Source organism: Pholcus phalangioides, unplaced genomic scaffold, assembly GCF_987345545.1.
Source record: "Pholcus phalangioides strain wild (caught in Gottingen) unplaced genomic scaffold, Ppha-v1.0 ptg000015l_1, whole genome shotgun sequence".
In the NCBI taxonomy this organism is placed as follows: Eukaryota; Metazoa; Arthropoda; class Arachnida; order Araneae; family Pholcidae; genus Pholcus; species Pholcus phalangioides.
Genome location: NW_028301608.1, coordinates 77817104 through 78105461, shown reverse-complemented (window position 1 = coordinate 78105461; position 288358 = coordinate 77817104). Strand labels below are relative to the sequence as shown.

The following is a 288358-nucleotide window of genomic DNA, read 5'->3' as shown; positions in this document are numbered from 1 at the left end:
AGTACAAACTTTGTTCTCGTTTTAGACTCGTGTAAATCTGTAAAAATAAATGAAATATATTGTGTTCTGTCTCTCTTCTGCACTTGAAATAAATATCCTCCAAAAATTATGTGTGCACGAAAGGAAGGAAAAAAACAAACCCCCAAATGAAATAAGGACACACCTGATGTTGGCCAGGAAGTGAAGATTAATTGCTACTGAAAGGAAACGAAATCGGGGGGGGGGGCAGCAGTTGATCTAATGGATTTGATCTTCGACGCAGAGCCATTTGTCGAACAAGACGACGAGTGTTTAAGGTATGATGTTGACTGAAGACAGGACACGAAAGGTCAACGAAATGTCGAGCCAAAAAAGAAACCAAGAAGATAAGAAAAAGAAAAAAAAAAGTTTTTTTTTAACCTCAAAACGCAATCGATGGAGATTCGGTTATTCCTCTTCTAGATGCGTTTGAACACAGCTCAGCTCCGGTACTGTACATATTCGTTTGCAGGTAGAGCATAGAGGTATTGTCCGTCTCCTTGCGTGACGAATTTCATTTTATAAATTGAAGATATCATGACATGTATAAGGACATAGACTTGGTTGAGAGGGGTGATGAGCCACGCGCTCTTGTTGGTACATAGGGCTCAAGTTGTGAAGAGATAGGTGATTTTCTGAATATGTTTACAATGGAACAACGCTGGTGTCGGAGAATATGGTTGAAGTTTTTAATGGAATGGATGTGATGGATCATGAGTTGTCATGATATCAGTTATCGTATGTTTCATGAGCACTATCACTAATTTACTAGAAATCATTGGTGTATGAATTTCAATAATGAATGTGTTTCGATAAAGGGAGGGGGGGGCACCAGCATCTATTACTAAGGGTTGCATTAACTCCAGGTTGTGGTGTCGCATGGAATGTTTCTTTAACAGGGTTGTGAATAAATGGAATAGCTTATACCCGGGAGTCACGAATTCTATCAGAATTGACAGGTTCAAAAATAAATGCGATGCTCATAGCAAGGCTGGAGAATTCGGGGGTAGGGGAAGGGAGAGGGCAACAGCCCCAGGCTTCAAAATTTACGGGGTGGCAGTTTTAGGTGAAAACAAAGAACACCGTTACAAAATCATCGAATTTTAAAGTTGTGGGGGCGGTGAAATCATGTTGGCCAAGGGGGTCAAAAATCCTAGTTATAGCCCTGTATAATAGGATGAATCGAGAAGCTATCCGTAAGTAGAGAAGACAACCATAATTTTTTATGGACAGTGTCATTTTATTTTATCATAATCTTATACAAAAAATAGTAACTTTGGTTAGAGAAAAAAATTTTAACATGTTTCTGAGACAAATGTTTTTTTTCTTTTTACTGGTTTAAGCGTTTCGGCTCTACAATCGAGAGATTCTGATTCACGGCTCTTCATTGTAGAGCCGAAACGCGTAAACCAGTAAAACGAAAAAAAAATTCATTTGTCTTAAAAACGTGTTAAAATTGTTCTATGAATTTATCGTAATCATTAACTTTTATTAGTTTAATGTTAGTCATAATTGCTCTTATTTTAGGTCATATTTTAGTTATATTTGACATAAATATTTTTTGAGCCATCTCGTTGGGATTTTGCTTGCTGCGGTATTTGTATTTGTATTAGCCGACTCACGAGACGAAGTGGATGTGAAGTAACTGAAATTCTTAAGTACGAAATGTACTATATAAGATTTAAAAAGCACTTGAACGAATTTGCTAGAAATAAAAAGGGAATTAAGTTATTAAATATCTAATTTACGCTGAGAATTCATATACAGTAGACTCCGCTTATTGGAATCACGGATAATGTTCATTCGTATACTGTTATCACTTTTGTAAAGTACGGTAATACCAATATCATAATACTGGACATAAACCTCGTTTATAGTTATGAAGACTTTGGTCTATGTTATCAATTTTTTTTCCATCGAAAGTTTTTTCTTTTTGCACATTTTGAAGCTGAGGTTCAACCAGACTCATTTTTTCTCACAAGTTACCGTTATCAACCTGCAAGATTATGGAGGAGATCGGAAGGTGTTCCCTCCATTTTTGACAAAAATTTCCTGACTGGAAATTCCGTTCTCAATGTGACCCACGTACGTGTAGCGCTTCTTTTGCGATTTCTTTCCTATAATGAAGGCATGTGTAAGGTAAAAAAGATCTAGTTTCTGCAGTTCTTAATTCCTTTGAGTTGAGCACATTAACCGTTCCTCGGTCGGAAGACATTCACAAGCAATCTATAGACTTTTCCATTCTAACTCCTCGCAATTTCTGAATTATAAAAATGCATTTTAGCTCAAAGGAAAAAAATCCCGTTATATACAACAATATTGGAAATAAAATAACGGTTGATTTAATATTTTGAAACCTACTACGTGGGAAAGAAAAGAAGTCCTGTTTACATACATCTATATTTACCAACACTTGGTTATCGTTTTTAGAACCGAGATTTATAACCATGTCTTTAAGATAATATCGGTTCTAAAAACGATAACCATGTGTTGGTGAGATATGGTTATAAATCGGTTATTGTTATCAGAAACCTCGAATCCCGATGTGATCACATTATATAAGAGGCGTGCACTGCCATATCACCCCCACCCCCCATTTCACCATTCTTTTTCTCGCAGCAAATATATTTTGTCACACTCTGAATGCGAAGGTTTGGAGCTGGCTGATGCGAAAATAAATCTAGCAAAGGAAATTTAACTGTTTTTGCGGGGATTCACTTACCGAATGAGCGCGATAGACCACTACGCTACAAAAGGAACGAACCTCTTTCCTTAGAGCTCGTGAGCGCTTAATGAGACTGTACATGGACAGCCAGACCTAATTCAGGCCAAAGCTCACATTGCTGGTATAGCCACCAGATGGGAGACTTATCCGAAGATGATGTGACCTTAATCTGAGGATTGGCCTGAGTTTAGTATTGTTGTCCGTGTATGGTCCCGTTCAGCGCACGCGAGCTCTGAGGAAAGTTTTTGGTTCGTTGCCCTTGTAGTAGCGTAGCGGTCTTACGTGTTCATCCGGTAAGTGAGCGGACGTGGGTTCGATTCCTCGCAAAGGAAGTTGAATTTTCTTTCCTGGATCCATTTTTGTATCAGCCAGCTGTTATAACCTTCACCAGCTGTTGAAACCTTCATAATAATAGCGGAGAGTGACGTAATCTTCGGACACAATAAATATTTACTAGTAACAGTGAAAATGGGTTAATAAAATTTATATAAATACCAACTCATCCAATAGATATTTTATATGGGGCCATTCAAGTATTACGTAAGCAGATTTTCAGCTGTTTTTGATCCCCCCCCCTTGACAGAAAAAGCCAGCAAAACACTGACCACCCCCCTTCCCCACCCCGTCAACAAAATTTCGTCAGCAGCTTGGAATATTTCATATCTTCAAAAAAGGGTGGTTGATGACGTAAAAAACCTTCAAACCCCCTCCCCCTTGTCATCAAAAGTCAGCAAATCCGAACCTCCCACCTCGATGCTGACGTAATACTTGAATGACTCCTATCAGATATTCAAAAATTTTCAACAATGTCTACATATTTTTATTTGAAATTGATATTTAATTTTTTCTGAACAATTGTGATTGAAAGAAAGTGTTGCTAATCTTTGTATTGGAGGGCTAAAGGCCCATATGCAAATAAATATTAGTATTATTATTTATGTAATTAATTTTTAAATACGATTTGTAAAATACCTATCTAGCTGAAAAAGCGTATCTGAACCATATGCATCTCGAATTTTAAATGTAATATAACCTAAAAAGCACCACTCAAAAGAAAAATAATAATAATAATAAATAAACAGAAACATCCCTAAACTCAAAAATGTACATCTTGTAATTTTATTGTTTTCTTAATAGTTATCTCAGTTAAAAAAGAATGATTTGAATGAAGTAAATTTTTCATTGATTTTATATTTGACAATAGAAAAGTTGTCGATTGCTCTCCTGCAATCACAATGAATTCAGGTCGATACGCTAATGAGAACGTGGTGCTGTCATTAGCAGGTACAACGAATTAAGAAAATGGTACTTGAAGCACTTGATACATATTATATCATTAGAAAAATTGCATTTGTCACAGCCATAAATGCGTGTTGTTCGGAAGCCAAATTATTGGTGAAACTTGTTTCGAATCACGTATCGCGGCGCTTTGTTTAAACTGGGGAGATGAAAGCGAATTTTACATAAATGCGAGACATACAAATTATGATAAAAGTATTGATTTCTCATGAGCTTTCAAGTGAAAGGTAAGGTAGACAAGTCTTTGTAGAAGGTAGCGTGTTTAACTCTGGAAATTTTTTCAAGTCGAACTGGTTACTTTATTTTATTTACTCGTTTCCCCTTGAGATGAAGATTTAAGGGGGGTTGGTGCACGATCTTGGTTTCCGATGCTTTCCTATGGGAAAATCGCCTTGCCTTATATAAGGAGCATTTAAAAACTGTCTATTCACTTTAGGCACTCAGTTTTTTTCTCTGAAGTACTAAGGGTATTTTTACACAATTTAACCCGAGAATTTAGGATTTTAATTGTTGGTATTTTTTCCTCGAATTTTAACTTCGACAACATGGATCTTTTTTAAAAATCCTCAAAATTTACCCGTATTTCGTGGCATAAAATTTTTGAAATAATTTTAATAAAAAATTCTCTTGTGCTAACGTTCGTAACACCACAATTGTTGACAGCCACACAAAGTTTCAAAACATTTGAATGAGTGGTGTTCGAAAAAAATGTTCCTGATCTAACAGAAATGAGTTTTGAGAAAAGAGCATTTGATAGTAAACATCGGCATGTATAATGCCTGCCACCAGTTTATAATGAAATATTGTTAAAATAAAATATTTGAAAATCGAAAAAGAACGAAAATGCCTTTTCGGAAAATTTGCGTGCGCCAACCCCCTTAAATTAAGAAATAATATCGATTTCGAGTGTGGTTGCTTGAGAGTATCATACAATTTTTTTAAAATTGTGTTTGCCACCAATTTTTTCCTACCTACAAAAAAAAAAACGATTATAAAAATTTCTAAAATTCCATATGGCATCATAATGAATTCTTTGTTTTTTCCAAATACAAAAAAATCTAGATATTGTTTGCACATTCAGCTCTGTCTTATTTCGTCATTTGCTGCTGATGCGATGATAATGTTTAATGTTTTAATATCTGACAAGGCCGTTGCGGTGGTTGGACTTGAACTTGAGGGCCTGGCCCCCGAAATGTGAGAAATGACCAGAAAAAGGGGAAAAGATAGCCAAATCTATTGGTCTATCAGTTTGGTCCTTCCCCCCAGTACGAAATTTCTGGCTACGGGCCTGATATCTGACATTTATGTGGTACGAAGTTGACATTATGTGGCAAAAATTTCAGTTTTCTTTTATCCAAAAATCTGTCGCATGCAGAAAACTATAGAACAGGGGATGCACAAACTTTTCATTCCGCTAGTCAGACATGCGGCATTTCTGCCGCTCGCGAGCCACAAACTTAAAGTAGTAACATCACCTGTATTTTACAGGACATTTCCGTGATTTTGGACGTCCAACTTTGTTTATAAAATGCTCCTGTTTTCCCCTTATTTTCAACGAGGGTTATTTGAATTTTTGAAATCAAGAATTGAGATTATTTTCATCAGTTATAAATTATATTACGACAGTTATGACTATCATGATTAGCTATAGTCATATACAGCGTGGACAATAAATTCGGTGAAAATTTCAAAATTCATAAATATCGGAAAAATAACTGAAATGAAAATGGTTTGCAGGGTTAGCATTGCTAGGTCACGGGAATTTTTTAAGACCGGAAAAAAACCTGAAAAACAGCTGATAGGTGGCGCTGACGTACACAAGAAAAAGAGAAGATACGTAAATAACGAACAGAATGCCTCCAAATCGTTTATTACAGCAGTATGTGTTCCACACGACCACCGCCACAGGGGATAACACATTGCAGGCGAATCAAAAATCTAGCAACGGCAGAGTGCAGCAGTTCCACACACACGGTTTACAACGGTGAACTGATTGTGGATTAGGAGCGCAAGTTCTTATAACCGCCTCATTTGCATATTTCCACCGCAGTTACTCGTAGCAGTGCCACCTATCGGCTGTTTGCTGAGTTTTTTTTCCGACTTGAAAAAATTCCCGTGTCCTAGCGATGCTAACCCTGCAAACCGTTTTTTATTTCGGCTATTTTTTTGATTTTTATTCATTTTTAGTCGGATTTTTATCAAGTTTCTACGGAATTTTCGCCCACCCTGCCTTCTCACATCTCTCTCTGTCTATTTCACGTCATTGGTGATTTTTCAGCATTTTTAGCGATAGTTGGCTACTTTACTTGCCTTTGGCAATTTTTTGACTGTGATTCGCAAATTTGCTTGCATTCGACAAGTTTTTTGGGTATAATTGGCAACGATACTTGCTTTTGACAGTATTTTTGGGTATAATTGGCAACTTTACTTGCATTTAACAGCTCTGTGGCTGTACTTGGGAACTGCACTTACGTTCGACAATGTTTTTTAACGATAATTTGTGATATCCCGTATGAATCCCAATTTCCTGTTTCCCGTATCTTCATGAAGAAGATATGGTCAGAGGAGATATTTATTGTGTTGTGCGTATTGAGCAGACTCTTTATTATCGGTACACCTTCAGCGGGCTGGATGGGAGCCCTTGTCAATTATATTTTCACCAAAACTCGCTCGCACAAAATACAGTTCACGCCACTTAATGTGATCACATCGGGACTAGGGGCTTCTGATAACAATAACCACAGGGTAATTATGTCCAAACAATCCCGTTTGCAAGTGCGTTGACCATGCATCCCGTTTGATCAAATGGGACGTATGATAAACGATTTTGGTGAAATGTTACAACTCTTTTTCTTTCCTACATAATTGGTTGCAAAATGTATAATTGTTCAATTTTTTTAAATTCTGACACGTGACTTCCCCCATCCTTTAAGTTAAGACCCTGCATTTTTATTTTATTCAGCCATTGTGTGTGAGGCGTTAGAATTAAACTCTCTAAGGTATATAGTGAATTACACCTTCTTAATGACAATACGTTTCACAGATTCCTTGAGAACGTCTCTCGGAAAAAAAGAAAATGGAATCTGATCAACACTGAATGAAACTGATCATGAATTGAGGGAAAGGGCTTTATTTTTTGTTATGCATTCACCTTCACTATAGGAAGGAAATTGAAAAAGCGTCTCTACACGCATATGGATCACAGCGAATACTGACTATGGACCGATTACGGAGTACGAAAATGTTTGCCGTACAGGGACAGGGAAGAGAAAACATCTAACCTCCTAAATAGTCTTGCAGCCTGATAACGATTACTTGCAGGTGGGGTGGGGGAATACGGTTTAGATAAACCGTAGAAGTTTGCACTTCAGAATGCGCAAAAAAGTTTCGACGGAAAAAAATTGATAACATTACAAAAGTCCCGATAACTATTTGCGAATTTTTTCCTATGCTATGATATTGGTCCATTCCGTTGTTTGGGAAAGTGGTAACAATACGCAAATGATGATATTATCCATGATTTTAATTAGCGGTGTCGACTGTACTTTATAAACATGCATGTAAACACCAGTGGCAGAGTGGAAAATCTTGCTCGACTTAGTGATTGGAAATATAGAAGGAGCGAGGTAATCTCTCTCTTTCTCTCTCTCTCCCCCCCCCCCCCTTCATCATTTACACATCTCACTTTTAATGTACTGGAAATTTACATCGGTGCATCTCGTATCAGGATTTCAGAACGATACTTTAAGCAAGTTCTATCGATACTCCGCGGATGTGTATCCAGACTCTAATAAATAGAAGGTTATAGAATGGAGGTGCTTTCTCGGAGAAGGAGGAGATAGTGGAGGAACGCGATTGCCATGAAATAATAGATGTTCTTGTCGGAACAGCGACGAACAATGATATCTTCTCATCGATAGTAATCGAAGAGGGCGAGTCCATTTCTCATCTCTCTCTTTTTCTCTGGAGCTTTGTTTCACAAACCCCGAGTCGATTCCCACGACACAAGTGGCACTTCCCTAATAAGAAGAAAAGAAGCCCATCCCAAATAAGAGGAAAAGAAACACGAAATTAAGAAAATTCGAACAGAAAAGAGAAGAAAAAAAAAGGAGTTTTAATCTTTATACACAAAAGCACTTGCGCTCCGGTTTTCTTCGAGATAATTTATATCCTCTGTTTTGAAGATTTCGATATCCTTCTTAAAAGGTTTATCTTTCCGATGTAACGCGAGAAGAAAAGAGTCTTTGGACGTCGACGCTTCTCAAAAACCCTTATTGCATCACACTTTCATTAAAACTTAATTAAAAGGTGCGAGGATGTCCTATAATTGTAACGAAATTGGGAGGAGAAATCGATAGCGTATTAGGTAAGAAGTTGCGAGCAAAGAAATAAAGTAAAAAAAAAAAAAAAATAGCGATAATGAAGATCTTGCTTAATCAGGTATATCATCGCCTTTCTATTCATTAACTTTTCCATAAACTGATGTAAATCTCTCTTCTGGTTCATTTATCAAAGTACGTGGCACGCAAAGTGGAAATTTTTCATTGAAAGGTTTCTCGAATCGGTTATTCGGAATATCATTTTTCTCCTTCAATAAGATTAAAAAAAAGAAAGAAAATGTAGCAGAGAAGAAAGAAGAACTTTGTGACGTTATCAACAAACTCGATATAACAGAATTACACTTTCATCTCCTGTCTCGGGTATCTTTTTTTTCCTTCTTCTTTTTACCTTCCTTATAACGCTATTACAGATAAGTTGCAGTGAAGTTCCAAAAAAGGAAAGATAAGATGAATGTCTCCATTGGGTTTAAATTGTTTTCGCGGCAATCCTCGAAAATATTTTATATATTTCCTAAACATTAAAAAAGAATCGAGATTTATTGCCGGATATGTAGGTAACATGCTGCATACGTATTTACAGTCTTTGGTATAAATACAAATACAAATACAAATACAAATACAACGCCACAACAGGCAAAATGCCCAACGAGGTGGCTGATAAAAAGATGCCCATAAAAATATGGTTGTCATATGTTTCAAAAATACAGCAACCCAATTAAAAATGCAATTAACACAAATTACAAACAATATATACACATGATAAAATATTATACGATGCCCATAAAGATTACTTATGGTTGTCATTCTAAGAATGGATAGCTTCTCGATTTACCCCAACATGTTTATCGTATTTCTTTTTAAACGTGTCAATTGTGTTACAATTTACTACCTCCGGGGGTAAGCTATTCCATTTATTAACAACCCTATTGGAGAAAAATTCCCTGCGACACCATAACCTTGCATTGTCCCTCACCAATCGATACTGGTGTCCCCTTGTAAAAGCAGTCGATTGGCGGTGTACTAAAAGTTCATGGTCCATCCTATCCATCCCATTGAAAATTTTGAACACTTCGATCATATCTCCTCGACACCTGCGTTCATCCAATGTAAACATATTCAAAAAATGAAGTCTTTCTTCATAACTCAAGCCCTGTGTGCCAATAAGGACACGCGTAGCTCTTCTCTGCACCCCTTCAACCAAGTCTATGTCCCTCTGTAGGTATGGTCTCCAAAACCTTACAGCATACTCCAGTCCAGGACGAACTAAGCCTCGAAAAAGAGGAAGAATGACTTTAGGAGAACGCGAAGAGACCTTTTTGAAAATGAGACCAAGCATTCTATTCGATTTTTTGACAACCGCTGAACAATGTTCAGAAAACTTAAGTCGCTCGTCAATGAGAATTCCCAAATCGGTGACTCTAGTTGCATCCGGGATAGTGACACCATTCAACTCGTAAGAGAACCGTTGGTTGTTCGAACCAAAATGAGCGACCATGCACTTATCTACGCTAAACGTCATGCTCCATTCATTTGCCCATGCTGCAATCTTGTTTAAGTTGGTCTGGAGCAACTCCCTATCGCTATCATTCCCGATTACCCCCATTAGCTTCACATCATCTGCGAATTTGCTAGTAATTCCATCGATACCCTGATCGAGTTTATCGATAAAAAGTGAAAAAAGTATGGGGCCAAGGACACTTCCCTGAGGAACTCCACTTGTGACGTCTGTCCAACCAGAGAATTCCCCGTTCACCATAACTCGTTGCGACCTATCTCTTAACCACGATTCTATCCAATTCAGCAAGTTGCCCCCTATTCCAATCTCGTGTAAACGCTTCAAGAGTTTGCCATGTTGGACCCGATCGAATGCCTTCTGGAAATCAAGGTAAACAACGTCGACATTTTTGCTCTTACCCAAAGCCTTAGTCACGTAATCATAGAAGCAAAGGAGGTTAGTTACACATGACTTCCCCTTCCTGAACCCATGCTGATTATCCGACAATACATTATTCTCGTCTATCCACTTCACAAACTGCCTTTTGATGATAATTTCCAAAATTTTCGAGAGGGAGCTCGTCAAACTCACTGGACGATAATTAGACACCACTTCTCTACTACCCTTCTTAAATATCGGAACAACGTTAGCCAGTTTCCAATCTCTCGGGACGATACCCTCAGCAACACTACTCCTGTATATCTGTGCGACTGGCCCCAACAATTCATTAGCACCTTCCCTGAGAACCCTGGGATAGATATCATCTGGTCCTGGTGCTTTGCTTGCACATACATTTCTTAGAAGATTTAGGACCTCCACGTCTTCCACTTGAATATCGTTGAGCGTTTTATTACCCCATGCAACACCCGTATATCGAATATCATTATCTCCATTAAAAACCGACGCGAAAAAGTCATTGAAAGCACTACACATGCCTACATTGCTCTCTACTTTTGAGCCTCCTATCGAGAGGGGGCCAACTGTCCCCTTACATCCATTATTGACGTATCGAAAAAATGATTTTGGGTCAGAGCCAATGTTATCTGCCAACCTAGATTCAACTTGCTTTTTACTATCCCTTATCGCTTTCTTCAACAGTCTTCTTTTATCAGTAAACAATGATAGGTCACCTCGTCCACTTTTATACTCTCTGAATGCTCTTTTCTTTTCAAGATAAAGGTTCCGCACGCTATCCGTGAACCATAGAGGGTGTGATGTACAAACACGCTTTTTCCGAACAAAGGGTATGACGTCGTGCAAAACAGAGGACAGCTTCGTACTAAATTCTTCCCATTGACTTACCACCCCTACTGATTCCAACCGGTCTTTGAAAACTTCCGCTAACCTTCTTCGCAAAACATCAAAGTTAGTTCTCCGAAAACAAGGAACCAGTCTTTTGTTATCAACCTTACCCGAGGAAAAGTTACAGTGAAATCTGACGATACGATGATCACTGGAAGAAAACTCTTCCCCCACCGAAACATGTTCAACTAGAATACTGGATTATGCATTCAAGAGAGAGAGTTTACGGATAATTTATTTCAGTATAAACATAAATAAACAATGATATTACATTTATGATTATAAATTTGTGAAATCGTATTTTTACAAGTTTTAGTTTTCATACATTTAATACCTCATTTAGTTCTATCGGGGGTTCAAAAGTCAATTCATATAAGAGTACATAATAAATGCTTGAAATATTAATGAATAATAAAACCAAGGTTTTATTGTTCATTAATAATAATGCTTTTCAAAATTCTACAAATTTTCTTGCGCACATTAAATAAATGTTAACATGCATGGACTCGAATATGTAAATACATTTTGCGAGGTAAACAAGGTATTTAAAAAAAAAGCCATGGTTCGTGGCTTGTTTTTTCGTCCTCTTTTGCTGATCGGGGGGAAAGATTAATTCATTTTGGATAAGGCATTTTATCGCCGTATGAATATTTAATTTCCAGATGGCATCGGATCCCTGAAGAAAAATATATATCAATAAAAAAAGAGATTTTCTTCATTGTCCGCCTTCAAAGAAGGGGATTCGGGGAGCGCGTAGGGGCGACATTGTGTAAAAAAAATTTCGTTCCGTATCAGATACAAAAATAATGAGTCCCACGACTATCTACAAGACTCAAATTTTTTTTCAATTTCTCAATAATTCGTAAATTTTGCTTTATGAATACAGGAGAAGGTTCAAATATGAACTATTATCTTTCCCCCTAAATATAGGCTAGCTGTTGAATGAACTAGTAGAAGATTGGGCCACTTGGTGACGATGACATGAAAATCGTAACGAAGATGGTCTTAAACAAATGAATCATCGCTGTTGTGTCTACGTGTGAAACAGACGTTATATTTTTCCATCGAATCAGGTAGTTACATACCTCAAAACTTCATCAGACATATTAGTTTAAACGTCTGCATATTTTTAATAACTAATTATTGCGTGTTTGGTTGTCACAATGTCTGATAAGTTATTGAGCTATGTTCCGATAACCTAGACCAGGGGTGGCCAATGCGATCCACGACAAAATGAAAAACCTATTGTGAGCTTTATGTAAGTAGCTGTAGCAGATTTCCTAGCGCAATCATCGGAGGTCCGTGATGGTAATCTCGATGAGAAAAAATTTTTCTTTCATCATAAAAGTTCAATATTAATGTGCTGCCACCTTTCCGTAAAAATATTCAGTCAAACATTTATTTAGCAGAAAAAAAAGTAAACTAATAGATAAAAGATAGAGAAACATTTTTTAATTTTTTTTTTTTTTACACAAAATATTCAAAATGACAAATTCCATAATATCAAATTAAATTATTTTTTTGTTTGATAAACTTTAAATATTTTATGAAGTAACATTCTCTACTCTATTGATAGGAGCATTATATTCATTAATAATTTATTATAATTCGTATAATCAAATGAAAAGTTTAGTTAATTATTTAAATTCCGTCGAAATGTTTGAGCTCGTGATCAAGCAGTCATACTGGGTGCGGCTTATAATATGCCGGAGTTTTTTGGTTTTTTTTAAATAACGTGATCATCACGTATTCCCAAGAGATCTTTACGATCTGTCCAGGGAATTTGTTAGTGTGATAGTAAACATCCATGCCCGAACCGGGATTCGAACCCAGACCTGCACAGTCAGAAGGTAGCTCCCTAACCACTGGACTACCAGGCGGCAGTCTCTCTTGCGCATGCGGCTTACATACCGCAGTTTTGTTCCTGGTGGTGCGGCCCGAGACGCCATGTTGGCCCTTGAACAGAAAGAAGTTGGCCACCCCTGACCTACACCAGGGAGTATCGTTACCTGATAATGGCTGCCTCTTAGTAAAAATTGAGCATATTGTTGGTCTAAATATGGACTTGTAGCCACTTTTCAACTTGTCACATATCTTTGCATATATATATATATATATATATATATTGTACCTAAAAAGTCTCTCTCATCTTACACTGTATTTTATTAAATAGAAAAAATAATATTTGGTAGTTATAATTTTTTTATTTATGTAGACTCGTATGGAGTTCATGCAAGGCCATCATATAACAGCACCATTGGCGTTCCGGCAGAGGCATGTCCTGGAACCCCAAACTAGCTGGATGTGCTATTTAGGAGAAGTGTGGTTGTGTTTCCTATTCACTTTGTTACTATTTCTACAAATACAGGGTGTCCTGTAAGTCCTAATGCTGCCTTTATCTCATCACCCTTTCGTCGTAGAAGAATTGTTCCAATTTATGATATGCTCAAAACGCATTCAAAAATCACGCTGTACCAGTTTTGAGAGTGAAAATAGTCTGTAACAAAATAAAAAGTCTAAATTTTTAAATGGAAATTTATATTCGCTGAGATAGTCGAGTTTGAAAATCGGAAAAAAGTTTAAAAAGAACAGCATAAAGTAACGGACAACGCTTCTTTCTCTCATTCAGGCTGTTCTTTCCCAACTTTTCCCTAATTTTTGGACTCTAAATATCTCAACGAATTTTGCATTTAGAAACTTGAATTTTTTTTTCTAATTGGATTTTTCTAGACAGGTGTCCATATAAAAATTTAGATTTTTTTAATTTTGTGATACACTGTATTTTCTCTCTCCTCTCAAAATTGGTAAAGGTGATTTCTGAACAAATTTTAAGCATTTTCTAAATTTGAACTATGCCTCTACGACGTTGAAGAAAGATAAAGGCGGTGAGAAGATAAAGGCCGTATTAGGACTTTTACTGGACATCCTGTACATTACAGCTGCCCCAAATTTAGACAACCATGTGAAAGAACACGTTTTCATAACTTTTGTATTTATTCATACAGGCCCAGAGCCACAAAATTTGTAAAGTAAGTAGTTTCTTGGCAACATCGAGAGAAATAAAAGGGGAGAAATAAATTATACAAACATTGGTGAATACATAAAAGAATGATTAATTAAACAAACATTATATATAGAGCCCGGTGAGAGCGGAAAAAGTATTTTCTGCAAAAATGGGCACCTGTAAGCAAATATATAAAAATAAATAAAATAGAATGACAAATAAGTATAAAAAAAGCACATGTATATAAACAAACAATGTATACAACGGCAATTTGCAGTTAGATACTAATCTACTAGTTCGAAGCATTTCAATAAACCGATAGAAAAACCAAAAAAAAAAAATTAATTAAAAAAATTATAGATTTTCTGCCCCTCAAATATTTTCCGCTTACGAGAGGAAAATCAAGGTTCGTATATATGTATATAACTTCTTCCGGCGAGGTAAGTAGTTCGAAAAATCTAATGATCCTATTGTGGTTGATTTTCTATCATATTAACCGCCTATGAAATCGAAATGTATTGGGAATTGAGAAATAAAATAATTTTTACCCCCCCCCCCCCCCCCGTAAGATTTCGCAAGAACAAAAACTGAAAAAAATCAGATATTACATGTTTAGAGGAAAAAATGCAGGAATCTCTAAAACGATCAACGTTGCTTACCGAGTTGAATCTTGTGAACAGTCAATTTTTCAGATGTAGTGGAAACTGTAATCCGAATTAAAGTGAAACTTTAGAAAAAAAATTGGTATCCAGATATATATAAAATAGGTGAAATTTATATACTGTTTTTTATTTTAAGGTCGAAAATACTCTTACAAGAGAATTTCCAAATAAACAAACTTCTGTTGCGTGATCGGGGCCAGAACCATTCAAGATCCGATCTTGCAGTGGGTATTCATTGCCATATTCATCATAAAGCAAATGAATTCTCTCACCCTACCTAATATTTTTGCACTAGACTGTATTTGATACAAGTCCTCGAATCATTACGTTTTGAGAAGCTGAATGCTTTACTTATTCAAGACAACAACCTTTCGCACAATTTTTGAAACCAAATTTATAAAATACACGGAATATTTCAAGCATGTTCACCTTACCAACTTCATTTTTACATGTTTGAGGCTGTATTAACGCATAGAAATCTTCAAAAGGAGGTACATATAGCTGGCCAGACCTCAAAATAAAATATGCCTTCTTATACATATTTGGATCTTCTCTTCTAAATATGTCATATTCGATTTAAATTTAAAAAACGTGTGAAACTCCGTGAAATTAACTTCCACCTACTTCACTGTATCGTTCTTTACCCTACTCCGCCTACGCCCCTACCCCGACAATAGTTTTTCTGACTGGAGACATCATTACAATCGTTATAATCTTTGATTTTGGAGATGCTTTGGTGGGGGCATGGAAAAAAAAAGGTTAGGAACCACTGCTTTAAGCTCTTTTCCCACTATTTGCTGATAAATTTTCGCGTTCGCCACGTATCCCGCGTACCACAGGTTGGAAACTACTGATATAGGTATAACTGCACTGACTGTGTAAGACGTCAAAAACTTAATTTGACTTATAATTTTCCTGTACAGATCGTATAGATCTCTTGGCAGTCGAGTGGTTAGGGAACTAGCTTCTCGCTGTGCAGGTCTGGGTTCGAATCCCGGTTCGGGCATGGATGAACACTAACAAATTCCCTGGACGGATCATGCTGATCCCTTGGGAATACGTGAGGGTCACGTTATTATTAAAAAAAAATACATGATGCTCACTTTATTAAAAAAAAAAAAAGAATTGAGTAAGCATTTTAAGTTAATTTTCTTTCAATGTACCTTTATCTCGAATAAGGGGACAAATATTTCGAAAATATATGCCTCTAATTTACATGACAAGAAGATATGAATTATGTTTGAAAGTGGGAATTTTAAATGCATTTCTGTCTGGCACGTATGTTGGAATGACACATGATAGGATATTCCATTTATATGTTCCTCTACGCTACTGTGACGGAGCTAAAAGATATAAGAGATGCATTTCAAGGTGACTATGTGTCAATCAAATGGCAGAATACGAAATTTACGCGACGTAATTTATTCCTTCTTTGATATTTTATAAATCTTAAAAGTTCGGAATTCATTTTAATATGAGTCTGTAAGTACATACTTTCTTTCATTTTGCATTCCATCGAGTTTTTCCAAATGACATTCCGGGAGCAGCAGTTAGTGCGAGTCCAAATCGTTTCTTTGATTTCTGAAAAAAATAAAGAAAAACAAAACAACAACAACAAAAAAACACGAGCATTACGCTCTCGCGTATTAAGTATATTTGCCACTTAGAGTATAATGCCGCTCGATACCTCGGGAAAAGCGAAAAAGATCTGAATTCAACACATTAAGATATTTTTTTCTATTCACTAAAAGAGAAGGCGAAGAAGAAGAAAAAAAAGAGTGAAAAATGATGATAAGAAAAATATTGCCTCTGGGCGAAAAAAATAAATACAAACTGGAAGAAAAAGGGGGTTTTTTCCTCTCCCTTAAAAGAAATGGGAGAGGGAGAGAGAGAGAGAAACATGGTCTGTTTCATTTTGTTTTTATTGCCACTAAGCATAGTTTGTATGAACGCAGCCAGCGAAATAACCACATCTGAAGGAGTCAAATAGCCAATTTAAGTCTTGCCCTATTTGAGCGAGAAATGATGTTTGAAATGGATTTTCGCTGCTTCATCGCATTTTTGCTCCAATGGCTCTCTGTTTTAACACTCGTACTCTCCCTCCCTCCAGGCCCTGTTGTTTGAGTGCTTGAATTTCTAGAAACATTCTAAAAAAAAACCAATTTTTTTTTTCTCTCACAATTTTCCGCTCTTTCTCCCCCCATTTTATAAGACACTAAAATTTTCTGGCCACAAATAATCTATCTAGACAATCGAAAAAATAACTATCTCATTTTTTGATTTTTTTTTTTCAGAAAGTAAGGCTGTGAGGGAAATGGGATATTCAATCCAACGCGTGATTGAAAAATCAAAACTCCGAATAAACTATGCATTACTAATAGAAAAACTACCTGAAAGTCGGTGAACCATTTATTATGGCCACTTCACAATTTTTATATTAATGAGTTATGACGTCATAATGTTATCGCCAGAGGTCGAGATTGGTATAAAAACTAGATTGCTGGATAGTTCCGAAATCTTTCAAGTTGCATTTCATGAAAAGATAGACACAAAAATAAAGATTTTACAGATAATTTTGACGTGGAATGATTATGAGTTCTTGAATCAGTGGCGTAAGCATCATTGAAACGGTTAAGTTTTCGAGAGCAGTTGTGGTTAATATTTACTGGAAGTGTTTATTGTGTCTCTTTAAATAAAAGGAATACGATCACATCGGCTAGTCGATGATCGAGGCGAATTGAAAATTGTTTGATGGGTTGAGACCAGGATGAAAGAGCAACGGTACGTCAAATCGTAGGATATTCGAACAAGGGAAGAACAGCGATGTGCTCTCATTGTACATTGCATCAATTGGGATATAAAAGCCTAGGGTCAGTGTGGAAACCTCCGTTCTAACAGCTAACAAGATCACTTTCAGTTGATCGATTTAATTCTTCGATTTACATAATTTTAATTACGATGCACTATATGTAATCTTTGTAAAGAAGTTTACCGCATCGCACTTTTGTGTCTTACGCAGAAAGTAGTGATACCAATGACTTGCTTTAGCTTTCGGTGATTATTAAGTGAAAAATATCGATGTTATTAGACATCTTCAGAAGAACGAAAACTAGCGACGATATTAAAATTCAACTATCCAAAACGGTTTTTAGCAAAATATATTTAAAAAATATTGGTTTTTTTTTTTACTGTAATTCCAAAAATCTCCTAAAGTTATCGTTATGGAGCAAGGGTTCTTAACCTTTTTCAGCCGCGACCCAAAATCAAGAACACTATCAAGTTCGCGACCCATGGATCAATTTTAAAATTTCAAAATGCTCTTTAATTTTTCCTATTTTATTGGACTGGCCATATTTCATTTAGAAAAAAACAAGACATCAATTCTCACCAAAAAAAAAACAACTGCCAGACATAGAAAAATTGCATGATGCAAAAAAAGAGCTATCAAACCACGGTGGAATAAAATGCAATTTTTTTCCTCAATTTGAACTCCCTGTAAAAAATATTGAACATAACACATATCTGAGATGAATATATGTGTTATGTTCAATATTTTTTACAGGGAGGTCAGAAGAATATTCAGATGGTGGTAATCATCATAGCATAATTTATAAGTTATGAAAATAGTCTTCATCCTTGATTTCAGTAAAGAATATAAAAAAATCAAATAAGCTTTGTTGCTAAATGAGCCACATTTATTTCAGACAATTGAGAAGGCCATAAAGAGATTAAAATACGGGTCATATCACCATACAATATAAATACAAATACAACGCCACAACAGGCAAATTGCCCAACGAGGTGGCTGACTTAAGAACATCATGGATCCCCGAGCCATTTTTTTGAGGCCCTACCTACTACTACTACACCATACATGCACCCCGCCCACCTCCCCCCACCCCCCGCGGAACCCCCCAACGAATCGGTACATGCGGGAATGTGCGTGTACGTGTAGTGAAACCTTACGTGAAGTTTTTTTTGTTTCTCTGTAATGCTTGGTATGTGCAGTGCTGCCATCTGCCACTAGTTTTTCTAACTATGAGTGAAGTGTTATGATTGAATGATTTATCGTTGTAGGACTGTTGCTCTCTGTGGCGAGACTTTTTAACGGGGAGATCGGCTCGCATTTGCGCCTTGAAGTTGGGAACCACAGAAAACCAACTTCAGCCGACTACCACTGTGGGGTTCGAACCCGGATCGAACCATCCTACTTATTAACGAAATGTTTAATTTTGTAAATTAGTATTGCCGGTGCGAACTTCGAGGCGCGACTCGTACTAGTAGTGAGTGGGCGACAAAACAAAAATTCGTCTTCAATTTCGAAACCTCTAGCATATCGTACGTAATTGAGCGTCTTCACTCACGCCAGTGATTTCATCTAAGTGCGGACTAAACCTTCCCATTTTTTAAAGGGATGGAATAATTTTTTTTCTATTTGTCGACGTATGAGAAATACGCGTGCGCATTGTGTCATTGCACAGTGGTATTTGTTGACTTTTCTTTTGCATATTCTTTTCGCACACATCACATGTAATGCGGACCATATCTATAGCTGCTGGTTTAACCAAAAGTGAGGAGGACTCCAATAGTGTGCTTTTTTTTCCTTCGCAATTCACCAAGCTACATAATAGTGTTGTCGCTTCGCTTCAGTTGCTGGTCTTTTCTTTCGAAGAAACTTCGTTCTTTAGTGACTAATGCACTGTGTTTACTTTCAAGGTGCCGCTTTAACTTATTTTGTTTCAGTGATTCGTTGCTCAGTACTTCATTACATATGCTACATTGAGGCTTAATAATGCCTTGATCAAGTATGGGCGTGAATCCGAAGTCTAGGAAATCATCTTTATACTGATGGGCATAATTGGAAACTTATGCGAGACACATAATTATTAAAAAATAGAAAAGATGAAAAATTATGAAATTTACCATAGAAGACAGGTACACGCACACCAAAAGCACAAGCAGGAAGATAAACAAGTGCTCCGCAGAACAGGCAGACAAACACTAAAAAAAAAAGCGATACGATTTTTTTTTTCAATCCTAATCACTGGAATTAGCAACACCGGTGGTCACTGCGACATCATTCCCAGAAATACTGAAGTCTATTGTTCCTGACCCAGACCTTAGAGCGGACCGATTCATTCAAAAGTGCTTCACTTATTGGTTTCAGCTACAACAACCATAAATTAATGTTTCTTTGCCACTTGACTGAACTTTTTGACGTTTTTCTTGAGTCATGTATGCTTACGACAGTATCAAATGTAAGTACAATATGCTAATAACACGAGGTACCATTGTAAACAAACCGCGAAACAGTTTAAGTAAATAATGGTATTTTTTTGACGTGAAAACGTATTTAAAATCGGTGCCGGGTGTGGGGAGCCAAACGTGTCTAAATGAGCGGCTGTTTTCGTCGAAGTAACTTCAAACATCACACAATAACTCAACCAAAAATATACATAGCGCCGCCATCTTGTGATCTCGTTTCAAAGAATAAAGATGGAAGTTTCTGCTAGTATCATGCTTATATTTGTGGCAGCCTGACCTAAGCAACTGCGAACGCGCAAAATGAGAGTTTTAGAATTCGACACGTGTCTACAAATGGGATTGTGGCGCTACTTGTCTTGTACAATTTTTATATTTTTCTTATGTTTTTTATGCCACTCACTAGCTAGGCATTATCTAGTGTGTTCTTGTATTGGAGTACAGTCTGGCTCCAACTGTGGACCGAACATGTCGTAAAAATCTCTCTCTCTCTCTCTCTCTCTCTCTTCTATTAAATAACTAAAAAAAGAAAGGAGTCATGACTGTATGTTTCCGAAATAACAACCAGACACATCCACCAGCACTAGCATCACCACAGGATCATATCTCTGAAACTACTTATCCAATCCCTGTAAACCGGAATTGTTTTAAACAGGAATATATGTGCTGTAAGGCATCTTTAGGATTCAGTTTGTATATCTTAAATACTTAAAAAGATACAAGACTGTAAATTTAAAAAAGTTTGAACATTCACGGATTTTTTCAAAATACCGTGATACATATGAGTAAAAAGTACAACCAAAATAAGAAAAATCGGGCACGAAATGTATAAAAAACAAAATGGTGAAGAGAATGACTTAAAAAACACCAGGATCGAACCTAAACCCAACGCACAGTACTTCCGCGAATATAGACAACGCAAGCATGCTCAGGCAACTCTGGTGGCATCTGACGGGACTGGATCAAGTATGCTGTAAATTTCGTTGCTGATGAATTACACAGTTCAACGGAGGTCTACCCAGACCATTGGGCTCACTTGGCATTCCCAATACATCTGTCGTTCAGGGATGACGTCCAGTGCCTTCATTATCGTTTGCGGGCGTGGATGACCCCTTCTGCGGGCCAGAGAGAAAATCCGCAATGGTTCCGATTCTTAGAAACGATGTGCTTACACAACTTCAGTTTGCACTTTGTTAGCGCGAGTCTAACAACGGCTATTGGCTTACTGTCGAATTACCGACAATTTCAGATCGCTTACGCCATCTCATGCACTTTTTTTTTTTTTTTTTGCACTCCTTTTTAAGCACATTCTACCACATTATTAGTTTCAAAGTTCGTATCTGCATCCATTCCTATTGTCTGTCACTCCACCACCATTCCCCTCTTCTTAGTAGCCGAAGGCCAACTTCAGATCGACCGTCATTTTGATATGGATTCCGGACCTTCATTTATGTGAAATTTTGTTCCCCATGATCCCCATCACAGCATTTAGTAGGAAAAGTTTAATTTCAATTTATTATATACGATTGAGGTTTTCACGAAAATAACAGCGGCAGTGTCTGACACTGTCTGTTCTTTTCTCAATCGAAACGGAAAACAAGTCCGGTCAGTAATCGGAAAAGAAAATTTAAAAACCAAAAATTCGTATGACACATTTCTATGAGCGGAAGTCAGAAAATTTTTAGTTCAGTTTTTCGTAGCTCCAACAACTTGTCTGCGTCTGAACTACCAAGTTATGATTTTGCGAATAGTTGTTCTTTTGGTTCCATTACTGAACAGGATGTTTTATCTGTTATAAAAAAACTCAAAAGTCGTAAAGGCCAAGGCGATGATGGTATTCCCCCATACATAGTTAAGGGTTGTGGCTCATATTTAGCTGGCCCTCTGTCTATAATTTTTAATATCTCCATTAGTTCTGGTGTCTTTCCTTCAATTTGGAAGACTTGCTCAGTGTTGCCTGTCTTCAAAAGTGGTGATAAATCTGATGTTTCAAATTACCGACCTATAGTTAAAATGAATTCTATTTGTAAAGTATTTGAACTTATCATTCATGAAAGAATTTATGGCCGCGTTTGTTCCTGGTTTTCTAGTTGTCAACATGGTTTTATTGCTAAGAGATCTTCATTAACTAATTTAGTCGAATTTTCTCAAGATGTAGCTCAAACTATAGATAATAAGCAGCAAATTGATGTTGTTTATACTGATTTCTCAAAGGCTTTCGATTCAATCAATTATATTCTTCTCCTTCAGAAGGTCAGGGGTTGGGGCTTTTCTGGACATCTGCTCAAGTGGACTGAGTCATACCTTACTGGGAGATCTCAGAGAGTAATTTTTAATGGTTGTAAATCCTCTTCTTATGCATGTTTTTCTGGTGTTCCCCAGGGGTCGATTTTGGGTCCCTTACTTTTTATTTTATTTATAAATGATTTACCTGATTGTATCGATACTAAATGCTTAATGTTTGCTAATGATGTAAAATTTTTTCATGTTATTAATAATGCTGATGACGCTGCTAAATTACAAGAATCTATTAACAAACTGAATTTATGGTGTGTAAATAATAAGTTGTATTTAAACATTGATAAGTGTAAATGTATTACCTATAGTAGGAGGCATTCTCCACTTATATATGATTACAGTGTTGATGGTCAATTACTTCTAAGGGTTGATTGTGTGAAGGATTTAGGTGTTATATTTCACAGTTCTTTTTCGTTTAACCAACATATTAATTATATAGTGTCTAAAGCATCCAGAAGTTTATAATTCGTAATAGTAAGCTTTTCCACAATGTTGAAACTATTTTGTTACTTTTCAATTCCTATGTTCGATCTGTTTTAGAATACTGTAGCATAATTTGGAATCCACATTGCTTATTTAATATAGTTAAAATTGAACGTGTTCAAAACAGGTTTTTGCGCTATGTATATTTTAAGAAACATCAGTCATATAATCACTACTTACCAAACGAAATACTTCGCTCATCGTTCTGTTATGATTCCCTTGAAACTCGCCGTCTCGGGGCCCTTACTAGGTTTTTTTGTAAAAATTATTCACACTGATATTGATGCACCTGATATTCTAAACCTTATTACTTTTTATTGCCCACGAATCAATCTTAGATGTCGTAATCTTTTTTATGTTCCTCCATATCGTTCTGATATTTTGAAAAATTCTCCATTGTACCGATTTCTAAGATGCAGTAATACTGATGATGTATATTTTTAAACTTTGAATTTTGTATATATATATGTTTTTCTTGTATTCATATATGCAAACTGTAACTGGGCTTTTGCCTGTAGTTTGTATTTAAATAAATAAATAAATAAATAAAATGAGTCGTCAAAATATTGGTATGATTCATATTTCCACCGTTAGAGAGGGATTTATTGTTGTAAAGGATATCATTGTATCGAGAGGAGTTTAACATTAGACTATAGGCAATTCCAAACAAAATTTTAAAAAGTAACGTTGTAGAATGATTTATCGTTATATATCGAGTATCGTTGTTGAGGGATTTATCGTTATATCGAGTATCGTTGTAGTGAGGTTTAACTGTATATAACTGTATATATATTTCCCAGATCTCTAGATATATTTCAAGAAACAAAAAGATTTATTGATGATTCTTCTGAAAAAATGAGGAGGAAAGACAGAGAGAGAGAGAGAGAGAGAGAGAGAGAAATATATTGAGAGAATATGAGGCACCATCATCGAAGCTGTCGTCAGTCAGATCTATGTTGGATATGTAAGTATGTCATCATGCGGCGTAAGTTGGAAATTATCGATTCGTTTTGAAATCGTTTACTGACATTTTCCGCGATGAGTTTCTATAATTAACAGCGTCGAATTCATCGTAGTTTCATTCATTCGGCGAAAGATCTCCGGGAATCACGTCATTATGCGTAATTATGTTGTTGACCATTAAATGCTTACAACTCTTGCTTGAAAAGAACATAAAAATTTTCCCTCCCGCCATTTACGCATATTAGAAAATTGTTTCGAACAAATTGAATGCGAATCTCTATTTTTCCAAGGCGAAAGTGTTTGCTTTCCGATGCCAAGAGACTGTGTAATAAGAAAAATAAATGAAGCTGTTTTTAGCAAGCTCCATTAAAAATGACAGAGTAATAAGCGGGCATTAAGTCATTAAACATTCTCAGAAAAAGCAAAAAAAAATTTTCGGAGATTTTGAAATTAATTAACCTTTGAAGTTTGTTTTGTTCATTCAGTTCAGTCTTAAGCGAATTTCATTTGTAGAGGAATCGCTCTAGAATTGATCAGTCACCGAATCAAAATATTGTTGTTGTTTTTATGGTTATACACATCATTTTTTTCCTCAAGGAAGTATTCTCAAGGGGCTCGCCTTACAGATAAATTTTGGCTGGCTATTGCGTCTATCCTGAGTACAATGCAAGTTACAGCATACATGCTCAATCCGTGGCCCGAAGCCCAAATGTGGACCGCTACCTGAAACCTAATTTTATAAAAATGAATCAAGTGGCGCAGTTCCAGATCGATTAGTGACCAGCGACATATAAACAGATCGACGCGTCACAGTTCCATATCACTTGAGTAACCCACGGCTTATTTATAGATCACCGCGGCACAGTTCCAGATCATTTAAGTGCCCGTGGCGCATTCTCACATGACTTATATCCACTATGCATTCCCACGTCACTTGAGTTTTTTTGACCCGCAGTGTATTACTTGAGTAACCTGCGGCACTGTTCCGGATCACTGACCCGCGGCACATTCACAGATCACTGAAGTAATCTGCGGCGTTGTTCTAGTTCACTCGATTGAGTAGCCCGCGACACGTTTTCAAATAAATAAAGTGGCTCGACTCTCCTTAAAGGTTAACCACTCTTGGGGTTGAAGGTTGAAGGACCAGACTAAGAAATATTGAAGAAGTCCCGAAAAATGTTGGATATCCTGCAGTTTATTTTTTTTTCTAATATAAATCACAAATTTCAAGTCACAATATAAATCTTGAATAGATAAATAAATAAATCGTCAGAAAACTTGATAAAATCTGGATTCATGAATTCGTTTTTTAAGCGTCCGTTGGTGTAGTCAGTAGAGAACATGGTCGGTAGAGATTTCAATAACATTTTCATTCGCGAGGTTGCAAGAATGTTCTACGGGCCCCAAAAATGAATATTTATGCGATATAGGTCAGTGATTCCCAAAGTATGTACCGTGAGATCAATCGTGTGTGTCGCCAAATATTTTGGACATAAAACTTGAATCAACATGATAATGTTCTACTGAACTATACTTGCACCTCGTAAACATACCCCTGGAGAATTTTTAATAAATCGGTACATCTTTTAACGTGTGTTGTGAATGTATTTGTGACCCTAACGTATTTATGGTGGCAGAGTGGTGCCGGTGTGGTGGCCATAGTGACGGACTCTCATCGCAAGGACCTAGGATCAAACCGTCGTCACAGTGGTGGTCGAATGAAGTTGGTTTTCTGTGGTTTTAAACTTCGAGGCGCGAATGTGAGCTGATCTACCCGTTAAAAAGTATCGCCACACAGAGCAACAGGCCTACAACCGAGAGGTTGTTCAGTTGTACAGGTTTTCCATATTTTAAATTAAAAATGGGCGAATACCGGAATTTACATGTTCTGAAATTATCGTATTGAAGATCTGCCTGCTCTCAGCGGAGACACTTTTTCCAATTAGAGACCGAGTCACATTCGTGTCCCGAATCCAGATTTCAGCCAACTACCGCTGTTCCGCCGAGAGGTTTGGCGTATTAACGCGATGCGTGTCCAGTGCGATTCACACACGACCGCACAGCGGCATAATAATAGGGCTGTTAATCACACATAACGCGTTGTGAAAACTCAGAGACCGCGAAGTGCATCGAGATCGGACATGAATACCACGATATGTAAGCTCCTCGTGTATGTTGCGAAACACTTGGGAATCCCTGGTACGCAGTAGATATTTTTATTCCATTTTCAACTAAAAATTTCGCAACCTCTGATATTTTACTGCTCTGCTACACTTAATCGCACATGCACCTCAATAAGAGATGGGGAGATATTCTTCTGGAGACTTTCTAACGAGAAACTGGTGCATGCCGTAACGCGCTGTGTTTGCATGTGTGTGCAACCCTAACGTATTTACGATGTCAAAAGTGTGAATTTTCATTCAAGTGAGGTGCTGCCATCTGTCTTTTATATTTGAAGTAAAAATTGCGGATGCCTGAATTATGTAAGCATCGTGCTAAAAAATTAAAAAGGTTCGCCTTTTCTTTTGCTTAGGTAGTGAGGCTTTTTCAAATAAGGAGATCGGCCTGTGAATTCATACTTAGAAGTATAGAAAACCAACTTCAGTTGACCATCACTCGTGCTCGCGGCAGCATAGAACCTGAGCCTCGCGATGTGAATCCATCACGATGCTCACACGACCGTGCAACGTCTTTGATATTGTACTACGGAATACCAGTTGATAAATCTATGACATAGGGCATTTGTATATATTGAGGTACCATGGCCCAGACACGATGAAGCATCAACAATGGTGCTTCAAAGGAAACTTTTCTTTAGTAGTTGTACTAGATGGGTTTATGCCATACATGCGCAACCCGTGGCCCGTGGGCCAAATGTACCCTTCGAAGGTCATCTGCTGCGGTCAGCGAAGTCATTTTGTAAATACGAACTAAGCGGCATATTTCCAGACCACTTAAGTGACTGGCATCGCAGATTCACATCACTTAAGTTTCCCGCGGCAAATTCTCAGATCCCTTGAGTGAACTTCGTCATATGTATAAATTACTTAAGTGACTAGTGGTGCTGTTTCAGATCACGTATTTGTAAGGCAGCACGTCCCCACACACACACATTTCCAGATCTTTTAAGGGATGCGCGTCATATTTACACATTACTTTGGTGGAGGCTTGCGGTTCATTTACAGATCACTTAAGTGACCCACGGTACAGTTCCCGATCACCCAAGTGGCCCGGGGCAGATTCCCAGAGATCACTTAAGTAAAATTCAGCGCTGTTCCAGATCACTTAATTGAGAGGCCCGTGACTCATTTTCAAATCAGCGAAGTGGTTCCTACTCCCCCTGAGGGTTGAACACCCTTGCTTTATACTAATTCCAAGCTTCATTTCCTAAAACCTGTTGTATTTCTTTTCTTCTTAGATTGCTGACATCAACGTACATTATTGTTCTCCCATAGACCGATATACACGTTTCTCAGCTGAATCGAGTTCTCGAATGAATTTGTGAGGTGGAGCTCTTTGGAGCCAGTACCTAACAAGCATTTATTCGTGGAAGTGAATAGAGAGATATGTTATTGAGATGAATTTCACTTAATCATCTAGTAAGTTCGTGTGTGTGTGTTGTGTCCGTAGCTGCTTCGAATGCTTGCGATGGCAATGTACCAAAGTGATATGGAGCTGGTGAGATCGGGGGGGGGGGGGCTAGGAATGTCGCAATCGGGTGGTTCCTTTCTTCTCGAGAATGGATGTTCGGTAGCGGCGCTGTTCATTCTCTAGGACAGCAAGAAGGAGGAAAATCTTTCTTTTCGGGCCATAAAACATCAATCACGTGCCTGAGATAGAGAGAGAGCGCAAAGATTTTTCAGGTTCGATTCCTCGTTACTCGGCGCCAGACTGGATGAGACGTTTCTTTTCTTTTTTTTTAAATATCTTTTTCCTTTTTTGTTATCTGGAAAGAAGGACTCGACCGACCACTGACTGCCGGTAATTTCGCATTCCATGTTTGCATCGATCGGCAAGATAGTCAAGAAGAAGAACAGTTGAGATGGCAAGAGCAACAATTTCAGCTACGGTTCAGGTAGAGGGAGCTAAAAGAGACAGAAGATGGCGCGCGTCAAGGACAAAGTGACAAACACGAGAACGACGCTTTCTGTTTTACTCGTATCATCCTGCAAAATTTAAAATATACAATGTAATACCATAGCTGTGTAGCAGTTTCCGGGATTTTTCTTTTTTTCCAACCGATGGTTAGTGTCAAGTCATCCGAAGAATGAAAGACGTCGTTCCTCGAATCAGTCATGCACGTTGCCCCAATTGTTAAATTTAGTATTTCATTACTACATGAAATCTGTCAGTATTAAAAAAAGTGAAGAAAATTTTTTAGGTTTACCAGATTTTCAACTTTCAAAGTAATGACACACATGGCTGACCATATTTAGTTCAGACCAAGGCGGGACATAAAGTATAAATCATTGACAAAAGAAATAAATTACTCTAACTAAACAAATTTTTTTCAATCAAAAGTCTCTGATTCGAACCTAAAACCACTTTCTCTTATGTTTGCTTTTGTGTAAATAAAGTTTTATTCTCGTTTGAAATCGACTAGTGTATATATACCCTGTATATAAACGTATATCTAACAAGTAAAGGGTCCCAAGTCGTCGTCCTCAAATAATTATGAAAAGATTGAGTACATTCAGATCTCCCAGGAAACACACAAAAACAAAAAAATTAGCGGCGGAATGCAATTAGTAAAGCCGCAAAAAATTATTCAAAATGATAATATTCGACTACTTATCGCCTCTCGTACATCTTGGCGATTATCTATAAAAAACTTATTTTCACTTTCTTTCTTCCAGCTTCTTTCTCTGTTCTAGAAAAAAGAAGAAAAAAAACTATATATAGAGTGTTACTTTTCCCTTTTTTTTTCTCTTTTTCTTTCAGTGCTGTACTTGATCATGTATTGTTTCAATCCCGTCACCCCAGGGTTACTGGGATTTTTAAATTCATTCTTGTGGCAAAAATTTTTTTTTTGTGAGTGACCCATAATGAATGCGTCGGATTTTTAAAAAAATATTTTTGTGCATATTTATATGAATAGAATTAGTGGTAATTTTTTGAAGCCCTGTCCTTGGGACTCTTTCTTTGTAAGATGAAGTCGTAAAATATTTTTATACAATAATACAGAATGGCCTAAGGATTTTCGCTTTGAATTAAAAAATAAATAAAAGCGCCATTAGATGTGGCCTCTCCCCAGACGATGCAAAATATTTCTGCGTAAGTCAAACACCGATACCCGTTTCTCCGTTTAATCCTAGCATCAGTCGAAAGGCTAATATACTTCGGCAGGGTCTGGATGGAGACCGGGTCGGACTGGCAGGCAGGCATGCAGTTGTCGAGCTGAGCTGCTCACACTTTAATCACCGGTGGCCTTTAGCGTATAAAGGCTCTGAAATCCGAGACTGGTTTAATTACGTCGGCGTCAAAGATCGGAGCGCTGCTTCTAACGTCAGTCATTCGAATACAACTTGCAAATTAAGGCAAATTAACAAGTCCCGTTTCTCCCGACCCGATGTAAAGGTTACTTGGATCGCCTAACTTTAACATCGAGTCGACTGACACGTTGCATAGACTTGGCACTAGACGTCAGCTCTGGTTTTGAACGGAAATTCTCGCTCTCTCTCTCTCTCTTCCAATGAGTAGAATTTGGCCCGGCGCAGTTAATGTTTATGTAGATAGATGGAAAGCGGAGCCTCTCTCTCTCTCTCTCTCACACGCTGCGTGGAATTTGAGTTTACCTTACCGAATTTGAAACGCTAATTCGATTTTGAAGCTAAACTGCACTTCGAAACGCCGGCACAATACACTAATCTTTTGTTCGTTCGAAATTCTTAATTATCCCGTTCTTACAATAGGGATGTAGATCGTGGAACACTCCCATATTTATTTTATTCGAGAGCTCCACGAACTAGAAAGAAGATCTCAAATATTTTCACGATTGTTTCGGTGAATGCGAGTGGTAAAAAATAATTTATTTAAAACATATATTTACTTTTATCTTCCTTATTATAGCAGACGCCGTTTATTAGAATCCGGGATAGTGTTATTTATCATTCGCGCATTGTTATCACTTTAGCGAAGTACGAAACGGACCGATATCGTTACATGGAAAAACAAACGTATACAGTTATCAGGACTTTGGTTTATATGTTATCAATATCTTTTTCGGGGATGGTTTTTCTTTTTACATATTTTGAAACATTGGTTGAACCAGAAACATTTTTTCTTCTATAAGTTATCTTTATCAATCTACAAGACTATGTAGGAAGTCAGGAGGCTTCCTTATTGACAAAAATTTCCGTTCACAGTTCACAATGCCCTAATCGGGCAGTAATAGCCACCATGACTCCATATACGTGTAGCGTATACATTTTTTGCTTTTGCAATATTTCCATTCTAGAATGAAGGCATGTGTAATGTAAAAACTCCAATTCTTCATTTCGTTGTCAGTTTCTTTCAACTGACCACATTCGCAGTTGAGACTTTTCACAAGGGAATCTATGAAACGCACGGTATAGTATAAAAAAATATCGTAATTCATAATACATATTTAAAGAGTCATTCTAATCCCTCAAAATTTCTGAACAAAAAAAAATTAGCTTGAACTGGAAAAAAAATTCTCTTTCAAAACGATTGAAAACAAACATTGCGTGGAAAAGAAAAATACCGCGTTTTCCCTTTTGACTAAATGGGACATATGGTCACCGCACTTACATTTAATATTTTTCGGATATAGTTATCAAACGGTTATTGTTATCAGGAATCCAGAGTCCCGATGTGATCAATCACATCAAGCGGCGTGCACTGTATTTCGCAGGATTTTCCTCCACCTTCATTTTTCCTTGTTGAGCGATATGATGTGCCAAGAATAAAAAATATTCCTTAGTGACAACCAACGGCGAACAAAGAAGAAAAGTCTGACAGTAATTAATCAAACTTTAAAAGGATTCCTCCGGGAGTCATTTCATAAGTTACTTTTACTCAAAAAAAAAAAAAACCATAAAAAAATAGCGTCATTAATAATTCAAAGCAACCGACATCAATTCCTTCGTGGATCTTGATAGAGCATCAAATTTCCGATCGCTGAAGACCTAGACAAAAAAAAAGTAATTTTTTAAATAGTTTTTCATTTTTTTTTTCTCGCGATAATTTGTTTCACGAGGCTGTTTAAGAATATTTTTAACCTGAATAAAATACCAACAAAAACTACATTCATAATAATGAAAAATTATAGTTTAAAAAACTCATTTACGTGGCATGAAATTATTATAAGACTCTCTCTCTCTCTCTCTCTCTAATTTATGTCAATTCTTGTATATCGTTTTATTTATTTATTTTTTTTTTTCAAGATTGTGTCAAAATAGTGAATGAATAGTACGTGGTGTTTCGGGAAATGAAGTAACGGAATTTCGAAACACAACCTATAGTTAATGCTACTACGTTCAAAAGTTATGACACTTATTTTATTACGGAAGAATGCAGACAGAACCTGTTTATTTGTTGTTTCCTTCGAAGTGCAATTACATATTTTTGATACTATCGTTCATGCAAAATGTAAATGCGGATTGAAACCTTTTTTTCTTTGCCGCACTCTCCCGTGCTCTCGTCGCTGGTTGCTTCTGCGCTTGAAAATCGTTGCAGTTCAAGCAAATTCTTTATCTGAGGAAAAAGAAAAAAGTCGCACATGGGGTAAGATCAGCGGATTGAGCTGGTCGTGTGTAGAAGTATTGAAATGTGGTATTTTGAGAGGTAATCTAACCCCAGGAGGGATCTGTGAGCCGGCGCATTGTCGTGATGGAGCACCCACGGCTTGGCCTTAAAACGATCTGGTCTCTTGCGCGTCTCACTGAATCATGTAGACGTTCAAGGGAATACACATGACGTTCAAATGCAAATTTCTTATTACTGTATATTTCTCGCTAAAAGTGCTTTAATGACATTTCAGAATCAATTTACAGTCGAATCCCGTTTTAACAAATACCGTTATAACGAAATTCTCGTTTTAACGAACACTTTTCTAATCCTTCAGATAAGTTTACATAAGAATAATGCAAAAACACGGAATTCCTTTGTAACGAAATTTTTCATTTTAACGAAGTGATTTCTCCGGTTTCTTAGAGTTCACTATAACGGGATTCGACTGTAATAATAATTTCAGTCTCTCAGTTTAAAAAATATGTGCTTCAACAAGCGTGGCCGCTTTTTCTAGACATCAAGAGGCGCCAACGTGGAGCAGTCTTTTTCTGGTAATTTTTTGTTCCCTGCGACTCAAATTTCATTGAAAAATATCTTTATTTTTATTTTGCTCTGTAGGCACATATCAATGATTTGTAGCATGAGTTTTGTAATATGAGGAACCATTAATGAATAAAAATATATAAACCTGTTTTTATATGGCTTAAGTTTTCAAATTTTTCCATTATTTTCAACCTGTTTTCCCCAAAATTATCATAAAAATAAAATCACAATAAATTGACTGATAAAAATCATTGATATATGCTGCAGAGCAAAATAATAAAAAATAATGTTTTTCAATGAAATTTGAGACTCAGGGAACAAAAAATTACCAGGAAAAGACCCGTACAGTTTGGTGGCCTGGGCCCAAGTTGGTTTTCTCTGTGGTTTCCAACTTCAAGGAACGAATGCGAGCCGATTTGCAAAAAAAAACAACCTCGTTCGCAGAAAAAGAGCAGGCAGACTTTTCCAATACGATGCTCACAAAACATAAAAATATTATTGAAAGAAAGCATTCGTTTCATTTCAGAAATTGCGTCTCAACAAAACACTGAGGCGACAGGGAGCTCCATACATGAATACGAGATTAACATAGGGTACAAAATTATAACAATTAGAATAAATAGTGTACAAAGAATCTTCAGCCGCTCAAATTTTACAGAATAATTTCTTAGACACGCGAATAACAAGATGCTCGCGTTGTTTGGCGAATTTCTTTCATTGAAATCGTGCCGCGCGGACAGTGTGTGTGGAAACAGCGATGCTGCATTAAAGCCACCGCCGTCAATAGCACCTGTCACGCGCTCATCATATGCGTGCAGTTGAGATGAAAGGGGCGTAAGCGCAATGACGTATATCATTCCTCAATGGTTATGTGCATTACGTTTGTGTTCGTGCACAAATGTGTACGTATGTGTGATCGCTACGCGTACTTAGGAGAAGAGAGGACAATGCGAGAAATTGATCATGACGATTCACACAGCACTCTTCCATGTTTGGGCGTTTCCTGTCGCTTCTGATAGCCACCATCGTATCTGATATTCGGACACTCGAAGGAAAAGCTTTTAGTATAATTTCCCGCTAAACGTCTATAGATTTGAAGACGAACCAAATACATGCACCATATCCCGGTGCTTTACTTGGAAACTACACAAGACGTATATATATGATTTCTACCTTTTACTTTCCATAACTTTACTCCTCGACATTTGTGCATTCTAATAACAAATGAAAGTTGTAAACCGGTAGTAACTTCTCACAGTCTCACTATTATATCAATGTTATTGGAGATAATTAACCTCTTTACGATCACGGACGTAACATTGCGTCCAGACGCCAGTGGAATAAATTCAAACAAGTTCTCTGTGTTTTCTTTCCTCTCTTCACCATCGCGAGGTTTTATAGTAACCCTATCAACCGAGATTGATTTTTCCTTCCCTTTTTTCTTTGTGCACTCCTATTAATAATTTTTTCCCGCACACAGAACGTGTATCTTTCTGCTATATACACGTAAGAGAGAAAAAGAACACGTAGGGTGAGGGTGAAAAGAGACTTTCAAAAAAAAACTCTCTTACTACATCATTTATCATACTTCTTACTTTTTTATATTTATTATTTCCCGTCTCCTTTCTTTTGCTAACGTTGGATTAGGTTAGGACGAGGCCACCAGATTTATCGCCGATTCATCAAACAGAGTCAATCCAAATTCCTTGCCAAAAACTTCAGTGGTTAAGATACAAATCGTGATGGAGGTAAACACTATTTCGAATTTTCCACTATGGCGTATTCTCTGAATATTCCAGTAATAATTAAGTTATTAATTCCGTAAATAAACCTCGTCAAAACAGTTTTTTGAGTCTAAGTTATCAAATTTAATCATAATTTAGTCAAACCGATTGATATCGACCTCTGATGTAGGGACACCTCGGTCATAGCGAGTTCAAAGCATACTATCAGAAAAATGAAGGGTGAATATTCTGAATTATTGCGAAGTATCGGTAGAGTTTTTTTGTTCAAGGAATGAAATATAATTCATTAAAAATATTGCGTATGCAGAGTGGCCAACTTACATATTTAATGTGTATTATTTTACCCCATTGCGTTATTTTTGCATATTTAATATTTCCTTTCGTAGCGTGGAATTTCGATTTTTTCCCCCTTTCCATCCCATGAATTAAATCTTTATTCTTCTTGTCTCTTGCATATTTATTAAAGTTTTGAAAACTGCTCGAAACCTCTCGACGAAACACTTTCCCAGAGTCTTGCAATAGTTGTTATGTTTCAATGAGAAAATGTTTTTTCTTAACCTCCTTTTTCTTCGTTTCGGAATATTTGGTTTTTTTTTTTCTGCTTCTCCCGCTCGCGTTTTAAAATGTCATGAATAATTTATGAGTAAGTGTTAAAAGATGAGTTACGGTCGCAAACACTGAATGAAATTTTTTCTAGATTATTATTATTACGGAATTATTAATTTTTTCTTTGCCGGAAACTGATTAAATGAAATTTTTATATATATATTTATACATGTTTAATAATTGAAATCCTGAGGCAAGAGTTTTAATGAAGGCCTCCGTCCAACGAATTGATTTGTTTTTCGATTCTCGGTTGTTTGGACTCGAGAATTTTACACGCTGCGCTGGTTGAAATTTCTGCGCAAATATCAAATATTTACATGTTTGGAAAATCAATTTATAGTTTTTCTTTCTTTTCTTTGTGTGTGCACGCGTGTGTGTGAAATGTTTCTGCAACTTGCAAAAATAAAAAGGGCAGGTATCAAAAAATACTACCCACGTAATTTAGACGCCAATAAAACTGCGATCGAGACAAACTGATAACATTTTCGCGGATGTCGGTCATACGAGAGCTTCTCAGGGCGAAGTACTGTCGTCTCGGTACAACTTTATTTTCTTCTAAACGTTTCCCCCATCCCTTGGCGTTTGAATCATCACGAGTTAATGCCAGCCACTCTCTTCAAACTATTGATGTGAATAAATCTTTTAAATCATCAGACGAAACTGGGTGCATTCGCAAAATTTGTGAACGAAATAATTTAAACGCTCATATCTCAAGAAGTATCCGATGTATATCAGTGCTTTTGATGCCTGCGGGTGGATCTCATTTAGGAAAATCCAAATATATATATGATGCTACGTCGGTTTAATATTTTTTCCGGTCTGGGCACAAGACTTGCGGCCGGCTTTCGTAGCGAAATCGTTGTACGCTATATCTCGAGGTGTTCGCGACGCATATAAACGACATTGGTTATTGCCTGTTATCTATTTCGAAGAAAAATCTGATGATACCAATTTAATTACGTTATTACCTATAACGCGATTCAAGGCACAAAGAACGTATTCACGTCAAAACTTGGGGCTGTGTCTACGACACAACCTACCAAAATTTGTTTTAATACTTTTATAATTTCCCCCCACACTCATATGGAGGTCTCACAGTGTAAGTCAATAAACATTGCAAATGAGAAAAAAAGGACCGTTTACAGGATCTTTTTATTCCGGTGATCGGTATAATTGGCACTACCTGTTGTTGCAATGTATGACATCCATTTTTGTTATGGTTGTCTTTTTATCAGCCACCTCGTTGGGCATTTCGCCTGTTGTGGGGTTGTTTTTGTATTTGTATAAAGTTAGTGACTTCAGAATGCTTTGGCAACTGAAAGTTTTAACAACGAAGAGACTTGTGTAATAAAAAAAGTCGTCATCTTAGAGAATTGACTTGCACCGAATGGCTCCTGAGCCTCCCATATCATGCAGAGAATAAACACGCCTATTGTTTTAAACTCACTCTGGAGTTCCATCTTTATTTTTTGACAACTTATGTAATTTGGAAACAAGTCAGGGATGATTTTTTTTTGTCTGGTATTGAGAGAAATCATTACTTTTTTTTATTCTCAAGGAGCCTGACCCAGAGTTCAATAATAAGGTTTGTGTTACCGTTAAGTCATGGTTGAACTACCGCAGGTCAAACCAGAATTCCTACAGTGAGAAAGAACCCCCCCCCCCCTCCTCAACGTTCGTTCGTTTGTGAGTACTAGGTCTGAAAAGGTTAAATGACTAATACACTGTGTGGAACTACACACCACACATGCACCTCGTCCTTATTCCTGGGTAGAATTCTTAACGAATGATTATATGTTACAATGTGCGTGTATGTGTTGTGAACCTAATATGAAGTTTGTCTCTTAGAAATGCTTATTATGGGTTCTACTAGTGCTGTTACCTGTTTTACGGATTTTGGAAACAGACAGCTAGGGAAATCAAGTTTTTGCTTGTTGTGTCGCGAGTGATTTTTTTTCTTTTTTCAAGTTGTACCCCTGATTGCTGTGTGTCGAAAGACTTTTATAAATGGAAGAGCGGTATGTATTCGTGCCTGAAGTTGGTTTTCTGTGGCTCCCAACTTCGAGGCACGGATGCGAGCTGATCCCCCGTTGAACAGTCTCGCCGCAGATAACAACGGGACTACCAACGTTAAAATTATTCATTCATTACGAAGGTTTTAGCAACTGGATGTTGCGAAGATATATTTTGGAAAGAGAGAAAATTCAACTGCCCCTGCGGGGAATCAAACCCACGACCTTTCACTTTCCGGGTGAACGCCCTAGACCACTAGACTACAGAGGCACCGGATCTCCCAATCTTTCCTTATAGCTCGTGGGTTCGATTCCCCGCAGGGGCAGTTGAATTTTCTTTCTTTCCAAAATATATCTTCGCAACATCCAGTTGTTAAAACCTTCGTATATGATAGCGGAGAGTGGCGTCATGTCATTACACGTCATGTTATTCATTCATTACACTTCAATCACTATGAGTTGAGAAAAACCTCATAGTTTAAAAAATTGATTGCAGATGGCAGCACTGCATATTACAAGCATTACACAGAAACAAACTTCACGGAAACTTCACTATACGTACACACACACATTTTAACATGTACCAATTCATTAGAAGTTTCGCAGAGGAATATGGACGAGGTGCATGTCTGGTTTAGTAGCAGAGGTATGCATTCGTGCCTCGAAGTTCGAAAACCACAGAAAACCAACTTCAGCAGACCACCACTATGTCGTCAGTTGTGTCCGAACCTGTGTTCTCACGATGCCTACACGACCGCATGAAGGCAGAGTTTATTGATTCCCTTAGGAGCCCACGCAGTTATCGGATAGTCACCGAAATTACAACAACTATCCGGTTCGCTTTATTGATTGGAATCTTGGTTTTTCAGTTGAGAAAAGTAATAATTACCACACACAAGTTTTAAGATTCTTACTTAAAAAAGGCTTCGACTTCATTAAAGTGTTTTCCTATTCATTCTCATTCGTTTCATGACTTCTGGACCGGTGTCAAAATATGAAGCGAAATAGCTGGAACCCTTACGTCTTTCGTGAGGTTTGGAAGATGTACGAAGTACCATTGCGCTTTCGTAACTCCTCAGAGAGAAACATTAATCGACGCTGATAGTTCCACTTACTCCAAGATGTTATCAAAAGTTATAATTCAAAACTCTCTTGTCTTTGTCCTTCAATTTGAAGTCGTCGGCAATCGATGCCAAAAGTCGCGGGCAAATGCACTGAATGGACAGAAATTAAGCCTGTCAATGTACGTGGGGCGTTGAAAAGGACAAGGCTCCGAATGCATACGGTACGGATATGGCACACCACATTATATTTCATTTATAATGTCGGATTTGCCGATGCCCAGTACGTGGAATCGATAGAGTAGAACATTGAAGATACATTTCTCCGTCCGGTTGCTTTCGAGTGCGTGTGCGTGTATTCACCTGTGTAACTGTTTTATGCAAATGTGACGTTACTAAGGGGATTTGCAATGATAAATTCACTTCGCCTTTCTCTTGACACGGGAACAAGGGAACCGGTTCAATGACGCGAAAGCAGCAGCATTACGACGCTATCGTTTATCAAACGCTTCGTAGTTTCGGAATTGGGAAGTACAATATGCTCCAGTCTCACGAACAATTTAAGTACCACGAAACGCTGCGACCACCCAAATTGAACATTTCAGCTGTCCCCCCCCCCCACGTGATCAGAGAAACTCATTCCTCACTCATTATTTAAAAAATCATTAATTTAATGTAATGGTGATTGATATCGAAGCAAAACGATCAATAAGGTCACGATATTAACAATAAAATTTTCATCGAGAAAATAGCCAATGCATTCCATGAATTTGTGAAACACGTGAGTCTTTGTAACTGATCGACCGAAAAAAACCGTAATATGAACTTTAGAGGAAACTAAACCCAAGGTGAAACACGTCCGAACACGCTGGAGTTTCGAGAAATCGTGAATCGTTCTATTTTTAGTTCTTACACTTCGTGGAATGGGAACTCATCACACGGTGATGTTATAAAACCGTTTCACTTTTCGATTCACGGTATAAGGTCAAGTGATATGAAATACTTGCTGCCTGTGACGCAAATGGTGAACGTTCTGACGTGATTTAGTTTGATTATTGTACAATGATACCTCGGGTAACAAACTCCTTGGCTCAAGAATTTTTCGAATAACGATTTTCTGCCTTGGTTAACGATTACGTATTCGGCTAATGAACATTTTCGTTGATATGTGTGTGTGTATATGTATATATGCACGTGCTAATGTATAACAGTAGCAGTGTCAGTTGAATTTTAGTGCCAATCATCAGAATTACTGTTACTTCGAGCCAAATTAACTCATTATCCCACCTAAGTTTTTTTATTAGATGTACCTTCAATTCTCTTTCTGACAGTTTTTGCACTGTTTCATGTGAAATGAAAGATTCAGCTAAAAGAAAATACTTTGAAAAAAAAGGAGCCTATATTTTTCAGAGCACGCGTTCTTTCAGTTCTAGACTCTTACCATCAAACTGGAAAGTGTGGACACATTGTAAGAACTTTATTTTTCTATCTGCACTTATCACAGAAATCGGCTGATCAAATCACGAATACAAATATAACGCCACAACAGGCTAAATGCCCACCGAGGTGGCTGAGAAAGAGATTCCCATAACAAATATGGATGTCATATATTTATAAAATACAGCAACCCCCAATTAAAAATGTAATTAGAGAAACTAAAAACCATATCAAATCAACCATGATCAAATTGTATACGATGCCCATAAAAATATTTATGGTTGTCTTATTCTAAGTATGTATATAGCTTCTCGATTTACCCCAATATGTTTATCGTATTTATTTTTAAACATGTCAATTTTGTTAGAATTTACTCTCCCCCCCCCCCCGGGGAAGGATGGATGAGTACACCTACGAACTCGACTGGGTTGTACTAATACCAGTTTTAATCTGCTAAAACTGGCACTGGTTGTGTAGATAATTGTAAAATAAAAATATTTTCAGTACCTAATCTTCCTGCGAATTCTAATTTATCCAATTTTGAAACTGTTCATTTTAGCCTTAGTCAGTTTTGGTCTTTTTATAGCTCTCATAACGTTATCTTCAAATTTTGGCCGTTTCTGGAACGAATTAAACGATTTTCCAGAGAAACCTATAAGGGAATCACGTTTCGGCTAACGCACGTGATATCTGTACGAATCATCTTCGTTAGCCGAGGTATCACTGTATACTTCATATTCAATGAGGTTTGTTTTTTTCCGAGATGCAATTTGGATCACCGTATTGATTGTACTCAAATAATAAATCACGTAATAAGTATTATGCATTCCGCTGGGGGGGGGGGAATGGAATTACCGTCCCTTGACCCAAACAATATATACTTTTTCATGTTTTTCTGTAGCCTATGCTAGTGAGAATTTCGCTTGCAGTACCAAAGCAAGTAACCGCAGTAATCTCGTGAGCATCGTGATAGTTTCGCCTTGCAAGAACGCGGATTCAATCCCCACGAACAGCACAGTGGTGGTCGGCTGAAGTTGACTTATCGACATAGAGACACGAATTGCGACCGGTCTTCCCCATTTGGAAATATGCAACACAAAGTCTCTGCAAATAAAGCCAAAATTAGAAATCGCTATATGCATTGGAACCTGACCTCACTTACACTCCCCGTTAGTAGACACCTCCCTTAATGGACAACATTTTCTGTCTCGCGGGTATCCGTTGTCGAGAAGTTCTATTGTAATACGTATGCCACAAACACCAAACATGGCCCCCGTTCTGTCCCTCGCGTACAGGTGTTAAGTAACCTGCCGATTTGTTGCTTCTAAATTTGAACGATGGATGACAGCACTTCTGAACCATGGACAGCGCCATCACACGGTTAGTTACTTAGCACTTCTTTAACAAGTGGTATGTTTTACCCAACCAATCGTCTTTACGTTAGGTAAACGGCACTTTCCGTTGTGCACCAATTCATTTAAATTTCCCAAGAGGAATCTTTATGAAAATATTGCGGTCGAGTAATGGCGAAAGGTATCGGGTGTTCGATAGCCAATCTTTGTCGGAATCTTTCCTGACACAGAGGTACAACAGAAACGGCAACAACTTGACCACAAAAATACATTTCTTGCACAGGGTATCCCCCCACCCATCTATTAATTAGAATAGTTTAATGGTACAACACGCGAAAGGAGAGTGCGAGGTTGGTGGTCCAATTCCTCGCAGAGGAGAGAATGTGACTTTTCTTTCCAATTATCTTCGCTTGGTATCTAGTCATTTGTACTTATATGTTATGAACCCAAAGTGAAGTTTGTTTCTGGATAATGCTTGTTATGTGTGTGGTATATTTTTGTCTTATGTCATAAATTTTTAATTAATTATGAGGGAAGTGTAAGGATTGAATAATTGTACGTTGTAGGCCTGTTGCTCTCAGTGGCGAGTTTTTATAACGAGGAGACTGGCTCGCTCTTTTACGTCAAAGTTTTGAACCACAGAAAATCAACATCAGCCGACCACTACTGTATGGCGACGATAGGATACAGTCATATACTGCAGAATAAGGGTTTTGATCTTATTTCTGACGCAAATACCGTCTCCTTGTTTTATTGATTAATGTGCATGATTGAAGTAATATCAATTTTTAATTGGCCATGTCTACAGCCTAGTTAACCTTGTTTGAAAAATTAAATGTTTTGGATGTGAAAAATTAGATTTATTGGAAAAGGAAAGAAAGGATAGTTCTTGAGAACATTATACGTATTTGTTTTAGCAGTTTTGTTTTTGTCACGAACTATACTAATATTTCTGTTACATTCCTACTCTATTTAATGGAAATTTATTTAGAAAATAACTATTTTAATAAGGATCACGTTTCACATGATCTGCAGGAAAAAGATAAATTCATAGTAAGGGGAAAAACACAATCCAATTTTTAAAACATGCAGTTAAGAAGAAATTCTTACCATCTAATAGCATGACGTATGTGTATTGTATAAACATGGACGAGAAGAAACTTTTCATGCTATCGGCTAAGCTTAAATAAATGTTTTCTTAAAGAAATGATGATCCGAATGAATGAGAAGAAAGAAAACTTCACAAAAAAAGAGAAACACATTCTAGAAGTTTCGAAAAATATGAAAGAAATCGTGGCTTTTTCAGTAGGTAAATGAGTTCGCGGATCATCCATCATTTTGAGAATGAGAAGACGTACCTTTCAAGATGGATGCCTGCCTACACACTACTCCTTGCCTACGCCGCCTTGTATTGTAGTCCGTGTAGCAGTTGGCGGTCTTTAAAATACTTCTCATCTCAAATTTACTCTAGTCTTCGTTTTCTCAACATGGTTTGTAATGTAAGGGAATTTGCATGGCTGAAAAATTGAAATATGTTACGAAAATGTTATGAAAAGTGTTCTATAATAATTCATTCGAGAGAAAAATGGTGGAATCAATAAATTTACAATTTTGTAGGATAGAGAATCAAAAAGATCGTATCAGGAGGAAACACGGCTATGGTTGCATTAAAGAAAATATGTGAACAACCAATCAAGCGATTTTGGTAATAAATTAGGGGCCGGTGCGTAAAATTACTTTGTTAAAAAAAAAAAAACCTTATGTTCTCTCTCAATATAAACTAAAAAAGGTAAACCATACGCATGGGGTGGGATTATGGACGTAGAAGAGTGCTAATTTCATTAGGACTGATGGAAAATATTGATTCAAAAGTGACGAACGAGTTACGTTTGAAGTTAAATTGAAATATTGAAGTTATAGTAACGGATGTGTCATCGATTCTATCTTATTTAAAGTCGAAGCCGCTTATTAGAATCATGGATAATGTTGTCAAGCGGGCACTGTTACCAGTTTGGCAAACAACGAAACGGACCAATATCGTAACAAAAGAAAAAATTCATTTATACTTCGTGATAGTTCGACAGGTTTATATTATCACTTTTTTTTCTTCAAAAGGTTTTCTCCTTTTAGATATTTTGAAGCTAAGGTCACCCAATGTTTCTGCCCGATTCCCAACTCATGGCATCGAATTATAAATGTTTCAATATTTCTGTTATACTGTATAATTGAAAATCTATATATTTAGTTTTGTTGAGATTCAAAGTAAACTTATTACGCCTCAACCAAGTGTTAATTTTTGTGAAATCTTCTTCTTTATCAGATTTCAACATGGTATATGTTAGTTCTGACAAAACAATAACTGTGTCATCGGCATTTTTAATCAAGTCACCATGTAGATCTAGATTATTGATGTCATTAGCATCCCATAAAATTCATCCAAGAACAAAGTCCTGTGAAACGCCATTTTTAATAATCCTTTATGTACTTATATTGTATCATATATTTTAACTGCTTGCATTCTATTTGACTGATAACTTTTAAATTAGTTTACACAAAAATTGCCACGTTTTTAAGACAAATAAATCACACTGGTCGAATGGTCGACGCGTTTCGGCTCAACGCGACGTTGCCGAACGCGTCGACCATTCGACCAGTGTGATTTATTTGTCTTAAAAACGTGGCAATTTTTGTGTAAATTAAAACCAGGCAAAGTTACTCATTTTTTTGTGATAATATTTTAAATTAGTAATAAGTGTTGCCTCTCTCTTAGACCTAAACAATATAACTTACGCATAAGAATTGTATGATCGACACTATCAAAGGCGTTTTGTAAGTCTAAAAATATAGCAAGAGTTCTATTGCTGTCATTAATACTTTCATATAATTTTTCTGAACATTTCAAAATTGCCGTCTCGGTATTCTTATTTTCAAAAAAACCAAACTGATTTTCCGAAAAAAAAATTGATTTAAAAAATTTATAATTTTGTGCTCAATTTTTTTCCCAAAAATTACCGAAAAACAGGTAAAGTAGATATCGGACGACGACTTTTGAAATCGTTGACATTACCGAATTTGTGAATGGATACGACAAGAGCATATTTTGATTTATCAATAAAAACTCCACTGAGAATTTATCACTGACAGTTTTTAACATTTTTGGCGTTATTCCATCTTATAACCGACCACTTTATTATTTTCAAGTTTATTTATTAAATTCTTTATATTCCTTTCCTCTATCTCAATAACGACCATAGAATTATAATGGTTTGATACTAAAAGCTCTATTTCATCTATTAACTCAGAATCTTCAGTTATTGCAGAATTAATAAAATATTCATTCATTTCATCCACTAATGTTTTAGAGTCAGTATGATATCATTTTTAGAATCAAGAATCGAGATTATTTTCAGAACTCGTAAATTATATTATGATAATTATGATTATCTATCTATATTATGCTCATAGTTGTCACATATACATTTTCTTTGGTGACTCACATTTTTATCATTGCAGTAACAATCCAATTCCCGCCATTAGCAACTTTTTTAGCAATTTAGCGATAGATAGCAACTTTACTTGCCTTTGACAATTTTTTTATCTGTAATTGGCAACCTTACTTGACTTTGATAATTTTTCAGCGATAAGTAGCTATATCCTATATGAATCCCGATTTCCCGTATTTTTGTGAACGAAATTTGGTGAGCCTAGGCATTTATCATTTTTTGTGTATTGATACTTTTCTACCGGAACACCTTTCGTGGACCGGATAAAACCCTTCGGCAGGCCGTAGGTTGTGCACCCCTGCTGTATATTATAAAAGGTATCGTAATTCGTGATACTTATTAGACAGTCCCATTTTAAATCCTCACAATTTCCAGATAAAAAAGTGATTTTAACTTGAAGAAAAAATATATCTTCTTTTTAGCAATATGGAAAAAAAAGCAACCCGGTACGATTCATTATTTTGAAATAGTTGTATGGGGGGAAAATAAACGGAGTTATCCCGTTTTGACACGTCTTATTCGATCAAACGGGAAATATAGTCATCGTACGTACTACCAGGATTTTTCTCAAGTTGTTATCAATCTCATTGATATCAAAAACCCCGAGTTCCAATGTGATCACATTAAGCGGCGTTCACTCTATTTATTTTTAGTCACATGTACGTCGTATAGCATTTTGATTCACAAACCAGATTTAGCTCATTTGCTGGAATTTCTTTAATTATAATTGCATAGAATTCGAAAAATTGAACATTAGGGGTTTACAATGAAACCAATTAGAAGAAAAGTTCAAGAGAAGAGAGAAAGTCCCTCAATTCAGAACGAAACTATTCCATTCCGATTTTTTGCGAATTAAGACATTTTCGGATTGAACAGCCGGTTTTATTTATTCTAGTCAATTTGGTCGATTCATATGCTTAGTCTTATTAATTTCCTTTTCCCCTTTTTTCTTAATTATTATTAACTCGAATGGAAAGAAAGCATACGTAGAGATAGAAAATTAGTTACGTATTTTCCAAGATATCTTTTTATTCTTTCTTTAACTGAAAATCGCCTTAATACTGTACAAATAGAATAAATGTAAATTCATTTTTCTTTTTCTCGATTGAATAATTTGTTATTCATTCTGCGTGATTCTTTTTTGTTCGCCTCTTTTTTTTATCTTCCTTTGCTTCTTCCAAAAACTGCAACCTCCCAATTATTTTTATGCAGTAGCTAATTAGCGACATTTGTGAAGTTCCTGATTCATTATCTCTTAATTAAACACCATTTCCATCAACTTTCTGTGTTCGTTTCTATCGAAACTCTCAAGATTTATCCTCCTCCAGAAGAAATTTTCTAACGGAAATACTGTCCCGAGCGTGTTTCTTTTGATTTTCCTTTATTCGCTCTCTTTTCATTTAGTTTCGTTTCGCCGTCTTGGGATTTATTTTCCTTCACTTTAAATTGGCTCACGAATTGTTATAAATGCGAAAAAAATAAATAAATAATAAATAGAAACGTGGTAAATTAATTGAGACTTCAAGAAATCTGACTATCCTAGATTAAACTTGAGAAGCTAAACACTGAACTCCTCGTTAAATCACTGTTTAAAAGATAATGGGTTATAAAGTGTGCTGCGCCTTGTGCTTCAAAGTTTCAATCGTTTGAATATCATCGCAATGAATTATACAAAAAAAAAACCAGTCGTTGTAAAAATACATTAAGCAATATTTATACTGACTCAGAATGATAGTGGATTACTCGTATAGCTCCATATTCAAACGAGACTTCAGTTGAGTTTTTTTTTTAAATTTAACATTAACATACACACCATTCGTAGCACATTGAATTTTTCTGAAATTACACAATGTGCAAACTTCATTAAAACTGCACTTCTTTTTGTTTGCAGATGTATTAATTAATCATAAAAATTCCCAATAGGTCAAATTCTGACTCTCATTTTGATATTTAATGTTCCACCCTTAATTTTTTTTATTTTATTTAGGTGTTAAATTGTTTTTTCCCTTTTCCTCCTCTTTCAGTTTTCTTCTTCTTTTCTTTCTTTTTCTGCACCATTAACTTCAAAATGTGTGTCTAAATTTATAATTCTATTCATCAGTATCAGTGACCCGTAATTGATTGTTTCAGCTTTCCTAACCCTTGGTTTTCGGTCTTCGTGCAAAAAATGTCAAAATTCTCTTCTTTTTTCCTGTGTCACTATAAGATTCTTCACATGTGTTTTCATGCTCTGCAAAAATGCATGTTTCTGACGAATAGAACGTTAGCTATGACATTATTACAAACTGTCCTATGTATTCAAACACGTCAGCTATTACTAGCACCCATGTGGCATAGTGGTAAGATGCTCGGTGGTACATGATGCTAGTCTACCACCATGAAGATTGCCATCACGACCGCGGATTCGATCTTGAGGAGGATCATACATAAGTTCTTTTCCCTATCGAACGCGATCACCGATAGATGAAAACTCCATTTCTGGCCCAACTCGATCAGTAGTAAATTTCTGTAAGGCAATATAACCGGAGTTGGTGTGTGATAAATTAGTCAGCTATTACCGATGGTTTTTTTTGTCTTTTTTTTTTTTTTGGTCTCCTTTAAAGCGCAGTTTTTTACGCACGACACTTTTCACGAACACCGTAAACTTCTTTTATACGTTTTCTGTGAAATTAATAAATAAAAACATGAATATGAAACTACAATAATGTCAGCAATAAATGTTGTAGTGCATAGGAATTGCCCATAGAGAAATTCGTCTGATCTCTCTAATAAAGTCCATTTTTGCCTCCAATTCAATACATCTACTACGGTATTCATAAAAATAAATTGCCAGTTTATTTCAAGTATTTAAAAGAAGAGATATTATTTTTATATCTGTCAGATCCTCTCTGATACATTTTTCGTTAAATATTTATTCATAATTATTCACAAGAAGAGTTTTCGAGGAAATAAATTTCATTGTGATTAACGTAAAAACAATTAATTCAGTAAATCATAATGTACCATACATATTTTGTCAAAATACAGTGACCATGGTACAAATATACTATATCGCCTAAACACAGCTCGAAAAAGTGTTCAGAAATATAAATTAATACAATAATAATAACAATAATGGAAAAAATCTAGTTAAATGAAAATTTATTTCTTTGCTTAACCAAAGTTTCACCCCAGTCGAGCCGCAGAACCAGGCAAGATATCTCTGGTGATCGTACTGGACTCTCAGCGCAAGTATCCTGCATTAAATCCTGTTGACGGCACAGAGGTGGTCTGCTCAAGTGTTGGTCTCCTGCGGTTTTCAAACTTTGAGCAAATGTGAGCCAGCCTCTCATTTCGAAAATTCTCCCCGCGAAAAGCAGGCAGACGTTCAACACGACACTTGCATAAGATGAAAATTCAAATATTTGCACTTATATATTTACTTCAAAATATGGAAGCCATATGACGACTGTAAATTGCCCCGGGCTATTGTCGGACTGATTTGCCGGGGCTATTGCCGGTGAATTGAATTAAATTGACAACACCAGTAGAACACCAAACAAGAGAATAACTCGAACAACATAAATATGTTAGAGCCATGCGTATACGCACTCACGAAGACGTTCCTGCATCTACCAATTCGTGAGAAATTCAGCAGAGAAATGTTTACGAGGTGTATACACGGTTAAGTCAACCTGAAAACAGCACCAGCCCGACCTTATGCTGAGTTGGGGGAAGATGAATAATAGCACATCTCTCTCTCCAAAGACCTCAACTCAATTCATTCAACGATATACGTACATCTGGGGCAGTGGTTCCCAAACGTTTTAAGTCACGGAGAACTGTGTAGGCGAAAAGTTCATCGCGAAGCACTAACGTTAACGCCGGAAGTCACACTCGATCTGTGTGCAACTAAGATTAAGTTTCAACGTATGGCATAGCCATACGTCCTGGTCTTAACAAAAATGCCCAGTTTTTGGAAAACAAAAGTAATTTTTTAAAAAATATTTTCATTACTTAAATTGGCTGTCGCTGAAATTGATAACTTTTTTCGCGGCTATTCGTATTTGATCGTAGCTATTCTACCAACTGGTAGAGTGATAGATAATTCTTCCTGTTCCTCTTCCAAGAGTTGCTTCGTATCTATAGGTTTCTTCGCAACTTTTTATGGAAGGACGTGGACACATTGGCGTACTTGAAGTCGAGATTACAGTGTTATTTTTCAGAGAAAAAACGTAAATACCTTTTTTTTCAGAAGGAAGAAAACTGAACCCCCCCCCCCACTCCCGCCCACTAGATAAAATCCTGCGTACCCTATGCGTGGACCAGTTGTCAGAAGTTCTATTATAATCCGGAAACCAAGGGTAGGGCCATTCACTTAGTACTGCTCAGGGTTAATGTGAAACCAGTGGAATAGGCCAGAGAAAAAAAATTCTGCTTTTCTTACACCATTGCCCATTCCCGACATATCTGGAGTGATTTAAAAAGGCTAGCCATGGCAAATGCCTAAGCGCGGTGGACAGCCCACTTCATTACGCAATTGTCTACCCGGACACAAGCCAATTCCACGTGGTGAAACTGAGGGTAAAATTTAGCGAGGAGTACCGCAGAATGGCGGGGGACCTACGATCATCTAAGACTCCGCGGAATCTCTCGAGATTTCTCGGGGACTACCTGCTGGATTAAGTTCAGGATAAACGACCTTCAGCTGACAGGATAACAAATCCAACCCCCTCCCCCGTCAGATCGAATGAGGGAGTAACCGATAACACCACCCCTCAAGAAACGTTGCCAGAGCATCGACATGCAGACAATTTCACCGACAACGATGACGACTTTCTTTCACAGTCACTGGTGGCCTAAAGGTGCCGCAGAAGGACACGGGATATAGTAGTGATGGGTAAACTACGGCCTGTTTAGAGGTTCCATCCGACCCGCCAGTGATTTAAAAATAATAGCATAGAAACTTTAAAATTTCAGGGTTTAAAAAAATCATTTTGGGGGGAATGTCCCTTTTTCGCATATGGAAAATATAGGGGTAAATATTAATATATAAACTTATTTTTTGACACAAAATCTTTTGCATATGCAAAAGAATGGAACACATATGCAATAAATAACCCTATTTTGTATTCCTAAAGTTATTGAAATATACTTATTGTATTTTCACAATTGTAAAGGATTAACCATTTTTCTCATTTGCAATCAAAACCCGTGGCAGTCTGCAGAGTATACAACACACCCCCACTTCATTTCTAAGCATAAAAGTTCCAGTAATGAATCAATGTACGAATATGTGTCTGACCAGCCAAAATTTTTCGCGGGTCAATTTTTTTTATTTTTGGACCGCTCCTAAGAGAAGCTTCTATCTAAAAGCTGTACATATAACTTGCCTTGTGCTCATGCAATGCGTAGCATTTGTGAAGAAATTCGATCCCGCTATTCGAAAGTTGGCGATTTTGTTTCCAATGTTGAAAAGGCATTTGTGGAATCTCGTTATATCGCATAGATGCTTTTAAAGGCCAAAGCTCCTACATTAGCTCTGACTCCAAAGCCCATGATTATGCGATGGAAACATGGCTAAATGCTTACATATTTTACAGTGAAAATTTTCAAAAAGTCAAATCCATACTAAATGAATACGATAAGGAAATGCTGCATGCATCAAAATTTCACAAACTTTGTTTTGTCAAGGGAATATTGAAGGACAGTTGTACATAAGATCAAACTCTCTCTCTTCAGTATTTTGGTTTCCACTATCCAGTTCTTACAGAAACAAGACATGGAACTTATTGATGCTCTAAGCTGCATAGATAAAGTCAGTGAGAAGTAGTTCTTAGGCGTGCCAAAGGTGGGGTAGGTCAATGGTGTTGTAGCAAAATTCGACAAAGTGATCGAAAAAACAGTGAACTTACTACCCTCAGAAAAATGTGTGCTGTCTTGACGGGAAAATACGAAAATTTCGAGATTGAAGAGGAACCAACTGTGAGTGAATGTTTTTTCCTTTTTTTAAATATGTCATTATAACATCTGTTGATGTTGAGAGAAGTTTTTCTCACCGAGCGGTTCTTTTTGAGTGCGACAGTGGCAAGTTTATGTTGAGAGTAGATGAGGAAACGAGTGGGAAAGCCACAGAACAGAAAAATTAGTCTTGGATGATCGCTATCGCAGACCGCACAGTTGGATCGTACGTTGTTATCGAGGTTAATTATTCAAATCGGATTACCACCCAGCTGAATGAGGAATACAGTGGGATAGTTCGCATATGGATTCTGCAACGCACGCTTCACCGTATGGGCTTCAGGACGCACGAACTCATAAGGGCATATTTGGTGAAAGCAAATCATCGCACGGAACATTTTTCTGAGCCAGAGTAATACGCTTATAATGGGAATTTCTGGGATCTATAGACTAGAAAACACAGCGAACGTGGACCATTGAAAATTACTAGCAAATAGCATGGAATGAAAGACACATTTCTAACTATATTAGACTGTTGATATGGTGGAGCCCGTACGAAACGACGATCCGGCATACCAGATTGAAATCGTACAAGTTTGTGATTCGATGACGGCATGGTGCAGAGCCGTCTTAACGCATGGGCTCAATCCGGAAGTGGGGGGGGGGGGGACTCTAGAAATATTTCTCCCAGTGGTAGAATAAATGCAGAGTTTAGTTCAAAAATAAAACCTCCGATATATTTTTCATTATATTCCATAAAAATATTTGCTTTCGTTGATTCAATAAGAGAGCTTTCACAGGTTTAACCTAGTATCAATGTAAATTTTTTAAACACTTAGGAAAAAATATTTACTTCTTTTCCAATCTCTTCGTGGAGCATTCAGAAATCCTTGGCGGAACACAGTTTGGGAAGCCTTGGATTTAGACAGTGTGAGCAAAGGGTATCTTAATTCCAATGCAGGAGGTGGCAGATCTATAGGATTGTGCTCGATGACAAACTGCATTATATATTGTTTTTATTTTTTTATTTTTGTGAGGACATTTGCAGCTTCATTTCCCGGAAATGCCACTGTGTAAATAATAATATAGTGGGATGGTTTTCCGTGCAGCTTATCTTCTCTTTCACACTCATCGATTTGAACCAGAAGGAAGTGGCATTCTTGGATTCTCAATTAAGACTGTGGCTCGTCTCGATTAGACACTTCATACGAGCCGTTGAAGGGTCAGATAAAATTACGGTACGGGAGAAACGGTCAGTTCCTCAATGAAAATCCGCAATGCTTTGATTTCGTTATTGGTTGCACAAAGTATATTATTTAAAGAAGTGCAGTGACAGAATAAGAAATTCGGTACATGCATGCACTGGTTCTGCCTTCGGCATGAATCTTGAAGACATCTGTGTACACATAGATTCATTTGTCAATAGAAGAACAAGCATTAGTGTCCGCCGCAATGGCAAGGAGCACGTTAGGACTATCAGATAGAATTTTAAACAAGCAGCTTAAGCAGAAATAGAGATGCAATGCTATTTTATTCATCTCAGCAGTGCTACTAAAGAAGCGAAAAAAGAACGGGTAATAGCTTATTAAATTATATTCTTCAAATTAATAATATATGTCTTGTTTTCTACTTCATGTAAGAAACATTACTGGGTTTTTAAGCTTCGAGACTTATTGGTTCCCAAAATTCCTGAAAGCTGGAATCTTCCAATCTTCCCTATACTTACGCAGCAGAGATCAAGTTGTCGTGTTCAATCTCAGTATCACTGGTGTCGATTAGTGGGGATTTAATCGCTCTAGTGACGAGCCCTGGAGCCTGATTTTGAATATGTTCTCAACGGATCAACAAAGTTTTGCATAGGGAGCCTTTCAAAGCAGGTATCATAGAGCTTTCATAGGTTTTGAAAAATGTCCTCGCATGGCGTTGGTGTATAATATTTACATCCGATTTTTGTTTCTTTGCCTTGGTCTTTAACCAATGATATATATAATATTAATTTAACAACAACATATTCATTCTACAATAATTCCCATGTTATACATTATTTGTTCCGATCATAGAATAGTTTAAAGTCATTCAGTATTTGTAGCAATTTATGTAGTTGTACTTTTTATTTTCGAAAACATTTGTTCCACTCTTTCCCACTCATTTTACAATTCCCACTTACGATTTTTTTTTTATCATAATTCATACTTTTCTGCGTACCAATAATAGGTTGCAGAAGTTTCCGAGGGACCCTTGATTTGCAATAGTCAACAAAAATTACAAAAAATTAAAAATAATAATTATTTCACTTACTCTATTGTTTTTTTTTTTAATATCAAATTTTCATTACTTTTCTAATTTTCAAAATATATTTCTAATTTTAACGACTTATTCCAAAACATTGTATAATATTTCAGGCACATGCCTTTTTTCGTATTCTGGATAAAATATTTTTTTTTCTAGTCTAATTAATGGATCATCATAATGCGTTTGAAAGAGACCTCGTTTGTGCAAATTACAATTTCGTTTACTTCTTCGACTTTGTCAGTGATATTCGGACTCACGCATGAAAGTGACAGAAATGTCCTATTCGGCCTGCTAAATCCGCTATTAAGAAAAGAAAGAAATAATGGAGATAGCTGGTAAATGAAACAGTTTCCTACGCATTTGTTTGAAACTAAAAAAGAAAAAAAAGATAAAAATATAGAAAAAGAAAAGCAAGAGGAAATGCCACATGGAACAGAAAGAGAGAATTACTTCAACTTTAATTACTCGGAGAAGTTGCCACATTTTTCCTGAACATTTCTCCCTCGTTTTATGGAAATTTGACTTTGAATAATTAATTTTCGGGGAATCTAATTAGAATAGCGATATTTCGGAAGCGCTGCGCAAGAAAGTTTGATATTTAATTTTAGATTCGTCCAGTTATTGTTGTGCCGAGTCTAATCATTGTTCAATTTTTATTCAAAGATTTAATTTCCTAGAATCCGGTTCTTGAAAAGAGCGTCTCTCATTCTCCACGTCAAAAAAAAACAGCATTGGGCCAACACACAATGTGTAGGCTATGTGTGGTGTGCTTGTGCGGTTTTGCATTACTCTTTCTCGTCACCGGATTTGAATTCCATTTTAATAAGTTTTAAAAGTTCTTACAAAAAAAAAGTTTTGTTGGCGTGGAATATGGAAGTTTCTTTTTTATAAAAATTCTCTGCATTAATATTGTATTGCATCGAATCAATATTCAAATGAGCTGAAATAAAATCGATTTTCGCCCCCAGGTTCTTATTTAAAAAGCCGCCGACTGGAATAATTTCGAGCTTTTGATTATACGTGGACATTAAAACAAATTTCCGTCGGGAAGATTTCATTTATTGAATCGGCTTCGGTGGTCACGAATCGAACGTCACATCCGATATCGGAGATGGGAGGGTATAAATTGCAGCTTTTTCATCGATCATCGATTTTTTGCAATAGGTCGTTCATCCGTCAAACATTAGTGGATTATTTTATTTGTTTTTTTTCTAAACAAAATTGGAGGTTCATTCTATAATTTTGTAAACTGGATAGGTCTATAATAATGAGAGATTTTTTATCGTGATCTCATCGATATCGCGTCACATCTTTTGAATAGTTGAATGTGTATGATTGCCGATTCGTTTTTTTTTTTTTAAATTAATATGTCGAGAACGTTTCTGTCAATTTAGGAGTTCAAAAACTTCGTGACTCATAAACGTTTTTGTGTTTTCTTTGACTTTGGAGCCCTTTCTTAATGATGGGAATTAATTGTTTTTGATTGCGAATAATATGTCACGGTGTTTTTTTCGGCTGTCCAAATTTTGTATTCTAGAAGAGAAGAAATATATAGATTAGTTTTCCCGACCGATTAACACTTGTAAACAAATGTTTTTACTCCAAAACGATCATCCAGGCTAATTATCTGAATCTTGCTCTAGTCGATCATAAATACTTCTCAGCAAAATACCAACGTGTTTGCTTTCTAGAAGTAGTCAGTCGTATAAAGCTATTATATTAAAAACCAATTTTAACTGTATACATTTTCCAAAAGAAATTTTAATGGGCAAACGGCGGAAAGAACATCATTCAAAAATTGTTGGAAATTAAATTAGAGGGGAAACTGAACCAAATGATATACGTACTGCGCACTACGACCACATCATTAAATCAAATAATTCATGATCATGGTTTACGGAACGATATTCAACGAATTAGAATGAAGGGGAAATAAAAACCTAATCGCGTTCAGAAATGTAAAAACAAGAGAAAATTACACAATTTAATTAAGACATTTTTTTTTTCAAATTTGATTAAGGAAAGAGTATCTTTTCTCCTATGCACCACATGAAAAATATTGGCCTCAAATTGGTTCCATGGACATGACAGTACTATGAAAAATGAATAAAATCTGAATAAAAATAATAATGAAATAAAAATAAATATATATGCAGATGGATTAAGCTTCATTTTTCTGTGGTTTACAAATTTACTGTCATACGAATCTAAGCCCTCTTTTTTTAAAAGATTTTTTTATTAAAAGAGTCTTTTCTTAAAACACGTGTATCCAGGGCGAAGCAATAGTTTCCTCATATCGTATACAAAAGTAGTTTTCTGGTTTTTCGTGTTCGCACACTCAAAAAATGGATGTTCGAGATTTTCTTTACTATGGAAACTAGTGCGGATGAGGTTTTCTGAGATGTGGAACATCCTGCGCCTTAACCTCTTTATGATCACGGGCAAAATATTAAGTCTAAATACTACTGGAATAAATTCAAACAAGTTCTCTGTTTTCTTTCCTCTCTCTTCACAATCGTGAAGCCTAAATAACAACCCTATTATCACGATTGTCTATCATCTACCGGCCGAAATTGTGTTTTCCTTCCCTCCTTTCTTTACAATGTATCTTTCTACTATATACATAAGAGCAAAATAGAATACGTAGGGTGAGGATGAAAAGAGGAACCAAAAACAAAATTTCTTATCTGTATTATCTTTTATACCTTTTCCTTTTTTCTATATTTTTCTTTCCTCCTTCTTCCTTCTTCTAATGTGCGGTTAGGTTAGGACAATGTTACCAGATTTATCACCGATTCGTTAAATATAGATAATTCAAATTTTTTGCCAAAACCTTGTACGTGAAGTGGTTAATCTTTCAATACATAATTGTACTTTACAAAGAATTAATTACATTTTCTTTCTCATGTTAAAAGTGGAATAAATGTTTGTAGCTCATCATCTACACCAGTGATGAGCAAAAGTTTTTTAAGAAGTAAAAAGCAAAAAGAAAAAATACTCGCGAGTCGGATATATTCGGACCGTATTCCCCGCATTAACCGACATGCTTCAAAACTCTAGGGCTATCAGATTTTTTTCAATGGTGGGGGTCTACTAATTCATCAAACAGCACCTCTGTCCATTATACTTCAATTTACTGCCATTAATGAGATGGGTTGGAAATGAAAGCGCCGTCTATCAGTGTTCGCTTAAAGTTCGTTAGGGAAAATATCTTATCAATATATTCCCCTCGGGTTTGAACCTGCGACCGTGACGGCAACTTTCACGGCGGTAGATGAGCATCTTACCAACACGCCACTCGGGCGTCGATGCCGGGGCCAGGTCCTTTCCTGGAATGCGGGGAAAAAGGAGGATCAATAAGAATCACAATATGCATTTAGTCTAGTGATTTCCAAACTGTAAAATATCGCCCCCTGGGGCAATGGAATTGCCCGGGGGGGCGATAGAAGACGGGGATAACATCCTATGGGGATCCTATAGGTTCGCCGGAGTTACGGGGGGCGATGAGAGAGAAATTCTGGAGAGGGCGATTTCGCAAAACGTTTGGGAAACTATGATTTAGTCAATTCAATGGATTTTTCAAATATAGATAGGGTATTTAAGAATTTTCCAGAATTCTATTACTCGAATTTTCCGGCATGCTGAACGGTCTTACCAGCATGCTAGTCCGTTGTTTCCCGGCATACCGGATAAAGTGGAGGGGGAAATAAGATGATTGGAATTTTTGTGCTTAGAAATGAAGTGGCGGAATGTGTTGTATACTTAGGACACTGCCACGGTTTTATTGCAAATGAGAAAAAATGGTTTTTATCCTTCACAACTGAGAAGAAAAAATTAGTATAGTTTAGTAACTTTATTGCATATATGTTTCCTTTTTTTTGCTGACACAAAACATTTTATATGAATTTACATATATATATATATATGCGCACACAAAAAATAATTATTTAAGAAAAAGAAAAAAAAATTGAATTTTATGAGAGTGAAATAGCACCTATGCAGTGGGTTTTCCTCAGGGGGAACCCCATGCATGGTTCGAAAAGTGTAGGCGTTTCTGAAGGGTGGCTATGCCTGATTGCATTAAAAATGTCAACGCTTGTTCCCCGACGCCTGCCTTCTCAAAAACATGTTGGACGAAAAAAAGACAATGAAAAAATGTTAAAAAAATTCAATATTTGAAAAATATATTCAGAGCTTATATATATATATATATATATATATATGAATTTCCACAACTATATTTTGCATTTGCAAAAAAGGATCATCTTTGATGAATTTTTTTTTAAATCACTAAAATTGAAAATTTATATACTATTATTTTGAAATCTGCGTCAGGCTGGAACCTCCTAGCTGGCCGTACTTTGTTCATCACTAATGTACACGATGCGTTGAAATTTCAGAGCAGCATTTTAAGCCCTCGTCCCAGTCCGATAATATGTGAAAACGGGATCCAAACGAAAACAGATGTGAAAAACAAAAATAAAAACATTCAGTCCATTTAACTGTATTCGGTGCTACATATTCAACGTCTCCAATATTTGTTTATTTCATCGTGGATGATGCATGGAATGAATGCATTTGTGATGTTTTGCAAATTTTTATACATAGAAAATATGAAACTATATTGACATATGTCTTCTACATCTTTGATGTTGAAGATTAATTATTTAATTAAATATAAAATATGAGAAAAGCTTCTACGCAACTCATCGCAAGTTACTCGTGTTTTGCTGAAAACATGTTTCTCAATAAATAAGTTTCAAAATTATTTCCCCATGGTTAAAAATATCCGGTTTTTTTTTCTTTTTTTTTCATTCTAAACTTTCATTATTTAATATGCAGGGTGCCCTGTAAGTCTTAATTCGGAATTTATCTCATCAACCGTTCTTCGTAGAGGTATGATTCCAGTTTAAAAAATGCTCAAAATGTGTTCAAAAATCCATCTATATCAGTTTCAAGAGTGTAAATACAGTGTGTCATGAAATATAAAAATCCAACTTTTCATACGGTCCCTCTGTGCTCTAACTTCCAATAAGTAAACTCTTTCCCTGTCTCTAGAGGCCAAAGTAAAGAAAAACTCTATAATTCTAATTGCAATATCCGCGGAGCTATTTGAATTCAAACATCGGGGAAAAGTTGAAAAATAACAGCATAAATTAGATGAAAGAAGCGTTGTCCGTTAGTTTATGCTGTTCTTATCTTCAAACTTTTCTTTGATTGTTGAATTCAAATATCTCAGTGGATATTGCACTTGGAAACACGGATTTTTTCTTTTTTGGTTGGCATTAGGAAAGACGGGGCAAAAATGTTTAATTGGAAGTTGGGGGGGGGGGAAGGAATAGCAATTTAGATTTTTTTATTGCATGTCATATGCTATTTTAACTCTCGGAACTGGTGCAGAGTGATGCCTTACATAACTTTGAGCATTTTTTAAATTAGAACTATACATCCACGACGAGCGATTGATGAGATAAAGGCTGAATTAGGACTTGTAGAACACCCTGTATAATTCATTCAATCGAATATATTTTTTATTATGAACTGAAATATTATTCGTTCATAATCCATTACTCAAAAAAAACTGACCGCTAATTTCTTTTAAAATATGCTTTCTACATCGTACAGATTAATGCTGTAAAAAAGAAATCAAATTTTCATCAATGCTGAAAGTAAAGAATATCATAAGTGCTGAAATAAATCTCGCCTATGACGTGAACAGTGTTTTTTTTCCCTTCTTCTTCTCATCGAAGAAGGAGGGTTCGGTAAAAAGGAACGATAAATGAACGAGAATGAATATTCGATTCGAAAGAAAATTAAGGTTGTCATCATATTCCTTAAATGAGATTTCGATCGATAAAATTCATCCAACCTTGTGAAGTATCGAGAGCAAGTCAACAGGCGAATTGTACCCGAGGACAAATTTACCGGCTTTTAATCTAAAATGAAAGTGCCCGGAGGAGGGAGTTGAAGAGGAATAGATATTCGCAATTTGTTTCAGGAGATTTATGTGCTGCAGGGATAAAAACCTCATCAATTAAATTTGGTGGCGCTCTTTATCTTAATAGAAGCTCTACCAATCCTTACTCCGGGTAGTTTTATCTCCTTCCCCCATTAGATAGCTTGGCACTATTCACTATGGGTACTTCATACCAAAACGGTTTATTACGAGATTTTATCCGAGTTCGAGGTCAATTTTTCTCCCGAACATCAACAGTTTAGTTAATCCATGATCAAACGAACCTCTTGGTTCCAAGTTTCTTTCAACGTAAAGAATGAGGGTTCCCTTTTCCGTATGTTTTTCGGCGCCAATTCGGCTCATTTGTGGGACTGTACATCACTTATTTTCATCATCATCATCATCACCGCTTCATAAAAGAAAAGCGATCAAACTCTTCATTCGTCGTTTCCTCTACGCATCGGAAACAAAAAGTTTTTATTTATTTATTATTATTATTATTATCTTTTTTTAAATACTGAATACTGTAGTAGTGTATATCACCTGATATTAACTATATATTAGTGCAATCTCTCTCTCTAGGATCTCAAATTCGTATATCTGCTAACTTAATCATTTCCAAGTATATCCTCTTTACAACAGAATGAAAATTGACCATATCAAAAATTTTCGATTGATTTGTGTTTATTGTATGTCAAAATGTCCTTCAAAAAGAAAAATTAATTTATTTATTAATCTATTTATGTCGATATCGTTACGAGGATCATTTGAATTTGAATTAAGTACAAATATGTGTATCTTACGTCTTAACTTGAAAAAAAGAGTCATTAAGAACCATTTAAAACAGTTAAAAATGAGGTGCACTCCGGAGCGAAGAGGATAATGCTATTGTGGACCCCACCGTATTCCCCTGTGCTTGCCAGCATGCCAGGAAAATCGGGAAACGTGGTTTCGAATGTTGGTGTTTGGTTCATTCCTGGCATGCCGGGAAAAGTGAGGTTTAGGAAGGATGACATAATACATCGAAAATATCGATATCAATTTATATCGTGTCAAGAAACTAACAACAAATTAAATAATTTTTTTTTCACTATAGCGAACATGTTTGACCAAGGAATTAGATAATGATAGTGGAAATTAAGCATTTATTTATTTCTCCAATGCAATTATCACCAACCTAATACCAAAAACGGATGCTGCATTTTGTACTTTTTTCTGCCTATTGAAATATTTTAAGAAATATGTTGCCGCTTCATGTCTCGTCCGCTTCAATTTTAAAAACATGACTACAAGAAATACTTTGCACACACACACACACAGTCTGTTTAGTCATATTTCTATTTGACTCATCTTCTGTAATATACGTGAACAAACATACTTATCATCCAACATTTTTAATAAATCAAAATTTGTGGTATCAAAACGAAACACAAAGTTTAAATCATCTGAACGCAATAACTGGTTATCGTAAAACCTAAACGATCCTAGGATGCAGAGAACGGACAGGTTTCAAAATAATTAATTAATTAATTAATTCCTCCAATTAATTAATTCTAAGAGTTCCTTATTTAATAGTTACCTGGAATCTGTGACTCGTTTCCTGGCATACTGTAATGTGAAATATGAGTATCCCTGCATAGTAGTCTCGCTCGCTGTTTTCCAGTATGCCGGCTAGTGCGGTTGATTACGGTGTTAATTGACCTACGAGATGCCGGCTAAGAAATAAGGTTCTGTACCTGATTATTAAACAGAATCAATTTTCAGAGAGCAGATGAATATGAGATATTCATTGCGTACACATTCCGAATGATTTTCATGCACACTTAGAGATTTATCTGATCATATGATCAGCTTTCAATTCCAGGTTTAAAAAGAAAAAATAACCATGTCCACATGCTTTTCCATCTCCATAGCATAATACAGTTGCGACTGCACATGAGTGTCGGAAAAAGTCGGGTGACAGATTAATGTTTTTTGAGCTAAAGGGAGACGTAATAAACGGTACGAACCAAATCTTTGTTGCGGATGGCAATGATTCCACAGTCTCTGATTGAATTTTTTGGATAAATTTCTGCATGCAAAGAGCACTGACATTTTAATGCACAAATTTTAGCATCGATTTGTTGGTTTCTCCCTTCATGGTCACTTGAAATTATTCGGTTTATGTCGAATTTTTTAGTCACGACAATTTTTTGAGTAGACAAAATGTCCTTTTCTAATGTGAGTTTTTTCTACCTCATCCCTCTGCCCCGTGTTAATTTTTGCGGATAATTATCTCTAAATTTATGAGTTGCTTTTCTGTACATTATCCTTGTATGTGGATATAAACATTTTGTATCGGAAGTACATTACACGCATTTGGAAATAACTTAGACACGCTACATATTATGTATTTTATCTTGTATCGGATATAAAACAAACGTATGTGAATGCATTTTGTGTATGCATATTATCATATGTTTTTATCAATTTTGAGTAGCCAAACTATTAAACATAAATACGTCGAGGACATAGATATTTTCTGAATATTATGTCGAGATGAATTCGGAAGAAAAGTCATCGGGTCTTTGCAGGAACTTAGACCCAGGCCCTATTGCATACTGAGTAAGCACGCTACCAGCTACACCACTGGAGACACGATCCTTCCTTCCTAATTTCACGTACTGTGGCGTGAGACGCTGAATTAGAGACATTAGTCACCTCAACTTGAGCAAATAGCCTCGAGATGGGACAGTAGAGAAAGAGAGAGAGAGATGAAAGAGGGCCTGGGCTCGAGTACCGGTGGAGACCTGATGACTTTTCTTTCCGAGTTCACCTCGGCATTATATCCAGAAAATATGTGTTTCCTTGATATTTTGGGCTGAGAAAAAAGCCGTCTATAAAATAATATGTCATTATCAATTTTCTTACGTACATCGTAACCGGCAAAAAAAAAATTATCGGGTTGATCTGGGGTAGGTTGAAAGCTTGAAAAAAAAAGAGATACCTCATGCAACATTTTCTATTTTGAACTTCAGTCCATTTCCAATAACAAAACCTAACGCAAAAATTCCAGGGATTCTATTTTTTTCTTTTCCAGTATCGTCATTTCACTCTCTGTCAGAGACGTTACTATCGGCCCAAACAACGGCGATTTTAAAATAAATTAATGAGGAATACACACATCCACACGAAAAACAAAGAGTATAAATAAGTTTTTTCAATCGAATGCCATACTAAATATTCATTTGCGTAATACCGTGTATATACATGCATAAATTAATCTAGAAGTGCCACGGAAATCGCACATAATCTCACTAGCAGCAAATGCATTAGAAAAGCATTTAGCCAAATTCTAATTAAGAAGGGATTAAACTTCAATTTTGATGGAGAGATTAGAGGAAAACTCGCATCTTTTATCTGTAAGAAACAGAAGTTCGGTTTAAGAAAAATGACGAAAACAAGGCAAAAAACTTCACTTTTATTTAAATTGATGAAATGGCATTCAAAAGAATAGACTTATTCTTTTGAATAAGTCTATTGATGCTTCGTTGATGCTTCTTTTTTTTTCATTTCTGGAAAAAACAATGTGATTCTCAGAATAACGGATAGATCGCAAACATACGTGTCTAAATTCGTCTAGTTTATCGTCCATAAGGGAAAAAAATCGATATCAGAAGAAAATGAACAATTTTCAGAAACGATAGCAATACTTATTATTTTTCCCACGCGAAAGAAGATGAAGTGATGCATGTTTCATTTTGTAATAACGAAAAGAAAAAGGTGGGGGGGGGGGCGGATGTCTGATAGAAGTTATTTGGTTACCATTAACGAAAGACAGAAGAAATAAGTTGGCTTCATGACGAATTTACTCTTCGAGGAATAAGAAAATGAAAGAGAAAAGCCATCGAGAAAATAAAAGATATACAAAAAGAAGGAACTATTTAATGTATATGCGGCAGTTTTAAAGGCACCGAGCAATATCGACTTATTCCGGAGTCGCGGTAATTGAACGTTCGATGATGAGTTTCATTTTCCATTTAAATTACGAAGAAGGAATTGAAAGAAAAACTTCCGTCAAATAATATAAAGCATTAGAGTGAGTCTTAAAATAATTGACCAGGTTTTGACGTGAATGAAAAAAAAAAGAGAAAAAAAAAGTAATAAAGGAAGAAAAATTAAGAATTTTATGATCTGGAAAACCGATAAAGTGCGGTTCCCTCCGTCTCTCTTGTACGTACGTACGTATGTGTGTGAAGTCGGTATATCGTCGATACAAACGAGTGACTGATGTTCAATTTGGGAAACCGTACTGCCGTCATAAACCTCTAAAAGTTCTCGTTACCAAGCTTCCATCGATGAATTTTATCGATATGGAGCAGGGGAAAAGATCGATAGAGCGGTAGTAGGAGATCTCTCTCTCTCTCTCTCTCTCTGGTTATCTCCCAACGGTACGTGAAAATATCGTCTTACAGAATTCTAAAACAAGTCAATATAAGTAAGGAGTTTCGATAAGGAAAGTATCGCTCTTCTTCTTCTTCTTCTTTTCAGGAAACACTTTCCACTGCGAAGGAATGGCGTAATGTTCGCTCGTTCGTTTGTCGCTTCGCTTGAAAAGTTTTTACTGCTTCAAAAGAACTTCTGACATTTTGAGATATCTTCACTTTCAAATGATGCTTGGCTAATCATCATAGAAAACATACGTTTTCACGTCTTGGAGACTCGCATATGGCTTCTAATCACGATGACCGTGCGACGTTATCTTCTCGATGACGAATGAGTTTCATTTCTGGAAATTCCTATCTTTTTTTCACAATGTTCTTTTTTTTTTTGCTTGATCCATGGTGCAGTTGCGTACGTTTTTACAACAGCTGCTGTAGTTGGGTACTATATGTGGATGTTTTTCTTTCTCCCATACGAAAGACTGGGACATCGACTCTAGTGCTAATAAAATTCTGAAATAGGTTTCCGTGATAGGAATGAGGTACAGTAGACGAGACTTATTAGAATCGCGGATAATGCCATCATATGGATAATGTTACCACTTTCGCTAAGTACGGAATAGATCAATCCCATAACATGTGAAAAAATTCGTCAATAGTTATCAGGACTTTGATTTATGTAATATTTTTTTTTGCATCAAATTTTTGTTTCGTTTTGCGTATTTCCAAAGTGAGGTTGAACCATTTATTTTTCCATATCAGTTATTGTTATTGCAAGACTATGCGGAAGGTCAGAAGGCCCTATTTTTGACAAAATATTCCTTACTTCGCTCACAATGTCTAAATTAGGCCGTAATGGATGCTATTGTCCATGTACGATTTGCAAGGGCTCTCCTATGTTGAAGAAATATGTGAGGTAAAATAAAGCTCCTTTCTTTAGTTCCTGGTCAGTTTCTTTCAACAAATCACATTCACATATCCTCGGCCGGAAAATTTTCACAAGGGAATCTATGATACATACCGTACATTATAAGAAGTATCGTAATTCGTTATACACATATATTAGATAGTTTCATTCCAACTTAAAATTTTTTTTTGAATAAAAAAAAAATGGGGGGATTTGAGCTTGAAGGGAAAAATACGTCCCGCTCCTTCAAATACGACATATGGTCATCGTACTCACAGCCGGGATATTTTAAGATACAGTTATCAATCGATTTTTGTGAAACCCTCGAGTTCCGATGTGATCTCATTAAGTGGCGGGCACTGTATATTAAATGCTTTGAAATCGTCCTTAGCAGAGAATAAAGTTGATCACACACGAGCTATCATTTATATTCATCAAGATACAGTATATTCGTGAGCCACGAAGCTTCTTCGGTTTATTTCGCGAGTACCCCACCATACTTTTCTTAATCAGATCCCGAAATTAAGAGGAGGAAAGCAGCCCAATACCTACACGCACGGTTATCTGGCTAGCATTTAGAGAGCTTTTTATCTCGTGCCAGACGCTCTTCCTCCTAGAAAGCGAAGAACAAGTTCCGCCCCTTCGAGCAACAGCATACACTGGCTCAAATAACGTTCGTAGAAAATATTTGTACAAGACGAAGTATAGAAGCGTTTTATGTGAGTGCGGATATATATACATCATGGCCTCCGTCCACTTCTTTATTTTTTTTTATTTATTTTTTTCCTTGAGTGTTTGCCAAGTGCTTCATGTTGAGCAAAGCTTTCAGCTTCGTGTCCGGTCACCGGAAAAGCCGTGGAAGAAAACTTACACACACACATTCATAACGCGACGAAGAAGTGATAGTGAACCTCTTCCTCTCGTTAGATAAAAAACGGAAACAGCTACAAGAAATCTTGAATCCTAGCAACTTTCATCTGAACCTCCGAGATATCGCGCAATCCCCTCGAAGTGCAGGAACAAAAAAATATATATTTTTCTATAAATAAATATATATATATATACATTGCAAGGATATAAGTATTAAACTATACCATCCACTGCACGGAGAAGAGAAGGAGAAATATAAAGAAAAAAATTATAAATAAAAACGAAATATTTCCTCAGCCTGTATCTGTTGTGAATTTTTTCACCGTTCCGATTGTGAAAATTTTCAAAAAAGTGACTGCAATACATGAACCTCGAATGTAATTCATCTGGCGTTCTAGTCAGTGTAAGCGGATGAATTATTCAGAGATCAAAAACTTGAAGGGCAAAAAAAAAAACCACATAAAGCTGAAGGAAATGTATTTTCACTACGAAACGTTTATTTTAAACCTTTTCCCCTTCATTCATTCAAAAAATAAAAGCATTTACTGTGTTCTCTGTTTCGAATCCGATTTGAAATGTCCAATCAGAAGAGTTTATTAATTTCCGCGGCTAAAACATTTTTCGGTATATCGCAGTACTCAGTGTTCGCCAATTGAATTTTACTACTCCAAATTTCGTTGAGGAGTGAAAATATTCCAAATTTTAGGTAATTTTCTTTTAGTATAGTTACAGTCAAACTCGGTTATAAGGACGTCGAACATTCTTTGAAATATTGTAGTCTTAACCGAGTTACAACCGAGGTGGAGGTTTTCAAAGACGTTCTAAACGTTAAAAATGTGCATACACAGATGCTATCAAATTCAATCAAAATTAAGTTTTTCACTAGGATTAAAGAGTGACGATAATTCATTCAGACAAATACAGAAAATTGGAGGAGGAAAATACACGAGGACATCGTCTTTTCTTGCCAAAAATGTTATTAATCATCGGTGAAAATGTCAGTTACTGCCTGTAAATTACCATTGGCTAGAAATAACTACTGCTACATGCAGTCTGCGAAAAATTTAGAAAAATATTTCACGGGGGAAGAGGGGTGGGGGAGAACTCTTGCAATAGATTCATAATTTCTAAATTATACGAATTATCTTCATCCGTGATTTTTGTTTTTTTTACTAAAGCCAGATTCGTTGAAAAAACGAGACATTTTTATAGGAATTTCTTGAGAAACGGAAGCAAAGTGACGAAAAATTTGTCATTGCATAATCAAGGACGTTGCGTTATCATCGACGTTATAAGCAAGGTTCATTGATATTATTCTCCTCCATAATAGTCAGTCGATACTGCAAATCATTGACGTTATAACCGAGGTGCAGTTACAACCAAGTTTGATTCCAAACACATTTTTCTGTTTTTCATAAAAAAATACTCCTCCGTTTTACAAAATAAACTCTTAAAATGTTAGATAAAAGTGGAATTACTATTCATAATTATTTGTTTGGATAACAATTGTAGTTCTATATGGAATTATTAATGAAAAGAAAGTAATGGGAAAATGTTAATAGTCATATTTTTAATGTAACATAATATATGAGAAAGAAATACAAAGAAAGATTTGAACATCAGGTTTGTGTATTAAGAGATGGCGCGAATTACACTGAGAAATTGAATTCTCTAGATGTTATGCCAAAGTTGCTATTTGGAAAGAAAAGCAATTTGTTTCGTCTGGGAATCGAACCCGGATCCCCTTGCATATCGGGCAAGTGTGCTAACCAATACACCAGCGACGCAATTTTGAATTCCTTATAACACGCATTAGTAGCGTGTACTTCGTTCGAAAGTCGGCGAAAATTACTGTAGTTAAGGGAGGTTGCTACGACTCCACTCAGCGCTTCACGCTACTAATGCGTGTTATAAGGAATTTAAAAGTGTGCTCACTTGCCCGATATGCAAGGGGACCGGGTTCGATTCCAAGAGAGAGAGGCGACAAATTACTTTTCTTTCTAAATATTAGTTTCGGCATAACAACCGGAAAATTCAATTTCTCATTATCAGGTTTGTGTGACCGCTACAATCAGGGAAACGCCTTTCTCAGGTTGGCCCGCCTTAAGTGTAAGTTATATTGCATTCGTGTTATGGAACACATTCCAGCTTATTTTGTACGTACGTGTGATATTTTACGCTCTTGTATCATTGACTATTCTTTCCTTTCTCTCCACACTTATATTACACCAACATAATAATTATTCTTGGATGTTTCACAGTATTTGGTGTTTGGCGTATATTTGAAGTTTCGCTTTAAAATATGTTAGCCATATGGCAACATCAGCAAGAACACGAAACAACACAACTCTGACAACATAAATGCGTTGACGAGCACACATACAGTCGAAACACACATCCGGCATGTACCGATTCGTTAGAAATTCCGCAGAAGAATGCGCATGGTTAAGTAGTAGTACAGTGCATATATAACCACAGTGGTGGTCAGCTGAAGGTGGTTATCTGCGGTCCCCAACTCAACTTCGAGGCACGAATATGAGCCGGTCTCCCCGATAAAAAAGTAGTCTTACTACAGAGAGCAACAGACCTACAATGGTACAAATTTTCAATTACTATACTTTACTCACAGTTCGAAAAATAGATGACAGAACTATAACAAGAATTGCACAAAAACAAACTTAGTGCCGCACATTAGTGCCGCAACACGTACATGCTCATTCCAACATTTACCAATTCGTTAGAAGTTCCGCAAAGGAATATGTGTGGTTTTGTAGTAGTGGCAGTATTTTTTTTATTTTTTAAATACTTAGCATCCACAGTAAAAATTGCAATTTACGTATCCTATGTTTAAGTAACATTGTTCGGAATGACAAATCGTATTTTCAAAAATTTCACTTTCTGTATTCTGTACGGAAGTTAGGACATGCCCTGAATTGAACTGGTTCGAGCAGGCAACTGCTTTTGGCTCAATCAACGAGACTTTTTCAAATATTTAAAAACACGTTACATAACCCCACTTATGAACTAGATTTTAGCCAGGTAAGTGTACTTTCCAAACGCATAATAACATTTTTTTTACAATTAAAATAGCTATATCAAGGGGAAAATAATGAGAGACGTATACTAGCTGATACTCTCCATTGATTTCAAAAAATTGTTAAATATGATGTGTGAACCTCTCAATAAGGGGCCATGGGAACAAATTTTTTGTCCTGAAATAGAGGCGGGGATTTGAGTGCAAAAGTAACACGAAGTAGAAATTATTTTCATCAATAACAGCAATAGATTTAGCAAAAATATTTGATTGATGATATCTAAAATTACAACTCCTCAATGCAGCCGCAAACCACAAGTTTCTCTCTCTCTCTCTCATAAACATTATTGCATCAACTAAGTTTATGTCCATGGAACCCTCTTTCTCTATTTTGCACGCATTCAATCCAAATTATACTTGTACACTGCTTGGAATTATATGCGACTCTCTCCTATACTCGGTTTTGGTAATGCTATCTAAAATATTGGTTATTATTAATATATATATATATATATATACGTGACTAATAAGACTAAAAAGTCTCGCCACATAGAGCAATAGGCCTCTACAACAGTATAACTATTCAATCATTATACTTTACAAAGAGTTAGAAAAATTGATGGCAGATGGAAGCACTATACACAACAAATGTTACAAAGAAACAAACTTCACGTCAGGTTCACTACACATACACACACTTTCAAACATATACCAATTCGTTAGAAGTTCCGCAGAAGAATATCTACGAGGTTCATGTATGGTTCAGTAGTAGTAGTGGGTACAAACAGATACGACGACCACAGAAAAAGATTGCTACCGCAGGGAGTCCTACACCGAGGGTTAGTGCACCACCAACCTCTCGTGAGTATAGAAAGAAGCAAAATGCCGAATGCTGCCATTCGGGAGTAATCGGCAATCAACGATTGCAGTTAATTATCGTTGAAACGACGATGAAAATTTTCTCATTGCTTCCGTTTCAGCATTTTTTTTTTTTTTTTTTTTTTGAGATGTTCACCACAAAATTATACTTTTGAGGAAAAAGGACAAATACCGTTTTAATTCATTATAATGTAATTCTTAGCTCATTTCGAAGCTCGTGTAACGGGATAAGTAACACGAGCACGGATAGGTTTCCTGCCGAACAATTGGCAGCAACTTCGTCCTTCAATCGACGATCTTTAAGTATTAGAGAAGGTAATTCTCCCTCTGCAAAGAGCAACTCTGTTGCTGGAATTTCCTTTGCCCCCCGTTGTATTCGAACGCTGTTTGGGTTCCAAAAACGTATTATATTGATTGCTGCTACTGCTTTTAACACTATCACTTGCGGATTCATGAACTAAAGGAAAAAAAAAAAGAAGAGGAGACCACTCCTCATCCGTTGCTTGCAGGAAAGGCTATATTTTTATCATTTTGTTCTTTCTTCTAGATACTCCCTCTCGGCGCACTTTTACGAGGAGAGTGTTATTTTTATTGATTAGAAGACATCGATACTCTCCATCGATTTCCGATAATGAAGGGGAAGGTTGTTTTGGAGAAAAGAGAAGCACGTTCATGGCGATACTCTACTCATGTGGCCGAATTCGTTCAGAATTTCGCGCAGGATTCCTTCTCATCCTGTGAAAAACAACAACCTCTCTATGATGAACACATATTCTGTACCTCATTGAACACGTAGTACTCCCGAGATTTTAATGCTTATAGTGATATTATTACCATTAAGAAATAAGCCTAACAACAAGTATCGCTGGTCTTCATGCATTCTGGACAAATTAATATAAACCTAATCATCACAGAGATTATTACGATTATTTCTTTCATTGTTATTATATGCACAGAGAGACATAGTAACCTCTCTTAACTCAGAGATAGCCTACAGGTGGTGACGGTAGCGAGAAAGATGGCATTTTCTCTGCCCACAACACATCAAACTTTGTATATTTTGAATAATTTCACGTCATGAGCGATAAATGAAATCGACTTGCGCTCTTAAACACATCCTGGAATGCAAATCTTAGTAGCATTGACTTTATTTGAAGTTGGTATATTCAAACCTACTTTTCTTTCACATGTATGTATACGAACACAACAAAAACGTGAGCTTTTGTTGTGTTCGTATACTTATTTGTTATGCAATGTTTTGTTGTAATGCGACATATAAACAAAGTAAAACTCGAAAGCATCCAAATTATATTTTGTTTTTTCGCTCCGCTAATTCAATCTACTTTCAGAGCCATGTCTTTAGTTGTCGAGATTCTCGAAAACCATTATCTTCAGTCGTATTCTAGAACTTGTTCGTAAAACTTTGCCTAATTGCAAAGATTCGCATGAAAATCTCATTAGAATGAAATACCGGATCTCGGTTCGCATCCTCTCTCTCTATCTTGCTTACTTGCTTCGACCCTCGTTTCTTTACTGTTCCGCTTTCCGTTCCGAAACAGATTTACTCATTTTCTGTTTTATCCAACTTAAACTGATTTTCTCGAAAATTTAATTATGCGGAAATCTCCAACAAAGACATCGCGTTCGCTTTTACACGATGGGAAATATGCTGCAAACGGGATTTGTTGCGTTTGGGAAAGTTTCAGGCATCGCAGAGAGCTTTTATCACACTGCACTCTATAAGCAAGGGGGATGCTCCGGATTACGTGTTTTCCCGTTTCTCAATTAATCCATTAACTGTTACGAATATTCTTCCAAACCTCGATGGCCAAAGAGAATTGGTCCAATGGGAACCAATGAACGCATTCTCGAATGAAGATTCATTGATGACTCCAACGAAAGAGGCACGAGATGAAGGGCCCACAACTGACGACATTTGAATATGTTATTCCGACATTTTGTTATCGAGATATTCGTGAAGTCTTCAATGCCAGATTACGAAAGCGACAAATCGGTTGTGTTGGAAATGATTGTCAACAACTGCTAAGGCCTCGAGCCGTTGTGGTGATAGAGTGGTCATAGTAACGGACTCGCATCACGAAGGCATGGATTCGAACTTATTGACGTCAAAGTGATGGTCGGCTGAAGTTGGTTTTCTGTGGTTCCCCAACTTCGAGGCAGGATGCTAGTCAATCTCCCCCGTTAAAAAGTCTCGTTGCAGAGAGCAACACGTCTTCAAACGGTATAAACATTCAATCGTTATACTTCACTCACCATTTGAAATATAGATGACAGCACTAAAGATTCACACACACAACTAGATACGCACTCAGACTGTAGGTACCCACAACACAATTTCGGCGCAACTCAATCGTTTTTAGTAAATTGCCCTTGGCGATAGACCGGAGTTATGTCCGCTTAGAAAGAAAGAAAGTGTGCTGGGAAAAAAAGTGCAAGTGCGATAAAAACAAGAACGAGATAAAACGGAACGAACAAAATTTTATGAATGAGGATGGTTAGAAATTTCATTCCATACTACGATTCGATATTATTATTCTATTAAGTTCTATTCACACTCCAACTTGTTCAAATTCCGGTTTATATCTCCTTTCAATAAACGTTTTATCATCATTAGAGTTAATTCGACTCGTAAGAACGGCAAAAGCTGATACAGCCAATGCTCGTTATAACAACCATCTATTATTGCGACTATTCGATTATAACGACAGTGTTCCAAATGTTCCCCATTGTATTATTCCATGTTATTTTTAATCGGAACTGCGAAGGTCGCTCAATCCAATACAACCTCTGAACTCTGCTCTGCTTTGTCCTTTTTTTGCAAAAAAATTAACAAAATCCGTTCTAAAGTGTATCTGAAATTTGAAATTACAGATTTCAGTACAATCTTCTTGCAATGGTGAGCGATGCAATTAACTGTCTAACGGCATGTGTCTGGCTGATTCCCTCTATTTCCATGGTCAAGGTTTCTCGGAATCAGGATTGAGGAGAAAGGCTATGAAACATCCTTAACAGGACAAATAAGGACATGCCGTCCAGTGGCATTCAAAATGAATCAATTTTTTTGAGATATGATAAGAATATACAGGCGAACGGGCGTTTTTATGCTGAAAACCAGCACCTTCTTTTTAATGTTCATTCAACATAGTCCAAAGAACAATGTCTTAATTAAAGGAAAAAATAAATTATAGGAAAAATTAAATTTTTATCCTATCCAAATATGGAATTATCCTACTGCAGGGACGTAACTAAGACGTCTGAGCAGGGGAGTGGCATGGTTCTTCCACCCTTACCACTAGTAGTACTTTATCGTACATGCACCTTGTATAAATTCTTCTGTGGAATTTCTAACAAATCAGTTCATGCCAGAATGTCTGTTCTTAACGTATTTATGTTGCCAGAGTTGCGCTTGTTTCATGTTCTTGCCGGTGCTGCCATCTTCCTAAGATGGTAAACGCTCTAATTTTCATGTCATGAAATATCATGTTGAAGGTCTGCCTGCTCTCTGCGAGACTTTTCAACTGGGAAACTGGCTCGCAGTAGCACCCTCCCCCCTCCCAATCCGACTGTGAAATTTGATGTACGGTGATACGGAAACGTAAAATTCAATTACAATGTTTTTGATACCACCTAAAATATGTCAGCCCCTAAATTTTGCTGCCTGGGGCAGTAGCCCCCCCCCCCCTGTTCCATCCTCTAATTCTCTAATTCCAGTCCGGCTTACGAAGCTAATATTTTTTCGAACTTTCGATATAGTGACCTCCTGATTTAATGCCTGCCCACGCCCCGAAAGTTGCAGGTCGTTAAGACGAGCGTCGACTGTATAATGATACCTCGGATTTTATTTCTTTCACTAACATTTTAATTCACTTGTTTTGTCCTATCTCTATCTAGTTTAGGTTCTCTCTACTTACGAAAGAATCACCCTATACGCGCGATACGCGAACAAACAATGGAGTTCGCATATCCGTCCCCTTCATGTAAAAAGAAGAACAACAGCAGGGACATGCTGCCGCGAGTCGCTGATGAAGATGCCGAAAATTGTTTCCTTCCCCAGTGTAGTCATCAATCATCTTAAAAATGACTTACACTTTTCCAGTTTATATTTTCCCTTGAAAAATTCCGACTCGCGGCAGATTCGGCGAATCATTAATCTTCCAGCGGTTCCGAATCTATCGCCGATAAATGGATAAACACTCGTGTTGGGGGGGGGGAGGGGGAATATCACTCCGACATTTTCTTAACACGACGCAACTACCATATTAGATTTATGCTACGGGCGACCCTCGTGAGACCGAAACGTATGATTGTATATTCGAGTCGCGAAATGGGATTGTTCTAAATATTAAAAGCAATTTTCGGTGACAGGAAAAATGGTGTCGGTGTCATGAGGCTAATAAGGATATTTATGAGTTTAAAAAAAGTAATGAAAATTGACGTCCTATTCTTTATGCGGCAAACCATTTCCACCCCATAAACGCTTTACCAGTTCCCTCCACCCCCCCCCCCCCGAACAATCAGATACACTTTCGGAGTTGTTCTTATATGTATTTATTCTGCATGATGAAACAGATTTAAACGAAGAAAAAACATTCTTTTCTTTATAAGGTGACTGCCCTCCTTCATTGTATTTCCTTTGAAGGTCATTTGTGATAAAATGCTCATTCATAGTTTTCGTTTGGATATGGTATAAAATTAAGAAAATAAATGTCATTTCACATGAATATTTTGGAAATAAAAATTTTTATACTGCTCATTTTATATGTAAAATTATCATATTTTCAGCACTTCTGTTAGGCATTGCACACTAAAAACTACTGCTTGTACAGGCATGTTCTTCATACAGATTATTGATAGTATTGTGTCATGATATTCATTTTTCCGAGCAATGAACTAGAAGATTTGTAGTAGTATGGAAACTGCGAAGAGAGATATATATAGACGGTGTTTTTGTCAGACCAATGTAGCGAGGAAACAAATATTTTCCGGATATTGTGCTGAGGTGACTCGGAAAGAAAAGTCATCAGGTCTCCGCCGGGACTCGAACCTATGCCCTCTTGAAAACTGGGCAAGTATGGTATAGCACCACTGGAGGCACGACCCAGCCCTCCTTATTTCCAGCTCTGAGGCGTTAAATTAGAGGCATTGATAGACAACTTCAGCAAATTGCCTCTCTACCGTCCCACCTGAGGGAAGGGATTTGCTGAAGTTAAGAGAGGCGCTAATGCTTCTAATTCAGTTCCCCACGCCACAGTACGTGAAATAATAAGGATGGCAGTGTGGTATCTCCAGAGTAGTGTAGATGGTAGGATGATTTGCAGAAAGGCCTAGGTTCGAGTCCCGGTGAAAACCAGATGACTTTTCTTTCCGAGTTCACCTCAGCACAATATCCAGAAAATATTTGTTTCCTTCAGTATGAAAATTTTTCAGATATGATTGTGCACGCGAAAAAATACGCATTTTTCGTAAAAATTACTTGATATTCTCAGTTCAAAATCCTGTAAATCAAAAAGTTTTAAACATCTTGCTTAGTTTTTAGTTCATTGCACAGTCAGAATTGTTTAAAATACAGTGGAAAGTTTCGTAGAGATATCAGAAAAAGCAAAAAAAAAGAAGAAAAAAAAAGCAATCTTCGGAAAACGCATTCAAAGATTTTATTTTCAACCAAAAATCATTAAAGTCGTTTCACTTAATTGCCAATGATTTCGCGTCTAGTTATCATAGGAATAAAAATGAAACAATTTTGGATTCTATAATAACTGCCCTTCTGAATGAACAAATGAAATCAATTTCAAAAGTTTTGACGAAACTCATCATTTGAAGGAGGGCAGTCGCCTTAAAGAGGTTTCGGCATGTTTAAAAATATGAGATTAAATCGCTCTCTCCCGAATCAGTTATTTACCATATTTTAACGTGTATTAGGAACACTCAAGTATAAGAAACCCCCCGATTTTTTTAGCTTAAAAGTTGGAAAACAGTTTCAATCAAAGATATTTTTAGTTTTAGATGTAAAAAAAAATTATTCGTACATCATAAAAGCCATTAAACTCCTTATCACTCTCATTCAACACATCACAAATAGCTACATTAACTAGTTCATTGCCCTCATCGGAGTCACTCTCTTCATAAATTGTATCATCCTTAGTAACATTCATGCTGTTGCTTATACTATCCATGCATTAGAAACCCTTCCTATTTTTGGGTCCAGTTTTCGGCTAAAAATGGTTCCTTATAAACGTTAAAATACAGTAATACATACGTAAAAATAACACTTTTGGACAGAGATTTTCAAACTTTCAGAGATTGAGGATCAGAAAAAAAATATTTATGAATGCCGAAAGCCAAACGTCATACTGCTGTATCTAGATTCACACGTGGTTGGAGTCCTAACGCGTAAGCCAAACGGTGCCGTGTTCTGAGTCAAATAGGATATGGGGGGAGGGGGGCGCTTAATAATTATGAAATTAAGTTCATTTTAATGGACGATAACGCGAGGCCACATAGAGCTCTTCTGCTCGACGATTTTCTAGAGAGTGAGGATATTCGCCGGATGGATTGGCCAGCCAGATCTCCAGACCTTAACCCTATAGAGCATGTCTGGGACGCTCTGGAGAGGGCAATTGCAACACGCAATCCCCCTCCGGGAACCATCCAGGGAATGAAAACAGCGTTGCTGAACGAGTGGGACCAATTGCTACAGGAAATGATAAACTGCCTGATTTCAAGTATGAAATCACGCTGCGAGACCTGTATATCTGTAAGAGGGGACCATACCCCCTATTAACCCATCTATTAACTCGTTTTTTTGTTTATTCTGCAACCGCTGTTTCATACCTTCCGACTCCAACGAGTGTTACGCACGATCATACGTGTGTATTACAATTATTGAATGGTTATTTGTTTTGTATTGTATCAATGTATGTACATATCAAATTTCATTAAAATCGGTACAGTAGTTATAGAGGTAATCGACCAAGTCTGCAAATTCTCCTAAGTTCTTACACCAGTGTACATCGTCCGATGCAGGATTGGAAGAGTGAGATACAGATTGTGATATCAGATATCGTGAGTTACTAATCTACATACTAATACACCTTACATGTTCCTCTTGAACAATCTTCTGAAGAATTTTAAACAAATTAGTGCATGTCGGAAATTGTTTTGTGTATCATGTGTGATCCGAAAGAAATAATGATATCAGATCTTCTACAATTGGCGATGCCCAACAGCACTAAGGCTAACAATTTCATCCACACACTAACAATTATGTCGGTAAAATACTTGCAGCGAAACAATAGTTGAGACAAATTCAGTGCTATACATATCGACTTTGACGAAATTCGTGGCTCTCACACAATGCGATAAATACATACATAAACCCTACACCATCCCGATCTATAACTTCAGTGATTTACAACCGATTGCCATTTATTCAGGATTTCAGGATGGTGTTGGAAAGCGAAGGACAAATCCCTCGATGTGCACGATCAGTGAGACGCACTCGTAAAAACCATACGATACGATGACACAAATATAAAATGACAGAATAAAATAAAAAGTTAAAACATTGCTTTGCACATTCCTACATAGAATCATCATACGGCTGAAAATTGAAACACTTTCATATTTTGATATTTTTTAATGAAAAAGAAAATGAGGTAGCTACTTATACAATACACTCAACAGTACCCCCACTTCACACAACAAATTTTACTTTCGTTATTTACAATATATACATAAAAAACAAACAAACAGAATATACATTTCCCTCGTCGCATTTGAGTGGTGAATCGTTGATCCTAGAGGCGTACTAGGATCAACGATCAATACTGAGATCAATCTGCGCGTAATTTGAATACCTTTTCTGATTGGAAGTATGCTTCCAATTAGAAAACGTATCCAAATAAAGCGCAGATATGTCATCCGTGTTGCAAGGGGCTGTATAGTTATTAAAAAAAGTTTTTCAAATTAGCCCCCCTAAGGACAAGAACAACAAAATTTCCACGTTTCTATGAGCAGTATTCGCTGAGATATTTGAATGCAAAAAATTAGAGAAAAGTTAGGAAAGAACAGCGTAAAATAACGGCCGATATTTTTCTTCTTTCCCTCGTTTATGATGTTCTTTCCAAACTTTCCTACGACATTTGAATTCAAATATCTCGGCGAATATTGCACTTGGAGACGGGGTTTTTTTTTTTTGATGGTCTCAGAAGAGACAGGTCAATAACTTCCTAATTGGGTTTTGAGCACAGGGTGCCCGTATGAAAAGTTTATTCTTTTATTGTAATAACTATACAACCCCTTGCAACATGAATAACATACATGTGTTCTTCACTATTTGAATTCTTATTCTAATTGGAAATACCCCTCTAGGATCAACGGTTCACTAGTAAAATGGGGCAAGGCGAATTATGAAATCACCCAGTGAAAAATTTTCCAATACGATAGATTCACCGAAGTTCTCTAGGTAACAACTATCACTGAATTATGGGAACTAGTATTTTAGGCCCGGCTTTGATAGTTTTTAGGCATATCCGAAATGCACCTCTGCACAAAGAGGTGAGTTTTTTACTTTTAAAAAATGTTTAAGACAAAATTTGGTAAAAATCGAATTCGTTTCATGTGGGGAGGGGGGGGGGTGTATTTGTGCGTGTGTAGGAAGCCCTGAAGTCTGAATACGACAAATCTGAATATCGACCTTCACAACTTATGCAAACATAAAATCACTGGGTTTTCAAAGAAGTCAAAAGTCACCGAGCAATGGTGCAAGATTGGTCTTTCCATCGTGACGTATGTATTTTTATCTATTCGATCCGTAAATATATTTTACCCTAACGGAGTGAGAAGGACAAGAAGAAGAGAGTCTCATACTTTTCATCTGCTATGCGATGGATAAAAGAAGGAATAAAAAAAAAAAGAAGCATATAAAAGTGCTCGAATGGAAGTGTTTCATTTATTTCCGACAAGAGATCATCTTATGGATTGCTTCAAGTGAGTCGGATCATACAAAAAACAAATTAAAGCAACGAACGGAAGGAGAAAAAGAGAAATGAATTATTCTTTCCACACACAACAAGACCTGAGGGGAAGTAAAAGGAAAGAGATGGCCCCCATCGATTGGTGGTAATGGTGGATTGGACCGCCCTTTTCGGTGTGCATGTCAGGTGCAAGCGACGTGGCTAACAAAATAAAGATCACCGGCGCTGCAAAAGAGGGGATAATGCATTACTTACCAAAAGCAGGAATTGCATTTCAGGTTCCGGTCATCGCGAGCAGTTCCATGCTCTGCAAAACTTGCATTCTCTGACTTACGTGACGGCAAACGCGTGCGGATCCTAATCAATCTCGCATGAAAGGTAATAATACAACCCACACCTATGTATCCTATTTCATCTGCTCTGGTTTCGAATTTGAATGATAATATGTCGAGAATGTGTGCAGCAATTAATAACAACCGCGTCGTAATCTTGTAAATGTTTAATGCTTCCACCGATACATTTCCCCAGCAATTACGTATTGATGATAATATATCAAGACCCTATTGATACTACTACTATACCAAATCATACATGCACCTCGTTCACATTCCTCTGCGGAATTTCTAACGAATTGGGGGTGTATGTACACGGAATGTGCGCATACGTGTTGTGAACTTGAAATTTGTTACTGTGTAATGTTTGTTATGTGTAGTGCTGCCATCTGCCATCAGTTTTTCTAACTATGCGTGAAGTGCAATGATTGAGTAAATGTACCGTTGTAGGCCTGTTGCTCTCTGCGGCGAGACTTTTTAAAGGAGAGATCAGCTCGCATTCGCGCCTCGAAGTCGGGAACTACAGAACCATATTGATACTACGCGAGTCTCATTCAAATCGAATCTCACCCCCCCCCCCTTATTTCTTAGGAAATCCCTCTGAACATTTTTGTTAACTTGCGGAAAAGTGCGCTGGAATCTATCATCAGAGCATCCGAGACTGACGTCAGGCTGAAGAGTTTTCTTTCACGCTTTTGAAATAGGCATCTTACTTGAAAACGGTTTACTTTGAGAAATATTGTATACAGTTTTGGATGCTTGAAATATCATACTGGAATAAGGGAATTGATGTGAACTTCATGTGTTATACACGGGGCGAGCGACTCCTAAGAGTCACGTTTACGTCATACATACACGCAACAACAAACAAACCGAAAAATGGAGGTTGGAGGTTGTAGCACAGGTTTGGTTCGAATGCATTTGCGTTCAAACAAAATGACAAGCGTGTCGTACATGAAAACATGAAAGGCCATTGATGCAGTTATTTATCGAATAAAAATAATGCAAACTCGCCTGAAATCTCACGCTGGGTCCAAACATAAAGGTAACCGTAGAATCAGTGCTATTCCAAATCACTCAAATATACAGGATGAAAACTCAAGTCCGTTTCACCTCAAACCACTCGTAAACCGTTAGGTATAGAAATATACTCTTAGTTACAAACAAAGAGTACATTTTAGATGTATACTGAGATAGAAAATGTAATCCTTTACGCAGTCTCTTTGTCTTCTAATTGCCGATTAGAAAATTGTGGCCATGTGTCTCCTGAGTCCAACACCAAAAAAGTACCATTGTTTCAAGCACACTATTCTCTGAGATATTTGAATTCAAAATCGCTGAAAATGGGGAAAAGAACCACCTAAACTAAAGGACAAGATTATTATACGCTTCACATTCTGTTCGTTCCTTCATTTTAACGTCAAAAGACGTCGTGCTCTGGAGTTTGAGTCATTCTTCTGAGAATATGATTCGGAAGTACATTTCAAAGGAAACCAAACTGCAACGGACAGCACTTTGTAAACATTCGCATGTCAAGAATTATCTATATCTCTTTCAGACCCAGACAGCACAACGTGAGCGTTGTTTTCTCTTGCTGTAGAAATTATTTTTCAACCGTAGTAGGTTCAGTCCTGACTTCAGGGCTGGTTGGAAAAAAAGTAATTACAACGAGGAAAAAGCTACTTGCACATTTGTGTGTTTTTATAATTTCTGTTGACATTCAGGGCACTGTTAAAAAAAATAGGCGTTTCCTAAATTATTTATCAATGTCGTAGGTGTGGGCGTTGTGTTTGAAATCCCACCGTCAATCTTCTAAATTGCAAGCGAAATTGCTGGTCGATTAATGCTTCAGGTTGAAGTAATTTCTTCTTTTGTCGGCGTGCGAAAAAAAATCAAATGGAAGAAAATCGTGCGAAGCCGGGACGCCAGATTCTGGGAACAATTGTTCTCTAATGCTTTTATTGAAACAGCAAGGTGAGCATCCGTACATATTTTGATTTCATCTTCCGTGTTGTCTTCAGATATAATATGACGCGTCATAGATCTTCCATACATTAAGGATTTGGCAAATAAGACCGGGACAATATGTTGAAGTGAATCCAAGAACTGTTTGTTTGTTTTTTTCTGAATTTCTATCCACTTTGTCTCTGCAGCTTCCGGCGTCCCTGTTGCGGAAGATTAAAACTAGCCAAGTCGGGAAGCTCTTTCTATAGTATCGTTATTGCACTCCCTACCTCCTACTCCGATCTCTTATTAGTAGATTCCATATCAGCAATTGAATGTATTAGATTTTTTTCAAACGTGATTGATTGAAATTCCTTGTACACAAAGTAGAAAATAAATGAAAGATAACATTGAATTATTTTTTGATTCAACTTCAAAAGGAAACCTAGTTCTAAATAAAAGAAAAAGAGATTGTATTGTATTCTCATTGTACAATATTTCGAGTTTTCAATGTCCAACTGACTGAGGTAGATGTATTTTGCCAGGACAAACAAGCAGGGGTAATATATATGTGTATATATAATTTGACAACGCCGATAATGTTCTCGGTGGACGAGAAGTTCTGGACACATTTTAAAAACTAATAAAAAAGCAAGCAGTTGATAAGAAAACGGTGCAGTTTGCACCAAAATTTTCATCATGGCCAAAAATCTTTTTTTTTTTTTTTTGCTGATAAATTAATTTTTTTTCTTAAAATTTCACTCACAGACTGCGTTGTATCACAAAAACATAATTAACGTTTATTACGATTTGCGCTACATTGAATTACCACATTTCCATTTGAGCACCCTATTTAGCTCGGGGTTTACACCTAAACCTGTAAAAAGGTGCTCATGTTTAAATGTGGTTGTTTAATATAACGCAAATCGTTTCACATTTATTATGTTGTGTCGAGTCTCCTTGTGATACAACGCCATGTGTGAGTGAAAAAGTGTTTTGGTGCAAGCTATATTATTTTATGTGAATTCGTCGATTATTTATCAGTTTGTAAGTCTGTCTCAAAGTTTTTTGGCAACCATGTATATCGCACTTAATGGTAATTAATCGTACAAACTTATGATATAAAAAACTATCTGGAAATATTTTTATGTTTTACGATAGCGCAAAATTTCTATTGCTCAGAATTTTTTTTTTATTGGTCTGAAGTTTTATGATTTTTTTTAATGAAAACTTATATTTAAAATATTAAGTTGAATTTTCGGGGAAGAAAGAAAAAGGTTAATTTATTTTTAAATTTTTATCGCAAATATTCTTTATATAAAAAGTATTGTATGAAAAAGACGTGAAAAGGCTTGAATCACTTTTCTTTACATAAAAGTATTTTTTATGTTAAGTTATATTAATATGTCTTAGATAACTAGAAAGATTTTCTTATGTTTATTTATTCTCTCTCAGAAGTATATTTCTATTGGGGTTGCTTAATAAAAGCCCGGCTATTGTGAGAGTGCCGCAGAAATCACTTCCGGATGCATTTGCTCCCATAAAATACTCAAAAATTTCCCTTCACATCAGTTAGGTTCTCTTCTTTAGCTTCGGCTTCTAAACCAAATGTATATTTCCCAGTCACACTCATACGTGCATCTCTTTTTCTCAGGCAATCTTTGTGCGTATTTTTATCTCTCTTTGTGTATTTATTATTATTACTACGTATTCTTCCTGTCTCTTTCTTTTTTTCAGGAATACCAACGAAGAACAGAGGTAGCAGATAGATAGATAGAAGTTGTAGCACATCTCTCTTTTCAAGAGCAGTAAATTAAATTTACCGGCGACGCTGTTCGTCTTCAGATATCCACCAATTTTTTATTTATTTTTTGTTTCCTCTCCCTTTACTTTTCATTTCACTTGCTTCGTTTTTTTTTTTTTCATATCGAAAAAAAAATAGAAAAGAAAAAGACACTTTGGACGGAGACATGTTCAAATGTTGGCAGCACATTACTCCACTGTACGGAATTCTTTGATAAGGTTTTCTTTAATCGCATCTCGAGAAGAGCGCTAACAAAAAAGATAAACCTCAATTTCATTTCTATCTCTTCAGATTTCCGTTGTTAGTTGAATCGTTGCAAACAGACTGTACTTTCTTTTCAGACTTTTTCCGTTTTATAAATAACAATCATGTTATATACAGTCTTGGTTTTGATTATGAATTCTCGACCAGCGTGATTATTTTGTCAAGTTGCCCATCAAATGAGCGAGACAGCTAATAAAAAGCATATTAATAAATTTCATACCTTTATCCAAAGAAGATTAATTTCATTCTGGTAAATTCATTTTAAGAGAATTTTTACCAAATTTACATTTCGGTACCAGTATCAAAATTTCTGATCGAACAAAAATGACTGCACAAGTCTTAAGTGCTTCAAGAAAAGAATAACTGATAGCCGTAATTTAAATAAAGTATAATTAAATCATATAGATTAGATAATGATAATTTCATAATTTACTCATCGATTTTCAAATAAAAGCCATGAAGGTACATTGAAGGAACACCGTTAAGAAGATTCCGGGGAAGATTCTCGTAATTTCTTGAAAAGAGTTACCTCTAGAGTGGTTTTGTCGTCCATCTTCGAGCATAAAACAGGTTTGCCACTCCAAGGGATATCCGGAAATCAGTGAAAAAAAAAGCAGGATAAGGAACAGCGATTGGCTGTCGTGATAATACAAACGCCATTTTTTTCTGAACGGTGACGGACGAGTACGTCTGGTATTTCAAGAAGCTCTACGTATAAATATGTGTGGATTTATTTTCGAAACAACTATCTATTCTCACTCTCTCAAATATTGAGCTATTACCTATAATGACTACTCTTTTGGCTCCAGAGAATTCCATTCTCCCCTTAACTCTAAATTTGAGCAAATGAATCCTAAATATTGGATCTATAAATACTGTTAGCGAATGTACCATGAAGATGGAGCATTTGAACAAGGAGAAAACGTCAGATTTGTATTCATTCGCATACTTAGATCTAATATTGTTTTAATTATTTTTTAATCATTGATCGGTGTGGCAGCAAGATATGAATTACGTATGGAAATTTCGTAAAAGTTTAAGACAAACTGACTAATCTCATCGAACAAACCTGAAAGTCGGATTCCGAGCTTTAAACGTGTTATGTATTTTCATAGCTCGAAGCCATTTCAATGATGTGTTTTCCTTTCTCAAATAACTTTGGATATTCCAGCAATGAAAAAAATAAATAAAAATATCGAGTTTAATATTAATGCGTGATTCCTTCTGGTCATTTGTACGTATTAGAGACAAGTGAATTTTAAATTCTATTCGCTGGAGCAAAAGAGAGAAAATATTCTCACTCCACTCGGTGTGGAATGATCCACAGTTTCGTGATAAATGATTCTTTTCCAGCACATTACACTAGAGCTTTAACGTAAATATGGAATGCGGATTACTAGGCTCAGGAATGTAACAGGGATTTTGCCCTGCCCGACCGCTTTCTTCCCACGGGGATATAAGAAGAACGGGGCAGACCCGCTTTGCCAAAACACGGGCAATTATTTCGCTTTTCGCGGGGAAATGCCGCTTGATGATGCGCTCTGTGGTAAAGGATTGAAAATTAATTAGCGACTTTAATTACTTCTGTTGAAAATGAAAACATTCGCAATTAATAACGCAAATATGAAGGGATTACTTCGGTGGAATTCAAAAGGGAAGCGCTGGTATTAGTCGACAAAGGACGCTTGGGAAAAGCGCATAAATTTCGTTCAATTCGTTATAATTGAGATGAGGTCTAGATTAGTTTCCCTGCCCCCCTCCCCCACCCCAAAACGTCTTATCACTGCTCAACTATTGAATAAATGGTTGCTAGTTAAAAAAAAAGATGATGATGAAAAAGCCGAATAAGAAAAATTGGAATTTTTATATACCCGTGTGCGCGTGTATGTGTGTTGTTTTTCTGGTGCATTAAAGTACTAGTAGCATTTCAGTTTGAGAAATGAGCTGCATTTTCGTTATACAGACTCAAATAAATGTACTGTTTTGATGTCTTCAATTCAACTTCTGACTCGAGGCTCATAAAACACATTCAGACCGGACATTTGAGACTCAAAACCGATTCGCTTCCTGAGCTGAATTATTCTTTTATTTTATTTTCCCTCATGATGTATGCGCCGAATATATTAGTTGACAAAAATGTCTTACGTTCCCAATTCATTCTTTATGCTGGCATATCCCTTCGAATATATTTTTCTTTGTCCTTATATCGAAGCATGAGACGTTCTCCAGGCACTCAACTTAATATAACGAAACCCCATTTTTAAAGAATGACTGATCAAGGAAATCGCTTCGAAATATACTGTATTATTTATACGAGTAGTTTATAAACAAACACTGAGAATGTCATTTTCGACTTTCCTCTAGTTGGGATTGGTTAATTTCCATTTTGACACAACAGTTGATGCATTTATTTCAATGAGCTAGTTAAATCGGGAAATGCTGTTCAAAGAATGTGTTATAAATGCAAAAATAGTGCATACCACTTAATGTGATCACATTGGGACTCGGGGTTTCTAATAAAAATAACCATCAATAGCTAGATCCGGAAGAAACTGAGATGCAAATACGTTAGCTATTCGACCTGTTTGATGTAAAAAACGTGAAAACTTCATTTTTTTATACAAAATTTATTGAAAAATTTTGAAGCGTGCATCTGCATCCATTGATTTATTTACGATCCTTTCTCTCTTTCACTGTTATACTGTTTTAAAAAACGTAAAATTTATACTTAGATTTTTTTTCTTGATTCAGTCATAGCGAGTAGTTAAAATAGAACTTTGGAATGTAGATCACGTTCTGTTTTAACACTAGAAGGATCGGTACCGGTCAAAATGACAGAAGATTGATTTTCACTGGATTGAGTTTTCACTTTAGGTTTTCTTTAATGTAGATATCAATACATTATATGGATATATGGATTCACTTTTCACTTTAGTTTTTTTTATCAATATAGGTAAGCAATCGAATATAAATACTCGGAATTTTCCAAACAAAAATTTATAATTAAATATATTTGAAACCCTTTCGCTCAAAAGACACACATACGTGTACCTACGGTTTACAATGGTTTTAATGTTTTTTTGGCAAGTTAAAAGACTAGAGGTTTGCGCAAGGGTACCTAACTAATTAAATAAATAATTAATTTTTTCCAAGTTTTTTTTTCTTGTTAAAGGCCATTTTGGCATATAATAGGCACAAATGAATCGAAAAAATAAATTTGGTGGTCAATTTTCGCTCAAGTTTGAAGAGGATAATACCTACCCAAAAGTTCCTCGTTGCATTTTTAGCTGATAAAGGAAAATATTTACATTCTAAACATTATATAATTGCGATTGTATTCTCACATCACACTTTCTACACTTCTTAACACCTTCGTTACATTAGACACACAATTTACGCATTGAAAATTTATTGCTTGTTTTATTATTACATCGCTGTCTTTTTTACCTGGTAGAGTAGCGTTTGTTGTCGTTAGAAAAATTGTAATTCCTGAACAGATAGTGGTCTCTAAGCTTTTTAGCTAATTTCACAAGAAGGAAATTAACTTTCCCAGTTTTTCTTTTGTTCTTCAAATCGACCAAGCATTTCTTAAGACTACGTCGAATGCTGAGGAAAATGCACGATGGCAAATGAATGATAAGCACACGAAATGCGATCAGAAATAGTCAATACGGTCAACTGAAAGAAACTAATCGAAAGCTGAAGGATGAAGCTTTTTTTATAAATTTTACTTATTTTCTTTTGTACGAAGATCATTGCAAAAACATTTTTACGGATGGAGAGACCATATCGGCTACGACAGCCTCATCATGGCATTGTAAACCGATCATGAGTATTGTAATAATTGTCAACGAAGGGAGAGATGGTACATCTTCTGACCTACCTCCTAAATAGTCTTACAGGTTGATAACGATAACTTACGGCTGGTCCAACCTTAGCTTCAAAATGTCCGAAAATAAATCTGAACGAAAAGAAATTGATAATATAAATCGAAAAAAAATCCGGATAACTATAAACGAAGTTTCTCCCATGTTACGATATGGGTTCGTTCCGTACTATGCGGAATAAATAACAATACCGGAATGACAACACATTATCCGCAATTCCAATAATCGCCGTTTACTGTACATTAGTGCCCAAACAAGGAGTTGAAATCCATACCTATTTATTACGTCAAAGTTTTGTACTTAGAGCTAAAAAAGACTCGATGGTTTGTTTTGCCGCATCATGAAAATACTTGCCAAAGAAACAACTTAATGCAATCGAAACGAGAATAATAGAATGACATTTTGCATTCTTGTTTGTCCCCCCCCCCCCCCCTTATGGTTTGTGAAGTTTTAATGAATTGATCACAGATTATTTTGATATTATTTTATTTTCTGTTTAGTTATTGACTTTATTGCCATTGATAATGCATAAGATTAAGAAAAAGGGAAAGTAGTTTTATAGATGCGTTGTCATTCAATAATTAGCGGTTGACGTGAGAATCGATGCATCATGAAAGAAATAAAGAAAATATCTCAATTTTTCCGTATAAAAGACTGTATTTTGAGCATCTTTGTATCATCGAAATACTGCTATTTTTGACTCATTCCAACAACCGCTCAGTCTGTTTTCGAAACTTGTCCGGGAGGTTATCAATGTAACTTTGTGAATGTTACCAATGTAACACTCCGATCTGATCGTGTCTAATCTGGAAAACTTGTATTTTTAAAAGCGAATCATGTTAATATTGTATATTTTAAGAATGAAATTATAATAAAACACACAAGTTTTTACGCAACGATGAATGGTAATATTCATCTTGCCGCCGGACTCGTGATGCGAGGATCCGGGTTCGAACCCCACAGTGGTGGTCGGCTGAAGTTGGTTTTCTGTGGTTCCCAACTTCAAGGCGCAAATGCGAGCCGATCTCCCCGTTAAAAAGTCTCGCCACAGAGAGCAACAGTCCTACAACGGTAAATCATTCACCCATAACACTTCACTCATAGTTAGTAAAAAACTGGGGGCAGATGACGGCACTACACATAACAAGCATTACACAGAAACAAACTTTACGTCAGGTTGCACTACATGTACACGCACATTCCCGCATGTACCGATTCGTTGGGGGGTTCCGTGGGGGGGGGGTGCAGGTGGGGGTGTAGCAGTAGTAGGTAGGGGCTCGGGGATCCATGATGTTCTTAAGTCAGCCACCTCGGTGGGCAATTTGCCTGTTGTGGCGTTGTATTTGTATTTGTATTTGTAATATACTGAGAAAACCATCCCCTATTCTTTGAAAAATTTCATTATTTTGCATTAAAATGTTCGTATTCTGATTTCTCCAATTTTTCTTTCAATTAATATTCGAGGGGTTCTCATAAAGTCGGAGTGCTCGCCAAATGCCACCAGCTCCTACCTGTTACTTTGTTGCGTTACTTCATATCACACGTCACAACCGGCCACTTTATCGCACCGAATAGCCCTGCCGCGACTGATCGATAATTGCGAAACATCGGATTCTTTTATCTTAATTTGCTTTCTTTTCTCCGCTCCGACCGATATTTATTTGGAGTGTTCGTAAACACACGTACCATTGGTTCTGCATTAAATATTATAGATTTTCTACATATTCACCACACCCAAAATTACCAAAACCACAGGCCTCCCTTGGGTACATATAGATATTTCCTTCTCCCTCTATTTCCAAGACACCACAACGAATCTGTGAAATGATACAATCTATCTAAATATCGGTTTCAAGCCGATATTATGAGTTTTGCAAAATATGAATAAATGAGTGTGACACTTTGTATAGTAATACGCTCATTCTCATGAATTTTTTTTCAAATTTATGAAAATTATTGATGATTTTTTTTCTTTCAAGTATTTTTAATTCGAAACAATTTCTTTGACATTCTTTTTGTATTTTGTACAATACATTTTTTTTTGTATTGAACGATAAAAAAATTAGTGACACTGTGTTTTTTTTCTATTCACGACTATGCTTGGTCTATTCTAGTTTGAAATTAACAGAAGGTTAGAGTTATATATATATCATTCTTGTTTTCTTCCTTGAGGAAGCCGATCCGACTGTTCGAACAAAGGGCAAATCGAATAAAGTCACCACCAGATGGCAGCAGCAGCAAACATTTCCTCTTTTTTCTTCCCCCATCTGGCTTGATATAGTTTTGTCTTCTCCTCTCATCCATCCATTGGGTTAGACCCGGGGTTGGTCTGGGAAAGAGAGAGAGAGAGAGAAAGAGCGAGATATAGAGCTATAGCGAGGTTGTGCGCAGCCCCGGTGAGGATCCGCGTCAATCAAGTTCTTCTCCGTGAGATGATCCGTCGTCGCCAAGTTGCTCCCCGAACTGGCGCCGACTGGATGCTCACGATCGTCCATCACACACCCACTGCGCATCGAGACCCGAGCATAACATGTTGACTGCTGCTGGGCAAAACGGTCGTCGTCGTAGTCCACCACAGTAAGAAGAAGAAGAAGCCTCCCTTATTTTCACCCCTTCGCAGTTTTTCATCCTTTCTGTGTCTGTGCTGGTAGCAGTGACCACGGCGCACAACCTGCCAACCACTCGCTCACCCACACCAACGGGGAGAAAATAATCAAGTTTGCTCTCGCTTCGTACGCGTCAACTTCTGGAGATAAACGCGTTTCAACTAGTGGTTTTTCTTCCTTATATATATATATATACACACACACTCAGGACGCGAATAAGAGAAAATATATATATGTAACGGTGCTTGTGTGTTTGTGTGCGTGCGCTGCTGTGTGTACCCTCTTTTTCTTGGTATCATGATGAAGGATGAGAGAACGGCGCCTGTAGAGAGAAAACAGGTAAAGACATCCGCCCCGGCACAGCTGGTGGCCGTCAAGGAGGTAAGTTGACACCAGCATTCTACTGAAAACCTCCAGTTCGATTATACAAACCAATCATTCTATTCATGTATAGTTTACGTATATTGTCATACATGATTATTACTATTACTATACCATGCACAGAATGTGGTTGTTTTTATGTTCTCAGCCGAGAGATACATATTTATCATTCGAAACAATTCTGTATAAGTCATTATTATAACATTACTATGATACTGATGTACACAGTCGAGTCACAACATTATGACTATCTATTTTTGACATTAAATGCGTCTAGCTAATAGAATATTATTGCAAAGAGGTTGGTAATAAATGAAGTGAGATGTTGGATTTCTGGAAATGTGTCGTATGAAATGCTAGTGACACTTTTTGGAAATGCTTATCAGATTTAAGAAAAAATTGCGATTATCGAATTTTGAGTCAAGAATCACAGTATGTCGGAAACGAGGCAATTTGTGAAACGTTTGTATGCTGTTGTCATTTAAGTGTACCATAACGAGGCAATTCACACCACTGAAGTTAAAATACAGTGAAACATGAAGTGCCGTGTCTGCGAGAGGTGAACATCAGCTAAGAAGTTGCATGAGGGCCGATCGTCACTTCACAGTGGAGCAATTCACTGTCCAAATAAGCCACGGATCTACAAAACTTTTGTTTGAAATGTCAATAAACACTAATCCTTGTTGCGTACAAATCTTCATAGTCACTGTAGCCATGGTAAAAATTACTTAGGTGAGTTAAGAGTTTCGTGGGAAATAAGCAATTTAAATTTGCAAATGGATACCCAAATTGTAACTTTGTGAAATGCCTGAACATTGTAGAAAGAGCCTAAAGAAAATATTTCCAGTCAATTCTCTTGTCCCTCAATATTTCAGAACTGAACACAGTCGAGCTCATTTGCACACATCACCATCGTTTTAAGTAAACCTTTCGTCATACACTTTCACCAGTTACTGAATAGATTGCAGTTTTCATTTGCAGAGATAGAAGTAACAACCTTCCGGCATGTCATCATGTCATTTCCAGACCATCTTGCTGCGGCTAGGACTACACAAAACTGGATATAAGCTGGTGATCACATTAATGCGACTCAACTATGCATGTATACGTGAAATTTGTCACGTAGAGGTTATACTTTCATTATTCACACCCAATCCATTAAAAATGTGGAAAATTTATTTATTTTAAACCAATTTTAGTTTTCAATCATAGAATATGATCGAGAAATTCTAGAAAAAAAATAAATGATGAATGAACTAATCTTAGAGTGATAAAAAGAGCTGTATTACCATTTCTTATTCTCAACAACATTTTCTCTTTAAATCGTGAAATCTCTCACCAGATAGCGTCGTAAAAATAAAGGTTAATAATTTAAGCATGGGAGGGGGTACAAACGTTTTCTCTATAGCTGGTCATATTCTTCTTAGAATTCTTTTATAGGCCGTATAATATCAAAATTGATTTTCGGAAGCAAGATGCATTAAAAACATTGATAACTGAACAAATATCGGTGAAAAATACATAATTAAAAATGAATATCAATGCGAAAAAAAATGAAATGAATTTGGACATGGAATTGGCAGTGAGATACTTCCTGAATAGTTACCAATCCTCTAAAATTAATAATTCATTATGTAATTCTCCTTCGTATAGAATAGATATTGCATTTTTAACCGCGCGTCCTAAAGTGTATTTTAAAATAATTATAGTTATTTTTAAACTTTCGGCAGAATAAAGTTCTTGAAAAGGAAAGATTGGTCCGCAGGTCACAGTTTGTGCATCTACGAAGTAAAGAGAGCACTAAATTTAGAATTATAAATTACGTATTCGTAAGAGGTATTGATTATCATTTAGATTATTTCACCCTCCATTTTGATTCCAGTTTCTTGATCCACCATATCTACAAGTACAGTTGTATTCATTTTCTTTTTTATGAGGTTCGCAGACATGAGAAAACATGAGAATTACCCATATTTTCAATCATTCTTAATATACAGTGTTCAAGGAAAAAGTGACAAATATCAATGTTTTAAAATAAATAAGTTATAATAAACTAGGGGTGAACATTTTTTCTGTTGGAATATTCATAAATATATCAAAATAATATTTTTCACATTTTTAATTTACGTAATGCTCATTTGACCGATTTATTAAAGCTTTTAGATAAAAGCGATTTATTAAATAATTTTCTTAGACATGTAAATACACCTCTATTGTCCTTATTTTTCTGCTTTCGGTGATAAATGTTTAACTCAAGAAGTTGATAACTCATCGTAAACATTTATGCTGAAACATTGATAAATGAAAACAATTTTTTACATTTTAACTAAACAAGATTTATCCACATTTCCCTTTCTTTCGATAATTAGCTTGGTTTTCTAAAGTACTCATGTGCAAAGAATCACGCTTCTCTACTAAAAAGAGTAGTTAATCTATCGGAGTAGGATTCAGCTTTGAGCATTAAATTACTCTCACTCACGAGGCGTGCATGAATAATTCAATTCTTGAGCACTGAGCAAAATGGATCTCTACACAGCACGCGCAAAAGAAGACCATGAAATCCATAAAAATTCTCTTCGAAGCACATTTCTCTGGGAAAAGGTGTCGGTCTATATATTAATGAGAATATGCAAATTTTTTTTGGGTTTCGAATATATCAAAGATGAAAAGCGCACCATATTTCACTCGAGATGTACGCGATGGAAAATAAAACAGGTGGTGGAAATCAGCGCCGTGCTTTGAGAGAAAAAAAGTTATAACTCAAATGTAGGAACAAGGGCATTTTTTTCTCCATCCGCTCAGGGTAGGAAAAAAATATACGATAATACAGCAACAATTTATTATCAAGGCTAGCCTTCAATCGATGTGTTCAAAAAGACAAAACTTCAGTAACTTGCACAACGCTGAAATATTGGCCCAGAGAAAACCAAATATGCTGGTTCGGAAGTTTCCATCCGCACCGTGAATCTACCCCAAAAAAGAAAAAAATGGTCATCGATGAATAAAAAAAATTCATTCAAATGAAAATTGATATCGATCATAATGTTTAAGGAAAAGTAATTGATCAAATTAAATAGAGTATGCAATAGAAGGAAAGAACCTTTCCAATATTGATGCCTGATGGAGATGAGGGAGGATCATCAATTCAGCATAAAATCAAATACACACCTAAAGTGAAAGTTTTTCACTTAAGGAAATAAAAGACTAAATTTTTTATTTCTGCCTATCAGTTTTTTTACTGACTTTTGTTTCTATATTTTTACCCTTGAATGCATACTTTTTTTTTCGAGCTCATAATTTTTTCTGTAAGTGATAGCACGTATCGAAAACAGGAAAATATTTAAAATCTTAAAATCTTTTAAGATATGAAGTTTAACTTCTCTTTAAAATGTTAAATTATACATAAAAAAATAAGTTTCGAATTGTACTTACACGTGGCTTTATTGAAGAGATACAAAGTCTACAAAATCACCCACAAAGTAAATGTATTGAAATAATATTATACTTTCCAGATTACTTACCATTTTTGTGATTGAATCGCTATAGTAAGAAAAACAATTCGAGTTGCAAACGACAAGATTAAAAACATAAATGCAAACAAATCTTTTTAACAAATTAGCGAAATCACAGCCACTCATGCTCTGCAATAAACAGTGTTGTTGTCGTTAAGTGGGACATCAACCAGTAAATTCAAGATACAAAATGGAAAGACTATGATCTCACCTTATGTACAAAGACGACTCCGAATTTTTTCTTCAAACTGACTGCAGTAATGAACGTGTAAAGGACCTTTTGTACACATGTAAAACTAATCATTTAAGGGTTAAACGAACGCTGATAACGACAAAAATATTACTAGACAATTATTGAAAGAATTGAGAATAAATAAAAGTAACGACTGCCAGCCTTTACTTTAAATATCTCATTCACTGTATGCCAGTGTAAAAATCAAAGAGAAAATGAAATTTGTTTGTTTTCAATAAGTATTTTGGTGAGCTGATGACGATTAACGCGTTTTGAATTATAACAACAGATGATTCAATTACCAATTGAAGGGTAAAATTATTCCAGATTGGAAAAGGCTTACCAATTAGGAGGTATGGGTTTTCTGGGAATATAGGAAAAATTTTCTATATGTCTTGTTATATGGAAATTAAAATACATACAAAATATGGACATACCGGAAAATATCAGCAATAAATTAGGAGAGATGCAGAGTGACAGCTTATCGTGTGGCTCTCAAACCTTTGTCACCCACTGCTCCTTTGTCCAATTCATGGTTCATCTGTGGCTCCTCAGAATAGTTTCGATAATATTTTCACTCAAAAGCATCACTTCAAAGCATAAATAAGCACACAAATCAATATCTCCAGCTCGGCATGATGTCCACAACTAAGGTTGGTGACGCCCTTAGGAGTCGCGAAGAACACTTTGAGAAACAATGGGCTATGGCCTACTCCATTTATCTACCAGAGCTCATTGATAGATTGAATAATTCGGATATCCAAAATATTACAGTTACTGCGTTCAAATTTGCACTGCTTGCTCTATGCAGACGACACAATAATTTCAGTGCCTCAGTAATAATCATGCAAAAAAATAAAGATTCTGTCATTTTTTTGCGAGGACTTCAAACTTAAAATAAATGTTGAAAAAAGTAAAGTTATGTTTTTCAGTAGATGATATGAAAAATGGTTCTTCTCAGTACAAAATTTGGACGTTGTAAATGAATACGTTAAATTAGGTGTTCTATTTTTTTCCAATGGTTTATTTAATAGAACTATTTTTTTTAATTTTCCATGGGGGAAAACTATGAAATCGTTTTAATCAGTATTAACGATATGTAAAATTAACAATATACTAGTTACGTTTGAGTCTCTCGTATTATCAAAAAATGTATATAGCTCGGAGATATAGGTAACCATATCAACTAAAAACACTTTTCCGTATTCGTTTTTCACAAGGAATCGCGTGCGTAAATATTGGGCGGTCGATCATTTCCGCCCGTATAGCTCGAGATTCTTTTAAGAATTCCATTCCCTGCTCAGATTTTATGTCGAGATGATCATTTGCGTGGTGAGAAATGCTCTAGGATGCATAAAGGTTAATAAATACATAATGGATAATATTACAATTCTTTTTATTAAGAAGACAATAAACTAACTTTAATAATATATTTTTTTGTCGGAGTTATTGATTGATTTTATAAATGTGTAATTGACTTTAATTGTTCTCACATATAAGTTCTGTATTTCCCCATTTCTTATGTTGGTGTATTCGTGTTTTTAATTACGTGTTCTTTCGATCTCTATGTTCTTGTTTCCCTTTTTCTTATACGGAATTTTCGCAAACACAAAAACAAATTTTTTTCACTATGCAAAGGCCGAATGACTACTGAAATAAATATTATTATTAGAGGATGCTAGGAGATTTATATTTAAGTTTTCTGAACTTCGTTTCGTGGTGGTAAAAAAGGGCAAATACAATGTTCGGTTTCGTATTTAAATAGTTAAGTTTGGTTAGTTACGTTCTCTATAAATACGTAGTTTCTTTACGTTCTCTATAAATTCGTTTTTCCGCTTTCCAGCGGTTTAAGTCGTCCTGGCGTGAGTGGAGTAAGCTATTCGGTTTCAGGAGGGGCGGGGGCTTACCTGAAGAAAGATTTAGAATTGGTTTTGACCAGTTGTCAGTTAGTTAGGATTTGTTCTAGATTGTGCTCACCAGAGGCGATGGAGGATTTTCTCAGAAATGTTTGGCCTTTCCTTTTCTTCTTGGGTGGGGGGGGGGGGAATGGTATATTTCTTTTTTTCTCGGGTCTAAATATAAAAACACCCCAATCTCAACTCAGGGATGCGAGTAGTCCTTTCAAACATGGTTTGAAATACACGGAATAACTTACCTTCTGTTGTGAATTTCACCATAATAGACACATTTTTATATTATGTGGATGGTGAGAGAAATCAAGAATCTATTCAATCTTGGACGATGGTGATGGTAGAGAGTTAAATGTTAATTTTTTTTTACTTGTGTCAAATTTGAGTTTCCTGTATATAGGTACAAATTGCATTCGCATTTGTTAAGGACATTTTATTTTATTTTATAATTATTATAATTACTATTTTAGTCAGTTTAACGGGATATTTGTCTGTTGTGGCCTTTCAGTTTGTATTTGTATCAATGCATTCCTTCTATTTGTTTGAAAATTTAAAAAAAAGTATCTGAGCATTAATCATCGCAAATTTTTTGAGATGAATAACTATGAGAATCACAAGAAACAAATGATATTTTCTGTACTTTCACAACATAATCTATTGGGTACAGCAAAGTGCATAGACTAGAATGAATGGATTCATTCTTTCCGAGATCGCAGTCCCTTTGCTGAGAAATAATAATTGATTATAATCAAGAGACCCGTTGGGATCGACAGCCTGACTCGCTAAAAAAAACACATTTTTCATATTCATTTTGTGAAATAAACTAATATTATTTATATCATCAAACTTCTTTCTAATAAATGCAAAAATAACCGCATGAAAAACGAGCAATCGAAAGACAATGGAAACGTTGAAATAAAAAGAATCGTTCCCTCAACGCGATTAAAGATTGTGCCACTTTGATTTCAGCATTCCAAAGGATTTACAAGCTAATAAAAATAATAGGAAAGGAAAAGAAATTGAGGAGCGTCATGAAAATTTGTTTTGCATTTAAGACGCTTAAAATGGAAGAATGTCGAGCAGATGGCTGTGGCATATTTTGTTGACAGTAAGTAATGCACTGGTAACAGGGTTTTCTTAGAGCTTCGAGCTTCTTCTTCTTCCCTTCGAGAAAGATAAAAAAGAAAACACAAAAAAATTAATAAAACTAGACGAAAATAAATGAATAAATATTCGAGTTCGAGTAGTTTTTGGATCTTTTCATGTTTCCGTTTAATGAGAATCTGATGCAATGAAATGAATGATCTCAAAATGATTAAATTAGAAATGAGGTCCTTTTTTTTTCCTTATTGCTTTCGTTTTGTGGTCCAATTTGTGGTTCCGAATCAGGAAGGGTTACGGGGTTTTGCTCATTACTACAACCGAATATAACTGACACAAAAAAATCTATTTTTTTACTACGCTTCTTTTTTTTTTGTTCTATCTGGTTTTTATTTTCCTTCCGTTGTTAAAAATGCCAAAATTCTCTTGTTTCTTTCCCAAATTGCTCTCTTCCTCTTCTTTTCAAAAATTAATCGCAATTCTCCTAATGGCCCAACCTCTTCTTAACTACCCGGTTTTCTTTTTTAAGAGACATTTTGTTCCCTTCGTTTTTCCGTTTTCCCCGGAAGTTTTTAATTACGCAGATACTGTTTCATTGCAGCGATTATCTGAAAGAGAAAAGTTGTTACCTTCGAGACATTCAACGTTTTTTCATTGTGCAGAGCAATTAATTTATTTATGAAGACTCTCCCCCCCCCCCCCAAAAAAAAAAAAAGACAAGAGAGAAAACATTTATTCCGAATTTTCATTTCGTGAGCGGAATGTTTCAAGTAAAAGCGACGAGTAGGAATTTTCAAATCTTTAGTTTGTTTTCCGAATTTCGATCGAGTATCAAAGATACGCAAGCAATGTCCTTTATTCGAAGATTTACTTATGTAGTAGTAATACATGCCAATATAATTTTCCATAAATCTCATAAGATTAATAAAAAAAAGGTTTTTTTTATTAATAAGCATGACTGAAACCATTCATAACACAGTTCAATAATGAATTTGAGTTGCAAACAATCATGAGTACTGATCACTTTTTTCTCTCAAATACACGCCCGTAAAAACGAATAAATCGTCAAATTGGATGTTTTAAGCTCTTGAATTTGTTCATATAATAATGAAGCGAACAGCTTTTAGAATGCATTTATATGATTTGAAATCGCAACACCAACAATTAATCAGCGGGGAACATAAAAATTACAGGGGATGAAAAAGCAGTCCTTATAGCACTTCATACAGATGATTAGAATTTGAGCATGAGAGAATGCATGTCTAAAGAGCGCTTATTTAATTGCAGCATGAGGGATCTAAATAGAGTGCTGCCGGGAGCCAGAAAATTGTTTTCAACCGGCTATAAATTTTCCTCCGAAAGTAACTGTGTCTCGAAACGTAAAAGAGCACTTTATAATCAAATTACAGTAATAAAAATTTTGAGAATGAGCTACCTGCGTGAGGGCGCAGGTAGACTAACGTGGAGACGTATCTCGAAATTACTGCCTATACGGGACAAAGTCTAAGTTAGAGACGTGCAGCATGCTATGTTTCAGACGAGTTCCACTCAAATGCTGTAACACTCATCAGTTGTAATGGAAGCATATAACACCATACGAAAATTATCATAATCTTCCAGAATGTTCATAACTAGAATAACTTAACGTCCAGAATATAAGTTAATTTCGTCCGAACGGAAGGTAAAATGAAATGAGGAAGCTTTGAGCAATACAGGTCATATCAGTTGATGCTGATATGGATTTCTGATACTTTCAACTGCGACCATTACACCACGAAAACGTCTGAGGTAGAGATTGTGCAAACAAACAATAACATTAATTTGGCCAATTTCTCCGTTTCAATTTCAATAATAGCATGGACGGTAGCACCTCTTCAATGCTTAACATTCATAACACTAAACACACACATACTATTGATTTATGTGTACAAGGGATTTAATTTTAAAATTTTAAATCCCTTGTCATGAACTCAGTTGGAACGAATCTACTACAGCGTCAATGCTTACCTTAAGGCTTATGCAGGGCTTATGCAACAGCATATGCAATGTTGATATTCCTCAACATTTTAATACAAATACAAGGCCACAACAGGTAAAATGCCTAACGAGGTGGCTGAGAAAAAGATGCCCATATATATGAATGTCTTATGCTTCTAAAATACAGCAATCCAATTAAAAATGCAGTCACAAAAAACTAAAGATTATACATACATAATAATGAATTATAATACAATGCCCATAAATAATATTTATGGTTGTCGATCTAAGTATAGTTTCGATCGTAGACGATCGATGATCGTATGGATAGCTTCTCGATTTTATCCCAACATGATTATCATATTTCTTTTTGAACGTGTCAATTGTGTTACAATTTACTACTCCAGGGGGTTAGCTGATCCATTCATTAACTATTAGAGAAAAATGGCGTGGCGACAACACCATAAATCAGAAGGACAACGCCATGTCAGGTTATTGAATTATTTATTGAAACTTTAACGAAAAAATACAATAACTATTTCATATTGAACGTTAAGTGAATTGTGTGCGAGTGAATACAAAAGCACAGTTCTTTCATCGGTGACTCTCTCCCGATTACTTGTTGCACTTGTAGTGCCATCTACGTGATGTCATATTATTAGCATGTGTATACGCCACACCACAACCTAGTCTATTAAATATTACTATTGTCTCTTACCAATCGACAATGGTGTCCCCTTGTCTAAGCAGTCGATTGATGGCGTATTCATGGTCCATCCTATCCATTCCGTTGAAGATTTTGAACACTTCGATCATGCCCACCCGAGTTCATAACTCAAGCTCCGTGTGCCAACAAGGACACGCGTTGCTCTTGTCTGCACCCCTTCAACCAAGTCTATGTCCTTCTGTAGGTATGGCTCCAAAACCTTACAGCATACTCCAATCCAGGACGAACTAAGCCTCGGAAAAGCGGAAGAATGACTTTAGGAGCACGCGAAGACACCTTTTTGAAAATGAACCCAACCATTCTATTCAATTTTTTGACCACCACTGAACAATGTTCAGGAAACCTAAGCCGCTCGTCAATGACAATTTAAATTTATGTCCACGCTACTCTTGGGATTGATATTGGAATTTCAAATATCTCGAGACAACCTGATCGACTTTATGACCGTACGTCGTGGAACCAGGTGCGGATGTGGTTCTCAAAGCGTGCATTGTGGTTTCTACGAGCATCGCAAACCTTTGTGCCAGGAGCATTCCAGCAAGCTGAAAATATTGACGTATGCATGTACTTTGAAGTGTTTTTTTTCTTTTTTATTAGACTATTCTGGAGACCCGTCTGGGACAAAAGTTTGAGAACCACTGAAAAACAGAAATAAAAAAGTACACTTTCATAAAGCCTTACGAGTGGACTTGCATACCTTATCTTTTTTCCGATACACACTTCTAGCATTTCTTTTAATGCACCGAATAACGTTATAGTCGATCAATATATGAAGTTTGCCATAATTCACAAATTCTGATTAAACCATAGTTTTGAACGCAAACCCACAAGAATCTCTGACTAGAAACTTTTATTTCTATTGTTATTTTGTTCGTAAAATAAGATAAATAATATCAACAAGCACTAAACATACTAGGACATTTAAGGGCCTTTATGCGATTTATCATTATATGGCTTAGAGGGTGGGCCGCAATGAATTTATTAAAGATAAATTTTGAGTCCATAGCCTTCAAATAACATGGAAATTACAGAAATAGATTGCAATAACACAAATGTATTTTCTTTCGAAATTTCAATTAAAAAAATAATTTTCTTTGCTAATAATAATAATAATAATAATAAATTTCTTTAAAAAAAATTTTTTGATCGTTGGGGGGGGGCGCACTATGCCCCCCCCCCTCCCGTGTACACCTCTGATCCCACCAATATGCGTTAGGATTCAGAGGGGAAAACCTGATGACGAAATTTTGCTGACACGGGGGGAGGGGGGGTCAGAGTTTTGCTGACTTTTGCTGACAAGGGAGGGAAGGGGGTTAAAAATGGTTAAAAATTTGCTTACGTAATACTTGAACGGGCCCTAACTAAAAATATGGGAGTGACAATTTGGTATAAGAAAATATTTTTAATCCTTTGAAATTCGGTGAAATCATCAAACGAATTGTTGTCGTAGTTTAAATGATGATGTGCATAAAATTTTCATGAATTAATATCAGGGCAACTATATATTAATCCATCATCTATCCCCCAGTGGTTCACCCCCCCCCCTCCCAAAATGGTTCTTATTTTAATGTGCATTTCAAACGTCCGATTACTAATCATTGAGACGGACGGTACGGAACTAAACGATAATGAATCGTAATTTACAAGCATAGCTTTTGTTTCTTCAGAAATTGAAAACTGGTAAAACTTTCGATTTCCCGACGAGCTTCTGTTCGACATCAACGATTTGCGTTATTTCCGTTTCTTTCTCATTTTCAGGATGCCAAACGACATGAGAAATATGTATTCAATCGTATTACTACTATTCAGAGAAGGGTAAATGAAACATTCAATTTCGTTGTACGGAGAAGCCCCTAAATTGTAGCAAATAACTATTATATATTTATCAAAACCAAGGTTTCAAGGAAATTGGGATTGATGGTGGCGAAGCGGGTTCTGGTATGTATGATGAAAGCCTCAAAAGAAAATCGATATTCTGTTTCGATTATTATTTTCGCCCTCCGTTTTTTGCTTACATTTTTTTTATAGCAATTTTGGGTTCTTCCCGAAATTGAAATACTTTACGAATCTCGAAGTGACGAGGTTATGTGTTGTGCACGAAAGGAAGGTTCGCTCTTTTTTTTGTTTTTTTTGCTATTTCTTGTCACCATCCCACTACCGCTGTGTCACCAGCGACGTCACAAGCGGAGGACGATGGCAACAAGAAGATTTCAAAGAACGAAAAGTATTGGACCATCGACAAAATGTTAACTTTCCTGCAACACAACTGCTTCTATTCTTTCTTTCTTTTCTCCATTCGATGTGCTGTTCCGATATATATATTTATTTCCGTTTTTTTTCGTTCCTTACCGTAGCATGAAATCTGACTTTTCGAGTATAAATCATTTGAGCTTGTAACTGACAGGTCACATTTCCAGTAAGAGACCCGTCCGTTGTCTTTGTTTTATGGTGACAGATTTTCTTCTTTTTTTTTCTCTCCTCTTCTTCTCAACAATTTATTTTTTCTTCTTCTCAGGAAGTTATTTACAGCGGTGATTCTACCTGAAAGAACTTTTTTGTTTTTGAGAGTCGTTCTCATTGTCATCCATGTCACTATAATAACCAGGTTATAGTATAAGCGCTTCACAGACATAGCAATCTGAAGTTTCTTTTTCCCTCCGTCCTATTACAAATCGATAATAGCTGAGTTGTTACGAAAAAATAAAATAATATATATATTTATATATATTGAAAATTTCTCGGAAAAAGGAGCCAAAATCAACAGTTTATTACAGTATTCCTATATTTTCAATCTTTCCTACATATTTAATTATTTATATCTTAATTTGATTATTATATATTAATTATTATATCTTCAATCATTTTTCCGTCTTTCTATACGTGTCAGTAATTATGAAAAAATTATCAGTTCTGGGGCAAAAAATCATGCACTGTGGGGTTAGTAATTCACAGTGGCATCTTAACGGGTAAGCTAATGGGGACAGCATAAAAGCATGGGTTTTTCTGATATATAGGGCGCATTTCATATTCTACAATATTTAATGGGATTAAATTACTTGATAAATGCCTGGGCCTCAGGAATGTGAAATATGATAAAAAAAACATTTTTTTTGTATATCTGAGAAGGAAGGTTAATGGTGGTTTAGCGGCCTAAAATCGCCGCCCTTCGAAGGGTTAAAATTTTTATTTATTCCGAAATCGTTTCCTTCATTGAATATTGATTTTGACAAACTTAAAATTATTTTAAATTATTCTCACATCATTTCTTTTATATATATATATATATATATATATATGCTGTATTTTTGATATACAACGTTGTAGTTTAGATATATATTCGACCTCCATACTTTTTTTATGGAAATCTTTTTTCAGCCGCCTCGTTGGGTATTTTGTCTGTTGTGGCCTTTGTGTTGGTATTTGAATCTATAAAGCATCTCATATACACTCATGTCCATAAATTATGGATAATGCCAGCTCCGGCAAATAAAGGTTCAGAAACAAAACAAACGTTACGTATTCATAGAGCCCATTTATTAAACAAAAGATAAAGAACAAAAACGATGGTGTATGTATGATACCATTCATAAAAACTACGATTTTTACTCCCTGGAGCAATTGTAAAAAATATCTCCTTTACAAAAACATACTATTACATGGTTGGTATGATGGTTGATACATTGTATGTCTCCCATGCGATGAAATACAGTCCGTACAACGCCTAGGCCTGCTGAGTATCAAATTCTCGATCTGATCTTGGGAAAAATCACTCCACTCAGCAAGCAATGCTCTCCTAAGTTCCGGTACACATGTAGGAGGTGGTTGACAGGCTGCAACTCGTCGGCCAAGCATGTCCCACACATGCTCTATCGGATTCAAGTCGAGTGAAAATGCTAGCCATTCAATACGGGTTATATCCTCAGATTCAAGGCATTCGTTTACGATGTTTGCTCGGTGAGGACGGGCGTTGTCACCCTAAACAAACGTACATGTTGTTCCAGAATGATGTCCCGATAAATTTGGGTTTTCATGGTTCCGGTTTGAACATGCAGATCTGTTCTGGAACCCAGTATAATTCCACCCCAAACGAGCAATGCTGCACCACCGTAACGGTGTCGTTCAATGATGTTGTCTTGGTGGTAACGGGTACCTGGCGTTCTCCATATGAAAGTCCGACGTGAATCAGACTACAAGCTAAACCTGGACTCGTCGGAAAACATCACACAAGCCCACTGTAACGATGTCCACATTGCATGTTCTCTACTCCAGGCTAATCGCTTCCGACAGTGAGTTGCCGTGAGCGGAACGCATCTGACAGGCTTGCGAGCATATAGACCAATATCTCCCAAACGGCTGTACGTGGTTTGCCTTGAAACTGTGGTACCCGTGGCTGCAGATAGCTGAGGAGACAGGTCGGATGCTGTGCTCCGTCTGCTTCTTTTAGCAGTTACTGCCAAATACCAGTCTTCATTCGGCGTTGTAACTCGGGGGCGACCTGTACTGTAACGTCTACTGACATTTCCGTTATCTTGGAATCGTTGCCAAAGCCTAGAGATGACACTTTGGGCAATTCCAAGTTCCTCGGATACTTCCATCTGAGTACGCCCACATTCCAGGCGGCCGATAATTCTACCACGTAAAAAATCATCCACATGTGTCCTCTGTGTCATAACTATTCGCTTATGGCACTGAGCGCCTTACAGAACTCTTGTGAACAATTTTACTTCTTTGCCACCATTCCTTATATACCCCCCTCTTACACTCTCGTCATTGTGACGTACTATCGGCATCATCTGGTGGCTTCCTGAAATTTGCATATCATTCTTGCAGATGTGTGTGATAATTCTACAGGTGAAATTTTTACTTTAGATTTCGATTTCCGTGTGATTCTGAATTATCCTTAATTTATGGACATGAGTGTAGTTGAATGACCTGCTTTCTTCATAGATGTTTTTTAATTAATCGTCTTTCAATTCTTTCTAGCTACTCGTATTTTTAAAAATCGTGGGCGGCAACGACAAAAGTGTTTTTAGAGTTATTAAGAGTTTTAGATTTTTTTAATGAAATAAACCGTTGTTCTATGTATATTGATTCATTGGGTTATTCGAACTTTTTTTGCTGTCTTCTTGAACTTCGAATTAACCAATTTAGATTGAATAATGGATTAATGAAAATGCCTTCTATGATACGTATTTTTCGTTACATTGATAGGCCAATAACTATAATACGGCTAAAATAAGTCTAACAAAATAAGGAGGTATCTGGTGAGTTTTGAAAATTCTCCATTAGAAAAAAAAGATGAGATGCACTTTATTTTGAAATAACAATATAAAAAGAAAAAAATTCAGAATTTTTTTTCTAATTAAGTGACAAGAAAAACTGTTATTGCAAATTTAATTCAATGGAAGAGAAGAGATCACTTTCATTAACGGATCATATATATATAATACATATTATTCTTTTGGTGAAAGCATGAGATCTTCGAGAAATTCGATAACCCCAAAAGCAATAATAGTAGGAATTTCTCTTTCGATTTATTTCTTCTCGTTAAAGTATCATATATACCTAGATTTCTTGGAATGACTCGTTTAACTGATTTACTTTTGCTAACGATTTCTATGTTGACGATACAAAAATTAGTTTCTCCTACGTTAAAATGTATCTATCGATCGGGTTTTGTTTCTTCCTCCATCATGGATGTAATTTAAAGCTACTCTCGTCATCTATTGTGTGTGTGTGTATATATATATATATATATATATATGTATATACACACACACATCGTTTCTTTCTTTTCGGGTTTTTTTCTCTCTCCAAAATTTTGTGCTGGAGTAACTGAGAAAAAATAAATAATAAATAAGAAAGACTCACACATAAGTTTGGTAAACGAGAGGTAGGTGATTATATGCTATATTATACAGTATCTGGAAAGATTTATTTATTATTTCATTTGCATTTTAGTTTCGAAATGCAAGTTGCAATTGATCATTCGATCTCTTTTTTCGCACCGCTGTCATTTTCTGCGCACGAGGGGTAATTAGACCGTGATCACAGTTCATTACGAACTACAACGTTCAACAATTTTTGTTTCCCTCATGTGTCTCAGCGGGGATTTCCTACGGTAGCAGGCAAGGGAGGTATAGATAAAAGCATATATGAAAGATATCACAGAGGCAAACATACCGAATTCTCATGCATTAGAAGGCATGCCGAAAAGCGGCGAGGGAAACCGATATGCTTGTAATGCCGGTATTTTCCGGCGTACTGGGAAATTTGAGTTGCAAATGCCGGATATATCTTGAATATATGAATTATAAGAATCGGTTGAGAGAGAGAATTGGCTGATTTGAACCTTATTTGTTCCCTGCATTTTAGAATTCTTTCTGTTTTACGAGCTATGTTCATATATAGTTATTATGCTTTATGCTTGCTTCTGCTTCCACAAATATTGATCTTTAAAAAATTTGGGATACTGAGCTTATTCTTAAGCATAGATTAGATGAGTTAAATAAGGAGAGAAATAAACTGCAAAGAATATTTTCATTCCTTGATCATGTATGTAAATCAGTGTAATCAGTGTAAAATGTAATCAGTGTAAAATTGTAATTGTAAATTGTAATCAGTGTAAAATTGTAATTGTAAATTGTAATCAGTGAAGTGAAAAACTAATAAATATTTCAGGACAAGCATGATAATGTAAGGAAAAAGTATCGGCATATTTCTTCAATCTCTGAACATTCACTAAAAAAATGGGGGACAAAAAACCTCGTGAAATATCCGTATTTTGCATTAAATTGACGATAATCAAATCATCAAATCATAGCAATATATAAGCCTTAAATTTCCATTACTGTTATTACCAAGTTTCTGGGCTACAGTGAGAAACTACCATTTTATTCTGATTTGCTTATTTATTTAGTACTTAGTCTAAATTGACATGTATTTTGAATTTATTTGGTAATGCTCATTAACCATCGGGGTTTTTTTTTTGGCATGCCAGGAATGGACCAGGCTCTAACATTCAAAAAACTGGTGTCCCATGATTCTTCCGGCATGCCGTCTAATGCGGAAGAATACGACAATAAAAACTTTCATTATTCTGAGTCAACATCATAATATTCTATCGATTACTTACGAGCATATTATTTACGAAAAAAATAAAATGCCATGATGTGCAAATCCAATAACTACAACTACTATAACAATTTTTCTACAGTCCAAAAAATGTCTGGATCTAAGTCGAAATAAATTACAAGGAATCCCGTTTACAACGTTTTCCTGCTTAGTACGATTTTTTTTCGTGGTCCCACCTTTTAATAATACTCATCAGAAGTTCACGTTTAAAGGTTTTTCCGATTACGGCTTTTTCCGAGGTTTTTCATAACGGCTTTTTGTAAACACGTATATAAGCACCATCTACTGTATTTGATTCAAAGTTTCTTCTTTTCGTTAATACAAGATATTGTGAAATATGAAGAATACGTATCTCTAACAACTTTTTATTTCACTTAGAGATGAAACAAATACAGAAACAAAAAAATATATCAGTTTTTTAACGACAGAATAAGTATATTGGTTCGTCGAGTTTTTTTACATATTTTCGAATTTCTGAAATCCAAAATATTTTTTATTCTCGTATTTTCTCGCAGACTGAATGAATATTCCCTGATTATTCTCTGTATTATTTCTTTCACATAATAATGGCATATCTTCCATTATTAGGAGCCGACACACAAAAAAAATCTATCCTTATTATAGTGTCACCATTGCGATCTCTTCACGTACAAAGTCGCATTCTTCCTTTCCTTCTTATTCCAAAGAATTCTTTCTTCCATTGATTTCGTTTCCTGAACCTCTTCCATTCATTATGACTACAGAAGGTAATCAGGCTCATACGTAAGATATATATTATGCGCTGCTTCTCAGTTCTCTTTCTTCTCTTACACCCACCAACCGCATGCTAATGCTTGTAAGCATACGCAACACGTACATAGAACTGACGGAGTGTTCAAAGACATAAGGACTATAAATAATATACATAAGACACGTTGGGAACAAATGAAAATGAAAAAATGGAACAAATGCATTATTTTTTCGTCGAATATTGTTTCCTTAACAACGTGTATCAATATCCTGTCAATTTTTCGACTAGATATGTATTAATGAAATTGCTGCATACGTACGGAAGATGCAGTCGGCGTTCGTTATAACGATCACCCTGATTTCCCGGAAAACGGACATTATATTGAGAGTCCGTTAAATCGAAAATTTGAAGAAAAAAAATAGTTTCCCAAGAGAGTTCGTATCTAGATGGAATAACAAAAAGTTAAATTATTCATTTTGTCATATTTTGAGCAGTTGCAGTAAAAAATGCACGAGGTCGTCTAATATAAAATAATAATGAAATTGTAATGATTTATCAGATTCGTATATATACACCCGTGTCGTATTTTTCAATATCAAGGGTAAAGATTTAAAAAAATTGCAAACAACAAACACGGATTTTTTACATTTCTTTGCGAAAAAAGAATCGTAGAAGAGCTGAGATCGAACGCTCTATTGGATTTGATGGCCATTGTAGATTTTTCTATTGGATGAAAAAACAACATGAAACGAATATGAAAACATTCAGGCCTTACTGTCCCGGTTTTTATAGTGAAACGGTCAATATAACGAGCGTCAACTATACATGCTACAAACCAGAGGATCTATCAAACTCTGACTAGATAGGCATATGTGATGTGTTAAAGGCACCCGGCGCAAATAACGAACAGTTCATTATGTTGTCCTTGCAAAGTAGCTCTTTTTGTCAGTCAATTTGCTCATTTGTTCCTTAATCTTCGTGAAAAATTATGCGTCAAACCCTTTGTTCCATAAAGCTTTGGACCACCGGTGTGGACCAAACTTGGCTTACCCTGAGAAGGGTGCGTGCAGCTGTTGTGAAATAATTAAATAGCAATAATAACAATTTGAGACGTATAACAAATCTTTAGATAACGGGGCAAAAATTATTCTTATCTTACATGCAATAAAAAAATTGTAGTACACTAAAAAAAAATTCAAGTAAACTCGAGAAAAATCTATTTTGCTGATGGTGAAGTACGTGCGTGTGAACATTTTACATTATCAAGAACTTGTAGCAACCGAACAAGGTTTCCGAGATTGGAAATTTTATGTGAAATGATGGAATTTCGATTCCATCACGATTCGTGAATCGTAAGATTTCAGACTTATTCCATTCCGACGAAAGAGTTAGTGTTACATCGTGCCCCATGAAATCATGTCCCGTGTCAATTTCACGCATGTGTAATCCAGGGAATCATGCTAATCGACTTATAGCATTTAACCGGCAAGTACTGTAATGCGTCAAAATTTTCTTCCTCTACAAAATCTAACTCAGTGCGTACGGTCAGGGCCACCTCACCGATGCCAAAATAATGGTGAGGCCAAGTTCATCTCACCAATTTCTGTGCACCAAAAATATTTAGTAACCTCCCTCCTTTGCTTCGATTTTATATATTTTGTGAGAGAAGTTAATGGGCATCTATTATTTCAGAATATATAGGAATGTTGAAAAATATCCATAGAAATAAAAATTTTAACACACAGTTAAATGTAAATTAACATAAAAATTGATGAAAATTCAACACTGAAGGTAATTTTTAACCAATGAGAGAAACAATTCCCATAAAAAATGAAAATTTTAGAATTGATGAGTTGAAAACGATTGAAAGAAACAATTCCCCAGCACCTATGGAAATCCAGAGCCAATGGAAGAAATAATTTCAGAATTAATGAAATTAATTATTCTGCTGAAATTAATAAACGGCATAAAAAATTTCAAATTTATTGAAATTCAGAATTAATGCAAGAAATGATTCAATAAGTGGTCAAAGCCTCCAATAATTTAACGAGAGTGAGGGCCCGATGCGACCGCACGTGTCGCACACTTCTGTTGCCGGCTCTGCCTACGGTTTCTATTGACATCGGCTAGAAATAACCAGTTTGAACGTAAATTAAAATATCGAAGATTACAGATTAAAATTTAAGAAGCCTCTCCGCAGAGAACAGGCAGATCTTTAACACGATACTTGACCTAGAAGTTCAGACATTCGCCGCATTTCCTGTTCAAAATATTTAACCCCGATGGCAGCACCGGTAGAACACAAAAACGTATAACTATGACAACATAAAAGCATTTGGGGCCACATATATAGACCTACATACCTAGAATACGCATTCCAGCATTTACCAATTCGTTAGAAATTCCCCAGATGAATGTTTACGAGATACATGTACGATTAAGTGTAGCTAGTCTATAATGAGATTAGTAATGAGCCCGCTGCAACCATTATTTTGACATAGACCTTCCGTAGATATTTTCGATTTTTTATATCAGTGGTTCTGAAACTTTCCTCACCCGCGGCTCCCTTAGAACAGTCCCGCTTTCACTTCCCGCACGGCTTCTCAGAACAGTCTAACAAAAAACCCTTGAAAGCATCAAACAGGTACACATGAATATCGTCAGCTCATCGTGACGCTCCTAAGGCTGGAATTACACTATAAAAGTTTGATTAAAAAAATCCTTTTATAAAATTTGAAAAATGCTACCAATAAGATCACCGGTTGCATTTTCAAGAATGTAACCAATAATCTTATTGGTGGCATTTTTCAAGTTTCATAAAAGTACTTTCATCAGACTTTTATAGTGTAATCCCAACCTAAGGTCAGCGGCGTGCACTTTGTGAGAATTATTTGCTATACACCATATGTTTTCTCAATCACGATGTTAATGTTAAACTTCTTACTTCAAAAAAATCATTCCACTTGATCTTGAACCTATGATAGGAGCTTACACTCGAAGAGACTGCAATTTGAACTTAAGACCAGGATTTCACTATAAAGGTTCGATAAAAGATCTTTTACAAAACTAGTAAAAACAACCACACACACACACAATAAGCTTCTTCGTTACATTCACTTGAATGCAACAGATACGCTGATTGGTTTCATTTTTTAAGTTTTATCAAATAATTTTTATCAAACTTTTATTGTGTAATCCAATATTAAAACGCGAAGCATCGTCAACTTTCGAAATTTAATCCCTCGTGCATTTTCAAGGGAAATAGTGTCTTTAAGAAGAACTGAAAGCCCGTCTCTCTAGATCCAACCCAAAACGTTCATTTCTTCATTTTATCGGGCCAGGGTCATTTCATGGAATTCATTAGACCAGGAAATACCGTTCATTGACGATTCCAAACACAAACAGAAATATATTCCCATTTCCGATGAAATTTGAACCCGTACCTGTTAAACCGAAGGTAAATGCGTCAAGCAATCGATTTCCAGGGATCGAAATTGCCCACTGCAAAAAAAGGCTTCGACATTGTCATTTTAATCTCTGCTTCGCATTCAACAATAAAAACTATGTTATAACTTAGTTGTGCAGACAGAGGGAAAGGGTTCAGAGCTCTGCTTATTTTTGCTGAGAAGAAGGGAGGGAAGTCTAAAATTGCTGAAATTCTGCTAACCCCCCCCTGTATTTTCTATATGGAGTTAGTTGTCTTCCAATTTTTAGCGAGTGCAACGTAAGGTTGGGTAGGGTTATGCTGGTATTAAGCTATAATAGTTTTTTAAAAAAAACATTCATAAAACTTTTATAATGTAATACCAGAATTAGGCCGGGATTACACTATAAAAGTTTTGTAAAAGCTGTTTTTGATAAAACTACATTCGCTCGAATGTAACCGATAAGCTTATTGGTTGCAATTATGAAGTTTTATAAAAGAAGTTTGATAAAACTATTGCAATGTAATCCCATAGGAAAATGTGTATCGTTGAGAAATCAACTTTACAAAATATCTGTTTGGCCAAGATAACATTACAAAAGATCTTTTACAAAACTTGTGAGAAAAAAAACTGGTTGGTTAAATTTGCTCGAATGTAACCGATACCCTTATCGTTGCATTTTAAAGTTTTATAAAAGAGCTTTTATCAAACTTTCATAGTGCAATCCCGGCCTTTGCATTGCTAAAATATTTTTTTAAAACGAGGTAATCTTGTAAATGCCAGTGAGAGGGTTAAAATTGAATTAGAAACACCTTGCATCAATAAATGTTCAAAAAAAAAGCTATCCACGATACATTTGTGAATATTTCACGATTCTTTTTTTTTTAGATTTCTATTCGCGCATATCATATTCATAAGATTAGATAGAGATGAATCACTTTTTCAGATGAATTAAATTTTGTAGGAGATATTTTTTAACGGCTGCAAACTATCCGCGACACTTTCGGTAGCTTCTACGAGTATTTTTATTTACGCTCCAGTATAGAGGAGAATGAACTTTTTTTCTCTTCCTTTTTTTTCATTCTCATTCCAATGGGGAATTTCCGCATGATTTGAAATCAACTATAATGATTACGAGCTGTGAGTGTATTAATTATTTATTCAACTCTCTTTGGAACCCATGAATCTACTAATGAAGGACGAGCTTTTCCATTCCTTCGGAATTGACATCTTGAAATTTTACATTAATCTTTTTGAACAAGAATGAAGCTTATACCGTAAAATTTTTGTAATTCACCGTCCCCGGTGCATAATTTTAATGCTTTCCCTGACGTTAATTTTGAATATCCACGTTTCACAATGAAATATGATTGGTTTGTAGCCACTCTGGGTTTATGCTTCGGAATGATCCGAGTCCTCCGCATTTCCAGCACCATAATTAATGTGTCAATAAAATTGTAACGCTTACTACTCTCTGAGAAATATGTGACATAAAATATTTATACCATAACACGGGTTGCGTAGGTTGCATGCATGTACTTCGCGCATCGGTAATATAAAATTATACGTGTAGGGAAATGCTAAGAAATACGCACGTAATTTTTTTTTTGCTGTTGACAGCGGGGCAGTTATACATTTTTTAATTTATTCAAGTATAAGACGTACAAAATGTATGCAATGCATAAATAACATAACTGTAATGTAGGGTGCTTCTAAATTCAGGGGACAAACTTTAAGTAGTATAAGACACCTAAACAAGCATTTTTTTCGTAGAATATGGAGACGAATCGCCATAACAAACGCGATAGAGGGTGTTTTTAGGGAGTGTAAGACAACATTCCACCAAAAGAAAATATAATATTTTCCACCCTATTTGCCGCGATGTGAGCCACCACTCGAGGGTGCACTGGGTTGTAGTGTAGCAGACGTCCTCATTGTGCAACCTGGATAATACAAAATTTACCACAAGACATACCGCTCGTCATTGTTTGCCGCAGCATAATCTTGATGGTCCTCACACGAATAAAACCAAACTCCAATCCAATCCGAAGGTGCATAAACAGTAGCGCTCAAAAAAACAGTCGGATGACCTTATTTTTGTTCAAATATTTCAATACATGTGTTAAAACGGTATATAAAGCATATAGATTCGATTTTTACCTACTACAGTCGAATACTCTTATAACGAAAAATCTCGTTTTGACGAACACTTTTCTAATACCCTAGATAAGTTTACATAGGAACACAGTGCAAAAACCTGGATTTCCTTTATAACGAAATTTCGTTGTAACGAAGTGCTTTCTCTGATCTTTTGGAGTTCGGTATAACGGGATTCGACTGTATAATAAAATACACATCTGAAAATAATCTCGTAAACGAATCATATGCTTCGTTTATTACAAAAATACTCAAAATTTTAAGATAAAAAAAATCGGATGATTCACAAGAATTATCAAAACATCGGAACTAACATAATAAATAACACAGTTTTCAATATTTAATAGGGAATATTTAATACATAGCTTTAATACTGCACTTCATCTGTGGGATACCAAATCCACCAAATCAGATAAGTTTTTTGGTAGGTATTTTTTCCATTTTTTCTGAAATGGAAAAAAAGAAAGAAATGCAAAAATTGAAATCTTGCATCAAGATTTGAAATTTTAGTAGCTTCACGTTTAAGCACCTTCCATGTATTCTCTATTTCATTTAAATCACTGGACTGCGATGACCATTTTAGAACTCATTTTTTGGCAGTAAACCACTGCTTTTCACAGACTTGACTGTGTGCTTCAGATCATTGTCCTGTTGAAAAATCCATCCTCGAGGGATCAAAATTCTGCCGTTTTTTAGAATTTATTATTATTACTTTATTATTATTATTAAATTATTAATTATAGAATAAAATTACACACGCCCCCTTTAGAATATCAAACTATTGTTTTCGGTCCCTTATGCCTGTCCCCCCCTTCGCGCTAAAGGACTAGCACCACCATGTTTAACTGTAGGAAGCTGATATCTCCTGTTGAATCACTGGTTTACTGGCCACCTAATATATCGTTGTTTAGTGGATTTGAACATTTGGAACTTGAATTCATCACTCCAAAGAACCTTTACCCATTGTTTGGGAGTGAAATCAATTGCTTTTGAGTGAAATCAAGTCGGGCCTTTCTATTCTTAACGAAAATCAAAGGCTTCTTTGTGGGTCTTCGACCAAAAAAGACGAGCTTCATAAAGACGTCGTTTGATTGTAGAGACACTGACACAAACTCTATAACTGACTTGGAAATCTCAGTTTATCTCTACTGTACTTTATCTCTACTATCGTGGTGGGTTGGTAGGATACGGAGTTAGAGATGGAAAGAGTTAAGGGTACATGAGTTCAAACCTACCCACCTCCAGAAAATTACATTTTTAGCCGCTGTGGTGGTCGAGTGGTTATAGTGATGGACTCGCGATGCGAGGATCCGGGTTCGAACCCCACAGTGGTGGTCGGCTGAAGTTGGTTTTCTGTGGTTCCCAACTTCAAGGCGCAAATGCGAGCCGATCTCCCCGTTAAAAAGTCTCGCCACAGAGAGCAACAGTCCTACAACAATAAATCATTCAATCATAACACTTCACTCATAGTTAGAAAAACTAGTAGCAGATGGCAGCACTACACATAACAAGCATTACAGAGAAACAACAAAAAAACTTCACGTCAGGTTTCACTACACGTACACGCACATTTCCCGCATGTAACGATTCGTTGGGGGGTTGGGGGGGGGGTTGTGGTGTAGTAGGTTGGGCCTCCAAAAAATGGCTCGGGGATCCATGATGTTCTTAAGTCAGCCACCTCGTTGGGCAATTTGCATGTTGTGGCGTTGTATTTGTATTTGTACTCTTTTAGAGGAAGTTGTCTTGCACAACAGCTCTGGGCGTGAGCGATCCTCAATCAATCAATCCACTGTAATCTTCCGCGCGCGCGCGCGCGTGTGTGTGTGTATTTATGGCGCTAATGTATTCATGTTTGTCAGAATTTTGCATGTTTCATGTTAAAGTGGTGTTGCTATCTGCCTTCCATATTTTGAAAAGAAAGCGGTGGGTACCTGAATTTTTGAGTTATGTAAATACGTATCTTGTAGGAGCTCCGCCTGCTCTCTGCGAATAATTTTTTTTCAATGGACCGTTTCGTATGGAGGCAGACTAACTGATGGTTTAGGAATTAACAAAATTAGCTAATAATAATTGAATAATTAAATAAGGGGTGGGTCCTGTATAATCAAAAATATACTACTCAACTATAACTTTCCAGATCGAGAGAAAGAGTATTCGTTTAGTCAGCGACGATTAAACTTTTTTTTCGTTATTCTTTTTAAATAAAAATATGAATTAGACGGCTTTTTTTCTCAGCCCAAGATGTCAAGGAAACGCGTCCATCTCTGTCTACCGTCCCACCAGGGGGCCATTTCCTGAAGTTAAGAGAGGCTACTAGCGCCTCTACTTTAGCGCCTCACGCCACAGCGCGTGAAATAATGAGTTCAGGGTCGTGTCTCCAGTAGTGTAGATGGTAGCATGCTTGCCCGGTATGTAACAGGGCCTGGGTTCGAGTCCCGGCGGAGACAAGATGACTTTTCTTTCCGAGTTCATTTTAGCGTAAATATCCAGAAAATATCTGCTTCCTTAATATTATGAATTAGATGACGGGCTGATAAAAACAAAATAACTGTCGCTTTTGGCAATTTCCAAGATACTGCGGAAAAATGCCGAAAACAGAGTAGAAATATGATTAGGAGGATATCCGCGATAGGTCAATTCAGAACGGCCGTCGAGGTTTCTCTAGGACAGGATTCGTAGTGCGGGCCAAAGAAAAGCTATGAATTATGAACAATCTGGAGAAAGAGAGAGAGTTATTATCGGTGTTAGGGAAAAGAAGAGAACCTGGGCTAAAGATCTCTTTCCTCCTCGAGGCCTAAGATGTTGATAGTAAGAGGCTGCTTGTACCAAGAAGAACTCCCATCGTTCACACAGAAAATATAGTATCTTTCTTTTCTTTTTTTGCTGTCTCTCGCGAGGAAAGTCGAGTGATATAAAAAGGAAAGCAAAATGTGTCAAGGGAGAAGCGAAAAAAAAAAAGAAGTATTGCGCTCACGCATGTGTTTCCAAACGGAGGGCTGACCGCCATGATCCCTTTTGAAAATGACCGATGTGGAGACGGGTATCCAGTAAATAGCGGACAGCTCTTATGAGCGGGTCAAATATTCTTCTATCTACGTCGGCCAATATTTATTTGCTTATTTCTCCGTCTTTGCTTATTTGATCATTTTTGTCGCACCACGGTCATTTTCTGCACACGATGGCTAGTTAGACCGGGACCTACAATTTATTGCCGATTCCGAAAGGCAAGCTTGTTTTATACTCATCCAGGGGTTGGTGAACTAACTCTTCGATGGGGGGACTCACTGCGGTGGCAGTTTTTTTCTGTGGTCATGACGCCGTTTTTGTTGTACCCCTGTGTCAGGAAATTCTTCTGATAAGGGCGAACGGGGTATCGAACTTCGTAACGGGGTCTTCAGTTAGGAAGAGGGCAATATTTTTGTGTGAAGAACATCGAGAATAAAATACGAAGAAAACCCTGAAAAAAAATGAATTAAATACCGTCGCATTTTGTTATCTTTTAGCAGCAAGTTCAAATATTTTCGTATTTCATGATCTTATTCGCAGGCTCGATTACGACGTTTGACACCCAACTACACTTGCTTCTAAAAGCACGCTACGGCTTACATAACATAACGATGCCATGGGCCGTGTCACGAAGATATTAAATCTAAATTAAATCAAACATGTTTCATTGAATACATTCTGACTCTTGCGTTGTGTACCACTGCTATACTTTGTACAATTAATTAAGCTTTCTAACATATTTTAATAAACATCATTTATCAATTTGGTGTCTAAGGGGACACCAGTTTCGATTGGTGAGGGACAATGCAAGGTTATGGTGTCGCAGGGAATTTTTCTCTAATAGGGTTGTTAATAAATGGAATAGCTTACCCCCGGAGGTAGTAAATTGCAACACAATTCACACGTTCAAAAAGAAATACGATAAACATGTTGGGGTAAATCGAGAAGCTATCCATTATTAGAATAAGACAACCATAAGTATTCTTTATGGGTATTGTATAATATTTTATCACGTGTATATATTGTTTATAATTTGTGTTAATTGCATTTTTAATTGGGTCTCTGTATTTTTGAAATATATGACATCCATATTTTTATGGGCATCTTTTTATCAGCCACCTCGTTGGGCATTTTGCCTGTTGTGGCGTTGTACTTGTATTTGTATTTGTGTAATTTCTCTCTTCAATCCAATCACTATAAAAAGTTAAACTACTACCTCGGTTGTGATAAAAGAATAAAAAAAAATTCATTACGGAAAAAAAAACAATTTTATAAGCCACCCAATTTAGAAATTGTAATAAAAATTGACAAAACAAAACAAAAAAAAACAATCTAACCAAAAGTCACTCAAAATAAGAACAAAAACAAATATAACACTCAAAAAAAACCTCCACCATCATCCTCTGTCCTTGGGCATCCTCACCTGGGGCAGGAAAACTCTCTTATTTCATTCTATTTTACTTTATTTTTGACTGAATTTTAAAGCAACACAGGCTGATCCGGCCGGGTAGATCCAGACCTTCGAACACTAAAAGTTCTCGCCAAGAAGTTTGTGACACACCTAGATCTCGAGCACTTCAATTAGGATGCTATATTTTAATTGGTCAATAGGGATCATGTGTCACATTGGAATCTAGTCCAAATGTGGGAACCAGACAGAAAAGCGAATGTTTATAGTTTTACGGAGTTCGTCAACTGAAAAAATTCAACAGATTGGCACATGAACTTTATAAAGTTGTCGACGAAAATTCTATTATTATTAAGGTTATCATTATTCGATTATATGATTCATTAAAATGAAAATTAAAGATATAAAAAATAACTATGAGAAAAAGCTTCCAAGACGACACCTCTATAATCTTGCCCATCTGGATTGGACAATTAGGGGAGCACAAACACATGGTACTCGGGAGTACAGTCTCTTTATGTGAAGCTTACGTCTCACAATACTGGCAGATATTGTCTTTATTGCCTGCAATCATGAATGTAACAGTTATGAAGATTCTCGTCGAGTTCTTTTCAATATACCAGTTATGGTTTCCATAATTGGTATATTAATTCCAAACAAGTTGTTCGGAGACCTGTGCCCGGTCTACTAAGGGTTACCAGCCCCTCTGATGATCAGTATATTGCTATAGTAGCCAAGCGTAATCGACGAGCGACCTCCATAACTGTTACACACACACACATCCATAGTTACATCATCACTTTGTAAGAAAATATTTTCTAGTACTGTGCGCCAAGTAACTGTAAGCCCCTAACACCCTAAGAGAGTGTCACGTGTTAGTGTTCCACTAACCGTTCGATCCAGAGGGGCAAGATTACAATGGCGTCTTTATGTTATATAAGCCGTGGCGTGCTTAACTTTTGGAAGTCAGCGTAGTAAGAGCCAATGCTCGAGTGGACCTAAGAAACGTTTTCCAATCATCGCAATATCAAATTACAAATCTAACGATCATGCAGAATGACACCTATTCAACGAGTGATAAATCGAAAAGTGGAATTATTCCACTATAGATTGTCACTTCAGTCAGGCAGGCTAAAAATACCATTTTCTATTGAAAAGAAAAAACTGATATGATCCTATAATATGCATAAAGAATAAAAATAAAAAACCGGGTTTTTTTTTCTCGTTACAAAAATAAAGGCTACAGTGGATAGTTTCCGAAGTCGAACACATTGTGATGCATTTATGCAGCTTTACTGAACTTTTTTTTTTTGAGGGAACGCAAAAGAAGAGCAGAAAATCGCAATTCGGGTTCCTGTTGTTGCAGGGGGTGGAGGCGAGAACTTTAACGGCAACTGCAAAGTTTACTCGCTCTTCTTCAAAGGATTGATTCTCTCCTCCCTCGTATCTGTTTACTCTTAACACTGCGATGGATGGAATAGTTCTTTTGAGCAGCTCACACGATGGTCACTATCGCTTCTTCTTTCTCGCCCGATTTTCTTTGGGTTCATTCTATGATAAATACAGAATTCCTGTACCGCGATCCCCTTTATTTTCAACCCTGTTTTGAACAAAAATGCGTCTTCAATAGCATCTGACTATTCGGCATTATCAAAGGCTCGCTTATCCAATCGTCTGCAGGAGACACGTAACTTGGATTCCAGAATTCGATCAATTGCGTAAATTCCATTCTATGGATGGTTTACTGTAACAGTATTGCCGTTTTTCGAAGAATCGATCAGTCTCAGTAGCTCTTTGAGATACTGTATCACCTGAAGGAAGGGGGAAGAAAAAAAAGAAATTCCTCCGTCATCATCGTTTTGTTTTAGAATGTGAATGAACTAGAGAAAACTTTGCACGCACACACACACACACACGATTCAATTCGATGTGTCTGAAATGTACAATATTCCGTCATAGACGATGAAATGGAGGAAATTAACGAACCGGAAAAACTGCGAATTCGCATCAATATTTTTAGTGGAGTGCATTTACGCAGACATCGAATTCATCTTATTATCCATACATCCAAAGTTTCTTTTGTTCCATGCCTTGTCATCCCAAATTACAGTTCATTAACTGCATTTTTGGATAACAAGGATCGATCACAGGCACAATCACAGACATTTTTTGTGTAATTGATTCAGAATTTGTAGATACGTCAACCGGAGTGTTTTTTTACCTACGATTTGCAAAATATGCATTTCAGGCAATAATATTGAATAAATTCAAACAAGAAAGTGCATGATGAAACATGCTGATTTTCAGGATGAAAACTTATTCCGCTTGTTTGTATATTCTTACCTTATCTGAAGAAAAATCATTCCTTATGAATGCCTATTGGACGACATGTTTGTATTTCGTGTTCAGAACTTCGCATTTCCTTTTTCTAAATCCAGATTAATTCTGACCACGAGAAAAAGAGGGATCAATCACACACACACAGATATTTATCACTCGTTCAATTGTATCTCTCACTATCACAAACATTATACTGAATACCTAATAATATAACAGGTCAAGATCAAACACGCTTGCGGATGAATTTTATTGATATTTTGCAAAAAGAAAAGGTAGGGCAGAGTTGTGTTTGGATGTTGTGTCAAACTGAACGGCATTTGCAGGTCGTTGTATTGGATTCAAAATAACAAAATAACATGGGATGATGCATAAGAAAACATTCGGAACTTATCGTACCGGTCCTTATAACAGCAATTGGGACAACACATGGCTGTTACAATGAATTGCAGTAGCTTATTCCACTGTAGTAGCTTATTCCCATTGAAGAATGATTTTGGAATTGGGTTCTTGTTTCACTGCTTCACTTTTGTAATTTGAGTCCAAATTTGCTTTACCAAAATTCAAGAAATCTATTATGAGCCTTCAGCAACAAGTACCTCTGGATTTAAATAAAGTAACTTCCCAAAAATGAAATTTGTTAAAATTATGAACATCTAATTACATTAGCGTCCAGTCAGTGGAGGCTAATTTGAATCAAATTCTACTCCACTGGATATTCGAATCCCCGTTTTCAAGGTCCACGTGGAGATGCGTAGGTAATTATTGATTAATTACCCGACAGACAGATAGGTTAGCAAATCAATCAACCTGACCAGTGTCTATTTTGGCCAACATCACGTTTGATAGGTCTGACGAATTCCCGTGAGCAGCAATTGCTTTAAAGCTTTTCCCCCGACATACTTAGACATAAAAGAACGTAGTTTCTTCTAAACTCATCTTTGAAGAGTTTTATCCTTTTTTCAAAATAATTCCACCGTATCCCATAAAAAATGCATTCTTTTCTTTTCTTTTTATCACTGAGTATTTTTTAAAAAGAAGTTCTCGCGCTTTCTTCCAGGAAACATTGGCAACTCTCCAGGGAGGTGTGTTTCACAGTTTGACAACCTCTGACCTGGAGTAACAGTATTTTGAGTATGATCAACCAAGTTGGCCCTAGACAGCAGAAAATATTTAATTCTGTCCACGTCTAGATTGAAACTCAGATATATATATATCTGACCGCTGTGGTGGTCGAGTGGTTATAGTGACGGACTCGCGATGCGAGGATCCGGGTTCGAACCCCACAGTGGTGGTCGGCTGAAGTTGGTTTTCTGTGGTTCCCAACTTCAAGGCGCAAATGCGAGCCGATCTACCCGTTAAAAAGTCTCGCCACAGACAGCAACAGTCCTACAACGATAAATCATTCAATCATAACACTTCACTCATAGTTAGAAAAACTGGTGGCAGATGGCAGCACTACACATAACAAGCATTACAGAGAAACAAAAAACTTCACGTCAGGTTTCACTACACGTACACGCTCATTCCCGCATGTACCGATTCGTTGGGGGTTCCGCGGGGGGGGGGGGTTGTGGGCTGGGTGCATGTGTGATGTAGCAGTAGTAGGTAGGGCTCGGGGATCCATGATGTTCTTAAGTCAGCCATCTCGTTGGGCAATCTGCCTGTTGTGGCGTTGTATTTGTATTTGTACATCGTTCCAAATTATATGATCTAAACGTTTAAATATTTCTATTCGTTATTATTCATTTGATCATTGATCATTTTTGTCGCACCACGGTCATTTTCTGCACACGAGGGCTAATTAGATCGGGACCTACAATTTATTGCCGATTCCGAACGGCAGGCTTGTCTTTTATACTCATCGAGAGGTTGGTGCGCCAATCGTTATTATCCATTGTTTATGATTATCCAACGCATGACAGTGCAGCATGATAGTACTCTGTAGTAGAGAACTTTTTTTAGGAAAGCGCATGGATTCTGGCTTAATGCTTTCTCTACACATTATGAAAAGTAGAACAAGAAGAAAATGATAGTAAATAATAATGACAATAATAAATAGTCAACATGTCAATTATTTGGTAGGTCATTTTAGTTCTAATTAAAGACAAAAAAATACTGTTTTTTCAAGCAATTTTACAGTACGTGACTAACCTAGTACCAAAGTACCGTCGGTAGGTAAAGGGTAAAATCATTTTTCTTTTTACAACACAAAAATTTTAATGAAACGTGAATTTTTTTTTTCCGTGACGTAAAACGTAATGTAGGGTATATTTTATGGTGATTTCGATAAATCATTATTACGCCCGGTTATTATGCATAATCACTTATCACCTCGGTAAGTATAATGAATGCTTGAAATTTATCACTTTTAGCGATGATTATGCATAGTTACCCAAGTGTAATTGGTATATTTCAATAAATATGAAAAAAAAAATCCCAAATCAGTCTAGCATATTTGATAAATATATTCCGACCCCTATATAACAAACTCCCATTTAATGATTTTTTTTTCCGAATCCTATCTGTATGTGAATATTTGTGTCGATCACAGCCCCAATATTATAATTTTAATCGATTTAGCAAATAAAAATTACGATTTTATGTGATTCGATAAATCGGGATTCTACAACATTTTTGGAAGACATTTGTAGTAAACGCGAAAAGATTCGTGGAGTACGTCTGCATATTATACATAATCGTCGGTAAAAGTGATAACCTTTTTTTAGCATTAGTTAAATTTACCAACGACGCTTAGGTATTATGTATAATCACCGTTAAAAGTAATAGATTTCGATACATTTATCAAACTTACGAAAACGGTCGGTGATTATGCATAATAACCGGATTTATCACATTTACAGAAACATACATACTAAGATAGTTCAAAAAATTGGCGAGTTTTAGTGCGCTTATTTTGAATTAAAAAAACATTTAGCATTTTTTCCCCTTTTAATAGATACTGTGTATGAAATGTGCTTGTTAAAGTAAAAAAAATTAATTCGTTTTAAAAATGATCGGAGAATGGAGAACTGCCGTTTGTAACTGTTCGATTTGAACGATGTCTTTTTGCATAAACGCTCTCTTCCGTAACATAATCGAAGTATAAATTATGCTGATCGCGCACGCCTTTGCACGAGAGGCAAGCAGTAAAAAATCCACGTTATTACTTTGTGTTAATCAACGTCACGTTTTAGTTGTTTTATGGTTTCCCGGAAAGTTCAACAAGATTCATCGTTATTGTGAAATATATCTGAAATTTTTCTTTAAATTTTTCGTTCGATTTCGCAATGCGATAAATTACTTATTTTATGCGCAGCCTCATATGATCTTCGTTCTAATTTGTTTGGAAAGTAGCCAAAACTATGCCAGTTGAATGCATCGCAAATTGAGCAGAAAACATGGCATTTCATTCGTGATAACGGCACTGAATTCAGCTTCGGCAAATATGCACCTCATTCGACCAGCGGGCGTTGAATTTTTAATGGGGCTTGAATAAGAAGAAACAACTAATTGAAAAAACCAAAGGCGTCACAGAATTTAACTTACTCATCTTCATTGATTTTTTTTTTCGTTCCTCGCCGGTCAAAAATTAGACTCGACGTATAGCAAAAATATAGTTCGCATGTAGACTCCATTGTAATTGGTAGAATGTGATTTTAAACCACATTTATATATATATAGTATATGTTTTGAAAAAATACAGAACGTTTTCGCTTTTTTTTTGCAGGAGGGGACTTCAAACTATTAATATTGATAAGTAATAGAATTAGACAACCATAAGTAGTATTCTTTATGGGCATTGTATAATATTTCATCATGTATATATATGTATTGCTTATATTTGTAGTTTTAATTGGATCGCTGTATTTTTGAAATATATGATATCCATATTTGTTATGGGCATCTTTTCTCAGCCACCTTGTTGGGCATTTTGCCTGTTGTGGCGTTGTATTTGTATTTATAAGTTGAAACGCCAATTTCGAACTGCGTTTCTTCTATCGCAGTATTTATTTTAATACTCGGATATTCCTTTCAGAAATTCTTTCAAAACTCCCTGTAATGACTTCTACTCAAAACGCTTAGTTCAATATTATATACAAATTTGTTGAAGTCTGCTTACAGTTGTCGCATTAATCGTAACATTCGATTAATAAGCGGAAGAAAAATTTCTGAAATTTTTCGAATACGCGTGAAATATTGGCATTGTCTCTATGGCAGGAATTAAATGATTCTGCCAAATGAGATGGCTCCTCTATGGCAGAAATTTAAAAGGTTTTTCTTTTTCCTTTTAAGCGGTATGTACGTTTATCCGTTATCCAAATAAGAGGGGTTGAGCACATATATAATTTTTATGTGGTAGATAATCATCAGACACATAAAAAATGAAAAGAAAAAAGTGCTTCAGAGGAAAAAAAAACTGTTAAAACCAAAATTCCGGCCATAGAGGCAATCAATGTCTAACTTCCACGCTTATTCGAACAAATTCAGAAAAATTTTTCCCGCTTATTAATCGAATATTACGATTCACGTGACAACTGTCAATACACATCAACCAAAATTTGGATATAACATATCTATTGGATAAAACATTTGGCACTAATGGCAAGTATGTTGTTAAGATAAGACTTTTAAAATACCCACACTTGAGAACTGGTACTGGCCTCGAAGTATTTAAGTTGTCTTCAGTGCGTACATTTAATTATTTTATGTTTGTTCCCTCTTGAGCCCACAGAGAGCGCTAACTTTCTTAATGAAAGTAAAAAGCTTAGGTATTGTAATCGTTTCACGTAATTCAATACATTATTCAAGTCATTTTGATGTTTGATTTATTGTAGAAGCCTTATTTTATCAATGTTTCCAATATACACACTATACTAACGGTGTTAAACAGAAATTGAATTATTACATAGGTTTCGACAGCTATCTGATGCGAAGATAAATCCAGGAAAGAACATCCAGCTGCCTTCGCGAGAAATTTAACTCAACGTCCTCTCACTTGACGGATGAATGCCCCAGACCACAAAACTAACACAGAGGCAAGACTAGACACCCGGCCCGGCAAGTGGGAGGAAGTGGTTTCGATATCCACAAAGGCAGTTGAATATTTTCTTCCCTGAATTTAATTTCGCATCAGCTAGAAGTCTTCGTATTAATAGCGGAGAGTGACATCATTTTCGGACAATTGAATTGTTGCCACCTGGCAGTCCAGCGGTTAGGGAGCTGGCTTCTGACTGTGCAGGTCTGGGTTCAAATCCTGGTTCGGGCATGGATGTCTATTAACACCGACAAATACCCTGGACAGATCTTACGCAACTCACGGGATTACGTTAGGAGCGCGTCATGGTCGGATACTCTAGTTAGTCAAATAGTCGGATATTGTGCGAATGTATTATCCGTTCAAGCGGGACCGATTATTTTACTTCTTCTTTCAAAGTAATGAATACAACAGCGCTGGTGAAGAGTGTTATAAATCTTGTATATATAATGAGCTTATATCGCAAAAGCGACAGAGCCTGGGCGTGCTCGGTTCTATACTACTATATATATATATATATATATATATATATATATACACACACACACACACACACACACACACACACACACACGCACGCACACGTTTGGCTGAGTGCTTTTGGACCAAGTGTGAATTTAATTCTCATTGCTTGGCTTTTAGCAGTTATTCCCATTATAAAATGTTACATCTTCTTTATACAGAGTTAGAATGCGAAAAATACTTGATTGAGTTATGTTTTTTAACTGCGCCATTATAAATGGATTTTGAAAGAAGTAAAGGTTGAACAATGTGTGTGTAGACCAGTGGTTCTCAACCTTTGGAAGCCCACGGCCCGGTTGAGTATTTTTTTTCGAGTGGAAGGCCCTATCATAAACACGACAATGGGAAATGGATAGGGAAGAATTAAAAGGCCCAGTTTGACTCATGTCAGGGGCGGGTACCCAGCCGCGGCGCGGCGGTTGAGAAACACTGGTTTAGACCATAGTTTTCCAAACGTTTTGTTACATCACCCCCCTTCATCAGCAATTTTACCCTCTCATCGCTCCACATCTCAAGTTAGCCCATAAGATCCTATGTTAAGTCCGTAGCTTCTATCGCCCCATGGACCATTCCATCACCCACCAGGGCGATATTGCCCACTTTGGGAACACTGGTTTTGACCACTGCGCCGAGTATAGTACTCAAGATGAATAGTGAGTAGATGAATAGTAACTTCTCGTGATATTGATCATGAAGTTCTTTATTCACAACTTCATGATCAACATCCACATTATGAAAGTGTGGTGTGTGAAATGCAAATGACAAGTAAAACGTGTTTAGAAATTAATCTCATGTCCATAAATTGAGGATAATGCCAGCTCCGGCAAATAAAGGTTCAGAAACAAAACAAACGTTACTTATTCATAAAGCTCATTTATTAAACAAAAGATAAAGAACAAAAACGATGGTGTATGTATGATACCATTCATAAAAACTACGATTTTTGCTCCCTGGAGCAATTGTAAAAAATATCTCCTTCACAAAAACTTACTATTACATGGTTGGTATGATGGTTGATACATTGTATGTCTCCCATGCGATGAAATACAGTCCGTACAACGCCTAGGCATGCTGAGTATCAAATTATCGATCTGATCTTGGGAAAGATCACTCCACTCAGCAAGCAATGCTCTCCGAAGTTCCGGTACACATGTAGGAGGTGGTTGACGGGCTGCAACTCGTCGGCGAAGCATGTCCCACACATGCTCTATCAGATTCAAGTCAGATGAGAATGCTGGCCATTCCATACGGGTTATATCCTCAGATTCAAGGCATTCGTTTACGATGTTTGCTCGGTGAGGACGGGCGTTATCATCCATAAACACAAATTCTGCAAATTCTGCGCCCATGGCACCCCTAAACAAACATACATGTTATTCCAGAATGATGTCCCGATGAATTTGGGCTTTCATGGTTCCGGTTTGAACATGCAGATCTGTTCTGGAACCCGGTATAATTCCACCCCAAACGAGCAATGCTGCACCACCGTAACGGTGTCGTTCAATGATGTTGTCTTGGTGGTAACGGGTACCTGGCGTTCTCCATATGAAATTCCGACGTGAATCAGACTGCAAGCTAAACCTGGACTCGTCGGAAAACATCACACAAGCTCACTGTGACGATGTCCACATTGCATGTTCTCTACTCCAGGCTAATCGCTGCCAACAGTGAGTTGCAGTGAGCGGAACAAATCTGACAGGTCTGCGAGCATATAGACCAATATCTCCCAAACGTCTGTACGCGGTTTGCCTTGAAACTGTGGTACCCGTGGCTGCAGATAGCTGACGAGACAGGTCGGATGCTGTGCTCCGTCTCCTTCTTTTGGCAGTTACTGCCAAATACCGGTCTTCATTCGCCGTTGTAACTCGGGGCCGACCTGTACTGTAACGTCTACTGACATTTACGTTAACTTGGAATCGTTGCCAAAGCCTAGAGATGACACTTTGGGCAATTCCAAGTTCCTCGGATACTTCCATCTGAGTACGCCCACATTCCAGGTGGTCGATAATTCTACCACGTAAAAAATCATCCACATGCGTCCTCTGTGTCATAACTATTCGCATATGGCACTGAGCTCCTTACAGAACTCTTGCGAACAATTTTACTTCTTTGCCACCATTCCTTATATACCCCCCTCTTACACTCTCGTCATTGTGACGTACTCTCGGCATCATCTGGTGGCTTCCTGAAATTTGCATATCATTCTTGCAGATGTGTGTGATTATTCTACAGGTGAAATTTTTACTTTAGATTTCGATTTCCGTGTGATTCTGAATTATCCTTCATTTATGGACATGAGTGTACTTTAACTGTTAATTTCCGGTTTTTTCTGCACAAAAAAGTTTCAGAGGAAAAAAGAATTAAATATTGGTAAATTTGGAAAAACAAACTTTAAAAGTTCGCGTCCACATAATTCACAAAAATTAATATTCGAATGTTACAATTTACGATTTCCTTAATATCTTTTTTCTTGCTCCCAAAACTCTGTAGATATATGAATGTATAATATTATAAATTTTCTTTTCAACTCAAACGAATGAATTATACACAATTTTTTGTTTATTATTCGAATTTCATAGTTAATTTATTTCATTGTTATTTCATTGTATGTTGTATTTACTTTAGGACGACGAAGAAACTATTGACGATAGCCACAACTGGCGTGGAATTGCCATTTCCTTACTGGTCATCTTGGCCATATGCTCTGTCATAGCCTTAGCGATAATATTATTAACTCCTCGTAAGTACTTTTATACAGAATCTACTTATTTCTTTTCTTCCCCCCAATCTCTATCTTGAGGTACTAATTCATTGTATATACGATGTTATTTCTGACAAACAATGGGTGAATGAGATTTCTCTGAACTAGTCTGACACATTATCAATAAGCTTATCGTCTTCGTGGTCATGAACAGAGTGTCACATGGGTTTTTGTATCACTCAAAAAAGACACTATCTGAAAAAATTATTAAATATACTGTATAAAAAAAATTTAATTTGTCGCATATAAGGCTTCTGGAGTTTGCTTCACTTATGTACTATAAACTTTAAATGTATTTTTTATGTAACATTTTCAAGCATGTAGCCAGTCATCTGCGATTTAAAGTGGCAAAAAAATGAGAGGCACTAACGGACTATCATAAATCATATTCCATTGCGTTTTGCCGCAATACGGTTTGCTATTCACTGTTTAAATACACTCCCTCTTGCATTCTTTGCACTCAATTCGATCGGCGCCCCATAAAATTTACAATGTTGTTTTTGGGATTTAAAAACTGCTTAAAATACACTTTTGGAATATGAAAATAGCTTTTGGAAACGTCTTCATACACGTTAATTGCCGAACATATACCCGATTTATCCCCGTTGACTGCCAATTGGATTGATCCCTTCACCCACACAACTTCTAGAGCATAACCTTTCATTATGATAAAAAAAAAATTCGTCTCAAGAGTTTGGACGTTAGAATTGAATTTCATCAACATATTTGAATATTTCTTTTACGTATTTTCACAATAAAGATATTGTTTACAATGTCTTTACTGTGAATATTTTTTATTTCAAAATACTGTGTATCAGAGATCTGTTGCTTATCAGATTCAATTCTATGTTCAGAATCGATAGTTTTATAGAATTATGTGAGTTCTGCGACAGTCAATGTGCTATGTGATCGAAAATCTTGTTGATATTTTTGTGGAACATTTGTAGGATCACAATGTTTTAATATGCCAATTTCGAAATGTCTTCACTTTTTGAACGACAGTGTATCTTAATGTTCAATGCATTGCTAATAATGGTAAACATTTTACGATATGCTTATTTACCCAACATATTACTGCATTTATTACTTTGCATATAATTGCAACCGGAACATTGTACGAGTCTAGTCACTATTTTCTATGACTATGTAAAGCAATTTCAGGACTTGGGCCTAAATAAAATTACTGTTGTAACAGGCAAGCTGTTGACAAGGATTTCATTCATGAGACACGTGAGGATTAAGTTTTGATCGAGAGGCGACGACATTCTAAAGACTTCGATTTTTACCTTCATGGTGAAAAGGTTATCGGTGGTGTTCTGTACTAAAGTAGAATAAAGGAATTTTCCATATTCGTCGCTCCGTATACACACCACCGACCGTCACATTGGCGCCCAATGTTTTAAAACAGACGGTTGAGTGTGTTTAACTAAGCGGATCATACCAGTAGTCTCTCAGACCACTGGTATGATGATGAATAGACGCTTCCCTTGATCAGTCTGGATGAACACCGACCTGTAAGCTGCTATAGATGTGGATATCCTAGAGTAATTAGAGCACAGTGTCAAACTTATAATCCTGAAACTACAGCGATAACCGCTCAGTTTGGTCAATTGGAACTGAATTTATGTTCGTCTGTAACATAACCCGCAGCATTGTTGAAAATTCATGTAAATGCAAAGTGGGAACTGGCTGTACCGACAATGGTGCTACGCACTCCGCATCGTATTTTGAATGAGCAAAACACCTAATTCCCCCAAGAAACTGTCAATATGCGTCTTGCAAATGGACAACAATCAACTGTGAATGCGTTGACCACAACGGTATAGGTCAACATACAATGGAAGCGGCTAAGAACGAATTCTACCTGGAATCGTCGGTAACAGAACTCTTTTGGTAATCGATTTCCTAGAGAAAGCTGGTATAGTGTTGGATCTCAAGCAAAGAGAATGGTTCTTAGAGGAAAATACACGGAAGCGATTCCACATCTTAAACGAGTCTTAGGATAGGATTAAAACGGTTCAACATGTGGTAGAACATGTCGACTTGAATCCTTGCCAACTACAAGTTGAAAGACAGTAACAAAAACAAGTGTTGAACAGGTCGTGGAAAAAGGATGAAATTATTTTCATAGAGAGGGGACACTCCCAAAGCCGAAGTTCAACATAATGATATAGAACCCGAACCTCAACGGTGTGATGTGGCTAGACATCTCAGAAACCTAGAGTCACGTCCATGACTAACCACGTCATGTTTCTGGCCATTCACTTCCTGCTGTCCGTATTAGAATCCAACAATCCGCAGAAATTTCATCAACAACCGGGGCAGGGGCAACTCCGAGTCTTTACGGCGGGTGGTCAAGTACTAGACCCATGCTTCCGCAGGAGCGAACGAATAGAACTTTCCGGTACTGGGTGACTGGTTCAGGATCACCGGGGAACTATCACATACGGCGTCATTGTGGAAATGTAGAGCCAAACAATATCGTGTATCAATAGCTTCTGTGAGCCAAGACCCCAGACAAGTACAAGCAGTGCTAGCGATAGGAACGGTAAATGCAGGGGGAGTGGCTTTGAGGATTCTGCTCAAAGCTCTAACGCGCGTCAATCAGAAGGTCGTAGCCATCACAAGAGAAATGGTGAAAGGGTTGACTCCCATGCGAAGTCTTACAAGAAGTTCAGTGAAGCAGCAGGTGGAAGGAAAACGTAATGAACGCAAAGCTTATGCTGCCAACGGTCTCAGGCATAGTCCTCGATATACACCAGGAGACCATGTCCACTTCGCTTTGCATTCCCTCAGCCATAAAAGGAAAAACTTGGCAAAGTTCACGCCAAAATGAGACGAACCGTACCAACGCCTTCTATAGCAGAAAGCCTCCGCGCGAAACTTATGACGTCACTGAAATCGTCGATTTCACCTATAGTCATTGGATATACTGCGAAAAAAAGTAAAGGTTTCGCATACGTCGGACTGCTATATACAATGGCTACAATATACAGAAGATTTCTGCTATAGAAGGTGTTGACCGTACCTTGTGCTACCCGGAGATCGCATACGACGCACGCTATCGCTGATCCGGCCAAGCCAGGTGTCTCTCTTGGCATATACCGTTCCTCTCACACCATATAAGAAACCGGATACTGTCATTGCGGGAGAGGGGACGACTTCCCAAAGTTGGAGCTGGTAACTAGCTGAAAAACCTCCAACAACGTCTTTCTGTGGTTCCTTGCCGAAACGTCCGCGAAACTAGGGGGGGGGGGGGAGGTATGTAACAGGCAAACTGCTGACAAGAACATACAGTAGTGCTTTTATTCACAAGACACGTTAAGGAATAAGTTTTATCGAGAGACGAAGACATTCTAGAGAGCTCGATTTTAACCTTCATGGCGAAGGATTGTCAGTTTCACACGTTAACGTAGAGGTGTTCTGTATTGAAGTAGGATAAATGAATTTTCCACGTTCGTTGCTCCGTATGCACACCACTGATCGTCACACTATTAAAAACGCGAATCAAATTCAAATAAAATACCTACAAAAGCATCAGTTCCCGAGCATAATGGAATTCGATCCGAAATCATCACCTTCCGTTACGTCAGGCTTCGCCCAACGTGGGTTGAAATTAAGAATCGCTTAGAAGTATTCCAAGCAAGCTGCAAAGGGTGATCACATTGAAATGTGGTACTTTTATGCAACGAAAAGAGTAATAAGCATTAATTATGCACCGCTTGTTTTAACATTTCATGATACAGCACCATCAGTGCGTAAAGTTTTTAAATATTTTTGATTTGCCAAAACAAAAACAAAAAAAACTTTACCTCGTGATAAGCGTTACAATGTGCAAATCGCTCTTTTTTAATGTAAATTTGTCGATTTCATACTAATTTTTAAAATGTGCCATTGGCGAAGTAGTATTACCCGTAACTACAACCAGGTTTTTCTAGGAGCAGGTTACTATAGCGCGTGAAGCGTGAAAACGATGATTGGTCAAGAAACCTGGATTTCAGGCTTTTAACCAATCAGCATTTTCACGGTGCACATGGCGCAGAAATTCTACTCCTAGGAAAACCCGGCTTACCCTATTACATGGCTATAGACCAAGGTTCTTAAACGCATGATCGTGGACCACATGTGGCCTTCGAAGCATTTTGTAGTGGCCCGCTGATGAAAAATAATCTTCAAGCAGTACTTTTAATGAACAGAAATTCATTGAGACGACATGTAGAGATATTTTCCTTGCGAAATCTTTTTTTTTTAATATTTAAAAATATTTTAATCGTCTTGGGGCAGAGGTGCGGATTCGAGGGGGGGGGGCATGTGATGGTGTCGACACCGTTTCTATGATTTGCATAATATGAAGAAAAACTCCTAATGTAAACTGATTATACCTGGTCAGTTGCCGAGATACCCTGCCCCCATCCATGTTCAATTGAACGTATTTGGCGAACAGGCTGGCCATGAAAAAAAAAACCGAATGTCCCTCCACATCCCTCAGTTACATCCTAAAAAGCTGTATCTGCTACGCAGAGAAGGGTAGCTCGGACGTTGCGAGAAGCACGTGGTCGGACGTTGTGTAGCTGGAATATGGCGTCAGAAGTAAGAAGCGGCTCGAGACAAAATTCTCATCCGTGCTAGACATAATTTCGACACCCCTCCGGCGTAGAAGCAACACCTGTAAAACGACCCCCACCCCGAAAACTCGCGGTTGTGTCCCCAACTAAATGAAATGCTTCGAAAAAAATTAGTTTTTCTTGCGAATATATAATATAGTATATTCTATAACAATGTATTGAATCTTTCGATTCAAAACATTTATGATTTCAAAATTTTGCAAACAAAACATTTTGTTTACATTTTTGTGCAATTACAAAAATATAAACCAATACAAACAGCCGAATTATATAAAATGAAGGGGAAGTCTGATAATGAAATGTCGACTGCATCTAGTGTATCTAGTTGAAAATTAATAAAAGAATTTCTGAATATGCATAATCTTGATGTAGTAATAATAAAAAAAAGAAAAATACAGTAGTTCCTCGATAATCTGGCCATGCGTTAATCCGATGTTTTCTCGTCGTTTCTCTTGTTCTCTCGTAGGACCACATTTTTGCAGAAAAGCGTGGGCGTATAAACATGTTTCACAAATACGCTGACAAGATAAAAATGCGAACACGAAGAGGAAGGAAAATGGGAAAATGCAACCAGCAATACGCTGCGTGTGTGGCCTCAAGGGACTATATAATATAACCGTCGGCTTGTCTCTGCATCTTTGTTATTTCACTCGTGTGTGCAGTCGAAACGAAAGCATAAAACATTAACTCGAGATAAAAAAAAAAGGTGAGATTATTAAAAACTTGAGTAAGATGGAAAGTTGTTTGACCTTGTCAAGGAATACGCACCCCCCCCCTTCGGGCGGCCCTAGTTTTTTTACTCTAATAGAAAAATACTGCTATCAAATATATTTTTTGTTGTTGTTACGGAAAAGAAATGTACAGATTCATTATGGAAGCCCCTTTCAGTAAAAATTTATAAAATATGTAAAATTATATATTAGGGGCCGTTCAAGTATTACGTCATCATCGATGGCGGGGAGGGGGTTTCCGATTTGCTGACTTTTGATAACAAGGGGGGAGGGGGGTTTCGATAATGCTTACATCATCTCACCCCCCCCCCCTTATGAAAATATGAGTTAGGATTCAGAGGGGCAGAGCTGATGACGAAATTTTGCTGACAAGGGGGGGAGGGGGTCAAAAATGGCTAAAACAATTCTTACGTAATACTTGAACGGCCCCTTAGGCCGGGATTACACTATAATAGTTTGATAAAGTTCTTTCATAAAAATTTAAAAATGCAGTCAATAAGAATATCGGTTGCATTTGAATGATTATAACCGGTACGATTATTGGTTGCATTTTCAAGTTTTATAAAAGATTATAAAAGAATGCATTGTTTTTTGAAGACCTTCCACTAATCTGGTGTACCCCTGGTCTTATATGTGCCGGATTACCGAGAGTCTACTGTAATGACCTCTATTTTAAACAAAATTTCCTTCCTATTGTGACATATGGGCAGCTTCAAATTTATGACCGGAAATGCCAAATTTTCTTGGATTCCCAGGGTAAAGGTGATCGAGGAAATGTTTGCAGTTCTGTTCAAATGTATTTCTATTCTTTTACGTGCAACCGATGGTTACTATATTGAGAAAATAGAACTCTTTTTTTTTTTTTCCTCAACTCTTTCTTGCTTTCACTTGCTTTTGTTTCCACATTGAGGGAAAATAATCTTCCTCACGAGGGCTTTTTTTTCGCATGCATGTGTGCGTGCGCGTACGTCTTTCGTGTTGGGAATAACTGTAATTCGGAAGGTTACGTTACCACATTCCACGACGAAAAGGGGAAAATCAACTGAAAGCCTTGTGCAAATATTGGTCGAAACAAAGCTTCATTATAATTTGGAAACGAAACTGAGTTTAAAATGGATACGGATGTATCGATTGCCGCAAACGCACACGCGCCTCGCATTCAATGAACTATGTTATTATCTCAGCTGGACGGTTCTCGAGAGCTATGCTCGTTTAATTAAAAGCTGCGCGAATGCGTAAAACTCGAGAGAGATAATGGTGCGACTGCTTAATCCCGGGAAACATCTGTCTTAAGAAAACACGGAATTTCTCCACCGAGGGAGAACAGATCTCTAATATGTTCGTTCGTTGATCCGTGAATATAGTTTTCTCTAATAAATGCAATGTTGGAGATTTTATGGCCTTCAGAGATTTTCAAACGTGCAATTAAACTTTACGGAAACTTCTCGCGAATTCACGCGTTTTATTACCCTGAAAATTGAAATTGAAATTTACGACGAGATATTTCGCGTTCCGAGTGCTCGAAAATTTTAAAGATATGGAAACATCTGTCGAAATTACAGCGGGGAATTCTTATTGCCTAGTCACGGAAAAAATAATAAGTCAAATATTTGAGATCTTTTTCCCGCTCGTTTTAGAAAGACAGACATTTTCATTTAATCTTGTTTTTCTCCGTTTTCATTAAATGAGGACGGTGTTGGACACTGGTAACGTAAACAAATATTCACTTTTGTTCGGCGTAACATTTTTGATAAACCCAGTGGCGAAAATATTTCTATCAAGCAAAGTTAAGAGCTGTGAGCATAATAACGGGTAAAATCAACTTCACGTGGCGACAAATAATGAACCCTCGAAATATCTTAATACTGCTTGTGGGCATTTATTAGAATTTTGCAAGACCCGTCACCGATGACGAAATCAGAGACCTACTTTATAATTGACGTCAGTGTTTTTACAAGCACTGGAAATCTAAAACTCTCAAATGTAGACATGATGCTTATGAATGTTTCAACTATAATGAGGAAAAAAAATCTCATAGAAAAGGACACACACACATGTATATATATATATATATATATATATATATATATATATATATATATATATATTAATTTCGATAAAATCCCCGCTTTCGGTAATGAGTTATTGCCACGTATGTATTGTAAAAATATACTTTTTATTTTCTAAAAATATTTTTAATTATTTTTATATAATTTTATTATTTAATTTTGTAATTTCATATTCTGTTTTTAAATTTTATTATATTGTTGTTTTTTTAATTTTTTTAAAATTATAATTAGTTTATGAAAATAAAGATTAAAAAATAAGTACATTTAAATATGAAAAAAAAAATCCCCCATTTTTCTGTGAAACAATTAATTAATGGATACAATAAATCAAGCAGTTTTTTTACCCTTTTATACCCGTTTCTCTGTATTAGAGACAAAAATATACACTTCTTTCTGTAATGCCATTGTACGCTTCAACAAACCCATAACATCCGTCAAGATAGTTTCTTCGGTGGATCACAGATCACACGGACACACCCATTTGAATTATTACCTTTGGTTATTTCCGATAACACACGACTCACTAATATGTGTAATGATTCTATTTCATAGAAATTACACATGTCTTAGAATGAACATAAAAAAGAACAATGACATGCATTATAGCAATTTCCTTTTCAATCGTTCGTCATGCATCCAGTATTTTTATCCTATTCGTATACTTTGGCTTTTTCCAGTAACTTTAGTTTGTTGCGATAGTTTTTTTAGCACATATTCTATACGCTCTAAAACTGAAGTCCCTCCCCCCCCCCCCACATAAAAATCAATTTCTTCTGTCTTTTTTAACGTTCCTATGTATATAGTTGTTTTTTTTCATAACAATATCCTATTTGGTTTGATTTCAACTTAAATTATTGACATCACTTCAAATATATATTCCAGACAGATGGCAGCACCTCTCAATCACGCATAAATCTGACTTCATAAACTCGTTAGGGGTACACACGCATACACATCACACGTGTTAGCATACACAAATTCTTTTATAAATTCCCAGTGGAATGTTCACAATGTGCATGAACGGTTTAGTAGTAGAAGTGAAGTAGTAAACTTTTGTAGGATTATGAACTTTTGTAGTTTCTGAGGACACAACATATGGAAATTCAAGCACTGTTATGGTAGGTTGGGCTTTCCATTTTGGGGGTTCGTGATCGTATAGACAAAATACCCTTAGCACACAATCAAATCATACCAGAAACGTATCGAGAGAAAGTAGTTTCACATAATTACATTAAGCCTCATGATATTAAAAATACAATTTCAGGTACATAGCGGTATTTAAGAATTTAGGTAATAGAGCTCTAAGATTTTTAGAAATAATTTACCAGGCCTGGTTGAGCAAATGTCTGTTTTCTATGAAACCATGATTGTACGGAGAGGAGTAGATGCGGAGAATACTTCTGAGAAGCTGAAGATCACGGATGCGTCATAACTTCGTCCCATGCAGAGACCGGATGATGGAACCGATGAAGAAGTATCTCAGTCCACACTTAGAGATAATGGAAGATTGGCGTGCGTTCCACCATCTTTTTCCATCCTGACGGTCCCTGGTCCTGAGTTTCTCGTAGCTATGTTCAGTCCATTCGAGTCGGTTGTTCTATTATTACGACATATTATTTTTTTCGGGTTTAGATGGTTTTACCGCTCAAGTTAGATTGTGTTCTTGGGAGCACGAGGTAAAACGAACCACGGTCACCACAACAAGAAAAAACGTCGCTCGAACGATATCTCCTCCAAAAACACATATGCCGACATGTACCGATTCGTCAGAACTTGTCCTTCCACAGAGGAACCTGTACGAAGTGAACACCTTCTATAGCACAAAGCCTCCATGCGAAGCCCGTTACTGAAGTCGTCCATTTCATCCATAGTCATTGTATATACTGCAAAAAAAAGTAAGGATTTCGCATACGGCGGTCTGCTATACTCAATGGCTACAGGTGAAATGGGTGACTTCAGTAGAAGTCACAGCTTCGCGTGGAGAATCCTGCTATAGAAGGTGTTGACGAGGTGCATGTACGGTTAAGTAGCAATAGTAGATGAACTAGGTCCCGATACCGAAATTCTCTACGTTTGTGCGTTGGTATATTTCCGATGAGCACATACAATCTGGGGCAAATCCATTTCTATACAAATACAAATACAAATACAAATACAACACCACAACAGGCAAAATGCCCAACGAGGTGGCTGATAAAAAGATGCCCATAAAAATATGGTTGTCATATGTTTCAAAAATACAGCAACCCAATTAAAAATGCAATTAACACAAATTACAAACAATATATACACATGATAAAATATTATACAATGCCCATAAAGAATACTTATGGTTGTCTTATTCTAAGAATGGATAGCTTCCCGATTTACCCCAACATGTTTATCGTATTTCTTTTTAAACGTGTCAATTGTGTTACAATTTACTACCTCCGGGGGTAAGCTATTCCATTTATTAACAACCCTATTGGAGAAAAATTCCCTGCGACACCATAACCTTGCATTGTCCCTCACCAATCGATACTGGTGTCCCCTTGTAAAAGCAGTCGATTGGCGGTGTACTAAAAGTTCATGGTCCATCCTATCCATCCCATTGAAAATTTTGAACACTTCGATCATATCTCCTCGACACCTGCGTTCATCCAATGTAAACATATTCAAAAAATGAAGTCTTTCTTCATAACTCAAGCCCTGTGTGCCAATAAGGACACGCGTAGCTCTTCTCTGCGTTTGTTATTAGTTCTCATTTTCGTTTCGGCATCTCTCCACAGAGATGTCTCTCACACTTTGGCACTGATATCTTGCAGTTTCGCTAAGATGTTATATTTACACGAGAACCAGGAAAGCGTAACATACCGGAAGCAATAAATGTTAATGCTGTTACACGCGGGTGTGTTTTTCCTCCGCTCAGGAAAACATGCCTGTATGTATGTACATCTACGCCGTTATCTTCATTTTTCCGATAGTTTATAAAACGTACCCGGTGTAAGAAAAACAAACAAAGTGATAAGGGCAATACAGACCACCTTCGTAAAATATACTAGTTGAAGGAGCGGGAAATGTGTTTCTTTTCGCTAAATGAGCGGATATTTCAGATCTCGAACGAGATTTGGGATGGCACTAACGTGGATGGATGGCGATAATTACACACATTGTTGCTGTTGTTGCACATTTTTGGTGTATTTAATATTGCCAAGTATACCGTGTCTCTCTTGTGTAATCGGAATTGCATGTTGCGTTGTATGATTGGACTTATATTTAATGTTTGTGAAGTTCACACTTTTTTTCTTTTTTTTTTTTGAAGCAATGTTATGTATTAGTTTCTTTCAAAAAATAGAAAAAGATGCATAAATCTATATAAAGGGTGATTCAAAACTCAACGTACAACCTTTTGGGAAGGTAGAAAACACAAAAGCAAAATAGAATCACATAGGACTGTACGACCGGAAACTCCAACCTGATCAGCTAGAGGATAAACGAAGATGTAGAAATGACAATAATGGGACGAAAAACTCTTTATTTAGCGATTTTATACATTTTATTAAGTATTTTAACCAATTTCTGTTAATTTTAAATGCTTTTTGAAAGGCGGTAACTCGAAAGTTTCTCGGTAAGAACATTTATGTGCAACCCAAGCCTTCTGTGCCCTCTCCAAAGGTCGATCCTGCATGCGCTCCTGGATGTGGCGGTATTACCCCGGTATCAGGGTAATCACGTCACTGTGTAAAGGGTCTGAAAATTCCTTTTTAAATAACGTGAGATACCAATTTAAGCTTTATAAACGAATTTCTACAATGCTTAAGAAACTGTAAAACCAAATAGTTCTCTTATTTAGAGGGTTATGTTACTTTACAGTAGAGAAAACATAATTTTTTCTTAAAGTGGCATCATTCCCCCGGTCCCACCAAGTGTAACAGAAAATTCTCGTTGATGAGTGAATGTTGTCTTTCACAGCCTGTGTATCTGTATATACGTAACAAGGTGACATGACCGGAGTTGGATGTAGTAAAGTGTCTGTGTACAATTTTGAGATGATTCCGAACAGAAGAACAGTGGGTCCCAAAAAATGTTCATTCACAAAAGTTACTATATCGTCTTGAGTGTGAAGAAGGGCCGAGTCAATTTGATCTAGTCAACTGTACAGAGAATATCTGAAAAAACCCATTCTTTCCTAAAGGATTCTATTCCTGTACGGGCCTATTAGTCGGTCGTGCGTCTGGTGTGTGTGTCTTGTACATATACCTAACACGATGTGGGTGCAATCTCTTCGGTCCTTTATAAAATTACCTCCCCTCTCTAAAACAAGAATGAATCTGAGATAATGAGAAGATAGAATTCACTCTACCTACATTCCGGACGAACGATTTAAAAGGAAAATAATACAGGCGTGACAAATGAAAGTGGATTTTATTCATAATGAGCGGGAATGTAAAACCCGAGATTAATATTCCGCACTTGCCAATCCGATGGACAACACCTCACTACTCAGTAGTAATCATTAGTCGTCACAGCACAAAACAATCTTGTCGCAACTTTCTTACATACGTTTTCTTCGTTATTCAGTCAACAGCTTATTCCGAGTATATTCGGGTGAGATGTTTGTGCCCTTCAGTATAATAATCAGTTTTATATTTCTGTATAATTAATTGAATTTAGGCCAAATTAAAGATCTTCTTTGAATATAATTTCATGGCTGAACAGAAATGTGGAGCAAAAGAATTATTTCTATTTCTGAAATACAAAATAATAAACATTTACTGGGTCGTTGGTTCAGAAATAATTGAACTGTTAAGCGGATGAAAAAAAAACTGAGGTTTAAAAAAAATGCATCCCTCGACCGGCAAGTAAATCAGTCATTCACATTTACCAGAGAAATTTTTTTAGTCCAATGAAACAGATTTTTTTTCCTTAAACGTTCAACTAAAAACTGTTTTTTTTTTCCTTCTTCGAATAAATACATCGAAAAACAATTTGAAGAAAAAAAAATTCCGAAGTAAAATAAATCGACGCAATCGGTCTTTCTAAAGTTTAGGCGGGAAACCGCACCCCACTCATACCTTATTTCCCCATTCATTAATTCTCGCAACATCTATAGAAAATCTCTCAAAAAAAGACAAAAAAAAAACTTGAGACAAGATAGCTTGAAGCAGAAAAATCGATATAAAAAATTGAAACATTCGAAAAAACGCAAATGACGAGGAAACTACCAATTATAAAACATCGTTTCTTTTTTTTTCTTTCTGAATAGTGTTCTTTCGAAAGCCTCTCATTTCACGAGAATAATAAGTAATAAAAAGAAAAATAAACTATTTTGTGGATTTTTTTTTTTCTATCTTTTTTTGGCACCAAAAAATCATGCAGGTTTATGATGAAGCGCAGAAAAATTAGTCTTTTATCCGTTACAGCAAACGCTTCGACAGAAGAAAAAAATGCAACTCCACTCGTTACAAGTTTTTAACTAGCAGTTAAACTCTGTATCAGGAATTTTTAATTTACAGCTCTGTTTAGACTCCGATGAACATTTTTTTTCTCCCCTTTTCGGCATGAGATCCATTAAGAGCACTCGCTCTCGGTTTTTAATGCACGTTCTCAACTATTTTACTTATCTTCTTCTTTTTTCAAATTTCTTTTCGAGATTTTTCTTGCGCGGTAAAGAAAGATCATTTTTCAGTATTTTAATGGATTCCAGCTATTGATTAAGAAATGCATCTAATGAAAATTTCATGTATCTCAGTTTTTTTTTGTTTTTTTTTTTGGAAACGTCAAAATCTGTTTATCTATATTGTATGCGTAAAAATACATACGCTTAACGAATAAACTAACATACGAACCCCTGACATTAAAAAAAAAATAGTGACAAGTGATCTTGCCCTCTATAAATATCAAGTCAAAAGGTTCCAGACTTGGTTCATTAATCTAGGTGCGCTTTTTTTCCAGGGAACATCCTAAAACCTCCATTATAGGAGAATATCATAAAATTACGTCCGGCCCTTTTATTTCTACGTAGATCTAAATCATTTCAAATGTTAAATAAAAGAGTAGTTCCATTCTGGTTTTTGTGCATAATTTCTTCAGCAGCATTTTCGCTCGAGAGTTTTGGGGAAAGTAAAACTCTTTTTTCTTTTTTTTAACTCGACGTAAATGCGAACAAATTATTGAAAGTAAACGTTACAAAACTACAAATCTGAGAGTTGAACAGATACATAAAGTAGTTACAGGGCATCTTTTAATACATGGAGGGCATCCTACAACTTGGACATTATATCATCAACCCCTCATTGTAGAGGAATGGTTGTAGTTAAAAAAATGCTCAAAATGTGTTCAAAAATAATCCTGTACCAGCTTTAGGAGTGAAAATACGGTGTGTCACAATATAAAAACCCTAATTTTCATACCCTGTACACCCTGTTTCTTCTGAGACCAACAAAAAAAATTCATTTTTCCAAGTGCAATACCCGGGCCATGGTTATGGCAGTTAGATATCTTCACCATTCGACTACGCAGCACGTCTTCAATATTCACTGATATATTTGAACTCAAAAATCAGAGAAGAAAACAGGAAGAACAACATAAACTAATGGACAACCTGACACACAAAGAACATATTTCGGGCATTTTTAAATTGGAATCATTCCTCTACGACGAATGGTTGATGAGATAGAAGCTGAGTTAGGACTTACAGGGCACCCTGTATATAGGAAATGCGGTTATTATGGAATAGTCGGGTAATATGAAATACCGGGTTTTCTCCACCTTCAGGTATAGCCGCAGAGCAGAACAGTGATAAACAATTTCAGAATACCCCATGATGCTCTACAGTCAATGTTACTGATTTGTCACCGTCATCACAGCTGCTGCATCTTCTTCAATATACTTATTCACACAATTTTTTAAAAGTGTTTATTGAATTATTGGAAGAGTGCCTAATAATTTGAAAGTAAGTGCAATGCAAATCACAAGAGTTTCATTTTATTGGGCCGTGCGTTCTCATTTTTTAGCTAGCGATTCTTCCCAGGTAGATGAGATACAATTTTTGCAGAGATGGTGTGTTAGGTAATAAGATCTACTACAAGTATCATTCAAGGCCAGGATTACGCTGTAAAATTTTAATAAAAGAGGTTTTACAAAACTTGAAAAAAAACCAGTAAACCTATCGTTCTTTGGAATGTAACAGATGCGCTTATTGTTTCACTTTTTTGAAGTTTTATAAAAGAACTTTCTAAAACGTTTATAGTGTAATCCCGGCGTAAGTTGGGCTAGAATATCTCTTTAAGACGAAAAGTTTGGGAAGATAGAGGAGGAAGAGAGGTCTAGAAAATGAATGTGTATCCCGTTATAGTATGTGGGCCCACCTTTTCTGTTCTTCGGCAGATAAAGAAGATTGCTTCTGCGTCTTTTGTAAACGGACTATGACACCACCACCATCATAACCATTAATTTTTATTTTCTTTTATTGTCATAAGCCCATTAAATCTTTTTGGGAAATTTTCGTTAGCCTTCTTCATTTTAACCCCCCTATTCCGCGTAATCTGACTTTTCCATATTACCCCTGTTATTAAAAAAAGTATAATATTAAATATTATAATTTTTTACAAATATCTTTTTTTTTCTTATATATGATATTTATTTTAAAATAACTTGCATTTCTCAAAACAACAGCAACATCCCAAATTTTATAAAATATATAGGTTTCAATTTCCTATCTTTTAACCTTGAAACTATTCCCGTCGCCTATGTCTATTGATGCCTTAGTAGTCTGCTCAATCATTTGTGATGATTTGAATTTCTTTTTTTTGCCCAGACGAAATTATTAAAATGACGCACAGATGGCGTACTACTTGTACTCTACTGCTCCCTCCTCCTTTTTTCGATTTTGTTCGATCTGTGCAACGTCTGAGTTTGATTATCATTTATTTTTCTTGCGCAGAGACAGAAACATATCTTTGACTGTCTATGTAGCCAAAGGGTTAAATTTGAATAATCAAAAAAAATTAAAATGGTATATTTCATATAATCCCACTCTTCCCCATATATATTATATATATATATATATTGCAAGTAATCGGATCATTTTCTTTCGGATGGTTTCAAACACACTTCTCTTTACTGTACGTAGCTGAAAAGGAATCCTTGAATTGTCAACAGAAATTAATATTGCATACGGTGTTTCGATCTACGCTTCCCGGAAGACTAAAGTTATGGCAATCGATTTAGAATAAAATATTGCAATGTATATACGAAACTTTATTTCAAATTTATAAATCATTCGTACCTTCTCAGATACTATGATACTATGATAGTATAAAAAATTCTCGATAGTAAGGATACATTGGAAATTGTTTTTTGAACTTATTCGATGAGATGTGGAACCGATGGAATATTGAGAAATGTCGAGTTCATATTTTAACGACTACGTAAGTGGTGAGCAGCCTCATAGAAATTCGATGAATGCCGTCATAAAATACCAATTCTTTACAATACTGGAAGTTACTTTCTTCCTACCCAATATCCACACACATCAAGTTTAGCATTAAGTATAGATATTATGTACATAACGAGATCAAAATGAAGAGTACTACTTTCGAGTCTTTCTTGCTATGTTCACTGATAGAACATACTTAATTCTATTCAAAAAAAACTAAAACACCGGAACAAAATTTATCCGTTTTTTTTTTTTTTCATTGCTTCGTACCACTTTGTATCCCGACTGCATAAATAAGAATATCATTTTAAAAACGTGTCTCGTAGAATAGAGCAGATGCGAAACTTCTTTCGTATTCGAGACGGCATCGATATTTTCGAACATGTTCGGAATTCACCACATTATCTCCAAAATATGCACGTGGAATAAAAAATAGAGAATAGAATGCTTTTCCCAACGTAGTGATGAAAGTATGAATTCAGCCATGTACATGAGCGCATACTATATAATATTATATGTATGCAAACATATATTCTTGTTCTTTTCAGAGTTGAAAGAGGGGAAAAAAAGATACGAGCAGAAATGTAGTGCGCGTCCGACAAAAAAAATGAGCAGGGGCTCTTCTGATATTCTTCTTTAAGAAAGCGAGCGCAAAATTTTGTTTGTTGTGTATGCGAAATTTTCTGTAAAATGAAAGAAATCAGGTGAACCAGCCCAATCAGGCTTACAGCAAGCTACGTATACAGAAATTTTCCGTCTCCGGATATTTTAACATGCAGGAACCCTCATTCCTTTTTTTTTTTTTTTTTTTTTTTTGAATGTGAAATATTGTAGCCTAGTTTTTTTGGTATTTACTATTTCACCAATATCAAATGTAATTCGATTAATCCAAATTCTATCGGCCCAACTGTCCGGAAATATAATTGTAAAATAATTGTTAATAATTGTGAAGCTATTGTTGTACAGGGTGCTCTATAAATATGTAAATGGTTTAAAAATTCATAAAAATTTAAGAAATTTTTATAATTGAATGAGGTTTGACCCACCTTCGTGAGAAAGATTTTTTTTTTCGCGAACCATTCAAATATACCAATTCCTTCAATTTTTATGAATTTCTAAATTATATACGAATTTATGGGACACCCTGTGCAATAAACACGCATTTTCAATTTAAACTTATACTTTATATAATTTCGAAAGCTTAGTTATATTTGTGGTTGTACCAATTGTTTCTCATCTAACAGTTCTGAATACAGGAACATGTTTTTGAAAAATGCAATTTTCTAGTAATTACCGGAAAGTAAAGTAATAATAATATTAAGAGCCTTTTATTTTAAGAAATACTCTAAATTTTTTTACTCTTAAATTGGCGTTTACGTAGATAAATCATTTGTCTGAATCAATCATCAAACGAGTCTTTCGAACCAAATTTCCGAGGAAAAAATTTTGAATTTGATTTTCAATTGAAAAAATAATGCTGATAAATTTATTACCGTTTACACGACACACATTTCATTTATTTTTTTAAAATAAATGTTGATTTTCTACTTCGGGATTTTGTTTGACTCGACTTTTTTTCTTTCCGAGTATTTCGTCGTATCTCGTGTACTTTCTCCATTAATTTCTTCTCGGCACTCTATCGATTTTATTTCGTAATGTTTACTTTTAACCTTTCTTGAAGTATTTTGCCATTACCCTACTTTCTGCCTGACTCGTGTTACCCTTTATGAAAATATTTTCAGAATGTCTTTCACGTGTCCTTGTATTTAAATAAACCTCCACTTTATCCCGATAACTGAGCGTAATTATCTCAATGAAGCGAAGAGTTGGGAAGCTAAAGTGGATAGGTTTAGAAAAAGTAAAGCATTTCGAAAAACGTGTGTGACTGTTCGTAATTTTAGAACACACACACAGTGCTGTCGAATTCTCCCAAAGGTGGAACAAATTTCGTCGATTGCTTTCAAACTCAACAAAAAAATAAATAAAATGGAAAAGAATTCAATGGTTACTCAAATGTGAATGTCATGTTTTTTTCGCTTTAGACCCAAAACAAACTACCCACGTGTAGCCGTGGAAACGGGCACCCTGTCTCGAACGACAAAGTCTTGTCGTTCATGCACAAATTACCTTGAGTATTCTCCTCACGCAATAGTCAGCGAATCAAATTAAATGCATGACACAGCAAAGCACCGAACTCTAAAAAAAAAGAAAGAAAGAACAAGAAAGAGAATCTAAATCTATAGCAAGTATTTTAGTTTTGTTTCGTTTTCATCTCATTTTTTTTCGACTTTCTTCAAATATTGGTGAGAATTTTTTTTTTTTTTTTTTTTTGACATCACGACATCCTTTGTTTGTTATCGTTGTCAAATTAATGGTTTTTCCATAATTACCGGGCACATTAAAAATGTAACAGCATTTTATTTCCGGTTGATAAACTTCCAGATTTTCCTCTTTTCTTTCTGCTCGTTGACATACACACCATTCGTAAATCACGAAAAAATGCTTTTCTGACTACGGATATAGCATGAACGTTGTGCTTTTCCATTGCCATTCCTACATAGCGAGTCTGATCGAAAAATAAGAAGAAAATTTACACTTTTTGCTTTGTCAGCATATAAAATTGTCGAAAATTGTTGCTTTACCTGCATTAGAACATCTTTTAGATCATTTTGTTCTAATAGTAACGAATGAATAGAACTGTAGTAGTGAAATTGATTATTGGTCTCGCAGTAGTTGATTTTTTTTAAAAAATATCGTGATCCACACTCATTCCAAAGAGATCCGCGTGATCTGCCCAGGGAAATTGTAAGTATTGGTTGACCTCTATGCCCTAACCGGATGTCGACCCTAGACAAGCACAATGAGAAGCTAGCATCTTAACCACTCGCCTGCCAGGTGGGTGGATTCTATTAGACATTTTAGCATACGGAATCTTATCAAAGCGATATAGTCAACCATCTGAACAATTAAAATTCTCAGCATTTTTCGCTAATCTTTGTTCCGTTTTCTGTCATTCGGAAACGATTAGAAAGTTCTGGTTCCCTGAGTCTCCAAGTCACTGGGAAAGACAAAAGCCGAATTCAATCATCACATATCCCATTTAATTCCTCCTCCCCAGCGGGGAAGCTCAAAAAGAGAAAGAAGGAAGAAAGGAAGGAAGAAGAGGCTAAAACAATCTGACTTTCTTTGTCCGTTCTTTGTTGAAGTAACTCAGCGTAATTTTTACGAGGAGCATGTGCCATCATGTGTAATTCTTGAAGATAGAGAAGGAAAAACTGGCATTTTGAGAATTTTTTTGACGTTATAGTGAATAGTTCTTAATTTCCAACTCGTTATAACCGAATATATTTTGTATATTTCACATTAGCAATTTGACAATCACTTGCAAATCACTCGTTATATCAAATTTTCACTGTTTTTGAATGATTTCATAAGAACTTTATCTAACCCATGTTCACCATGAGACAAAAATACAACAACAAACAAACAAATTCGCACAATCAGGTAAAAATTTCTGACTGCTCAATAAAAAAAAAATCTATTTACAGAAATGCAATGAAAAAGGAATATAAATTCTTCTTTTTCTAAAGATAATTCTCATTGATAAAAATTGTTTTTTCGGGTTCGAAGACCGTCGTCCGTTTGAGTTTGTTCTCAACGTTTCCCCAACACTAGTGGTTGGCATCATGAGAACAAACTCAAACGGACGACGGTCTTCGAACCCGAAAAAACAATTTTTATCAAATGATGGCCGCGAAAACCTTATAGACTATAATTCTCATTATTCATATCAGTATAGGAAATCGCATCAATGAAACATGTCATGCCAGTCAATCACCAACACTCTAAGTCACTGAAATAAAATGGAAAAATCATACTAAAACATGTTTTTTAATGCTGAGCGATTAGGAAAACTAAATTAGAAACAAAATTAGACCAACGTTTTTGAATCTCAAGAAAACAAAATTTCGAAACATGTTAAAAGTGTTAAGAAAAATCTACTGTAATATCGATCAAATCTTCCCATTTCTTGTATAAGAACGTGCCCTATTCAGTAATTATAGAATCTTTCCCCTTCCCTTTCCTCCTTTCAATATTGCGGAGCTTTATATATATCTGCAATACAGATCGATGATTATTTTAAGAGAAAATGAATGAATGAAATACAATAATATATAAGCGCATTCACATTTATAATACGAGCATGTTCTCTTATTCCGAACATGCTCATGTCATATTTAAATTTCGCGATTTTTGTATCGCTAAAAATTTGTATAAGTTGAAAATTGCATGATACGTTCGAAGAATTTTCGAATTGTACTCTCGCGCAAATATATGCATTTGGACCCTAAGATCCTGCCTCAATTTCAGTAGGTTCTAGAGGCAGATTATGAAGTGGCTTCCTAGGCTATCCAAGAAATGCTATACACTCAGACGCGCTATTAATATTAATGCATAAATTCAGACAAAGATAAGGGTAAAACAGTAAACAAATAAGATAAATTAAAAACTAAATACATATCGCATACGACGATTGCTTATTTATTTATTTTTTCAGTGATTCGTATTTGACTCTCTCGGTTAAAATATAATGTCTGCAATATATGTTTCGAAGTTGATTATTCGATTAGTGATAATACTTATATTTGACGATCGTAAATCAGGCTGAAAGAAAAAAATCACCTAAAACGCTGGGAATCGCACAAAAAAAAAGATTAACCAGTTGGGGGAGAATTTCATTAAAGATGGATGAGGCTGTCATAAAATTGTGATAAATGAAACCATTGTAGCGGTGGTACGACGTCCCGACGTATTAACGATAAGAAATTTTTATTGAGCACAGTTCAGAATGGACAGCTTAAAAAAATGAAAATTTATAATCGGTTGATTGAATGAAATGTGTTTTTTATAATTGAAGAAAAGTTGTATCTTCCAATACTATTGACTTCGAGGAAAAGAGATTATTAACGATTGAATACTTTTTGGACGTGGAAATAGATGTATACAATCGGTTTCCTTTCGGTATTCGCGGTCTCTTTCCAAGTTTTCGGGAGAACACTGTTTCAGTGCTAACTCTCGCTTCGGAACAAAATATAAACTGTATGTGTTGAATAAACGTTTTAAATATCCCTTCGTAAAGCTTTTTCCATGCTTATGGAAATGTTTCTAAAACACTGTTATCTAAATGTTTCTGAAAATAAAACACTTGAAAGAAAAATTCGAGATATTGAGAATAGTTCATTGCTGTTGTTCCTCGTTATTACGGCATCAAATATTGTACAGTCAGATATTTCAAGAGGAAAAAATCTCTAAATTCGATCAGCCTCGCTGTAGCTACATTTTCTCTTATATAGTCCTGGATCCACATGTCCCTCCAGTAGAAAGTGCTGTTTTCCTTTGAGTGCGATAAAATAAGTTTATTACATCACTGGCGTATTGTAACACTCATTATTAAACCTGCAAATCTACGAGCGTTGAAGGGTAAGAATAAGTCACATCTTCCAGTATCTTGTATACTCATAGTTAGAGAAATTGATAGCAGATGGCAGTACCACGTGTAACAAGTATTACACAGAAGCAAACTTCACGTTAGGTTCCCAACACACACACACACACATGTTCCGGCATGCACCAGTTCGTTATAAATTCCTTAGAGGAATGTGTACGAAGGGCATGTATGGTTAAGCATTAGTAGTAGTACCGTGTATAAATGATTAGAAAAGCTTGGACTACGAAAACACACTTCCTGGATTGCTTTGAACAGTGTATAGTAATGACCCAGAGTTACTCGATTGGTGGGACCCACGATAATCGCGTGAATCGGGGTGCGATTTTACATACAACAAAATATAAATGCTAGTTGATTGGAACCAAAAAATGTTGGTAATGATGGTTTTATAAAATCCAATTTGCCTCGTTGCCGCAATCCGGTCCTTGAAAAAGTCCATATTTCCTGAAATCTGTGCAAACGAACGTCCTGTGTGGTACGCTCCAAATGTTTTTCATAAAACCTTAGTTTCAGAGGCAAGAAAAATCTTTCACTGGCGAGTTGAAATTAATTAAGTGTTGCAGACCATGCGGTGAGCTATCATTCATATGAGTGTTAACGAATATTTTACGGCTGACATTAAGGTTGGACTCGGGTATGCAACTGTAACCAGTCTACACAAATGCAGGTGCTACACCGAGCCTTGGAATAATCACGTAGGGTCATAATTAGGATTTTTGCCGCTGCCTCCCCCAAAAAAAATTCGATAATTTTTTAACGGTGTTCTTTGTTCCCATTTAAAATTGCCACCCCCCCCCCCAGTTCTGGCCCTGTAATCACGGCAAAATCTTAATCTTCGACAACTCCCCAGCTCATACTGTAGCCTGTCATAAAACAGTAAATATTCAGTAAATATACTGTTCTGATCGACCAAACATCTCTTACTTGATTATAGCTTACAAATCGCTACATATTCAGAAATTATCCAGTGATTATACTTTAATTTGGAAAAAAACGATTAATCGAACATACAGCTACTGAAATATAATATAAGTAAGTGACAAACCATGAAGGTGATCAAGATCAAGAAGTTGAAGACAAGGTTAATATGAGCAACATAGCGCGAAGGACTTTGTAAATTCGACTCGACAATGGAGTGTTTCCATGACATACACTCATCAATAGATTTATCTATGATACGTTTGTCAAATGGTCAAAAATTGGTTGAGAGAGTCTTGTTAATATACGCTAAAATATCAACAGAAATGAAACAGAAACGACTAACTGCACAAAATTTCCGTATTTGTAGTACAACCCCACGTCCCGCGATGTAACCCCCAGTGAATACCGAGGGACGACTGTATGTTATGTGTATGTTTCGGTAAATGAGATAAATCCGATTATTATTATGCATAATCGCCGAGCATTTTGGTAAGTTTGATAAATTCTTTTAAATTTATCACTTTTACCAGTGATTACGCATAATACCCCAGCGTCGCACCGTTGGTAAACAGTGAACACGATAAATCATACTATATGATATACTATATATATATATATATGACATACATGTAGTGTATCATTGTATCGGGGTCCCACTATATTCATCACACGTGCTAGACTTATTTGGAATTTTATTCATATTTATCAAGTTCCCCAATTACCCTAGGGAATTATGCGTAATCACAAATAAAGGAGGTAAATTTCAAGTGTTTATCAACTTACCAATGACACTTGGTCATTATGCATAATCACCGGTAAAAACAATGTTTTCAGAATCCACCAAATTTGCCAACGACGCTTGGGTATTATGCATATTCGCCGGTGAAAGAGATAAATTTATCAAACCCACCTAGACGATTGGTAAGTATGCATAATAACTGGTTATTATGTAAATAACCGATTTTTCACATTTACCGTAACATATATACAGAGTGTTGCCTTGAAGTGGCGACAAACTCAGAAGAGTGATAGAACATGGTATCGCAAACCACGTTTAGTCGGTGAAAATCGCAAAAATACTTATGGAGGGCATGGCGGCGAGTGTGACAAAAAGGCCAATAATAAGTAGAAAAAACGTTTATTTGATAGAATGCGCAACACAGCCTGTGGTTTACAAAATAAAGTACAAAATACGTACAAAAGAACATTTACTTGACAGCATGATTACAATATAGCCTGTGCAGCACAGTTCATTGTCAGAAAGTAGATGGACAGGAATGATTACAGGAGTTGTTCGAAGTTGCGGATGACGTCATTGTTCAAGGGTATTGCACAGCTGATCGCGAAGTAGTAAGAATTGTCGGATGCACTCAAAGATATCGGGTGTGTTGGCAATGTCACCCGCAGAGACGACGATCCTGCTACGAGATACTCCAGTGTCTCCACAGGCGTCTGATATACGAGTGATTTAAGGTGTTTTCAAAAGAAGTCCAAGGGATTGAGGTCCGGGGAGCGTGAAGGCCAAGCAACTGGTCCTGCTCGTCCAATTCCTATTTTGCGACTTTTACTTACTAAACGCAGTTTGCGATACCCATGGGCGGTGATACGAGGGGGGGGGCATAGGGGTATTTCCACCCCCCCCCCCTCCAGCGTCAAAGGTGGAGTCGACTGATCTAATGTATATATGTATATATGAATTGACATCATCGTGCCCCTCCCCCAGACTTCCAAGTCTATCTCCGCCTATGGCTATACCATGTTCTATGGAAATTTTTTGTTCCCCTTGATGCCTAGTATCCCCTCTCCTCCTCAGTTTGTTGCTACTTCAAGGCGACACACTGCATATGCACGTGGCTCTCGAAATTAATTATTTTCTTCTGGAGATACGTATCTGTTATATCCGTGCATTTTGCATAATGTTTTCTTTTAAACAGTTGCATAAAAGAAAGGTAAGGAATGCGACACCAACCAGCATGGTGATTCAATCACTCACTCACTCAATCATTAACTGTAATGCGGAATCCAATTAACTCTTTTCGATCTAGCATTAGGATTTTTTTCCTTTCATTTAACACATCCCTAAATTTGAAAAAAAGAAATCGATACTAATTCATCTTAAGTCAGGAGTAATGAAATTTCGTCCGCTCATTAAGTCAAATTCGCTAAGGGTATCGCGCATAATTGCTCTCGTCTTTTTTTATTGGCTGCTAATAGCATTTTTACGATGTATACGATTAACTCAAAAAATACCCGATACCAATGAGTTGTCCTATTTCTGCGCATCTGACACACGCAGAGTTCAGATAAATTATTCTCGTCGCATCTTTTCTTTTCCTTCTAAGCCTCTTTTCCATGTAATATCATGTACTGGTGTCGTAATCGATGTTTCCATAATTTCCATGACAGAACGGCTGTAACGGGCATTCAAATATATAAATATATGTGATATGCGTAAATGTAAGTGCGCTTGATTTAACAGACACAAGATATGTCGTTCAGAATCTTGTGGTGTATTCTAGACGACTAAGATGAGTCAAGCCATAGAAAAGCGAAATGATGACTTTCGAAGAACACGAAGAGACACCTTTTCAAGTACAAAACCGAGTAACTCATTTGCTTTTTTTTACCAACTTGGCCATTGAACATCCAAAGACCGAACACAGCCCTCTTCACATCAATAATATTCAGAAAACCGAAGTCACTCATCGATGTGAATTCCCCAATCATGCCCAAAAAAAACGTCTAGTCCCAATCGGAGTACTTTTATGTTTGAACTCGTGAGTGAAACGCTTATTCAAACCAAAGTAAGTACAATTATTATTTTCAACTCATGCTCCTTTCATCTATCTGCCCATGCTACGGTAACATTCAAGTTGGTCTGGAGCAACTCCGTATCGCTAGGTTTCCCGGCTAAACTCATTGGGTTTCATGTCATCTGCAAATTTTCTAATATTTCCATTAATACTTCGATCGAGATTCTCGATGAAACTCAAAAAAAAAATTATGAGACCTAACACACTTTTTTCAAGGAATCTACCTGTGGTACCGTGTCCAAACAGATAATTCCCCGTTTATCGTGACCCGATGTGACCCATTCTGCAACACCAAATCCAATTTAATAAACTGCCTCCAATCCTGATTCCGTGAAACCGTTTCAGAGGTTTAGTCATGATGGACCCGAAAATCCACGTATACATCGTCCATATTTGTGCATGTCCCTAAAGCTTCAGTCATATGATCGTAAATATTACCCCCATTCTTAAAACAATTTGCATGAAGAAATCGGTATATGCATAATTTGAAAGAAATAAAAATGTTTGGCCTGATGAGAGAACACATAATAAAAAATATAAACCACGATAAAAGCAATTAGCAAGATAATGTGTCAGGATATTGTATTTTCCGGCAGTTTGCTTTTATTCTTGATTTACTTCTTAATTGGGACATATGGGCGAAATTACCTAAGCTCTCCCCTCTTAGGACACCAACGATTGATGATGATTATCATTGAGACATAATTATCTACTTAACCCTTAAATAAACCACATTATGAAAAATAGAATGACAAAAAAATTATAACAAATATATATATATAATATAATGCTGATAATAAATAATTCCCTCCCCCCCCCCTCCATGTAAATAATTTGGTAGGTCATTTTAGTTAGTGTATCACGCAACAAATTATAATTTTTTGCGTGATACACTAACTCCGACCTGGTACTTTAAATGTACGGTTAGTAGATCATTTTTGTCGCACCACTGTGATTTTCTGCACACCAGGGCTAATTAGACCGGGACCTACAATTTATTGCCGATTCCGAACGGCAGACATTTTTTATGCTCACCGAGAGGCTGGTTGGTGCGGGACTCCCTGCGGTAGCAATCTTTCTCTGTGGTCCTGTCGTCGTTTCTGTTGTACCCTTGTGTCAGGGAAGTTTCTGACAAGGACGAACTAGGTATTGAACTCACGACATCCTTTGGTACTTTAGGCGAGTATCTTATCGACCTGGGCTACCGCGCCCAGTCAGTAGATAAAGGGTTAAATGTAATTTTTTTTCCGTGCTCTCACATTGTACGTATATCAAAATTTGTGTCGTATACGTGCAGTTTGAAGAAAAATGTATTTTTTTGTGATTTCACTTCCATGAAAAATTGCTAGCACGATACACGGTGGGATCTAACAAAAATTTAAAAAAATTAATTTTAAAAAATCGACCGAACCGCATGTAAAAGTGCACTTAATGTTGAAATAATTATCATGGCATAGTTTTTTTATGAGAAATTGAGAAAAATATTGTTGAAAATTGCAATCGCAGATAGTGCTGCACAACGAAAACTCGACATAAATAAAATTTAGCACAAACATAGCATAATTAATGTTTTTTGTGTTTTTTTTTCTCAATATTTGCGTCGCATAAAACTACTACATTTCGGACGAGCACCCTGCGTAACTCGGGGACTACATCTGAACGGTTCTGAATTTCAACTCGCATATCTGCTAACATCGATTGTGATAGAGTCTTAATCACTTCCGTGATTTTAGAACAACGGTATCTTAAGTCGATTTTTTTTTCCGATTGCATTACATTGTGCTCAGAAACTTAGTTGATCTGATGGTCCCTACACTATTTATATCACTTTCAATGTGTTACGGCAAGATTTTATGATACTAAGTTCAGTCCGTGAGGGAAATTTTGTAATCTTTTTTTTTAATTTATTGGGAAAAAAACTCCACATGCTCGAATAAGCATTTTAATGCAAACCGTAATTTTTATATTAGTTGCTAGATTTTCTATAAATTTTCGAAATGTGTGTTGGACTTTAGCCCACCCTGTATTTCTCTTTTCACTATTGCCCAGTTGATCACCTTAGAATTTTAGGGCTTAAGATTTAGGCTTCCAGTATGAAAGATATTCCCATTAATCGATCACACACTAAAAACCAACCTGTTGTGTAACGTGTGCGGAAAATTCATCGCCAACAATCCATTTTCAACATTCACAGCCATACAATTCACCGAAAGGAAAATTTACCGAAAAACAGTTTATATATATATATTAACAAAGTGACATAGTGAGGGAGTGAGTTATCATATGAGCAAATGAGTGAGTGAGTGAATCACTCATACGCATACGGTCACTCACCTAATCGCTTACTCACTCACTCACTCGGTCATTCATACTATTACTCTGGAAATACATATGCACCTCGTTCATATTTTTATGCGGAACTTCTAACGAATTGGTGCATATTGGAATGTACGTGTCTGTTTTAAACCTAATACAAATACAAAGGCCACAACAGACAAAATGCCCAGCGAGGTGGATGAAAAAAGATGCTCCTAAAAAGTATGGATGTCGAATAAATACCTAAACTGTATCAAAAATACAGCAACCCAATAAGAGCTAAAATAAAAACTAATAATTATGAAACAATTATCTAACTGATAAAATCTAATAAAATTACGTTATTAATGTGAAGATTGTTTCTGTGTAATGCTTGTTATAGTGCTGCCACCTACTATCTATTTTTCGGACTAAAAGTGCAATGATTGAAGATTTGTACCGTTGTAGGCATGTTGCTCTCTGTGGCGAGATATTTCAACGGGAAAATCGGCTTGCATTCGCGCCCTTACGTCATTCATACTTGTCACTGACTTGCTTAATCATACACTCATTCGGTCATTCACCGATTCAACCACTCGGCTATATTCAATCACTCATGCAGTCACTCACACACTCACTAGCTTATTCGCTAGTTCAGTCACCAACTCATTCGGTCACACACTCACTGCTGACGAACATTCACCAGCGACTAGTGATTTTTCCATCGGTGAACTTCCTAGCGGTAAATTTTCCTGCCCGCGAATAGCGTGGTGATGAATTGTCAGCGGTAAATTTTCCGTAAATCGTTACATATCATATGCGCTAGTAAAATTATAAAATTGCGTAGTTATTTCATAAATTAATAGTGATGAAACACAAATGACTTGTGATTTTTAGTCAGAATGATTTTTATATATTCTGTCTTAGAACCTCTTTTAGTTCTCACAAATCTCGAAAAGTTTGTGTAATGTCTCTCAGTGTATGAGAAAAACAAAAATAAATCGAATCGCGAAAAAAAAAGAGAAAAGAAGTATAATTCGGGAAATCAGTCTTGAAAAGAAACGTCTAAGTCAGTGGAAGCCGTCGATGCACATCCAACTCGATCACTCATTTTCAAGCACCGGAAGGAGTAGGAGGATACACTACACACAACACAAGAGATGCAAAAAAAAAAACCAATTACTTTCATACTCCAGAGAGAGAAGAAGGATTAATTACACTTTCTGGCCTTCTGCCGTGAAAACAGATTTCTAAACACGTCTTGGGATTAACTAAGGATAATAATAGGCAAGTTGCACAGGCTAAAACAAAACAAGATTAAAATCTGAATTCTCTCTCTCTCTCTCTACTTTCACCATTTTTGGTTCTCCTGGTGAATTACTCTGGTGTCCACGTAGTGAATGTCTTCGGTTTGGTTGCACTTTCCATTAATTAACGAAGCGGAGTTCTTTTTATTATTTATTATTTAATTGTTGTTGTTGCGTTCGTAATGAGAGTGCGCGGTTCTTACACGCTTTTCCGAAATTCAAAGGAAAGAACTTACTGGACCTTCGAGTTTTCAGATCAGTTACCGAGTTCTATCGGGATTCGTGGACTCATTTGCATAATTACTTCTAGCGTCTCCTAAGAAACGAGAACAATTTCGAAAGTCTCGTTTCTTTTTTTTCTTTCATTCCTGTCACGCTGTACCGACTCAAAGAAAACAGCTATTCGACTTACTCTGCGATCATTCCTTGATTTATTCAGTGAAAATTAAAAAAAAACCAAAAAAGGCTTCGCGTCTTTTGCTATTTAAGAATTGAAAATGTTGCGTTTATCCATTCTACTTTCACATACACGTAAAACATACACTGTGTTCTCACAATAAAAACTTGAGAGGAATCTCAGTATATTTTTATTTGGTGGAAGTCGGTTTTCCGTGTTTTCTAACCTCAAGGCGAGTTGATTTCCAATTTAAAAAAGTGTCTCCACAGAGAGCTGAGAGACCTTCAACACGGTACTTACTTAAGTACCGTATTTTCCTGCGTGTAATTCGTGGATTATCTGTTAAAAAAAGTGGTTAAACACATCAAAAAAAATGCGGATAATCTACCGCTGCAGACAATCTGCAGAAAATTATGTTATCAGCCTGATGAGTCTGAATTTGAAGGTTTTTGACTAAACTGTAAATTTTGTTTTGTGTGTAAATAATGCTATTGTTTTGATAATAAATTTTATTAATTAACGTACCAATGGATATATTATCGAAACACAAAGTCAGTTTTCATTTATTTTTTTTAAATCCTGCGGATAATACGCCGCCGCGAATTATACATTGTGTTTTTCTTCCTTTCTTCAAATTTCGCATGAGGATTATGCGCCACCGCGAATTATACGCAGGAAAATACGGTACCTAAATTGAGATACTTGCTTTTTCCACATTCAATATGAAAGACAGAGATGACAACATTCTTCAAATACAAGTATGAATAACTCTGGCATCATAAATACGATAGGGTTACGCGTGTATGTACGCGTGTACTGTCAAATCCCGAAATCAACCAGTTCCTGAATTGGTCAATTTCGTTGCACATTGACCCAGGCCATGTTTGAATTTCGGACTTTATCGAAATTAAATATTTTCCCCATCCCAGTTCATCCAAAACCTGATCGAGCGTACAAACTTTCTTTTTGTATCACACGTTAGCGATGAAAAAATGTATTCGAGGCTCGGAGAACATTATTTTATCAGCACATCGAACATTGGCAAGGGCTCCGGCCGCTTCGCGAATGACCAGAATCATTTCTGCAAATCGGACTTTGGCCAATTCACGAAGGGGCCGGTTTTGCCTTCTACTGGTTTTTACCCCCCATCAAAATATCCTATTCGGTATGATTCAACTTATATTATGTCACTTCAAATATACCATCACTTCAATATATATTATGGATGTCACTTCAAATATGGGATATATATATAATATGGGAAATATGGGAAATTGCGATAGATGGCAACACTTCTTAAACGCACATAACTCTGGCATCATAAATTCGTAATGGCACGCATATGCGGTCAACCCTTTCTGGCACCAATGCGTTAGAAATTTCGGTGAATTTCGGTAAAAAATTTCAGAGGAAATTTAACGAAGTACATATGCGGTTTAGTTGTAGCAGTACTCTGAAGATTCGAGTAAGTTTAGACTCGAATTTCTTTCCTCGTATGTAAATGATAGTAATTCATACAGCGTACAATAATCTTGTTGAAAAAACTAGGTGTATGTTTATAGTTTAGTAGCACATAATAGTATATTTTTAAATTAAAATTTTGCAGTACGCTCATGATAAAGACACGACACGATATCAAATATCACGAATATCGAAATTAAATATTTTTTCCATCCCAGTTCAAAAACCTGATCGAGCGTACAAACTTTTTTTTTGTAATCGATTATCAAAAACATGCTTTCGAAGTCGTCATGGACGGTAATCTTGCGTATAGCGATAAATTCAAATTTTATGTGTGTGTGTGTGTGTTTGTCATCCATATTTTATGTGGGCATTTTTTATCAGCCACCTCGCCAGGCACTTTGCTTGTATTTGTTTTCTCCTCAATCATCTATGAATCTAACGTGATAATTTTGAAAAAATTTTCTCCAAAAAATACTCAGTAAATGCATATCACAATTAAATTACCTACAATTCACGTATAATAAATTTTTTATTGAGAACTGATCAAATTTATTCTTTGATAACAAAATCAAATACAATCTTCGGCTGCTATCGAAACATGCAAGTGCCCGGCCTCCGGCGTCTTTACATAAATATTTATTTTTTTCTCTGAAGCCTATTCAACCAATGAGCGATTGGATGGAATCCCGCTATAAAAAAGGAAAGTAAGCTTGGCCAGCCGCCATATACTTTCAATAGTTTTGAAGAAAAAAAATGCTTTTGTTTTTTCAGTTTTTATTTTTTGACTATGAGGGGAGAAAGTGGTCTGTGTGTGGGTTGGCTATCGTTCAACGTGATCGAACTCGAATCCGATCTCGGGGGGATACTGTAAGCCCATTTTCCCGATCTCCGAAGGAAATCACTGACCTGCGAGATTTCCGGCCCGGCGATTCCATTTTATCTTTTTTTTATCTCTAAAATTTACTCTTTTATCTGCAGGGAAAAGAAAATAAACATTCCTAAAATGTTTAGATAGGTGACCAATGTATCTGATCGAGAAAATATGAGGCGCTGAACGTGTACGCGTACCACGATGACTGAATACGGAACTCAAGCATTTAAGCCTAAAGTGATCCGGGGCACTTATTTTCTCGAGCGTATTGTTTGTGAGAATGTTTTTTTTGCTTTTCCTGATCAAAACAAATCTCCGACTTCAGCCCTTGACGGTTTTTTCAAAGAAAAGATTACACAAGTCTGCAATGAAAAGCTTTCTTAAAAACAATTGGTGTTTTTTGAATGCTAATTACTGCTTCACCACAAACCAACTTTGTCCATATCGCTATACTGCAATTTACTGCCGTTAACGAGTTGAATTGTAAATGAAGCTGCCTTCTATCGGTGATTTCCTCAAGCTTCTTGAGGCAAGGTTCATGGTAGAAGACGAACATCTTACCACCACGCCACTCGGGATGCTAATTGCTGGGAAAATAATAAAAAAATTCCATCACGTCTAGTTTTTGAGATAAAATGAAAATCGAATTTAAAGGTAATGCATGGGCAGCAAGTTCACGGAAAATTCATCGACATGCAATTCACCGCTAGGAAAGTTCACCGACCCACGGAAAATTCACCGACAATAGTTCGACTCGAGTCAATGAGCCAGTAAGAGAGCGAGGAATGACCGAGTGAGTGAATCAGTAAATGATATAGTAGTTAGTGTAAGAGTGCAGAGTGGGCGACCTAGAGATAAAGTAATCGACCTAGTGAGTGACATACTGAGTGGCTTAGTTAATGAGTTAACGAGTGACAGAGTGAGCAATCTAGCAAGTGAGTGAGCTAGCGTCAGAGTCAGCAACCAGGTGATTGAATGTGTAACAGAGTTAGTTGATAGAATGAGTGACCTAGTCAGTGAAGGACAAAGTGAGTGACCTAGGGAGTAAGTGAATGACCGATCAATTGAGAGAGTGACATTGTGAGTGCGTGACCTGGAGATCAAGTGAGTGACCGACCTACTTAGAGAGTGACATTGGGAGTGAGTGACCTGTAGGGTAAGGGAGTGACTTGACTCATTTGCTCACTCACTTGTTCATTCAATCATGTCGAACTCAGTTGTCGGTGAATACAAACAATTATTTTTTGTCGGTAAATTTTCCCAGCGATTATTTTTCCATGTGGTGAACTGCTAATAGGTAAATTTTCCTGGCGGTGAATTGCTGTTGCTGAATTTTCCGGACACGTAGGAAGCATGCAAACCCCATTGAAACTGCGCTTTATAAACAAATACAGTAAATCATTGCCAAAGATAATTCAGTGATTCTAAGGTGGTTTTATGGTGCTGATTCCGAATCTCCATTACTTTTGTCAGATGGATTCTACTTTTTGAGATGAAGTAAAAATCAAATTTCAATGGTAATACATAAGCAGCATACAAATCAAATTGAAACTGTGCGTCATGAATGAATAATATCATGTAAATCGTTGCCAAATATGTTTCACTGATTTTAGGGCCTATCATTATTATGACAGAGTTAGGATATAAATGGGAAGTTTACTTTCATGAGGTTATAAAATAAAAATAAAATATTCAAAATATTTGGATTTGTGTTGTTTCCCCCAAAATAGGAAATCGTTTTGTGAAAATCCTTACGTGATAAAAAAAATGAATTGCATTTTTTTAGAATCAGCACTGAAAATATTATAAAAAATCCGTTATATCAAAACTAAAAAAGCTTTCAAATAATTTTAAAAAATTTTGGACCTATTCGTTGTCTCTGATTTTTGCAAGAGTCTCGCTTTGAAATAATAACTGGTTTATGTCGTTTCTTATTTCGTTTTTTATAAATCTTTGACAAAAACAAATATAATAATAGTAGTGACATACCTTGCCCTCCCCCCCCCCTCAAAAATAAGACCTAGTCAAAAAATAAATACAAATACAAGGCCACAACAGGCAAAATGCCCAACGAGGTAGCGAAGAAAAGAAATATATTTATGGTTGTCTTATACACTCATGTCCATAAATTAAGGATAATTCAGAATCACACGGAAATCGAAATCTAAAGTAAAAATTTCACCTGTAGAGTTATCACACACATCTGCAAGAATGATATAAAAATTTCAGGAAGCCACCAGATGATGCCGATAGTACGTCACAATGACGAGAGTGTAAGAGGGGGGGGGGTATATAAGGAATGGTGGCAAAGAAGTAAAATTGTTCACAAGAGTTCTGTAAGGAGCTCAGTGCCATAAGCGAATAGTTATGACACAGAGGACGCATGTGGATGATTTTTTACGTGGTAGAATTATCGGCCGCCTGGAATGTGGGCGTACTCAGATGGAAATATCCGAGGAACTTGGAATTGCCCAAAGTGGCATCTCTAGGCTTTGGCACCGATTCCAAGATAACGGAAATGTCAGTAGACGTTACAGTACAGGTCGCCCCCGAGTTACAACGCCGAATGAAGACCGGTATTTGGCAGTAACTGCCAAAAGAAGCAGACGGAGCACAGCATCCGACCTGTCTCGTCAGCTATCTGCAGCCACGGGTACCACAGTTTCAAGGCAAACCGCGTACAGCCGTTTGGGAGATATTGGTCTATATGCTCGCAAGCCTGCCAGATGTGTTCCGCTCACGGCAACTCACTGTCGGCAGCGATTAGCCTGGAGTAGAGAACATGCGATGTGGACATCGTCACAGTGGGCTTGTGTGATGCTTTCCGAGGAGTCCAGGTTTAGCTTGCAGTCTGATTCACGTCGGACTTTCATATGGAGAACCCCAGGCACCCGTTACCACCAAGACAACATCATTGAACGACACCGTTACGGTGGTGCAGCATTGCTCGTTTGGGGTGGAATTATACCGAGTTCCAGAACAGATCTGCATGTTCAAACCGGAACCATGAAAGCCCAAATTTATCGGGACATCATTCTGGAACAACATGTACGTTTGTTTAGGCGTGCCATGGGCGCAGAATTTGTGTTTATGGATGACAACGCCCGTCCTCACCGAGCAAACATCGTAAACGAATGCCTTGAATCTGAGGATATAACCCGTATGGAATGGCCAGCATTCTCACCTGACTTGAATTCGATAGAGCATGTGTGGGACGTGCTTGGCCGACGAGCTGCAGCCCGTCAACCACGTCCTACATGTGTACCGGAACTTCGGAGAGCGTTGCTTGCTGAGTGGAGTGATGTTCCCCAAGATCAGATCGATAATTTGATACTCAGCATGCCTAGGCGTTGTACGGACTGTATTTCATCGCATGGGAGACATACAATGTATCAACCATCATACCAACCATGTAATAGTAAGTTTTTGTAAAGGAGATATTTTTTTACAATTGCTCCAGGGAGCAAAAATCGTAGTTTTTATGAATGGTATCATACATACACCATCGTTTTTGTTCTTTATCTTTTGTTTAATAAATGGGCTCTATGAATAAGTAACGTTTGTTTTGTTTCTGAACTTTTATTTGTCGGAGCTGGCATTATCCTTAATTTATGGACATGAGTGTATTCAAAGTATGGATGGCTTCTCGATTTACCCCCATCATATTATCGTATTTCTTTTTAAACGTGTTAATTGTGTTAGAATTTACTAACCCCCTCCCCATCGATGGTAAGCTATTCCATTTATCTAAGGCACTGCATCACCAATATCCTAGGAGTAGGCCTCATAGACGAGAAATGTTTATTTCAGAACAGCTCTGTCACTGGTTTTTAGAGATTACGGCCAATGGTTCTCGGTAAATGAAATCGTAATAAATTCAAGCCAAAATTCGTAGATGTAGTATTTGCAGAGAATTAATGTAGATTTTTGTACATCGGAAAAATAGGACATGACCGAAAATAATCCCTAAGGCACCTTTTGAAACAAAAATTAATATAAGATCGGGATCATGTTAGGGAAAACATAGTAACAGTACTTTAGTAGCATAACAGTTTTTTTCAACAATATTCACAAGTTCCATAACATATACGTTCCATTCTCATACGACTTGCGAAAATAAATTTAATTATTCAACTTCTATTGAGGCATTTATTATAAGATGATATTTGAGCTGAATTTTCGAAGGCACTGTGCCCTAAAAAATAGCCAATTTTGAAACTGTAACTGTAACGAAACTGTGATTCTGATTCGAATGAAATTAAATTGTAACTAAAATACTACTATGTACTAATAAACAGGGACATGCATCTCATAAACATTCCTCTGAAGAACTTCTAGCAAATTGGTACAGGTCGAAATGTGCCTTGTATGTGTTCTGTACCTAACGTGAAGTTTGGGTCTGAGGAACATTTGATGTCTATTTTGAGAAGTGCTGTCACCTGTGTTTCAAATTCGAAAGCAAACAACTCAGCAGGTTATTTTACCCGTCGTATTACGTAAATTTCAAATTCTATAAGGCTCGATTACTCTCTGTAGGGGAAAGTTTTTAAATGAGAGATCAGCTCGAAATTCACGCATTGAAGTTAGAAAATCAACTCCAGCCAACCACCACTATGCCTGCCATCAGTGGGATTCAAACCTGAATCCTCGCTATCTGAGTCCATAATGATCCCCACACAACCACATATCGGCTTAACTGGAATACTATGGAGTAACTTCATGTAGACCACCGTACATTCAGAACTTTTTCGGTACTTCTTTCTCTCTCTCTCAACTCCCTATCTCAAGAGCTTTGAAACACAATTTGTAAAGACAAATTGATCTGACTTTCAAAAAAGAAATGAACGTTTTGAATGAAAAATTCACTTTTTTACCAATCGAGAATCTCTCACCTAAAAGTTATAATTTATTATCAAACTCATTATGAAAAATTTCTAGTGCCAGAATAAGTGCGAATTGTCAACCTGCAAGAATGTTACAGCAAAACTCATAACTTATGCAGCTTTTCGAGGACTATATGATATAATTTTTTATACATCGGTGTCATTATATACATTATGTTCACAAATAGAAAGTATTTTCCTTTCCTTTTATACTACGCAGATACTCAAAGTTAATCCATTCGATTGGTTTCTATAATTCATTAACCATATTATTCAATTTTTGTTTTTTAATTTTAATTTCAGGAAACACTGGTGCTGGAAATCAAGGCGAGAGGTTTTCCTTAGGTGAAATACTCAGTGGACAAACTAATCCTCGACGGTTCAACGGGAGCTGGATTTCTGGTGATGCATGCTATTTTTATACACCCGTTATTTAGTTCTTAAAAGTGATACAGCGAAACCTCGCTATAACGATACTCGATGTAAGGGAAAACCTTTCTACAACGATATTTTTGCATATCTTGTTCGGAACTGACTATTGTGTAATGTTGCACTTTTCTCGATGCAGCGACATCCTTTACTATGCTCTACCTGTATAATTTTTTTTTTTTTTTAATTCTCTAAAAAAAATTGCATATCTTGCATAAAATCGTCTTCAATATAATTTTAAATTCTTGACCAGTTTTGTTCTTGCAAAAGTGTACATCGGTATTTCGCACTATCTACCCTCCAAAACTGTTAATGAAGTTGCCGTGAAGCTACGTTCTGTGTCGTACAAAAACATTTTGCGCGGTAAAAAAAACTGTAGTGCATAACTACTGAATTTTTTATTCCTCAACAAATCAAAATTTTACTGATTTGATGCAAATCAATACTCACAATACTCACTACTAACAATGCCAATTCAGAAGAGATGTCAACAACAGCATAAATTTAGCGGTGACTGATGTTAATGCTACCTCTCGATATATAGCGAAAAACCCTCTACAACAATATTTTTCCTTGGTGCGTAGAGTAGTGTTATATCGAGGCTTCACTGCATTCAGAGATCATGGTGGTAGTTAAGGGAAACGAAGAATTCGACACTTCATGATCACCACCTCATTTTCATGTTGTATTCTCTTGTTGGGCTCAAAATCCCTCGAAGTAATAAGCGACTCAGTAAATTGAAATTCTCCAATTTCCGTATTCAATTCGCTCGTCGGCGTTGTTCATTTTGTCGCACTACGGTCATTTTATGCACTGAGTTGGGCGAGATTTGATTTGTGCTGCGTCCATAGCTTTATAGCTAATCTTTATTGCGGATCGACCGGCGGGGAAACTCTGGACAGCCTCGAATTCGATATGAATAGGCACAAAATCCTCGTAACTCATCGGCGGCAGAAACAGTTCGCGGAAAGGGCGGACGTATTTTCCTCCTCGTGACTCTGCCGACGCAATAAATCGTAAGATCCGAAGCAGAATTCTGTCCCATCAGCATTTCGTCATCAGACACGTAAAGAAGACGACATCGAATATTTCTCATAACTGTATACGGGGGGGTTCACTTAGGGCAACTTACTTATCGAAAGCCGAATTCGAATTACGCTTTATTGCACTCGCAGATTTCTGTCAAAATAACTACGAATGACGATGCTTTTCGGCGGATACATGTTCTTTTATAGATTAACTAGGACGGATCAAAAAGCTTTCTTCCTTTTTATTCGGGATAGAGACTCCATTAGCGTTATTATGGTTTTTTATGGCCAGATATTTTTTTTCTTTCAATACCCATACGCGAAATATGATAATCTTCCCACACGTAGGATTGCCGATTTTTCTGTGAGAGGCTACTTCTCAATTTTTTTATCTCAACAGAAATAAGTGCTATTTCATTGAATAGAATTTAAATAAGAGTTTTCTTTTTCGTCGGAAAAAATATTGTTACGTATTGTATTTAGGGTTTTTACCGTATTTTTATGTGAAATTTTTATATATGCTCAGGCAACAATTTTAAATTCATTTTCAATTTTATTAGTAATTCAATTTTATTAACGGTTTTATGACGTGCTTGATTATTGAGGTTCTTATATACGTAAATTTTATCTTATTTGAATAAGAGTCCGACATAGTCTCGCCCCCTTTGAGGCAATGGCTAAAATTGCCGATTGGCTATAGAGCCTGGGACTGGTTTGGTTTAGAAGGAAAAAGAAAAAGGTAACAATGTTTTTAATCGAACAGCTTGCAAATTAAATAGCACAATATATTTAGTTTTTCTTATTCTAACTAAAATTATGAGTGCAGTGAGAAGTCGAGAGTTTTTTTCTTAGCCGTATTTGGATATAAAAAAATTTAAAATAGTTGAGATTTTTGTCTATAAAAGTATCTAAAATGCAAATTCAAATTCGTAGAAAAAATACCCACAACGGGAATTCACCTTTTTCTTCACTGGTTTTAATACCCCGTAAATAAAAACCGATGGTTCCAATGACTATACTATTTGGTTGATGATGTATGAAATAATTTTGAAGAAATAACTGAAAATAACTCATTGAAAATAATATAAGAAATTAGAGTAATCTTCCCGTGATTTTTCATAGGGGTTACAAGTATTATTCGCCTAACACATCAAATGTGAAATTGGAATAAAACCACATATTTCCTTACTGTAACACTATCGTTTACTTTAATTTCTGAAGAAATCTGTTACTTTCGAAAAGTCAAGACCTAAACCGTAGAATCGACGTTATCGGTATAATCGGAAACATTCCTGAATCCGTATCACATTATAATCTGCGAGTATAAGACTGGCACAACGATTAATTTCAATAGTTGGAGTATCGATCTTTGATGGTGCGTAAGCTCCAAAGTCTCATTTTTAAAGTTTAAATGTATTCGAAGTAGATTGTATCTAACACTTTCTATTAGCCTATATTTGAAAATAGAACAATGCGCATTTGCATGATTTCATTAATTTTCAAAATACCACATAAGTATCATTTGACTATTATTTGTGTTAATAAATTATCTTTAGTCTTATCAATATTTCTTACTATTATCAATGCCATTTTTTTTGTTTGAAAACTGGAAAAAAACCGACAATTTTTGGGACTTTTTAGGTGACGTTGGCATGTGTGTGTTCAGTGAAGATTTCGGTTTCCCTTTGAAAATCTTTTAGCTTGCGACAGTCCCATAACATTCCTAAACGACTATATTCAGCCCTTACTACCAAGATGGAAAATATATTAAAATGCGCATACACTGCACATATGTCGTACGCATTTATAGAAGCACAAACGTCTAGGCGTTTGAAACTTTGATAACTATTTATCCCCTTCCGGATGAAAAAAGTTAAGTAATGATAATAAACTCTTCCATCTATGGTGACGAAGACGGGATTGTGCGTGATCTAAAAAGTATAGACTGCAAAGAATCATGCAGGAAATGGGCTTTCCATAGCATCGCGAAAAACTATTTGATCATAACTTAATAGCAATATTAAGTGTCATACTGTGGATATAGTTCAGAAAATCTCTTCTATCTCCGGTTTACCGCAACGTATGATGAATTATTTAAACAACGGACGCGTTGTGAAAATCATTGAAATTAAAGGTATTTCTTTTTCTCATCACAGACGATCATCTGGAATTTAGGAACAGGCATGGCGATCTCGTCGTTTATTCCGTACGGACTAAGTCCGTGAAGATACTAGTCAACAACTCGACTTTTGTAAGTGAGAATTTGCATTTTTCATGTTGATAAAAATATAATACTAATTCATTGCCAAGTGATCCGTGCAATATTGGCTCCGCATGCAGCAATGCTCTTTCGTGTATACCGACTGGTTTACTACCATTTTCCAACTATTAACGTTACGTTTCTGCGACCACTCAGTTCGAAGAATAGACCCCTCCAGCATCAGGGGGAAATGACACCCGGATATTTTCTTCTTCAATATATGTTTCGGAAATACACCTCGGTCTTTATTATTAAATTATAAATAAACTTATTATTGCAGTAAAGTCCGTTATAATGAGTACGGCTCACCCCTCGAATCAGACTCTCGCTGGCTCTCGATACGAGAATTTCTCTCCTGGCCCGTCCGTCTAAACGAGTGCTGAGCGGGATGGCGACGTCTGATTTACGGATTTACCTGTATGGCCTTAGGGCTGGGTCAGGGATGTGTTGAAGCATTACCCTACTGTTGACAGGCTGGGCTTTCCAGATCGACACAGTAGGGTGAGGCTTCAGCTTGGTGCACGTTGCACTAAGCCCTGGGGTAAGCTGCTTTAGCTCTGTAGCTATAGCTAAAACCCACCCTCGAACTTGACTCTGCTGCCTCTCGACTCGGGAATTTTTTCCGTTTCGCCCAGTCAGATCTGTACTGAGTAGGATGGCGACGTCCTGTTTACTGTGTTACCTGAATACCCGTAAGGGTGGGACAAGGGTGTATCCATGATTATACATGAAATGAACTGGGAAGAGTGGTTATTTTTTTTAAATCTCTTTATATACTCTAGTGATGGAGGGGGAGTTAATAAACTAGGTATGTCAGTACCTCCCCATATCCCATAGATAAATAGATAAGAAGACCACATGCTGTATTTTATCTTGATAGATCTATATACAAGTTGCAAAAACACGCGCCATTTCTTCCAGTGGTGTGATGGTTGGGCAGGTGAGGCATGATCTCTGTTAGACATCGCTGTTATTTTCCCTGAAAAATCCTCACCCCCCCCCTTTTCTTGGACACTTCCAAAACTGGACACAGGGAAAGCAGGTATTGATCATTTTCTCTGCCTTAAATGTTACTGGATATTTTTATATAGTACAATGAATACTCCAGTTTCTGCGTTAACTACTGCGTTCCACAAAGTGTAGAATTTTGTTTTACAATCAACATATTGTGTATGCATAAACAGTAAACTCTAGATGAATATTTCAGAAAAAGTAGTTCAAAATAAAAGAACAAAGAAAGGTAAAATTATCTAGTTTGCTGTTTCAACGTTTATGTTTCCCCTTTATGTTTATTTCCCCCAAAAAACTAAAATTCGTTTATAACGAGAAGTTCGTTATAACGACAATTTTTCCTCTCATTGTAAACTGTCGTTATAATTGGCTTTTTCTGTATATTCATAGCTCATATATATATTTATTTTATTATCTTCATTTCGATAAAACGAATTGTCGATCGTGCGTGAAGGAATTTAGAAATTTCATTAAATGAATGAAAAACGTTGGTTTTTTTTCCCAATCCCCTATTTGAGCATGAGCATTCGGGCACTCCCTGATACTTAATGGATGCAATCAGTGACTATGCAGCTGTTTCTCCTGGCATGAACTCTGATCTTCGGTTTCTGTTCATGGTATTTTGACTCCAGCGTCATATAGTGACATTATGAATAACTCTACTGTGTCCACATTCGTTGCAACAATTTAGTTATGAACTAGTTCAAGATGTGGCCATTCATACCGCTCGGGCAGTACGAAGCTGGTTTCTTGAAGTGGGATCAGAAATCGGATTTGTGATATGTAACTGAAACACACGTACAATGTTCCAAAAGATATTAATGGAAAAAAAATATTAAATTAACAGAAAAGCCATTTTTTGCTCTTCAAATATAAATATAAAACATTGCATGAAGCATGCTGATAAATTTTGGCATGATACATTGTTATAACTTTAAGATGGACATTTTTCATAAATATCATCACTTTTCCTTTCAATTTCAGGTCGACCACGGGATCGAGAAATATAGTATTTCTGCCGATCAGAAATACGTATTACTTCTCTACGATACGAAAAAGGTAAATATTCCATTAATGACAAAAACTCTCACTCTAAGAAAATGAGAATTGTGAGTACATATATACGATTGTGGGGAGGATTCCCTACTCCCCTTGCTGTGAACTCAGCTCTTTCTTTCAATAATTTTAACACCACAGAATACAATAACACCTTTTGATTTATTGTAAGTTAATTGTGTTAGAAATGAACAAGAGTGCTTCTATAGTGTAACGCATAAGCCACTGTGCGGTCTACCCCATTGGCGGCACAGGGGCGATCGTTTGAAGTTGGTTTTCTGCGGTTTTGCAACTTGAAGATGCGAATAAAAGCCAGTCTCACATTTAAAAAAGTCTCTCCGCAGAGAACAGGCAAACTTTCAACATAATACTTACATAACATGAAAATTCAAGCATTTACCATCTTTACTTCAAAATATGGAAGGCAGGTGGCAGCACCAGCAAGAACACGAAGCAAGCTCAGCTCTGACACCATAAAAATACGTTAGGACCACGCATATACAAACGCACAGCACGTTCTGTCATGTATCGATTCGTTAGAAATTCCGTAGAGAAGTGTTTACGAGGTGCATGTTCGGTCAAGTAGTAGTAGTATAACGAGTGGTAGTAATAATATCAAGAGATAATATCAAGTAGTAGTGTAAAAAATGTAACGTATTTCGGCATCTAAAAAGCCCCTAGGGATTTCTTAGAGAAGATTGGTGTTTGGAGTGGGATTCCGGTTGTGCCCACAATTTGTCCTTCCACGTCAGATGTAATCACGGCAACTGCACATACAGAAACTCTGACCCCCCCCCTCCACCCCTTGTCAGCAAAATTTCGTCATCAGCTCTGCCCCTCCGAATCCTAACACATATTGGTGGGATCAGAAACGTACGCAGAAGGGGTATAGGGGGGTTCTTGCGCCTCCTCCCCAGACGAGAAAAAAATATTTTCTAATGTAAAAAAAAAATTAAAATTTCGAAAGAAAATACCTTTATATGTGTGTGATTATAGTCGATTTCTGTTAATTTCAATGCTATTTGGAAGGTAAGAACACAAAATTTCTCTTTAAGAAATTCATTGCGACCCACTCTTTAAGCCATATATGGTAAACGCTTGACCCGCGGATCAAATGTGGCCCTGAAGGTTATGTGATGTGGCTTGCCCCCTCAAACCTAATTTTGTAAAAATGAACTAAGCGGCACATTTACAAATCACTTAAATGATCAGTGGAACAATTCCAGAGCATTTAAATGGCCCGTGGCACATTTTCAGATCACTGAAGTAGGCCTCAAATGTCACTTTCACATTCAAAGATCACTTAAGTAACCCGCGTCACAGTTCCAGAACACTTAAACCATCCGTGGCACATTTAGAGATCCCTTGAGTGAAATGTGGCACAATTTTAGAGCACTTAAGCGGCCTCCCGATGCGGTTCTACATCACTCAAGTTACCCGCGTAACATTCCCAGATTATTTAAGTGATCCCCGGAATGATTATGGATGACTTGAATGATGCGTTCCACAGTTCCAGAGCACCTACGCGGCCCGGACATATTTTCAGAGCACTTGAAGAATCAGTGAAACATTTAGAGATGGCTGAAGTGGCTCTGTAAGGGATTTATCATTAGGGAGAATGTTAGTTCAGATGCCCACAAACTAGCGAAAGATTTTTCTCGTATTTGGATGCCATCAAGAATATTTCATATTTTCATAAAGAGTGGTTGATAACGTAAGCATCATCCAAACTCCCCTCTCCCTTGTCATCAACAGTCAGCAAATCGGATACCCCCTCCCAACATCGATGCTGACGTAATACTTGAATGGCCCATAATGCTATCTTTTGGGAGCTCGAAACTGCAGCCGCTGTTCAGTTGCTACGTTTGAGTTCAATCAGTTTCACAATCTGAAAGATTAACGAACAGTTTGAGATATGCTTTGATGGAAATCAAATCATTGCCGTTTTCATTCGATGACCAATACTATTTGAAGCGTCACCGAAATTTCTTTTGAACGAATTGGTTCACTGTAAAATTCCTGTAAATTGACTAAGTTTCAAAATTATGTTGCCTCGCACATGTAGCATCATATATGGATATCAATGAAAAACTGAACAACAGAAAAAACTGCGCCGCTCCTCTATTTGAGTTTCTCCACCACATTAATGATAGACGTCAAATGATACATAAAAAATCACACTCTTTTATCGTTATATATTCCAATTCAAATTTAATTTCGTCACAACACCATTCATTCATTCCTCTACGCATGAGTGAAGATAAAATTGAAAAATACTGGTGTATGCGTTTATGTGTCCGTGAAATATTTTGTGCGTGAAGCTCGATTCATTAAAATGAATCAGTTTTCACTTTTATCGAATGCATTAAAAAACAGAAATCGTGTAAATTTGTTTTGACAGGTGGGAGATGCGTAAAGGCGTAAGTTTAGATGGTGCGAGAGGAAACGTGAAAACAAAAACAAAAAATTGTTTAAAATAAAAGAATGCCGTCATTGACGGGGGGTTTTTTTTTTTTCTTTTCTTTTTTTAATGTTTCACGAAGAGAAGACATTTTTACTTTGGGAGTAGAACCAGCTCGAATATTATTCTTTTCATTAAGAAACATTTTTATCGGCGTTGACTGTGTTGTCATCATTCATTCTTATCTCATTTTCTTTTCTTCGAAATAAAATGGAAAGAGCATCGGGGGGAGAAAAGAAGAAAAAAAAAGATCTAAAGCATTGTCCGTTTATTCAACTTAGTATCGCATTTCGAAAGAATGCGTGAGTTTGTGTTTTGGTGGCTGAATGTGTTGCTATCAGCAGCTGATGCTTTCTTTCAACGTGTTTGCAGGCTTGATTAATTGCTTCTTTTAATTTCAGATATACAGATACTCTTTCCATGCCAAGTATAAAATATATGAAGTCTCTACCAAGTACGTAAGCGATTAATTAAAAACATTCTTCGCATAGTTTTAGATGCCATCATCTAATTTACCATTATCACTCATTATTTTCTTTGAACGAAATGAATGGGGAAAATATTTTCCTATGTTTACGTGAATTTGTTTGCGTGTATGACTATCTGCATTATATATATACAGTGTATACTGCATATGCAATATATAAATTAATATTAATACTCCTGCATCTGCATTGGATGAAGAGTGATTTGATTTTAATAAAAACCACGAAACTCTAACCGTCCGCGTCGCTGAAAGCGGATACAAAGTGAATGTCTTATCAAACAGACCTTCAAACATGAGGAAAAAAACTGTTGTTTTGTTAGAATATTGTTGCGATTTTTCAACGAGTGCAGCACTCGTTATATTCGCTATAATGATCTATAATTAGAATGGCCTAATAGTTCTTTAAAATTAAACGTGACTGAATAAAGATGAAAAATAATTTTCTGAAAAAACAGGAAACGAATAAGAAACGATATCACCTTTATACTTCTGTTATACTATGTATGACAACGAGGAAAATAAATATGGCCATCGCCTTTCTTTGTTTCCATGAACATTTCCCTCGTATATCAGACTATTGACACCTTGTGGGTGTCTGTGGACTGAGTTAAGCCAACCGTATATGGCCTAGACCGGCGGTTCTCAATCTTTGAAAGCCCGCGGCCCGGTAAATCTCTTTTGCGTAAGTGAAAGGTCTGTTCATACACACACAACTAACGAGAAATTAATGGAAAAATGAAACTTCGAATCACTCAAGGCCCGGTGTGACTACTGTTAGGGCCCGCTACTGGGCCGCGGCCCGGCGGTTGAGAAACACTGGCCTAGACTGTATGACCAGTTGGCATTTTCAGCCATTTTCCAAGTTTAGGGGGTGAGGAACGCGTTAGAGAAACCTACACAAAAGAAAGGTAACAGAAAGCTTTTATATAACGTGTCCATTTGTAGAAAAAACACAGTGCTGCACGTGAAATAAAAGGGCAGCTGTGCGCTAAGAAAAATTAAACTAAATCATTCTTCCATCCTTGATGATGCTTAGCAAGAGCTCTACAAAGATGAAAAATATTTGGGGCAACGGAGAGAAAAAAGTAATTATAATATCTAACTAACAGCAATTTCAACAGTAAATGTGTTTTTTTTTTCCTCTCTGCAAATGGAGACTTACTAACCATTTAACTATTGATGTCACATTCATATTATAATTTCCTTGCATTCAAGTCCATTTGTACTTTTGTCAGCTCATTTATGTGTTTGATACATGCAGATAGAAAACATGAGATCCTAGAAAGGCCATTCAATTTTATGCTAAGAGTTTTGCACTGAAAAAATCGCGTGCTCTGGGAACATAGGATTCTTTTCTGCTTTTTTGTCCAATGCATTTTTTATTAGCTGAATCTTTTATTTTACATGGGATTGGTTCAAAAACTTTCAGAATGTGGAGGTACATCTCAGAAAAATTCCGAGGTGGACATGAATTAATCGGACTCGATTGACAGTAATTCTGATGATGATTGCCACTACAATTCAGCTCCCGTTGCATCTGTTTTATGCGAGCGTGTGCACCCATGTCAACGAAAATGTTCGTTAGCCGATGGAAAAATCTCCGTTAGCCGAAAAATTCGTAAACCGAGGCGTTCGTGAGCCGAAGTATCACTATATACCTTTTGTCTTTTCCCTTTGGGGTGGTATAGGAATTTGTGTACAGTATACGTAATAGAAGAAAGTAGAGTATTTCTCTTTCTCTGTTTATTATTCTCGAAGTTGGGGTGGAATCACTATCACGTGCACAAAATCTGAAAAAGTTTTCTTCTTGAAAAAGATTTGCATTTTACAGACGATTTGGTTATTTTCACTTTGCTAGTTCTAATGGGGATCAATTGAATTTACAACACCGCGGAGAAGGTTAATACACGCAATATTTGACGCTCAAATATACACGCTCAAATGAGGCCCCTTCATGCAGATGCAGTGAAACGTTTGAAAAAACACTGCATGGGACAAAAAAATATATACCCACGTTAAGAAATCTATATCGCACAGTATTCCCTCCCCTCGCTGTCTTTTTATCCTTTAACCACTTGACGTAAAAGTTTTGGCAAGAAATTTGGATTATCTCTATTTAACAAATCGGTGATAAATCTAGTAATCTTGTGCTAACCTAATCGCACGTTATATATATATATATATTGTAAAAGTTCTATATTTTAAATGAGATACTGCAAATAAAGTGAACTGGGAAGATATAGCAAAAGTATAAAAATTCAAAAAGGAATGAAAAATTCAAATAGGAATTCAAAAATGAAAAAAGTTATAGCCAATGTCTAGGACTCTCTCCTCAGGGGGAACACCCTGACATTGGCTTATCGGGGGATCGAGCATATATTTAGACTATGGAGGCCAAATGCTCTCAGAAACGTTCTGTGTTAAGCCAATGTCAGGGTGTTCCCCTGATGAGAGCCTTAGAGACATTGACTATAACTTTTTTCATTTCTGAATTCCTATTTGAATTTTTCATTTCTTTTGAATTTTCGTATTTTTGGTATATCTTTCCAGTTCACTTTATTTGTTTGCAGTATCTCATTTAAAATATAGAACTTTTACAATGTTTTTCCACTACACTGCATATTACAGCTGCCTATGTCGCTGATATTGGTGAGCTTCGACAAAAAAGTTTTTTTGTAATGTACATTTTCGCGCGCGCGCGCGTGTGTGTGTGTGTGTGCGTGTGTAAAGGAAAAATAGAGAGAGAAAGATAAGGTGGTAAAGATGGTTTGTGTTGTTTTTTTTCCAATTTATTTTTTCAAAATTAGTAGCACAGCGCACAATATCAAAAACAGTCTGATTTCAATACTTGTAGTCAAGAGGCCAAAGCTCATACAGAGCGACTAATTAAAAACAAAGACGTTTAGAGTCCTCTTTTCACCCTCATCCTGCGTGTTCCTCTTCCGCTTGGTAAGAGAGAGAAAAGAAAACACGAAAAGAGCTTATTTGAATTTATTCCATTGGTGTTTGGACGTAATATTACACCCGTGATCGTAAAGAGTTTGAAGTGGTCTTCACCGAACTCGCGAATGGTTGCTTCATAAAACTTGGCAATAAGAAGAAATTTCAGAAATGGAAGGATTTAATCATTTTTGAATAGTATTCAAATATATTAGTAACATTCTTGATGTTAAAAATGAAAACATACATAACTACTAACTGAGTTAATTTTGTATTTGCAGAAAGATATATGCTCTTGAACCGGAAACCTCTCCCAATGCTCTCTTGAGATTTGCAGATTGGGGACCCAGAGGAAGCCAGCTGGTTAGTTGATTTTACGCTACCCATTCAGAGAGGCGAACGAATACATAAATCTGGAAAAAAAAATTATAACTTCTTACAAATTGATACAAAGGATAACATTTCAATTAATTTGTAACACAATGCTCATTATTGGGAAAACTGTTTGAATTTCTTTGTATGTTTTGATCCAGTGTCTGTTACGGCTGAGAAACGAGAAACGCGGAACATTTTCGCAAAAAATAAAGTCAGACAAAGTCTCTTACTGTTGAAGAGAGGCGCAAATTTTTACGGCTGGAGCTATTCCGATAATGAATTGATTTCCAGCCGGATCCAAAATTGAACAAGGGAGGACCACATATGCATATGCAATTAAAAAAAAATGTCAGTGAATAGCAATAATCATAAATTTTCACAGAAAATATCTTTTTAATGTTTCTTGGGTTATTTATTTGTGCAGGATTTGTTTTGACTTTTGTTCAATTTATTCGAATGCTACTGCCTCATCGGTAATGCGAGTAGAATAAGGGGGTTGTTTTGGTCGTGTGCTCAAAATAATTGTCATGTATTCTTTCTTTGAAAGCAGTTTGTCCGCCACCGCTGACACGTTGCACTGACTCAAGAATACACTTGTATTATGCTCCGTCTCACATGTATTTTTATTCTTACCCTCGCGGTTCTTGTATGAGCACCACCCTCAGGATTATACCACCAGAGTAAAAAACCCCGCTTATATCAGTGGAGCCTCCTTTATAAATCGTTCAATTATACAACGTTTGTCTTCAGTCGCTATTCATTAATATACGGCGTTAGCGAGAAATACGTCCCCACCCCCGATTTGTGCGTTCTACTGTTCAAATCAAACTTTGTACTACAGAAAATTCAAATACTGCGCTTGTGATATATTAAATAAATTTATTCAAAAGCTCATTGATAGGTGGCGGAGCACACATAACTATTGAATGCGCTTACATATATAAACATTTAATATGAAAGTACTGCTCAATAGATTCCCCCTTCATTTTGAACAATGTACTCTAACCCTTTCAGACCCGAGCATTCGTTTTTTTGAATTTTCAAAATGTTTTTGCTTTTTTGATACTCGAAAAATGCACTAAAATATAAAATTTCATCTAATCTTTTCTTTTGTGAAGAAATAATTCATTTCATTCAAATATTTTCCGCCAAAATGATGCAAGGTATATTCATCTTCAGATACAAATTTTTTTCAGAATTTTATTGCTAAATTTTATGCAATAAATCACACTTTTCCCGGAGGCACTTTCTTCTGGTGGGGGGAGAGAGCCCTCTTAAAAAGAAAACCCCAAAAAGGTCAACTTCAAGTGCTGCCCTCTGATGAAAGCCCCCCAAAGTTCATATTCACCATTTTTCTAACTCAAAACTTACATCGTCTTAGAATCGGAGGTTCCACCGTATTTCTGCGTAGCATAATGATCAAAACCTGGGAATGTTATAACAAAATAATGTTGAAAAACGAATGTTGTAGATCTTACCGATATCTCTTGGGAAATCGTGAGGCTATCGTTATTAAAAAAAACAGATGTTATGAACAAAAACCTTTTAGGGTGAATTCGCGCATGGCTCCCACATCCTGAAGCAGCCCATAGGCTGGGATCTTTTGCGAGCCCCCAGGTCAGACTTCCACGGGCCCTTTTAAAGTTAATTTATAGCGTGAAAAAACAAAGAATTGTGAGACCTTTCCCAGGGCCTTGTCAGCCCCACCCTTGTGGGGGTCACGGATTCACATCTACAGACACACATCACGTCGTGTCAGACACAGCAAACATTCTTTAACATAGAAATGTCTGTCTGCACCTGCGCAGCCACGATACGATATATATAAATATGTTCATTGGTTTTATGTTGAAAGAATGTTGCCGTGTCTGACACGATACGGTGAGTGTCTATAGATGTGAGTCCACCCTTATGTGTTCTGGTTTCGGTGTGAACCAGGGATTCTCAACGTGGGGACGCCCCTCGAGGGTGGTGAAAGCTACGGGTATAACATAGGATTTTATGGGTTGGATTGCGTTGGGGGCGATGGGAGAAAAACATTTCTAAAAAAGGGGGCGATGGGACAAAAAAGGTTGGGAAACTATGGTGTAAACGAACAACGCCGCTATGGAAAATGATGCCGAGAATCTCAAAATGAGATTGTATCGTTTCCCGCGGTCAAAGACAGAAACACTCACGTAAAAAATATGTTGTTAGTTTATTCCTTTTTTCCCGAATAAATAATTAGTGGTTTTCTACGTTTTCGTAGATATATGTATATGAGAACAATATATACTATGTGCCAGAAGTGAACGGTACTCATCATCCCATCACTTCTTCTGGAGTGAACGGCATCATCTTCAACGGAGTCACAGACTGGTTATATGAAGGTAACGTTTTCATTATCGGTTCCATTTTATAGGAGTAATTTGCACATCTTATCCATAATATGTCTTTTTTATTTTTAATATTATTAACCTAAGATATCACAACGTGTCTTGTTCAGGTAATTGTTTTCAATAAAGGTTTTTAATACGGTGTCGTGGCCGTAGCGGACGGGAAGAAAACGTGCCTGCAGCGTCTCCAAGATGAAATGCATTGTGCCTGTAACGGCATAATCCTTCCCCCAACCAACACTTATAATCGATTATGTGATTGTAAGAGACCCTACTTTTGCATTCTTTCTACCTTGGGAATTAATTAATCTTCAGTTTCATTAAAAAAATCCATTGTTATTTTCTTAGATGACTTCTACAACTCTCAGTCCATGTACATCGCGCATGTAATGCAGTAGGGCCACATCTGACATTTTTATCAAAACTTAGTTGAAATTTTTCGCAATTAGAAAAAATGTAGAATAATTTTATAGTAACCATGTCTTGAAACTTTAATTTCAATAAAACATGTTGTCCGTATGCATCATTGCAACTTAATTGCATGATTTAATATTGTTTTTTAAACGTTAAAACCACATTGCTGTGTAAAATTTGAACTCACGAGAGTTTTTAACATCTGGCTGATGCGAAGATGAATTCAGGAGAGAAAATTCGACTGCATCTGTGGAGAATTGAACCGAAGTCTACTCATACAAGCTCTAAGGAAAGAGGTTCGTTGTATTTATAGCGTAATGGTATAGCGCGCTCACTCGGCATGTGATAGAATGTGGGCTCGATTTCCAGTAGAGGCAGATGTATTTTCTTTTCTGAATTCATCTTCGCATCCGCCACATCGTATAAAGAGCGAAGAGTCACAATATCTTCAGATATTTGGACTTGTAGGTGGTCAAAGTAATCTCAGACTTCAGCCGATAAAAATAACTTTTTAAGCTCTATCTGTTTCAAGAAGGTGGTATAGAATATTTTTTGGTAGCGCATTCTTACGTCACCTCACCCAGCATCACCATCATGGATAGTGATGGTGCTCTGTACTAGACCACACGTGGTGAAGTATAAAGGGGTTTCCAACGTAAACGTTCTCGCGGAACCCAGTTGTTTTTAGTTTATCCCGCCTTGCTATAGGGCCTGCAGTAATTGTTGTGTATAGTTTTTATTGCGGGAAGAAATTTAAATATGGGGGTCGAGAGAGATCCTGGGCTGTAGTCTCGTCAACCCCTCCCCGCGTAACACTTAACGGCTTCCTAGAATACCACGGTGTGGTTGGTGGTCAAACTGGCGCCACCCTCAAGAGCGGTGGCACCACGCTTGAAAATCACGCTAACCAAACAGCTGCGAGGAGGCTTATCTCATTTCATTCAGTGATCTCCTTCCGAACAAATATCAATAGCCGTTTCTAAATCAACACGAATACGGTATACTTTGCCTTCAAATTATTCCCCAATCATGGCATTTTTCAGTATTCTGGCAACACTGTGTTAAATCTATACGTGAAAGAAATTCATGTGAAAGGAGCATAAAAAAATTTGGTCTCCCTTCTCCCCCCCTTTTCTTTTGAATTAAGTAGACATGGATAAGTACGATCAGAAATAAACTAATTAGCAGGGTTGGCGTTAAATTAAATCCACGGTGCAAAAAAGACAGTTGCACTCTACATTTTAACCAAAACGATCTACAAATAATTACATTTTTTTTTTAATGGAACACTACAAAAAGAAGCTGAAAGGTTATTCGCCTTGTGGTTCGGACTGTCTACTGTAGGCACCAAGTCTACGTACGGCATCCATCCAGACTTGGCATGTCCTAAACCCCGTAGGCCTCCGCGAAAGTATCCGTTTCCACTTTCTCATGAATCAGAGCTCTTAGCTCGGCGTCCGTAACGATGGCAGCTTTCAGGTCCTGTAACATGATGATCGGGTTAGTCTCGTTGGTGCGGTCCGTCGCAGCTTTGAAGGACAGTTCGACGAGCTCCGTCGTCAAATATTCGAGAACAGCGATCGTATAAACGGCCATTTCATTGCTGACCTTGACGTCGCCGTGGCAGAGCCCCTTTACGTTCCGGAGTACGATATTCGGATCCAAATACTGCTTGTAGCATTCGTGATTCCGGGACTCGATGGGATCGGAATTCTGGGTCGGTTCCACTTCTTTGCGCGAACTGGGATTCGAATCCTTGTTGTTCTTCTTCTTCTTGTTGTTCTTCACGTTCTTATTCTTGGCTGCGCCTTTCGTTCCTTTTGCCATTCTGCTCAGGGAATGCTGACTATGGAATTTTGGGAAGGAATTTTGAATTGAGATAGCCGAGAAAGAAATATGACCCTACTTCAAAGGTAAAACTGACAGTCTGTTAGAACGCTAAACTCTCTACAAAGAGTTTAAATTGCGCAGAAGATCTCGAGATGAGCGCTGTTGCTTTCTGGCTTTTTAAGCGACTTGCTTAATGAATCATTATCCATTGAAGAAAATGACATGATCATCATGAACTGGTGGTAATTTCTGATTACTTATGTTGCGACGTGCTTTTTGGCATCGTCTGTAGTGGGATGAAAATCTGCAAATGTAGTGAGATGAATTGAGTGAGCATTGCATTGAATAGCAGAGAATTGAATAGCATTTCAACACTGAAAAAGTATTGTATTTGCCTGCGCTTACTTATCCACTCGTACTTTCCCCTCAAAATTTTTTCGATGCGTAAAAATTTGCGAAATGAAAGCACCGTCATAACAAATCTGCCATAAAAAAATGCCACCCCTGTAATTGTGTCGCTCTAGGCAGTCACCTCACCCCCTCATTACCTGGCGCCGGCCCTACATTCGTGCTTCTAGTATGAGATGGGCAATATAATCACCGGTAAAAGTGATAAATTTATCAAAAATTACCGAGACTATTAGCCATTGTGCATTCTAACCGTATATTATGCATAATAACCGGTTAATACGCATAACACACGATTTATCACATTTGCCGTAACATATATGAGAAAGAAAAAATCTCGGGTCGCATATACAAATCTCACAAGGACGTCATACAGCGGGTGACGAAGAAAGGGCAATTGTTGTCGAAGTAAGGAACGGGTAAAGATTGGGCACCTATACGGGTACGATGATATTTATCTTGACTGCTACGGACACGTAAACGTTTAATACAAAAACGTGCTTGGGGACTTGAATAAAATTCATTGCATTCCGTCTCTATTTATCAGCTCTCAGTCACCATTTTTGTCTATATAAAGTTTTCACAAGCATATTAGAAAAAAAAACCGCTCACATTCGTGTACTCAATTTTTCCCTGATCAGGAGACATCTATAAGTTAGTTACTGCATCTCGTAATAAAGTGCCTCTATAAAATGCTTTCAGAATGCTTGTAGAGTTTACATAAGTTATTAACTTGGAAAATGTACCAAAGAGCTTCATTTAGGAAAAGCTTTTGCAACTTTAAAGACTTTATCGCTTTCAAATATCGGTTTCATGTAATTGTGCAGTTGAAATAAAACCGGAGTATACTTTTGGTCGTGCAGAAGAAATGCTTATTTGTAGAATAAATGAAAACAAATTACAGGCATTTCGTACGAGAAAACATGAATTGAATTATGTATCGCGTAAAAGCGCGACGTTTATTTCGAGCAAAGCCGCATTTTATAATTATTATTACTCTGTTGCTTAATTGGACGAGGAGAAGTGAAAATGTTGTCGAGGAAAATCGTAAGTTTTAACGATTGAACTAGTATTTTTATTGTGCTTGTCACGTGTTGTGATTACCATTGTTCGTTCGCGAAAATGTAAATTCGAGCAAACTTTTCCGCTAGAAGAACTTCTGTACACTGACAAAGCTTTGTGGTGGTCACCGGATGGAAATCTCTTGTGCTTCGCGACTTTCAACGACAGCAAACTCGGCAGCTTATACTACAACTACTACGGCCCATTCAACGACACGGACGAGGTTTATCCCGAACTCTTCCACCTGCGTTATCCCAAGGTAATTAATTGATCTGATTTTAAAATTACTTCCTGATTTTAGCAGATCCGTTACGAAGACAGTTCATTTACGTTAGTGCTCTCAAAGCGTAAGTTGCGAAGATTAATGAATTTAAAATTTTACGCGCTGCTTCGCTTCTAGTCGACCAGGTTGTCCAAAAACTAAACGCGATTTTCCCAAAATAAGCAGAATGAATCATTTTATGTTCATAGAAAACGAATTGGGGGATTTTCATAAGATTTATAATTCGGAAATAAATAATATAACAGTCGACGCTCGTTATAACGATCATGCGTTATTGCGACAGTCCCTTATAACGACTAATATAATAAGTCTCTTTTTTTCGTTTTCATTCCGTGAATTTTCAGCCAATACAATAACATGCAATGACCGTTGAATCAAATACAACGTCCGAACTTAGGTCTATGATAGCATTTTTTTGCAAATAAATGTACAAAATATGTTTTTTGTTTGACCTTGACCCTTAATATTAGAGAATTCGTTACATAGGTACGTGCATGGATTAATTATTTCCGTTTTATTTTCTAACCTGATGCATTTCCCTCAATTACTTACATTATAATGAAATTAACTCATTGATTATCGTGAATACGCTCTCCCTGACCAACCGAAGTAAATGATATTATTTTTGATCCGTCCATTCTGTTCCATTTCTCACTTCTCCTAAGAAGCTAATTTTTTTTTCAAACGTTCGATACAATGGTCTTCCAATATAACGTCTCTCTTCCATGGAACAAGGGGGGGGGGGTCATTATGACGAACGTCGACTGTATATATATATTAGTAAAGAAACAAATCGAAGATAATACGTTAGAAAACAGGGATAAGTTTAAAAATCTTTATCAAATCCTAATACGTTGACACTTCATGATGATGCGAAATTTCAAAGCGTGTAATGTGTTGTGAATACAGTCGACGCTTGTTATAAAGAACATTACAACGGAAACTCATTACATCGAAAATTAAAACAAAATTATCTTTTTCAGAGAACTTCGCATATAGACGGAATAAACAATTATGAGATTTTTTTTTTTTGTAGGCAGGTCTAATGAAAATGCATTAGGCTGGAAAACAATAAGGAATTTGTAATACAGTAATAATGCGTGCACAACTTTGTGTTCGTGCAAGTTCTGATCCGGTTATTCCACGCAGCCATGTTGAATGAATGCAAACAAGATAATATGTACGTTTCGTACTCTTTCACGTCAATCCGGATTCCAGGAAATTCCGACTATGAGAAATAGTCAGTCAAATAAATATACATAAGGACTGATTTTGTTCAATTTTTTGCAGAAAAGCGGTTGGTAGTAATTCATTTCGGACGTTGCATTGGATTGAACGATCTTTTCAGATCTTTATATTGGACACAAAATAACCTGAAATAAATAGGGAACATTAGGGACCTCTATCGTGCCAGTCCTTGTAATGGAATGGTCGCAACAATGGATGGCCATTATCACGAGCGTCGACTTTGTATTTCAACATTTAAATAAATTTGCCTACTTTGACATACGATTTATTTTGAACAAATTACCCAAACGAATTTAAATTCATCGTCGAGATACAGTCATTCGTTTCTTTGTTTTGTTTTTCTTTAATGAGTAATATTGCCTAACATTGGACATTAAAAAGAGGACCAGACACACCCCTCTTCCCATCTCAGTGTGATGCCAAAGTTAACTGAAAAGTGTCCATTATATAACTCGATGATTATTCATCATCGAATAAATGTTTTTTCTCAATTTTTTTTTTTTTTTGTGATAATCGATGTTTCGTTGTTGTAGCCCGGTCGTGATAATCCATCTGCGTTCTTATGGGTAGTGGATCTGCGGAACCCAAACAAAATTCTTCACCGTGACGTTAAGCCGCCGAGAGAAGTACAAGATCAACTTGTCCATGTGTGGTTTGTGATCTCAGGCATTGTTCTTAGCCTTTCTTCTCTTTTTTTTTCTTCACATACACGCACATATTGATTTTCCCTTATATCTATCAATTATCTAATTGTCTAATGTCTTTTCCAGTTGTACTTTTACATAAAATAACTTTAGGCACTGTCTCGTACTTCGAAAAAGAAGACACTAGCACGTGTTCACGGTTGAGTTCACAAGATGAACTCAGTTGCGTTTGGCCTTATGGTCTTGTAAGAACAAACACATATCAAAATATTGATTACAATCACCGATCATTTACGCATATTCAATTAAAATGAGTGATGTCCCTAAAATTTTCTTCAAAAACTTTAATTTTTCAAACGAGATGATAATTTTTCTAAGAATTCCAGGTGCATCCATTGCATTCAGAATCAAATACGCAGTCATAATTTTTCTTTTTCGGCGTAAACTTATAGACAATTAAATCAGCATTACATCTAACAACGTGCAGTTTCAAGTGTAATTAGGTTTCATTTCAAACGGATTTATTAATTCGCATGTTACGCAGAGTTGGCAAATAGAAAAGAAATGCCGAACTCGTTACGCATGTGCAACACTTTAGTGTGCTCACGGGGGCACTTAGTTTTTATTTCTTCCGCGTATTGTAATAATCGAATTTATTTCGTAAGCTATCATAAGTCGGTAACATCACAGTACGATACATTTTAACAGCCCATGGTACTACTTATCGGCAATGTATTGCTCACATTGTTCCGCACCCCACGAAGTCATAATAAATGGGTGTTTTAGAGTCGATTTGAAATTCCGTTTCTCTGAAATGATTTCTCGTTGCAGGGATCATTATTTCACTTCCGTAAAATGGATAGACAACCACAGTTTGGCGGTTATTTGGATGGCGAGGTCGCAGAACTATTCGGTGGTAACTCAATGCACCGGAACGTTGTGGTACTGTTCACCGGTAAGGAATGAATATTCATGAATGTGTTACTATGTCTGTCATTGAACATAGAAGTTTTTTCTTTCTAATTACCAAAAATTTACGTCCATGTTTATGTAAACCGTATAAAGGTCTGGACACACATATCCGCACCGTGCCCGACACGTGTATAGACTAAACGAATGAGACGTTTCTTGATGGAGAGACAGAATCGTTAATATGAGAGATTTAATTAAATGATTAAATTATATGATACATCAGAGACCCATCGGGAGCGCATTTTCTTGCATGCGTCCGGTCTCACACTTCAACATCGAATGATACTAAAATGATAGTACCGCTACATGGCAGGTGTCTTTCTGCTACGCACCTACATCTAAAGAGCAGGTGGTATTCGCTAACATTCGGCCACCCTGCTACAAGAACGTCCTCGTTCACAGATACATTATTTTGCACAGCACAATTTTTCTGGAGTATATCAACAAATACACTAATTGCAAAACTAAATTATGGAAACTATAAAGCACGATACACAATATAAATGCCAAAATATAACAAAGTACTAAAATAAACAAACACACATAATATGAATTGAAGTCAGAAAATAATGACAGTTCTCTTATAGTTCATAGTCTTTCAAATATGATGGCAATTTTCTCGCCCTTTTAGGACGGTTCACTCTGTTTGAATCATTGTCAGGATCGCAATATTCCTCTCTCGGTGTACATGCATTTGATACATGATTATCGTTGATTTGTTTCACTTCACCATCATCGTCATTGAGCTCTGAGTCAATAACTTGATCTTCATCGTCAACAAGATGGAATAGTTTCATCTGAGATGCATGGGCTGTTGTTGTATAATTTTGTCGTCTTCCTCGCCCTTGACCACTTTGACGAAAATCAGTGATCTTATATGTGTCTGATGGCAGTATTCCAGCAACCACCATTGGACCTCGGTACTTTGCTTGTGTTTTGGTGCTTACTCCGGTCTGCTCTGGTAACCGTCGTACCACTATCACATCACCAATAGAATATTTAAAAGCAACGCTGTGATGAGCATCGTACATCTCTTTCATTTTCTCTTTTGAGTCCAGAATATTTTCTCGAGCTTGATCACGCAATTTGTTTGGTGACTCATATTCGGAAGAAGTTGGCAATAATTCCGGTGGGAAGTAACCAGGTCTTTCGGGTTTGTATCCATGTAGAAGTTCAAAAGGGGACTTGCCTGTGGACTTACTGGGTGCCCAATTTATTGATCTTTGCACTTCAGGCAATACTCGATCCCAATCCCTATGCGACTCAGTTTTAACAGACGAGGTTATCATAGATATAAGAACTCTGTTTATACGCTCGACTTGACCATTTGCTTGTGGCCTTTGACTACAGATAAGTGTATGTCTGATTCCATGCAATTTACAGTAATCTTCAAATGCTTTTGACGTGAAGCAGGTTCCTCGATCAGTTATAACACGATGGGGAGTTCCATAATCACTGATGAATTCATCAAAGTACTTGAGCACACTCTTCGTGAAGCAATTAGGACACAGTCGTAAACGAACAAATTTCGTGAAGTTATCAATAATGACCAAAAGTTCTTTGTTGCGATGAGAACTGGATATCAATGGTCCTAGGAAATCCATATGAATAATTTCAAACGGTCTTTTACCTGGGAGTATAGGGTTCAATTTCCCTTGTTTCTTTCCTGATGGTGCTTTTGTAAATGCACAGACCACACACTGTCTCACATGTTGCTTGACGTAGCTCACCATTTTTGGAAACCAAAAATGTTCTCTGATCATCTGTACTACTTTTTCTGCACCATAATGACCTGAAAAATCATGATATTTCACAGCAAGGTATTTTCTCATGGTTCGTGGCATCACAAACAACTTTCGTTGCTTGCAATTAATTTCTTCGATGCGATAAAGTATACCTTCATTCAACTCATAGTTATCAATAGTAGATTTATCATGATGAGTACGTTTAGATACTGGCTTCTTGAGAACGGAAATAATTTTCTGCAATTCTTTGTCCTGAGACTGAATAAGAGAAACTCTATCTCTTTCGTTGGAAATGTAAAATGCCTTGGGATTTACATTAAATTCGCTTGGACCGTTAGAACGAATCCCGTCATACGATGTATTTTCGCATTCTTCCACAGGTGAACGACTGAGAGCATCGACGTGCGTCATATTCTTTCCAGGACAATGTTTCACCTCATAATCAAATTCGCTAAGTTGTTCAGCCCATCTCGCAATTTGAGGCTTAATATTTCGTTGAGTGTTCAAGTATATGATAGCAGAACAGTCGGTAACAAGCGTAAATTTCAAGCCAAGTAGTAACGGTCGAAGTCGCGTCATTGACCATACAACAGCAATGAGTTCAAGACGACTGGAGTGGTACTTTTCTTCATTAGGATGAGTTCTACGACTCACACAGTACACCAGCCTTAGATTGTTGCTATTGTCCCGTTGAAGTAGCATACCTGCTAATCCAACCGCACTTGCATCAGTGTGCAATTCTGTTTTATCACGAGGATCGAATAACTTTAACACCGGTTGTGACACTAGTTTTTCTCGCAAGATCGCAAAAGCATTTTGTTGTTCGTCATTCCATTCAAATAACTGATTGTTCCTAAGTAAACGGTTAAGAGGAAATGCTATGATAGCATAACGTTCTATGAAGCGCCGAAAGAAACCAGTCAAACCCAAAAATCGTCGTAGTTCTTCTTTAGTCTTGGGAACTGGATACTCAGCTATAGCAACTAATTTCCTTGGTCCAGGCTTCAATCCCTCTCTGTTTACCACGAAACCAAGATATTCCACTTCAGGCATACAAAATTCACATTTGGATAGTTTCAATGTCACCCCAGCTGTTTGCAGTTTTTCCAGAAACTTTTTCAATTTTACCATCATGTCATCGAAATCATATGCGCCAAAAAATATATCATCAACAAAACATGTTACAGTGTTCCACAATAGATCACCCAAAGCAACAGACATCGCACGCTGAAAAACTGGAGGCCCATTTGCTAATCCAAAAAATAAACGAGTTGGCTCGAAATGCCCATCAGGTGTTGTAAACGCAGCTTTACGTGATGATTCATCATCCATTGGGATCTGGTTGAATCCTTGACATGCATCGAGAATGCAAAACATGCTAAATCCTGAAAGACGGTCAAGCAAATCATCAAGACATGGAAGGGGAAATTTATCTTTCACGGTTTGAGCATTTAACTGCCTGTAATCAATCACCATTCTGTATTCACCAGTCTTTTTGGGAACAAGTAGTACTGGACTACTGTACTCCGATATACTATCTCGTATAATTCCTTGATCTTTCATTTCAGTTGTAATTTTTCGCAGTATTTGTCTTTCATAATGTGAAGCACGGTATGGAGATCGTGCTACCGGTTTGCTTCCTGGAATTTCATTTATGTGCATCACAGCTGTATTGATGCATCCGATTTCGTCAGGTTCTTTCGCAAAACATGAACGATAATCATTAAGTAATTCGCACAGCCTATTTTTTTCTTGTTCCTTTATGACATCGCCGACTTTAATTTCTTCACAAATAATAGGTTGCCTATTGCTTGTGATTGCTTTTGCAACCATAACATCAGAAACATCAACACTGGAATCAGGCTCGCTATTCTCATCATGCCAGAATCCACGCAAAATACCTCTATTTTTCTCTATTGGTATTTGGCATACCTCCTCGACCTGAATTTTACACAATCTATCAAACTCATCGATATTAAGGAACTGTGACTTTCCTTCTTTCCGTATCAAGATTAATTCCGGTGAATCGATAACATTATTACCAATGAGTACATTTGGTCCCTCAAAAGTATCGTCTTTTACTATATAGAATGTAATACTTCTCATTACTACATTATCTATGGCGACATTCACTTCTGTAATTCCTAGAGGTTTACTAAGACCACCAATACCTCTAATAGGAGAAATAACCTCATTACGAACGTCGGCGTTTACCCTTTGAGCAAAATTTTGTTTCATCATAGATATGTCAGCACCTGTATCTACAACAGCTTCAGTTTCAACCTCATTGATACGAACAGTTTTGTTGTGAGAAGGAATGTTTATTTTCGGCATGAACATAGCTGTGTTCACCAGAAGATTTTTTGGTTTTGTTGAACAATCTTTGGTACCATGACCCTCTTTTTTACAAGATGTACAGAACTTCACCCTTTTTGGTTTAGGACAATCTCTGGAAAAATGCCCCTTTTGGTAACAGTTATAACACGCGTTATGGTCTGCAGGTTTACCAGTATCAATGTCCTTTCGCCAATGATAATCTTCTTTCTGTGGTTTGTTTTTGTTAAATTTTTCTCGAGTCAAGTTTTGAGTTGGCGGTCTAGAGGCTTTTGAATATTCATTATTATACACTTTTTTACAAGTGCTCATGACCACACTTTCATATTCATCAAGCATTTCTGTCAACTTTACCACGGTTGTGATTTTTGACCATTCATCAATGAAATGATTACGAACATCTGTATTCACACTACGTTTTAGTTGATCGGTCACGATAAGTTCTTTTAGCCCCTCGAAATCTTTTATTCCCAATCCGCTTATCCATTCCTCGAAATAATTTCTCAATTCGAAACCAAAGTCCTTCCACGTAATTTCCGAACTTTTCTTGTGGTTATTGAAAAGCTGACGGAATTGTTCAGGACACAATTTGAATCGTCTCAACAGAAGTTTCTTAACATAGTCATATTCAGCAGCTTCCTGCTCAGGTTCTCTGGCAATGAGAGCAACAATTTCTGATGGTAATACACTAATGAGATGCGTAACCCAATGTTCTTTCGGGATGGACATGATCTTAGCCTGACGCTCAAAAGAGGTCATAAATAAGCTAATATCATTCTTCATATCAAATTTTGGGATCAATTTATGAAGATCTACTTTAAATGAACTATCATTTTCCCTCGCTAGACCCCCACCAATTGAACTTAGAGACAGTTCTAACCGTTTCTTTTCCAATTCCAATTCCATCCTTTTCATTTCCATTTCATCCTGACGCTTTCTCATCTCCATGTCATTTTGACGCTTCCTTTCCTCGCGCTCATCAATCTCTCGTTGTATTCTAGTTTCTATAACGGTATCGACAAGGACCCTAACAAATTCTTCCTCATAATTCTTCGAGTTTAGAATTAATAGTTTTAAATCAGCAACTTTAAAATCGGGATCAACTGTTTCCCCAAGCTCCTCGGCGAGAATTTTCAAGTCACCTTTTCTCGCTTTCGCTAAGAATGACATCTTGCAATATTAAAAGAAAATAATAATAATAAAAGAAAAGAAAATGACCAGTGCTATGGTATTATTGCTAAATAATGATACGGAATATAGCATTAAATTGACTCTGATCATGAAACGAAAATAGTTCAACTCACCACTACATGGCAACAATAAAAAAATAAATCACTTCACTGCATATACACGAAAAGAAATGAATAAAAAAAATGAATTCACTGAAAATTAATCGAAACTCGCGCAAAATCTTGTACATCGCACTTGCGCGCTAATATAACCCTCGCATCGTCAAACGTGGAACCATATAATAATGTGTGAAATAAATTCACTGTGGATCAATCAAAGTTTGCGCAAAATTTTAAACATCACACTCGCGCACTCTCACCATCACAACACCTCGACACATCGGAAACGTCGCAGAATAATATACATCATACACGCACTAATATCTCGCACTGCATATACTAATATCGCGCACTAAATCATCACATCATATTTCCACCAGCAAGGATAGGTCGTAGAATCACTGAAACATCAGAAATATCGTTGAATCTTTAACCTCAACAGCCATTAGACTACTTCGGGAATCCTCGGGTGACATCGGCAATCGTCGGGAGACATCGATATCTTCGGTAACATCGGAGATCCACGGAATCTTTAACCTCAACAGCGATTAGTATACTTCGGCAATCCTCGGTAGACTTCGGATATCCTCGGGTGACATCGGAAACAGCAACCAGCGGACGTCATCGGCAATCATCAGTAGAAAAGAAGAAACTTTTTTTTTTTTGTTTCGTCGTCGAGAAGACAAACTTCGCAAGCTGCCGATTATGGGCTCTAGTTCATAAACATCAACGCACGTGGGATATGCATAGCATCATCGTTATCACTATATATCTATGTCTTTGTCTATGTCTATGTCATCCCACTTCTGAATTATAGACTAAACGAATGAGACGTTTCTTGATGGAGAGACAGAATCGTTAATATGAGAGATTTAATTAAATGATTAAATTATATGATACATCAGAGACCCATCGGGAGCGCATTTTCTTGCATGCGTCCGGTCTCACACTTCAACATCGAATGATACTAAAATGATAGTACCGCTACATGGCAGGTGTCTTTCTGCTACGCACCTACATCTAAAGAGCAGGTGGTATTCGCTAACACGTGCGTCGGCCGAGTGTAGGTCACCACACGGTCAAAGAATAATTCTTTGCTAAGCAATGCAGCCGTTCACACATATCCGCACCGTAGCCGAGCACCGTCACCGCACCGCGTCCGCACCGTCACCAACTAGGTTATTTTATATTTTTACGGTGACGGTGCGGGCTCGGGAGAGAGAGAGAGAGCGCAGATTTTTTTTATAAAAGAGCTCATTTATTTCATGTCGCTTCTCAATTTTCATCAATTGCTGAATTATTAATTCCATTTATTTCTTGATTTCAATCAATTTCTGCATTATTTCTTTTATTAATTCTGAATTTTCAATAGTTCTGGAATTATTTCTTTCAATTATTTTTAATCCATCGGTTCTAAAGTTTTCCTTAATTTCGGAAACGGTTTCTCACATTCGTTTAAAATTACCTCCATTAATTTTTGTGTTAATTCACATTTGTGTAGTTATTATTTTTTTTTGTACGGGGGTATTTCTTAGCGTTCGTGTATATTCAGTATGCCGATTCCCTCTTCCCACAAAATATATGAAATCTTGTTAAAGGGAAGGGGTGTCCTAAACATTTTTCGTGCCCCGAAATTGTTTGGACGCACCTGGCCCCGCTTCTGTGGTACTAGCGTAATATGTAGAAAACATATGGATAAACATTTTCACAACTTTGATGGGAAAACAATGTTTAAAATTATGTTTCACATAGCATATAACGAAATTTTGCCGGGGAGATTTTTGTTAAAATAATAATGTAAACTTGGAAAACTAACTGGATTTAATTTCCGATACTCTATAAATGAATCATTTTTGTTGGTTTTAACATAAATTATATATATAAATAGAAAACGGTTCGAAAATTTTTGGGTTTTTTCTTATGGGAAAATATATGAGACATTTTAAATTTGGTACTCACATCAGATGCAACATGTTAAGCCATAAATGCTTAACCCATGTCCTGTGCTCCAAATGCGGCCCTCGGAAGCATTTGATGTGGCCCGTGACAACAAAAAACAAAACAAGGCTCTCGAGTGGTCTCAAGCACATTTCAAAATCACTTGAGCGACTAAGGGCACACCTCCAGTTCACTTAAGTGGATCGTGACACATTTGCAGATTATCCTATTTGAGTGGTTAGTGGCACATTTCCAGATCTCTCGATCTGCCCGCGGCACGCTTGCAGATCACTTAAGCGACACGTGCCACTTCTTAGATAATTATGGAGGATCGAGACTCATTTCTGGATAACTTAAGAAGCCGGCGAAATATTTCAAAACATTGAAGTGGCCCACACCTTCCAAAAAGTCGAGCACCTTTGTGCTAAATATCTGACAAAGGTGTTTCAGCGACTGGGACTTTGGCAATGAGTGCTTTAAATTACTATCGAATACCAGTGAGGCTTTATCATTGAATCAAGCCCCGGCAAACTAAACACCCTAATTGTTATTGATTTTAATATCCATTTGCCATCTGCAGAGGAGCCAATTTTCAGTTTAGAAGATTCTGCGAACACACACACACACACACACACACACAGAGTAAAAGATATGCTCGCTCTTTCGTACAATATGCTCCTACTGAGCTTAGATACACTTCTCCGAGGTGTTATCGGAATTTGACACCACCTGCCCTTACAGATGATTATATTTATGATGGCCGTTGACTCTGAATAAAAAAAAAACGAGTGTGTAGCTGAGGAAGAGAGAGTACCCCTCTCCCCCACAGATTGTTTTAATTTCTATATGACTTTTTTTTTTCCTCTCTCCATTTTTATCACTCCGTAAATAATCTCCTCTGTCCAAACTATAAACAAGAATGCATATAGTCAAACTAAGCAAATGACCGTCTTTTTATTTGCAGCTGCATTTAAAGATTCTATCCTTTTTTGCGGGTTTGTCACATACAAAAAATCTATCGGAGATCAATCCAAAATAAAAACAAAATTAAAATTTCTATAAAAAACACATCCACACACACATATACAGACAGATAAAAAATTTATATACATGTGTAGATTATTTACAGAAATGTTTAGAACAATTAATTATTGTTAATTTACGCTAGGGTTATTATATCCAAATCACTCTTGTTAATTAATTTACTGAACATTGATTACACCGAACCGGCTGCGTTAAAGACTTGAAGCAATCGACACAGCTTCGTAGTCAGCATACGGCAGCGACACGGGCAACACACGGAAAGGTGTGGTCTGAAGAAGAACGAGCCGAGCCACGGCCAACTGACGCCCGAGCTACGGTCCTGGCACGGTGCGGATATGTGTGTCCAGACCTTAAAAGTCACTGACACTCCGAAAAACAAAAAAGAAAACGAATAAAACAAAAAATATTGTATAGTGTGAAAGTTTTCTGTAGCAATAATATTCAGCATTACTCGTCCATCAATCATGATGTACGAGTATTTATAACAGGGGTGCACAACCGTTTCAGTCCGCGGGCCAAATATACGGTATTTCTTTCGTTCTCGGTTTGAAACTTCTGACTATAGGGTGACCATATGGCCCGTATTTTATGGAATGTTCCCATAATTGTGACCGTCCAGACTTTTTTCTTTATAAAATGTCCTTTTTTTTTATTTTCACCGAGGCTTATTTGAATTTTTGAAATCAAGACTTGAGATTATTTTTATGACTTATAAATTATGTTATGATAATTATGACTATCTTTCTTTCAAACCGAGCACAACTCAGGTCTATCACCGTCTATGGGCGATTTACTACCTAGTGAGTTGTGACGGAAGAGTAACTGTGCGCGCACCCAACAGTCTGAGTGCGTATGTAGTGTTGTGTTTCTGCCATCTATATTTCAGAAGTGTGGGCGCGGTAGCCCGGTCGATAAGATGCTCGCCTTAAGTACCAAAGGATGTTTAGAGGTATCGCGAGTTCGATACCCAGTTCGTCCTTGTCAGAAAACTTTCCTGACGCAGGGGTACAACAAAAAACGGCGACTTGACCGCAGCAAAAATCGCTACCGCAGGGTGTCCCCCATCGAGGGGTTAGCGCACCAACCTCTCGATGAGTATGAAAAACAAGCCTGCCGTTCGGAATCGGCAATAAATTGTAGGTCCCGGTCTAATTAGCCCTCGTGTGCAGAAAATGACCGTGGTGCGACAAAAATGATCAATGATTATTTCAGAAGTGCAGTGAGTGATGAGTTATGATTAAAAAACATTTGTACTGTTTGTGGATCTGTTGCTCTCTGTGGCAAGACTTTTTAAAGAGGAGAACGGCTCGCATTCGCACCTTGAAGTTGGAAACTACAGAAAACCAACTTCAGCCGACGACCACTGTGGTTACGGTGGGGTTCGAATCAGGGACACTCGATCACTACAGCGGCAGATAATATAACTATCGGTCGTATAAACACATTCATTTTACACAGGGTCGTAAGTAGGATTTTAGTGAGTGGGGGACATGATTTGCCGCCCCCACCATTGTAAAATTCGATGGCTTTATGAGGGTGTTTTGTTCCAACCTAAAATTTGTCATACCCACCCCTAAATTTCGCCACCCGGAAATTTGCTTCCCCCCCCCATCTTACTATGGCCCCGTTTTACATATTTTTCAAATATATATTGATTTTTTCTGCTCCTTTTGGTGAATTTCATTTTCATTTATTTTCACTTACAGAAGCTCTCTAATTCTCGCTATTAGCTATTTTTTCAGCAATTTTAGCGATAGCTGGCAACTTCACTTGCCTTTGAAAACATTTTAGGCTGGAATTGACAACGGTACTTTGACGAAATTTTGGCTGCAGATGGTGTCTTTATTTGCCTTTGACAAATTTACAATGTTTATGGCTCTAATTGTCAACTTTACTTGCCTTCCGCAATTTATTTGGCCGTTATCGGCAACTCTTTTTTGTATTTGGCAAATTTTTTTTTGTCAATTTCCCATGTTTTTATGAAGGGAATATGGTCAACCCAGATATTTACTGTGTAAGTGTATTGATACTTTTCTAGCGGGCAAATGGAACCCCCTCGGCGGGCCACATCTTGCCCGCTGGCCGGAGCTTGTGCACCCTTGATTTATAATATCACAAGGACGATTCATTTAAAAATTCGCAATAAATATAACATATAAAAAAGAACAAATCTATAGTCAATAAATACTACTTGAAAACTCTCACCGATGTGATAAAACATCAAATATGATTCTAATTGATTATATTACATAATTAATTAATTTACTTAATTTATTATTATTTTGAAATATATGACATCCATATTTCTTGTGGGCATCTTTTTCTCAGCCACCTCGTTGGGCATTTTGCCTGTTGTGGCGTTGTATTTGTGTTTATTTGTATACTAGTTTTTATTACTTGCTATCGAGGAAACATATTTAATTAATTCAAGTTTTAATTTATTGCGCGATCAAGAAATATTTAATTAACATATCGAGAGACCAACTTCTCTCTACGCGGTTCAAAGAATTCAGTGGAATGTTCATCAATATTATTATAATCCGAGAGGCTATCCGTCATGTCATTGAAAACGAGCAATTTTTCCCTCTCTCTCTCTTTCGGAGAGAACTTTTTTAAATACATTTCTCTCTTCACCGAGTTCTATTTCCACATCATTAACCTTTTGCTAACTAATTCGCAATACATTAACTTCCACGAAGCGTGCACGCTGTCTCGTCAATCTCGTTTGCAATTTCACTCTGTCTTTCTTTCTTTCTATCTCTAGCATCCATTACACTCTGATTTAATTCCATTTTTTATTTATGCGGTATATATAATAGTGTACTATTTTTCCCTTTCAATTCATTGGCGACTCTCACGCGTTAAAGAAAATTATGAAAGTATTCAGAGAGAGGAAAATGTTTGATTTTTATTTATAATTTGAAGTATCATTTTGAAATCACAATAAAATGGTAAAAAATTATATAATTTTTTTATTATAATTTCATTTGTTTTTTGAGTGATTTCAATGGGAAAAAAATTCGCAATAAAATGTCTGTTTTTCCCCAATAAATATTCCTCTCAGTACGTATATGTTGGATTTATTATTATATCTGTTTATTGTTTATTAGTTAAAGTATTATCACGTAAGGATTTTGGGTAGTTTCACGAGATGAAACGGCGAAAGCTACGGTTCGGAGAGGCAAAAAACAAACTGTTGGCAAAACTAGAGACAAACAACATGAATTGTTTATGTTTCAGGGAATGATTTTCCCCGAATACTCCCACACACAGATGAGCGTGTATTTGACCGAAATTACAGACATTCCAAGAAAACGGGAAAATCGGGGAACATTCCTATAGAAGATGTACTTTTTTTAGGTATATGTTGTGAAAGTGGACCGTATTTTGAAAATTCCTAGAGGTGCTTACCCAGGGCCGTCTTAAAAGTATTATGAACCACATGTGTGTTTTTTTTCTGAGGCCCTACTTGGCAAATTCACTTGGTTACTCTTGAAATTTTTTACCAGATCTAATTTTCGTGACGCCCCACATCTTCATTTGAAACCCCCGGGGGGCCCTGCACGGGTGGGCTCATGTGTTAAGACGGCACTGTGCTTACCACAGGCTCGTCATTGGGGAAGTCGAGGGGAAATAGCTTTTAAAAATACCCTAGAAACGGTATATAGTATATACCATTATATATACTATATAGGCTATATATATGTTTTTGCCCACCTCCCCCCCGGAAAAAGTTGAAATGACTGGCTTGGTTTACCACTTCATTCAGTGGCGTGCGTCGGAGCCGGAGGCGTTGCGGGTGCTCAAGCTCCGACTGTAATTGGTGGCATGGATCCGAGTGCCCCAGAATTGATTTAGAAATTAAAATTTCCAATATAGAACTAAAGACGAGCACCCACAGTTTCGAAACACTTCCGACACCCCTGATTTCATTATAATTTCAAAATAATATCAATTTAAGTAAATAAATTGTGTATTTACCCCCACCCCCTCCCCGTGAGATGAAATGCTGTCGCAATTTCATTAAATGCTTTTCGGTGATCTTTTTTTGAATATCTTTTCAACTGCTACTTATTTACTCTGGATGCTTTTCAATTTCCGAAATTTCAAAATGAATTTTAAATTTAACGCTGGGTCACCCATCGTTCAAACTCGAATGACAAAAATATGAAGAAATGCGAGGCGATTTCGCAACGAAAGTTGGCATGGGACTAGCATGCGAGTCGCCAATACGCCAGTTTCCTCGTGTGAGGGTTTCCATAGCGATATACGTGTTCGTCTTCTGCAAAGCTGCATTAAGAGTTTCGCTCTTGAGCACATCTTCAAGCGGCTTTGGTCTTCTGGATACGGTTTCTCTCATCAGTCGCCGAACTTTAGTTTCCCCGTGTGAGTAGGACTTAGTTGCGCAACCGTATAGCATTCCTTCATATTTTCGCGGGTTAGCTTGTTTGATCGGGTGACCACGCGTTGTATTTAAGATAATTTAAAAAGAAAATCTCCCTGATGCAGGCCCCCATTATCTCACCTCGATTGGAATTCATGTAATATGTTACGTACATACATGCGTGTAGGGGAATGTGCGAAAATTCCATTCCCCTTTCAAGATAAACACATATTTTTCTCTCGTCACATAGCAACAACGTGGTTTGTGGTTTGCTGTTATCGAAATAAAGCTCCTTATTTAATTAAACTACCGATCGCTAATGTATATTTACAACGTGTGCGTGAATGAATTTGTCTTATGGAGTATTACTAATCATTCATCCGGACTCACAAAAGTAACCAATTATTAATTCTTAGTCTTTTTTTCTAATTCCGTAAAAGAAAAGGTCCCGTTAGCTGTAACGAATAATTATTGTACGTCAATAAATGGATGTAGCCATAGTCCCCACAAGGGTGGGGCTGACAGAGTTCCAACCCTGGGGCCTGGGACAATCACAGCACCACCTGTGAGCGAAATTTGAACTTTTCAATTTATGAAAAAAGAAAACTGTCATTATAAGTATTTTTAGTGCAAGTCGCACCTTTTTATGCCAATTTGTTAATTGATTTGTTATTAATTTTTGAAACGTGCCCAGGACTTTTCACCCATCCTGTATTTACTGGGGAAAAGGAAATTAATGGATAAACATTACGTTGTTCCCAATAATTGTTTTACCTATTAATGTAAAGCTATAGTTCATGAAACAGGTTTTGGATGGAGAACAAGGTGCATAAGCGTTAATGATTTCGACATGAGGTAATGCGATCATGGGAATGATATCGGTTCGGCGTTTCATTACCGTAATTTCAAAAGATGCGCCAATGTTGTAGGCTAGTTGGAATAATTTATATTGGATCGTGCGAATGCGGTAGTTGCAGAACCGGGATATTGTGAGGTGATCAAATCTATGCACGCAGGTCTGAAACGGGTATAGGGAAACAGAAATTTGCGTGAGAGAAACTCTTACAATCCTGAAAACATATCCTCTGCAAATGTGCTAACTAATATTGCTGCGGAATTGCATAGTAACCCTGTGCCACATAATTCGGTTGTTCGTAACTAATGGCATGCCGCTGAATGTTTGGCCGAAATTAGTGAGAACTGGTCTCAACCCCAAATTAAATCCGAACTATCATTAGTCTCGTGCTTTTCTGAAGCGTGAGATTGCCACCGAAACGACATATCGCTACGAACTCACGGTCGTCGCAAAATAACACCACGGTGTGTACCGTCTCTTTTTCTCTTAGATTATACATATAGTTATGGTTAGATTTTCTTCTCACATGTATACTTAAAGGTGGGTTTATACGTTACGACTTTACGAATACTTGATCACGCGTGATGTGGGGGAGGGAGCCCATCTTACACTCGGAAAAAATCATTTGATAGCCAAGACCAGACATATCCGCAATAATTCCATTAATCGCATCGATAGCTAAATAGAAAGAAATTAATTCAAATTACTCAAATGGTTGTTTTCGGGCAACCATCTTGCCATTGACTGATCAACATCTGTGGAATTTGAGAAACCATAATGCAGACGAGAGCTTAATGCTCTGCTGCAATTCGCGCCATCTAGCAACGTAAAACGCCTACTCCTGCATACGCCTCTCATACGAAACGATATTCCTTAACGCTCATGAAAATGGTCTCTCTCCTCATGTTAATTGATGTATCCTGTTGTTCCTAACTTCTAGTCGCGAATGCGAACTGATCTCCTCATTAAAATTTCTCGCCACAGAGAGCAACAGATCTACAACGGTACAGATATTCAATCATCACACTTCACATAGTTTGAAAAATAGATAGCTTTGCTAAAATTCGCACATAACACTAGATACGCACTCAGACTGTTTAGTACACATGCATTCTTCCAGCCCAACTCATTCGATAGTAATTGTCCATGGCGATAGATCGGAGGTTTTGCTCGGTTTCAGAGAAAGGTTAATTCATGTACACAGGGTGAAAGCGACTTGTTCTGCCAGACGAAAGGGAGTGATAGACGAGCCCAAATGGAACATGACACACCCTACTAAACCTTTCCTATCCTATCTCGAACCGTTTTCGAGTTATGATGGATAATCGATTATGGAAGAAAAATGTTTAAAGTCTAAAAAAAATAAAAATTTGTGAAGTTTCTGCAAGACCTACACACAAACATTTCTTCATATTTAGAAAGAACTGAAATAAATCTCATAAGGTGACACCAAATTTTTTTTCAGAATATCTGGATCAAATGGTGAGCTACAAGTGCTGAGAGATTAGTGAAGTGCAAAATAGAATCGTCGCCAAAGTCGACTAAAATATCTACTTCGACAAACGCTGATTTCAGTGACATACTGCAAACAAGAAAAAGGCTAAATTTCTCCTTAACTAGAACATCAATATAGTTTATTGCAGAATCTTTCACTGGTGCAATGGACAAATTTTTGATAAATTTTACTGTTTGTAGCTGGAAGGTTATTTGCGGAATTGGCGATTAAAAACTTTGGCAACAATATGACTTTGAACTTTTCCAATATTTCATCGCTTGTTGCTCGCCATTAAGTCTAGATATTCCGATAGAAATGGTGTCACCTTAGGCTGAACAGATAGAGAGACGGAGAGCGACACAACGATGGGGGAAAAGATCCGAGCAGCGAAATCAAACACGCATTCAAGAGCAGCGCATTCAAGATATTTTGATTTCGCCGCTCTGCTCGCTTGTGTGTAGCTTCAAGATGGTCGTCGAAGGGCTTGTTTTCGCTGTTAAAAAGCGGTAGTGAGGTCAAAAATGTCACCAGAATCGTTGATGTTAAGTTCTCGACGTACTTCAAAATGGTGTGGAGGATAACATGGAAACAGCAAGTACCAAATATGATTTTCATATATTTCCCGTCAAACTTTTTTTGTGTGCACGTGCTTAACCAAACCGAAAATGTTTATATTTTGAGTTTTAGGCTAATTTATCATGCACCCTATGTGGGAAAATGTATTTGAGTAGTCTGAATTAAAAATTATGTAGGTTTCTGTGGAAAAATGTGACCAAATTAGCTCGCTCGTAGCACTCACTTTGGTGCACTTTTTTTTTTGACTGGTGAGAGAGAAAGATTAGCTCAAAGATTACATCGTGTACGTTTTTAGAACTTCATGATACTAATGGTTGAAGGATTCGTAGAATACGTGTCGTAGACTTTTATGTAATAATCTGTACATGCTTTACCACATTTTTCAAAAGTTTATATTTATGTCTTCTCATTCCCCAATCAGATATACGAGCAGCGCCCACCCAGCAGAAAAGGTTGGGTCGATCTCTACGACTCGCCAGTAGTCGGCGAAGGAGGAAGGTGCTGGTTCTTGAAGTTGCCGTTACCCGAAGGAATGCACGGACACTACCGCCACGTAGCTGTTGCATACAATGATGTAAGTTCTGACGATGAGGAGCACTTTTTTTCCGTTGTACCCATTTATTTATTTGCTTGAAATCGAATGAAAATTCAAAAACAGAGTTTCAGAAACATCAGTATCTTGAGAAAATTTGAATTGTTAAAGAAGAAAAGATAAAATTTCAATTTTTTTTCAGTTTAAAGTGTAGGCCTATTCAATTTCATTTCCTATTTGTTTTGCAGTCACGCCATGTGGACTACCTGACGCAGGGAAGATACGACATAGTTAAAATCTTGGCGTATCACGAGGGGACCAACACCGCGTAAGTAGTCCCCCCCCCCCCACAACAGAATGTCTTGTCTGCCCGTTCAGCAACTCGCATATTCGTGTGGGTTCATCTTCGAATACCTAAAGTAAATGCCAATCTCTTCCAGGTATTACATTGCGACGAAAGAAAACAGACCGGGAGAGAGGCATCTGTATTCTGTATCTGGAAAGAAAGCCAGGTTCACGACGTACACGAAATGTTTGACCTGCGACGAAGGTTATGCCTGTCTGTACAATAACGCCGTATTCAGTCCGAGTTCCGAATTCTATGTTTTCGAATGTCTGGGTCCCGGTGTCCCGAGAATCGAAATAAGATCCATATACAACGACACTTTCGGTAAAAAGAATGCGTATCAAGTTCTTTCATTTAGTTTTGTCTCATTTAGTTTTATATTTGACCTGAATTTTTGTCCCGATCAATAAATAATAGAAAATCACTAGCAAAAGAAATCTGTAGAATGAATAGTTGTTTTATAGAAGCTTGGTTTTGTTGTAGAAAATGTTTGTTAACAAGATGCATGCTGTAAATTAAGCTGTTGCTACTCCCATCTCAGATAATGAAATTTATATGTATTCAAATAGGCAAGTCCTGGGCTATGTGGTATAGTTTTTAGTTTCTGTAATTTTGCTATTTATTTCCGGTAATACAGCCAATTTGAGTTGGCTACAAATTAATCATGAAAATATCACAGAATTGTATGAGCAAATCATAAAAAATTATTTCAAAATTGTTCCAACTATGTCAACTTACTTTAGATGTGACGCAATTTGGCACAAACCCTAGTGTAAGTTTTGCATAGCATGATGGTTAATAGGATTTGAGGAATAAACGTAACAGCTAGTAAATACAAAACTTTTATTTCAATACAATGCCGAACTGAAAGATGTGCCTGTTAAGCGGCCAATATTTTGAAGAATAAAGTGAATGTAGAAAGAAAAGTTACAAAAATAAAAAAAGTACAAGGAAGTAATCATTCACAGCTTTTATGTCCACCAAGAATGTAGGTCGATCGCTCACTTGAACTGGTGGCTGTAATTTTCGCTTAATTTTGTTGCGGTTTTCCCAAATAGGTCAATTGGCGTATGACACGTTTCTTTTTTGTATGCCAACTTGCCACAACATGAATGTCTAAACAAGAGGGCTGCCTCACTGTTCAACAAATGTTCTATGAAGCATTCCAGCACTTGAATATAATCACTATCGATCACTCTACCCATCACAATCGTTGAAAACGCCTCGACCTATTCTGGACTTCACAGAATAACAAACTTTAAGTGAAAAAAAACTTTTCTGGCAGAGGAAATCACAGAAAACTCTCTCTTACTGTCCTTCCACTCTCGGAGCTCCCACCTCACTGAAACTGCAGTGACAACACCCCATCACCACACACACAAACTAATGATGCAACACCCTCAGGCGGTTTGAGTAGCACTTAGTGCTTACCGCGGTAGAAAAAAGAAGTTGCGTGCCAACTTACCTCTTATCCAACTAACCCCGGTCTCCCCGACATAAATGTGGAGAAAAAATGAAATAATAATTATTCCTAAACTGACTTCTTTTACGACTGAAATAATATAATTTTGCCGTTTCTTTAATCGTTTCTATGTAGATAGAAAAAAACCAATATAACCTGTAATGTTTGTACAATTTCAGTACAGTAGTTGTTCAAGGAAAAATATTTTTATTGGGAAATTTCATGATTTGATGATATATTTGGAAGGGGAGAAAAATGAAATTGAGAATGAGCCCCTGGTTTTCTTCCGCTTTCTTTACAGAAATTTTAGACGGAAATGACGATTTGAGAACAAGAGTACAGGAGATGACCCTCCCGCAAATGAGGACGTTCCAAGTTTCTTTAGCATCCGGATACAGTGAGTATTTTGAACTAGAGATGCTATCCTGGTTGACTCAAAATGAACAACGCGAGTTCAAAACTAGAATTGATTGTTTATCGCTTATGAGAAGTACTTCATCCAGCTTTCAATCTTATTTCCCAGGAGCTCAAGTTCGACTTTTGTTGCCACCTGGTCTTGCCGAAGATGAAGTTCTACTCTACCCACTCATAGTGGAAGGGTAAGTCTTGTCATCAATAACTGATCCCTTATCATCAGAAATTATTGAGATTTTTCTTCTATATTTTCGATTCTGCATCATATCCGCTAGTCCATTCAAAATGCTTATACTTGTAGATGTGGAGCTCCTGGCAGCCAGCTTGTAACCAACGAGTTCAGCATCAACTGGGGCACTTACTTGTCGAGTCATCGCAACTATATCTACGCTTGGATCGATGGTAGAGGGAGCGGCTTCCAGGGTGACAAGTTTCTCCACGAAACTTATTATCATCTCGGTACGGCTGAGGTCGAAGATCAAATAGAAGTCGTCAGGTTTGTGTCTGTTTCATATTCGATTCTTTCGTGGGAGAATTTTTTCTTGAAAACATTACTGTTCACGAACGGAAATACTACCCTCAATTATCGGCAAAGGGCATTGGATGCATTTTATTCAAACTTGTGACAAGTTCGGCAAGAAGAATTTTAAATAATTTTGCTGATAACACGTGATATTCATCTCCAAAATGAAGTTACAAAGGTGAAGTTCGTCGTAGTTGGCAAACGATCAGATATGACTGACATAGCGTTTGTTGAGTATGGAAAGTATGTAAATTTCGAGGAATTATTTATTGGCGCCATGCAGAAGTATGATGGCCACCCGTAACGAATAAAATGAGCTCGAAATATTAATGGAAAGATTATCAAATGCTCAGAGAAGGCTAATTGAATTATAACTTGCAAAAGTTAATCCCGCAGTTAAGACTAGTTTTTTTAAAATCATTATTCATTCGTTTTTTACTTGTGTTTTTACAGGTATTTACGTGACAACTTGCCGTTCGTGAACCCAGCCCAAATAGCTATCTGGGGATGGGGATACGGCGGATATACGGCCGCATCTGCTCTGTCTGTCGAAAACACAGTTTTTACGTGTGCGATATCCGTATCTCCAATAACCAATTGGCTTTACTACGGTGAGTTAACTTCTTCATTTATACACACGTTCAAAAATTTCGCGAGTGAATTTTTTACACGTACAGTCGCCCCCCCCCCCCCCCCGTATTCGGGGGGTTACGTTCCGGGGTGACCGCGAATACGGGAAATCCGCGAATAACCAAAACTATAGGTTTTTTATATATCTCGTTTATTGAGCAGCATGAGATGAACAGGGTGACGCAGAGGGTAGAAGAGAATGTAAAAGAGGGTGCAGTGATTGTTGGCGATGTTTCCTGAAAGAACATTGTGATTTTTGTTTGTCGTTTCTTCTTCATATCATCAAGTATGTTGGAATATGACGACAAGGCTTCCTCTACCAATTTTTCTACATGTGAAGAGCTTACCATAGAGGGATCTATGTCATGAAAACAATCTATTGCTGATTTGAACGTGCCAAGCTCTTTCGCTGTTACTCATGGTGAACTTCTACTTCTTTATCTTGATCTTCTTCACCTGGTACCGCTTCAGTTTCCGGAGCAGTCGACTGCATTAATCCCTTCTCGTTCAATATCTCTGAATTGATATTTATTAGCTGTTCAATTTCTATATCCATATCACTGAACTCTTCCCCACCCACCTGTTTCCTAACGTGATAACTGTCTTTTATAATCTCTTCAGTTGTTTCTGTATAAATGATTGTGTCCTGGAGCACATATTGTGGCCAAAGGTTAATCCAACTAGAGGTGACTGTTTCTCTCTTGGGAGCTGGCTCTAGTGATGACAGTAATGTCATTAGCGAGCCATCCTAAACATACACAACTCAAATTTTGTATAGAAAACACATAACACAGGAATGACGATTACTGAGTGTTGCAAAAAAAAAAATTCCAATAAAGGAAAAAAAGCTGAAATACGGGGGGGGGGGGGATCGACTGTATTAAGAAACATATGCAGGAATAGCGACAAACATGCAAGCTTGTACGTATCATGTACATGACACACATAGTTTTCTCAAAATGCCTAAAAATGTACTCCGTCCTTAACTTTTCGGCACATGTGTACAACGTGAAATTGAAAATGTCGTTTGCTCGATACATCTCTTTCTGCACATTTTCAGACGATTATATATTTTAACAGCCTTTTTATGCATAATGAGAAATAATGTGATTATAACCTGTTTGCTACATACCAATCATGAACGTAGCGCTAACGAAAGTCAATTTAAAAGGATTGATTGACAGGCCGAGAATATGCACTCTTTTGCAAAAAAAAAAAAACGAAGCACCCCTAAAAATTAATCCGATCATCTCAAAATTTTGCTTGCAAATTCCTTTACACCAAGTATGTAAATGATTCACTTTTCAAGGCCAATGAATATTAACTTTGGTCATAGCGCGCGTTTCTACTGCGAAACTAGAATTGTGTACAACTGGCACCAATAGGACGGCTACTCGCGATTAGCGAAATTATTATTAATATTAAATATTAATGTTCTTTCATTAGTTATGACTTTTCATTAGCTCTAAATCCTCATTCATTATAGAATTATTGTAATTGCGGAATTCATTATGGGATCGTGAATTTCAGAATTCATTGTGGGATTCATTAATTTTGGAATTTTCATTGATACACCGAATTTCCTCTAAATGTGTGATTGTTTCCAAATTTTGAATTGTCATTAATTCTGAATTTTCATTAATTATGATATTTCATTGATCGGTGAAAGAATTATTTTTCATTAAATCTGAAATTAAATTATTAATTTCACTAATTCCGGTGTTTCATTAATCTAGTTATTTTTCATTAAATATGAATTTTCAGTAGTTTTGGAATTATTCATTGATTTTAAATTGAGATCAATCCTTTCATTCGTTTTGACTTTTCACGAGTTCCAAATTTTCATTCATTATGGGATTGTTTTCCATCAATTTCAGAATTTTCATTCATTCCAATTTGTATAAATTATATAATAACGTATAGTAAATCTTGATTTAATTTTATTCATTGTTTGATTCCTTCTAAATTTTGAATTTTCGTAAATTCTAAATTTGCATTAATTTTTATCCATCTTCAATTTTCATTAATTTATGTAAATCCACCTTTAGTTTTTTTAATTATGTAATAATTTTCCTTTACTTCTAAATGTTTATTAATTATGATAATTCATCAATCAAGGAATAATTTATCGGAAAATCTGAATTTCCAATAGTTTTTCAATTATTCATTAATTTCGAATCGCCATCAGTTCTGATTTTTTATTATTTTTTTGCTTTCGCGTTAAAATATACGGTATTTTAATATTTTCAAACATTCCCGTACTTTATATTTTAATTAATGTCATGTCTTCGTTTTAATGACAATTTTAATGACGAATATATAATATCCAGGGTCCGGGAGCTTGGAATCCCAAATACCAAGGTTCTGGGCACCCCCGAAATCGTTTCCTTCCGAAGAAGGTTGGTTCACTCTGAGGCCTGCGTCCAGTGTTCACGAATGAGCTACGTGCCAATATGAGCATCCCCTCCCTACGCGTGGGTCGTGTTGAGGTCACCTTTCATGGCACGTCATCCTGGGGAAATATAACCAAGATAAGGCCAGGCCAAATACGGTCCACATATTTCTGGACTGACTCAGCGCTGTTGATGACCTTCCTTGGCCAGCAAGGTCACCGGACTTTCCACCAATCAAACATGTATGGAACATGGTAGGCTACTAGATTCGGGCCCACCAAAATGTACAAATCTGAAGCAACAATTTATGAATGTCTTGCAGAACGTATCGCAAGATGAGATTAGGAATCTTTAACACTCCTTACATCGACGTATACAAGCATGCATCGCCGCCAGTGTCTATGATAATTTTGAGATGATCGGATTAATTTTTAGGGGTGCTTCGTTTTTTTTTTTTTGCAAAAGAGTGCATATTCTCGGCCTGTCGGTCATCAATTACTGATCTGAATATTCAATGTGCAATTTTTATCCATTGTTGGGTCCTACGGCTTTGAATTTTTAATAATTTCATTATCTGTGTATGAGCTTTACACATATTTAATTTCAATTAAAAACAGTCACTTTCTTCATGATGATAATTTTTTTTTTTGCAAAAGAGTGTATGTAGAGAGGAACACGATGTGACTCCTCCACTTCATACACAGTGTGAAAGACTGGATACCAATCGGAGATGAATTTCGGAAATGAAATTCACATGCCTCGCAGTCCATGCGAGTGCTTTTCCGTTAATCTGCAGAGGACTAACATTTTGTTCCCTTCCTTGGAGCATATCCTCTAAGGATAGCAATAAATTAATAGATAAACAGCAACTGACATCCTAAAAAAGAGTTATTACCTCCTTTCAACATTATCTCCTTATACAATTTCTGTTGTCAGAAATCTGCTGCAAGGTACGGAACGTAATGTTGCTCGTGAAACTTCAATCTCTAACGATGCGCATGAAAGGGAAGGAAAAAAAAGTAGGCAAAACATATTCAATAGCATTTTTTTGCCTGGCGTCGAATTTAAAAGTTTGTTTATTCGAAGTATTGTCTTCTTCTAGGCAAAATCACTCTTCGACAATGAAATCGGCAATTGAAGGATTCGGTCAAATAACGGTCTGCGTAACATTTTATGTGAAATCGAGTTTTTGACTCAATAACACTCTATGTAGCTTCTGTTATATGTTCCTAAAGTAAGTTCTTGCAGAAACCAACAAATATCGTCGCTATGGCCCCTTACATAGCTGCAATCGTGAGTTCTATAATTGAAACAACGGTCTATGTCACCATTGCATTCATTTTTTTCTTCAGTTGCCTTCCCGCATCGACCACAGGTTTGAAGGAATAATGGTCTACGTTACTTCTAGGAAAAAAGTGTCTCCTAATTCAGCGATGATTTTAATTGTGTCTTCTGTAAAAATTAAAAAAAAGCACACATAGACCGTTCAATTTCTAATAATCTGTTTGATTAATGAATTGATTTCAGTGAATATGAATTCTTTCTCATATATTTATCGGGAAATTCGAGAACAAAATAACGAAACCTTTCCATTTATTTCTTTTCAGATTCGGCTTTTACAGAGCGGTATATGGGAACCCCAGAGGCTGCAGATAACTACCTGGGGTACATCAAATCAAACCTGCTTAAAAAAGCAAAGCGCTTCAGGGGCAAGAAAATTCTGATCATCCACGGAACCACCGACGGTGATTTCCTTATCATTTTCCCATTTCCCTGCTTTAACACGTTTAGATTTTTGAGGAAATTTTTTCATTATGGCAAGAATTTCATTCTTTTATTTGGCCAATATTCAATCCCTGATAGAGATTCCTGTGTGAATGATCGGACTTCCTCAATTTATTGCCGCCATAATATTTTCTTGCTTTTATGAAATGTAATATATACTTAAATTTTCATATATTCGTCTTAAAATTTTGCTTTCTGAAAAATAATTCAGACCACAATATCAATCAATTCTACTCGTAGCTCGCTAAAATTCTAGTGATCGAAAATTCTGTGTTAGTCGCTCTACCTCCAATTCTGTAGGCTACATTCCCGCGGAACCATAAAAAGTACTACCACGGGGAGGGGTTTCTTTTTAGAATACAAATCTCTATAATAGACACATTCTAAAGACAATAATTAACTGAAATGAGATGATAAACGATACTAATTTTGCTTGTCCTCATTATTTGTGGGACCTATAATTTAAATATTTTATCGAAAATTTGAAGAGTTCGACGTATTGGTGGTAGTATTGGCTTGAGATGATACCATGTGTTTTTGGCGTTGAGAAATCGGTGGTGTTGATTAAGATTGGAGATCATTCTTGGAGACGACGTGATTTAAGGCGTCAGAAGCAACATTGCGGCGAAAAAGTGAAACAACAGAGAAAAATTAATTCTACTAAAGAATTGTTTTTGACACGGTGGAAAATGAAGCAAAAATAAATTTTTGGTATACACAGCAAAGGCGTTAATTTTCATGGGAGATCAATTCCACCGAACAAAAAGCTCTTCCGAAACTCAGCAGCCACGGGTTGATTAATAGCGCGGAAGATTGATTACTTTTGACATGACTCGGGAAAACGCTTTCAGGATTGAAAGAGATTATTTAGCAGCCTCCGAGAGTGGGCTTCTGGACCATAAGAAATATATATATGTAATATATCTCTTTCAGTTCAGACGGACACCAAGAAATCACCTGTCTTAAAGCACGTTGCTTTCTTTCTTCCTTCCCCTCTATAACACTTAGCAACAAATTTCGCAAAAGTTTGCGCCTGTAACAGAACTGGTCATTTCTTACGTAATTCGGTGTGCTTAACACGAATTCGGCAGTAAAAAAGCTGGATTGGATACGCCCTTCTCTGAAATCCCAATACACACATAATAACGCAATATAATAAGTTGAAACACAACTAAAGTATGTAGTAAATAAATGTAACAGAATATGCTTCGAAGAAGAAAATTTTTCTCAACAATTCAGAGATGGAAGAAATGCAAAGCTATGTATGCTTGGGACAAGAAATTGCCATGGACGACAGTATCCTCAATGAAATAAACAGAAGAACCAGGATCGGATGGAGCACTTTTGGGAAAAAAGGCTGTTGAATTTTGAAGAGCCACATGCCATTATGCTTGAAAAGAAAACTGACTTATGGTGCTGAAACATGAACGCTCACAAGCAAGACACTACAAAGGCTACAGACAACACAAAGGAGCATGGAAAGATGTATGCTAGGCATCACAAGGAGGACAATGAATGAATGAACGCCAGGGTCTCTGCCACCGGACTTATCCCGTTGCCGAGATCTCTTCCAGCCCAGCTTCGTGGCAGAGTCTGGAACAAAGTGAGTGCACCTAACAGTCTGAGTGTGTAGCTAGTGTTGTGCCTGATATTTCAGTGCTGCCATTTATACTTCAAATTGTGAGTGAAGTGTAATGATTGAATTTTTGTAACGTTGTAGGCCTGTTGCTCTCTGTGGCGAGACTTTTTAACGGGGAGATCGGCTCGCATTCGCGCCTTGAAGTTGGGAACCACAGAAAACCAACTTCAGCCGACCACCACTGTGGGGTTCGAACCCGGATCCTCGCATCGCGAGTCTTTCACTATAACCACTCGACCACCACAGCGGCATCACAAGGAGGACAGGAAACGAACCACTAGGATAAGGAACCACACAAAGCTACGTGACATGGAAAGAATTAAACAAACGTCTAAAATGGAAATGGGCTGGAAATATTGCAAAACGACAAGACAACAGATGGACCACAAGTATTCTGGATCTGTAACCCCCCCCCCCTGATGTTAAACGTCCGAGAAGGCGTTCCCAAACAAGATGGATCGACAAGATCCAAAAAGTGGCCAGAGTTAACTGGATAGCAAAAGAATCAGACAGAGTAAAATGGAAATATTTAGAGGAGATCTACATCCAGCAGTAGAGTGAAAATTTTTAATAAATCATTTATTTCGCCTACAGGGCTAAAACCGTGTGAACGGTTGGCAAGAATACAAATAATGAAAATACTGAAAAAACAATACAAATATTTTGAAAAGAAGGTTGGGCTTAAGTATTTTGCAGCCCAGTGCAAAAACAGCTTTCCAGCCCTCTAAAACGGAGTTTTCATTCCCCCCCCCCCAGTGTCTATGAATACTCTGGTACACACCAGATTCACACTGGTATACGATAATGACTATCAAACTCATGGTCATAGAAAAACGATTCGACAGTAAATTTAGAGGATAGCGGGCACTATCGTCTTGCAAAAAATTTCAAGTACGCCCCCAGGCAACCAAAGTTTGGGGCTCTAAGAGAACCAATTATCTACCTAGGGCCGATACTATAGATACTCCTTCAGCTGTGTAAGCATGCATTATTCCTCTCACATGTAATTTTAGATAATTTTAAAACAAGAATTTAACGTCCTCTGGTCCAGCGGTCGGGGCACCAGATCCGCCTGCACTCTTCTCTTGGATTGTGGAGGGAGAAATGGTTCTGTACATTGGTTCTCTACAGGCCAGAGCTCTGTTGAACACGAATATCACCTTGAAAATGTTTTATTGCCTTTTGTTTTTGAGATATTATCTTATTAACAATTAAAAAGGCCTTTACGAGCCCTTTGAAGGCTCTCTAGGCCAGAGGGTTCGATGTCTGAATTTTAGAGGATTTAACAAAGCAATAGCTTAAAATTTTGTTCAAGTTAAAATGTAAATTAAAGCCATGTTTTTAAAGTCAAAATGTAATCCAATCATTTTTATCTTGTTTTGCAGCCCCTAAACTCTATAAGTCGCAGATAACATCTCAAAAACAAGAGGCAATAAAACATTTTCAAGATGATATTCGTGTTCAACAAGTCAGAACCATGAGGATTTGTATATTTTCATGTCGAAAGTGATTTCATTATTGTCCAGTGATAATTGAAAAGTTGATCATTTCTTTCTATTTATTTATAAAACATCAAAAAATCCGTCCTACCCTTATCGGAACAAACCTTACAATAATTTTATACAGACTTTTCAGATCTTCTGTTTCGTTGAATGAGTAGTTGAATGAGTGGACGTAAAATTAGATTACGCGTCATATACGAGAACCAAAGCTGACTGAAAAATACAATATTGAAGTCGAGCCAAACTTTTATCTAAAACAAAGCCAGTAGTAAGTAAAAATCAGTAATCGAATATTAAATAGATTCAAGATATGCATATATGAAGACCCTTTTCAGTATTTTTGAAGTGCATCGAGTATTTGTATCGAAATGTCATTGTGGCAAGTTTATCTGAGAAATATTTAAAATATATCATTGATCTCGTCTGTTTTACTCTCTCAGATAAAGTTCATTTTCAACATTCGGCGATGTTCATGAAAGCGCTTATTGAAGAAGGAGTCATATTCCACAGCCAGGTATGTGTATTCATCTTTCCGTAAAAGCGTAAAATATTATTGCTTTTATTGCACGAAAACAAAGTCAACATCCGAATTGTTTTCGAGCTTTCAAGTGCCTTTATATCCTATTTATTTCGTTTCCCGAAGAAGATAGTCGCATTTTCACAATAAGAAGTCACTCGTTTGAATTAACCGAAAACTTTTCTTCTTATTCTCATTCATCGAGACACAATAGCCATGTAATTTGTTCACCCGTTTCCTTTTTTTTTCCAGATATATCCAGACGAAGATCACACCTTACGAAACGTGCAGAAACATCTTTATAGGACTATGGAAGAATTTTTGTCGCAGTGTTTTCACATAAAGCGAAGTAATGGCTACGATATCAATGTGCTTAAAAAAGACGGCAACGAAAGATAGCACTTCGGCTGAATTTCTTTTTTTTTTTCTTTAACCGGAGAGAAAATGAGAAAGAGAGAGAGTAATTAGCATGAGCCATGGAACACGACGTTTATTTTGTAATGTATCCGTGGCCTGTTTCACTTACGAGCTTCACGAATTCAGCTCTGAATATTTTTCATGGAAAGAATCGGTGGAGATCTAACTGATCTTGAGCTCACTCACGAATTTTTTTTTATCTTTTTTATCATGTAATTGATTGATTTGTTATTGTTTTTTTCTGCGCAGCCAAATTTCTGAGCAGATGACATGAAAACGTTTCTGAGGAAATGATGGCTTGGAAAATGTGGAGGAACGGTAATTTGTTTCATAAATTCAATTCAATTAAACAAAAACATTAATTGGTATTCAAGTCACATTTTTCCCCCTTGCCTAAAAAAAAAGACTAATGAAATTTCGATTAAAAGCAGAGTATGTCGTGCTTCTTCGTTTTCGTGTAAACTCGAAAACGACGGAAATACAGTGTTATGGACCAAAGCTCTAAGTGTATAAGAACTAAGAGGTATTTTAATGAAAAAATTATTAAATGATTTCTGTTGGGGGGAAAAACCTCTGCAAAGAGATAAATGTTAAAACATAAACATAAAATAACGTAACATTCGATCATGAGCATTCCGTTTATCAACAACTAGGTCATTCAACTAAGTTGTAGCTTGTTGAGTCGAATCGACTCGCGGAATTTATAGTATCCGTCTTGAAGGTATATCATTGCTCAATATTCATTCCTGTATAATATTCAGCCGAAACAAAATAACGTGCAATTGACCATTGCATATCTCTAACAACCACGTATTGGTGTTAGTTTATTTTCTTATCGTTATAATAGCACGAATTTGTACATTCGTCCTCGAGTGCTCATTCGCGTACTCAAAATTCAACGTTACGCTGTCATGCAGATGTTGTTTCTTTTCGTTTATCCCGCTTACGAGAATCCGCTTCGTTTCTCTAAGAACGATTTTTAGCATATTCTGCAACGTAATGAAGGCAACTCGGAAAAAATTCGAGTACAAAACTGTCACTTCCACATTTTTTTTACGACATAAACATTACTTCTTGCTGATTCCTGTATGTACTTCAAAAACCCTTAAGATTTTTTTTTCGTTTCTAACGTTTGTTTTATAATAAGTGATTGTCCCACTACATCGGGCATCGGAGCTTGTCCCAAAACCAAACGTGTGGGTAGATGGATGTCCGGGGGAACATTTAAGTTAAGTGGTGCTGGGTGATGAGCGTGAACCGATCATGTATATCTGCGCAAAAGAAAGAGACGGAGAAGTATGATCTGTCTGATGAAGTGCGTCTGCTTATCGAATCATTTCTTCTCGCTAAATCGCGGAGAGTGTTTGAATTTTTTAAACTTGACGTGCCTTATACTAAAGGGTGAGCATTAAGACAAACTTCACGAGAATTGTGAACAACGGACGAGAAACTTGAAAGGGGACAAAAAGAGAGCCGTTGTTGTCACAACGCCTCAGCCATCCACTACGACTGATCTTTGGCTGCGAGTAAATTGCTCTACTACAACTTGGTCGTGGTTGCCCGCCTTTTGCGACATACTACACACCGACCGACAACCAAACAACGCTCCACGAAGATTAAACATTGATATAAAAAGAAAAAAAGACTTCGTGGGGCGGCGTTCTACTTGTATGAGAAATATGAAGTGTCTTTGTATACCGTTATTGACGTGTCTTTGTATTTCACAGCTGCGTTATGATTTCGTTATAAACGTGCTTCGCAAGAATCGGATGTCGATGGATCGCTCAGCAAAACCGGAGACGAGTTTTCTTCACGATCTGTGCTTACCGCATTTCCGAAATTCACCAAACCTTCATAAGGAACCTGATTATCAATATTATAAACCTCTTCTTTTTTTCCGAACAGCTCTGATGTCAAATTTAAGCGGTTAAAAAAACGCACGCGTTAAAATGTATGATGTGTTATGTACATAATTTGAATATTTTTCATTTGTTACATGGAATCAAACACATAATAAAAAGTCAAACGAAGTAAAAATTTGTTGGTACAAGTATAAGGAAGCATCTTCAGTATATACAGGTTGTCTTCTCTTATTGTTATCCAATAACTAATTCCTTAACGGTCAAACTTTCGATCATAAAAATAATTTCAACGTTTTTACACATCATCTTGATAGTTCACATCGAAAAGTTCCTCAAAATTTGAGACATTTAATTATTTTATTGCTTTTTGTTTCTATTAGTTACATCTTATGAAAAGCCAAATTATCTTATGCGAAATAAAGATCCATTCTTTTAACGACCAAAACTGAGCGAGATTTGTGATTTTTGACCAAAAGTTGTGATTTTCTAGACATTTTTCTCATCTGAAAAGGCATCATTCCAGAAAAGCTTTTGGGGCTTCATAAAAATTCATATCTAACCAATTACTGTATAATGGGGTGACTTGGGTACAGATTTTGGACATATTTTGTGTTATCTCCGTTATGAATTAACAATTTTTACTAAAAGTTGCACCACGAACACTTGGGAGAGATAGAGAGAGAGTGGTATTTTTGTTTAGGTAAGGATAATTGTTTTGTAACATATTATATTTAATAGAGAAAAATGAAGGCATAGTCTATGAAGGCATAGTCTAATGAAGGGGGTGACTATTGTCTTGACATTTCGCTTTTCGAAGCGCATGCTTCCATCTCACTCAACTAAAAGTAATCAGAGACGAATAAAAAGATATGTAAATACATGAATAATGCATTAAGCATTATTCTTTTATGCTACAGTACAAATCCGCCTAGTCGAAGAGGCCTGTTTTGGTGTTAATATCTTAAATTAATTAAAAAGTTAATCTCATCTTCTATGTAATTTCTATAGGCCCTGGAGCCAAACATTTTCTTACACGTTCGTGGCATCCGTATAACTGTGTGTGACAGTAACGAACATGAAATATTATCTTCAAGTAACCCCGAAAATATAAAGCATTTCACTAATAAAACAACCAGTATTTAACAAACCACATTAATTATCATCTACAGTTAAAGCAATAGCTATACCTCTCTATCAAAGCAAACTTCTATCAAGACTATAAGATGTACTGCAAGCAAAGTTTTTCAATGTTTTCATGAAACCTTAAAACACAGGTTGATAACCTGTGATAAACACTGATAAAAGTGGTCTGAATAACTATGAGATTTAGGAACTATTTTAAATCATGAAGGCTTACTCTGGTGTCTAGGCTACTAATAGTTAACCGTACATGCACGTAGGACATATTCCTCTACGGAATTTCTAACGCATTGGCACATGTAGGAATATGGTATATGTATTGTGAACCTAACGTGAAGTTTACATCTGTTTATTGCTTCTTATGTGAAGTGCTGCCGTCAATTTTTTAATAATTAAATAATTGTACCATTGTAGGGCTGCTGCTCTCTTTGGCGAGACTTTTTAACGGAGAGATCGGCTCGCATTTGCGCCTCGAAAGTTGGGAACCACAGAAAACTACTCCTCGGTGATGGCTAGACTTGGAATCACTTCTCTATTTCATTTACACCGGCTAGTGTCATCTAAATTAAGAAATAAGAGTAGGTACCTAAGTCTACCCACCAAGTCATCCCAGTTTACGGTACTGTAAATTATTCAATCTAATACTGTATCAAGTAATTATGACCAATATAATATTCTTGAGATTTCATTCAATAAGCATTGATTTCATCCATGGCATTAAGAGTTGTGAGGCGTTGGTGATCAAGTTTAATATTCGTCAAAATTATAAAAACCAAAATAGTTTAGTGTATAACCCCCATTTCTCATCGTGGCGCTCCAACCTTAACTCAATCAATTTTTGTCGTAAAAAAATGAATTTTCTTTCGTTATCATGACGGTGCATGGAAATTTTTTTTACTAGTTAAAAATTATGTGGCCCAGGGACCATACAAAAAATAATAATATTCATACCTCACAAAAAAAGAAAATAATATTTCAAGTGATTCAAAAATGGTTTCTAGGTTGATGGGTGAAAACAATTGAAACAGTTTTTTTTTTTTTTGTACTCGGAAGCTCCTAATAAAACAAACGTTTAAGGAATTATCATTAGGATAGCGATAAGAATGGACAAATTGTATATAATTTATCACGTGTTTGCAAGCTTCGTGCTTTTTGACTTTTAAAATGATTCTAAAAAAGGAAATGGAGGAAATTGAAATATTAAAAACTGTATGTTTTGTTTCTCCTAGATCAGAAGAAGGTTCGTCTCCTTTAAATTATATTTTTCTGAGACTTAGTTAATCTTGAAATTTTTAATATAAAAAAAAAAGAAAACGGCGAGTGTTGATGTTGAAGTGTAGTAGAAAGTGTTTAGGACATACGTTGTTTACAATGAAAAAAAATATATATATATATAATATACACACGTATGTACATGCATAAATATATATATATATAAGTATATACATGAATAGGTGTTTTCGCATGTAATATGTGTGTATGTTTATGTGTCTTTGTTACGCATTAGATTTTTACGGTTGTAAAATATGAGGCTGGTATTCATTAATTGCTTCTTGTTATGTCGAGCGCTTCGCTATAATTACGGCGTGCGGCGCTGCTGATTTCTCTTAATTTCAGTTGCGTGTTTGTTCATGTAAAGCTCAGTTTTCGTCTGGAACAGCATGTAAAAAACGTAAAATTGTTCGAAATTTTTTAAAAGTATCAATATTGAAGAATCAAGGCATAAAACAGCTATTGTTTCACTTGATTAAAATCTATTTGTTTCCTGAGACGAACTGAAACATGTATATTTATGACAATTCCACGTTTTTGTTGATTATGGCTCCTAGTCGCATGGAATTTAAATCAGAGTAACGAAAAAATGGACGTGACTATTGTATCATTTTTCTGTCATTCAAACCTTGAAATTTTAAATATCATATTGAAGCGCGTAGTTAACATAAAAACTCAAAAAATCTACAGTTCATTACGCGAGTGGATTAATGAACGAATTGTACCGCCGTTGTCGTTGAATCTCGTGAACATTGCAAATCGTAGAGCAGTTTTATCTCATCGGGCATGCGTAATATATACAGTCAAACCTCTGTTTGAAGAACACTTCGAATAATGTCTATTTAGGGGAAGGATGTCATCATTCGCGTTCCTTTGAATAAGAATTCATTTACCTCGGAAAAGTGACAGCTCTATTTAACCCTTACGAGAGATACTACAAGACGAGATATCTCGCCTGACTTGATGCCTTTTGTTTCAATGATTCCGAGATATCTCGCATCCTCAAAATCCTATCATTTCGGCAGTGTCAAGCCTAGGGAGCTCTGTGCGGCAGTCTTTGCCTAATAACATGCTTTTCATCCACCCCCCCCCCCCCATAAGCCTGTCGAATCAACTGCCAGTGAGTGGAGTCAACTTTTATTCAAAGTTAGGTAACCAGAGAAGAGAAACTTTTTTTTTTCCCCTTAAATATATGCTTAGACTATACAGTATGAATAACAGAAAAATCCAGAGTATTTCTCTTCCTCGGATGTCTTTTTATTATTTTTTTGTGCTGTTTGGGGGGGGGGGGATACCTATCAGCTGCATAAAATCGGAAAAAATATTATTGTTGAAAAAAGATGCGTTTGACAGTAAGGTAAGTGATTTCTACTATAGCAGTTTTAATGTGCGGATCAATAAAATTTAAAACAACCACTTAAAGAGTTAAGGGACAAAATGTCTGTCTCCATGTCTTCTTTACTGAGAGGTTTTACTGTTTCCTCTTCTCACCTGAGCCAAACCTGACTATTATAAAAACTCTTTTTTGATTAATTTACATTCATTGTATGTCAAAATACCATTTAAAAAGAAAAAACTCAATTATTAATTAAATCTTTGATTTGGGTCGATATTTTTAGCAGGACCATTTGAGTTAGGTACACGTGTGCACCTTAGGTCTTAAGTTGAAAAAAGAGTCATTAGAAACTATTTAAAACCGTTGAAAATGAAGTATACATATGTACCTCTTGAGCGAAGAGGATACATGTAAAGTGTTCACGTGCTACAAATTCATCGCAACCGAGATTCAGTTAATCCGTAAATTGGGGTGCGAGTGACGCAGTAGTAAGATGCTCGTCTACCACCGTGAAGGCTACCGTTAGATCCACGGGAAAGGCATATTCGATCCCAGGGAAAAGCATAGATGAATTCTTTCCCTCCCGGATTTGAAGCAACAACGGATAGACGGTGCCTTCTCAATATGCAATCGTAAAGTCCCCACCACACTCAAGACGAGTAGGGAAGTATATCATGAGTTTCTCTTGAGGAAAAGATTTCCAACTCAACTCGATCGGTATTAAATTGCTGTATAGCGATATGGCCGGAGTTGGTGTCGTTGTAGTTGATTCGTAAAATGACCAGATTCAAAACAATGGCCGCCACATGAGATCGTGCCCCAAACACAAAACACGTTAAAAATAGTCTCTCCAGAAAATCTAAAGTCTCACACAAATACGTACTATCGGATGATTTGCCAATATTGCCCGAATTTAATGGATAAATAAATTGTTACTGAAGAATTTTTGATTAATAAAAAATATTTGAGGTCCCTTGTTTTTTTTTAAAATCTGTCATCTTTGAAAACTGAGCTTATGTATCTTTCACTCCATAAGGAACTTTTTTGTGTTAAATTCCATGCCGTGCTGAACGAATCTATCATGGAATGAATCTGTTTTTGCGTGAAAATTTAATTATTTCATGTTTTTCGTTATCTATTCAAAATTTGGTTTATCGAATGCTCATCGATACAGAACTAAACTCACCGCATTAAAATATACGAGTCCTTAAGCGCAAAACATCGAAATACAATATATTTTACCTATTCGTCAATTTGGTTGTTATCGACAAATGATTGCTGCTGAAGAGACGGAAAAGTTTGGTGACGCGAATGTGTCTCTGTTTTATACATAATTATATAATTAGAGCTTTTACATTTGTTTTCCTATTCGAGTCGGATTTTTGATGTAAGTAAAAACGCGTTTTATGCTTGTACTTGAAATGTTTATCCGAACCATGTGATACAGATGTTAAATGTGTATTTAAAAAGAATAACTGTGCAAAAAAAACAAAAAAACAAAAAAAAGAGAAGTTGTAATAAATATGTGATATTGGATATAAATATCTTGAGTTCGTTCTCTCTTTTTTTAATGCGTTTGTTTTTTTATATATATGTATATAAATTGTTTTTGAATCGATTTCCATCAACAACTAGGGAAAAACGTTTAAAATTAGATCATAGCGTGATATTCCTGGTAGTGTATACTGTCGAACCGCGTGAAGACGAACTCGCTTAATAAGAATTAACTATTTTTTATGTTGCACATAACTGAATTGGTGTTTTGCCACGTAATGCAAAATTTGGTTTATAAGAAATATTTTTGGTGTTTCTTCGACTGTAAATATCGTTTACATCTCACACGTATCATTCGTGATAGCGGTAATGGCAATATTTTTGTCCCGTTCAAGAGTTTTTACACCATTGTTCTAAAAATTCCCAAAGAGGCAAGCTTCTGGTTAAAAAAATGATGCACCATTAATTTCTTTTTAAAAAATGCCGTGACAGGTACGGATTACTGGTGGAAGTGATAGAACGTACATTATCTACAACTGAGTTCGTTTCAAACCCCTAATAGACAAAAATAGTGAAAAGGTTTCACATTAATAACATTTTGACAGTATTTTTTGTACATTTCGTACGATTTACTCATATTTTAATTTTAACCCCCTGAAACTGTGGAATATGTTTCAGAAAAATGTATCAAAAATGGAAGTCTTTCTTTCCCTGTATAATTTCGTGCATTATGTAAATAAAAAAAAATCAACAAACTTAATTTGGCCTTTACGGTGAAGAGAAAAAACAGTTGTTCTCGTCACAAAAAAAAAAAAACATGTAATCACAAACATTGTAATATTTAGTTTCCCGAACCCAGTTCAGGCGACATAGGTAAGCGGTTAAAATGGAGCTCTACAGCTTCCTTGTCCAAGGAAACCCTCCTGATTTCTGTCCATCTAACTCCTTAATTCGGTGTTGACTAATTTTTAAGCTTTGCAACTACTAAATATCAAGTACAGTAATTAAATTCCATTTGCTCCACTTTTGAATGAAAGGGTTGAATAAACCAAAGGGTCGTAACACTGACCAAGTGGTAAGAAGTTTTTTGCTCAATGCCTTTCGAAACGTATAGGAATTTTATTTTTTCAACACTTTATAGTTCTTCAAAAGCTGCTTCCCATTTGTCTCGTTTCTTCGTATTACATTTTCGAAGCAGGAGAAAATTTGCAAAAGACTGAGCATCAGAGGAAGAAGAAACAGGTCGATAACACTGGAACTGGAGAAACTGGAGAACCCGCGACACTGCATGCAGCATGTGACTTGAATGACGCCTCAGACCACCACTTTTGGCAGCAGGTGCAGAATCGGCCAAACTGGTTTCTCCCTCTTTCGAATCGTTTCAACGATTTCAAATGCCAGCAAAAGCATCCAGGATAGAAAATTTGTTGGAGTTGTTTCGCGAATCAGTCACTTGTATAATTTCTCCTTCATTACCTACATTTTATTTAATTGCAATTGCATGGGTCTCAAGATATCGTATGAAGAGTTTTCGTTTCGTACTGTCTTCCATAAAATCTAGCTTAATACTGGGGCATCGTTTAGCAGCGATGCCCTTTCAGAATGGCTGTATCTGTGGGATTTGATTTTAAATTTCATTCACCATTCGAAGAGTGAAACCAAAGAACGCTTGCCCGTAACGAGATCTTTTCAAGATGCTGTTGGGCGTAAAGAAAACGTCTAGGCAGGGGGAACTAAAAGCAATTATTAAACTGAAATTGAAAGCTTTTCGATAGAAACGTATCTTTCCAAGTTCCAGCGATAGACGGAAGCGTACCTCTAACTTTCCAAGGTTTACAAGACATTCGTCTTAATTTTGGTAATTCTCACGAGAAATATTTGGTTACGTTCTCTGTGCGATTGCGCTCAGAGCGATCAGGGAAAAAGTGTGCTGTGTGTGACCGAGATAAATATCGTCGTGCTCTGAGCGAGCAAATACTTTTCTCTTCATTACTTCGCCAAAGGAGGACCATCACTTATGAGATGATAATATAACTGTCAGTGATTATAGACCTACCTTTCAGTTCATGTGTTAAAGTGAAAATTCTTTTTAAACTTTTCGCTATACAGTATATATATACGGCCAGTCACCGACTTAATTTCCGCAAGTCAAATTATTTGTACGTTGAAATAATTATAGTCAATAAACGCTCAACACGGGGATCTCCAAATAGTGTGTCGCTGCACATTAGGGTGCCACGAGATTAACCAGATAGATGTACCATGGTTCGTGAATAACATTGCATTAAAAATACCAATTTGGTCAATAATTTCCAATGCTGTGTAGCGTGGCACTTTAATTTTTCTTGTGCTGTCTTCAGTTGCATTCTGGTTATTCAAAATTAAATTAAATTTGAACTGCAAACATTCTGCTTTTGATACAGGATGGGAGGAGAAGTATATAGCGTATAAAGAAAGGAACAAAATCTCTAGTCGCATACACAAATCTCACGACAAGATTTTTCTATCATCGAAGAAGTATTTCAACGTTTGTCGAGTAAAGAATGGAAAAGAATTTGGTCGCATTGAACACGCGTCGCTCAAAGCCCGGTCAAACAGAGCACGACACCAAATACTTATCTAGATTTCTTCTGTGGTTAAACCAACGAAGTCGTAGCTACCTTTGATGCAAAGAAGGCGGACGAAGCTATCTTGTTGATTTATGCATTGATATTTATGTTCTCACGTCTTTACGTCATGGGCCTCAATTTTATACCCACTCACTTGGCAATTTTACACCACGGGCTAAAAAAATAATCGATATTTTTTAACAGCAATTGGAATAAGTGATAGCGTAAATTTCAATCCATAACTGCGCGAGTATGTACATTCTGCAGTTCACGCCAGACTTTTCAAAGGCTACTTTCATCGTTCCTCAATGGTAGGTAGGAGAACTTCGTTTTAATCGAAGGATCCACTTTGTTCATCAACGGCTTTTCATTTGATGTCTTTGTTATGAGCCTCTCGACAGATTGAATGAAACACCTGTGAAACCAGTATCGGATAAAAAAGTACTGGGACAATTAGTTAGCTGCATGCTTGACGGAATTGCTCACGTGACCGCTTCCTTTCAAGCAGCCGACTGAAGTTTATTCTCGGAATCCTGCTGTGCTAGAGGAGGATGAACAAAGAGTAAATTTGATTTTATTTCAACCAAATATATTTTTCAAAAACTTTAGCTATTTCTGTCGTTATAGAGACTTTTCTATTTGCAGATACAATTACAAAGTAGTGGTCTACGGAAAATCCACCGCCATGCAATTCACCGACAACAGCTCGACACGAGTCAGTGAGCCAGTAAGTTAGCGAGGAATGGCCGATTGAGTGAGTCAGTTAATGATACAGTAGTTAGTGAGTGAGTGACCTAGAGACAGAGTGAGTTATCTACTGAGGGAGTGGGAGAGTGTCATAGTGAACAACACAGCGGTATACTGAGTAATCTAGAGAGCCAAAGTGAGTGACAGTGAGAAAATTCGTGATTGGGTAATTGAGTGTGTGACAGAGTGAGCGATTTAGTGAGTTAATGGTAAAATGAGCAACTTAGAGAGTAACACAGTGAGTGACTTAGTGAGTGAGAGAGTGGCGGAATGAGTGGCCTGCTGAGCAAGTGAGTGATCAGGTGATTGAGTTTGTATCAGTGTGAGAGACCTAGTGATTGGGTAATTGAGTGTGTGACAGAGTGAGCGATTTAGTGAGTTAATGGTAAAATGAGCAACTTAGAGAGTAACACAGTGAGTGACTTAGTGAGTGAGAGAGTGGCAGAATGAGTGGCCTGCTGAGCAAGTGAGTGATCAGGTGATTGAGTTTGTATCAGTGTGAGAGACCTAGTGAGTTGATGATAGAATGAGTGATCTAGTGAATAAATGTAAGTAAGTGACCTAGTGAATAAATGTAAGTAAGTGACCTAGTGAATAAATGTAAGTAAGTGACCTAGTGAATAAATGTAAGTAAGTGACCTAGTGAATAAATGTAAGTAAGTGACCTAGTGAATAAATGTAAGTGACCTAGTGAATAAATGTAAGTAAGTGACCTAGTGAATAAATGTAAGTAAGTGACCTAGTGAATAAATGTAAGTAAGTGACCTAGTGAGTAAGTGACCTAGTGAGTAAGTGACCTAGTGAGTAAGTAAGTGACCTAGTGAGTAAATAAGTGATCTAGTGAATAAGTAAATGACATAGTAAGTAGATGAGTGACCTAAGACGTAAGTGAGCAACCGAGTTATTAAGTGACTGAGCGATCTACTGAGAGTATGATGCAGTGACATAGTGAGTGGGACTGTGAATGAGTGACCTGGTGGGCAAGTGAGTGGCCTAATGAGTGAGTGATATAATGAGCTACCAGAATTTAGGCAAGAAGGCAGAGTTCCCGCTGATTGGTTAGAAAGTATGTACGTAGATCTGTATAGAAAAGTACAAACTACCTACTTGCCAAGATTGAAGCATGAGTCATTTATACGAAGGAGAAAGTGAGAGAAAAAAGAAGAACAGAGCCGGAGACGGCGTGTATTATTATTATTAATACGCCGTAAGAAACCCTCTTAACAGACACCACTCAGATGCTGTCACCCCTCTTTTACGGCCAAATAATAATTTCCAGTTATATAATAAAAGTATGTATTTCAAACCCCTGGTTAAAAGTCACCCCCTCCTTTACGGACGAATTTTTTTTGTCCCGTCGGTGTCCGCAAAAGAGAGGTTTTACTGTACATGCAAGTTTCAACGTGCATAGAACTGAATTTTGAAAATTACGGAAAATTCTATTAATGAGTGGTACACGTGGTGTTATTTAGTGTGGGACTCAGATTTTCGATGGGATATTTTGATGTGTGCAAAATGTGAATACTTATAACAAAAAAAATATGTCTAAAAAATTCAAATTTTTCAAATGAGATTCCAACACAACACTAGCGATTGATTGAGTAACCTGGATCATTCATTCACTCATGTCAGACTGTTGCCGGTGAATTTTCGCAGCGAGGAATTTCCCATTCGGTGAATTGTTGATCGGTGAATTTTTCTATCAGTAAATTGCATGGTGGTGAATTGCTGGCAGTGAATTTTCCGGACACGCAATGTGCCAGGGTATTCAAAAGAAAACATTCGGGTCTTTTTTTATTATTATTATTATTATTGAATCTTAGTTGAAGTTTCAATGAAAACAAATAGGCGACGAAACGAAAAAATACTACTAATAAATTTCATACAAGATTAAAGAATTTACGAGATTAGAGATACAAGAATTATACTTTCTAGCGACGCTTAATGAATTTGAGATTGTTCTGAAAAGTCTACTGAAAAAAAAGCACTTCCACATAATCTAAAGATGAACATCTACTTCAACTAACGACGAAATTTTGTGTGGTGGTAAACTGTATCAGGAAGTTATTAGAATTAATGGAAATCAGAAGTGGTTAATAATGATTCTGGCGGATAAATCATTAAAAGTTTGTGATTGCATTACCTCACACAATTTAAGAAGTGCCCATCAAACCGCGGAAGCGCAATAGCTTCTATGAATAGCATTTAGAGGTAAGGATGGTTTTTCCTCTTGCGCGTAGAATCGAGGAATAATAATAATTAATCAATGAGGAGAGGCCGCTCACGTCAGTGACTATGACACTACGATCATCTATCTTCTTCACAAAAAACTCAGTCAAAAGATGAGCGACACTTTTTTGGCATATCTTGTTACGTTTTACTAGCGCGTATGAACTATTATATTTCTCCGAGGTCCTCTTTTCTGTGGAAGACATTCCGAGTTGACGATGGTCTCGATCTTCTGAATTCGAACTCTGAATCATCACCGCTATGACAGAATAACTTGGAGATATCAAGTAATGCGTTAACATAAAAGTTTCCGATCTACGTTCTTCTTCGATTTCTTTTTGTGTGTGGATGTGCCCTCCTTCCCTTTCTCATCTGGGTTGTTAACTCTTAATTTAGCCGGGTTGCTCTCCCACAACATGGTTTTCTTACATTGTTCATTGCATTACAAAGGGGCTTTGCATATTTTGCTCTCGTTTCGGTATTGATACTTCAAAGCAAGTCCTAAACATTAAATTTTTACTTGTGCGCTGTTCGTAAAGTTTCTGTTAATTCAAAAAGAATGGCTCAAAAAGCATACATGTCTCATAGTTCTTGATGAACCAAGCAAGAACGACTTTTAATCCTTGCATTTTGGAGAAATACCATGTGTGGATAATACATATTCGCTGGGCATTCTTCAACAGTGATAGAAAAGTGAGTTGGCAAGAAATAAATGGCATTTCTGAACTATTCAAATCTATGTAAACTATATGAATACAGTGTTCCCTGGAGTGCAAAATCCCATTCTTATTTTTATATTGACAATTTTTTATCATGTAATAGCATTCAACTTCATTAGCTTGATATAATTCCTCAAAATGTTTCTCCTTTAGATATTTGAATGCTATCCAACAAAGTGTTAAATCAATGGATTACAAAATTAGTACAGATACGATAAACACAGGAACGAGTGAGTTTCAGTGAATGGTTCAAAAATAACCACAAGAATTTTCAAAAAATAACATTTTTTTCCACGGACAGAGGAATTAGGATAATATATGTAAAAATGCTTGTTTCTGATTAATGTGTAAATTTCCGCTCATCCTGGAACTATAAGTGTTAGTTTAAAGAGCTTACACGATGCTCGAATTCACACTTGACTTTTCATTTTTTTGGGAAAAAAATGTTGAAAAAGATCATCAGAAAAATACTAAAAGTTTGGGTGGAAGAAAGCAAAAATGAAAAATGTTTCATTGAAAATTAATGCTTCTCAGTTGGGTGCACATCCTATTTTAAATTGAAGACGTGTAAAAGCACCACCAGAACAAGGAACATATAATTTGGACGAGCAACGTTTTCGAGGTGCATGTACGGTGAAGTAGTACTAGCTCGCGTGCACCTTCGAGGAATGTTATGCAGCTGAACACGGTAGCATTCCTTGAAGGGTGCTAAAATGATCATGATTGAAAAAATAAATCCAAAGACAGATGGTCATGAAATTGCAAATTGCGGGACATTGATATTTTTTATGTCTTTGTCTCAGTACTGCAGGCTTGAACCCCGTTGACGTACAGCGTTGATCGGCTAAAGTTCGTTTTCTGTGGTTTTTCAACTTCGAGGTGAGAATGCAAGACGGTCACTCATTTCAGAAAGCTACTCCGTAGAGAGCAGGCAAACCTTCAACACGATACATACATAACATGAAAATTCAAGCTTTTACCTCCTTTACTCCGAAATATGGAAGGTAGATGGCAGCACCTACAAGAACACGAAACAAGCGCAATACAATTCTGGCACATAAATACGTCACGGCCACACATAAACTCAGAACATACATTCCGGCATATACTAATTTGTTAGAAATTCTGTATAGGAATGTGTACGTGGTGCATGTACGGTAAAGTTGTGAACAATGATAAACTGCGCGAACGGCACTAAGGTGACAACTTAGTGCTTAAGCCGGTTCTTCGGCAGTCGTTATCAATAACTCGACTAGCGCAGAAATGGCATCGAATTATAAGGATAAAAAAAATATGAAATTAAAAGCAAGGCATAAATTTTTGATAAATTATCCCTTTTTTCTCAAAACTTAATGAAAGCCTAACGTAAAATCGTTAGAATGGCATTGCCGGGCGTGTGTGATATTTCCCACAAAGCCAACATTCCTCTTCTAGGTCCAGCAGCACATTGTCCGTACAGTTAATCTTTTAAGAGCCTTGGAGCCATTTATACTTGTAACTAGAGAGACTAGGTAACTTCAAATCCCAAGCACCGTTTTCATTTTAACTGCTATAATGAATCGAAAGCGATCGACAGGACGATAAAGGTATCTTCCTGCATCAAACGAAACAGAACGTTGCTTTAAGCCAACCCCATTCCTTCTTTTAATCTTTAATAGCTGAAATTAATACTGGTCCATCATGCGTGAATAATTTCAGTTTGTTTTTTGCAGAATAAGCCAAGGGTGGGCTTAGTATTAGTATAGCTCATAGATTAGTATCTATGAGCTCTTTCTGTGTGATTTAAAGATGCATTTCGATGCCGGAAGCTCTCCCAAATACGTGTGCACTCGTACTGCAATCGTGACTGACATGATCATTAGATTTAACCACAAGATCCCTTTCTCTAGCGACATTTTCGATTTTCCTCTTGCGTAAGTGATACTTCCAATCACATAAAAGCCGTTAGAGAAAGCTAGCAATTGAAATGATCTACTCTAACAAGAAATTAATTCTCAGCAACAACAATTTGTGCACGGTAACCGAAAAGAAAAAAGTGAATGTCACAACACTTGAGAGACGGCGTCTCGCGAGTCAAAAAGTTGCACAACGAGTGTGGCATGACTATATAAGGGTCGCTTAAAGCGCGTCGTCTACATCTGCGTGCTATGCGTTACGCTTGAGTGTGATTTCTCGTCAACGTCGCCAAATATTTTATTCAGGACCAAGTAGCGCGCACTAGACCAACGTTAGACTTGGTCGGCTCAACACTTTGATGAGCCGACCAAGGTTCAACACCCGCTTTCACTATACGGGCATCTTAGATTCCGTATAGTGAAGGCGGTGACATTACGTTCTCAACAGGGTTGGTTGTGCGTTAGGGAAAAGAAAAAAAGCAAAATAGAAGAAGAAAGGCAAAAACGTCCACTTATTTATTTGTTATTCCACCGTCAAAACTAGTGAGCACATGTACAATAACCTTTTTTACAGCATGTCTTTAAATAAGCGCAGAGTATTTAATTATCAATCTTTTTTTCTTTTGAAATGAGTGTTTAACGTTTGTTAAAGTCACGAATGTCTCAAATGCGGCAGTGACTTCAATATAAGCATTTTGAAGTTTCGAAAGAGTGTGGGTAGCTTGTTTATACATGTACGAGAATCACTGTCATATACGACTTAGACGGTTTTAACCCCTTCATTTACAGGCTTTTGACTACAAATTCGGATGAACTGCATTTCAAATATCGGCCGTAAAATTCAAAAACTGGTTTTCTTATTCGCATGTTAGAAATACAACGGGAAAAGTCGAGTGCGGTAGATTTCTCTATTCGATGTTTTGTTATATATTTTATGTTCTCTTTCCGTATGGGATAGCGTGGATGTTTCCAGTGAGGGTTTCTGAGACTGTGACATCCAGTTGCATCCATTCTTCAAGGATGTTCAAAATCACATAAGAGATATGAACATGGATGCATCTGGTTCTTTATATAAGTTCAGATGTAGTAGATTCGTTTTTCGTGATCATGGAGATATCTCGTCCTTGATCGTTGAAGGGTTAAGCTGTAAGATGATTATTTTCTAAACTACGATATATTATATGTGTAAGATAATATAGCGAGAGCTCTCTGTAGAGTCGTTTTTTCTTATCCGGTTTTTCTTCTCCCGATTTCACACATCCTGGCCCTGGTTATGGCGGAATGTACTTTTCTATTTTTTTATGATGAATGAAAAATTTATGTTACATTTTTGTTATTCTAACATAACATCGACCGAGTTTAATAATTAGACGCTTTTACCGAATCTATCATTTCAAATGATCTTTAGAATTTTGATCTGAGAAAAAAATCTTTAAATACAAAATAATTTAAAGTAGTATTCGAAACAGTACAGAAACCACTTTTCGTTTCGGAACAATTCGATAATCATTAACAACTCAAATGGTCATTGCTTAAAGACCGATAAATTCCAAAAACCATTTTTTTTTCTCCCGTTTGAAAAACAGATCAGCATTTGGTTGGTCGTTTGTCGATCATTTCAGGGTCCTCTCTGAAAGATTTCGAGGTTTAAAAGGGCAAACACGATTATTACGTTTCGGAGAAGGAGCACACACACATGATTGTTTTCTCTTTCCTCTCTCTTTTTTTAAAAAAAGTTGATAGTTTCTCTAAAAAAATCCACAGCCTCAAATGAGAAAAATAAGGAGCTGTTTAACGTAGAAAACAAACAAAAACTTGTACAAACACAAATAAAAAAATATATAGAAAAGCATAGGAAGCTTCTTTTTTCTTCTTCTCAAATTTTCCTCGAGAATATTTTTTGCCTCTATTTTTCTTTTCCTACATCTTTTCCTCTTTTGTTTAATTTTTTTTTCTTCTTGTTCGAGAGCAGATTCGTTGGAGTGGAATCCAAACAAAGTATCGTTTTGCTCCGAAGTTCTTATTCGACTCATATTTCTCGTTCGTCTTGCGTATGTTTGTTTGCTTGTTTCTTGCAACTATGAGGCCATGCATGAGCGCATCGTTCCATTCCTTTTCAACTTTCACTGTATTTTACTTGAGACAGTTTCGTGAAGACATCTCCACAAAAATATGAAATTGTGACACCGTGAAATGTGCGTTCCGTTAAAACTATCCGACGTTAATTTTTATTCGATTTTATTTATTCTTTTTTTTTTCACTTTTGGCCGATAATCAATGATTTTCCCGATTTCTTCGAAACAATTTTCAAGTCACAGAAAAATGAAATCATGCGCGTTGTTTTACCTTTGACTTTTTTTCGAAATTTCTTGAAAAATTGATAGTGATACTGATAGATTACTGAATCTGGAAAGTTTTATATATTTTTATGTAACTTGGGATACAAAAAAAAGTTTTCGATAACCAAATTTTTGCCGAAAGGCTATTTATATTCATAAAAGACACAAACCGAAAGTGAATTCCAATCAATTTGCCATTTCTTTTTTCTTCATTGACATATTTTATAAAAAATATCTAGCATTTTATATTACATACATATTATCTTCATTAATATTTTCTGCTTTTCGGTGCCATTGCATTTTAAACACAAGACTGATTTATTTTAAGTTAATAAGAAACAAAAAAACATTTTTTTGTTGATATATCTTTTTTTCCATTTAATCACATTGTCTATTCGAAGTAATGTATGTTTATGCGCCGCCTAAACATACATCCGACGAAACGCGATTCAATCTACTTACCGAAGTCTCCTACAACGTATTTCCAAAGGTTCAGTTCAAGCATCTCACTTGAATTACGATTTCTGTATGTTTTATTTTTCTTATTATTATTTTATTCTTCTCCCCTTTTGATTGTGTTTTTTCTTTTCCATTTTTAGTTGAAGCGAAGCTTTCGTCGTTGATTTTCTCTCACTTGTGCCAAAAGCTTTGAGCTTTCAAGCACTTGCAGAAGAGGAAATTGCTTTGCTTGGAAATGATCGCTCTTCCATTCAACAGACAAGAAGAGCACTTAAAAATCCCGCTCGCAATCTCTTCACTTTCCTTCTCCTCGTACCTTCAATTTTTTTTTTCTATTCCCCAACTTCCTTTTCTCATTGAGAGGAGGAAAAAAAAAGTAAAAAAACATTTTTCTCACTTTTAAATTTGTAAATGATTCGTGTTTCTGTGTTCCACTGTGTGTGTACGCGCGTACCTTCGATCGCATACGGAATGATTCGAGTTAAAAGCACTCTCATTCTGAGGTTACATCTGCGAATTTTTCCATCTCTCCATCAAACGTTGTGCCCACACTAACTCTGCAAGAATCTATGAAACTTGAGCTTTCAATCCGTAAAGAAAGAATTCCTTGGTACAACTAACTCGAGAAAATCCAACTGTCAAGTCCCCCCCCCCCATGACCAGACGAAATAACTAGCGTTTACAGGCGAAAATTCGAGGCAGGAACTATATGAAGGTTTTTAACAGCTGGCTGATGCGAAGATGTAGACAAAGAGAGAAAATTCTACTGTCTCTCTGGAAATCGAACCTACGTCCTCTCTCTTGCCGGGAGAGCGCTCTAGACCACTACATCACAAAGGCAACAATTATCTCAATCCTTCCTTAAGGAGTGACATCATCCTCGTATAAGAACTATATGCTCTTTGAAATCAGTCATCGATATATAGAACTAGTCATTTATCGTGTTTTTTTACTAGGGCAAATAAACTATAAATCGGAATTATTTTATGATAATTCTCTAACCATTTCAAGCACAAACTTTTGGCAACAAATTTGGATTCTGGGATAAATTTGGACTATAAGGAAAGTGTTCCAAAGTTGGCCAGTAAAACGCTTTCAGTTTTTCAATTGTTAATGTAGTTGTTAGACCTCGCATTCTCGTGTATAACAATTACATGAGGAAGCCACTTAGCAGGCGCTTTTTGAACTTAGGGGTCCGGGTACACCTCAATGGTGGATTGAACTCTCTCTCATGGCTAATACTATATCAACTGTTAATACTGTTTCTGGTTTCGTTATGTTTTATCCACTTGAATAATTTTACGAAATGCAAGAAACCTGTCTGCAGTGATGAGCGTCATTGGTGGGAATAATTTTCGACCTTATCATGTCCTGCTAAAAAAATTTCAGTTTTGTACAATGTTTCCTTTGTGAGCTATGCATAAAGCCTCGTTAACATTTCAGACGGTTTTACACCTTACAAGATATGCATACATCTATTCCTGGGCGATAGATGTATGCATATCTTAAGCGATCACTGTGCTACTGAGATCAGATACATGTTGCTGTAGACAAGAAAAAAAAGACACTACAGATATGCAAATTCCCTACAGTAACCGTTAGAAGGCCACCCACCAACACTCTGCCTTCTGGAATGAAATTCCTGTTTGCATTTGATCCACCTACGAACAGTCCAATCATGTATGTTGATAGTTAACGTAGTCGTAAAAGTTCAAAAGTTTTTTGCAGACACTTCATGGAGCACTTTTGCATTTGCAAACAACGTGCAGAGTAATGTTCTTGAAGAACACAGGGGATAGATTTAGACAATCATAAATTTAAGAAGTCCGAACAGACAGACTTTGAAAAGGAACAAATTTTATTTTTATTATTTTTTTCAGAAAAAAAATCATATACACTGATTTGAGAGGAATCGAAGTTATGTTAAAAATATTCCGACTTTTTTAAGTAAATACTCCACCGTGTGATGCAAAAATGATATCATCTTCGAATATCCGACGTACAAAATGAAGTAGCCGACGGTTTTTCAGTGAAGTTCGAGACAGACAGCCTCCATGCGCAGGCATGAGAATAGTATAGTTAGAGAAGTGGTGGGTTGGTTTATTTCACCGTTTTGTGGCAGATCCCCATAATTATTCTATCTGCACTGCTCAAAAAGAATTTTTTATGAATTTCAGTATAACCGCAAGTTTATCTAATTGCGTTTTTTCATTGTTCTGTTTGTTACTTATTTATTTATTTATTCATTTTTTCTAATTATTATTAGTTTATTATTAATATTTACTATTCGTGTATAGTAAATTAACTCAATAATAATCGTTTCCACCAGTATGGATCGACAACGATCCCTTGGATGAATTTTCTTCGTAAAAAAAAATCGGGTAATTGTAAATCATTTCGCCAAGTATTGTCATCAGCCTCACATTTATTGAGTTTACTGCGATATTTCTGTGTGGAACTTCGAAATTCAATAAGTCTGGGAAGTGCGTGTACGAGAAAGTTCCGAGACAAGTCTGTCACGTGTAGGTTCTATTATAGCGAAATCAATAGTGCTAAAAAGAGTTCCGTATAGCCAATTCTATATTCACACTGTTGCCAATTTCTTTCGACTGCCATCATGACACTACTTGAAAAGTTTTATAGAATTATTTAGTAAGTAGAAAAATTATTTTAATCTTCAATTAGTCATGTTTCTACAAACTATGTGCAGACACTTTCACAAAATACATATTCGAAAGAGAAGTGTAATACCTTAGCCCTATTCCATCACGAAGCAGGGCTAGAAGAGATCTCGGCAACGGCATAAGTCCGGTGATAAAATTGTGGCTTTCACGTCATGCCAGCCCCATTCCATCATGGACTATCACCGGTCAACTTGATCGGCAACGTTATAGGCACTTTCATAGCCATGTGCAGTTAATTTTTTTGTCAAATCATTTAGAAACTTGGAATTCTTTTTGTTGGCATCAACGATTTTCTAATTCGGTTTTTTAGAACAGGGTGCCCGTATAAAAAGTTTTTTTCTTTATTTTGATAACTGTACAACAAATTGAAATATGAATGAGTTATGTGTGTTCTTCGCGTCATTTGGAAAAATTTTCTAGCAGGAAGTATGCTTTTAGGATCAATGATACGCTAGTAAAATGTGGCAAGGGGAATTAAGTAATCACCCTTGTATTTTCAGCAATGAAAAAAAAATGAGCAAACTTCTTGTAAAATGTTCTTTGCTGCAATTATATAAATCGTGAGAAAAAGAAAAATCTTAAGAGATTCCATTTCTTAAAAAATGTCAAACTACATTTAACATTAGTAGGCCTTATATAGAAGGATCACGCCGGTCACATTTTCACCATTTTCGATCTTCTCGCTCGATTGTCACGATGAACCAAATCGTTTAGAATTTGGAAATTTTGCGACTTTTCCTAAAAATGCTTAAGTATTATGTTGTCCAAATACTACAATTTAAAACAAAAATCGGCGGAGATATTTCTAGTTATACCTAGAAGGACTATCACCAGTGAATTTCACCGGTAACGTCATAGGCACCATGCAAATATAGGCCATGCGCAGCAAATATTTCGTGGAATTTTAGCATCTAATTTCTACTAATATAGATATGCTCACTTGGGCTAATTGAAAAAAAGCATCCTTATAATGATCTCATGTGGTTCAATTATAGAAGGAAAAAAAATAAAACTGGGAAGTAAATTTCTTTCTTGTTAAAATTAGCTATACCTAGAGATAGAGAGACTCTTGTTTGTTAAAGAATCAGAATATTTCGCAACAACAATAACAGGAAGCGCTTCTGTATCAGGTAAAACACAGCGATGTCAGGCCACGCTATGCAATAGCAAAGCAAGTGATAAATTTTCAATGCGTAAAAAATCTGTATGCGGAAAGTGCGTTTCTAATGTAATGAAGGTATTGAAAATTGTAGAAAGTGTTGAGCAAATTCAATGGCAATAATGTTTAGAATGTAAATATATTTTTTTATCACTTGCGCAACGAAGAACTTTTGGGTAGGTATCGTCTTCTTCAAACCTGAGCCAAAACAGACCATCAAATTTTTTTTGATTGATGTGGGTTTATTGTATGACAAAATGGCCTTTAAAAAAATAGAGAAAAATTAATTAATTAGTTACGTATCCTTATGCAAATTTAAATTTATTTTTGATAATTAAAATTTTATAAAATTTATTCGGAAAATTTCGAGTTTTTACATTCTGTTGGGTTTACCTACACTCATGTCTATATTTGAACATTTAAAAAAATTACGAAAATCGAGTTTTTATAGCGAAAATCAACTTCCGGTCATTTTGATCGGTATCGGTCCTTCTAGGTAGTGTTAATAATTATGGTCCTTCTAGGTAGTGTTAATAATTATGGTCCTTCTAGGTAGTGTTAATAATTATGGTCCTTCTAGGTAGTGTTAATAATTATGGTCCTTCTAGGTAATGTTAATGATCATAAATATTGATTATTCTGGAAATAAATACACGATATTTTCTCCCTAAAATACAATCACTTTATTATTATTTATTATTATCACAGACATTTTATTATTATTTGTGGTGGAAATAAGCTCTCGATTTTGTAAATATTTTATAAATTCAGTATCGCCATTATTTGCTATTTTACGGTAATGTGACAGTAAACAAATAAGACTTTATAAATATAGATTATTAAATAAACAAGAAAATATTTTCGATATACATGATACGCATTAATACATACGATTTCGAGACCATCAACCAATTTACCAAATGAAAAGATTGAAAAAGCCCATCTATAGTTATTCCTAGAAATTTCTTTTCTTCTCTTTTTATGAGTGGCATCGTGCATTGTAAACATGCCGTAACTAACTCTTTGGAGAAAGATTATAGACCGAATTAACAGAGATTCATTTCCGTTTTGTGCATACCGTGCTGATTACATGCACGTCCCAGGATCATTTTATGTCTTGAATTTTTGTGATTACGATGCTACACAACCATAAGCATGAGTTGATGTCATCGTCGAATTATCAGTAAATGACCTGTTACATGCTCACTTAACGGGAAGATGGCAATCCAGCTATTATTCAGATACATTGCAATTCTTTCTTGATTCAGGTAACTACCCATCACCTAATTCACAGACGCTATACAGTCTGTTTACAATTAAGTTTGACGTATTCTAAGCTGTCAACAGCCTTAACTACGAACCATAAAATTATTAAACATTGAAAACGTTTCAATGAAAGGATGGAAAGAATTTTTGTCGCCCCTTTAAAGACCGAAAATCTCTCCGCATATATTCTCTAGTGTAGAATCACTGTTCGAAAAAGAGTTTTAACTGTTTTTTCTAGTGCTGAGGAATGATCTTTTTATCTCTACTTTTAATTTTTTAGCCATTCTTTCGTTAAAACTTTCCAAAGTTTCATATCTTTCTCATGGGTAGTAAAAGCTGTAGAAAGTTAAGAATACGCCTGTTCTACTACAGACCAACCCCCTCTCCCGTATGCAAGAATGGGCTTGAGCTTTAACGAAGTAAAACAAACTATGGTTCTGATTTCGTAAGTGAATCGATCTTTTCGAGCGTTATCGTTAACTCGTAACAAATGTCGTTATCTCATTACCATTGTATTCAGCTATTCATCCATTATATGCTTGATCAATCCCGGAGCATTTCCACGGAAAACGTCTAGGTGTTGCAGTTTTTCTACGATGTTAAACTAATTTCTTCGAAATGTTCCACGAAGTAAGTTGTCATGTCTGAGCAAATTATTCCTTCTGCCGCTTCCTCTCGGGAGAAAGAATCATCTCCAACAACGTAATTTCCCAAGCAAAAGAAAGGAACGGCCAAGAAAAAAAAACAGAAATTAATGTCAACTAATGAGATTTTAATTACCAACAGGTCCGATATCCCCCGTAACAAGGGGAAGAAAACTCTTACTCCCCCCCCCTTCCACAAAGAACAAAAAAAGGGGGAAAGTCCAGGAAGAGAAATGAACAAAGAAGAGTTTCAAGGTACTACCACCACCACAGAAAACAAAACTTTAATCTCGCGAATAAAAATAGTTAAGAAAACACGGCACCCAAAGAAAAATAGATTTCTTCTGTTTATGAGCCTGTGGAGAGCACAAAACGAGGACTAATTTCTGGCCGCCATTCCTCCAATCCTTTGCCTTCTTTCTATGTTGTTTCTGGCTCTCGTTTTTAAGACTTTGTCTGATAGTTTGGGTGGAGAGAAGAATGGCCTAAGAAGAAGAGAAGAAAGAGTTTCTTCCAACAAAAGAAAAGAAAGGATTGGAGTTAACGACGCACTCAAGAAGTACCATCGCCTTTTTGTTCTTTATACTAGAAGTTTTTCTTCCGCTCGCACACCTTCTTCAAGCATTTATACTTTTTCTCTCTTCTTCTCCGGAGACAATTCCCTCCTTTTTCCTCGCGTAACTGAAACAGGCCAATTATACCTGATTTCGAATGGATTGCTGCGAACGACCTCGGCAAACATTCAAACCAAACTTTTTTTCTCGTTTTTGTTGGGGGGGGGGACATATCAGCCAGTCAAAATGAAAAAAATCGAAATCCCCTCATCATGATATTCATTCACAAATGCATTATATTGTTTCGTACGTATTCCCAAGTTCAAATAACAAAGAATAAACGTTACATTCTCGCTATTTTATTCACGAATTATCCCCACAATCAAAGATATTTAGCACAGAATCCGTAAGACAATTACATATCATCAACAGCCATCGAATTTGTCGTGTATTAATCATTTTATCCTCTCATGTGTAAATAAATGTATTCAATTAATAATGAAAATTTATAATTCTTTCGAAATAAAATATCGCGTCGTCGTCTGGTCGTGTGAAGGCAATAAATTTAATCTTGTCCTATTCAATGCCAGATCATGTGATCCATTAATTATTCCATAATTGCTTAAAAACAGTTATCCGCGTGCATGCGAAAGATTACTTACGTTTTGTGGCAGAGGTATGCAACCTCTGGCCAGTCAAGGGGTCCATCGAAAACACGAAAGCTGTTCCGGAAAAATAGTATCAATTCAATCAATACGATTTTATACCTTGACTGACCATATTCCTCGAGAACAAATATGGATTGCGCCAATCATTACCCAAAAGTTTCCAAAGGTAAGCAAAGTTGACAAATATCATCAAAAAAAATTGCCAAGGTAAGCAAATTGAAAAACGAAATCATTGGAAAATCATCAATGCTAATCAAAATAAAGCGCTATTGCGAATCGCAGTGAATTGAAAGGTAGGCATTCAGTTTGACAATGAATATCCGTGTGGCTGTAATTAACTCGTTAACGTACAAGGCTTTTGGCAACAAATTCGTATGGTCTGTAGTTGAAGCATTGGCGATAAAACTGGCTTCCTTCTCCGCATGTTAGAAATAGAAAAGAGGAAAAATACTAGTGGCAGTGGATTTCTCTTTCACCCTCGTTCTTCTCTTTCTCACGCTCCCCATTTGTTCTCTTTCTCTCTCCTATAAATATATACATTAGTAGGAAGATGCATTATATGGGGATCACTAAACAGGAGTAGAGAAATAAAGGAGAGGAGAAAAACGAACTTCTGTTCATAGGGTTACAATGACGCTTCGCAGTGATTAAAAAAAAAGTTTAAAAAAACTGGACAGCTGGAATAAATGTCTTCCTTTTGCGTTTGGACGAGATATCTCGTCCATGATTGTTAAAGGGCTAAATACAACTACTGTCATAATTATCGTAGTACAATTTATAAGTTATGAAAATAAATGCGTTCAGCCCTTCATTCGGCAAAAAATAAAAATCAAAGTATGCTCAGTTAAAAATACGAATAAATTAAACATTTTTGTAAAAAAAGTCGGAACGGCCAAAATTACGGGAAAATACGGGTCATATTCTTACCCCCATATATGCGCATATCCCTTTCTCGCCTGCGAATGATGAGTGGACTTTTAAAGGTGTAGACCTGTGTTTTACGGTGTGTACACAAGAACGATGAAATGATTCTGTATAGGCTAGCACCGATCCGAAAATCACGCGTCATTATTTACTACGTCTTACAGTGCAATTATTACTATATTGTCCGAATTATTTAACCTTTTTCCGTCGAGAGCGAGGTGAATTCAAATCGATAGATTGATTGGCCTGATTATCGTGATAGCGCGATATATTTTCTGCGAATTTCGTCCGGTAAGATTCTAAAAGATAGTTGGACGGAGAGAATAGAAAACACAAGAAACGAGGTGAAGGGCTTTTGTTGGTGCTTCACGAACGAAGGGAATGTGATCAATAACGGTGGGGGGGGGGGTTCAAACAGTGGGTGCCCCCCAAGAGGGCAAGAATAATCAAAGTATGCTCCATTAGAGCGTACAAGCATTGCCGAAACCGAACCGAAGAGCGGCTATTCGTCTTCTTCAAGCGAAAACATCCCGTCAAAAAAGAAGCGCCAAAGCGAGAGAATTGAAGCGCCAGGGGCTTCTTTCTTTTAGTTCTTTCCTCCTTTCTGTCATTATTATGTTTTTGTGCCGGGCTCTTGCTTCTTGTTGTGCAGTAAAGAAGTGGTTGTGTCCACGGGTTGAAAAGGGAAACCGGCGTGATATTGGTTCCACGGTGAGGAATAAAAATAAAAGCAAATAAATAACCGTAACTGATCGATGGAATCCTCGCTACCGAGCATTTCAGAAAAGAAATCTACTTTTTTTTTTACTTTTTTTTGGCAATCTACAAAAGGATGAGAGGTGGTAAAAGAGAAACAGAGTAAATTTGCATAAAACACTTGCGAAACTATCGTTCGACACGTGCACTGTTAAATTGGTCTGTGTTGGAAAGCTCGAAAAATCGAAACGCGACCGCAGCTGCTCAGCGAAAAATAATCATTTCATTCGCGTGAGATCAACTAAAGTTCACATAAATCATTTGTTCACCTTTACGGGTATTCATTGTATATCTCTCTACGTAGGATAATTCATATTGTTTGTCCATAGGATTATCTATGCAACTGTTGACTTTAAAAACATGCTTCTAGTTACAAAAAAGCTTTCAATTCACATGCAGTTTCTTAAAATGTTGTAATTTTTTTTCAGGGGGTAGTATACCTAAAAAACGTAATAATAACTACCTTTTTTATGCAGTCCCCGTGTGGCAAAACCTCCAGTTACCGATAAAAATAGGTTATTATCTGGAAAGTCATTTTCAAAAATCTCTATATTTTTAAATAGAATATATTTATCGAAATACCGCGAACTGGGGTGACTTTGCCCCGTTTTGAAAAAAGTGTTTTCTGGCAGTGTAAAACTTACTTGGCTGATCGTTTGTGGTGCTGCAGTTTCAAGGCATTCGCTTTATATGTAAGTGATACGACCTGAGGTTTGGGGCGTTTCCTTATGAGGGATATCGTTAATAAGCCGGTATTTCGACGAGATTCAAAATCAAGAAAATTTAAAGACCTCAAACTTTCGTTTTTGCAGCCTTCTTAATAACCAGGTGAGTCCCATCAGTTAATATTACTATTAGTAGATGTAATGAATATTATAAAGCCATGGCAGTTTCGGTTTTGCACATTAGCGGAAGATTTTTATTTCAGTCGGTATTGTCAGCCCAGGTTCCATAGAAAATACGGAGCCCACTTTATATTTTTCATTTTGTCTCAAAGTACAACTTGAAAGGTATAAATGGATGAGAGAGAGAGAAATATTATGATATAAATATAAATTGAAACTATTCAACATCTTGAAAAAAAAAAGTTTATTTTAAACACGAGATTCACACTTACGAAGGAACCAATATACGCAGAAAACTGGAATTCATTCATTATTTGTTCAATGGCGGGCTCGTGAAATTTCTGTCCTAACCACATTCAACCCGCAACTTTTATTGTCTTAACTCGTATGATTTCCTTTCGATTTCGGATTTATTTTTTTCTCAACACTTTCAATATTAGATTTAACATATTTTCTAAAGATAATACGTACTTGGAGCTTTGAACTATGTTAGGTTATTTTCTGTGTATGTTAACTTATATTGCAGTGAAAAAACCATCTATTCGATCGATTTTTTTTCTTTTCTTTTTTCGTATTTCTCCTTCGTTCTCTTCCAAATTCGAACTTGAAATTTATTTCTTCTGGAAAGCTTACATCCTTATGATAGCAAATGAATTTTTTTTAATGTATATAATTAAATTAATTTCTGCTATAACGTGTACTTTTCTATTTTATCGTAATGTTTTGTGGACCCGCTTTAAGGAAGCGTCATAATTAAGTCATATGTTTTAAAATAAAATTTCCATTGCATTTTTTGGGTTATTTTTGTTGTCACTGTGGTTCTTTTGACACCCCGTGTTGGTCACATTTCCCTAAATTCACTCACATCTTTGCTATATACACAAATCCGGTAGTGAGCAAAGTCACCCCATTATACCAGGTGACTTTGCCCACTCAGTTTATATTTTTTCATAAAAAGGAGTCACCCATTAAAATAAAAACTACATAAATCATATCTACGAACTATGAACCGAACAAAAAAAATTTACGTTCGACTTTTAACCAAAGGATCGAAGAAAATTTTTTAATTTCAATTTTTAAACTGGGCAGTCACCCCAGTTGACGGTATTTGACTTAGAATTTTGCAGCTTTTATCGTGAATGGTAGGGTGTGTAAACGTAAATTCAATTCAAAGTGTGAAAACTCTGTAAAAATTGTAATTACCATTGTGACTTGAAAAGTAAAAAGAAAATAGTTTCATTCTTCAATAATTTTAATAAATTCTTTCTAGCTAAGTTGTTTCAAAACGAAACCATCTTTCATTTGCATTTCTTTTCTAATCGGTGGTCAATTGCGAATCAAAGCAATGTGTTGAAAGGATTTATAGAATATTATTGCGCGGGATAGACCGATTTTTCCCATAATATTCGGCTCTTGGGAGGAACGATCACCCTCATCACCCCTCCTCCTATTCTGGATTCGAACTTACTAGTGGTGTTTAGACCCAGCATCCTTTCACTCAATTTGATTCTATCTGTTGATATGTTCATTTCTTTTCATGGTCCTTAAAAGGTTGAATAATTGGTATAATTGGTACGAAAGGAATGAAAAGTATCTGAAGCAGTAAGCGATGAAAAGCATTTATCCTTTAAATGCGCAATAATATTAATACAATAACCAGCATTTGAGGTCATTTTCATTTGATATACAGTCCCTAAAAATGGTGGTTCCCGAGTCAATACAAACACGTCAACACAGCTATAAGTCACCAAAACATTGTGATTTTTCATTTTTAATGTCTCAATGAATACTGCATTTTAAAATATGCACTTTTTGTAAATGGCTTCCCGGAGCCGCATTTAGATTTCACTGGTTGGAGGATTTAGCACATGGGGATTTATAAAAAGTTAATTTTTTATGTATACGGCCCGTCAAAAAATTACAACATTTTAAGAAATTGCATATCATCTGAGACCTTTTTCTAATTGGAAGCATACTTCTAAAGTCAAGTGTTTGAGAGATAGGCTTATTGAAAAGCAATTTGGATCATCCTGTAATAGCAGACATTCATTTCGATTCTAGGATAGATCAAGTTCTGCGTTGAATGAAACAATATTGAAGGCCGAAACACTACACTGAAACCCTACGTCACTGACATGACGGGATAATCTCGTCACGCCAGTACAACGTGTTTCGGCCTTTGCGTCTTTTCGTCTAACATCGAATATCTTCGTCTAACGTCATCTTCGAATGTTAACGTGTCCTCAATTGCTTTTTGGAACTCCTTGCGTACGTTGCAACCGATGCAACGTTATCTGCGCTTATCTGGAAGTTTCAAAAATATAAACGAGGAAGTGTTTCTCGCATTCGCCGATTTGATTTTCATTCGTGTATTCCCCCGTTTTATTCGAAGAAATGTTCTTATCGCGGTCAAAGTATTGCTGATCGCAACGAAGGAATTTTAAACATCGATCGTTTGCAAGAATTCTCCGAAGTGGAATATGCTAAACTCTCTAACGCGATAAAATTATATTCGATAGTCGTCGAGTTACTAGTAACAAGTCTCTTAGGGTTGTTTTGAAAAAATAAGCATCTCCTTTCAAAACTAAGACATCATCTATAACACGGAAGCTTTACTTTCCGTGACTGAGTAGCAATACATTTGTTTATTTATTTATATATTTTTCAATTGAAGGTTAAAAATTACTCATGTTTTACTTCGGACCATTAAAAAATGTTCTACTCTGCTTCTTTATCGAAATTTTTCTATATCTGTATATATTACCTCTGGAGGATTTTTTTTTTTTTCATTTCTGAAAAAAAAAAAAGAAAGCAAGCGATTTGGTGGGTAATGATACGTGAAAAAGCTATTAGCTTCGCCTTCTCCGAGAGCAAAACGCCCGTCCAAAGTCAAGATATTCTTGTGAGAGCATCCATTTAGCTAAAAGTATATCAGGCGGAGGATAGGCTAAAAGAATAAATTCCATTAAACTTCTTATAAGACGGTGAATTTTTCAATTCTTTAAATATTAGCATTCCTTTGAGAACTTGATTTATTCCCGTAGACTTCCCATCTCTTTTAGCTTTATTTTTACCTGATTTCATTACAAAAAACCTAAAAAAACAATAATGTTCTACGAAACACTCAATACTAACATACACGGGGAAAAAAAGAAGATTTTACGCAAACATCGTTCATAAATTTAATGATAGAGTTCATCAGGAAATGAATTTTGCACGAATGAGTTGCCTTATCTTGGTATTACCATGAGATTAAATGGAAGAACTCCATAAAGTCATCACAGTCCTACCATCAATGAAGATGAGAAGGAAATGAAGTCTCGGTGATCTTTTTTTAATGCATAAGAAGACACTACTTTAGAGAAGCCCAGTTCCGACATGAAATTCCCGCGACATCAACTATTTATACAATGTATACATCATTTTTATATGCACGTATTAGTTTCTTCTATAACAAAGCCACATTATCTCGTAAGAACCTCATTTATTGTACTAGGGCTTAGACAACTGGTTTATGCTAGAGATAAATTTAGTAAAAAAAACTCAACTGCCTCAGAAGGGAATCGAACCACTGTCCCAACAAAATTAGAAAGCGTGCGGTAGACCACTACGCTACAGAAGGAACCAACATTTTTCTTTCCTTAAAGCATAAAACCCGCTGAATGAGACCTTGCAATGCACAGTCAAACCTAACTCAGCTAACAGTGTGCATACGTACATAGGCCGCCAGATGGCGGCGAATGAGGATATGATGTCACTCTCCGCTATTCATACAAGGGTTTAAGTGGTCAGTATATACAGCGCGTCCTGTAAGTGCTAATGCTGCCTTTAATCTCTTGTCCGTCGTAGAGTTATGGTTTCAATTTAAAAAAATTTCTCAAAAGGCGTTCAAAAGTTACCCTATACAAGTTTTGAGAGTTGAAATACAGTGTGTGAAGTAATGTCTTTCTTGAAGTAATTGCAACATTCCTCATACGTTAAACAGATTTATGTTGTATTCCTTCTGGTGTGCGTCCGTGAGTGTTTTTTAAACAAGTAATTTACGAGGAAATGGTATTTTATCTTAGAGGCTCGTGATAAGTACAAGACGATTTAGAAACATTAGATTGAAAACTTTTGGGACATTCGGAATGTTGCGACTTTGGGTTCGCTGGTGTATGCATTTCACAAATATGGTCTCCTAGTGGTAACGTAATCGTTTGTGTTTTCTGATGAGAAAAGACTAAAGAATATCACGCTCGAAAAGTGACTTGCTCGCTGATTTGAATACATATTTATGCATAATCAAATTTTCTCCCTCACGGTTTCTCCAGGACACATTTCCACGGAATTCCTGGACACATTTTAAAAATCATTAGCAGATCAATCAATTGACATGAAAAGGTACGGTTTGCACTAAAACTTATGATGTTGTGTGTGTGTGTTTTTTCCAGAGTTTTGTTTTTATTTATTTATTTAATAAAAATAAAAGTTTGAATTTCACTCACAGATGGCACTTTGTAAAACAAAAAACTCGACATTATACGTATAATAAAACACAAACAGTGCATAATGAATGTTTATGACAATTTCTGTTACATAGAAACCACTATATTTTTTAACATAAGCACCGTTTCACCAGTTCAGATTTAGCCCGAGCTAAAAAATGGCGCACATATTCAAATATGATAGTTTCATGTAACGCAAATTGTCATAAACATCAATTATACACATATTTGTGTTGTATTTTATGCATTATGTCGAGCTTTTCGTTTCACAGCGCCACCTGTGAGTGAAATTTGAAGTTTTTTTAACTAAGAAACTCCAGCTTATCATAAGTACTATTTTTGTGCAACGCGTACCTTTTCTTTATTCGGTATTTTATGATTGGTTGATTTGCTATTTATTCTTAAAATGTGTCCAGGACTCGATCGCCCTGAAAATTCAGATTTTCTTTTCCTTAAATCAAGATAAGAAATATGAGGAGGAGGGAGTAAAACTGAAGAAAATTCTCCGTATTTCTTCCGCACCGAAAGTTGATGAAATAAAATATTCTCTTGTATACCCAATTTTTAAAGCAGGAAATATAAATGGTTTGATGAATTATAGACCAATATCAATTCTCCTAGCAATAAAGCAGAGCGAGCCCGTTTTTTTCAAAAATAATAGAAAAATGTATTAAAAAACAACTTATTATAGCTTCTTGAATAACAAAACTTTTTTTTTGCACCTAACCAATATGGCTTTCAAAAAAGCAAAAACACAGAAATGGCTATTATTCAATTGAGTTATCATTTAAACAATGGGTTTAACATAACAACGTATATTCCATTACGGTTTTCTTCGATTTAAAACGAGCATTTGGTTATGTTGATATTTAGATATTCTAACAAAAAAAACTCTTCTCAGCAGGCTTACGAGGTAATGTACTAACAGGGTTTAAAACATATCACTATAGCAGGAAAAACAGTATCATAGTATAGGTGAAATCAGCGCATTCCAAAATCTAATGAAAGAAGTCACCCAAGGAGTGGTCCTTGGGCCTTTATTAGTTCTTGTTTAATGATTTATGTAAAATGAAGTTAGACGGTTAATTAATCTCATTCGCAGATGACACAAGCCTATATTTTGAAGATTCAGAAATGATAAGTCTTTGAAAAAAAAAGTTGAAGAGGACTTGTTTAATATAACACCTGGCTACTAAATTGTCAGAAAACTAAATTCATATGCTTAAAAACTCAAAACATCAATGACGAAACTGATATACACATAAAAATACCTACTATTGCTTATGCCAATTGAACTTACAATGCAATGGTGAAGAAATAGAAAAGTTTATAACTATAAACTATTTAGGAATTATAATACAGGATGTGATCCAAAATTTAATTTCCAAAATTTAACTTCCTAAGAGACATATTTTTTGCATGGATTTATTCACTAATAACGTGAAATTTGTGCCTGGGGTGGGGCATATAATATAAACATACAAGGACTAAATAACACTTACAACAAAATGAGGTCAATAATAACAAGTATTAACTCTAACAACAATAAAGCAGAGTGTCACACTCTTAACATAAGACAAATGTATGTGTATATACGATTATAAAATTTATACAAATACAACGCCACAACAGGCAAATTGGATCCCCGAGCCATTTTTTGGAGGCCCTACCTACTACTGCTACACCACACATGCACCCGCCCACAATCGCTCCTAAAATACTAAATCTTTTTCCCACAGTAAACCGTACGAAAATTAATATGAATTTCATTAATAACTATCAATAATTTACTCATTTGCAATAGAAACAAACTATGAAGCAATTATGCAATAAATACGATGCTTGAGAAGCTGGGCGCATTGATGTATATGGTTGGTGTGATCCTAATTATTTTTCTGATCATTAGCATATTGCAGGAAATTACCATTTTGGAATTTTAACCGTTCTATGTATGCATACTGAAGTCGATCTTTACAAACTATGCACAGTGCTTTTTGTTTTGTTTTATATATTCTTGCATGCGTTATATTTGAAAATTTATATACTGATTTATATATTTAATGAAAAAAATTTATAATATTGATCACACTAATAAGATAAAATATATATATATGTGTGTGTGTATATATATATAAGTGTGTGTGTGTGTGTGTGTGTGTGTGTGTGTGTGTGTGTGTGTGTGTGTGTGTGTGTATAAAAAAAACTTGCTATTAACCTAAACATTTGTGTTATTTTACATTTAGAAAAAACGTAAAATCAATTCTATAAAACCCAAATCAACAAGTGTCACTTAACTAACAAATAACAGACTATTCTTATAGACCTGCTGGAAGGACATCCTAATCTCTTCGGGTCACAGAGTGAATGTTCCTAATTTATGTTTATTCTTATGCATGCAAGTGTTTTTGTTCTGTGTTACTAATTTTGTCTATTTGTACTAATTTGTCATGCTGTTGTTACAGTAAAAAAAAAAAAGGATCAATGGTTCACCAGTGAAATTCCCGTAACATATATACTTTACCGCAGACCAGCTCCGGTCATCTATCGCCATACGGCAATTTCCAACCAGTGGAGTTGGGTGGGAGATCAAGGCGCCATCTGTCGGTGGTCACCCCAGGCTCGGAAGGTAAAGAAGAACTTCATTCTGATGTTCTTTGGCGAGGTTCGAACCCGTGGACCTTCACGGTAATCTTCATAGTGGAAGACGAGCACCTTACCACTGCGCCACTCGGGCACCTAGTATATAAACTACGGCACCAAACGCCAACTCTAGCCATGCCGCTATTCACTGCCATTAATGGGTTGGAAAGGAAGGCGCTTTCTATCGGTGGTCACCTCAAGGTCGTTATGAAAAATATCTTATCTAAATCCTCCCTCGGGTTTGAACCTGGGACCGTGACAGCAACTTTCACCGTGGTAGACGAGAATCTTACCATCACGCCACTCGGGCCCCCAGCACGTTCACTAGCACGCAGCGCAGGGCCTATTCCACGCACCCACTACGTGTTTCATGTATACAACCATTGATTTAAACGCTTTCACGCTAAGCCTCATTTTTGCTTGAAACGAGAGAGGATAAAACTCGTCAATTAAAATTTTAGGAAATGTGGGGCGTCTATAAGGTAGCATACAGATTTTGGGCATTACCGAAACTTCTTGCATTTCATTTCGTAGTTTATAGACGGTTGAAAGTAATGAGTTTTTGTCAACCAACCATCTGAAAACCACGTCATATAATTGAATACCGTCGATAACTAGGATATAAGGGAGAGATAGAGAGGTTTCAGCATTGCGGTTTCTCCCCCACCATTAAAAATCAGAATCATCACCGCCACTCGTTGAGGAAACTGGATATCTTAATTCGCGCTTCATTTGGAGAATGCGAACTCTTTCTTTGGAAGGAAGTTACGTAAAGCACCCCACAAATAATCCCCCGATTCTTTCCCGGAGGAAAAATCTTTTATGGCACCGGCATTCTGCAGTCATTATCTCTCGATTGAACGAGATCCTCGAGGCAAATACTTTGCGAAAATGCTCGACTGCATGCCGTTGCAGCTGCTGTCTTCTGTTTTCGTGTTCTTTACGGAATAATTAACTCGGACGTAGCGTAACAGCGGTGAGTCTTCCTTAGTTGCCCCCCTAATGAAGGCAAAACTTTTCAATCCTTTTAGGCTCCCCCTCACCTCGTTCACCATGAAATACTCTCGCAACAACTGAGCCGCATGAAATCATCGATCTTTCGTACCCCGAAGAACACCATCTCAAGCTTTCAGCTTCACTTCGGCACATTTTTCACATTATCTTGAACAACTGCAGCCACTCTAAACGAAAGATGAAAGTCTCTCTCTCTTCTCTCTCTCTCTTTCCGTCTGGTAAGTGCCTGCCCTGGAAGGCAGAATACAGATATGTGTGTATATATAATATTCCACACACACACACACTTTCCCACTCATATAAATACACGCAAATACCTAGGTCTTTCTTCAAAGAAAGACATGGAAGCTCATCATTTACTAGATCACGTTTGTAAAATTATGTAAAATCATCATCGTTTCCTTCTCTACGTAACAATGCGTGTAAACACTGAGAAAACAAATCATGCGAAATTCGAGTGCGAACTCGAAAGAACCTTCAAGGTGGTTTACATCTAAATGCTGTCACGAGGAGAGCAACGAGCATTAAGCCTAAAGATATCGCTAAAAAAAATTAACAGCCCAAAGTAGACACCGCTTATTAAAACAACGGATAATGTCCGGGTATTGTTATAACTTTTTAGCAAAGTATGGAAAGGGCCTACAGGATGATCATAAAATAAATTTGGCGATGTACGAGCCCCTAGCGGCCAGAAAAAAAAAGAATGCGAATGAAATTCGAAATAGAGGTGTTTCAAAGTATGTGGTCGAGAATAAGATGAGAAACAAAACCTAGCTCTCACAAATACGGTTACAGCAGCGAAATGTTTGAAAAATTCAAATAGCAACACTTGCTTTTATGCAATGCAAAGTGATTCACGCAATAAAAATTGCAAAGTAACGGTATCTGTAGCATAATAAATGCCGGTACTAGACGCAGAGAAAGAAGCATGTCAGAACAACCAATATTGATCAGATTACTACCGCAGGAAGTTCCCCCATCGAGGGCTTAACGCACCAACCCAAGGTGAAGATCGGTGAGATCTTCTTTCTTTGTCTGCGTCCCGCGACGGCGTTTGTAGTGATACAGGTACCTTTCTAACGGAAAGTTAGAGTCACAATTTTGAATTTTTCGAAATTTCGTTGCTGTAACCGTAATCGCGAGAGTTAGGTTTCTCATTCTCGAGCACATACTCAGAAACACCTATATTTCGAATTTATTCGCATTCGTTGATTTTTGCGGTGGCTAAGAGGTCGTATATCGACAAAGTTATTTTATGACCACCCTGTATATCATAACATGCGAAAAACTACATTTAACAGTTTTCAAGATTTCAGTTTATGTCATCAGTTTTTTGTTGTTGTTTTTTCCTTCCAATTTTTTTTCTTGCGCATTTCGAAGCTGAGTTTTCTGAACTACACTTATCTTTTGCACTATATGTTATAGTTCTCAACTTGCATGACTATGAAGGGGTCAGAAGGTGTAACCGCTTTCTTATTGATATTCGTTTCCGTTGTCGGTGCACGATGTCCTAATTAGGCCGTAGTAGAGCAGCCACAATGAATCAAAACGCGTAGAGCTCCTCTTACAATGGACTTCGCATAGTGGAGGCAAATGTATGGTAAAAAAAAAGACACTTCTTTCAGTTTTTGGTCATTTCCGTTCTTGCTTACCAGATTCCCAGTTTTCGGCCGAAATGCTTTCTCAAGGGATCTGCGGAACATATCGTATATTGGAAAGTATAGTGGTCAGCTGTTAAAATAAAGGCGGGATCTTTTTTTTTCTCTCGGCTTGAAGGGAAAAAAATAATGTTTTAGAGCAGTATGAGATGAGAGAAAAAATTATGAATAAGTCAGTGAAATGCAGTAGCATGATTGAACCTTTCGCAAACAGTTCTGAGTAAAAAAAAAAGATACTGTTCCATATTTCACAGTGAACGACATCATTGATTTCTTTCGGATGTGTGTGTAGTTATTAATTGCTTGTTGTTATCAGAAACCCCGAGTGCAGATATGATCACATGAATGTAATGTAACAGAGATAAGATGTTAACTAAAGTACTCACAGTAGTGCGTGGAAGTTGAAGTTATCTATTGTTTATCTCGTTAAAATACATAGGAAAGTCCCTTTAATCTTGAATAACTCGCGAACCGTTCATCTTAGAAGCATACTTCCAATTATAAAAAGCACACAAATAACGTGTAGACCTCAGATATGTCATTCATATTGCAAGGGGTTGTATAGTTATTAAAATAAAAACTTTTTATTTGGTCACCTTGTCCTAAAAAATTCCATAAGTTATTCCAAGATAAACGGTCTTTCCTTTGCACCCTGTAGAACCAGCTACATCCGAATTCCCATCTCTTAAGAGATATCAAACTCCATCACTGGAGAATGCTCCTTGAAATAAGGAATGAGACAACCAGTGACTACAGCGCCGAAAAATGTATATAAAGGAAGGAAAAGTGCAAGAAAATAATAAATTAAAGGAAAAAGACAATTTTATGCTGAAGGTTGTACTTCATAAAACAAAAAACAATGTGATGCACTCATCTATAGTACGTAACATCACGGACAAGCGTGCATACCATGAGAATAAAGAACTCACAAAGCAAGTTCGAGGCCACATCTGGGGACAGGAAACTGAATGAATGTCATAACGCATCTCGTTGCCGAGTGCTCATCCAGCCCAGCTTCTTGGCAGGGAGAGACAGAAGACTGTTGTCCCATTGTTAATGGTAAAAACGAAACTTGTGCTATATATATATATATATATATACTAGAGAGCTCTGCCCCCCCCCCTGCCGCCTTTGGTGGCTAACTCACCCCCCTTTTCTCTTCACAACATATATTGTTTATTTCGTCCTGCTTTATCAGCGTGCTATGGAAAGGGACATGTGAAAGCACCAGCTTACTGAAGAAGCGAATTTTACAATAATAAAGCAACAAAAAACAAATGTGATACATCAAGTACCCCCATGGGGGTCCCCAGACTCCAATTCGCATATATACCAAACAGGACCGGGATTGAACCGTAGGCTACTTTAGAAGTTCGTCAGAGCTGGGCAAATGCCCGAAATGAGCGAAAACCTGTCGGGCAACAATGATTTTGGGGACTCAACAATCACTTTTGGAACGTTTACTTTGGTTACCGTGGTTCCCAACAATTCGTTTCAGACGTGTATATGCCTTTACCATGGTTTATCACATCTTTAACGCTGCCATTATAACAGTTTATTCCTTTATAATGGTTTGTCACTTTTCCAATCCTCCCAGTAATTGAAGAAAACCCGGGAAGCGCCGGTTCTTACGCCTAGCCTATACATAGGATGTCCTATAAGTGCTAATGCGGCCTTTATCTCATCAACCACCCATCGTAGAAGTATAATCTCAATCTAAAAAATTCTTAAAAGGCGTTTGAATAATATTTGCCGCACAAGCTGTACATATGACGTCACTAACAACCATAGGCGTACGCAGAATTTTTCGAGAGGGGTTTCAATTTTTTTTTCCTTCTAAGGGAGGATTTTTCCGTTTTTTCCTGCAAAATAACACTATAATCTTGGCTCCAGGGGGAGCGGGTTAGAACCCCAAACTCCCCTCCTTGCGCACGCCAATGCTAACAACAGAGAACAACAACTACGACGACAAAACTGAGAATAAAAATGTTCAACGCCAGCTGATGAACTCAATGCTTGCCTCAAATCATCAACACTCTGGCACGAAGTTAAAAAATTATCATTATCCACTAACGTGCGAGTTCAACTGAAAAATGACTCAGCACTGCTATCATTTTCACATTAGTTGATCAAACTTGGCAATACGAGAATTCCCGTAGACCCAAGCACCGGACTGATTACTTTCCCAAATGGATTTTGCCAGTTTTTAAACTCAGTTCAAGAACTTACAGACAAAGTCTTCCCAAACATTCAACAAAATCACCGAAACCATGAGTGGCTTTGTGAGAGAGCGATTCTGGCACCGAAAAATGACAGTGTGAACAAGATCAACGAAAAAGTCCTGAAAATTATTCCGGGAGACTCCACATCTTACAAATCGGTTGACACTGTCACAGACACAGCGCAGACAGTTCTCTATCCTGCAGAATTTCTGAACTCTTTAGATATTCCGGGTGTGCCACCACACAACTTGACCCTCAAAGTCGGAGCACCTATAATGCTTTTAAGAAATTTGGAGACACCGAGACTCTGCAATGGCACAGGACTCTGCGTGAAGAAATTGCACAATTACATCATTGAAGCAACGAGTCTAACTGGGATGTGCCAAAGGAAAAAACGTCTTCATTCCACGTATCACTGAAGAAATGCCATTCACTTTCAAGCGATTACAGTTCCCGATTCGTTTAGCTTTTGCCATGACAATCAATAAAGCGCAAGGTCAGTCATTAGCAGTGGCAGGTATCAACCTACCTGAGCCCTGATTTTCACACGGACAGCTTTACGTCGCGTGTTGGTGATCCCAAAAATTTGTACATCTATACACCAGATGGAAAAACAAAAACATTGTGTATCCACAAGCGATTGCCTGAAGTTTTTAATTAAAATATTTAAAAATAAAAGTAATTTTTTCTTACTTGATGCAGAAATTTTTTTGATTAAGAAATAATTAATAAGCTATACATATAGAAATTCCTTACGAGGCGGGCAACGTCTCCGGGTATCAGCCAGTTAAAAATAAAAATTAATTATTTGAAAAAAATGAAAAGAATTCCCGTGTTGTATTTAATATCATGTGTTTTTTAGCCGTTGCATCAATTAATAAAAAAAAATTGAATTTAACCAACAACGCTTTCTTGCTTTTCATGAGTGCGATTTTTACTTTACATCACCGCAATAAACTCGAACAAGATTTCATATCTAATGACTGCAACTACAACGTTATTTAAAATGGCCGATCATTTCCTTTCCTGTATTGCATATTATCGTGTCGCGAAATCCAGAGTTATGCTGTGTTTAATCAGTGTTAAAGGATTCCCGTCGCAAATTGTTTCTCGTTTGAAAATTAGGAGGTGAGAGGAAAAAAAAATTTTAAATTGCCACGTAATTAAAGTTAGCTTTGTTCAAATTAACTCGGTACAACCACACTTTTGACGGGAACCAAAATTAACGCTGGGTGGCACGCGCGCTCACGAACGTTCGGCAATACATCCTGACAAGCACCCCGTTGTACTAATTACTACGCCCATCACTTGATTTTAATTAAAACCATTCGCGTGCCACGCACTCAACGAAAATTAGATAATTATTTTCTTTTCTTTTTTTCTACTTTTTTTTTCTTTTTGATAATGTTGGACGAACATTGTGAATCCATCACATTTTCACGGTGCGTTGCAACGAGAGCTTGGAAAATAATATCTGTTTTCACATATTTTTGTGAGATACATTTGTTCGTGGCGTTCATTCCCGCATATAATCTTCGTCATTTTTTTTTTCTTTTTAATGCTAATCTTTTTGGAAAATTAAAACATCGAGAAAATAAAAACATGAAATGAAGGAGTGCTTCTGTATATGCAGGATCTAAAATCATTCCAGTATACACCCTTTATCTTTTGAACCGCTGGTGATAGAAACATACTTTCAATTAATAAAAGTACCCGAGTAACGTGCCCATTTTTTATTTTTCATTCATTTTACTAAATGCCGTACATGAACCGAGATGCAAAAAATTTTATTTTTCATATGGGTGCCGCCCCTGACTCTCAAAACTACAATTAACAAAGCTGTTACATTGTCTACTACTACTTTACCATGCACGCGCGCGCGGTTAAGCAATATTAGACAGTGCAACACACATTTTTTTTCATCTACTAGTTTAACGTTTTTCAAGATCGAACATGTGGCTTTGGCTTCTCCTCAATGAATATATTACTGCAGTTAAGACCATTTTACAGTTTGATTGCTTTTGGGGTTTCGTTTTTCTTTTTAATACAGTCGAATCCCGTTATAACGAACTACAAGGGCTGAAGAAATCGCTTCGTTGTAACAAAATTTCGTTATAAAGGAATTTCCAATTTTGCGAATTTTAACATTAGTTACAAAAATTCGTTGCAGTGGAATTTAATTATCTTAATTATGAGGAAAAAGTCTCATATCTACGTTGTAGATAATAAAAAGAATGAGGTTAAATTTCGAGAATAACTCAAAATAACTTGTTTTTTATTTATTTACTGGACTGGACACAACACATAAAACATACTGTCAAACTGAGAAAAACAAAAAACAATAAAACTCCACAAAAAGTAACAATGCGATGACACACACTCTATGATCCCAAGGGACTGATAGTCCTTCCAGTGGGTCAACGTAAGTCAAATTAGAGAGTTAATTGAATTATGCAACAGCCTTGTTACAGTACTAATTGGTTAATATTTTATAAAGTCATCTATATATTTTTAGATATTTTTAATCTATATTAAATAGATTTTAATTTTATATATATATATATTTATTTATTTATTTATTTATTTATTTAAATCCAAACATATATAAAATCAGTTAGTTGACGAACATAGAATTCACGCACAGGATGTATTCACGTGTATTTTTAAGTGTATTACAGGAATGGTTATATTTTTTATGTTTGCAGAATCAATTATTTTAATTGTGTTGTTTTGTGATCCATTATTGTTGTTGTATGGATTCTAAACTATTGTTTATTGAGAATATAAATGTATTGTGATTGGATCTTATGTTATTATTTGTATGATTAGTTGCATGGTATTGGTTCATTATTTTCACGCGCGCGCGCGGGGCAGTATATCTATAATTTTTTGGGATAGCTTTTTATTGTTTTCGGAACTTGATATAAATTATTCAATCTAGATGAGGTTCTATTTTGTTTCGTTTCTAACCATTTATTGTTTAAGAATGAGAATTTTATTAATCTATAGATATATAGTTTTGTCTTATAGTTAGTTTGTGAAATTCTGTTGTATAATTGTTTGCTGTAATGTTTGTTATTTGGGATCTTATTCTATTATATATATGTTTTCCAGTTTTTGTATACTTGTTTGATAAGCACCTCTCCAAGCAGTGATATGTTAGTTACTATTGAGTATATCCAAGCATAAAATAAATCTTTTAGAAAGTTATTGTCGCGATTGTGTTTTTTAATTTATCTAAAATGGCGGCATATGTTCTTAATTTCTTTATCATTTTTTCACATTGCGAGTTCCATTTTAGATCATCTTGTATTATTATTACTAGGTAGTTGTATTCATGAACTTTATCAATTTCATGGCAATTACATTGTGAAATATTTTGACATGGGCAGTGGTCATTGATTTTAATTTTTATGTTAGTTAAATTATTTAAGCAAATTAAGCTTAATTTAAGCTTGTTTTTAAGCAAATATATTTGTTTTTTGTATATTTAATTTAAGTTTATTTTTCTTCAGCCAGATGTTGATTTTGTGTAGGTCCTCTTCGATTTTTTTATTAAATTTACAATTTCGATATCTTCAACATACAGTATTGTGTCGTCTGCAAACGAGATTAATTTACCATTTAATTTAATTTAAATATGTCATTTATGTAAATGAGAAATAATATCGGCCCAAGGACAGATCCCTGGGGGACACCTTTTCTAACTTCTAGGAATGTACTGATTTCTTTATCTATTTTAATTGCTTATTTTCTATTAAAGTAATATGTTTAAACCAGTTTCATGTATTACCTCGTATATACCAGAAGATGACAATTTCTCTGTTAGTATCCTTAGATTCACATAGTCAGAGCTCTTTTTAAATCGGGAAAAACCGTTATTGAATATTATTATGGTTAAATCCGGTAGTATATAAATAGTTACCAAGTTCTAAAATGGCTATTTCTGTTTTGGACCATGAGCTCTCTAATTCCTGTCACATATCGATGTATTCATGCATATAAAACCAACTTTTCCTTATTTGAATTAGTTCAGTCTTCGAAATTTGTTAATTTAAGTTAATTACATCAATTTATATTATTTACCTTAATTTCCTCTTCTATCCCAAGATCGTGGAATTTTGCATATGCCTAAGATAGGGTCATTTTGACTGCATTAGACTTTTCAAATTTTTTAAATTATAAGTTAGTCCAGTAATTTGTAAATGATAAAAAATACTTCAAGGCAATTAAAATGTTTTGAAAGGAATATAAATTAAATTTTTTCGACCGGTAGTTATTAATGAAAGGAGGCTGGGAGCCTCCCTTATCTGGGGGGGGGGTTCGTGCTCTGTCGAACCGGCAGGAAAATCACCAATAATTGAGCGTTGAACTGATCGCGTACATTGTGTGAAGAGTTTCCGATTTTTATGAAACTTTTTGAAGGCGTACTTTCACAACAGTGGGCCTCCTTAAGAATATAACTTCATACACCGACAAAACAAAAGTGCTGGTACGAAAAACTCATTTACTAAAATTATGATCACATGATCCAAAACAATAATATCACATGTCACTGAGACTCCACGATGAAAAATCTTTATGGGCGCATCGTTCCAGAAACGTCGATGTCAATCAATATCATGTCTTGCACTTTCAAAAAAATATATACAAATGCGCATTAATTTATATCACGTGCAACTCGTTTCTCTCTTCTCTGGTAATTTTTTGTTTTCAATTTTTCTCTTCTTTTTTTTTTTGTTTTCAATTCGATTTTTCCCCCGTCCATACACGTGTGTCCGTTGTTTCCATTTAAACTTAGTTTCCCTTCTCTGCGCATCGTCTCTCTTTCTCCCTTATGTATAAAACAAGAAAAGAAGACAGACAAGAAAGAAAACTCTCCTGGGGAAAGAATAAGAAAAAATACATCAGTGAAGAATAAAAAATATACTTCTGTTTTTTTCCCCTTCTAAGACATCGCGTACGATATTACGCAGAAAAAGAAGAAAAGATGTTCTTTTATGGTTTTTCCTCCCCCCTACGAGAATATTTTTCTTTTCCTTGATGTCGACGACGATCCGAGAGAAGCTATGCTTTTTTTTGTAAGAAAAAAATGAATAAACAAACAAGGAACGGAGCGTCTCTCCACCTCGCATATGGTGGTTTCTTTATAGTGTAAGTTGGTCAATGTTTTGAAAAATAAATATATAAAATTAAATAAATCGGGGGAGAAGAAAAATTTAAAGCGAAATTTCTTTTGAAATTCGATCACGTTTAGTAGGAAAAACATTACTGCCGCAATACAGGGAGGTGAAGAATACGGCTTCGTGTCTGGTTGGAAAAAAGAAGCGAATTGAAGGATCCGTCGTACCAAACGCTCATCTACCGTCACTCTCTTTTTTCCTTCAAATATTCGATTTACTATAAGAAATATTCTTTGATCGTCGTTTTGAGAATAGTAATAATAATAAATGCATGCAATAGCTTGTAACGGAACTATATCTGAAGCTAACGGGGGTCGTAGAGCTCGTAAAAAATTGCATTGACTAGATATACCGCTACTGATATCATTATTTGGGTAATACTGAACTGAAAGTGGCCAACGTTTGTCAGAATTTTCGGATAATATTTTGATTGTCACATTAAATCACAGGTTTTCAACTGGGGCTCCGTGACAACTTTTCTGGGGTTCCACATGATCAAACGTAAAAATCCAGGAGTGCGGAGAGACTTCAAAGAAAAACCTTCTTGTTACTGATACTCGCAAAGAGCTGTTCTTTGTTTTGAATTTTAATGAGATAGTGTTGATATTCGATGATCTGAGATCTTTGATGAGGCCTCTTCTGTATTGAATTTATAGTGTAAAAAAAGAGATATGTCCCGGGCCCCCATGCTAGAGCCCTACCAGCTCTACCCTTGTAGATCATGGTGCACTTAAACCATTGAGGATAGATACATGATTTTGTACAACTCAGATGAAGAAAACCCCTATGATTCAATGACTAGCATTATGATTATTTCAGTTAACACGTATGTCCGAGTTCTTGTGTACGTACATTGTGTTGTCGAGTAACAACAACATAAATACGTTAAGGCCAAGCATATAATCAGAACACACATTCCGGCTTGTGCCGATTCGTTAGAAACTCCGTAGATGAATGTTGACGAGGTGCATGTTCCGTTAAGTACTAGAAGTAGTTCTTGTGTACGAGTGTTCTTATTCTGACGATGGTGAAAATCAAAGCTCTTGATTTGTGAATATGCCTCCCAATAGAATGACAGTGCACCAATCTCATGAGTCCCAACTGTGAGTTCAATCAGACACGTCACGGAGAACCATGACCCTCATATCATGCAGTAAGGCCCCTAGGCTGAGATTTTTGGTGGGCCCCTAGGTCAAACTCCTCCTGGCCACCTCTATTATGAATTTATAGTGTGAAAAACAAACATGATGAGAATAATCTCGACTACAAGTATTTTATGCTGGCTCAGTAGAAATGGACATCCCCTTTGCCTGCAGTCTCAAACATTTCTAGTTTCTCGAAAATGGGAAAGCAATCGGAAGATTGTTGTCTTAATGGGCATAGATAGAAACATATGACAATTCATTTTTCAATGTCTCAATAACGGCTTCAAATTAATGTGTTAAAAATATTGTTGAATCATAAAAATTCTTTGCTTTTAGCATAAAAACCATATTGATCGTGCTACAAACTAAGAGCTACTGAGAAGATTAGTGCGCATGAGAAAAAAATACTTAGCATTTTGAATAGAATAGTACTATTAATGTTGCCATTTACACTATACTGTTTACAACTTTACATTTACAATCAGTAAAATTTGAGAAATAATATATTTTGTAACAGGTTGCATGACTTTTGGATCACTGTGTGCAACAGAAACGACGACAATACGCCACACAGCTCATTATTACAGGGAAACCCCCCCCCCTTCCCATCCACTACGTAGTAGCCATTCGGAAGAGGGTACTCTCAATAACGTTGTTTTCCTTCCATTTGGGCCTATTGTTGTAGTGTTAGTGTTTTGAGATAGTTAGCTAAGTTGTTAGTTAGAGTCGATAGTTAGTTAGAGTTGTAATTCTAATAAGTATAAATTGTACTTCGTAGCTTAATACTTTTTTTAGAGGGTGTTGTATTCTTTATATACATATTTATTTTATTCTTCGTGATTTAGTGCTGAGCATTCTACTTTACGTAATTTTTTCGTATAATCTCTTACGTATATTTTGCATAGTAATGTATTTTACATTATTTTAATTTCCAGTTAACGTTTCTCATTTTCGTATTGTTAAGTATTATTATTATTATCTAGCTTTAGCAATAGTGTTAGTATGCCTCGACCTCGACTAGTGTTGTGCAGAGCTTGCGACGGGAGGTTTCCCTGGTCTAGGGGTATAGTAGCTGATAGTTTCAATTGTAAGGGGTGCTTGGATAGAAAAAGGCTGGAACACGAGGTCGAAGCTTTACGGGAAAAAGTTAGGGTGCTAGAGGGTCCGGTTATAACGGACCCTCTGGTCGTCGAGCCACCTGTTGATGAAGAAGCAATCTCCACGAACAACGACATTTTAGAGGGCGAATGGGTGGTCGTGGATGAGGTAGAGGGGGATAGTGATAGGGGTTTAATCATCGGCGATTCTATGGTTAGGGAACTTGGGAACCGAGTGTGTAGGGATTTTCGGGGTTTCGAGCGCTGTTGTCTTCCTGGGGGGAAGATTGGCAACGTTCGAGACGTTTTTCATCGCCGAAAGTTGCCCTTGCGGGTGATTCTGTGGGTGGGAACAAATCAGGTAGGAGCGAATATTAGTGAGTCTCTGTCAGAGTACCGGGATTTACTATTATCCGCTAGGGAGGGGGGTTCAGATGTGGCAGTGATTCCAGTGCTGCCAAGGGGTAGTAGGGGATATAGGAGTAGGATCCACCAATTCAATATAGGCCTGAAGGACATTTGCTCCTCACTTGGGGTCACGTTCTTGGAGCTTCCCGCATTTACCGATAGGTGGCTTCGTTCGGATGGGATCCATCTAAATAAGAGAGGGGTCTGGGAGGTTTACGATAGTCTTAGGTCAGGTTTTTTACTCCCAGACCACGTAGTCGGGAATGCGGGTTAGTTAATGATAATCACAACAGTACTGACGGGGAATTACCCACCTCTGACTTGGATGGCTTCTCGATTGACAACAAACCACCGGGCAAATTAAAATGTGTGTTAATAAATGCCAGGAGCTTGGGTAACAAGAAAGATTTTTTAGAAACTATGATAGTTGTGGAGGACTTGGATCTTATAGCCATTACAGAATCTTGGGCAAACGATGGGGATGAATCTTTCTTACACATCTCCGGATACGATACTTTTTTGAGAAATAGATCTGATAGGAAAGGGGGTGGAGTGTTGATATACGTGAAATCATGTTTGAAGGCTAGAGAGTGTAACGTACAGAGAAGTGATATTGAAACCATATGGGTTGAACTTGAGAACAAAAGACGTCATAAGCTTATTGTTGGGGTTTGTTACAATCCACCGAATAGGGATCAAAACTACATCGCCAAAATGCACGATGAAATTTCCTACATGTGTAAGCGAAAGAGGGTTCTCATACTAGGGGATTTCAATTACCCGGGTATTGATTGGGAGAACCTTTCATCTGGAAATCAGTATGAAAGAGACTTTCTTAAGTTGATGCTCGAAAATTTTTTGTATCAGCACGTATCAGAAGCCACTAGGGGTACTGCTATTTTGGATTTAGTTCTTACTAGTTCTGAGGATCTAGTTGAACATGTTTCGGTGGGGGAAGAGTTTTCTTCCAGTGATCATCGTATCGTCAGATTTCACTGTAACTTTTCCTCGGGTAAGGTTGATAACAAAAGATTGGTTCCTTGTTTTCGGAGAACTAACTTTGATGTTTTGCGAAGAAGGTTAGCGGAAGTTTTCAAAGACCGGTTGGAATCAGTAGGGGTGGTAAGTCAATGGGAAGAATTTAGTACGAAGCTGTCCTCTGTTTTGCACGACGTCATACCCTTTGTTCGAAAAAAGCGTGTTTGTACATCACACCCTCTATGGTTCACGGATAGCGTGCGGAACCTTTATCTTGAAAAGAAAAGAGCATTCAGAGAGTATAAAAGTGGACGAGGTGACCTATCATTGTTTACTGATAAAAGAAGACTGTTGAAGAAAGCGATAAGGGATAGTAAAAAGCAAGTTGAATCTAGGTTGGCAGATAACATTGGCTCTGACCCAAAATCATTTTTTCGATACGTCAATAATGGATGTAAGGGGACAGTTGGCCCCCTCTCGATAGGAGGCTCAAAAGTAGAGAGCAATGTAGGCATGTGTAGTGCTTTCAATGACTTTTTCGCGTCGGTTTTTAATGGAGATAATGATATTGGATATACGGGTGTTGCATGGGGTAATAAAACGCTCAACGATATTCAAGTGGAAGACGTGGAGGTCCTAAATCTTCTAAGAAATGTATGTGCAAGCAAAGCACCAGGACCAGATGATATCTATCCCAGGGTTCTCAGGGAAGGTGCTAATGAATTGTTGGGGCCAGTCGCACAGATATACAGGAGTAGTGTTGCTGAGGGTATCGTCCCGAGAGATTGGAAACTGGCTAACGTTGTTCCGATATTTAAGAAGGGTAGTAGAGAAGTGGTGTCTAATTATCGTCCAGTGAGTTTGACGAGCTCCCTCTCGAAAATTTTGGAAATTATCATCAAAAGGCAGTTTGTGAAGTGGATAGACGAGAATAATGTATTGTCGGATAATCAGCATGGGTTCAGGAAGGGGAAGTCATGTGTAACTAACCTCCTTTGCTTCTATGATTACGTGACTAAGGCTTTGGGTAAGAGCAAAAATGTCGACGTTGTTTACCTTGATTTCCAGAAGGCATTCGATCGGGTCCAACATGGCAAACTCTTGAAGCGTTTACACGAGATTGGAATAGGGGGCAACTTGCTGAATTGGATAGAATCGTGGTTAAGAGATAGGTCGCAACGAGTTATGGTGAACGGGGAATTCTCTGGTTGGACAGACGTCACAAGTGGAGTTCCTCAGGGAAGTGTCCTTGGCCCCATACTTTTTTCACTTTTTATCGATAAACTCGATCAGGGTATCGATGGAATTACTAGCAAATTCGCAGATGATGTGAAGCTAATGGGGGTAATCGGGAATGAAAGCGATAGGGAGTTGCTCCAGACCAACTTAAACAAGATTGCAGCATGGGCAAATGAATGGAGCATGACGTTTAGCGTAGATAAGTGCATGGTCGCTCATTTTGGTTCGAACAACCCACGGTTCTCTTACGAGTTGAATGGTGTCACTATCCCGGATGCAACTAGAGTCACCGATTTGGGAATTCTCATTGACGAGCGACTTAAGTTTTCTGAACATTGTTCAGCGGTTGTCAAAAAATCGAATAGAATGCTTGGTCTCATTTTCAAAAAGGTCTCTTCGCGTTCTCCTAAAGTCATTCTTCCTCTTTTTCGAGGCTTAGTTCGTCCTGGACTGGAGTATGCTGTAAGGTTTTGGAGACCATACCTACAGAGGGACATAGACTTGGTTGAAGGGGTGCAGAGAAGAGCTACGCGTGTCCTTATTGGCACACAGGGCTTGAGTTATGAAGAAAGACTTCATTTTTTGAATATGTTTACATTGGATGAACGCAGGTGTCGAGGAGATATGATCGAAGTGTTCAAAATTTTCAATGGGATGGATAGGATGGACCATGAACTTTTAGTACACCGCCAATCGACTGCTTTTACAAGGGGACACCAGTATCGATTGGTGAGGGACAATGCAAGGTTATGGTGTCGCAGGGAATTTTTCTCCAATAGGGTTGTTAATAAATGGAATAGCTTACCCCCGGAGGTAGTAAATTGTAACACAATTGACACGTTTAAAAAGAAATACGATAAACATGTTGGGGTAAATCGAGAAGCTATCCATTCTTAGAATAAGACAACCATAAGTAATCTTTATGGGCATCGTATAATATTTTATCATGTGTATATATTGTTTGTAATTTGTGTTAATTGCATTTTTAATTGGGTTGCTGTATTTTTGAAACATATGACAACCATATTTTTATGGGCATCTTTTTATCAGCCACCTCGTTGGGCATTTTGCCTGTTGTGGCGTTGTATTTGTATTTGTATTTGTATTTGGAATCAACTATAAACTGACTTTAGATCCTTATCTAGTTATCCCTTGCGAACAGAAAATGACCGTGTTGTAATGCAAATCGAGTGCAGTAGAGTAGCATCAGAATTTTTTTTTTCTTTTTCAAACCAAACACTCGACTTGAAGTTACCGAGGAATTTATTATTTATTTCAATCTTATATCGATATTATCTTTTAAACAAGTTACAATTAACCTATATTTTAATCTTTCAAGAGAATAATTATAATTTCTCAAAAAATTGGTACTTAACCTTTATTTCAAAGACATTCAGTGAAGATCGTCAGAGGAAATTTGGAGTCACGAGGCCGATATTTTGTGCACACGAACAAATAAATCCAACTTCAAAATCTTGGTTGCTAAATTGTTGTTTCAATGTTAATTTTCTAACTAAAGTGCACGCCGCTTCATGTGATCACATTGATCATAAATTATGTGATCAGGACTTATGTTTTCTGCAACAATAACCGATTGATAACTACGTATATCTGAAAGAAATTGCGGTTGTAATGTACGCACGCGGTTGATGTACACTAAATACGATGACCATACGTACCATTCGAACGGGACGTATGCGACAACTCTGTTTTTCTTTCCCACATAACAGGTTTCAAAATCGTGCTTTTTTTTCGATTGTTCTAAAACTGAATTTTTTTCCCCCTTTAAGCTAAAATCCTTTTCTTTCATTCAGAAATTTTGAGGAGTTGGTATAGAACTGTCTAATGTGTATTATGAATTACAATACTTTTGTTAATGTACGGTACGTTTTATGAATTCGCATGTGAAAGTATTCCATCCGAGGAACTGTGAATCTGGCCAGTTGAATTAAACTGGCCATGAACTGAAGAACGAGACTATTAACTTTAGACATGCCTTTACTGTAGGAAAGCGATTGCTAAAGCAGCGCTACACATAATCCCACCATCGCCATAGTAGTGGTCGGCTGAAGTTTGTTTTTTGTGGTTCACAACTTCGAAGAGTGAATGTGAGCTGATTTCCCAGTTATAAAGTCTCGCCGCAAAGGCCTACAACGGTATACTCATTCAATTACTAAATTTCACTCACTTCACTTGTGAAGTATGGATGAGAGCAATTAAAATCAGACACAACACTACATACGCACTCAGACGGTTAGGTACACACACACTAACACTTCCTGCTCAACTCACTCGATAGTAAATTGCCCATGGCGATAGACCGGAGTTGTGCTCGGTTTGAAAGAAAGAAGCGTTACACAAAAATTTCCGTACTCAGATCACAATATCCTAATCGGGGTGTAATAGCCGCTATGATTCATGTATGTGTAATACATGAATCATAGCGGCTATTACAGCCCGATTAGGACATTGTGAACTGAGTACGGAATAAGGGAACCTTCTTACCTCATTCTCCATTGTATTGCAGATTGATAACGATAACTTATAGGAGGAAATGAATCACCATTCTAGTTCAACTTCAGCTATTAAATATGTGAAAAGAAAAATTTTCGACGAAAAACATTGATAACGCGTAAACCGATGTCCTGATAACTTTTTACGAATTTTTTTCAATGTTATGATATCGACCCGTTCCATACTTTGCCAAAGTGATAACAATATCCGAATGATAACATTATTCTCGTAGTTCGTACAGTAGCGTTGTCTACTGTATTTCTGTTCAGCGATGATTATTAAAAAAAATTGCGAGAGATACATTTTCTCTGAAGCAAAACTAGCGCAGGTCGTATTTTTATTTTTAACTAACGCAATGCAAAAACTCTAATAATCTGAATCCCGGGCTCAGAATGTCTTTCCAATGTACGCACACATTGGCGATTTATTTATTTTATTACCGAATGACGGAGTATTTTAGTTTGATAAACGAGCTCGACCGTCGGAGAGGAGGGTGCGGAGGAACATATCGGTGCATATTAAAGATTCGAAAGGCTCGTTTATCAAACAAATGAAACTGCAGTTTGACAATTTGTGGGACAAACTCCATGAACCAGATTACGGCGATGAAATACTTCCCTCGCGTCTGCACCGTTCCCTCGTGTGTTGCTCAACTACGCTTGCGTTTAGATAGGCGGCAGAGGCACCTGATAGTGGGCGAACCACCGCTAGTAATGAGCCTGCGCTGTTTACAGAGAAACTCGATTTTCGCTTTATTATAAACCGCGCGCTGACAACTAGAGGTGGTTTTATTAGCTCAACTTTTCTGCGATCGATCGAAAGAACACAACTGATTCTGTTTATTTCAACTTAATGAACGACCGTCGTTTGATTAAGTTTTCGAAGACCCATTCGCATTTTTCATGCTTCAACTTCCGATGGTCTCGCATTTTCATCACTCGCTCGTTGGAGATGAAAAGAAACCTTTTCGTTCCTTTCTTCAATCGACCGCACGTAAATGCATAAAAACATTCCGAGATGCATTTTGACTTCCAATGTCAGAAAAAAAAACGTGTCAAGACCCTACCTAACTCTAGGTTTCTGACGTGAATACGTCTTATACAAGTAAATCATTTGACAATACTGGATGCAACCTCAAAAATTGGCGTAACTAAATGCTTAAAACGCTTATATCCCAGAAAGTAATCGGAATCTATCGGTGTTGTTGATTTCTTTGGGTAGATCTCGTTAAGTGAGTACCTTCCATGCGATTCAAGGCACAAACAACGTATTCATGTTAAAACGTAAAACACGCCGTGTCTACGATACAGCCTATCCCTTTTCTTTCTTTTTTCTTTTTTTTGGATGAAATGGACTAGGAAAATGAATAGAAGTCATAATATCGAGTTCTTCTCGTCAAAATCGATAACTAAAATCTCATTTACTTTATAAAGGGGTGAACAATGGCTGCTACCAAAGTGTCCGTCTCGTGTCGAATATCACAATAAATACAACCACAAATAATTTTACGTTCGATATTTCAGGCGAATCTTTAAGCAAATGACGGAAAATCTGAAACAAAAAATAAGCCTTAAAAAAACAAACGTAAGAATTCGGTTGATTTTTTTTTCTTTGCACACATAAAACTAAAAAAAAAAGGAAAAAAAGGAAAGTGTAATGAAGATCTCTCTTCATTTTTTCCTCCTCTTCTCTCTTAAAAAAGAATTCATTGTTCGTCAGCAACACGTCACCTGCGAATCACGAGCGGCCCTCGCAGAATTGAAAAACCCACGAGAGAGAATCTTAATTCCGATTCCTCATTTGAAATTCTTTCCATTTTCTTTGGCTGTTACAACAAAGCAGAAAAGTCAAAATTTTCTAGATTTCTTTTTTTACTCTTTAGCAGGAATCACGCAAGTTTTCTCGTGTCGTCGCTCCGCCCATCTCTCGCTTCTCATATATACATCGCATGTGAGCTTAACGTGGCGCTAAGATTTCTTAGGGGATGACGTAAGAAGAAAGAGAGAGTTCCTTTCTTTTTTCTTGTGCTCCAAAAGTCTTTTTATGTTAATATATATGCTAATTTTAAAATTCTTGGTATTCTACAAGTGTTAATGTTGGCATGGGAGAGCAAAGTAAAGAGTTTTCAAATCAGAAAATGGAAGAGCTGTCTCCTCTTTTTCTGTGTGTGTGTGTGTGTGTGTGTGTGTGTGTGTGTGTGTGTGTGTGTGTGTGTGTGTGTGTGTGTGTGTGTGTGTGTGTGTGTGTGTGTGTGTGTGTGTGTGTGTGTGCGTGCGTGCGTGCGTGCGTGTGTGAGAGAGAGAGAGAATAAATCATCAGTGGATATCACCGATGCATTTGAACGAGAGCAGTTTAAGAAAATCCCAAGCCAACTGCCGATTCCCAAATGCAATCAATCCGCCGAGCGAGGAAACATGATTGCGCTGCTGAGAAGGCATTCTCACTGCACGGACAGCGTTGCGTCTTTGCTTTGATTTAGAAGCGTTTGCAAAAGCAACAACGCTCGCTCTTACGGATGTATGCAGTATGCATTCTTTAATACATTATGCGGAACGTTCGAAAACGTTTTTTGAATACTTTAAAAAATGTTCCATTTCATTGTTTTTTTTTTATTTCAAATGTTTTTCAGAGCAGTCTATGATGCTCACCAAATCATTTCTTTGTGTAATTCGTATGAAAAAATTTTCCTACCAATTCTATATCCGTATGAAAATGTTTTTCGTGTGAATATCAGTTTTCAAGTCCAATAACTAACGCACTCAACATTATTGAAAGCAATGTTCGTGGGTCTAAAAACTTTTGTGCTCAATTTCACACCTGCACTAAAATAAAAAATCCGTTTGGTTGTCGGTCATAAGGTGCAGTGACAAAATATGCTTATCAACTTTAACAACTTTTTATTATTTCATCTGCATGAGCGATCCAGAAAGTATAAGGTAGCATAATGACAGCTCTCGTGACCAAACTTTATTCCACGGGCAAATATACAAATACACACTACGTACTTCTGAACATAGCCAACATGATTGTCCACGTATTCATTTTAACTCTTTCAAACCTCGTATGCGCACAAATGTAGTTGGATTGCTTTTTCCTCGCTGTAGAGATCATTTTTTCACCTCAGAGAGTTCAGAGCCGACTTCGAGGATTAAGTGTGTTTTATCGTTGAAGTCAGAGCTTAATTCCCTGAGGTTGAAAAAAAATACTTCTACAACGAGAAAAGAAACTCCCAGTGCTAAGGATGCATCAAAGTATCGATGCTGCATAAAAGAAATCTACTACGTCAAGTCTGTTAAAGTCACGTCGTAACAGCTTGCTAAACTTATGTACCGGTTATGAATTTTCTGCCCCCCCCCCTCCCCCACAAGTACTTCTTTAAAGGAACAAAGAGACAGAGGTCTGCAGTGAAAGCTGGGCTATAGGGACGCTCGTCCAATACCGTCCGCTGGAAACGCTGTACCGGGTCAAAGGTGGTCATGCAGCCATGCAATGCCAGTTGAATGAATTCCTTGGCAATATTTGAAGTCGGATACAAGGATCTCTTGAACCAGTTTTTCGATGCTGCATACATTGTCTTTTGTGGTAGTATGCTTGGCCGATTTGACCATTACTCATTTTGTACGCCTATCCTGCCGTTATTGAAGTCGATGCACTAAACACACAAGTGTTTCGGAGACATAGAATCAGCACTGTACTCCTCATTAAGTAGACGATGAATTTCTCTGCTGAGGGGAGGTTTAACTCAATAATCTAATCAAATTACACACTTTCGACATCCGATCGTGTTCCCATGAGTACGGCCATCCCATTTTAGAACTGAAATTGTAAGGATCTGAAGTAACATCTGGCATCTAATGGCTATGTGATAAAGTTGTGGTTTTGAGGCTCTGACGGGAATTCGAACAAGAGGAAGACCGTCTGTGATAGCTTTATAGACCGTCATCCTTGATAGCACACCCCGTATTAAAAAAATCCAATGCAATCCAATCATTTCATTTCACTCGCTTATTCTGCTGCTTGAAAACTAATAATGTATGACGTATTTGGAAACGTTGCCCGTTGGGGTCATCATCACTATTAATAAAATCGAAACATATTCTCTCTTCAGTCATATTACGCTAATATTTCTCAAATTTTATCCTGAGGAATAAAATGTCAAATGTATTTTCTTTAAAGTGAGGTTCCTCCCTCCTTATCTTTGGTTCGTTCGGGACCCGCTTATATATATCTGAATCAGCTCTTCAGGAAAAAAGAAATTTCTAGTGGAAACTCTCAATAAATTATTGAAATTGGACCGCATCTGAAAATTTCAGCTGCTGATCGCGAAAATGTTACTATTCACACTCGTTTATCTTCGGGAAGGAAGACCAAACATGTGGGCCATTCGTCTTGGATGGGGGAAAAAAACTCAAAGAAATTTTCTTTGGAACTCAAAGAAGAAATCGGAATTTTGCAACCGACATTGAAATATCTGTGCTGCAGTAGAACGAGAAATAAAATTCTTAAAAAGGCCCCGTCGTTACACACACATATATATATATATATATATACATTTTTTTTATTTTTTCGACAGACATCAAAAACCGCCCCCGCGTCTTTACCCTGTTAGACTCGCTCTTACGTTCTTGCTATCGGTGCGCCTAATACTGTATAAAAGAGAGCAGAAACGGGAAGAAAGAGAAATATCCTCCCACAAAGCAGTCAAAATAACGGTTCCAGTGGCTCCTGTCTCTCTCTCTCTTGAAATTTATGAACATATTACGGCTTCGATTTCGGCCTCGACAAGGCCATCGATTCATTCTTGGTTCCCTCCCTACGAACTCTCTTATTTCTAGTTCGGCATGTTCTCTCTGGAGAAAAAAAAATGAAACGAAAGAACGAAGCGGTTATTTACAGGCCACGTTTTAAGCAACTTGTTTTAAAGCGATTCGCATACCCTCCTCGCGTGAAATCTGCATTAATCGTCTTTATATAACCATCAACTTCGCAATTCTTTGAATTATGAATCGATTCATTCAAAAGACTCCCCGAAAAAAAGCCGCGATGTGCTGCGAATTCAGTTGCCACAAACTGTTCGATCCTCATAGGTGATACGGTGATGATCGGCTGAAATTGGTTTTCTGGGGTTATCGGCATATAGGCACAAATATGTGAAGCGGTCCCCCCCCCCATCCAGAAAAGTATTTTCGGGAGAGTAATTGGACTGATAGCATTTAAATTACACTCAAAGATACATGATGTTGTATAAATCTTATTTCGGTCCTTATCAACCGTTTGTCGTAGAGGTATGGCTCCACCTTAAAAAATTGCTCAAAATGTGTTCAGGAATCACTCTTTACCGGAATGAAAATACTGTGTGTCAGAAAATGAAAAAAATCTAAATTTTGATACTGCCCCCCCCCCTCTCTCTCTTCCCATTAAAAATTAATTTGTTGCCCTCTCTCTCTTCCCATTAAAAATTAATTTGTTGCCCTCTCTCTTCTCAGCCCAATAAAAAATCATGTTTCCAATTGCAGTATTCGCCAAGATATTTGAACTTGAAGTTCGAAGAAAAGTTGGAAAAGAACGGCATGAACCAATGGGCAAGCTAATTATGTTGTTCATTCCTCCGATTTCTGCCATTCCCATTTTCTCCCATTCATTTTCTCCGATTTTTTGAATTCGAATTCTCCTCGAATATTGAATTTAAAAACGTGGGGAATTTTGGTTGGCCTCAGGAGAGACAGGGCAAAAATTTTCTAATTGGAAGATACGAAGGCGGGGAGACATTTTATCGACGACACACTGTATTTTCATACTCGAAATTTGCACAGCGTGATTCCAGGACACATTTTGACCATTTTTTAAAGTAGACCTATACGACGAACAGCTGATGAAATAAAGGCCGAAATATATACGACTGTAAGACACCCTGTACATTCACTCAAGTAGCCGTTTTCTCAATATCGATTTGATAGCAGCACCTGCATGTATAACATGGAGTGCGGCACTTGCATACATATCTGGGTCAAAATATAACACAAATCCAACACAGTCATCTCGTCCATGTAAAAAAAAAATTCGAAGCAAAGTTTGATTATTTTCCTTGAAATTCAATAACCAGTCACTCATAATTACTCTAACTCTTTGCTTGAATCTAGTGAGAAATATATTTGATACACATGAGAAATGTGCAATGTAAAGGGTGTGCCATAAATTAATAAATAGTTAAAGAATTCTTTAAAAAAAATTGGAGGAATCTGTATATTTGAATGCGATTTGCGAAAAAGTTATTGTCATGAAGGGGAGTGAGGGTTTTGTTACAGAAAAAAATCAGTACACACATTCTTGTTGATAGAGGGCCAGAAAACCAGTTCAGAGGGAGTGATTGGGCCTGAACCTTTCTCTAATCTCTTCTGTGACCGAAACGTTCATAAAGTTTCAGCCGGTGATTCGTTGCTATGGTGTAACAACTTCAAAACCCACAAATGTCACACAACATCATAATGAAAACTTTGTATAAATACCAGTAACAGGAAAATTCAGAAACGAGCTGTTAATCGTACACTCTGCATTTTACAAGACTCTGACTTGCATATTTCAGTATTTTCGTGCAGCTCCTTCAATCGGCAAAAATTTGAAATAATTTTTTTTTCTCACCAAAATTTTTTTTCTTCACGCGTTTTTTCGCAAACGACATTAAAATACACCAATTCCTTAAATTTGTTTGCATTTTTGAGCAATTTATGGGAAACCCTGTAAATATTTACGTGTAAATAAATAATTATATGCTTTACATACAGGGTGCATAGCTAACAGATACGTCGTTCATATTGCAAGGGGGTTATAAATGAAAAAATCACCTTTTTATATGGACTCCCGTGGTGAAAACCCTAGTTAGAAATTTGTTGCCCTGTCTCTCCTGAGGGCAACGAAAGAAATTCCACGTTTCTGAGTACAGTATTCGTTATGATATCTGAATTCAAAAAATGGAGGAAAATTTGGAAAAAAGAGGGGAATTTTTTTTTTTTCTGTCTTCTCCGTTATTTCATGCTGTTCAATTTCGCTCCATTTTTTGAATTTAAATAGCATAGACGAGGCAACAACTTTCCAACTGGATTTTTAATCACGGGGGTGTCCATATAAAAAGGTAATTCTTTTTTATTTTTACAAATACGAGTACAAAGACTGCAACAGACAAAATACCCAACGATGTGGCTGATTTTATAACTATGCAACCCCTTCCAATATAAATGGCGTATCTGAGGTCCATACGTTATTTGGATACATTTTCGAATAAGTTTTCCCTGCTTCTCTGAGGTCAACGGTTCGCAAATAAATTGTGGTGCCAGCTATACTATATAATAGCTATGCACCCTGTATACAAGAAACGTACAGGTATACCGTATATGAATATTTGCGAATTACAAGATGCATGAAGACGGGACACGCGATCTTTATATTATTCGTTCTTAATTTATCCCTCACTAGATGATAATTGAAAAATTCAGTTCGCGTAAAACGGACTCGGCTTTTGTTTTTAGGATGTGTATTCCAGATGATGAATAGCTGCGAAAACAAAGTAAAAAGCGAGCGAGAGAAAACTCGTCGCTAGCACGACAGACGCATCGCATACGTAATTATCGCAAAACCGAATAATTGAATGAATGACTCCGACGAAAACGGATGTGGGAAAATTGAGATATGAAGCACGAAACGAGGAGAAAAGCATCACACAAACTTAAGAGTAAAACAGAAGGGATGGGAGCGAAAAACAAATCCAAAGCACACACTATGCATGGCGATGTCGGCGAAAGCAGAGGAAACGGGATTTAATCAAGACCGTGTTTTACGCGGCGCTAAACACCCGACTAATTTGTTTGCTTGTCAAGTAAAATGTTTTCATATTGCCATTTTTCAAATTATATCTAAAACGAACTAAAGATCTTTTTTTTCGGGTCTAATATAAATCCACAATATTATCAATGAATATGAAAAGAGTCACAAAGGTTATATACAAATCCATGCCCACCAACGGATCTCCCTAAGAAACAAACTTGTTTCGCGAGGAAGAAAGGAATTGAATGCAATGGATTGCAAACTGAAGCTTCGGCCTGTCGTCCACTGGAAGCGACTTGAAGCGATAAACAAATGGCGTGCAGTTCGACTGTATTCGCAAGATTCATCCCATTGTACAGAAAGGAGGAGATTGTCTTCCACTAGAAACTATCTTTTCCGGTGACAGCAGCGGATGACCGACCGAATCCGAATAAAATGGGATCTTACGAGTCTTGCTTTATCCGTGCAGGCACAAAAAAGTTGTTTACTTTTTTCGCGCCCCTCACTCTCTCTTCTTTTCTTCCTTTGGGGGTTGTTCTCTCTTTCTCCTTTCCCCCGTGAACATGGAAGCCAGAATATGATAATTGCCGTTCATGGGTTTTGATGGTAGAATTACGCGATTTATATATATATCGTAGAAGCTGAAGCAACGTGATTGGCTGTGTGGAACAAATTACAAAAAAATCGTGTAATCGCGGTGCACTTGCGAAATATGCCACTGGGCGCGTGCACTGGGACCCCAAATTCTGTAGGGACCTCGAAAACCCCTAACTTAACACTTTTTTCTCATTTAAGAGCCCAGTATTTTCTTCTGTGCACCCGGGGGCCTCAACTGACCTCAATCCGCTTCTGGTTGTGGTATCCCAGGTATGCGCATGTAGTATTTTTGTTATCTTTTACAATCTAAATTGAAAAATGGATTAAATCCAAGAAATAACTAATAATAATAACGTGATGATCACGTATTCCCAAGAGATCTTTACGATCTCTCTGTCCCCAGGTGGCAAATATGGTAAGTAATAATGTCTTTTGATGTCGGCATTCAAAATGGTAATAACAACTTGAAGCGTATATCAGGAATTTTATTATATTTGCTTCCCACTGTAAATAATTCAGTAAAATGGACAGTGCAGCGATTGCGCAAATTACCGTAATTAACAAGGAAGCAAAGTAGGCGCACTCGGTTCTTCAAACAGCACGGTTACTGTTTGGGCTGCAGCATCCAGCAAAGTGAGAGCCAGTCTCCCATTTGAAAAAGTCTCTCTGCAGAAGGCAGGCAGACAGACCTTCAACGAGATACTTACATAACATGAAAATTCAAACATTTCTCTTCTTTATTTCAAAATATGGAACACAGGTGGCAGCATTAGCAAGAACACGGAACAATAACAACTCAAACACGTCAGGCCATTCATAGACATACATATGAAGAAGTATCCAGCAGAGGCACCTTTTGTGATTTTTTTCTTGCGAGAAACAATTACTACTGAGCGGCACGTTGCGGTTTTGGATCAATTTGTGATTACAATACCAGCGTTGGAGGATCGACCAGGCCCTTCGTGGTTCATTCTAGATGGGAGCCTGGCCAAACCATACCCCAGTGTAGAGAGAAACGATGTCACTCTCCGCTGTTGAAGTGCAAAGCCTGGATAACCAAGCGGAAATCGAGATGTAGTTCGGAAAGAAAATTCATTCCTCTGTGGGGAATCGAACCTCCAATCTCTCACCTCTAAGGAAAGGTAATGTCTGTCCTCTGTAGTTCGATGGTTAGAACACTCGCCCGGACAGTGAGAGGTCGGTGGTTCGATTCCCCACAAAGGAATGTGAATTTTCTTTCCGAACTACATCTCGATCTCCGCTTGGTTATCCAGACCTTCCTATGAACAGCGAAAAGTGACATCGTTTCTCGCTACACTGGGGACATTTTGTTTATTTCGACATCATACGCTTGTGTTATTCTAGAATACTTCTCTCACATAAATAATATCAGATGCTCGTTTTCGCTCATTCGCATGATTCTGTGAGCTTATTCTCGAAATAATCAAACAACATAAAATAATCGCATACCAATTTGTGGAAAATCCCTTATTACCCCCCCCCCCTAAATTTCGAAATTACAGCTCATAATATCACGTATATCTTTTTGAATTTTCATGACATTCAGCTGGGATTTTCACATATAAATTCCACTATATATCTGTATATATCCAATGAAATTGTGAAATATATCTTTCACGCATGCGCAATTAATAATTATTTACTAAAGATACATATATCTCATTGAATAATAGTTTTTCATATCTTAAATTTCTATAAAGTATGCCTTATGCATATCATCATGTTTTCTGTACATTTCGTACTAATTGGCTGAAAACTCGACATGTTATGAGAAAAAATCATGCGATGAAAGATGCGATGATTATTTTGTAAATATACGTGCTATTCCCACAAAAAAGCACAGAAGTATTGCACAAAGTTTGTAAAATATTTCTTCGAAGTTGCAAGTCATTTTGCAGCGTTTTCTGATACAGGATTGATCAAAAACGTTTTTTTTTCTTATTTAATTTTTTGTCGGTCCCTTAAATGCACTCGTGACTAAATATTCACTGGAAATGGTGAATACTAATATAAGGTAAAAATGACGAAATTTCAGAATGATTCACCCAGTATTTTATTTTTCACCCCCAAAAATATTATTATTATTATTACAAAGCTAATTAACAACAGCCTTGATATGTTTATTAACAACTTTGGTGTGTAGAAAACTCACAGCGCAATACTACTCCCCCCTCCCACGGAAAAAATTAATCAACATTCTATGAGGCAAAGAAGAGAAATATAAATTTTTTCAGCCTATCAAGCTTGAGAGTTGGTGGAAATGACAGAACGTTTAACCACGTCTATCATAATTTTGTCTTAAATGTAGGGTTATTGAAAAGTAGATATAGTACGATTCTTCTTCCAAATTTTGCCTTGCTGACGAATCTTAACTTCGGTTAGTTGCTCAATCAACACCTTTACTGACGTTTTATTTGTGAAGTTAACAAGAACTATAGCACAATAGTTCTTGCATAACTAACTAAATTTTATCGAAATATCACTACGATACGTTTCGAGGGGTGAATTTTCCAGCGGTGAATATTCCGGACACGGTTTCGAGGCGAGTATAAAGTTCATACACATTATGCATGCGATAGGCATTGCCATCATCCTGAATATTACGCATACTAACTATGAATAATACTCAGGGTGATAGCAATGCCTATCACATGCATAATGTGTATAAAATTAACACCCGCCTCGAAACGTATTGAAGTGATATTTCAATAAAATTTCAGAGATAAACTCGAATTTCATAAGTGCTTTTTCTCCTTGGCGATAACATAAAAACAAGGAAAATAATAATTTTTCTTCTCTCTTTCATTGCGTCCTTTCTTAAGGACAAGGAAGTCAGCTTGACAGAATGACACTTTGCGATCGTAAAATACAAGATGCATGGCAGGCCCTTCTTTACGAGTAGAGAACATTCTCTGACAACTTTTAGCAGGAAATGCGTGGCTAAGTCTCTAGAAATCTAGGTTTGTCCTAAAGAAATACTGACAAGATGATATCACTCTCGAGACATCCCTAAAGCGACTTTCGACTGCTTTTGCCTGTTCCACTTCTTTAACTTCGATCTTTTCGAAATGTAAATGTGGACAATTTTTCTCTCTCGGAAGCAGTAAAAATTCTCTTCTTTTCGACGTATTTGTTTGTGCTCTGTAGCATTTATTACGACGATGTCTTTACTTTCCGGAAGATCTCTACCGACTTTCTTCTGAAATCTTTTCTTAAGTGCGCGCTCTCTCTCTCTCTCCCTTTTTTTCTTCTTTTATTTAGAAACAAATTTCGAAAACGTAAATCGGAATTCTGAACGACCGAAAATTTACTGATGCGAATAGATCTGACAAGTTCTTGCGGCATCATAAATCTGAACGAATCTGGAACACTTCACGCTCTCAACATTTTAATAACTAAACATCATAATACCAAAGTATTTTTAAGCTCGTCTCTGAAAGTTCCGTTCCTAAATTGGTTGTTTACTTATTCTGGACCAATCACGCGCGACTCGCTCATTTCCATTAATGTCATTGGCAGTTCCTCATTTTTCCGGATGAGGGATCTCACGAGATCGAATTTTGTTTGGTTCCCCTCTCAAGCGATCAACAAATATAATGATTAGTTTGTTCATTTTCTGTTTTTCCCCATGATAGGACATTTCCATCAAAATGTATTATACTCTTTGATTTCTTTTTCTCCAACGATAAATAAGTCCGAAAATCAAACAAACCTGATGATTTTTACTCGACGTTCAAAAATGGATCAGTAAAGTACTAACACGTCGTTCTAAAACAAAACTAAAGCACTAGTTACGCGTGGTTAAACTAGTGCAACGGAAGTTTGACATTCTTTTTACTGGAAAAACCAAATTGAAAGTCGTATTATCGAAAGGAATGAACTTTGGGCGAAAGTTTGTTCACCGTTAATTAATTTTTCGAGTATGCTGTGATGTACAAAGTACAGCGAGATTATTTTTTTTCACTACAAAATAAAATATGTCAAGAAGCATAAACATATCGTAACTTATTCTAGTTCTAACACGCAGCATTAATTTGACTATTAGAACTATCCGAAAACCAGTTCATGTGTAGTAGTAGCAAATTACAAACTTCTTACTTATAGGAACGAAAGTTCCTATAAGTAATAATTACTATTAGAATTTGATAATTCTACTTTTTCATGCATATTAAGAACAAGCTTCAAAGAAACGAACACAAAATTTGTTCATAGCATAGACGAGAGACGAGTCGAAGCAAGCAAAATTTAAGCAGGTACGTTCTCGTGTGTTTGTGGATTATTTTCTCGCTCAAGATGATAGCGAACTTAACGCCAAGAAAATCGAATTAGATGATTTATTTCACAAGAAAAAAGATTTAAATCCCATTTACTTCCCTCACAGAAATTTGTCACAAAAAAGAGTAAAAATTTTCTACTTTCTCTCCGACTTCCTTCTTCTTTTGGAACTTTCGCGTCCACTTCATCATTTGACAGTTTATACGTCAAATCACTTTAAGCGCCTTTTCTCAGATTTCAGAGAAATGTGATTTTTCATTTTTCCCTTGAAAATAACTTTTTTTTGCACCCTTTACCCTTGAAGTATTTCCAAGAAGGGATATAATGCTGTCATTTCCACTCAGCGATTCGTTTTCTCCCCTTCCTCACATCTCACCCCCCCCCCTTTTCTACTTTTGGTAATTTTATTGCTTACCAACTGTTTGACTGCCTTCATGTTTGCAAATTTATCTTTCCTTCTTTTCTTTATTTATTTATTTACTTATTTATTTTTGACTCGCGAAACTGAATGTACATACGTTCGATGAAATTTCGATCTCATGAAATGCTCGATTTGGGACTTTGAAAAGAAAACGAAATACCTTTAATGCTTTCTTTTCCGAATTCAAGAAAATGACATTAACACCTCAGGGCCTTCAAAACTGGTGCTTTTTACCAGGTGCTTTTTCGCAGAAACATTGGTTTAGGGATGTTGAGGAATCTTTGAATTCCATGATTGAATTATCAGGTATTTTTCTTCTAAAGGGCAGTTAATAATTTCAGATTAGAATTACATAACCTCAACCATTTCACGCAAAAAAAGTTTTTGTTTCCTTTGAGAAACTGATACGGTATCTCAAATCACTATCTACAGCCTGAAAGGAAGCTTGGCTCAAGTATTCAAGAAGCACCGTAATGCTTCATCACAAATATGGGTCCAAAGGAAAGCCATGAAAGCTATCACTCCCCCCCCCCCACCAAGAGCCTTAAGAGCAAAGATTAATATGGGAAAAACAAATGTTTTTCCCTAAAATACAGGACGTATTGTCACCATGTGACCAATTAAAAGCTTCCAAATATATATACGCATCTCCCTAGATCCCCCTCATCTTTATCAATTATATTTCGTGCAACACATTTCACTTTTCCCCATCCCTATATCTATTCTTCTCTTCCCCCTCCCCCTTATATGCTACATAGTAGAAAAGAGTACGGTATAGCTCTTTAAGCCCCAAAGGATCGTGCGGGTGAGATACTAACAAAAATTCATGATTTCAAAAATTTCCCGGTCTTAAAGGGATAGGACCCCGATTATACAAGCTAAGGTGAACCGGACCTACCAAAACTTCGAATAATACGGACCTTACCGAATTTCGAGGTTAAATCGTAAAATGAAATAAATGAAGCAAAAACTCCACAAAAGTTTCATAAACACAAAAGCTATTTTTTATTACTGTACGTGTAATAGCATGAAATACTGTAATGTATTTACAGTTTGCAGCATTTCGAAGATTATGCTGACTGTTACGAAGACTACTTTGAAAAATATCCTAATCAATATCTTCTGTCATCGAGTGCTCTTGAATGCTTCAGGGTATTCTATCGTACTCTCTCAGTTTAAGAATTTTGTATGGTCCAAAGTCCGCCCCCGGAGTAATCCAACCTATATGATTCCAACTGGTACTGTATCTGTGTCTCTGCAGTCCCCTCGTCCATCACTCCCGTCCCCCAAGAGAAGACGCCTCCCGTTTTTGGAAATACTCTGATCTAATTTCTACCTTCACACAAGCCGTAGAGTTCTCGTTACAGGCTGCAGCAATCTGTTTGTCGGGGCATAAGACGTTTCGTACTTCGTTCTACTGCACCTAATTTTTAAAATTAATTTATGAAAAGTTCCTTGTACAACCCGAACCTCTGTTAATTGAGGCTTGGAGAATTCTACTGAATTGTATTTTGTAATCGTAGAATCTGCGTGCTTTTTGTTTTTTTTTTTTTTTGGTTCGCAGACATGGCGTTTCATTAGAATAAAATAAAATTTATTGATTTAAACTGTACTCCTATCACTGTGTGACTTACACACATTCATCACAAGACACATAATTATGTCTTGATAAGAGTGCGTAAGTCACACAGTGATAGGAATCTTATGGCACTACTAATTGTTAGTAGTGATGATCAGAAGATTCTATAAAATCGGCTTAGGATTTGAAAATATGCAAGATGGATTCAATTGGGGTTGGGGGATTAAAGTCCACACTCAACTCAGAAGTGTTGCCACATTCCGCTTGTTCGAGCTTGCATACGAGTGATTTGTTGTTGAGATCGGAAGTGGCTTGTGCCATGTCTCCCGAATAATGTACGACGCGGCTGTGGAATTGCTGTCACAACCCTTTTTAAAAATCCGTTTGGTTTCCCGTTTGAAAAGTCTCTGCTCAGAAAACAGGCATGCCTTCAACGCGGTACTTACTTGACACTCATTTTCCACTGCAAACATGGAAGATAGGTGGCAGCACCGGTATAACATAAAATACATATAACATAAAATACATATAACATAAAATACATATAACATAAAATACATGTACGTTAGGACCATGCACATATGCACCTACACAACACGTTCCGGCATGTACCAATTCGTTAGAAATTCCCCAGCGGAATATTTAGGTACTTCATCTATATATACGGTTAAGTGGTAGTCGCAACCGGTTTGTGTGCTACTGGGGGGGTGGGGAAGAAGCATACTCTAAATGTATTCCGTTGCAAGCAGAAGTCCTGGCCATGTGTGTGGACCCACGTAGGCCAGACACAAATAGATACACTCATCAAGCAGCGCAGCGCGTTCTTTTGTAACGAACCATCGTAATCGATAGAGGAATGAAAGAGTTCGAATCGGAAATACGGTGCTACATAGCACTGCAACTATGAGGCATTGGGCAACGCGAGACATTGTCAAAGAAATGTTACCAATCGTCGAAAAACTTCCAAAAGGAACGAGAAATGAGGGGTTGCCGAAAATCGTAATGAACTGAAGTGCATTTCACAAATAAACAATTGAACATGATTATGTAAAAATGTCTGAATATTTATCATCTTACTTTTATGTACAGGTGAACACTTAAGCGCCTTGGCCGCAAATTGCTTCCGAAAAACTTTACATTATGTAAGGTGTGAGCAAAACTCGTTGGTATAGTTTTTAGTTTTTGATTTTTCTATTTTTTTTTTTTTTCTATAATACTTACAGAGCAAATATGACCAATGCTGTGGATAGTGGAAGAATTCAAAATTCAATTTTAAGTGATAATCACTTAAAATTATATGCTCAATTCATCAAAAATTGTTTAAAAAAATTTCCAACTATATCACAAGCTCAAGATAGAAGATAGTGCTGATAATACAAGCTGAAGATAGTGAATGCGATGGATGTTTCGGTGAAGTACGAATCCAAATATCAAGTGCTTCCGATCCTTCTGGTGGATCAGTGTTCTGTGATCTTTATGGAACGAAACTGGATCCGCGAGCTAGATGTATTGTGCACTATTGATTCGGCTCCACAAACGCGAATCAGAATCAACGTGAAATCTTCTTCTCAGCCCTTGCAAGCTGTCTCGGATGAGCAACATGAACTGTTTTCAGGGGGCCTAGGAAAGCTGAAAAATGAGAAGGTTCGTCTAAAAAGAAGGAATTGTGTTACAATGTTCTTCAAAGTTCGCCCCGTGTCTTATGTATAAGAAGATGGTAGAAGAATAAATAAATAGGTTCTTGGGTTTAGGTGTTCTAGAACGGGTATCGTCATCGAAATGGGTGACACCTGTATTGCCAGTCTTGAAGACGAACGGTAGGATTCGCCTGTGCGGTGACTTTAAGCTCACAGCCAGCATTGCTACGGATCTACTATTATTATTACTACATGATTACTACTACGATTATTCTACGTGCAAATAGAACACATGTGCCTCTAAAGTACAGGAAGTATGTTCTGTCGTAGCTTCTTAGGGGTCACCACGACATGGGTGCTCTCGAGGCCTTGTCTAGACAGTCTGGTTGGCTCAAACCAAAGTTTGCATCTGAGGATAGGGTATGGTGCAGGAACTACGCATACTATGCAAGGTGAACTCCGGGAACGGTCCCCGCTTCAAGGAGTAGAGTCATGTCGGAAGTGAGTACTCCTTCGAATAACGTGGTTCATCACCGCGACTAATTGCTTCAAAGGCATACAGTGTCATCTTCACTTCCAGCTGATCCCCAGGTATCCCAGCCCAATATACCAGAGGGGGCCCGACTAGACTGAGTCCACAAGCAATGAACAGACGAAGGCAAAGATTTTCCAAGCCAGTTGATTCATCACCCCGTCATCTGAGGCAATCACAACGCACGCAGGCACGATCACAACGTCGACCACCTGAGAAAATGGGTGTGTAGTGGTTTGCCGAACTGCACATGTGGATTCACAATGCTGATTTTTTTTAGAAGGGAAGGTGTTATGCATATATCGTCTTGTGATAACGTATTGGCAACAATAAACAAGTGAGAGCTCTTCAATTCGCGATGTTCGCTTCTAGTTGATTCTGTTCCTAGAGGCCATTAACGTTTTCCTTACTATATCCGGCTGATCCGGCCGTCAAGCAGCAACCAGATCCGGCCAAAGTCTCGCCATAGAGAGCAACAGACCTACCAACAGCACAAATGTAATTTAATCATAACACATCACTCACTTCCCTTCTGAAATATAGATGGCAGCGCTGAAAAATCAAATACAACACTATATATGCACTCAGACTGTTAGGTACACACACAGTTACACCTCCGGCTCAACTCACTAGGTAGTAAATCACCCATAAATGGTGATAGACCTAATTTGTGATCGATTTGAGAAAAAAAAACAGATCCGGCCAAACCGGCCGAAGTGAGGGGGATAGGCATTTAACGCTCTTTTATTCCGTGAGCAGGACACAGTTGACGGCTGCTACGCGGGGTTCTGGTCGGAAAATGAGGATTATTTTACAATTACAGTTACTTATGAAAGAATGACTATTGACAATACCTCAGAGGAGCTTCGAGAAAGACGTGTAGTTACCATTTTTTGAAATTTCGCCAACACTTTTACTTGAAACAAGTAAAAGATCTGTCGGCTAGCTATACATTTGATTAATAATAGAAGAATTTCTTTCGTAGTACAATATAAAAAAAACATAAATTTTACCCTTTATATTCTTAATTTATTTACCAGTAACTTTTTAATTATATTTTTACAGCATTACATAAGTTTTGGTGCAGAATAAATAACCCTAGGGAAAAAAGAGTAAAATACTTTTTTACAGTAATTTAGTGATTAATTATGCAGCTGGTACTTAGAAGTACCGACAGGAATATGGGAAATACGCAACGAAAGAAAATTCAAACACACAGATTTTTATTTACACTACTCGAGATACTTCTGAAAACAATTCTTTTTTATTAGAACAGAAAAATGCATTGCAAAATGAACATATTGAGTGATATTTGGACTGTAACTTTCGCATGGAGTACATCTCATATCTTCCCCTCTGTTGAACAAATGTAGGCCAATCAGCTCCAAGAAATTATTTGCTGGTGTCTTTGGGCACTAAAAAGTTACTCTTCCTTCTCTTCTTTGGTTGTTCTGGTGGGGTGCTGACAGCGGAAAAACCTCTTTTCTTTACTAGGCTACTTCTCTGAGCTATGAGTCTCATTGCCAATTTTTTTCGAAACTCCAATAATGAATATTCTCCATGCATTTTTTTATGAATGACATAGGCATTGGCATATGAGGGGTTCAGAACCATAGTAGACCAAGTCCATTTATCTTCATTGTGGATAATAATACCTTAAAGTTTTTGATAGATAATTAATTCAGTTCAAGTGATGTAAAAGAATTAAATATGTCAAAGTTTAGTTTAAAATATTTTTTAGTGCTCTACTTTTACAAATAATAAATCAATATTTTTGTTGTAAATTTATAGTATTTCTTTAATAATGAGGACTTGGTCCACTATGGTTGTGAATAAAGCTTCTACGGAAAAAATATGATGCTACAATGTATAAGTGAAGAACATTTTATTATGATTTATTTTATATTATTATTAATTCTTGTTTTGGGAATATTTCCTTTAAACTATAAATCAATTGTACAATGAATAAAAAATGTTACCATTTGTCGTAAATTAATCACTGTACAAAATATCATCATCTTCATCAATTCTAGAGGAAGTAACTTGGAACCTAATATTTGCTTCCACTGGAAAACTCTGAAATATGCATGATTGTATAGGTTTAATGTATGGGAGAAGTATCTTTCTTTTTGGCCAAAGTGATCAGTCTATGCTCCGCGTACAATGCATTTTGACTTACATGAGACAAAAAAAGCAACTTTCATCCACGAACCTGCTTTTCTAAGTTTATTTTTCGAAAAGGTAGATCCTCTCAATGACGGTTTCTTTGAACTCTAACGTGAAGACACAACCTCTCACAACTCGCAGCCATCTGATATTCAACCAACTGAAACAAACTCCCTCGGTGTCCTTCTTTCTGCTAGTGACAGCTTCTTCCAAAGCTGTGGTAGAAATAAAATCACAATTTTTAACTTCTGTAAATCAAAATTTTGGGTTTATTTTGTTCCTCTTTGCATTCTTAATTATTCCCTTCCAATCACCAAGAATTTGAGGTCAATTAATTGTGCTGCTCTATGTCTGTACTATTGACTAGTTTCAACAGTGTAAGAGCATTTTGATGTTCCGTTTTTGGCCACTACATGCCTACATGCATCAGAATATGGAATTATTTCCTTATATTTAGATGCTTTCTCTCTTAGGTGTCTCACAACAATGCTAGAAATGTCTTGAGAACCTCTTCTCCCTTTCATTTCATCCCAAACGTACATGTATCCAACATCATCATTGAAGCAATGTACCTCAAAGTTATAAACATATAGATTGCGTTTTTAATAAGCTACGGATGTTGAAAGCTTAGGAAAAGGAAGAGTTCTTTATCAAATGTACAACAGTAAGTACCTCATTCGAGGCTTTATCCTCTTTAACCTTATAAATTTTCATCTTCTCTCTAGCCTGCTGTGCTTTCCGCAAGTGGAGCTCTCGTTTAGTTTCAAGACTTTTTCTAGTGATTTTCAATCATTTTCCTGTTAAACGCTTCATGGATATGTTATCGCATAACTTACATGTATCTGTACTTGTTGGTTTAAAGTGTCAATTAAATTTTGTGCTGAACATTTTGCAATAGAATTTCTCTTTCACAGAGATCTTATTCTTTGCCACACATTCCTCTACATAAATGTCATACATCTTCCGAATCAAAATATCAAGGTGAAGGTACTTTCTACTAGGATTATCTTTCCTGGAATAGTAACTTTGATAGGCTGGAAATGACTTTATGTGATCAATAATGTCTGTAATGTCAATTTTGTTTCCAGGAATATGTCTGCCTCTAGAGCATGGTTTCCGAAACTTTCTGTTCCATCGTCCCCTTCTTCAGAAAATTTCTTTTCTTTCATCACCCCCCACCCTCAAGAGAACCCGTAGGATTCTATGTTAAACCAGTAGCTTTTATCGCCTCCGGACCATTCCATCGCCCACCAGGGGGCGATATTGCCCCACTTTGGGAAACACTGCTCTAGAGTCTGAAGTGGCTGTTGTGATACAATCCTTATTCAAACATCCATAAACACGTCCCCAGCTAAGTATAGTAGTAAGACTATCCCGGATGCAACTAGAGTCACCGATTTGGGAATTCTCATTGACGAGCGACTTAAGTTTTCTGAACATTGTTCAGCGGTTGTCAAAAAATCGAATAGAATGCTTGGTCTCATTTTCAAAAAGGTCTCTTCGCGTTCTCCTAAAGTCATTCTTCCGCTTTTTCGAGGCTTAGTTCGTCCTGGACTGGAGTATGCTGTAAGGTTTTGGAGACCATACCTACAGAGGGACATAGACTTGGTTGAAGGGGTGCAGAGAAGAGCTACGCGTGTCCTTATTGGCACACAGGGCTTGAGTTATGAAGAAAGACTTCATTTTTTGAATATGTTTACATTGGATGAACGCAGGTGTCGAGGAGATATGATCGAAGTGTTCAAAATTTTCAATGGGATGGATAGGATGGACCATGAACTTTTAGTACACCGCCAATCGACTGCTTTTACAAGGGGACACCAGTATCGATTGGTGAGGGACAATGCAAGGTTATGGTGTCGCAGGGAATTTTTCTCCAATAGGGTTGTTAATAAATGGAATAGCTTACCCCCGGAGGTAGTAAATTGTAACACAATTGACACGTTTAAAAAGAAATACGATAAACATGTTGGGGTAAATCGGGAAGCTATCCATTCTTAGAATAAGACAACCATATTGTATTCTTTATGGGCATTGTATAATATTTTATCATGTGTATATATTGTTTGTAATTTGTGTTAATTGCATTTTTAATTGGGTTGCTGTATTTTTGAAACATATGACAACCATATTTTTATGGGCATCTTTTTATCAGCCACCTCGTTGGGCATTTTGCCTGTTGTGGTGTTGTATTTGTATTTGTATTTGTATTTGTAAGTTGCAATATTAGGTACCTACCGTTGACAATATTATCATCCGATTATTCATATGATGAATCAGGATCATATTCCTCTCCAGAAGACTCAAAATCACAGCTCATTTTGACTTTAAAATGATTAATATAAAAAAATAGCAACGAGGCAATCAAAATTCTAATCAAGAATGGACTTGGTTCAGTATGGCTGTGAAAGTTTTATGTATTACTTCACCAGCTGTGAAAACAAACGCCACCCCTGAGAATGTAAGTGAACTACGAACTTAGCTCACTATGGCAGTGAACAGAACAGACGTTGCTGCACCTCCTGAGCTAACTATCACATTTTTTGTAAAAAATGGACTTGCTCTGTTTTATGGTTGTGAACCCCTCAAATATAAGGCCTTCTTTCCTTCATTTATAAGGTTCACTCTGAAATGTCTCTAGGCATTCATACCAGTCGAACTGAAGGAAAATTGGAATCCACACACGATAGCATAATAAGCTTTATTCCGGAATGATATTAAACACAACGATAGAGAAATGCGACCGACTTTAACTCTTTATTTACCAGGGGGGTGAAAATTTATGAACCGTAAAATTTCGGGGAGTTTCTTCGAGACAAATTTCTTACTCCTCCCCCCCCCCCGGTATTTATTTCTCCTATTATTCTACTGCACATTTCAGAACCTTTCTCGACAATGACCAGATTACTAGTAGAAAGCAAATTATTTCAACGCCCTCTTCTCCGACCAAACAAATTGAACGAGTATAGAAAGAAGATTCGTCCGTCTTCACACAGTAAGTTTCCTGCGACGCTAAGTTTTGGCTAATTATGCTATTTGCCATCACTAACTTCTCCAAATGTCCTCATCATCTAATGTCCCTCGATCATGTCTTGTCATTTTGTGACTGCAGAAGTCGAAACAAACGTATTAATCGATAAAGTTTTACGAATGTGAGTGGCAAAATATTCTACGGCCTATTCCTGTTTTGAAACAAACAGAATATGTATCAAGACAAGATGACGAAAACGAGAGAAATGTAAAGTTTAAAAATAATCCCTACACTAATCACATTACAGAATCGTGCGAACATTATCTATTCAAGAAGATTGCATATAATTAGTAGCATGTCTGTTAGTAGAAGGTAGAGTTTGGACTATAAACCATCCCACAAACATTTTATCCCTATTTATCACACAATGGTACTCAATACCAGACGCATTGGTGGTAAAAAAAAAGTACCCTGGGAAATACACGAGAATAAAGAGAGATTTTCTTTAATTCAACATCTTTATATTTTCCAACAAATTACTTATAAAGATCTGCAGATTATCTAGAACAGGAGGCAGATAACTTTTCAGTCCAAGGAGCCCCAAACCTGTCCTTCACAATAACTCAAAACTTATTCACGAGCCAAAAAGTTTTTTTCTCCTTTTTGCAAGTAAACTACACTCTATTATTTTTTTCTCAGTTTTACTAAAGAGCCACGTGTACGTACCCACAGAGCCCAGCAATTTCATTAAATAAAATTTTATTTCATTTTATACCGAAAAAAATATGTATGCTTCGCATTTATATGAGAGTTCATGAAGATTTTGAATCCGATAATTGGATGCAGATTTCTTACAATAAGGTTGTGCTCAGTTATCAAGTTATTGGAGTGGCGTCCATTTAGATTTCTAATTTCACTGAAAGTAATGCATAATCGATTCGTTTAAGGACTGAGTATAATAAATCTAGTTACGATGGAAGAATGGTGTTTAATTTTATGACCTTTTTTATCTTAGCTGTTTTCTAATTCTGAATGTATATGTGATAAAAAAAAATCGGGATATTTAGAGCAGAAGGGAGCTTTGAGATGAATTTCTTCTCAACTCTTTCTTCTGTTGCTCATTTTTGCACCACCGCATAATGGTCAATAAATACAAAAAAAAATAAGATTTTTCTGATGTATTAGCCCTTTATATCCTGGCAGTACTTTAAAGCAGTGGTTCTCAACCTGGCGCCATATGGCCCCCTTGTGGTCCTGGGATATTCTAGGGGGGCCACGGGAGGAAATCAGAAGAAAGGTGATCCACGACAGGTGGTGAAGGGAGTCGTAGAGAGCTATGAGGAGAAAAGCTTTAAAAGTGAAACATGGTTGAAAAATATTACTACTTTCAGAATTCATCGGATCCGTCCATAGAACCAGGGGTATCTTAACCCTAGGGTCTATGTGGGCATGACCCGGGTCTTCATGTCTATAATGGAGGGAGGGGGACTGCAGATATGGATGTGGTACTATAATTTTCATATGTAAGCTGTTACTTCCAGCTAAGTATGGAGGGTCGCCAGAGCAACGGTTGATGTGTTGAGGGGGGGGGGGTCAATTTATAGTGCACGTTCGTTGGATCGTACCGTATTTTACACAGACCGCTTTTTACCTTATAATTTGACTCCTGCGAGAGATGATAATCTACCATTTGAATCCGTGCTTAGCCAGGATTCCAGAGATTGATTTTATTTATTAAAATTTAATTCATAATAAAAAAATAGAAAGTATCTCACTCTTGGATGAGGGGGCCCTGGATAGGACAGGGGGGGGGGGCACGAGAAAATAATGTGATCCATAGGGGGCCATGAGCTTAAAAAGGTTAAGAAACACTGCTTTAAAGTACCGCTTCAATCAAACGGTTACATCTTCGCAATATGACCATTTTTACCTATCTACAAGGACATGATGAGTGTAGTGCCGACAGCAGGTAATAAAGGCAAAAATCGTTTTTCTTTTTTGCTGCGGGCATTTTATCTTTGCCATGTAGCATTAGGAAGAAGTTTTGCAAAAGAGTTGATTTGCATGATGTTTATTTCATTAAATTTAGTGGCTAATTACCAGTTCATTGGTGCTATTATTTTTCATTCTCTTCTATACTGTACAGGTAAGCATTTCCTACATTTTATTTGAAAATTACTATTTTATTTGATTTTCTATCATAGGGTCAAAAATGTATGTCGTGTACTGAAAAACTTCATCAGGAAATTAGAGTAATTTTTTTTCCTATAATAAAAATTACTTTAATGTGGAAAACAAAATAATGGGGGTGATTTTTTTACTGAGGCAACTACATCGAGTCTTCGAGATCGAGATGGGGCGGAAAAAGCACCCATGATATTCATCCATGGAAGGA

General features: G+C 36.7%; 1 protein-coding gene across 2 annotated transcripts; it reads left to right on the top strand.

Moving 5' to 3' along the window:
* Window positions 1-87764: 87764 nt before the first annotated feature.
* Window positions 87765-218900, top strand: LOC149076738 (inactive dipeptidyl peptidase 10-like). Of its 2 annotated transcripts, none has more exons than XM_089244377.1 (21): window positions 87765-88375; window positions 126217-126331; window positions 162960-163058; window positions 166270-166364; window positions 168369-168443; window positions 171303-171355; window positions 174610-174691; window positions 176952-177072; window positions 180885-181051; window positions 182857-182975; window positions 183799-183922; window positions 200022-200174; window positions 200381-200460; window positions 200573-200802; window positions 202242-202337; window positions 202464-202539; window positions 202656-202850; window positions 203331-203488; window positions 207508-207645; window positions 211267-211340; window positions 211596-218900. In XM_089244377.1, the coding sequence occupies exons 1-21, from the start codon at window positions 88292-88294 to the stop codon at window positions 211740-211742; spliced, it is 2481 nt and encodes an 826-aa protein (XP_089100503.1). In that variant the 5' UTR covers window positions 87765-88291; the 3' UTR covers window positions 211743-218900. The 2 variants fall into 2 exon arrangements, with proteins under 2 accessions (XP_089100503.1, XP_089100502.1); XM_089244376.1 differs by having other exon boundaries at window positions 180882-181051.
* Window positions 218901-288358: the final 69458 nt, after the last annotated feature.

Excerpts from the sequence above, each read along its gene's own strand:
- LOC149076738 (XM_089244376.1), top strand. The coding sequence starts at position 88,292 with ATGATGAAGGATGAGAGAACGGCGCCTGTAGAGAGAAAACAGGTAAAG. Across the intron at positions 174,692-176,951 it reads GACCCAGAGGAAGCCAGCTG|ATATATGTATATGAGAACAA; the intron begins GTTAGTTGATTT and ends ACGTTTTCGTAG. Across the intron at positions 202,338-202,463 it reads TTCTTTAGCATCCGGATACA|GAGCTCAAGTTCGACTTTTG; the intron begins GTGAGTATTTTG and ends CTTATTTCCCAG.